Source organism: Vulpes lagopus, chromosome 2 (genome assembly GCF_018345385.1).
Source record: "Vulpes lagopus strain Blue_001 chromosome 2, ASM1834538v1, whole genome shotgun sequence".
NCBI lineage: Eukaryota > Metazoa > Chordata > Mammalia > Carnivora > Canidae > Vulpes > Vulpes lagopus.
In genome coordinates, this window is record NC_054825.1 from 147711410 (window position 1) to 147999767 (window position 288358).

General features: G+C 42.8%; 1 protein-coding gene and 2 long non-coding RNA genes across 3 annotated transcripts; 2 read left to right on the plus strand and 1 right to left on the minus strand.

The window, feature by feature from the left end:
* The first annotated feature begins 49532 nt into the window (after positions 1-49532).
* On the plus strand, positions 49533-222672 carry SMARCA2 (SWI/SNF related, matrix associated, actin dependent regulator of chromatin, subfamily a, member 2). Its single transcript, XM_041745079.1, is given in 34 exon segments — positions 49533-49993; positions 62143-62403; positions 65985-66114; positions 72250-72636; positions 79937-80192; positions 87898-88024; positions 89960-90133; positions 91195-91368; positions 93946-94116; positions 102158-102211; positions 104898-105028; positions 105256-105317; positions 107384-107483; positions 108655-108802; positions 112430-112593; positions 114387-114453; positions 115126-115236; positions 118054-118296; positions 119895-120008; positions 128394-128501; positions 129098-129184; positions 132309-132355; positions 134677-134843; positions 139997-140160; positions 145954-146181; positions 149782-149859; positions 154624-154842; positions 183619-183836; positions 191776-191829; positions 201537-201642; positions 202148-202249; positions 205472-205604; positions 220558-220700; positions 221776-222672. Coding segments are annotated over 33 exon segments (4728 nt in total). The 5' UTR covers positions 49533-49993; positions 62143-62178; the 3' UTR covers positions 221812-222672.
* On the plus strand, positions 180006-182883 carry LOC121485064. Its single transcript, XR_005986191.1, has 3 exons — positions 180006-180502; positions 181755-181850; positions 182442-182883. It is a non-coding gene; the product is annotated as an uncharacterized LOC121485064 (long non-coding RNA).
* Positions 207840-220551, minus strand: LOC121485065. Its single transcript, XR_005986192.1, has 3 exons — positions 220373-220551; positions 219519-219581; positions 207840-207982 (listed from the first exon to the last, which is right to left on the minus strand). It is a non-coding gene; the product is annotated as an uncharacterized LOC121485065 (long non-coding RNA).
* Positions 222673-288358: the final 65686 nt, after the last annotated feature.

Consider the following 288358-nt stretch of genomic DNA (forward strand, 5'->3'; position numbering starts at 1 on the left):
TGAATGTCAGAATAAGTGGAGGACTCCTTTGTTGTGATTCATGAGGAGCAGATTTTCATCTTCTTGCCCTTTCCTCCCCCAACCAGTGCAAACTCCTCCTAACTGTTTATCCATGAAATTCCTGGGAACCAAAAATCTTTTAGTGCCATGATTGGACTTAAAATCACAAAGAGCAAGGAAGGAAAAAAAAAAAAAGCCCTTGAACTACATTTGTAGTAAGATGTAATGACCAATAGTGTAGAATAGTGTATCCATCAGGTTCTAGCAGGAAATAGATGGCATGCTGAAATTAGGATCATTCCAGGCAAATTTAATAAATTTAATAAAAAGACTATTTACAGAGTTGTAGGGAAGCCATAAGGGTTACTGCAGCACCCTGAGCTAATAAAAGCACAGCTGTTAACATTTCTAGGCCCAAGAGAGGATGGGAGGGAGTGCTTACCAGACCCAAATGAGAGAGTCCTGCAGAGAGGGGTGTCATGAGAGGAGCTCAGACCTTCAGGCAAGAGACACCACTGGTTCAAGGTGAGTGAGGGAGAAAGCCAAAAAAATAAATATGGTGATCTCACTTTTATCTCTCCCTTCACTCTTTTCTCTGGGGCTCCCCAATGGCTGAACTCAACCAGAACGGAGGGGCGGGGGCACTGATGAGGTTATTGTAAGTCAGCTTTCCTGTGCAGAGCCAGGGAGAAGTGAGTGCAGAGCAGATTTGGGGAGAGGGGGCAGGGAGTAGTATACCCAGCACTAGAGGGAGGGAGGAAGAGAAAGTAGAAGAAACAAGCTTGGGGGAGGGGTGGGAGATGTTAATGAAGGAAGGGCTAATACTTACTGTTTCAGAAAATTGACCTTGTTGAACACACACACTCCTTTCAAAACTACAGAAACACAATGTTGGGTCTTCCTTGATCTCCAGCTGAAGGGAGACATTTTCAGGCACTCTTTACTCCACAAGATGATAACCCTTCTCTCAGTGAGGAAAACAAGCTCGTTGAAATCCAGACGCTAATGAGATCTCAAAGCATGGAAACAATTCACTGTGAGGTGTGTAGACAGTTTTATTTTATTAGCCAGCTGAGAGTACCCATGAGGAGCCACAGTTAAAGCAAAGCATTGCTTCCCTCTTCCTATAGGATTACCTTTCAGGGATACAAAGTCAGCCTTGGGTGTTCCTGAAGTGTCTCCAACATTGTTCTTCCCTCTTTTATGCCTTTGTCCTTCCTCCAACCAGGGTTCCCCTTCTCTAAGTCAAAGCTTTGGAAATCTTCATTCCTGGGTCTGTCCCGGGAAGGTACTGAGAAACTTCTGTTCTGTACCTCATTACTTTTCACCAGGTGTAAGATTCTTCTGCCTGCAGCATCTATAGGGGAAACTTTTCTCTTGCTAACAATGAACAACTTTGAGACATGATTATGCTGTGGAAACCTCTTTCACCTGCACGCATCTCACCCCAACCTCTTCTTCAAAAGACATAAGAGTAAAAGAAATCTGAAACCTTGTTTTGTCACACTAACTTTAGGGAATTATTTTTTCTGCCTTTAATTGGACAATGAGCTTCTTTATTGGTTTAACTGGTTTCACAAAACATGTTCATCTTGTATGTAATTAAATTGCCTTTTTGTTTTCAAATTTTTATTTGGTTATGTGTAGTTACATAAAACTATGCCAAAATGTGGTGACTTGAAACAACAATGTATTAACTTTCACACACTTACAGGTTGTCTGGGTGCTTGCTTTTTGCTTAGGATTTCTCGTGCAGTATCTTGAAGATTCCATGGGGTTAGCCATCACCATGGCACTCTCACATGGCTCTTGGCTGAGATGAGCTGAGGTCTTTGAGAGAACACCTCTCTATGTGGCTCTCATTTCTTATAGAATGGCAGTGAGGTTCTGAGAGGGTGAGCCTTCCAAGAGCCCCAGGTAGAGGTTGACAAATTGTTATAACCCAATGTTAGAAGTCCTACCTCAAATCTTCCCCCAAGATCACACAGATTCAAGGGGAAAGGGATTAGACTCAACATCCACCAGAGGTGAGGAGTAATTTCCACCTACAAAGAAGTAAGGAATTAATGATGGCCACGTTTGGAATCCAACGCAAAATTTCATTTCTTCTTTTGTGTTTTCCTAATGAAATCATGATCATTCATTTGTGCTATCATTATTCAACAGTCTGCTTATTATAGTGGAAAGAGCACTGAATTCAGAGTGAGAAGACCAAGCCAACAGCCCCAATCAAGGGCAAAACGTGGCCAAAATAGCAGCTGGGCTCTGAGGTACCTATGCATCATTAGTAGCTCTTGGACTCTGGGGCATTTCTATGTCTTCTAATCTTACTCCAGGGAGTGCAGAGTTCATAAGAACTAATCTGCGCTGTTGTTTCTTCTCCATTTTAGCATCTCCTACCCCATGACACATTCAGAGAAGGGAACTGAGCAAGCAGATTTACCTCAAAAATTCAGAGTAAATGGAATAGGGTATCATCTGGAGTGTGCCAACACATCAGTTTGTACTAATCCCAAAGCTGTCAGGTACTACCCCTTGGTTAGTAGTCACTTTCTAATTTTCCTTCTTTTTCTCTTTCTCTTTCTTTTTTTTTAGAATTGGAAATTCCTATTGGGCTTTAATTGTCTGAATTAAGAGATTGGGGAGAAACTTAATATCAATTGATATATCAATATATCAACATACTTCCATTTTTGGAAGCATATCAGTATACTTCCATTATTTCCATCTTGACTCCATCCTATCTTTAACTCTATCCCTGTACACTTTGGATTTTATTCTTATTTGTTTTGTTTTATTTTTAATTGAAGTATCATTCACATTCGACGTTATATTAGATTCAGATGTACAGCAAAGCAACTTGACCTTTCTATACATTATGCTATGCTCACCACAATAAGTGTCGTCACCATATGTTATTACAATATTATTGACTATATTCTGTTTTTGTTCATTTGTTTTGTTTTCTGTTTTCACATATTAGTGAAATCATATGGTATTTGTCTTTCTCTAATTTTTTCCTGTAAAATGGGGAGAATAGACATTTCAGAGGTGCTAGGAGACCAAGATAAATAAGATATGTAACAATGTTGTCAACAGTAAACTCTAGGTACAGGTAAAGTATTTTCAAGAATGTTGCCTAAATCAGGACAAAATTTCTCAATAAGGGGCCAGTTTGTTAATCTTTTCAGCTTAGGAGACCATATGGTCTCTGTCACAACTGCTCAGCTCAACTGTTGTGGAGTATGAGTGTGAAACCAAACAGACAAAAAATGGTAACAAACAGATGTGGCCAGATTTGGCCATCATGCCTTCGTTGCCAACCTCTGGTCCAATTTATGGTTTTACCCCGGAAAAGAATGGGGAGGAAAGTCCGGATGAGTGAACTTGTAATAATGTCTTTTATTCATGCTTACTATGGTTTAGACACTGAACAAGGTGAATTAGAAATGCACAGAAGCAGGAAAATACTATTTGATCCTACCAGTTGACACCAGATTTCCTCCTAGAAAGAGAATAGTAAGAGAAAATATCCTGACAATGGAGAACGTAGGACCTTGGGGAGAGGAAAGCTGGTATAGTTGAGAGAGGAAGAGTAATACTCCATGTATTCCAGATAGGAATTGAAATGACAGAGCAAGTCTAAATGATTCTCATTGTAGCCCTACCCCATAAACCTCCATTTATTTCCCTACGAGGGTGGTTTAATTCATGAAATGATTAGTGAGTGATTTATCTGTTTTAAAAACCAGTGAAGAGGGATCCCTGGGTGGCGCAGCGGTTTGGCGCCTGCCTTTGGCCCAGGGCGCGATCCTGGAGACCCGGGATCGAATCCCACTTCGGGCTCCCGGTGCATGGAGCCTGCTTCTTTCTCTGCCTGTGTCTCTGCCTCTCTCTCTCTCTGTGTGTGACTATCATAAATAAATAAAAATTAAAAAAAAAAATAAAAACCAGTGAAGAGATTGGGCCCTTATACCTATTTCATTTAGAGCAGATCCTTGGTCTCTCACCAGGATCTTGGAGTGCAAATGCAAAGAAAAACATAAAAGAGAAAGTCCCAGAAACACCTAGAAATCACAGAGAGGCCTCTGCACCATCACAAGCCATAGAAATAGGGTGTAAAGGGAGTTAACCAGATGTCCAGAGGGCGGGGGCCCCAGCTGGAGTCTCTGACAGAAACTTTGAGCATACCATGATGCAAATAACAATGATTATAACACGCTTATAAAACCTGTCAAAAACTTCCTATTAAAATGATAATTAAAGTTTTTTAAAGGTCACTAACTGTCCCATTCCATTGAATATGACAATTTTTTGAAAAAGAAAAAACATAAATAACTGGCCAATTCACATGGTTTTTAATGGAGATTTATTCAATTTTGCCTTTCTGAGGTGAAACTTTTTTAAAATGAACAATTCTTTTTGTGAAGAGGTTTCTCATATAGGATATTCTCTGCAATCACATTTCCAAATGGCTCATTGCCAGTTCTAGTTTAAAAAAAAAAATGGAAGTTAGCAATTAACACTGGGCACTTGAAGAAAGAATGTTCACAATAATGAAAGACTCCAGATACCCCTTCCATAGTATAGTGACTCGTAAATGTGCATGTTCACTTCTCTGGGAATGAATGGTGCTAAGAATGTCATGATTGGCTCTGTGCTCACATATCCTGGCATATACTTGGCACATTATATTTGATTCTCGGCTGTAAGATTAAAGTGAGCCACTGCTAATGATGGCTAAAGAAAGCATTTCAGAATGTCTTTATTTTATGGGCAAGCCACTATGATTGAGAAGAAAAACTTCTGACTAAGGAATGAGTGATCTGAATTTGAGTTTGAAATCTGCTACTTCTTAACTCTGTATCCAAAGTTACTACTAGAGATCTAAGCATGACGGTATCATCTGTGAATGGTACTAATACTGACCCTTTGTATATCACCTGATTGTTATGAGAGTTAAGGGAGAAAAGTAGGCAGAAAAACCTTTGCAAATTGATATAGAAATATAAGTTCTTCTAAACTGATGTTTGACATGGTATCATAACTAATTGTTTGATATTTTAACTATATTTTAAGATTTCACTTAGGATTCAAGCATGAATCTATTTAGAATATGTGATTAGCAACTTATGGCCAATACATTTGATTCTTGAACAACTTAGGTTTGAACTTTGGGGGTCCACTGATATACTGATTTTTTTATATATATAAATACAGTTCTGTCCATGTATTTTTGTCTTCCTTATGATTTTCTTACTAACATTCCCTTTTCTCTAACTTACTGTATTATAAAATACAATATATAATACATATAACACACAGAATATGTGTTAACCAACTGTTTATGTTATCAGTAAGGCTTATGGATGACAGCAGGTTATTAGTGGTTTTGGGGGGAGTCAGAAGTTACACGTGGATTTTTGACTAGGGGTGAGGGGCAGAGTCAGTGCCCTGGACCTCCACCTTGTCTGAGTGTCAGCTGTTTATGTTAAACGTAATGTTGTCTTTGCCTCCAGTCTCTTCTCCCGACATCACTACTGTCAGCAAACTGATAATGAATAGAATGAAAGTAACTGGCAAGTTGTGGGTTGTACGGTCAACACTGTTGGTTGCCTCCCCAAGAGCTGTCTATTCCTTCTCCCCTTCCCTGTTAGCAGAATCCAGGTTTTATTCATATATCCATATATAAATCCACATTTTTGGCTCCCATTTCAAGGAAAAATATTGAGTTTTCAAAGCCACTCACAGTAACCCCATTCCCTTTGCCAGTGACTGATTATGAGCTGGATGTGAAGCTCAATTAGTTTGTTGGATGCATGATAATGGACACTTATGGAGCACTTACTATATGCCAGGCACTTTTCCCAGTACCTTATGTATATTCATGCTAATCCTTACTCCCACCCCATGAAGTAGGTTGTATGACTATCTAAGTTTTGAGGAAACTCAGAGCTCAGAAAAACTAAAAATACTTGTCCAAGGAAGTGTGTAAGTAGAACTAGAATACAAACCCAGGTAGTATAGTTTATTGTCCACACTCATTGTCACTGTGCAACTCTAAGGTGGAAGTCTCCTGAAGGCTTTTGGAAAGAGTCTTCTCACTCATAAAAAAAAAAAAGAGTCAAAAAAATTTAAAAAATAAAAAAGAGTCAAGCAGGATACAGTCTATTCCTTCAGCTGGATGTCTGATGATTGTATGTGATGCCCAGAAGAATGGCAGCCATCTTGTGACAATGAGGAGCACTAAGCCAATACACTGAGAATAGCCCAGTGAAAAGAGAAAAATCCTGGGTCTTTGACATTGTGTTGAAACACTGATTTTTTGCAAACTGTGAAACTTGCCCACCTCAGCACTTCCCATTAGATGAAATACTCTATTTTCATCTTTGTATAAACAATTTCAAATTGGAGTCACCTAAGACTTGCAGCTAAACCCATCCCAGCTGAACTAACATGGACATGCTGTTGAGTATAGTATGTCCAACCTAAGAGATTGGCTTCCTTCTGAAGTAGCAATTTACTATCACTAGAAATATGTCCAGGATGCTAAAAGGGGATTAAAATTTTGGGAGAATGGGTTAGACAAAATGATCCAAGGTGCCTTCCATTTCTAGTTGCTGATTTCAGTGAAATTATGTTTTTCTGTATCAAATAGGATCATGAAGATGGAAAGTGTTAAAATGCAATTGAACAGTCTTCTGGAGAAAAAAACACAAATATTTGGAAGATAAAGGAAGAAAAGATTAATTAGGAGAAATGTAGGCAGATCCTGTACTTCAGTCAAGGAACTGAAACCAAGAATAACTTGGAGACCCAGGATAAGCCAAATTTAATTTGGAGACTTGATTCCTCAGTTCCACTCTTAAACATCAAATCAACAAAATTCTTAGTGCCCAGAGCATTCTCCCAACCTCCAGACCCCTGTTTACAGCTCTTTCCTGGATGGCTTCTGTATACCCTGGGAAAACAGCAGTCATCTTGGCTCCTCTATCTCTCTCTGCCTCTACCTCCCTTATATCTCTGGTCAATTCAAACCCTAAAAACATGTCCTTCATTTGTCCCTGATCCATTTCCATTTCCAATTCCTGATCTGCATCTCTCCTCTAGGCTCCCAGGGGACCCACCCACAAATTCCACGCTGACTACCAGTATAGTAAGTCTCAACATGAATCAGATGATACTTTTTTCACTTTTTTACTTTGGATGATTACTCATTGGTTTGAATGGTGATTGCCTTCAGAATAACACCCATTTTTCTTTGGGTATTGTTACAATTGGCCCCATCCTACCTACTAGCCTCAGCTCCATTCCCTTCATGCACCCTGTGGTTTTCCTGTGTGAAATTGCCTGCTTTTCTATCTCTGTGCTATGGATGCATGCTGGTTCTTTGATTGAATTGTTCCCATCTACCATTGCATGGCCTGGCAAACTCATCATATCTCAAGGCACAGCTCAGATTGTGTCTTTTCCTTTTATCTTGCCCACCACCAGGCAGACTTTTAGCTCCCCATCTGTTTCTATAAACATGCCTCCATTCAAGCATGCATTGGAAAAGCAGGAGCTGCCTGGATAATGCAATGTATCACCACCCCCAGCTCCATAGAAGTGCCCAAGGCCTGAGGAGCTAACCACAGCTGAGCCAATGTGTCCCTTTCTGGACATCTTTTGAGACCAGAGAGAACTGGCAATAAATCTCTCTGACATTCAATCAGGGAAGAAAATGATTATGCTACAGAAGAACTGAACTCAGCCTTAACCTAAAACTTCTGTAAAGAGCAAATGTTTAAAGATTTTTATAAGAGGAAATTGTAACCCAATAGTTTTAACCTAAACCATTTTTTATATGAGTATAAAAATCTCAGCAATCTGAGGACTAAAATTAAAATACCACCCATATGTTTGTCTTGAAAACTTCATGAGAGGAAGCAAAACTAGCACTCAATACTAGAAAGGTTGAGTCATTAAGGACTAATGGTAATCTGGGATTATTATTTTTAACCAAAATTAAACACAAATATCAAATTAGCTTTGATAAAGAAGATAAAATAATGATTCAGCAATATTGATCTGGGTATAAAATCACAGAAGACAAAAGAGAAAACAAAGGTATTCACATAATTAAACATTACGATTAAGCATTTTTTGAAGTTCTGGCCTATGCAGTAAGGTAAGAAAAATAAATAGAATACAAATAAGAAAATTATTATCATGATCTTGAGATGTTATTATTTATGTGAAAAACTCAAAAGACTCATTTGAAAATAATAAAATTAGCTTATTATATGTGAAAAGAATGATCATGTTATGTATGCAAACCTCAGGGGTTTTTCCTATATATCTGCAATAACTGATTAGAAAATATAATAGGGAAATAAACTGTAGTATTATGATGTGTTGGGGTACAAACTGAAGAATAGATAGTTCTTAACTAATGAGAATTTTTTCCAAAACAAGAGTTACTAAAAAATCATTAACAAGAGTAACCAAAAAATACACACAATACTTAAGGGAAAAAAAATCTACCTTAAAAAAGATACTATTCCCAGAAGACTGTAAATTTTTTTGAGGAGCATAATGACTGTAATAAATGGAGAAACATAGCAACAGGAAGCCAACATTAAAGAAAAATCAACGCCTTGTCAAATAGTCCTTAAACTCGATAAATCCAATCAATCTCAATATATTTTTCTTGAAATGCAACTTAATGATAATTTATAGTTCCATGAAATCAAAACAAAACAACAAACGAAAAAGTTTGAGAGATTAATGAGAGGACCTTTGCATTAAGATGTCAAAATGTGTTATGAATCTACAATAAATATATAACACTGATGTCATTTTGTAACCTCAATTTTTTTCGCTCTTTCTTTTACAAATATAATCCTGATCCACTCAAAAGCATCCACTTCTATGAAACTTCCTTGGACCACCCAATCTGGAAGTGTTTCCCCATAATATGCCCTTCTCTTTGGTCATTGATCCATACTCTTGACTAATAACAAAATTGGTACATGCCTTTTTTCCCCACAGTTTAATTTCCTCTTTTTATCATCTTTGTCTTAATAGCTTCATACCTCCAAGATAAAGACAGTCGTTTTCAGTACCATCATTGGCAGAGGGCAGTGTGAGATATAATAACATCATGATGCCAAGACTTCAGAGTTAGCTCTGAAGACCACCAGTGTCAGCAGTATCTGGGAGCTTAGAAATGCACAATTGCAGGCTTCATCCCAGATATACAAAATCAGAAGCTGCATTTTAACATGATCCTCAGGTGATTTGTATGCACATTAAATTTTGAGAAGCAGTGCCCTAAAGAATTTCATGGAATAAAAATATTTCATAGCACTCCTGAAGCAATCAGACATAGTCGGATATCTTCCTGTGCTGCAAATGAATAGAATTATTCAAATCTTGTTTCTTTGATAGGCAAAAATTTAGTGACACCAAAAGAGCACTAAAGAAATGTGGGTTCAGGGCATGCTGTAGATCGGATGATAAAAGCAGACTGAGGAGGTGTGTACACAGGGGAATGAATGTATAGGCAGTACTTTGTAATGTGGAAATGATTTGGTTACTTCTATAGTATAGGGCTTGCTAATTACTCCTTCTATTGCTGGTTTCCCTACTAAGGCGTTCTTTACCATTGCTCTACATTTTAACATGCACTGCCCTAATCTCACCTCCAACTCACTATCTTCTAGCAAAAGCAGTCCTCCCTCATGAGTCCCCCAACCTCCCCACTGTTGCTATCAGCCTAAGCCACACCCCCCAGAGCATCCATTAGGATGGAACTTCCCTAGCAGCCAGAGTGAGGCTGCCTGGTTTACCTGCTCTATCTGCAGGGGACGGAGTAGTAGCACCAAGTACGTAGTAGGCATTCAACAATTGAATAGTCAACAGATGAATCTAAACAAAACAATTTAGACAAACTTTATTATACCAGGTCCCTCTAGGGAATAATATTTGGACTGATTAGCAATCAATCCACATCTCCTTAGAATAGTGTTTATTTTACCCTGTAAATTCCTTTATTTCTCTTTTCATTGTATCACCACCGTCACCCCCTCATGGCTGGACTGTCATAATAAAATCTGAAATACTCTCCTTTCTCTGATTCCCTAATCTATAGAACCCTTATTCAAAGGATTACACCCAAGCCCTTGACCCTGACACTGAATTTTTAGAGTTCAAACCTCAGCGTCCTTTCTGGCTTTGTTTCTTGACTTCCCAAAGGGAACCTTCCTTTCTAGCCAAGACGATCTATTCACATTTCTTTACTATGTTTTCTCTCCTAGAATTGCTTTCCCCAAAGTAAAAATGTTTTCCTTATCATATTTGCCTGTCGAAAGCTACCCATTCCTCAAGACATGGCTCATCCACCTTCTCAATGAAAGGTGGTAGCCAAGTACTCTAACCTGGCAGGATTCATCACTCATTCATTCCAGGAATATCCAGTGATTTCTTCTCTGAATTCTCCTATTACTTATTATGTATAATGCCCATCACTATACATGGTCATTGGAACATATATCATTCTGCATATGTGTTGTGCATACAGGTAAACAAAGAGGTCAAGATAGGGTGGCCAGCATCTCTCTACCACATAGTAATGATGTAATATTAGGCAATGTTCTTCCCCACCTGGGGTCTCAGTGTCTTTATGTGTTAAAAAAAAAAAAAAGGCACCTACTTTACATGATTGTTATAATTAAAACAAATCACATACTTTTTAAAGCTCTTAGCAGGTGTCTGGAACATAAAGAAAACTCAACATGGTATTCCTTCCCCAGAGCACCTCACTTACAGTTGGTGCTATTTTATATTCTTATGTATTTTGGTATGTCAAAATATTTATTCATTGGTGAATTAGTAAAGATTAGTGTTGGCTATATCAATACCAACTTTCCACTGAAAGATCTTAAAGAGCAAAATTTCCTACTCCTTTTGGATCAAAGACTAGGCATTCTTCTCTAAAAGAAAGGTCTTTGGGGAGTGTGTGGAAGAGAGACCAGCAGACAGATAATGTGATTAGAGATTTAGATTATTTATTCTATCTTTGGTAACCTATCTTGTAAGGGAGTCTGGTTTTGTCATTAAAACAATGCTGGGAAATGGAATATTTTGTGAAGAAACTTCACTGTTGTAGCCTTGAACAAGGGGCTTAACCTCTCTAAGCCTATCTGCCCATTTAACAGTGAGATTAGACCAGGTGCTCCCTACTCTCCCTTGGATTGCTAGAAAAGTATAGTTACTTTGCTGTGGAATACCGAGACTACATTATCCCCTCCATCTTTCATCTATGTAGCAGCTCTAAGAAATACCCTTCATCTAAGTAACAAATAATTACTTTGATTAATCAATCAAAGATTGATTTCAGATTATAGAACAAGTCTACCAATTGTTAGGATATTAGGTTGTCACTTCATTATTACTAAACCCCCAGATCTTCATACTCACTTTGAAAAAGTATGATGGTCTTATATTATTTAACAGTAAATAATAACAATGCTTAGTCTTACTTCTTTCTGGAAAAAGACAGATTATTATATATATGTTGTTGAGCTTCTTCAAAATTAACTGATAGCTACCGGTCAAAGTAAAGATGGCCAATAGGTTCCTTTTTTCTACTTGATTGTATTAAATACGACACATGGTCTTTGAGTCTGAATTAGAATTATGTTTAAGTATGGCAAAGTTCAAGTAGGATACTATCACTTTTTATTCAGTAATACAAAAAAATATCTGCTATTGGGTCTCATGCATGCCCTGACTTGACAGGTGATGTTGTGTTTAAGACTCATACACACATATTCCCATCAAATCAACATCCATGCTCTGGGTGACATGGGATGGGAGGGCATGTCTACACTTGCCTTTGACATAGATTTGTTGATATGGGGGATCCCAGGGTGGCTCAGCGGTTTAGCGCCTGCCTTCGGCCCAGGGCGTGATCCTGGAGACCCAGGATCGAGTCCCACATTGGGCTCCCTGCATGGAGCCTGCTTCTCCCTCTGCCTGTGTCTCTGCCTCTCCTTCTCTCTATGTCTCTCATGAATAAATAAATAAAATCTTTAAAAAAAAAAAAAGAGAGAGAGAGCAGAGTAATACATTGGTATTTATTTCCTATCAGCCTTAATTTATGGTTCTCTTTAAGAGTCTGTGGAAGGCCAGCTTGAAGCCATACCGTGGCTGTCTGTGGCTACCCATTCAGTGGCCCATGGTATGGGAGCCACAGACAGTCTCCTGCCTGAGTCCCCAGGCTTCAGTAGGGAACTGTTGAAGGAGCAGCATGTGTTACATGGGCTTTCTAAGAGACTGCAGCCCTGAGGTCAGTAGCACTGGATTCAGGAGCTGGGCATCCCATTTACGCAAGAACTTCGGTTGCTATCTTTCCAGCAGAGGCTGGGTCTTCCTTTCCTATTTCATCTGTCTCTCTATACAAGAAAAGTTCAGGTATGACTTTCCATGGAAGCTCATGGGGGATATGCTGTGCTTACTGAGGACTTCCTAGGCCAGTTTTTCCCCACATCAGACCTCTGGTGGCTCCCTTATGGTTGCACAAAGTGACAGTGTCCATTTGACATGGGAACACAGTGGGGCAGCTGTGCCGCAGAGCCAGGGGAGAGGCTGGTGGTCTGTCCTGAGGTTGCTACCCGCCAAGATTGAGGCTTCTGGCACACTGCTCAGAGCTGGGTGGACAGGGCTCCACGTGTTGATCATTCAGCAGCTGGCAGACCTCCTGAGGCAATAAGCAAACCTCAGAACAGCATGCTGGCTGGTGTTCCTGGGGAACAAGGCATGACATCAGCTGGGTTTTCAATTGTAATTAGGGCCCCAAACTGCCATCAGAAGCATCTCCCAAGTGTCCTATCTCTGCATAGGTATGAGGTTGCCATTTATAGGTACACTGCTCCATTTGAAAATCAAGCCTGGTACGACCCAAATGGGTTCTTCAGCAAGGAACTTGAGGATATTCTTGTCCTTGATCTGTAGGATGCAAAGGCTCTGGGTATTGTGAAGGTTTTCCTTTAAGTTCCTTTGGGAATAAAGGACCACACTGTATGAACCCTTCTGGACAGCATGGAAAGGCTTTAATTTTGTTCTGACTAACTTGACTCATATGATACTCCCAAGAGGTCAGAGTGAAATCTGAGCTCTTACTAAGGTAAAGGACAAGCCAATTCAACATGACTTGGACCATGTACCCTCAGCCTCAATGATAGACACTTTTCAGTTATGGAGGCTAGAAGCACACCCACATTCATGAGACCCTTGACTACCAGTGTATATCTTAGAACCAACCAGGATCATTTTGAACAGATAAAAACACTGTCTCTGTCCCTAGAGAGTCCTGGATCAGAATGCAGGAAGTGGGGGTGATGTCCTTCTGTGATTTCCCTGTGTAAATTAATAATCAGATCATCATTTTACCTGGGGAAACAGTGACTTAGCACTTAACAGTGACTTACCTCTCTCTCTCTCCTTTCCTAGCAGGCTCTGGGCAGGGGGGCCAGTGATGAGAGAAGCATGGACAGAGATGGGGGTAGGTAATTCAGCACCACCAAAATGTTGGCCCATCCCAGGTCAGCCTTCTCTCCTGCCTCATAACCCCATTTCTTCTGCCAAAATGGGTGTGCTGGATCAGTGTGCGACCCTTCCTTGAGCTGGACGCTGTCATCTGGCCAGATAAACTAACAGGCTAGGAAATCCAGCTGGGGCTGGTTGTACTTTGCCCACGTCTGTTACAGCATATGGTACACTCACTTGAAGTGACTGACAGAGCTATTTAATTTTACAGTTTGTCTGATGCCCCCACCCAAATACCACGCATACTGTCATGTGCCGATGCAAAATGGTATTTGTGAGCAGTGTCAGCTTGGTTACGGTCCTGGGTTTCATGAGACGAGGACTTCAGAACTGAATTTGAGCTTCACAGTCCCCAGGATGGCAGAGCTGAATGGAAATATTGAGAGACCTGTTACTAGGCCCCTTCACATTCTTCGAAGAAAATTGAGACAGAAAGATTGAGTGAGCCCCCCATCCCCAAGGTCTCACCCAACCAGTTAGTACAAGCATTAGAACTCTTGGCCCCTGACTTCCAATCAAGGCTCTCTCCAGCCCAGGCTGGCATCGCATGGTCACTTTCACTTCGTCTTCCAGATCTGTCCCCTAGAACCTTCCCAGAACTGGACCTCTGGCCCTAAAATGGCTTAATGTGCACTTTTGGGAAGGGAGAGCCACAGGCCTCTAAGTGGTTTTGATCAAGTTTGCCAATATTTACACCGTAGGGTAATCTGCATAAACTTCATAAATAATGTAAAATTCCTCCAAAGTGAGTTAACCGTGAGCTACAGCGGTCTTTTGAAAAATCCATGTTATGCAATCATCCCGACAAAGTTAACAACTCGATGGAGCACTGAAGGTAACCACTGATTGCAGTGACTGCTATTGACCATTTTAAGTGTGACTATTTTTAAAATACTGTATGCCTCATTAAGCTGTGCTCTGAAAATGAGAAATTTGCTTTAACTGCATTGTTTTGAATTGCTGAGAGAAGAATCTATCAACCACAAGGTGCCCTGCTGCTGAACTCAGCCAAAAAGCTGTTAATAACCCCAGCAGATGTTTCAGCTTTTTAGGCCAATAGACTCCCTCTCTCCCTGCCCTCCCCTTTCTAGAATCTGATGCCAAGATGACTGAACTCCAGTTTCTGTGGCTGCTGCCGTGGCCGCCACCACCAGGGCTGGTGGTACTAGTGCTGCTGAGGAATTGATTCTTCAAACCACCAGTGGCTACCAGGCCTCAGCCCTGTAAGGTCAGAACATTATTGCATTTACCGTCAGAAGTTTAAATCGTTGGGGGGACATGAAGGTAGGGCCACCGAATCGGTGTGTCTCTGTTTCGTTGTCTGCCTTCATTGCCAGTCATTTGCCCCACTTGTCATGATTTCTCCTTGCACTCCAAGTCCACTTCTCAGATTCCCCAGGGGGTTGGGCTTACTGGGTGGCCGTCATTAATACCCTGGTGTCCCCACTGGCCGCTGAGAGATGTGGGGTTAACAGCTTCACAGAAGGGTCCTCTGTGTGATGAACAGTTTGGGGTGGCAGTCTTCCTGGCACCACGAGGCTCAGGATGCCCTGACCTTAGCGGGTCTGCAATATTAGAAGTGTGTGTTATAAACACAGCGACAGCCCTGTGAGGTGGGTACGATTGGAGGGCATCCGGGGCCACCGCAGCCCCATGTGGGGATTTGTCAACATCTCTGCACCAGGATAAACCTTGCACCTTAACCTGAAATTAAATCTACGTTCCAAGGCTTTGCAAATGAGAAGAAATAAAAGAGAGAGAGAGAGAGCTCCTCTTCCTTCTCCCAGACTCCTGCCCTCCCCTTCCACACTCATTTCTTTTGGAGAGAGCACTCGAAGGCACCCCAGTGGCAGCAGGGTGACCAAGAAAACACAGGTGCACCACATTTCTGGAATATCACGTTGGCTAGGAACGCATCCCAACTGCACTTCTATCCGTACTATCGTGCAGAGAATTGCCATTGCAAAGGGGGGAAAAATTGAAAAGCAGAATTAAGTTCATAAATACTTCGCTTCCTTATTTTGATGCAACACAAAGGCGGAATATCCAAGACTCTGTGGACCTCTATCGTGGGCTGCAACATTTGCCAACCATCGTAATTCAACCCCCAAACCTCTGCTCTCCACCACAGTGGCCATAAAATGTAAGTACCCGTTCCCGGGTGCCACTGCCACCGTATTGTTCGCACCCGCTCCACACCGTGTGTTTCTCTCAATCAGGAAGAGCGCGGGAGTGTGGTGCAAGTCCTTTTCTTTTCTTTTCTCTTCTCTTCTTTTTCCTTTTTTTCTTCTTTAACTGGATAAGGTAACAGAGTCCATTGTGACTTTAGGACCCCGTCCTTCTCAGTACCCACGCAGAGGCACCTTAACACTACTGGAATTTGCACATGTGCATTGAAGGAAAACACCAGCGTTGCCCGCACCAGTGTGTTCTCTTGTGTTCTCTACTCTCTTGTCAGGCCAAGCACAACACCGTACACTTGGGAGTTCAGTGGCATCTACATCTTCTAGTTCTCAAATTTCAGTAACTTGAATTAGAAATGATCCCAAGCATCCTGAAACGGGGTGTTCCCCTTAGCAAATGGGATGGACGTTTCTGCTTAAATTACTATGATTCCAAGAAGCCAGTACCAGATGATGAGTCTTTAGTAAAATAAATAACCAATGTCATAATAGTAAAATAGGCTAACAAACCCCCAGAACCTCCCTACCGAATCAGTAGAGACTAGATCCTCATTATTAAAAAATTCCATCTTAAATTACCCATACACATCTCCAGAGGAGTGAAAACACAAGATGAGGGAAAGAGAATTGAAAATGATCATTATTTAGTTGAGATTCCACACCTGCTGGCAGTGAATATTGGTACGAGGCATTAATAAACTATGTGGAGGTGTCTGGGGCCCATGGAAATCCAGACCAGGCACTTCATTAGGTCCTGAACTTTACCTGGAATCTTCTACCGCAGGTGATGGCTTCCAAGCTATTTTGTTCTTGATTATTTCCAGTCCAAGTGAAATGGACAACAAAGAAAAGATACTTCTATACTATTTCCATGATGGATGTTCACGACCAAAATAACTCCACCATCTGATGTATTTCACAGTTTTAAGTTAAAACAGACCTAGTATAATATGCTTGTACATCTGGCTCAGGTGCTTCGTTTGCCATATGTTTGTGAAATAATCCAAGGAGATGTTACAATTGTACCGCTCCCCTTGGGACCTGAATAAAATGTGCCCGCAAAGAGTTACCTAATTATTCATTCCTGCCAACAACATCCTCGCCTAATAATAAGGGGGTGCTTACAATGAGACAATAGTGCTTTCAATCTTGAGAGATGTCAATGCCACTTATTGTTTCAAAAACAGAAAGTCTTTTGCATTTTTTTAAATAAGAAAAAGATCCCGTGGCCTTTAAAGCAAATAAAGTACTCTGCAGGTGGTATATTTGGTATTCTGGTGGGGACAAATGCTGTGCTAGTGAGCAAGGCCAGTGCTCCCTGGCACTCAATGGACGAAAGCCCGCGTAGCCACTGTGGAAATTACTGACCCCCCGAAGTTGATGGTCCCTAAGAAGTGGCAGCTCTGATAACATTACACGTGACTAGAGAACTTTACAGTTGGCAAATTGCTTTCATATATGTCTACCACATTTAATTCTTATACCCACTTTGTACAGCAGGCAAAAGAGGCACACCTCATTTAGCCCTGCCAGTTGTGCTGATTCTTTATAGCACTGATTAGCCAGAAATGTGAGCATCCTTTTTTTTAAATGTAAAAAAGTGTTTTATTCTTGACCCATAAGGCCCAGTTGCCACAAGTGGTTCTCACTTTGAGTCATTGGCAATCTGCTTTCTTCTTGTTCCTGAACTTGCATCCTCTCTCTCTCTCTCTCTCTCTCTCTCTCTCCCTCCCTGTGTCTTTCTTGATTCTCTTTTGATTCAAAAGACATAATTTGATTTTGATTTTCTATCAAGGATTTAAAAAAGGAACAGGGATGCCTGGGTGGCTCAATGGTTGAGTATCTGCCTTCAGCTCAGGGTGTGATCCCTGGGGGTCCTGGGATCCAGTCCCCCATCGTGCTCCCTGCAGGGAGCCTGCTTCTCCCTCTGCCTCTGTCTCTGCCTCTCTCTGTCTTTCATGAATAAATATATATTTTTTTAAGATTTTATTTATTTATTCATGATAGTCACAGAGAGAGAGAGAGAGAGGCAGAGACAGGCAGAGGGAGAAACAGGCTCCATGCACCGGGAGCCCGACGTGGGATTCGATCCCGGGTCTCCAGGTTCGCGCCCCGGGCCAAAGGCAGGCGCCAAACCGCTGCGCCACCCAGGGATCCCTTTCATGAATAAATAAATAAAATCTTTTAAAAAATAAAAATTTTAAAAAGAAACAGCAAGGAAACTAACTTAATGATTAAAATACAGGCCTGCCACAAAAATGCCGATTTTAATGAGGCTCCAGGCCAGGTCGTAGGTCAAGCAGATAAATTTTGCTCTTGGCCTAGCTTTGTCTACCACTAAATCAATGTAAAAGACATGTAGCAAAGATGAAGATATCAGCCAATAAATCTCTAGACGTGTGTTAATTGTGTATTTATGGAAGTGCCAAATGCCAGGAGAGCTGTGTCTCCATAAGGATTAGGTTGACATGACCCCAAAGAGCTAGATTAGTGTACAGGTTGTTTTTCCCTGGAATTCAAATCTGAGGGTCAAACAGGACCCAGAGGATGAGAGCAGGAGGATAGGACGTTTATCTCGGGTTACCCAATTTGTAAATGGATACCAAGGTCCATTTGCCTCTGGCTCAAAACAACTGGGAGTTACAAAGCATCCCTTGGTTCTGCTTTGCTAGTTAACCTTAATGGTTTTGGATTGCTCAATAGATAATATTTTCTGGACATACCTTCCCCATAAAAGGAAGAGTGAGATATTATAAGGAAGTAATTGAATATTGGCCTCTTGTTAGGGTAAGAGATTCCCCAGGCAAAATTTTTCCACTCATTGCAATTATATGCTTTCTGATAATGTATACATTTCTTTCATTTACTTAATGTTTACTGAGTGCCTACTAGTGACCACATGCTATAGATACAAAGTAGAGAAAGCAAGGTCCTACTATGAGGGCATTTAAACAAGTGGAGACTCAGACTTGAGGACAAGTAAATACAATAAGATTTACAAAATTGGATGATCCACAAAGTTGATTGACACATTAGGATAATACATTTCAATCTGTCCTGGAAAACTTCCCAGAGGAGGGAAAAATATGAATAGGTGTTTCCAGGCAGACAAAAGATTTCAAATTGTATGCTCTGAGTCATGAGATGCTAATGATCGATTGTAAGCATGGCAGTAATGTAATCAAATTTTTACATTTGAACTCTGGCCCAACAATGGAAGGAGGGGTTGGAAATGAAAATTCCTGGGGAGAAAGGGAGTTGATGGACCTAATCAAGTAGAATGGTGGCCCCCTTAGACATAAGAGATAAGCAAGAGGAGAATAAATAGTATACGTTGCTTAGAATGTGAGGAAGTGGTCCAAGGCTCCAAGAATGTTGGCTTGGGAAACTGGGGGAAGGGTCTAAGAATAACTAATATAAAGAATACAGGAGGGAGAGCTGTTTTTGGTGGTAGAGAGAGATGGGCACAAAAACAGAGATGAGCATGCTCAATTCTGGACATACTGGGTTTGCAGTGCCTGTGGAATACCCAGGTGGAACTATTTAGAAAACAGTTGGAGATCCGGGCTCAGAAAAGAGATATAGATGTAAAAACATGGTAGGGAGAAGATCCCCCAAAAGTGAATAAATTTGGAAAGAAAATACATTTAAGGAGGAGAGGAGAGAAATAAAACCCAGTCAAGGCACAGAAAAGGAGTAAGCAGTGCAGATGTAAAGAGAGAGAGAGATGTCGTGAAAAGCAAAGCCAGAACTGCAAGAATGGCAGAAGAATCAGCAGGACAAGTGGTGTAAGATGAGAATCAAAAATGCTTATTCCGTCGAGTCAGGAAGTGAAGCAGGACAATCTCAGTGTAGTGACATGCCTGGAGCCAGGTTAGACTGGATCAAAGAGCAAATGGGTGATGTAGACCCAGAGTGAGTAGAACTAGCTTACACTTTGTTAAAGAATAGCTGTTCAAGGAAGAAATATGAGGCTGCTAAAAAAAAAAAAAAAAAGTTGGTTATTTAAATAGTTTTTGTTTTTGAAGGAAGGGAATGAACATATTGGAATGCTGAGGGAAATAGCCAATGGAGCATCAAAAATAAGAAAAGGATATTATTGATAAAGTACATTTTCAAAGGCGGCAAAGTAGAATAATGTCCACAGCCCCAGTGGATGGAGTTGCCTTTGACAGGAAAACCATCTTTTGCAAGAGTTGAGGACAGGGAGAGAATGGGTGCAGATGCAGATGGGCTTGCCGGTGAATGGGCAGGAAAATGAAAGCAGCCATTTTGATGGTGACTGGTCCCTAACTTAGAAACAAGGTCACCCCAAAGAGAAAAGATTGAAAGCCTTGAAGAGTGGTCAAGGTTTGGAATAGCAGCTCAGGGAAGTGGGAGAAGCACATGCAATAGGACTGCTGAATAGCACTGAAGGCACAACTGAGATTAGTTTCACTCCAGATTTATGGTCTCCATTCTCTGTGGTTGTGATTTTTCTTTTTCTTCCAGCAGAGCAGTGCTCAAGGAATGTTTACAGCTAAAGAGGCTCCATGGAGGATTGCTTGAAGGACATGAAGTCCATCCATCTCTCTAGATAGTTTACATTATATCTCAAGATCAAGGTAAACCACCCAAACTAAATACTTGAACCATATTGTTTTGGCTCCTATTACTCACTTTTAGTGAATTGTGTTTTGGCATTGGGCCTCGGCTTCCACTGAGGGACCCAACAGGAAATAGCCATTGGCCCGTCAGCATTGCTAGTGTCATGGAGGATGTTGAGCAAGTCACTGGCCTCTGAACCATGCATGTTCCACTCATGAGGCCATTTCCCTCAGACCCAAACACCAGCAAACAATTGGTTTTTCATTAGCTTTACCTGGTGTAAAGCTCGTGGCCTTGAACCCACAATACTTGGGTTCAAATCCAACATCCATTACCTAGTACCTGGCTGACCTTGAGCTTCTCAATTTCTCTAGGATTCAGTTTTCTCTTCTGTAAAATAACAAAAATAATCCTACCTACTTCGTAAGGCTGCAGTAAGAATTAAATGATACAGTCAATGTCAAAGTGTTTAGCCCTGCTGTCTGGCAAATCATAAGCCCACCATACACATTTGCCAGTATTGTTCTTGTTATAAATATTATCTTACAACTGCTCTTCTTTGGTTTTTGTGTTTACATACTGCCCTCATCCTCATTGTGGCACGCATTTGCATGTATTAATTTATTTCTGGTCGCGAGTTAATATTTTTTTCCTTTTATTCTTTTCCTATGTCTCACTTCTTGGTTACCTGCTCTCTACCTAGCATCATTTCTGAATGAGGCAGATTACAAAAAAGTAAACTAAAAGAGCCTTATACCAATCGATAGGTGTAAAGACATGTCTATTTTTGCTCTTGCTGTAGGAAAAGTTTCAAAGATGGTAAAAAGGACTTGGAACTTTCTTATCACACATTTGTATCTAGAAATGCAAGTTTCCTTGAAGTCTGAGTCACCTGATATTTACTTTTCTTACAATTATTCTTGATTGGCCCCTGCAGAGACTTAGTCCTAACTCAATATTTGCCTACACACTTCTCGTTGTGAATAAACCACATGTTAATTTAATTGCGGAGAGGGATGAATTATTGTAGTTGGAGAAGCAGCTAGAGTTTCATGGTGGGATGAGGACCAGATTCGGTAGTCAGAGGGCCTGGGTTTTGCAGCCAGCTCTGCCACTAGTAGCTCTTTGTCATTGAAGCCCTCTGGCTTCAGTTCTGCTGTTGGCTAAGTAGGATTAACAACAGTGATCTCACAGTGTGGTTTCGAGAAATAAAGAAGGTGCTCAGCAAAAATTAGCTAATCTGCATCTAGTGTGAGAGGTGGCATTCAAGTTGCCATTCAAACTTGCACTTGAAAAATTGGACCAAATAATTGAGGCTTCTTTTCAACATATTTAAAGGTAACTTGAACATACTTATCCAACTTCATTATTTGAAATATATATACTAGCCATTTAAGAGTATTTAGTCAAAAGTCAAAACAGAAAGCCCTAATTCCCTTCTAAGAATATTCAAGAAACTTTGTTTAATATCAGAATATCAACGTGGCCTGTAATGTCATCAGAGAAACATGAAAAATATCCCAGATTGTATTCTTTGCTTTCAACTAAACAAATAATCTGCAAAACCCCCAATATACAAATACATCTGCTTTGCCTCCTGGCAGGTAATAGCTTTTTGGTTTGGTTTGGTTTTTCTTACTGTTATTGCTGGGAGGGGTAGGGGAGTGGGATTTGCTTCATAGACCAATACGTACATGCAGATGAAAGGCAGTTTTTGTTTTGTTTCAAATCAAGGTATGTGGCATGGGATGGTTGATCCTACATGTTGTTGGTATCAAAAGGAGAGCAAAAGATTAGGGACATTTCTTTAAGGAAATCAGAGGACCGACTTCTCTATCCTCTGTCCCCCCATCCAGGCCCAATGAGGAGAACCAGAGGGCGGGTGTTAGTGGGCCACTCCCACTGCCACAGAACATCCCTGAAAAATCAGTGTCGGATGGCACAAAAAGAGCCCAACTACAATGGTTGGTCTTCAAAGGGGCTCATTTATTATATTGCTCAGTGCCCCACAGAGTTGCTCCAAGCTCATAACTGCCACTGATTTCAAAGAAAGCTCTGAACTTGCATACGCTTCACAAGGCACGGCGCAGGATGAGAAATAGGCTGAGTGGCTTGAAGCCATGTTCAGACATTTTTTAATGTTCGTAAATGTCTTTGGCACCATCACTTTCACATAGAAACCCACTTACCTCCTGCCGCAAAGTGTGAAATAAAGCCATTTTCAAGCCTGGGTAGGGGATGGTCTGGAAATTGGGCTAAATCTTAAAACTGCATGAAGACAGAAAATAGGATTCACAAGCTGGGGCTCAGCTCTCACTAAATCACTTTTAAAGTCAGGTCACCCCAACCCCCGGCTCTGCTAGGTACTATCAGTGCCACCTTTAAAGGGTTAAGACAGTAAATGTGGTCTCCATAATAGCTCCCAAACTGAAGGCTTCTAGCTCCAAGGCATCCCGCAATAAGTGGTCTATAGGAAGGAAGCACTGTTTCAATTGGGGTTTGATGGGGACTCAAGATGACACAGCTCTAGGGAACCTCCAGGTAGGCATTGGCATTTCCTACCACCCTCCTGTCTCCAGGGATGCTATGGGTCCCCACTTGATCCAGGAGGTTTGTGGGAGTCAGATTGAGATCCATCAAAAGCTTTCTTATTGGCCATCCACAAAAATATCAGACACCTGCCCCATTTCTGTTTCTGCAGCTCTCCAGCCACTGACACAAGGAGAGTTTCCCTGGGGACTCAGAAGTGATTTCTATACTCCAGGAAGCTTTGGGGTAGGTAATTCTGGAACTCTCTGGACAGCTGTCTGAGTGCCTTTCTTTTAGAAGGATGCAGGAGAAAGAGGCATTCTGTCCCCATCCACTGTTCAAGAAACATTCCCTAAATCTTGGGCAATGTGTTATCCTGGGTAGCATCTTTAGTTGGAAACAGAAAGGGAGAAAAAGAACTAAATAATGAGACATTAAGGGTGCTTTTCAGAAATCCAGAAATGCCCTCCACAAGTCTGAAAGCATACAGCCTCTTCTCTCAAGTTCCTCAAGAAAATACTGCTAAGCATTTATCTACTACGAATCCTCACTCTTTCTTTATCCTGGTAACCAATGCTTGCTGAGCACCTGCTGTGTGCCGATGTCATTGCACTTGCTGGGATTCAGCAGCGGACAAAGCAGACAAAAGGCCCCACCCTTGGTGAGATTGTGTCTTAGTGGTGAAGGCACAAGATAACAAAGTCAGTCGGAAAGCTCTCGAGAATCTGAGACATGGTTAGTGTCGCGGAGAAAAAGAGCAGGAGAGATCCGGGAATGGCAGGGCGAGAAGAGGGTACAATTTGTGACCGAGTGGTGGTGTCAGGCATTGTTTGAGTAAAGAATGTTTAGGGAGCTTTATTTCTAAATGCTTGCCTTTTTTTCCCTGTTAGTTGGAATGTTAGTAGAAAGTAACTCTGAATTACCTGTGACATCTTTTTAAAGCTTAAGAAGTAAAGGCATCTTGCCTAAAACAATGAGAAAGCAAAGCAGCCCTGCTCAGGCGGCCCCAGTTTGGCCATGCCATGGAGCACAGTCCATGGAAACAGGCCTACCACCTGGAATCATGTTCTGCACACAGCAAGTGCTCAGCAAATGTGTTCCATGGTCTTAGATCAGCTCTAAAAGTAATGTTTTTTGACAAAGAGAATGTCTCCATGTTTTTCTCTCTCTTTTAGGGGCCTATGGGTAGACACAGCCATGGAGACAGATGAGGCATCACAAGTAGTTTCTGGATATTTATCAGGCCATGTTTATTCAAAGTAGCATCCCGAAATTTCCCCATCATCCATACATGTACCTTTGACTAATCTGTCTTCACTTCCTGCCACCCTTAAATATCCAAGACAAAATCCCAACGGGTTGCCTCCTTCTTTCTGGAACACCTCCTTATCTCCAAGATAAGACAGCCACCCCTACCCCTAACACACAACGTATTTCTCTATTTTCTTCTTTCTTTCCCCTTTCCTTGATCTCGCCTTTTCTTTTGTCGGCGTCCATATCGTGCCAGGCATGTTGAACTCCCACAGGCTCCATCCTAACCACAATAAAAAAATTAATTCTTCATATAGGTATTGTTAGAAATACCCAAAGAGCAGTGTAGAACAGAAAGACGTGAAAGTCGGTAATATTTTTTGTTGGAGAGCATTCCTCAGTGGAATATATGAATATTGGTGCTGTTCATGTAACTCACTTGTACCCTCACTTGTACCCTGCAGTTTACAAGTCCTTTGACATGTATATCTCATACAGTCCTCTTAATTTTGGCTTCTCAAAGTGTGGTCCATGACTAGCAGCATCAGCATCTCCTGGAATTTGCTAGAAATGCAGAATCCCAGGCTCCACCCCAAACATACTGAACCAGACTACAGCTTGACAAGATCTTCAGGTGCTTGGTAGTTTGAGGAGCTCTACTCCCAATAGTCCTGTGGAGAAATAAAAAATCCCCTTGCCTATCTGACAAGTAAGAAATAAAACTTGGGTTCAGAGCTACGCATTTCACTAATAAGTAACAAGAAAAGACTTGGAGTCAAAGACCTACTCTTTCCACAAAACTATGTCCCCTCTTTGGATGCTCTTGGAAGAAACTATTGCATACCTCTTTTTGGATCTGACATCGCCCAGCCCAGTATTTTATAAGGAGCATCTGTACAGTAATTATAGCCTGATATTGTCCCCTGGTGGTAAGTCGGCAAATGTTAATCTCCACTTGATTATATATTCCTTATGTAGGCTAGTCTTGCTGCCTCTTGTCTAAAAGGTCTAAGGTTAATTACATGAAAGAAATGTCAGATTTAGCAATATCTCCAATTTCCTCCCGGTTCCTTATCAAAGAAGATCATGTTCCCTGGTTAACATAATTTTTGAAGAATCTATTGCAATTTTGTTTTCCTAAAGCGGGTTCTTAAGGGTTTCATCTGATCATTTTGGGGGGGAAGGGAACAGCAACTAACACATAGCAAGCACTTACTTGTGTACCCCGCTCCATGCTCTGTATGCATTACCTCATGGTTCTCAGAGAGACCTGGGGCGTTGGCTCCATTACCCTCTTTTTATAGTTGAGCTGAGAGGCAAAGGTGACACATGTGGCAGTGCTGGGAACCAAGTCTGATTCTCTCCTACCATGCTGGCCTCTTCCTAAAAGAAACTCTTGCCTGAATTAGCATGGAAAGCAACCCAAGTCAGGAGAAGGGATTACCGTCGCATCCTGCCTTTTGTCACCATTGATGTGACAGGTACTACCCACCATATTTTCTAAAAGAGAAAAATGACTACCCGACTCCTCCTGGTTTTAAGAATGAAGTAACAGGAGTGAAATCAAATGAAAGAGGTATCAACTGGAAGGACACAAGTTAAATATGCAGGACCCCCCCACCCCAAAAAAATGGACCAAAAAATCAGCACAGTGGCTGTTGCTGGGCATTACACTTGAGAATGACCACCTCTACACCAGACAAATTGGCTAAAATCCAGACATATGATCAAAACAAGGCCCTCTAAACTGGTTAGCTTTAAATTCTTCATGCTCAGCAGAGAGGCAGAGAAATGTCACCTTACTCTTTGAGAAAGGAGAAGGATGAATAGATTTCTCCCTGAGAAAGGTATCTCGCAGACTCTCTCATATCCGTGTTCTCAAAACTCTAGCTCTGTCAGCTTGTCCCAGCTGAGACACTGGACTGAAATGTCCTCCTATGTGACTCTCTGGGAGTCTGTAGATAGTTTGTGTGGCAGTCGCTCTGCTAGTCTTAAAATTTAAATAGAGTTATAACTACTCAGATTTTAATATATGCTACAACTGTTTTGCTGGCTTGGCATTTAAGGATGCAAACTTTCCAATCTCTTCTAGAAGCATGACACCATAAAAGGGACTACCGTAATTAGGAATAAAGCTGTACAGTCCTCATTAACCAGAAAAGCACTTTCTAAACCCAGGGAGGCTCTACTTTTATTCCAAGAGAAGTCAAGAAAATGGTGCCTCAAGAACCCAGTGAAGATTTTGGGTCAACCTGTCCTTGCTGGAATTGACTGGGGTTGATGCGAAATGCCTTTCAAAGGCACAGAACAGCAAGTAGTCTAGCAGAGGAGATGTAAGCAAAGGCTGAAGAATCATGGTAAGCTCAATCTTGCTTCAAGTTGTGTTATTATTTAAGTCCTGATTGTCCAAGTTCATTCAGTTTTAATGTGTTGCAATAGAGCCTACCCTTATTAGCCATGAATGTTCTGGTAACCGGTCTACTGCTCTCATGGTTACAACATGTGACCAGAAGAATGCTTTCTGAATTGAGGCTGGGAATGATAAGTCCCCAGTGACTCAAAATAGCTAAAGAGTGTATATAAAACCAGGCACAAGCTAGTCTCTAAGATAATTGCAGGCTTTACTTTAGTTCTTTAATCTCCACATCCATTTCTGTCCTGCCAGAACTGTCTACACAGGGGCCTCACTATGGCATTAGTCACAGTAAGAACCAAACGTTTTGTAAGCCGGTGCCTTCTTATACCTGTCTAAGGGGATTTGGTCACTCAAATCACAAATGAACCACGTTAGAAGGGGTTCGACTGTAAGGCAGTCCCACACGTAGGAGGAAGACAAGAACATTCTGAAGGAATTTGATTTATTTGTGTTTTCTGCATCAATACTTGTGATGTGTCTGCTTCCTGGAAAAGCTACATTGATAGATTGCAGATAGCAGGATAGCTAGCTCTTATTCTCTCTTTCAACTGAAGTTCTTATCACCCACATTTTAAAACCTAATTAAGCTATGGTTCATTTATAACAAAAGGACACCGGACAGGATCCGGGCTCCAATCTCTGCTTCGTCACTAACCAGCTCTGTGGCTCTAGGCAAATTAGCTCTCCACCGGGACCCTGTTGTTCTGTCTTATAATCATAACAGCTCTATTTATTAGACACTTTCTCCAAAGCAGGAGTTCCGCCAAGCACTTCAACTAGATTATCTCATTTAAATCTCACATAGCTCCCCATGGGTAGGTTCTGTTATTACCTCCATCTTTCAGATGAGGAAGCTGAGGCACAGAACAGGCCTAGAAGCTAATCAGCTTGTGCAGGGTGACACAATTTGCATGCCAAAGAGCCTGAAATTCATCAAGTTTCCTTAGCCTGTGCTCTAAGCCCCTGGGTTGCTTGTTTCTGATCACCCCACTGGCCCAGCCCAAGGAGGTAGGTATTCCTGCTCTAGAAATCCCGAATTGTACTTAGAGATGATATGGTTTAACTTGCATGGCTCATCTAAGCCGCTCTGTGTTGTTTCATTTTTTAAGTCTTAAAATTATTTCGGTTTTTAAAATCTTGTTTCAACTAAGTAAACATGTCTGAATGAGTCCATGGGAAGATCACCTCCTTAAGGATGATGAGATTTCCTGCCCTTTATAGATTCCTCCCTTTATAAATGGAAATAATAATGCCTGGCCTAAGGGTTGTTTCGAGGCTCAAAGCAAAATGGCTATAGGGTGAAAAGTACTGTATGAATAGAATTTGTTACTAGTATTTTAAAATATCAGCCATGTGCAAGGAAGACTTTCTTATATGATATATGGAACACTGTGCCCTCAGAGTTGTGAGATGCCGAAGTGGATGTGTGGATCATTTCTTTGTTTGTGGTTTTCAATTAAAAAGAGAATTCTTAAATGCATTCTTATTTACCTTCGCACCATAAATTGATATAGCAGGAAGAACAGTTTAATGGAGATGCTGAAGCAAAAGAAGAGAACTAACATTGGCTGAGGACCTAAATTTGTCCTAGGCGTTACTTCACTGAATTCCCACCATCTGTCTATGAGAAAGATAAGTGAAAACCGAGTACAGAGACGTTAGGTAGCTCCCACAGAATACACAGCTTTTCACTAAGAGCTAGGATTGAAACAGCGACCCGGGTCTTGCCACACCATTCTGAGGACGAATTTTCTCTAAGATTTCTGAGCTTAAAAGTGTATGTGCGTATTGTTCATGTGTCATGATATTAAAATATCCAACTTAATAGCCAACATTTTCATAATAAATATGATGATCAACCATTAAAGAGTAAAGCTAAGAATCCTGCAAGTGTACACTGGAAGTGTCCTTGAAATCAGCAAGTTCAGCAACCAGTCCATGGCTTTTCCAAATTTTACTTGAACCCTTCCTGCAATGTGGAACTCACTGTCTCCAGTGGCCAACAATTTCATCTTGGACACTTAGAAAGCATTACCATTAGGCACTCCCTCAGGCATTCCAAACTTCAGATGCTTAAAACTTAGTTCATAAAGTAGTTTCATAATTTTGTTTATAGTTAATGGGGGAGTTAGGCTTACCAGAAGAGAGTGAATGCTACAGAAGGGAACATTATCCCATCAATAATTAACCACAGATTACTTTCTAAACAACCATTCACTTTTTCATTACTGAGGCCAAAGGAAAAAGTCAGTAAAAATTGTTACCCTATCTCCTTGGGATTTTCCAAGATTGTCTTGTCAGAGTTTCAGTGCTCTATTTGCCTTAGAAGACAATTGTATCCATCAGGCCTCCCAGCAAGAAGCTGATGGTGCATTCAAATGGAACTTGAGGCAGGTTAATGAAGGGACATTTACAAAAGTATAGGCAGGGTTCAGGGAAATCAGGAGAGAATGGTGAAGCATCCCCAGACTGGCAATAGTGGAGAATTTCATACCTGTGGACCTTACAGAGGAAGGGGAAGGAGATTCCCAGAACCCAAGAAAGTCACCGTGGAAGATACCACCCCACCTCCCAACACACACACATGTAGAAGAACTATGGCCTGAGGTGGAGGTTTGTTGATGATCAGAAGTTCAGCAGAAGAACAGGCACCCTGACCACACTCTCCCCAGCCCAGAGTTCCTACCCATGGCTCAGGTTTTACACTGGTACCAGTTGGAAGACAGAAGACAAGGGAGATTATTAATACAGTTTAAGAACTCAGCTGCCTTCAGGACACTGAGCAAGACACAGGTAAGCAGAGAATTCTGGTGCCACTATGTTCCATGTGACCCCAAATATTCCCCAAGCCTTGTTTTTCCTTCTTACTCCTCTCTTGACACTGACCTACACCATTTTCTCCCATATCCATCTACTAAATCAGCAATAAGAAGGACAGCTAGTTTGAAAGTAGTGTTAGGTCAGGGCACCTGGGTGGCTCAGTTGAGTGAGCATCCAATTCTTGATTCCCGATCAGATCATAATCTCAGGACCCTGAATCGAGCCCAGCATCAGGTTCTGTGCTCAGTCGGGGAGTCTGCTTAAGGTTCTCTCTCTCCTCTTCCCTCTGCCATCCCTCTGCTCACTCACTCTCTCTCACTCTCAAATCTTTCTTTCTTTCTTTCTTTTTTTTTTTTTTTAAAGAAAGTAGCCTTGGGTCATGGATAGAAATAATAATCCTAGGACTTTACCAGATTTTGCCATTCGAAGAGGTTAGAATTTGTCTCTTAGGTTGCACAAATTAATTCTAAAAGAAGTTGTATGACCCTATTTCCACATTTTTGTGTCATAATCAGAAGACCAAACCTGCAAAGAAATACATAGAAATACACACACACACACACACACACACACACACACACACACATTTAGAGGCCATTTAGTGTTCACACATCAAATAAACTCTTTTCTTTTTCTCTGACTTCTTTCTGAGACTTTGTCTAATTATTCTTTGTTAAAGCCTTTATTAAGCTTTAAATACTGCCAATGTAAGTTCTAAGCTCTGAATTACTAGTCTAATTGCTTTCTCCCTATCCCCAATATGTTCAAAGTCTTGCCTATTGGGAATTATGTCTTAACTAAAGTTTCCTGAGACTAAAGTTTTCTGAATAAGGGATCTGCTCATATGCTTAAAGATAGAGCTGATAAGTAGCATTCATTTCAGACAAGCCAGGTCCATTGGGAGGACCATTTGTTGCAGAATCCCTGAGATGGAGTTGACACAATTTGATCAAGTTCAAGGAATTTTTGCATCCATATTACTTGGATCCTGGTGTGATGGTCTGTTCATAGGCATTTTGAGCCTGAGAGTTTTTTCCAGACTCCGATAAATCACATACTAGTCTACTCCACCATGCTGTGGAACACCAATCACAAGCAATACACTTTGGTGATAAAGATGACAGATTCTTAGGCAGCATGAGCAGAATAAGGGCAACATTTTGTCTTAGAAGGTAGCTGAGACATTAGTAAGCTCACTAGTGAGGGCTTCAGAGTTCCATAATTATTTAAGGTGTGTGTGTATTTCCCCCCCATAATATTAGTAATATGGCAGGGACACCCAGAAATAAGCCTTTTAATTCACATACTCATTCAAGTACTTATTAGGCCCCTACTTTGAAGCAATTATGGTAGTAGGAGTGGGTCGTGACAGAGGGAGTAAGACATCCCTCTCCTTAAAGAACTTGTAGTTCAGATGAATTACATTACATCAAAATGGGGGCAAACTCTAAAAGCAAAATATTATCAGAGACTCTGTTTTACTGGGACCTTTTCATTTGTTTCTTGCCATAGCCCTTAAACTGACAAGGATCCATGAGGCCATATGCATGACACTCTTGTGACACTCTTGTGATTGCATATGTGCCATGGGCTCAATAAATCATGACTACTGTGGTTATCAATTGATTGTTATAGCCATCCCTGGCCCCAACCTGATGACACTGTGTGGCCCAGACACTTGCTCTCATATTAAGCAGTTGCAACAACCTCCTCATTGATTTCCTTGTCTATACTCGAGTGTCTTTGCTTTATCCCCCCTAAATCCATTCTCTAGCACCCCTGTAATGATCATGGTAAAACATGCATCTGGTAGTCCTATTTCCCTCCTTTAAGGCTTCACAGTTTCCCACATCCTCCAAGGTAAGGTCCAGATTCACCAGTGAGCACCACTGCAATCTAATCTCTGCAGACTTCTCCAACACTTTCCCGTGGCTCGTGCATCTACACCTCCCCATGGACTCTGCCATAGTGACCTAGACTGGTAAGCCACCCGCAGCTTCTGCTTCATACTTTAACACATCCATGTATTTGTGTAGGGCATAAGACTACCTGGGCCAGTCTTCCCCTTCCCTTCCTAACTGTACCCCTGCTTTATTGGTCTAGCTCCATGTCTGTCCATCTCTACTTCCACCTCACAAGCACCATAATCTATTCCCTGGACAACTGCAGTAGTTTCCTAACTGATCTCCTCTCTCTATCTACTCTTGCCCCCTTCCAGCCCATTCTTGACTGCCAGGATGGTGGTAACCATCACGCGAGCCCCTTTACTTTCCCAACATGTTTAAGATAAAGAACAACATCTCTCCTAGGGCCAATGCAGAAGAGCCCTTCCAGGCCCTGCTGGTATCTCCAGCCTCATGCTCCTTATGCAGCTTACTCCAACCACTGCCATCTTCCTTTATGCCTACAAATGCCTTTGAATGTCAGGTTTCATCCTCCAGCTTTTGCACATGCTGGTCCTTCTTAGCTTGTTCTCCTTTCCTACCCATTTCATGGATCTCAGCTCAAGAATTCCTGTCCTGAAAAAAAAAAAAAAAAACACACCTGTCCAAAGGAAGCCTTCCTTGATTTCTCATCAAGGTTTGATTCTGCACTCTCATGAGGAGTATTCCTTTTCTTCATCGCACCTACTTCAGTCTGCAGGTGGTTGTAATCATTGTCTGGCTCTGGCCCCAAAGCAAGCTTCATGAGATATGGATAACATCTGATTTTGCTCATCATTGAATTCCTAGCCTAGCACAGTACCAGGCACAAAAAGGATACTCAAAAGCATTATAATCAACCAACCAACCAACCAACCAAGCAACCAATAAATCCTTCAGGACTCTTCATTTGGAAAGTGCTACCATCATTACCAGTATCATCCCAGGTGGGATTGACCTCCAGCAGCCTGTGTATGTGTTGGAGCACAGACTTTTATTCTGTATTATTTTACTTGCCAGTCCCTTAAGGACCTCAGAGTCCAGGGAGAGAAGCAGTATCTTAATTAACTCTATACCCACTATGTCTGACATGTAGATGGTGAACAATACATTCATCAGTAAGTTCTTTTTTTAAAAAAAAATTATGATAAAATTTGCATCACGAAAAATTTTAACCATTTTAAAGTGCCTAATTCAGTGGCATTTATTGCATCCACAATGTTGTACAAATATCACTATCTAGTTTCAGAACATTTGCATCCCCCCAAAAGAAAGCCCCTTATCTGCTGAGCACTAATTCCCCCAACCTTCCCTCCCCTCATCCAACTCCTGGCAACCATGAATCTACTTTCTGCCTCTTTAGACTTTTCCATACCGGGACATTTTGTATCAAGGGAATATAAATATGTGGCCTTTTGCATTTGGGTCCTTTCACTTCGTGTAATATTCTCCATGTGAAAATATGTATCAGTATCTCATTTTTATGGCTGGATAATGCTCCATTGTAGAGATACATCACATTTTGCATATTCATTCATCTGACAGACATTTGGGTTGCTTCCACCTTTTGGCCATTGTGAATAGTACTATGGACTTTGGTACACATTTTTGTTTGAATACCTGCTTTCATTCCTTCTGCTCTATACCTAAGAATAGAATTGTTGTGTCACAAAACTGTATGGTTAGCTGATTGAACAACTACCAAACCATTTTGTACAGAAGCTGCACCATATTACTTTGCCACCAGCAGTATATGAAGGCTCCAATTACTTCTTTTTTTTTCTTTTTTTTTTCCAATTACTTCTCAACATCTTCCCCCAAAACGCGTTATTTTCTAGAGTTGGCATTTTTTGAAGCAATCAGTATTTTAGCCATCTTGGTGGGTCTGATGTGGTATCTTATTGTGGCAATGCCACTCCATATCCATTAAGATGATTATGATTTAAAAATTTAAAAACAAAACAAAAAAACAAATCAGAAAGGAACAAGTGCTGGCGGGGATGTGGAGAAATTGGAATCCTTGCACATGGTTATTGGGAATGTAAACTGGTGTTTACAAAGGAAAATCTGTTATGGGAGATAGTAGAAAAGTTCTATTCTCAAAAAACTAAAAATACAATAAGCTATAGCATCCAAGCAATTCCACTTCTGAGTATATACCCCGAAGAATTGATGGCAGAGACTAGAACAAGTATTTGCACATCCACATTCATATCAGAATTACTTGCAATAACCAAAAAGTGAAAGCTACCCAAGCACCCTTCAGCAGATGAATGGACAAACAAAATGTGGTAGGTACATACAATGGAATATTACTCAGCCTTGAAAAGGAAGGAAATCCTGTTAAATGCCGTGAGATGGACAAAGCTTTGAGGACATTATGCTAAGGGAAGTAAGTCATTCACAAAAAGACTTCCATCACCCCAAAAGGAAGCCCCTTACCTGCTGAGTGGTCATTCCCCTGCCTTCCCTCTCTCTCCCAACTCACCCACTCAATATTGTCTGATTCTACTTATGTGAGTAGTCATATTCATGGAGGCAGAAAGTAGAAGGGTGGTTGCCAGGGAGGCTCCAGGAGAGGAGGAGAAACTGGGCAAAATGTTGAGAAAGGCTTCTATTCTCTCCAAAGAGGCAAAATGTAAGCAGCCACTCATGTGGGATTGTGGTCTGGATGTTTCACTGTCCTCTGTGTTCCTCCAACAGCAAAAGGAGGCTCTTCTTAATCTAAAGACTCCCTAACAGCTGGAGATGACTTTAAGCCTGGCACTCAGAAAAGAAGTACCAAATTCATAGCAATAGGAGGGAAGGAACACCAGAGAAAAATGACCAAGAAGGAACTAGACTTTGCTAAAGCACCATAAGAAACCATTTTGTTACTGGGTGTTATACTATATGTTTGCAAGTTGAATTTAAATTTTAAAAATTAAAAAAAAAATCATGAATGGAAAAAGCAAATGAAGAGTTCAGAATTTGTGACAAAACAGCTAATCAAGAAAGAGGAAGACAGTCTAGAGAAAAATGCTGAGGCCTGGGGTTCTGGCTGATGAGCAGAATTGTTGGCTGGTCAACTTCTGGTTTAAAGAGAGAAAACCACCCTGTTTTCTATAAGTAGCAATTAGTTATTGCTTGAGTGTTAGGTTAGTTCTGATGAAACAGCCAGCATATTATGATATTTGTAAGCAGGTAGTTTAGAAGTGGAAGTCATAGAATTACCCACTGAAATCAAAAAATAGAAAGCTCTCTTGTTCAGAGTCCCATGTTTTGGAATTCTTTTTAATGAAAATTCCTATTTATTTTATGTCAGGAATAACACCATGGAATAAAATTACTTTGAAAAGAAGCTAGATGAAGTGCAATTCATATCTCCCCTGCAAAATGGGCAATAAGTAATTGTATCCGAATAAACTTTCACATCTAGCTGTTTGAGTAAGTACTTAGGCTTTTCTTAAAATGGTTATTCAGGAAAAAATTTTCAGTTGGGATTATCCTTACTTTTTATAACCCCTTTTCTTTCCTGGTACGTGGCTTTTAGCCAGTCCTCTGATTCTTAGAATGCTTCTGAAAAAGATGAATTAAGGAAAAGGAAAGGAAATTCAAATAAGTCAATGGGGGCTGCTTGGCAATAGTGAACATAAAACATGTGGTTAGGAAGAGGTTGAAATGAACTAAAATCAAGGCAACTGCTTTTTTTCAATAGTACTTGCTATTTCTATCCTCCATTTCCATAGAGGAAGGGAAACTAAAATGTTATAATAAAAACAGCTAATATTTATCCCACGAAGCATATGATGTGCCAGGGCCAGTTCTAAATGCTTCACACGTATTAACTCACTTAATCTTTCCATCAACCCTGTATGGACAGTACCGTGGAAGAGTCCATTGCTAAATTTTCAGGAATTTTGTGAGCCTGTCAGGAGCTTGAAATCAGTGATTGTGGGAGTATTTATTTATACCATGGGAATCGACATATGTTACAAATCGGGGCTTTTGAAGGGGGAGAGCCATTTGTTAAACGTTTTCTAGAATACCACTGCTGTTGTCCTTCTTTCACAGATGGGGAAACTGGGACACAGAGAAGTTAGGTAAATTTTCCATGATCATGCAACTAGTAGTTAAAATTGGTAGCATTAAATTGGTAGCTGCCTGTATGCCAGGCAGCACGACTTAAGAGCCCAAGCTTTTCACCATCATACCATACAGTTTCTGATATGACTAACTTGCATTGGCTGGATTTAGAAAGCCTAGGACTCTAATTTGGACGCTTCTACTATCCACTATTTAAGCTTTCTGGGTCTCAAGACATTTTTATAATAGAGATGTTACAATCTAAGAATGTTTCACATTGATCTCTGCTATATCACAAATGAAATAGACTGTGTGAAAATGCAAAATAGTCCTTGATTTTCTCCATCCCTCCCTCACTCCCTCCTTCTTCCTTCCTTCTTCCTTCCTTCCTTCCTTCCTTCCTTCCTTCCTTCCTTCCTTCCTTCCAATTTTGATTATGACTTTGCTATAAAAGTAGAATATATGTAAATCTCTTCAGACTTTTGGCAGCATTTAAGGAGGACTATAGTGAATTTTCTCCCTAATGCTCCCATACTGCTTTCCTCATTATCGTAGAAAACAGAACAGCTGTGCTGACAGTGGGTATCATCATCATCATTAATAAATATTTATTGAGCATGCCCTTTGTGCAGAGCTCTGAGGACATGGAGAGAGGTAGAAGGAATTGTCCTAGAATCTTGCCCAACAAGTGGCCCAGGTAGCATGCAGAAGTTGTGAAAAAGAGGAGAGTAACCGGGGTATATGAGGAAGCCTTTCTCGGGGAGGAAGTAGCATCTAAGCTAAAGGAAGCATGAGACAGCAAGTGGGCACCATAGGTAGGCAGAATGGTTAGAAGGAAGGCACTAGGTAATTTTCATGTGTGGAATAATAAGTGATGTGATTTGGCCCAAGGAGAAGTTCTGCAATAGGGGATGAGCCTGGCAAAGCTAGACTGCTGTTTGAAGAGGGCCTTTGAGCTTGACTCAGGAGCCTGGGCTTCATTTTTTTTTTTTTTAACAGTAAGGAATCACCCATGGTTCTGAGCACACCAAAGATGCATAAAGCTGTGCTACGAATAAGATGAAATTTAGCCAGGTGTGTCGAATGAACTGAAGGAGAGAGTTGCTGGAAACAGAGATAACAGTAAAACAATAATCTATTATGAAAGCTTCTCCAACATGAAAAATCCTTATGGAATAATTAGAATTGTAAGCAAGATACAATTAGAATTGCAGACTTGCGGTTACAACAGTATAAATGCCTACGCAATGGCAAAGACTGGGAAGACCCATAACTGTATTAGCACAGTGATTGGGGCTGAAGAATTATGGGAGATTTTTTTCTTTCATCAAATTTTTTATTTTGTGGTCATAGTTTATCATTGTGAAAATGCATGTAAATAATAAAAAAAAATTGATAGAAAAAGAGGTGCTCAAAGGAGACATATATTTTAGGGAGTTTTTCCTGTGTCAGCACCATGATACGTGCACTACATCTATTGTCTTTTCTAAGTCTCCTAATGGTGCTTAGTGTTGGGAGCCATTATTATATGATCCTCATTTTACAGATGGAAAACCAAGACAGAAAATATAAGGTGGCAGAGATCCTTCCATTTGTAAGTGAAGTTAAAAGTTCTCAAGTCAAGGTCACATGACTTCTCCAGAGTCCAACCTCATTTGAAGAGGGAGCTTTTGTGGGAGGGAGGTTATGCACACAAATTCCCCTCCATGGTGGCCAGCCTACTATCGAGTTGCTGAGCCTTGCCATAATTTGTTATGTGTTTTCACTATTGATATTGAAAGGACTTTGGTGGTATTTCCTCATACTTACGTTCCACATTTTCTCGATACATAAATTGTCTAAATGTACAAATTTTGATGCCTATGTTGCTCAGTGTTATCTGAGTGTTCCAAGTAGCTTTCCTAGTTCATTATTAGCACTGTATCCAATGTCATATATGGCAAAGCTTTTAAAGCCTGGTAATGGGACACCTGGGTGGCTCAGTTGGTTAAGCATCTGTCTTTGGCTCAGGTCATGATCCTGGAGTCCTGCTTCTCCCTCTGCCCCCTCCCCCATCTCTGTCTTGCTCATGCTCTCTCTCTCTCTCTCTCTCTCTCTCTCTCTCAAACAAAAACAAAAACTTAAAAAAAAAAAAAAAGCCTGGTAATGAATCCATCACTAAAGTGAGAACTTTTTCTTAGAGCTGGGGCAGGGTAGATCTTGTTCAGAAGACAGGAGGAATTGTGATCAGTTAGCAGAACACTGATTACAAGTTTAAATAAAGTTATATACATTGGTGATTGAATCCTGCAAAACAAGGTATTTAGGTTATTAGATACCTAAGTGATGTTCTCCTTCAATGTTTATGTTAATAGATAGTGTCTTTGATGCACAGAGTGACTCATAGTTTTGCTCAGTTTTCAAAAAGACGCTGAATACACAAATCATCAGAGGCCAGTATTACGCCCTTCATAATGACTAGCGACCAACAAATGCATCATGAATCTATTAAAACTCGAGGCCCTGGAAACATGACTAGCAAATTTCACACTCTAAATTCTTACCAAGGTGGAAAATTTTATAGATTTTGCTGTTAACATAATATGTAACCTGATACTCATGTGAAAATGTAATCATAAATGACAGTTTTCTCATTATTAATTCAAATTAGGATATTGTATCTGTTTTACTAGCTTTCCCAAAATCTAAAACTGTTGCATATACAGCTTTAGATGTATTTATCTGTTATTAATTGGCTTAAAATGCTGGTTAAATTTTACAGTTAATATCTTACTACAGTCATGTCTGTATGACTACAGTCATCTATTACAGTCATATATACATATACTATATATGTATAATATGCATAGTATACTCATGCATACTAACCCTCGTTTGTGTACCACCAGATCTTCGTAAAAATGACTTACAAGGAATGATTCTATTATAAAAGTTTAACTATTATTGCTATACTTGGAAGTCTCTACAGAAAAAGAAAAAGGAATTGATGAATCTCTATTATATCTAGCTATTTGCTGATTTTGTGGAAAAAAATAAGGCCTTGGAACTGACATGTTTCATTGTCATCCATTATCATTTACTTGGTATCCACACACCACCACAAAAGATGGCCTGAGTGTAGAATCCTGGTGGAAATTTTTATTTTGCTAAGTTTCATATGATATAATCCATAAAGTCTTGGTCACCAGACTCACATTTAGTAGCCTGAACTGAAAGAATATTTAGGTGAGGGCAAAAATTTGCTGACATGTGTATCCCCTTTTTGGTCCAAGGAGTGGTTTTTAACTCACTGTGAATTCTGAGTCATGGTGGGGTGTGTGCAGCAGTGACAAAAAAAAAAAAAAAAAAAAAAAAATTAACTTCAGAGGGCATTGTTGTCAGAGGAGGGTGAGTGTGTCGGAGGAGACTCTGTTGTCCTTACTGTGTCTGCTGGCCCGAGATCCATGCTTCACTCTCTTGCTGGGCTTTCTGATGCAAGTGGGAGCTGACTCTTTGGGGTGCACTTCCCAGGTTCCTGTATCTGCTGCAGTCAGCCCCTGGGAGGCTCTGGTAAGCAACAGGACAGCTGGAGGACAGGAAGGAAGGAGAAGACAGGGTGTTCTTCCCCTCTTCTCCTTCTGCCTCTCGCCACATCTCTAGCAACAGCTGTACCTCCATGGCAGCTTGGAGAACCATCATGGTTTCACATCTCTCTAGGAGACCATGGTTCCGGGGCTCTCGGTTCGGCCTCTTCCCTTGGTTCCCTCAGCTCCAGGATGATGGTGACGTCTTTCTGTTGCTGTTCCCGGTTCCATATTTGACTTCCCAGCGCTTCCCCTCACCTGTGTAACTGATTTCTTGAATTAAATTCCTCTGTCTTCCTGGTTGGACCCTGACTGGCAAAATCCACTATATACCTAAGTATGTGTATATTGGGTCATGATATACAACACATTTTGTACTGAGAGTAGTTGTTAAAACAGTTTGAAAGTCATGGTCTATGAAAATAAATTCGACAGCATGCGGTGGGCTGTGCTGGGCCTACTTCTTCACTTGGGCATCAATGGCTATTACTCAGCTGAAGATCACGAACTTGGAGACTTTTTTTTTTCTCTTTTAAAAAGGGAAACAGAGTGGTATTGGAGAAGGTGTGCTGACTGGGAGTGAGGGGACCAAGATTCTGGCCTTGGTGAGTGTCCATGGGCAATCCATGCAGCCATGTGTTGTTCTAGTAGATTATGCTGCCTTTGTGCATGGAACCAAAGGTTCTCAGGTGGGTATGTCTTTTTTTCAAGGGACTCCTATAAGAAGTTAGAGTGTTACCATTTGAAATAAGACACTGATAGATAGCCTGTGACAGCTCACAGACCAGGAGGACTAGCATTTGTAGGCTGTTTATTTTTTTAAGATGTTATTTATTTTTTTCATTAGAGATACAGGCAGAGGGAGAAGCAGGCTCTCCCTACCAGGACCCTGATGCAGGACTCAATCCCAGGACCCCGGGATCACAACCTGAGCCAAAGGCAGGTGCTCAACCACCGAGCCATCCAGGTGCCCCCGATAGGCTGTTTAAAAGAATAGTCACTTACCTAGATCATTCCATTATATTTGCATTAATGATTTTCCTCAATTGATAAGTATCTATTTATTATGCTAGCATTATAAATAATAGCTCAACATTCTGGTCGTATGTTCTTAGGGAATAAATATTGATATGGGCCATGGGGCCTTCAGAATATCAGGTAATGGTGGTTACTATCATTAAGGTGAGTAAATAAATCACACCATAAAACTGAGGTGTCACATCAAGACAAATGCCCCCATAGGTACGTATATTTTTTAAATAGGTTGATAAAATATAGGTAAAGTGTAAGCTGTCGATCTCCTGAAGTTGCAAACCTACCCTAAGTCCTATTCCACAAACAAAAAATGTTGCATGTTATGATGTTCTTTTACCTTATCAGCAATTCCCTTGCTTTTCTCCATATTTAAGGAAAGTCTGTTACCAAAAGGCCCCAAATTGTCTTCAAAATAGTAAAATTCCAACAGATATCACAATGTTTCTGGAAAGATAAGCAATTGAATATGCACAATTCCAGACCAGATGTGAGCTTTTCCTTTATGCACTCAGTGAAGTCAGGTCCTGTTCAGGGACTTTTATCAGGAGATAGAAGATAAAAGCTTCCTGTCTAATATTAAACCTTGCCCCCATGTAGAATCCAGACGCTTGCAACCCTTTCCTCAAACTTCATATACTTGGGGTTTTTTGTTTTGTTTTGTTTTATATGTTTGTAAGTTTTTATTTATTTATTTTTTTATATTCATCACTTTCTGGCTGGTAACACCATTGGAAACTAAAATAAAGCCATATTGTTGTGGAATGTATTTTATCCCCACCTGTGGAGAGACTGATTTTTTTTTTTTGATCCCCAAAGCAGATTATTTATCTCAATTTCTTTAAAGAGTCATCTAAGGTAATTTTCATGGTTATTTCTGTTTTTATATGTTCCCGGTTTATTTTCTACTCCTCTCTTGAATTTGCATAGAACGGCTTCAAGCGCAGAAAAATGGCTGGAATAAAACGACAGCAGATTGCGCTTTTGTGTGCTCAACTAGAAGGGAGAATCTGGTGGGTGATGTGTTGGAAGTCCAGCTGGAAAAGGGTCGCAGACAAATAAAATGCAATGAACGGCAACTGAAAAGATAAGTCCAGTGACAGCTGAAGGGGGTCTAACAGTAAAACACTGCCATAAAAATCTAATAAAACAGGGACACCTGGGTGGCTCAGTGGTTGAGCATCTGCCTTTGGCTCAGGTCGTGATCCTGGGGTCCTGGGATCGAGTCCTCCCTACAGGGAGCCTGCTTCTCCCTCTGCCTATGTCTCTGCCTCTCTCTCTCTCTCTCTCTGTGTCTCTCATGAATAAATAAGTAATAAATAAGTAAATAAAATCTTTAAGGAAACATTTAATAAAACAGCAGGGTAAAAGGATATGGCAAAGTCTACCACTGTGGTATTTGGTTGAGGGGCCTTGGAGATGAGCTATAGTCAGTCTCTCACTGGTGCAGTAGCATGTTATCATTCAGAGGAACACAGTATAAGTCAAAGGGCAGTCGGGACAATGGCCTCCCAAAGAAATATTAAAATATTTGAACAATTTATAACAATAAAACAATTTTCGGCTTTGAGTTCCTGTTCTGGCTCCTAACACACAACTGCCCCAAGATGTGTCAAAGCCTCAAAGAAACATTGATGACAACATTCATAGAAATCCTTTCTTGTGTAGTCAACAGTATATATAGAGTATTATCGAGAAAATCCTTTGGAATGAAATTATCCTCAGAAAGCCTATCTCCAGAGACAGATGAAGCCTTCCTTTGGGCAGTTAGAATGCATTTGAACTATCTAGAGAAATATTGAGTTCTAAATGGTTTTTCTAAGGACAGACCTGATTGGGTGCATAAAGTACACAGGCTTCACTTTATGAAAGTTAAAGGAAAGATTAATTTCTTATCAGAAAAGTATCCTAGATCGTTAATGCTGCTGATACCTCTATATCAGTAATTCTTACCCTCTGTGATGAAGATCCCCTTGAGAATCTGATTGAATGTATGGATTCCCTTTGCAGAAAGTGCACTTTAACGTGATCATGGAATTTCAGACCCAGTTTCAATGGATTGCCAAATGCGCCCAAGCTCATTTATATTCCACCCCCCCCTCTGTCCCATAATAGGTTAAGAACCCTGTATTGATGACAAATGATTGAACAGTTTCTACATGAGCAACATAGATCATTGCTGACTCTGGAGTTTTACCGAGCTGGTTTAAAAATTCTGACTTCATCATTTAGTTCTCTCCAAGTTATTTGATCACATTCCCCTTGCAGTTAAAAAAGAAAAAAATAATAAAATAAAAAGGATAGTGTATGACTTATGTATATTTATTCATAATACATGTATTCAGCATTAATATATCAAGTGTACCATAAACATACACAAAATAGAAGTTAGAGTGAGATGAAGATGAGAGAATAAAATATCTTGCTAATCATGATGATATCATACTCTATCAATAGCTAATATCTCACGGCAAAATATATGCTCAGATCAGAATTCATCATTAGTGATAGTGCATATAAATCCAAACTGCAAAGAGTCTTGAATAATTGTGAATGTTTCTGACCTATTTCTCGTCAGATCCAATTAGACTGTCATTGTTTTTGCTTCTCAGTGTGGCTGACAAAAAAACTCTTAGAACTTAAAGGGGCAGATTTGATCTTTATTTTCACCTGTGAGTGCATTATTGGATTTATCTCAACCTTTGATTTTTTTTGGAGGAATCTTTTAAGCCATTTGTTTTCCAAATAAGAGAGTTAATTGGTGAAAACCAGACGAGACACTTTGTGGAAGGTGTAAGCTTCGGGCAGTGTCGACACCCTGAAAGTGAAAGAACCAGAGGGGTGCCACAGTCATCCTGCCATCTGTGGCTCTTCCCTACGTACTCCTCAGATACAATACTTTGCAGTGACCACTTTACTTGGCACCATGTAAAGGTGCTAGGGTAAATGAATATCATAAACATTTGTACAGCTCTTCTCTTTCGGGTCATTACATATTTTTTTAATCATTAAAGGAGCAAGAAATAGAATTTCTAATGTTCTTCCCAAGTCACAGCGAATTCCCTTGCTCACTCCACTTTGGAGACCCCTGTCTTAGGCAAATTATTTACTGCCTCTCAGTTTCTTCATCTGTAAAATGGGGATAATGTCACATAACTAATAGGGTCATGTGGATACATGGCACAAGTAATGGTCTGTGTACAAACAGTGGCATGTGATTTGAAGGAGAAATACAAGGAGATGCTATTATAATGATTATTGCTGATCACACGGTTGCCAAGTGTACACTCATGTTATTCCTAGCCTAATTTAAAAACCAAACAAAACCTCCTCTCAGTGCTCTTTATATGACTGCAAGAGATGAAGCTTCTCACCTCCCACTTTACACCCCCCAAAACAAAACAAAACAAACAAAACAAAAACATATTAGCCTTTTCAGCTTGGAAAACAACAGATTCTGAACACTTAGTAATCTTGTTCATTGACATGAGAATTATGAATTGGGAAGTCTGGTTAAATCCTATCGGATAACTTTAATATATATATATATATATCTCATCCTGTCATTCAATAAAGTTGTGGGGTTTTTTTGTTTGTTTGTTTGTTTGTTTTTTGTTAAACAACGTACAATGTACTGTAGTAGACATCCGGCTAAGTGCTGAGGTTTCAAAGATGAATTGAACTTGCTCTACCCCCTCCAGGCACTAACCATCTAGTGGAGGATACCAAACAAATAATCGCATCAAAGTGATAAGTGCTGTAATGGAGGTACACACTGGTTGCTATGGGAGCAGAGTAGGATAAGCAGCTTCCTTTGCCTGGGGAGGGCAAGGAGGGCCACTGGAAGGATGCTGCGCCACAGCTGAGTCTTGGAGGACGTGGACTGGGAACGTGCATCTTGGTCAGAGGGAAGTATATCCAATATGGCCCCTTAGGAACCAGTAGGTAGGCCAGGTCTCTGGAGCTAAGTGATGTGAGGAAGTCAACAAGGCTGGCAGAAATCTGTCCTTGCCTAGCCTTGGAAGACATGCTACTGCTGAAATTCATCATGGAATGGATTGGAAGTAGACAAAGGCTCTCAAGCCAGAAGGTGATACCATCACAAAGAGAACTGGGTGGTATTTTGGAGGAATGACTGGTGAAACAAAATCTCTTGAGACTATTGGGTGGGAAGAAGAGCAAGGAGTGTTTACCTCCATAGTAAATTTACTTACTAATTCTACACTCGTCGCTAAAGTCAATTGTCGGCTGATTCACTTTGTCCACGTTTAGGTTCCGTTACTGTAGATGAATGTACTCATTCCCCAAGTGTCTGACTTGCTCCTGTTTGAGCCAGGCAACATTTCAGCCAGCAGTACCAGTTTGCCTGGTGGGATCACAAGCTTCCTAACTTTGTGCACGGCATCTTTCTTTATGAGGGTGTTATAACTAGATATCAGTTTTCAAACCCAATATCTACTCTAAACAGAACATCAACCAGAGCCGACTTACATAACAAGTGAATGTGGCCAGACAGACATGAAAAAGCGACTTCTATCTCTTGATGCCAAACTAGAAAGAGAAAAGCAAGTTCAGAGAACACATTATGACTCATCAAAGTCCAAAAGGAAAAGCTTCATGTGAATATAGCATCCTGTGCAGCCTCTTGGGGTCCTTTTAGCCTCCAACCATATTGGCTTTTGTGTGGATCTTCTGCGAAACAAAAGAACCCCATCATTTTCCTCCTTAACATCAATTGTTAAATGTTGCTTTACCTCAGAGATGAAGCTTATGCTATACGTTCTACAATCTCTCTCTCTCTCTCTTTTTTTCCCTGAATGCCTTTTCATTTCTCCTGAGTGTAGGCCCTATTTTTCTAACATTTCTACTTGCTGCAGTGCAAGCTACAAACAAGACGACGAAGGCAGGAAAAGACCTGAAGGGAGAAGGTGGTGCTTTCTTAAACCAATACGAAGGGGAAGGGAGATGCAATATCTATATTTAAGCTCTGCTCCAGAGATAGAGATAGATTTTATTTTTCAATTCCCATAGTTGAGCATATAATGCATTGAAACCAATCCCTCCAAGTACTGCATCAAAATTTTATATGGGCCGAAGAATATACACATGCAGCAAAGTGAGTATTTTCTTTTTAACTCTCCCCCCTGACAAAATGCTGCAAGGAATGTCCAGCTTCTTCCTCCAGCGTCTTACCAAGACGATTGTTCTCTCTTTGAAATTTGGCATGGCAGGTAAAGGTGGAATCGTAAAGGGAACACAGGTACTTACACACAGGGGAATAAAGGTATGGGGTTGGCTTGCCAGAGAAACCAACTGGGCCTGAAAAAAAAAATTAAAACCTAGCTATTAGCTAATGTAATAAGCATTGCCATTAGGTTAAAGCCCTTTTACAGACAACTAGGTTATCTGGCTATATTATTAGTTGCAATTTATGAGGCAGTTAGAAGTTATACTTTTACTACATCGCTAATTTTAAGGTTTCTCACTGTTTATTTCCCGGGGAAAAGTTATACAGGCATATCCTCAGGCAGAAAAACAAGTTCTTACAGTGGACTGACTCTTCAGGGCATACATACTATATTGTTTCTCTTAGATGCATTTTCTTTTGCTGTCCTGAGGTTCATCCTAGGATAGACAGGAAATTGTAACACCAAAGTCATGGAGCAAGTAACAAAGCCTTGGAAACTACAGGGTGGCTGACACTGGCACTCCCAGAGGCCTGAACTTGGTGCCCTTGCAAACTCTACTTCCCCCCCCCCCCAGCAGCGGGACCAGCCCCGTAAGCAATTTTTGCCACTTACAGACCATGTGCAGCATTGGGTGCACTTTCCATTGCTTCTTGACGGAAACTTCTCCAGTGCCTTAATTTCAAGCATCCGAGAAGTGCATTTCAGACCTGGTTGCTCCAAGACTCAATTTTGCAACTGCAAAATGGTCTTAAAATAGGATTTTACTCTAGGGGGAAAATCCTCCACTAGAGAGTCACGGTGCACTTTGAATGACTAATTGAAGCCATTACATTACAAAATAAAGGATACATCATTCTTTTCATAACACTACCATATAGGAACAGTTTTAATTTTAAGAGTCAAGCACTTACATTAATCTGAGTCTGAAATAATAGGCCCCTGATTTAAAATCTCCTAACATTCTTTCACACTTCATAAAACTAAAAATAAAATTGTCTCAGCAAACACTGACCTATTCCGCCAGCCAAAGAACTGTATTTCAAGGAGAATTGGAACAAGAGGTCTCCAAACTGCCAAGTGCCAGCAGTTTACTGTTTGCAGCCTTAATCGGTCTGCAACGTGAGGTGGGAGAGGACAGACTGTGGGCTGCACAGGATAAGAGATTTAGTCCCTTCCTTAAATCAAAAGCAGATTCCACGCTTCAGCTGTCCCCTCACCCGCTCGCCCCGCCCCCACGGGGTTGTTTTTCCCTATCTGTGTATTCCTTGTATGCATTTTATTCGAAGATGACAGGTGAGGGAAGCTTCACGTGCCCTATCTGGTCCGCAAAGTAAACAGAGGGGTTAGGGTGGGCTTATTTATTTACAAGGCATTCAGCCTCTCAGCTGTTTTTCCCTCGTTGGCATTTGGAAGCTTGCCGTCCTTTAGAAAAGAGACAGATTTGGCAGGAATGTTCTTTGTGCCCGCCTCCCTTTTTTACGGGGGAGAAAGGGGACAGATTTATAATTACAACCTTGAGGGGGGGGGGTAGGTAACGGGGGGGGGGTGGCGTAGAAAAAGTTTCAGCCGGCACGACAATGCCTGCTTTTTTTTCTTTTTTCTTCTTCTTCTTTTTCTTTCATGGTCCACACTGTGCAGTGCACTAACAGCTCCGGTGCCACTCGGAGCCCTCCCCCGGTCCCCTCCCCTCTTCCCTCTGCAGGCGCGCTCCGGCAGGCGGAGGCACAGTTAAATTCCAGCACCTTCTCCACCTACCCCCAAACTACTACGCGCTATTACTACGGCCGCCCTCCCCTCTCGCCTCCCACCCGCGGTCGGGGTGGCGGGGCGGGGGTGGGGGGCGCCCGGCGACGTCCCTTCCAAACCTCCCCCCTCCCCCCCCCCCGCCCCGAGGTCGACCGCGGGGAGAGGGATGTCGGACGCCCAAGTCCTCCGGGGCTCGCCGCTAGCTCTGCGTCCTGCGCAGTTTCTCCGCTCCAGGCACCAGCACGGCCCGCGAGCCGGCGCCGCGCAGACACACACACACACACACACACACACACACGCACACACGGATCCACGCATACAGTAGAGCCGTCTCGGTGCACATTCTTGCACACCGCCCCCTCCCCCGCCCCCCCGCCCCGAGCTCCCGGAGTCGCTGAGCGGGCCGAGTGACAGGCGCGTCCCGCCAACCCGCGCCCGGGCGGGCAGGGAGGAGCGGCGCGCGGGGCCAACTGCGGCGCGTCTTCCGGCGCCCGTGGAGGCGGCGAGGGTGGGACGCGGGGCGGAGCCCGACTTTAGGAAGAGGAGGGGATGGCTGTCATCAATGAAGTCATATTCATAATCTAGTCCTCTCTCCCTGTGTTTCTGTACTCTGGGTGACTCAGAGAGGGAAGAGATTCAGCCAGCATACTCCTCGCGAGCAAGGTAAATATAACTTACAACTCCTTTCTCCTCCCCCCCCGCCCATCCCTCCCTCCCTCCGGCCTGCGGGGCTGCAGCCGCCGCGCAAACCCCTCCGGCACCGCGCCGCCTTCGCCGCGGAGTCTTCATTATTATCCTAATTATTATTTATTGTGCATGCACGGAGACCAAAACAAACAGGCGGGCCAACCGCCGCCACCGCCGCCACCACCAGCACAACAAAAAAGCCCGCCTCCTCCCCGCGGGCCTCAGGTGGAATGCTCTAACGACAGCTCCCGGGCGGCCGTGGAGGGAACGGGAAAGTTTCAACCGAACCTTGCTGTTCTAATAATAACAGTAATAATTACTACTCCGGGGAGGCGAGGGGCGGGGGGGGATCCCGACACAGCACAGCCTTGACCCCAGGTAGGCAGTCAGCGATGCGCTCGCTGCCAACTCAAGGTTGCAACACACACACACACACACACACACACACACTCCGCCAGGTTGCAACCCCCCCCCCCCCCATCCCCTCGAAGCTGGGGGAGGGGGCCGGCTGGAGGACCCGGGGGAGGATGGAAAGGCGACAGTTCACCCCGAGCCGTCCTCCCCGGAAGAGTTGGAAGGGGCGCGGGAGAGGAGGGCGAGGAGCCCGGGCTGGCGGCGGGGCGCCAACGATCGCGGCTGCCACCGCTTCCCGGGGACTTGTTTAAAGGGCTCGGGTTGCCGAGACGCGAGCTGATCGCGGCGGGAGGAGCCGAGGCTGGCGCGCCCGGGAGGCGGCAGCCACCGCCGGGGGCCGGTGCGTGCGGGATCGGAGGTGTCACCTCCACTTCGCGCGTGCCCCGGGCGGGGATGAGGACGCTGACCGGTAGGCAGGCCCTTTTTCGGCAGCGGGGTTCCCGGGGCGCTGCGCCCGCGGCTCTGCGGACGTCCCCGCCTCGGGTACCTGGCGGCCGCGCGGGCTCGGGTGTTGAAGTTCGGGGTGTCCGGCCCGGGCCGCGCCGCCGGCGGGGAGGGAGGAGGCCCCAGAGAAGGAGGTCGGAGGTGCCCGCCGGGTCGGTTACGCCGCCCTCCCCCTTCCCCGGGCTTGTTTTCGTTTGCTCGGCGTCTTTCCCCCCAGGCTGAGCCGCGGGAGCCTCGGGCGTGGGTCGCCCGCGATCGTCGGGGTGCTGGGGGCTCGCCGGGGCCGGGGGAGCCAGGGCGGCCGCGGGCCGGGAGGCCATGATCCGGATAATCCTCTCTGCCTGACTGTCACAAACAGGACCCGCGCGCACCCGGCCAGCAGTGGTGGCGTTCGCCGGAGAAGGGGAAGGGCCGCGAGGGGGTGGGGGGTGGGGGGAGGAGGAGGGCGGGGGTGGGGAGGGCGGGAGGCGGGGAGACCGGGTGGGAGCCTCCTCCCCACGATGACACGCACCCCTTCCTTCTCGCTCCCTGCTTTCGAGTTTGCTTTATTCCCATCCCAACCCGATTTACCCCTTCCTCTGCTCTCCCCCTCCATCCGGCCGTCTTCCCTCCTCCCGTTTGCGTTGCAAAACAGGGCCATGCCATCTGCAAAGGTGTCGCGATGCACTTCCCCAAATAACCGGTCCGGCGCGCCCGTCCCCAGGCGCCCTCCGGCTGCGGGCGCACCCCGAGCCCGGTGCTCCGGGTGCCCCGCACCAGGCCTCGCAGCCTGGGCGCAGTTGCACCGCGCGGGGCGGGGCGCAGCCGTGCGGGCTCCCGGGGACCCCCGTGCCCTGGCCCCGGCGCCCGGCCGGTTTCCGGTACACGCGGGGAAACCGCCTCCCGCCGGCGTCTCCGCGCTCGCCCCTGCCTCCGCCGCCTGGATTGCATTATTATTTTTATCCGGGTTGCAGCTTTGCGGCGGATCCTGGTGAGCGCAGGGCAGGCCGGACCGCTGGGGGTGGGGTGGGGCGGGAGGGAAGTTGGACGTGGATCAGGCAGGAAAAAAAAAAAAAAAGTTTGGCAGGGCGGCGAAGTCGGGAGGGGTGCGAGGGGGCGGCGAGCTCCCGCGGCTCGCGCCTCCGCGCCCTCGGGGCCGGCGCGAGTGTGTCTGCGCGTGAGGGCGCGTGTGTGCCGGGCGCGCCGGGGCCGGTGCCCCCGTCGCGGGTAGAGGCGCGGGCAGGCGCGGGGGGCCCGGGGAGCGCCAGGCGAGGTTCGGCGGCGGGGGCGGGCGGGGGCGGCGTGCGCGTGTGCCTGCGAGTGTGAGTGCGAGTGTGCGCGCGCGAGCGGCAGAGAATCAGGAAGTCACAGCGGCGAAGCGCACACAGACATGTTTGATCGCCGTGACATGACGCGCGCGAGGGAGGAAGCGGCGGCGGCGGCGGCGGCGGCGGCGGGGGCCGGGCCGCGGGCTCGGGCGCGGGCCTAGGGCTCGGGCCGGGAGCCCCCTCGGGCCGTGCGGCCGCCGCAGGCTCGGCGAGCCCCGCGCCTCTTTTTGTTCCGCGTCCCCCAGGTAAGGAGCCTGCGCCGGCGCCGCCCGCCGAGCGCGGAGCTTGCCAGCGCTCTCCCTGCCGGCCCCCGCCGGGCTCCCGGCTCGCCTTTCCTGCAAAGTCAGGCCGGCGGGGGCCGCGGGCTCCTCGCCCTGCGATCGATCCGTGGAAACTTTGCAGCGGGCAGCCCCGCGCCGGGGAAGCGGGAGGCCTCGCCCGCCGCCGCCGCTCGTAGCTCCGGCTCCCCCGGGTCCGGAGAGCGGAGCGGAGCGGCGCGGAGCGGCTGCGCCCTGGGGCTGTTGCACATCCAAACTTCGGGCCTAACTCTCGCACGGTTTACCCCAGCAATAAAATGCATAGATTCCGAGTCGTCCTTTGGGGATTGCCAGGCGTTTGGGGAAAAAAAAAAAAAAAGAATTTTTTTTTTTTTAAAAGGAGGAGGAGACGGGCTTGGGGAGTCGAGCAAAGTGGGGGTGTTGTGCAGAATCCGTTCCTTCTCTAATGCCTGCGCCGGGTGTTATGTAATTTTAGTGGCACATGGGTGCAAAGCCCACACTGGGCTTCTCCCCTCCTTTGTTTATATAACTTTTGGGAGACTTTTGCAAGGTTTCGCCTTTTTTCCTTCCTCCCCAGTCCGATGGACGTGGGTGCTTTTGAAACAACAAAGCGACCGGGGTTACTGGCTTATGGAGAGGTGTCATCATCGTCTCCCGGTCATTGGGCAGACTGGATTCCTAAGGACGTGTAATGGTAGAGCATGAGGGAGGCATGAAGGATACACGTTTGTCTGCTGCATGGAGTGGTTATTTTTAACGTCTGTGCGTCATGAAGAGCAGAGTTAAATTTTAAACTTCCATTTCAGAGGACTTTTCTTTTTTTTTTTTTTTTTTAATTTATTTACACCTGGTTGTGCCATGCCTGTAGGAGCAGAACGCTAGTATGAACCGAAAGATTGTTTGTGGTGCAGGGTGTGGAGTGGAAGAGAATTTCTGTCTTAACCAAATTAAGACTCCAGAAGGCCCTGAGAGCTGTGCTAAGATAAAAGGCATGCCCAGCGTTGTGTGTGTGTGTGTGTGTGTGTGTGTATACACTTAGATATGCACATTCAAATATTTCCGTAATATTTTCCATCAGTTTCTTGGAGGGCCACTGCCCCTGGCTTGTTTGCCAACACCAGACTTGGTAGGCTTCCAGCCCACTTTGAGCACGCTGGTTAAGTGTTAAGAGGTGTGGCAGGTTTGAATCCAAGTTGGTGCATTGTTATGCAAATCCAGACACACTTTCTCTTTTAGGGATCTAATTGCGCTTTTATTCTCCTGGACTTTTTTTTTTTTCTTTCTTTCTTTCCTTTTTTTTTTTTTCTTTTTTTTAAAGCTCCCTGACGACTCAAATGTTTGCTACTGAAAGAAGGGATTTGCAGATACCTGTTAGGTACCAAAGATATTTATTGCAGTGGACTAAGGAAGAAAATCCAAGCCTGGAGACCCAGGTCCATTAACCTGGTTGGAGGCCTTAAGAAGAGGCGCCTTGTAGGTAAAGAGCATTGTAAAAATAAATTAGGAGTTTGGGGTATCAGAAGCCTTGAAGGATGGTCAGAGGTGAGGGAGCGCTACCTTCAATGCAGCCTTTCTCTTATGAGTGACAGCAGTGACATCGTAGCTCCGGGACTGAGGACTGGCTGCACTGTGGCGTCTTAAGAAAATATTCACCGCAAGAGTATGTTCAAAGCAGCTTTAGATCTTTTCTTTTGTTCGGTTTTAAAGTGGTTTTTGAGCATTTCACGTCAACTTTCTTGAAAAGTGCTTTGACCAACACCTGAGGCTTGGAATTGACAAAAAAAAAAAAAAAGTGCCCCTGCTTGTATTTTATCGCCAATGCTTGAATTCTGTTTAAGATATTTCTGGCAGTATAGCTAGCTGGAAAGTAACACTTCGGCAAATAATTTTTTTGAACTTTTTGACTTTGATTAAGAAGACATTTGCAGATGATATAAAAGCATATTCTGTTCTCTCTAGGAGACCATTGTGATACCCCTGATATTACCATAATATTTTGACATTTCATTTTAAAGGCTTATTATGTATTGGAGCAAGACCATAAAAGAGAAAACTTTCATAAATTTTAAAAGTGGCGGTGTCCTTCAGTATTTTCTTGGCTTTTTTCTCCCCCCACCCTTTAGAAGTCTTGCTTTGTAAACAAGGCCTTTGTTTGTCAAACTCCCCTAGGTCAGCAGCTTTTTGATACTCTAGAGAAATAATAAATCACGATTTGTGACATCTTGACATGCTGCCATGAGGACAACTGAATTATCACAAATATAATGCTAGGCAGTGTTTGCCAGCACTAGCATATTGAGGGAGTGTTGATAGGACCTGATTTCAACCAGCACAAGTTTTGATTCCCATTATTTGTGGTCATGATGATTTTAAGGGGAGCCATGGACAATTTGTTGCTTAACATGAGTGGACTTGGAGAACTCCCTATAAATGAGTCACTTTTCTCCCCAGCAGTATTTCTGGTGAACAGATGAGAAAATTTCCCTAATGTGAAAGCCATATTTGGGAGCTACTTTTCTGATTTTTTCTCTTGTCACTTTTTTATGTGAAAGAATTATCTTCTGAATCACTCCTTGTCCCTAAATGTGTCCTGGTGGATTGTTTTAGACCAACAGAGGATGCTGAATTCTCTGTCATCTTTGGAAGACTTTGCATTATGGAACTTTCATCTTTAGCCAGTTGAAAAAGTCCTGGGTCATTCCGTAAGTGGTTGGGAGCAGAAGATATGGAAGGTGGTGAAGTTATTTAGTAGAGTGTTTAGGAAGGCCTGAGACATTTCTTTTTTCTACATAGAAAGTCATGACTTTCTCTTTCTTTGCCAGAGAATACAGAAGTCTAAAACTTAGTTCTGCCAGAATCGTCGTGGAAGACAGCATGTTTATTTTGAGGTTATTTACCAGCAAGTTAAATGGGATCTTGCAACGTGGGTTTGGAAAACTTTTATGACCTTATTACTGTTTATTATCCCTTCTTTTTCTCTCATGTTAATATGGTACTTTTCATTGAAAGTATTGAGGGTACATTAAAGATTTTAAGTAATGCAGGCATTAAAGATACAGTCAAAGATGCTAGAATAATTATACCTTAGCAAAATATAGGATGGAGCTGATGAAATTCAGGAGCCAGATAGCTGGGTCTTTTCGGATGTTGGGCATAAGCACCGTTTAATCTTAATTATGAGTGAATAACTCATTAATTCACTCTTTTGGAGTGATGGTTTAGATATGGACTACAGAATTTGTTTTTGAGATTTTATTTATTTCTTTGAAACAGAGAGGACGAGCAGGGGGAGGGGCGGAGGGAGACAGAGAAACAGACTTTGTGTTGAGCACTGAACAGGCCGTAAGGCTCCATTCCAGGATCCTGAGATCATGACCTGAGCTGAAGGCGGACACTTCACCGACTGAGCCACCTCGGCGCCCAGACGACAGAATTTTTGACTGAAATATTGACATAAATGGTGCCCTTCTGGACTTCCAGATTTATAACATTATTATATAACTATAACTATGAATTGTGATGGTTTCTTCATTATGTAAGACTTGCAGAACATTCAGACAGTTGTAATCAGGCTTTATGCCTGTATCACGTAAAACCTTTAAAAATCGCAGTATTCCGTCGTATTTTTGGGTGCGTAAGCATCAACTTAAGCGTCGCTTTTTACACCAAGACATTATCTATCTATGGCTCTGCGAGCACTAATGTTCTTGAAACTGTTTAGAAACATCGAATTTAAATGTGGGGTGACCCTTTTGTGAATTGTCCAGTAGAACCTATAGAAGGCTGAAATAAGTTTGAAAAAGCCACTAAATATAATTATAACTCCGTCCTCCCCCCCTTCTTTCAAAACCAAATTCAGTATTTGGAAATTTAAATCACTTAATAATAGAAAACAAATCTCTGACCACATATATTGTTTTATAGGTTGACAGTGGTCCAAGGGAAATTGTCTTATCAGTTTTTGTTTGTGTTTTCCTTGTTTAGGGTGATTATATATTTCTTCACCTACTTGATTTGTGTGTTCCAGTTGTCACCATCCCACTGGAAGATGAGTCATTGATGTGGAAATTGAATGTATAGGAGGAAAGCCCTCTCCCACCTTCCCCCAGTGCTTTTGAAGTGGGCGTATGTTTACCTTTGCAGTATCTGCACCTCTTCTGTACTTTACTGCTGTGCTGTATTCATATGTGTGCTAAAATGCTGTAACTCTAAAAAATAAACAATCTACAGGGCACCTGAGTAACTCATTAGGTTAAATGTCTGCCTTTGGCTCAGGTCATGATCCCAGGGTCCTGGAATCGAATCCCATATTGGACTCCCTGCTCAGCTGGGAGTCTGCTTCTCCCTCTCCTTCTGCTCCTCTCCCTATCTCTGCTAGTGCTTTCTCTCTCTCTCTCTCTCTCTCTCTCTCTCTCTCTCAAATAAATAAATAAAATCTAAAAAAAATAAGATAAACAATCTACAATTGAGAATTTGTGTTTTATTTTTATTTTTATTTTTTAATTTTTTTTATTTATTTATGATAGTCACAGAGAGAGAGAGAGAGGCAGAGACACAGACGGAGGGAGAAGCAGGCTCCATGCACCGGGAGCCTGATGTGGGATTCGATCCCGGGTCTCCAGGATCGCGCCCTGGGCCAAAGGCAGGTGCCAAACCGCTGCGCCACCCAGGGATCCCCGAGAATTTGTGTTTTAAAGAATGTACCAAAAAAAAAAAAAAAAAAAAAAAAAAGAATGTACCTAAGCATCTGTGGTAAACTGCACAGGCCTTGTAATGCAGGGAGAGGTCAGGGTGAGCTGTCATGGGTCCATGGGGTGGCCTTGCAGCCAGAGGAGGGCAGGGGTGTGAGGGTTGGGGTGCAGATCATCAGAAGAAATTCCAGAGATCACAGAGACTGGTCTGAAGAATCCATGAGAAGGCATTTGACCTGACTGTTCAGGGAGGTTCTAGTTAGGGAGAATTGGTGGAAGATGACATTGGAGATGGTAGAAAGACTTGATGTCCAGGCTAATGCATGAATATTTTATCTAGTGTGTATTGGAGGCTTGTGTCAGAAGTTTTGATCAAGGGAATCCATGAGCAAAAACATTCTAGATTAATCCGTGGTTTCAAGTCCAGGGTAGGTATTGAAGCCGTTGAAAGGATCCAGGAGATAATGTACATTTTTACACCATAGCTCATAAGGTGTCTTCAGAGGTAATATTTTACTTGATTCGTATCAGAATTGCGGTTGTAGCCTGAGACTATTTTGCCTGTTTTGTAGATGAAGATCTTGAAACTTGAAGAACTCCAATGAACTATGGTGGTGGTTTTTTTAAATGGCACGCTCATCTGTAAATGGCCATGATCCGTTTTAATTGCAGTGAGGGTGAAGGGTTCCTTCTTGAACTTTTGTTGCTACTGTGAAAGTCAGGGCAAGTGGGGGCATGTCAAAACCCGGCTGTCATATACCTAGGGCTCATTTGGCAAGTAAGGGTTGCATTCTGCTGCTGGGTCATTGCATCTCAGCCAGAAGAGTTTTAAAAATATATATTTCAGACTCTTATATGTTTAGTATATAAATACCATTATCTTAGCAGATAGAGAAGAAAGTGGCTATCATTGTTCTTATCAGCATCTCAAATGAGGTTGTTCTGCAAAGGGGCCTAATAGAACCTAGGAGAGATGGTTGTGTGTGTAAACGTACGCAAGACGTTACAGGTCAGGGTGGCATGCCCTGAAACTAGCTTTCGTTGGTTTCATTGCTGTGGTTTGGTTTTGACCAATTGCCTAGCAATTTAGATTCAGCTAAATGTTGGAAAAGATAGTAATCCATGATAACCTTTATAACTACCAATGGACGTGGGTCCTGCGTTAGAAGGATGCTCCGTTGTAGTACTCTTTTGTTGAGGGCCTTCTTCTGGTACTTTGGGTTTTCTCGTAACCACCCTCCTCCAGGGACTTTTTCCTTGGTGCAAACCTCAGGTGTCCTCCTGGAGGAGGTCCTGGGATTGTATGATAGGCAGGCTTTTTGTGAGAAAGCAATCCACCGTCCCTGCAGGGTGATGATGTTAAGTGCCAAGTTTCTGTCGAGCATCGCCTGGGGATGGTGGGGGCAAGAATTAGCTGCTGCAGTGTTTGTGTTCTCTCTCATCCCACACAGAGCTCCCCCCCCCCCGCCACGCCCTGAGCCTTGGCCAGGTCTTCACTCTGGGCAAGGACAGTCCCAGGGCAGGTTATTTAAAGGAAGGGCAGCCACGAACGTTATAATTTGCTTCCTTGACTGTACAACCGAAGAGCCCACAGAAGCCTGACAAATAGAGCACCGTGTTTTAATCCAGCCCCTGTTTTTGTTTTTGTTTTAAGATTTTATTTACTTATTCATGGGAGACATACAGAGAGAGACAGAGGAAGAAGCAGGATCCCTGTAGGGAGCATGCTGCGGGACTTGATCCCAGGACCCCAGGATCACGACCTGAGCCAAACTGAGACACTCAACCACTGAGCCATGCAGGTGCCCAATCCAGCCCCTTTTTAAGATCTAGTTGACTTCGAGTGGGAAGCTAAAAGTGAACAGTTTAGCACACGAAGGAAAGAAAAATGCATTCCATCAGTAAGGCCACTGAATCAGTGACAGGTCATTTTTGTCATGACACAATGCACCTTATTTATGATGGGGGAAAAGTCACAGGAATTTCCATGTCCATCAAGCTTTGAAAGAGCACTAGGAGGAAAATGCTTTCCAGGTTTTTCTAGAGTCTTGGGTCCAGGATCATGTAATGTTTCACACTAGGCCCAGCGTGGTTTTTCGCGGTGCGGAGTGTTTAAAGTTGTATGTCTCAGATGGAGAGGCAGGAGGACTTTGGTCATGTCTCACCGTCTGTCTATCCAGGCAACCTTGGTCTCTGCAAAAGAAACTTCTGGTAGATTTATGTCCTTTATCTCCACTGCTGTTCTTACCCACTGCCCGCTCCCCCGTTAAGAATAGCAGCGCTTCTGTTCCACTTGGAGAGATGTTGCTACTTCTTGTAGGGGAATTATCAATTCCTTTATAGAGAAGGCTACATAGAAAAGCGAGAAGCCCTTCAGGTCAGGAGATGTTCTGAATCAGCAAACAGACATAAAAAGAACTCTTATCTTAACTATCTCCTGAGCCTTGCAGTTCTCCCGAAACAGCCAGAAAGACTTGAAAAAGACTGAGCTATTCTCAGGGCTGTGAGTGGGGCCTAATTTTTATTTCTAATGTTCCACCTTTGACCCGTACCCCAGTCTTTCTGTAAGTCCAGCAGCATGATAAAGATGTGCTGCAAGGCCAGGATCTGACCACGCTTGGTGAAGACTTATTTAAGAGGTGCTGTCTGGTCGGGTGGTTGTATCTCCCCGAAACTCCGTGACACGAAAGCAAACGTGTCTGGGAGACATCCATTTATTTATCTGTTTGTTTATTTATTGATTTACTTCTATGTATTTTTTTTCCCAAGGCCTAGCTGAAATGGCACCTTCTCCAGGAAGCCTTCCCTCATCCTCTCTTCCTTCCTCCACCCAGGCTGCAAGCAGTCTCTCCTGTCCACCCTTAGCTGTATGCCTCCTTGTCCTGCAGGAGTTTCCATTTGCTTTTGTTTTTGGTTTAAACATTTATCTGCTTATTCATGGGAGACACACAGAGAGAGGCAGAGACACAGCAGAGGGAGAAGCAGGCTCCCTGCAAGGAGCCCGATGCGGGACTCAATCCCAGGACCCTGGAATCACACCCTGAGCCGAAGGCAGATGCTCAACCACTGAGCCAGCAGGTGCCCCAAAGAGTTCCCAGTTGTTTCCCACCCCACCCCCCATGCTATTTATGGATAAGTCCCCTTTTCCTATCGGACTTGCAGAGCCTTGGGGGAAGCCCTTGGGGCCTCTTTGTACATCCTACACTCCTTGTGCCTGGTGGAGATTTGGGACAGTTGGAAATAGATAAGTAAACGGGGCCTCTGGATGTTTGGTTGGACATTACCAACCTTCGCTCATGTGCTGTGTCCACCTCATATTCTCTCCGGGGCTTCTCTGAACTTCACCGATTGGTCTGTCATCACAGCCAAACCCTGTCTGGCACAGTATCCCTCCCATTGCTTCCATCTTGGCTTCTAGGCCATTCTCTCTGCGTCCCTATGCACGGTGGCACTCCAGCCACAGTGGAAACCCTCCACCCTGGTGGATGGCCTTGCCCTGGGCTGGGACGAGAGATCAGAAGTTCCCGCTTACAGACGTGACTTTGGGCCAGCGGCATGGTCCCTTGCTGACTTCCCACCCTCATCTCTTGAAGGAGGATGTGACAAAATGTGTCCTCAACTCAGCGTTGTTCAGATTGCTGTGAAGGCTACGCGAGTGTGTTTAAATATTACCATGAGAGGGCGGGGTGGTCGGTATTCCAGCTGATTGCCGGGGGACAGCAGGTGTATGTTTGGTCGCGGTTGTCATGGTTGGACTGGCGACCCTTAAAATTCCAGGAAGTTGAACTCCTATTAAATATGCTGATGGGAGCTGGGGCTCCGAGCTAAGGAGGGAGGGAAGGAGGTTTGGGCTGAGGGAAGGTGTCTGCGGTGGTTGCAGCTGTGGGAAGCTCCGCTCCGACTTTTATTTTTAAAAACACACACTCCCCCGGTTGTAAAGGCAGGGTCAAGACACAGAGAAAGACAGGGTGTCCTGCTGAAAATGTCTTGGCCAAGAACACAGCGACCAGTCCTCGGGGAGCACATGAGCAGGAGGATGGGGACTCGCGGTGCCAGGGCATGGGGAAGCTGGGGTTGCCAGGCTTTACCAGCCCCCCACCCTGGACACCTTTCCTTCATTATTTCAACCACTTAACTGTGGAACAGGCTGTGCTCTTCTACATTGTGACAATGTATAACTGTCCCCACCCTACCTCCCAACATGAAAGAGAAGCAGATTTTGAGCAGATTTTGAGCGTGAGCTTGTGCACAGACACACAGCTCCTACCCTGTCCAGGTGGTCTGGCGGTCCCTCCGCTGGCCGTCCCCGCTGTGCCCACCGCCTTCGCTGCCTGTCTGCGCCCGTCATCAGTGCATTGAAGGAGGAGGAAAAGGGTTCGATTCCTAGGGACGCCGGCGGCATGGTTGGTGAAGGAGCAGCCAAGTTGGCCAACACTGGACTTTAAACCATAACTCCAAGACCTTGGTCACAACCCGCGCCTCCCCCTGCCTGAGAGCTGTGGGAACGTCTAGCTGCCTGCAGAAATGAGGAGCGGGGAGAAGAGGCCAGGGCAATGACCTCCTCTTTGAGAGTCGCTCCTCTTCAGGATACCGGGGTGCTAGTGCAAGGCAGGAATCCGGGGGCGGCCCAGGTCCTGCGGTGGAGGTACCCCGATGTATGCCACCACTCACCAGGTTGGAGCACGGGGGCAAGAGGCTCCGAGTCCCTAATGGGCAGGTGCAGGAAGCGTGGAGATACTCTTCTCTGAAGCCCAGAAGGACCACAGAGACTGTCGAGGAAGAGCACTCTGCCCCAGGCCCCAGGGTCAGTGACAGCCCTGGGACACGAGAGGACCAAGTGGAACCCCGCATCTCGGGACACCCAGTCAGGACAGCCAGAGTGTCCCATTCGAGGTGTACGATCGTCCCGGATTCCTGCCTCAGCTGTTAGCAGGGGGCAAGGCACCTCAGCTGTTAAAACTTCACTGTTTCTCTGGGCTACTACTTTCTCTCTTTTGTTTCTTTGTCTTGTTTTTTTGTTTTTGTTTTTTTTAATCTGTGCTGCTTCTCGGACACATGCAGGAGGCCCATGCATTGGGCCATTCTCTGCTTATTAAGAAGTTTCTTCTGCAACACGTTCCTGTGTTCACATTCCACTTAAGTGTCCAGTATTTTTCCACTCTTCTTCTCATCTGTTTTCCCCTTTTAGGAGTTTCCCTTAACAAAAAACAAGGAGCATTTAAAAAAAAAATTTTTTTTTTTATGGGACCGTATACAAGGCATCACAGCACTCAGCCAGGTTCCCCGCCGAAAGCGGTCGCAGAGGCACGAGGTAGTGCTGTGGGGTAACATACACTAAAACATACATAAAATGTGGAAACTGGAACTGCCAGGCGGTGTGTTTGTCTCTTCATTGTTCAAACTGGTGGTAGGTTACCGGAATAGCTATTGAAGCCCATTTCAAGGTAAACCATAACAGGAAGTAAGCAATTTCCTTTTATTCACTAAAAAATAAAGGGGTGTATTAGTTTGCTGATACACATGAAAGAACATTCTAACTCGTAGTACCTCTGGATTGATGTCAGCTTCCTAAATTTAAGATGCTGACTGAAGGAGCCTGTATGTGAGGGGGTGGCATGCCAAAAAAAAAAAAAAAGTTACTTCCGCCTGCTTTGTTAATCATAAAGAATAAATAATAACATTTGGCTCTCTAGTGAATTCAAGGCTATAATTCACCCTTGAAGCTTCCCTGTTGTTTTAGAAACCACTTCAACTGGGTTCTCTGAGTCCCGTCTTGTATCAGCAAAACACGGTGTCACAGTCCTGCAACGCAGAGCCTTTCATTGCTTCCTGTTTTTAGCCCAAATTCATTTATCAGAATGGCCTAAATTCTTGCCGACAGTTCTTAGATTTCCTTACGCGAACATAGCTCGGGCACGGATTACTCTCTAATTTTTTATTTATAAGATAACTTGATTCTTAATAGTTTGCCCTTAGCATTCGCGGGCAGTTCATTGAGATCTTTTTCCGAGCACTTGCGACGTGTGGGCCCCGGGGGAGTGAGGAAGAGCCTGCAACACCCTGTCCTCCTGCTGTCACCCCTGAGGAGGGACTCTGCTGGGGGCACAGCAGCTTGCGGGGAATGGTGCTTCCCCTGGGACCTCATTTCACTGGAAAGGCCCCGGCTGTGAGTGGCCGGGAACCCTGTGGTTCATTCCACTCCCGTCACTGGGCAGTGGCTGGGTGAGCAGATCACGGAGGGGGTCTCATCCTGCGTGTCCTGAGGTTGACAGCAGCGAAGTTTCTGTGCGTACAGGCGTGTGGCCCCAGATAACAGAAGGTCCTGTGTGACACTTAACTCTCACTAGGGTCACTAGGGCTGTTCAGCGATCGTTGATGGGAATCTGAGAAATAGCTTATTTGCGTAGTTGGGCTCATATCCAAGATGCAGGTGTACCTGCACCCTGAGGTGTTCCCCCCAGGATGGTGGGCTGGGGCGGGGGGATGCCAAGAAGTCCTGGAGTGTGGATGATGGAATACGGCTTTCCCGAAATCGGCAACTGGGATTTTCTCACCTCGCCTGTGCGGCCCCATCTGGTAGTCGTGGGAAACTTCCCTTGGGAATCCTAGAGCCTGGAGCAGCCTCGGGTGATCCGTGGTCTCGGCTTTCCCAGTGGTCTTCAGTTCATCAGCTGGCAGGAGGACCACGGGTGAAACCGTTTCTTCTGGTCGCTTGGGGTCCAGTGGAGATGGTGGGCGACGTGGCCCTGCGCGGGGGGCTGCTGGCTGTGCGGGGCCCAGAGCTCGGACCCGGCCGACACTGCCTTTCGGGCTCGGCCAGTGGTTGTTGTGCGTGGGTATTTAGACCCACGTTTTGTTTGACTCCCACAGTCTCTGCGTTTGTCACGATGGGCAAATTCTCTTTAATCCTCAGTTTCTGAAATTGTACTTCTTTCCCCTTTTAACCATCTAGAATTCTCTGTAAAGTTTCCAACGCTCATTTACTTATGAAAACGTGTCTGGTTGGATATTCTTTCAGAGGTTTTATGGTTTAATGGCTTTGGGGGGTTAATGACTTGTAAGGTGCCCAAGCCAGTAAGTAATGGAGAGCATCTGTTGACTCCAGTAATAAATTTCAAACTTGTTTAGAATTCTGCTTATGTGTTAAATTTGAGTTTCTCTAGTGAGTCTTTTGTATCTTAGATGATTTATATCTTTCTGGGGAATCATTTAGAGTGTTTTTTTTTTTTTCTTTTAAACAAGTGGTCTTCATAAAGACTGGGGCAGATGGATATATATCACACTCACTCAAACATCTGGACAAGACAGGGCAGTTCTGTTTGATGTTTGTTACAGAAATGGCACCATGAAATACTAACAAGTTTCATTCTGATCTTAACATCATGTTTAAGACATTGCTTTTCTCTTTTCTTCTTTCCAACTCAGCATCACTCTACTGACTGGCAAAGACAGGAGAAGTAGATGTCCACACCCACAGACCCTGGCGCCATGCCCCATCCAGGGCCTTCACCGGGACCGGGACCCTCTCCTGGACCAATTCTTGGACCCAGTCCAGGACCTGGACCATCCCCGGGGTCTGTCCACAGTATGATGGGGCCGAGTCCTGGGCCTCCGAGTGTCTCGCACCCCATGCCAACGATGGGCTCTGCTGACTTTCCACAGGAAGGCATGCATCAAATGCATAAGGTAAGAGTTTCTTTTCTTTTAAAAATTTTATTTATTTATTCATGAGAGATACAGAGAGAGGGGCAGAGGGAGAAGCAGGCTCCCTGCGGGGAGCCCGATGCAGGACTTGATCCCAGGACCCCAGAATCATGCCCTGAGCCAAAGGCAGATGCTCAACCACTGAGCCACCCAGGCATCCCAAGAGTTTATTTTCTTGTTCACTCTTGTCTTCTGAGTCATGGATGGCTAATATCCCTGATAACTCCCCCCACTTCTCCCCCACCCGCCACACACATACTTTTTTTTTCTACTATTGTTAACAAGAGAATCAAGCGAGGTCTTTGTCTTATCTTGTCTGTTATTAAAAACATACGTTCCAAGGCTCTATTATTGTTACAGATGTTATACAGGAAGATCAGATCTTGGCTTTTTGAAAAATACTAGATAGAATTTGCAGCTCTGACGACAAGATTCTGTGATTTGTGGGCTGTGGGTTGTGGGCCCGGTGAATAAGTATATTCACGAATAAGTCTTGATTTTTTTTCCTGACTGTATATGTAAAATAACATATCATCCACGATGGATTGTATTGAAATTTATTCTTATTCCCTAAGAATGTTGATATTTATTTTTCAAAAAAAAAAAAAAACAGATCCCACAGAGAAAGAAAGAAAATGAGTCATTTTCTAAGGCATAGTTTTAAAAGGCTTTATTGTAATGAAATAGTTTTCCAGGGAATTCCTAAAATGCACTTTGCTATCTCCTCTGTCGAGTGGCTTTATTCTGATTTTGGAAGAGGGCTGGGACTCTGCAGAGCACAGGCCCATTTGTTTGTCTCTGGACTACGGTTATAATTTCTATTTATGAGGCTTGGATTGTGGCTGTAGGAATGATTTTATCAGTGCAACTTGGCGGTAGGCCTTTTGCAGGAGATGCAGAGAAGAGCATGTAGCCTCTTGAGAAAGCCACCCAGGTCCGGCGACAGTTTGCTCTGAAAGTGAGTAAGTAGCCAGTGAGAATCAGTGAGGCCACACTGCACGGGACCTAAAGGTCATGCCTGGCTTCTGGATGGTGGGGCTGCCTCCTGGGATTAAGTAGGCAAGCGGTGGAAGATGATGTCAAAAGAACATGTCTTTCCTCTAATTGTGTAAGACTATAGGTCAATTTTTCAGGTATAGCATCAGAGCCCAGAAGGGAAGACCCTTTTTCTTTCTTTTCCTTTTCTTTTTATGTTTTTTTTTTTTTTCTCAAATTTTGTTTGTTGATGATTTCCCAATCAGGAGAGCAATATATCCTTATTTTGAAGAGTAAAACCATACTGAGATAAAGAAACGGTTAATCCTGGCTTCACCCCAGGTAACAGCTTTGTGCTTGCTTTTTATAAGTTACCACCCATCTGCTTGTTCCACGAAAGTACTGTGGAAAACCCAGGTACATACATCAAAGAGGTCTGATTTTTTTTTTTTTTATTGTTGTTTTGCTTTGACCTTAACAGAATCCTATCATCACTGTTTAATGACTCTGAAACTTTCTCTTTTTCTTTGACAACATATCCTGGCCAACTCTCTCCTATCGCCAGGTTCACTCTTTGCTTTTTTTTTTTTTTAATTTTTTTTTTAATTTTTTATTTATGATAGTCACAGAAAGAGAGAGAGAGAGGCAGAGACACAGGCGGAGGGAGAAGCAGGCTCCATGCACCGGGAGCCTGACGTGGGATTCGATCCCGGGTCTCCAGGATCGCGCCCTGGGCCAAAGGCAGGCGCCAAACCGCTGCGCCACCCAGGGATCCCTACTCTTTGCTTTTTAAGGTTTTTTTTTTTTTTTTTCCCCAACACATTTTTTAGCTTGTCAGGTATCTAAAGAAATAAAGCCACTTATTTTCCATATCATATTCTTTAAGAGATGTATTGAACATATAGTCATACTGAAATCATTACACTGTCTTATGTTCATATTAAATTAATTTGGGAGCTATTATAAGGTCTGATCTGTCACTTGTGGGCCTTCGTCCAAGTGGGTTGAGTAACTTCAGGATGGTTGGAGGCTGTCTCACCTCCTGAAGGAGAGATTGAGCTGACCTTTAGTATTATTCAGGCCTTGGGAAGGTAAAGGTGTGACATGGTATAGGGTCACCCGGAGGATTTTGCACTGGGTCGTTTCTCTGGGTGATTATCTCTTCCGATCCCTTCCGTTTTGTGGCCTATCGTCTTTGTCACATTTTCTCATATTCTCTCCCCACACCACCCCATTTCTCTTTTTTGTTTCAGTTTCTTTTGTTTTGCCAAGAGTTTGCATTTTTTTTCCCCCATCCTGCTTTTCCTTAATCCCAGCCACTCAGATAATTCCCTGTGAAGGGACACGGTTAAGTGCCTGGAGTTCACACCTGCTGACCAGATGCCTTTTCCTAGAGTCTTTACAGGCAGCTCTATGCCTTGTCTTTTTCCTCCTTCTCCTTCTGAGAGTCAGCTTTTTGCTTTTCAACATCACTGGAAATAAATAAACAAGTGGCCTAAATACATCTGCTTGTGTTGCTTTGATTCCCTCCCCATTATTACTATTTAACAGACTCAGAGACACTCTTTATACCAAATTCTTCCCATTTTTCTTCTGAACATCCTCTTTATGGTAAATTTTTCCTCTTTTCAAGTGCGTGCTTTTGACTCTGCAGAAATTAACTTTCCTTTCTGTAAAACTGCAAACACTCATACTTTCTTGCTTGAAGTCATTTGGTTTCTATAAACTCCTGGAAATATTTCTTTCAGGCAGTTCTGTGAAAATTGCTCTTCCAGTTTGGGGAGGAATAGACTTTTTTTTTTTTTTTCAAACACATGGTCCACTGCCCAATTCTGGATTGGATTAATGTCAACTCGATGGCTCTTTATCGTGTGCCTGTTATGTACGAGGCCTCATGTCCTGTTTCCAGTCCCTGTGTTTTTAACTTTCCTCCCCCACCCCCCAAATTCTGCCTTTAAAACATTTTCAAGTCTTCCTCTCCCTGTGGTACAGATTCATCCATCGTACCTTCTTTCTCCTCTGGCAGTACTCTGCTCCTCCCTGGCTGTTCCTCTTTTCCCAACTGTGTGGAACTTTCTGGTTTCAACTTTTAAACTTTCCATAGAGTTCTTTCCTCTCCGATGGGGGGAAAAATTACCAAAAACATGGATCATCACTTACATTTCAAAAAGTCTCCCTTTGGTCTTTGAACTAAACTTCAACCTACAACAGGTCTCAGGACTTAGTTAAAAGGGTAGTGAAGAATAGCTTACACTTGTCTACCTTGTGAGCAGACTTCATTTTTAGTTGTAAGCTTTTGACATTGTTAAAGAAAAAAATCCAATTGTTTAAAGCCTTAACTTTTGACTAATGGATGGTTTTGCTGATCCTGTTGGTGTCATCTTATTTTTGTTTTTGCACTCACCTATAAAACATGCAATATATGATGATGCAGGTAGGATAGTTGTGGAAATATATGACTGTCGTATGAGCAACAGATGATTAATGCCACTGTTTTTGAAGACTTTAAAGGTGAGCGATCTCAATGTTCCAGAGGGAAGTTTTGTACCTTAAAGAGGCATCTAACTGATGTTCTTTAACTATTTCAGCCCATCGATGGTATGCATGACAAGGGGATTGTAGAAGATATTCATTGCGGATCCATGAAAGGCACCGGTATGCGGCCACCTCACCCAGGGATGGGTCCTCCCCAAAGTCCGATGGATCAACACAGCCAAGGTTTGTGTCCACCATACACCTGATACCGGCTCCGTACCAGAGTCTTTCATCTTCCTTATTGGTTGTTTTACTTGTGACTTCCAAAGAACGTGTCTAAGAAAGATTGAATCCCACAGTCTTCTTTTCCCCTTACCCGGCCCAATGCAGCTATGATTTGTGTGGGCAGTTTTATTTTCAAAATACTAGTAAATTCTACATGAGCCACCCTGGGTCCAAGAAATTTGCAAAGGGGCTTTGTGTACTTTGTGCAGATTCTTTATTATGATCTTCTAAGATAAATTAGGTCCCCTCCATTTTGTAGTTTGGGAAGGCAAAGCTTGGAGAATTTACTGTGTTTTTCCTAAGTTAAGGGCCAGAAGAATCCAGGTCTGCCTCCAAATGACAGCATAGATATGAAGGTAAGATGAGCCACCTGTGTCCCTTGAAATGCATGCTCATACACTGTAAGGTGGCTTTTTCTGGCAGTGGAATTAGCTGTCATTGCTGTTGGGTGGCTGTATTAGTCTCTTTGGGCCGCTGTAACAAATTCCTACAACCCAGAGAGCATAAAACAACAGAAATTCATTTTCTCCCAGTTCTGGAGGCTGGAAGCCTGAAATCAAGGTATCAGTAAGGCTGTGCTCTCTCTGAAAGCCTTTCGGGAAGAATCTTTTGTTTTGCCTCTTCCTGGCTTCTGGTGGTTGAGAGCAATCCTTGGCATTCCTTGGCTTGTAGATCTCTCATTCCAATCTGTCTTGGTCTCCATGTGATGTTTTCCTGAGTGTCTGTGGCCGTGTCCAGATTTCCCTCTTCTCATAGAGGCACCAGTCATTGGGTTAGGGTCTCCCCTAATCCAGTATGGTCTCATCTTAACTTGATGACATCTGCAAAGCTCCTATTTCCAAATAAGGTCCCATGCCCAGATACTGGGGTTTAGGGCTTTGGCATATCTCTGTAGAGGACATAACTCACCCTGCAGTAATGGCCAATCAGTATATGGTATATTTCTCTTCTCCTTGGTGCTTTCTTCCCTCACTGTTGAAGTATCATAGCAAAGATACCTCAGTCTTTGAGTACAGTGTAACCTGTTTTCAGGATCATGAAATGGTGGTTTCAGCATTCAGGGGCATGCATTAATTGAGGACCAGTTAACACTAACATGTTGATCTTCTTATTCAAAGTTTGTGGTTTATGTGTTATTGTATATACTCCTTTGTAGTTTAATATATGCGAGGGTTTTTTTTTTCCCTTTATTCATGACCAGCCATCCATCCATCCGAGGGGAGATTTTTTTTTTTAATTTTTATTTATTTATGATAGTCACAGAGAGAGAGAGAGAGAGAGGCAGAGACACAGGCAGAGGGAGAAGCAGGCTCCATGCGCTGGGAGCCTGATGTGGGATTCGATCCCGGGTCTCCAGGATCGCGCCCTGGGCCAAAGGCAGGCGCCAAACCGCTGCGCCACCCAGGGATCCCATCGAGGGGAGATTTTTGACCTAGGATTTAGAGAAATGTATTCATAATTTAAATATATATATATTTATATATAATTTAATTTATATGAAAAATTAATACTTTATATATTTCTGTATATATATTTGTATGCGTGTATATATATATATATATATATATATATATATATATATGCAAATCATGGAGGCATAGTAATGTATCTTCACTAATAGTCAAGCAGGTTTTGAATATGCCAGCCTCTGATCTGATTTTCGATGTCAGACAGATGTAAGGGTTGCAGATGACTCCTCAAACATTGACCACATTGGCAGAGCAGTCTGATTCGTGGGGACCCTTTGCAATATTGGAAGAAATTATTTGACCCATTCAGTGTTAAGAATGGATTTAAACAACACTCCCAGGTTTCACAATTAAATTCTAAGGAGCCAGGTGTGTTCACAGAACTAATGTAAATTTCATTTTTACTACCTGGGAGGTGTAGATGAGTGACATTCAGTGATTCTCAAAGCCAGGTGCCTGTTCTCACTGCTCCTGGCTCTACAGTACCTCTAGTTGTAGGGCTTAAGGAGAAAAGTTCGACTCAAACACTTTAAATGCATGAGTTTTAGCTGAGCATTTTTACTTTTATGTATCCTAAAATTTCTCATTGCTTGTTTCCTTTTATTCTTCTTGGAGTCCCCAACACTTGGTACAATATCTAGCACATAAGTGGATAGATACCTAGTTAATTTTGTTCAGTTAGGTAGAGAAGTGAACCGATGCATTCACAAGTCAACAATTTTAAATAGATACTAACTTTTATAAATTCAGCACATTATAATTACTTAGGGATGTAGGGGGTCTGCATTAAATGGGATCAGTATTAGCATATAATATTTTTCTCCAAACTAGTAAACTGCGTTGCAGGCTGGGCAATGAGTTATTTAAAAGCATATTTTTGAATAAAGTAGCATTGGTATAATACAGTCTTATTCTATATAATGATCTAAAAAGAAATTTAGACTCTGTAATAGCATGTATCTTTAAAAGCCCCATTGTAAAAAACCATTTATAAACACACAGGTATAGAGAGGTGTGGTATTGATTGGAGAGCTGCCAGCTTTAACTACCTAGCAACGTATTAGGTTATTTTGAGGTATTGGTTGAGAAGCAAAACCATTTCCTTCAATAAATACTGAATTGTGTACCTTATGGTTCCAATGATAACACTGTTTATTTTTAGTCTATTGGATAGTAAAAGCCTTGAAAGGCAAGTATATAATATTTAATGTGTGTGTGTGTGTGTGTGAAGAGAAAATTCATATAAAATTGGCACTTATAAGTTCAAGATTATTAAAAGGAGAGACATGACTGCTTCTCTTGAGGCAAGGTGAAACCAGGGAGATAATGGCCCTCGAAGACTAGGCAAGGAAAACTGCCACTTTTGGACTACTTTTGAATGAGCAAGTCAAGCCAGAGTTCAAAAAGACCAGATTCTATATCGACACTGGCATCCTGTAGACTAATATATATTCGCTCTCAGGCAATTTCTTCACCTCGTTTTCTTAACTAAAGATAATTACTAAAATATGTTATGTTGTTTCATCATTTAGATTCATGTTTTTTCCTGAAGTTTTATGGAATGCTAGTCATGTGGGGGAAAAAAAAAAACAAAAGGAACCTCTCTCTTTAGCTGAAACACTGTTGCATATTTAATGTCATACTGTGATAGAATGATTCTATTAACATCCCCTAGATTTTCTAGGGAAAAAAGAATTTTCCATCCCTAATTTCTTCTTGTCACGTTGGAGGTAAAATTTTGTTGCATGGATTAATTCCAGAAAATGATTTCTATTCCACTCTCAGCTTCTTTCTTAGCGAATTTGAGGTAAACGTAATCATTGTGGCTGATAAAACTGTCTCACCTTCCAAGCTTCATTTGCCCATACTTCATAGTTTAAAAGAGCCACTTAGTAAACAGTTGAGTTTAGACTGGATTGTCTGATGCTTGGGGCCATTGTATTAACCATCCAACAATTTATCTTGGGTAAGCTATAACTGATAACCTTGGAAATAGGAGAGACCAGAAGGCAGGAGACGCGTGACCCATTTCAACACCTTCTACTATGAAAATGCCAGTAGGAGATTTTTGGCAGGAGGTTTGTCCCCCTGTGCTAGATAGAGAGTTGGACAAAACGGTGTCAGGAAGGTGTTTTGAACAAACTATACCATCACAGACCAGCATTACAATGAAGGGGGGAATGTAAGCCTCATTAAGAAGGAAGGGCGTTAATGACAAAGTTATATGCATGTTGTGGATCCTCTCTAAATATTTTCTGTTACAGGTAACAACATACTGGACTTTAAATTTCTGCTGGTCTTGCAGGCTGCTTTCGGGGGCATTTTCTTGGCCAACATCTATGACTGACTAGAACCCTGATGGCTGAGTGGTTTGCCCTCTGTTACGAAGTAGGGATTTGGGAAATGAGAATTAGTAGATCTTTCAGTTCTGTTCGGGGCAGGTTTCTTCTGAATGGAGCTCTGCTTCTCACCAGCTGATAGCACAGAACCGACCCTTGTCTTAGAGCATCTGAATAAATTTGTTTCCCTTTCCAAATGGCAATTTGAGATCAAAGTAATTACAGCCTTTCTTTTTAAAAAGATTTTATTATTTGAGAGAGAGAGAGAGAGAGAGAGAGAGAGAGAGAGAGAGCAAGGGAGACTGAGCAGAGGGATGAGCCAGATGAGTGGCAGAGGGAGAAGCAGGCTCCCTGCTGAGCCGGGAGGACTCTGGGATGGTGATGAAAACCGAAGGTAGACACCCATCTGACCGAGCCACCCAGGCACCCCCATTACAGCCTTTCTTTTCTCTAGTCTTTTGAATGCTGGTGGTGAGTCCCCAGTCAGTGTCGGTCTGATATTCTTGGACCTTCATCCCACAGAGATGCACAGAGCTCTTTTAGCTCAGACCCAACATGGGTTCAAACACACAGCAGATGTCTAATAAACACCTGTGTGATGACCTTTACAATAATTGTGACTCATGTATGTTTGTTAAAGGGCAAAGACCTTGAATCTGATATTTTCTATTGTGTCTTAGGACACCTGTGACTTGATTAATTAGTACTTGGTTTGAACTCAGGGCAACTTTTAGGATTGCAGGAGGCCACTTTGTTCCCTCCTGCACCTTGGCTCTCCCTGAAACAATGCTCAGTCATATATTTTTCTAGGAATTTTTTGGCCAGGATATATAGTTCATCTCCTGAAATGAATTCCTTGAAATATTCCATGTATTTTTCTTTTTTTTTTTTTTTACTATTCTTTCCCAAGGAATGGATTCTTAAATTCCCCACATAGGTCTCTTAAAACCCAAAGATTATTCTTATGTTTTTGTTATATTGTAAATGGTTCTAGAAGATTATTGAGACTTTCAAGTCTCTAGCTTATTTTTATAAAACCAAGCAAATATTAGATCTCAGAAAGAACATAGACACATCAGAGTCAGACGGACTTGGGTTTGAACCTTAAATCTGCCAAGACCCAATTGTGTGACAATTTTAAAACAATGAGTGACGACACTTAACTTCTGGTGTTGTTGCAAGGATTGAGGAAGTAAGGTGTGCTCTGCTCACATCCCTTTAATGGTCTTCACCGTGTCTGTGCTCCCAACAGCCTGATGTCCACTTGGCCAGACCTCCATCTTTCTCCAGTGGACGTCAGCCCCTCTTACTTGCACCTGGAAGAGTCCCTGGGGACTGATGATCCCCAGAGTCATAACCAGAGACCTAAGTAGTGACTGGTGATCCTAACAGTGTTAATACCCCGGCTCCCCCCGCCACTTTCCCACCTCCTGGACCTTCCTGCCTTGTTCCCTGGATAATTTGGAGGCAAGTTACTGACCTCATACCCCAGGGGTTCTGCATAACATTAGTTGGCAGGCACCCACTGGGGCACCTGCTGTCTTTTTCTTGTATCACCTTACTAGACCCCTGCCATCGGGCCCCCACCTTCCAGATAAATCCCCTGCACTCAATCCTTCAATCAGGCTCTGTTTCAAGGGAGAACTCAACTACGCACCTTGGGTAGTGCCTATTACAGTGGAGGCCCTCCATAATTGTTCAAAATAATAAACCAAATAATAATTTGCTGTCCCCATGAGAGACTGCTCATTCCCCCTTGCGATATAGCACACACCTCCAGGTTTCGTTCTGGAGCTCAGAGCTACTTGTAACATATAATCCTGTCACCTGGTGCCTTTGCTCTAGGTGTTCAACAGCCACTAACAGTTTACCTTCTAGGACACATGTGGCCATTGATCATATCGCTTGAAATGTGGCCTGACCTATTTGAGATGTGCTGTAACTGAGTATGAAAGAAAAAAAAAAGAAGGTAAAATTGGTCTTTAATAATTTTCATTTTTTGAAATGATAATATTTGGGGTATGTTGATTTCAGTGAAACACACTATTAAAATTGGCTTCGTTTCTTTCACTTCTTAATGTGACTACTAGAAAATTTTCATTATGCGTATTTGGCACGTAGGAACTCGATAATTACACCTAGTTATATAATTATTAAATGATGATATATACTTTACATTTCTAGCAGGCAGCGCCGTCGTAGAAAATCATCAAAATAGCCTGGAGTGCGGGGCTTTCAGGGTCACTGGGGGCAGTGGTGTGATCTCCTTTCCTGTTTTATTCTAGGTTACATGTCGCCACACCCGTCTCCGCTGGGAGCCCCAGAGCACGTCTCCAGCCCTATGTCGGGAGGCGGCCCGACCCCACCCCAGATGCCTCCGAGCCAGCCGGGGCCCCTCATCTCGGGCGATCCGCAGGCGATGAGCCAGCCCAACAGAGGTCCCTCGCCTTTCAGCCCTGTCCAGCTGCATCAGCTGCGAGCGCAGATTCTCGCTTACAAAATGCTGGCCCGGGGCCAGCCCCTCCCCGAAACACTGCAGCTCGCAGTCCAGGGGAAGAGGACGTTGCCCGGCATGCAGCAGCAACAGCCACAGCATCAGCAGCCCCCGCAGCCCCAGCCACAGGCCCAGCAGCCCCAGCAGCAGGCCCTTGTTAACTACAACAGACCATCTGGTAGGTTCATGTGCAACCAAATGAATAATGCGATGGTCCAACTCGGCTAAGAAGGACTGCTAAGGGCGCAGAAGCGCTGGGTTGCTCTACGCCCAGGGCTGACTTAGCCTTTGTTGTACCTCGTTGGCTTCCCTTGTCTTGCTCTGCTTAGTTGGCCGGCATCCCTGGGCTCCTGGGCCGGGGGGGCCTTCCTAGGAAGCAGCTTCCCCCTGCCCCCCTGCCCCCCTGCCCCGCGATTCTGCATTCTCTTTCAAGAGGCTCAGGGTTTGTTGGGGGCCCATCCATGCGCCCCAGGTGGAGAACCCCGCCGCCAGCGCCTTCCACTCGCCCACATGCGCCCCTAGAATCAGCTGTCCCCGAGCCACCTTAGGATTGTTGATTTATTTATTTCCACCCCTTTGTGTGGTGGAAAGCGTTTAGAGGGAGAGTTCCAAGAAGCATTCCTGCAGTAAAATAATTATCAAGTAGGGAATCAGGAACAAAGGGAAATAGAAATCGAGGTCAGGGAGGTCATGAGCGAGGAGGCCCCCCCCAAGAGCTCATGCTGCCTCTGAGCTTCCGCGGCGACTCCACCTTCCTGGCAGCTGGGAAAGGAGACGGGGTCTGGTACCGCATCCTCGCCATGCAGATGCAAGGGGCTCACTGGTTTCTCCGAGGAACGCAGAGCCTTTTCTAGCATGAGACTAGAAAGCAGATTTTCCAGGGGGGATTGTTTTGTTTTTAAATTATCAGTATTATTATCATTGTAAGAGATGCTGCATGATAGAGGCATCAGTATTTGTAATCGAGTAACAGAATCCACACAGCCCATTTCTCATGGCCCCCTGGCATCAGATCTGAAGCTTATGATATTACGTAACAGGTGGAGATGAGCTGGTCCTTTGTCTGGCCTTCTGGTGGTCTGGCTTGATCCCACCCCTGGAATTCCCAGGTGCCAGGGGGCTCTGTGATGATCTTCCATGAAGGTTGTTTTCTCTGGCAGGGTTTTTGTTAACCACTAGAGAAGCAAAGAGGTGATGGTTCTGTTGTAACAAGAGCACTGAATCCCAGGGAGTTTTGAATTCCGGGGTCTTCCTCGACATTGACAACACTCTCAGCACATACCCCCTCTCCTTGGGGCAGGCCACGACATGCCGATTATGGCCACCAATTAGTTTGGGAAATTGGTACTTTTTTTCGGTTTTGGGACTTTGGCAGTAGGGAGGAGTTCAGGTTATTATTATTATTTTTATTAGAACCTGCCTTCTGAGTTTGTAAATGTTTCTCCACTGGTCAGAGAGGCTCCAAGGGTCAGTTGCTCTACCTGCAAGATTAATGCACCTTGTTAATTCCAGATGTAGCCTTAGGAATGGGTTTTTAAAGAGCAAGAAGGGATTGTGTCAGCCCCAGGTCTTTGTGTAGTGACCATGGCGCTTTGGTAGGTGGAGGGTCGTATGGGACTGGGCATCAGGGACCGAAACAGTTATAGAGGAAAACCATGCAGAAGATGGTAGTTTGAACAGTTGATGTGCTGAGAGGGTTTTTTTTTTTTTTTTAAGGTTTTATTTATTTTTTCATGAGAGACACAAAGAGAGAGCAGACACAGAGGCAGAGGGAGAAACAGGCTCTCTGCGGGAACCTGATGCAGGACTCAATCTCAGGATCCGGGGATCACGCCCTAAGCCAAAGGCAGACACTCAACCACTGAGCCACCCAGGTGCCCCTGCTTAGAGGTTTTAAAACAGTGTAACTCCAGCTCTTGGGAAGGCAGCCAGATGAAAGAAAAAAAAATACATGCTTGTCTCTGGTTGTATAACCTACACTTATTGAGCACCTCCTGGTGGGCATGCCTCAGTGCGTCATGCTCAGCAATGAGTACATTGCATGTGGGACACATCCTAGAATATGGAGAGTCAGGACCCACATGCTAGCAGTCTGACCCCAGAGCCCATGTCCTTACCGAGAACCTTTTTATATGTTCTTGAGGCACAGTGTCAATGAAATTCGTAATCTTGATACCCTACATCATGTAGTTTCCAGTAGAGGCCGAATGGCAACAACCAGCTAGTTGGTAGTTTGAGAAGGAGAAAGCTAAACCTGTATCTCCCAAGAGCTAGTGGTGTGGGACCCTGCCACAGAGGTATGTCGACATACTGTATGTCGAAGTATGTCCCGGGGTGTCAGCACAGACCTTTGTGAGCATTGATAGTTGCTTTTTTAAAATTTTTTATTTATTTGTTTGAGAGAGAGAGAGCAAGAGAGAGCAAGGCAGGCAGAGGCAGAGGGAGAAGCAGGCTCCCTGTTGAGCAGAGCATGATGCAGGACTTGATCCCTGGACCCTGGGATCCTGACCAGAGCTGAAGGCAGACGCTTGACTAAATGAGCCACCCAGGCACCCCAAACATTGGTGCTTTTCAAAATAACCTACACTCTGTAGGAAAAGATCCCAAAGCATCCTTTAAGAAGGCAGGAAGCCGAATGATTCATTTCAGAAACTTTTCACCCAAATTCAAATAAGGAGACCAAATGAACTAGTGAAAACCCAGGGGATGAGGTTTCGGTTGTCTGCACGCTTGTACATAACAGCCACTTCACGTCCCACTAAACACAATCCCCAGTGCGTTTTCTGGACCACTTCCAGAAGACAGGGCTCCATGACGTTGCCCATCTCTGAGGCTCCCTCTTCCCTCACCAGGCCCCTGTCATCAGGAGGAAACCGTTTTGTTCCTCACCACCCATGTCTTCTGTATTTCCAGCAGTCACGCTTCCTTAGAAATGAAAATATTTGGGCAGATCGTGTTTTATACCAGAGTGGAGGCCGTGGATACAGTTGGGAGGAGCTACCTCCTGCCAACAGAGCAACCCATTCCTGCTGCTGGGAAGGAGGTTACACCTGAGAGTGTCACATCATTTGTCCCCAAACCTCAGCCTTCAGAGGGAGATGACAAACTTCACTTAATAAAGACTTTTTTTGTGGGGGGAGGCGGTTAGTGTTTAGGGCAAGTCAAAATAAGGCAAAGAATATTTTATATATTTAGAGTTAATTTTTAAAAAATTATTATTATGTATCTCCATCTCTCCTTAATAAGAAAAAAAAAGTATTGTGTATAAATACCTCTACTAAAATTTCAGCAAAAAAGTAAGTCTAAGTATGTCCACTTATCTGCAGGTAGCTCCAATGCCATTTTTCTTTTGGTCCCGCTTTGTAGTGTTTATTCATGTGTGAAGAGAATCTCTTTGGCTGGGGTGGTCTGCCTCCAACCTACCCCAGACTTGTAACTCACTCTAAGTGACACCCCAAGAGCATGGTAGGTTACCTGCAGGAGTTGCACACTGAACAAGTCATTCTTCAATCCTTGCCTCCAATGGCTCCATGCAAATCTAACCCATCCTCTTCCTTTTCATTTTGATTCATATTTTTTTCTTTTATAGAGACTAGAGCAAAATGAAAAATAGGAAGTGTAAAAGTTTGGGGTTTTGGGTTTTGGGTTTTTTTTTTTTTCTTTTTCTTTCTTTCTTTTTTTTTTTTTTTTTTTTTTGGTGTATGTGGTGGGGAAGGACCTTATGGTAGAAAGTAAAAGTAAAAGTTTTGTTGCTGCTTTTTTTTTTTTTTTTTTTTTTTTTTTAGTGCTTGTCTCTCTCCTGCTCTGCCCCCCTCCCACTCTTTTCAGGTATCTAAAATATCTAGGTATGTTCAGTTTAAATACACTTCATTGCATTTGGTTTTTTTCAAACCCGTGGAAACCACTGAAATCCTCATGTAAGGCACAGACTATTGAATAAGTATCCTAGTATGCTGTGCTGGGAAGCCAGTGTGAGCTCTGAATGCGCAGAAATGCTGTACACGCGAGACTCAGATATTTTAATAAGTTCGTTTCCCTGTTCCTTAAAATCAGGCCTTAGGGATGCATCTGAGAAAGACCCCCCTCCCCACCTTAGCTGCACTGGGAAGCTCTCAGGGCTGTCAGGGCATACATCTGGCCTGATTTCCAAGGTGAGGACTGAGGGAAAAACAGAGGTATTTGGAACCTCTGACAATTAAGCCTAAATTGTTTATGTTGCCGGGTGGTGGGGGGTGGAGATAAGCTGAGGAATGTAATTTGTCTTGCGTTTGAAGATATCAAGGAGCAATCTTATCATTCAGCAGACCACGAGTGTCTGTAGCAGAGATGACTTCTGTCGATAGAGAGCCAGTCCAGCCAGGCACCTTAAGTCTGTAAGCCACCTGAGGGACAAGCAAAAAACCTGATGAACAGGTAGTTACATTCTGGGCATGTCCGATTGCGGCAAGCTGCACTTGCTTCCCGGCCTCTGTAAATAGAAGTTTTTATGTAATCGGTTGGAAGGAGGAAAAAAATAGACCCAGGCAGTAAATGAACTTGCGGTGTTTAGTTAGGAAAGGAATGTGCTTGGAAGTGGCTCTGATAGCAGATTAGCAGGAAGCACATGGCAAGCCGACTTATCTGAGTATTTGTGCTGAGTTGTCCTGAACTGTAGATGCATTTTGAAGTTTGCTGCAGAAGGGCGTGCTCCCAAAGTTGCCAGCTAATACACTACCAAACTTCCAATAAAAAGCCTTTCTTTTGCCATGGGGTTTTTCTATAAAGCTGTCATTCAACTAGACTTCTCACGTTTGTGGCCTTGCTAGTAGCAAAAATGACAAGAGCGGAGGGGGGAGCGTGTGGTGACATGGTCTCATTGATTCCTCACTCCCACCCTATGAGGTTATGTCATTATTATCCCCATTCTACAGATGAGGAAACTGAGCCACATGGGGTTCAGGGACTTGCTCAGGCTCACACAACCATCAAGTAGTAGAGCCGAGGTGGCACCTTGTCCTGTTCTGGAAAGATACAGGATGCTTTACGTGTGCCTGTTTCGTTTGCAGCCAGTTGCAATACTTTTTAAATTGGCGATTTGAATATGTAAGTTCGTGTCTGGGTCTCTCTCTCTCTGTCTCTGCTTCTCAATTTTAAGGGTCAATCAACTGGATAAGAATGTTTTTGTATTTAATGGATTAAAGAAGTCTAGCCATGTGTATGGGTATTAGATCTAGTTTTGAGTCATAGGCTAAAAATGACGAGAAGTGGAACCAGGGGTATCAGACATGCTCTGGATACCTTCCTTTGATGAAATGTGGCTTTAAAAATAGTGACTTGAATATACCTCAAGGAATCATCAGAGGCTTCTGCATAGGTATTTACAGGCCAGAGGCTAAAGAAGAAAGCTGCTGGAACAGGAGGAATGTGTAACACCAGTGCCCTGTTCTGGCTTTTGTTGATGAATTATTTAAAGTTTGGAAGGAGGAAAACACTTGCAGAACTGAATATAGAGTAATTATTATGATATTCCCGTATCAGTAAGACCTGAATTTTCTTTTTGTTAAAGATGGTGGTGTTTTTAGATTAGAGGGCTTCGGTGTGTTAGGTTTATCATTTAGTATGCTTATACCAAGTCTTTAAATATATTTAATTCTACGAGTTTCTCAAGCTTATTAAGATTGATAGAATCACAGAGAATCAACCTGTCAGAAATCTCTGTCTCTTCTCTTTTGGCTGGATGACTCCCAAAACAACCCAAATGAAAAATCTACCCTGTTCTAAAGACCTCTGGGGAGAAAATATTCTAAAATATCCCTCGGTAACTCATCCCGACGCTGAGATTTTAATGGTCAGGAATTGGTTTCTTATATACAGATGAAAGAAACTCTAAATATAAGATATTATGAAACGCAATGCATTATGTAAAAGGCTTCTCATTCAGAAAAAAAAATCAGCAAGTACTTAGCTGAGAAGAATCTCTTTATTACAATAGTGTATCTACAATGCGTAAAATAGAAAATTTTTAAAAATGAGTTTTTCCCTCAAGAGTTTTCCATCCCCTGATGGACCCAGAGCTACAGATCACCTCAGGATTATGTAGTGGCATGTGTTTTGGAAAGTTTACAGAATTTCACAAGGAAGGTGAAAAAAAAGCACAGCACTAATACCATGCACACACACACACACACACACACACACTCGTGTACAGTTCCCTCAGCAGTTTGTCCTAATTCTTCACGTTCCTCCTGTCAAAATGTTTTCTTAAACTCTCCTTGCATTGTCATTTAAGCCCATTTCTAAACGGTGTTTGCTGGAAATTGAATAAATGTGTCTAATTTTTCATAATGTATGTCTTTGTATGGTTAATTATTAAGGCGCTCTGAAGTATATAGACTATTGTTTTATTACCGTTTAATAGTTTTACCTTTTCTTAGAAAAGATAGAGAAAATGCTCGGGAGAATGCCTATCAGAGGTTTTAACAGCTTATGGAGTTTTTTTTTTTTTTTTCCATTTACTAATTCATCTGGTAGCATCACTAATCTTTTTTTTTTTTGCATCACTAATCTTATTTATAATTTTGAAGTAAGTAAAAATGTAACTCCGAGGAGAGACAGAACACTTTTTATTTTAGGTCCATACCTAGCAATCAATTTAAACTCCTGAAGTTTAATGTGGAAAATTGCATTAAATTAACTTATTAAGTGCATTTTGATAAGCTCGATGATTGCATACCCCTTTATTCTGTTAGCATGAGAAAAACCGCTCTCTTGAATCTTCATATTTGCTAGTTTTTATTAGGTGGAATGAGCGGATTCCCCCTACCCCACCCCAGCCCCCACACTGAATGTTTTTAGAAACATTTTCGAATATGTAGTAAAAAAAAAAGAACTCCGGTTCCTGAGATACACTGATTAAGCCCTGAATGTGCCTTCTAGGTCATTAAGGGAAAATACGTGCCCCCTTTCAGTTCACATGGGAGGACTGGCCATGCTGCTGGCTGTATTTGGAAAGCCGGGGCTAGGACAGGCCCAGGGTCTCCTAAAGCCCTGCTCCGTGCAGTTTTGCAAAAATGTGATTTTAGGACCAACCAAATTGCATCTGACTGTTCTGAACTCGTGAATGCACCTGCAGTTCTTTAAACAACCAACCAACCAACCAACCAAACACACACACACACCCCCCACCCCCCCCCCACTGGAGCTACATTAAATGCTAGCCATCCATTCCTTTAATCGAGATACTACTATTTGGGTCTCTTTTGGACCATCTCACCGGTGTTGATCAGTGAGTGCCAATGCCCTGTGGGGAGGGAAGCCAGGTTCTGCTTTACTCTCTCCTCCTCCCCCCCCACCCCCAGGCCTTCCGCCTGCCTCCCTCTGTCCTCCCCTCCTCCTCCCTTCTCGGGAGGGGTTTCGTCGTCCCGTGGCGGGGCCCGGGGTGGCCGCAGGGCAGCAGGGCACCGGCCGGCCCAGCTGCCCATGTCGCTCTTGTCCCGCAGGCCCGGGGCCGGAGCTGAGCGGCCCGAGCACCCCGCAGAAGCTGCCGGTGCCCGCGCCCAGCGGCCGGCCCTCGCCCGCGCCCCCTGCTGCCGCGCAGCCGCCCGCGGCTGCCGTGCCCGGGCCGTCCGTGCCGCAGCCAGCCCCGGGTCAGCCCTCGCCCATCCTGCAGCTGCAGCAGAAGCAGAGCCGCATCAGCCCCATCCAGAAGCCGCAAGGCCTGGACCCGGTGGAGATCCTGCAGGAGCGTGAGTACAGGTAACGCACCTCGGGCCCCCCGAGGGGTGGGAGCAGCCACCGAGCCCAGGGGAGGGGGCCCGGGGTCCCCAGTGGGGTGGTCACCCTTCCCTGCAGGACAGGGCACAGGCCGAAACTCCTGCTTCATGCTACCAGACGGATGGACCCTAGCACCTGAGCTTGTTTGCCCTTGGGGTGGCGGGAGGGGGGCTCTGATGGCCCTGCGTTGGCAGGACCGTGATCCTCATTCACTGAGTCAGGGAACTGTCATCACCCGTTATGACATGCCAGGCAGTGTGCTAGGCTCCAGGGAGACCACGGTCAGAGGCCAAGCCCACATGCTCGTGGTTTCAAAAACTTGGCCCTCTCACACTTAGCCTCCACAGTGTGTTGTTGTGGTTTGTCGTTTTATCCTCCAACAATGACTGTGAGCTGGCCAGATGTTGCGGCCACACCTTCAGGTTAGCGGCGCATCTCCTGGTACTAAAGCATCCTTAGTGGCTCAGGATAATTTATTTTTTGTTTTTAATTCATGAATGTGTGAGTCAACCGCTTGGTCCTAACCTGAGGGTTAAGCACAATGTAAGTGTCTTCTTACGGGGTCCGTGTTTAAACTCTACTCCGGAAACTTAATTTTCACCTGATTTGGCACATTCATCTACTCTGGTGGTTGGCAAACCTTTTTCTGTAAAAGGCCAGGTGGTAAGCATTTTACCCTTTGCAGGACTATCGCAAAGGTCCCTCAGCTCTGCCCTTATAATGTCAAGAGCATCCACAGACAACAGTGGACCGGCCGTGTCCCAATAAAACTTTATTTACAAAAAGAAGCTGCGGACTGGCGAGAGTTAGCAGACCCTTCATGTAAATGATTAATGTTAACCAAAAATAGACTATAAGTATGGACTAAGGTCGTGGTTTCTGGAGCCGGCCCACTAATGCGTTCTGTCACTTACCAGCTATGTTACCTGGGTCAAGTTACATCTCCCTGGTTTTTAGTTTGCTTGTTTTGTTTTTTAAGATTTTACTTATTTATTTACTTTAGAGCAAGCGTGTGTTTGTGGGGAGGGGCAGAGGGAGAGAGAATCCCCAGCAGACTGAGTGTGGAGCCTGATGCAGGGCTCTCACCACCCTGAGATCATGACCTGAGCTGAAATCGAGAGTTGGACCCTTGACCAACTGAGCCACCCAGGTGCCCCAAGATACATTTCTTTTCTGTGATTCAGTCTCCTCATATGTTAAAAGAGAGGGTGTGATAGTAGGAGGAGGAAGATAAAATAACACGAAGACTTTCAGTACATATCAGCTAGTATTATTTCCCAATTATTATTTTATTCAAAAGAATATTAAAGCTTAGAAATTATAGGGAATGTTAGTCAATAACATCTAGGCTCCCTTTATTTATTTCTTTTTTTAAGATTTTATTTATCAATTCATGAGAGACATGGAGAGAGAGGCAGAGACATAGGTGGAGGGAGAAGCAGGTTCCCTGCAGGGAGCCCGATGCGGGACTCGATCCCAGGACCCTGGGATCATGACCTGAGCCGAAGCCAGATGCTCAACCACTGAGCCACTCGGCCATGCGTAGGCTCACTTTAAAGATGTTACCTTAGTCTTTAATGAAAAACGCATGACTTATTTGTTATTAGCCTAAAATACTAAGCTGCTAGCTTTGAGAGTGACTCTACAAGAAATCACAGCAACCTGCCATTAAAGGTGTGTAGCTTTTTGGATGAAGAGTAGAGCTTTACTCTCATTACTATTACTGATCCTCAATGAAGAGCTTTTATATATCAGCTTCCTGAATTTTATGTACCCCTAGAGAGCTAGATAACGCATCAGTCAGTTGGTATTGCAGTATTGATAGGCAGATCACTGTGTGATACGAAGTCACGTATTCCTACTACATTCTCATTTGGGGCAGAAGAACTTTATTTATATCCAGTACTTTTTTTATGTTGCTACTGAATTTAAAGAAAAAAAAGTCAAAAGTATTTTTTTAAAGATTTATTTATTTGAGAGAGAGAGAGAGAGAGAGAGAGAGAGAAGGAGGGGCTGAGGGAGATGAGAAACAGAGCCGCGTGTGATGCGGGGCCTGATTCATGACCCTGAGACCACGACCTGAGCCAATATCAAGAATCAGCTGCTAAACTGCTGAGCCATCCAGGTGCCCCCAAAAGTACCTTTTAAAAAAGAGAGTAAACACGATAGAAGGGTATCGTTAAGTTACTCTAAAACTCTGACTTCCTAAGAGCTAACATTTTCCCCCTTCCTTGAATGTGCAAAACTGTCAGTACCATTGTTACATCACGCAAACTACATTCAGAATGTAGACACTCTCTATACCTAGAGACTCATCTGGACTTTTTTTTCCTTACTCAGCCTGTGTGTGTGTGTGTGTGTGTGTGTGTGTGTGTGTGTGTGTATTTTAATGACTCCTACATTTCCTTTATCATTTTCACCAGAATTTTATTTGCAGCCCTTTCATGGCAGGAGCCCATTTTAGCACCATCTCTAGAAGTGTTCGTAATGGGTGGCCTCCGAGAGTATACAGCCCTGAGTAGTACTGTTTAGCCTGTTTTAGGGTGTGAAACACTTTGGTCCTCCAATCCCATATCAATAAGAAAATCGTGCATGTGCCAGTATCTTTTAAAATTACAAGCCCTACACCATGTGGTGTAATGGCTACTTTTCATATTATTATCATTGTTTGATGCATGTCTCCTCTTTCTGAAAGCCACATGACTTCCGAAACCATCACTCCAGCAACTCTAGGTCGGAAGAGCTGCTGGGGCATTTGGGCTGAACTTGCCTGTGGCCATCTGGAGAAGGAGCGTGGGTTTCCACTGGCAGCATTGCAGGGCATCTTTTATCTTCCTTAGTTAGAGAGTGATGGCTGGCTACTCTATATGGAAATAAATTGTTGAGCTGCACAGATTGGTTACATTTATCCTTTAGAAAGGGATAGATGGAGGGGCGCCTGTGTGTGTGGCTCAAGGGTTGAGCATCTGCCTTTGGCTCAGGTCATGGTCCAGGGTCCTGGGATTGAGTCCCACATCAGGCTTCCCAGGGGGAGCCTGCTTCTCCCTCTGTGTCTCTGCCTCTTTCTGTGTGTCTCTCATGAATAAATAAATAAAATATATATTTAAAAAAGGGTTGGATCGAGTGCCTTAGGCTCTTGACAGCAGAGGAACCCCATCCTTTTGGCCTTTGAGAGAATGGCTTACTAGTCTTTTAGCATGGATAACTCGAAGGATCCAGTGTATCTTCTGACTGAGTATTTGAACAAGGTCTTAAAAAAAAAAACCTCTTATAATTTTACAAACTTGGAGAAAAAAATCATCTGTCAGAAACTCTTTTAACAGATGTTCATGTCTTTGACCATTGTAATATCACTTACCTCATCTATGAAAATTGAAAGGAAGTTGTCAGGATCTCAGATTTCTTTTTAACTTTTAAGCTACTTTGGCTGTTTCTCTTGTTCATCATAAAATCAGAATTTTGACAAATTGACCTTCTTTATCTGGCGAGATCATAAATAAGTTTCTGCCAGTGAACACTTTGCCTCAGATCTGTACGAGCCCTGCAGTTAAAACATTTTGTTCCCATTTAAATTGGATCCTTTCTTTCTGACCAGCTTTCTCCTAATGACGGAGCTTACTGCATTTTTCTGTAGTAGGTGTTGGAGAGATATTTCCAGTGCTTTTTTTTTTTTTTTTTTTGGTCTTTCTGGCACACTTTCCTTGCCCTGTCAGTATACTTAACTTTGATTCTTCCATTCCGAGTTAGATATCAGGGCAGAAGGGCTGCAGGTTGTCACATTAGCGTATAAACAAATTGCAGAAATGTTTGCATGGAAGATGCACTTGGATTACATACATTCCAAGGAATGTATTTGATATGAGCACCTTTGCATCTTGCCAGCCCCCTTGGGTATCAGTTCTGGACTCAGTATGAACACAACAGTTCACCTTGATTCAGAAGCAAGCATAATCTGTTTTTTTTAAATAAAGATTTTATTTATTTATTCATGAGAGACACATAGAGAGAGTCAGAGACATAGGCAGAGGGAGAAGCAGGCTCCCTGCAGGGAGCCTGATGTGGGACTCGATCCAGGGTCCTGGGATCACATCGTGAGCCAAAGGCGGATGCTCAATCGCTGAGCCACCCAGGTGCCCAAGCATAGTCTCCTTAGCTTATTTTTTGTCCTGACATACTCCCAATTGCAACCCTGACATTCCTTCTTGAAAATTACCAAGGTCCGTTTTATCAGCAGAAGTTACAAAAAGTCAGTCTCTCTCTCTCTCTCTTTTTTTAAGTGTCACTCAGCTTCTTGAAGGAACAAAATGTACCAGTGTCATTTTCTGTTCAAATAACTCTCCTACAGGAATCATAAACTTCTCCTCTGGACCTGAACAAATATTCTGTTACCTTTAATGGAACTCTTTTTCTTGCCGGAACAGTAACCCCTCTTGATTTACTGTTCAATCTGTATGAAAAACCTGAGTGACCTAATTCTGCTTCAATTTTCTGTGCTCGTGAGGACACTAAATGAGTCTCCTGCAGTTATGCAGTATTACATGTGTTGTTGTTTCAGGAAGTTTAGAATCCTGAATCTCCTTATCAGGCTACCTGCTGAATCCCATTGATGGGGAGATGAAATTGTCTGGAGAGGAGCACTATTTAAAATGAAGATTTCTATTAACAACAACAGCCACCACAAGGAGATAAAATTTTCTGCGTTAAAGGAGCCCCTCCCGGACCCTCGCTGCCCACCCACCATGGGCTGCATTGAATGCATATAATTTTACTCTGGAATCTACTTTTCCCATTCTATAGTTTAAATGCTTGCACTTTGCACTTCTTGCCTCCCTTCCGTGAAAGAAAGATTCTTTTGTGCTGGGGAATCTGAGATTCACTGGCAAATTACTAGGCCCTTTGGAGAAGCAGATATTTTGGGGAGAGGTCCCCCCCGCTAGCTCCCCACCTACTCTGAGGCTCCATCTGCCCCCCTGTTCCTGCCTCCCTGACTCTGTCTGCACCATCCTAAGATTATTTGGTTAGTCCTATTTCCACAGACCTTTAGAAGATTAAGGAAAAGCAGCTATACCTCTATACCTCTAATTTTGCACCTGACCCACTTTATCAAAGAGAGTAAACCAGAATGCCAAGGGATGGTTGGGGTTCTGGGATATTCAAATGAGAAAGGTCTGCTGCAAATCTAGAACCAAGGAAGCAGCATAACCAAATCACCAGCCCTTACTTTCCCCACTGTGATACCTAATTTTCCTGTAGTACGGCCTTCTTTCTACATGGGTAAAGCTGTTCAGTTTAAGGCTTTTTTTTGTTCCACTTAAATAACATATTTGAAAAAAAAAAAACTACAATAGGTTTTTAACATGCATCATCTTTGGCTTAGTTTTGGAAGTTTTTGGTTATGTCAATATTTTAAAAATTGAATTAGACAAAAAAAAATGAATTAAACAAATGAAATGCACCTTTTGTTCCTACAGTTAAAAAAAAATCCAAAATAAGAATCCCATGAGTATCGATAATAATAAGAATGTGAAAGAATGTTGGAAAATTCTGAACAATTTGATCAAAAGAGTAAAATAGTGGAAGTTTAATATTTTTATTTTATTTATTTAATTTTAATTTTAATTTATTTCTTTACTTCAAGAATGATGGAAGTTTATTAGTGTTGTTTGAACTCACAAATGTTTAGTCTGTTGCAAAGTTAACCCATTTAAAGGTGTGATTGCTTGTGTTGGTACCTATAACTGAAATAACAGCATGATAACAATGACAGCACTACTAATAGCACATTATGATGATAAATCATTCAGTAAATCAGAATTAATAACATGTGTGTACCAAGTGAAATAGGAATCTGTCATAATATTATTTCTAGTGAAGTCAGTGAAAAAAATGATGTTTCCCTTACTATCATTTTTGAAGTTTTGAAAAAAAATGACATTTCTTTCTCTACCAAAGCAAACAGCTCTAAGTTATTTTGTTGTTTTTTTTTGTTTTGTTTTTAAAGCTCTCATTTTGATATTTGGGCTAAATGAAGTATTAAGATACTTTGTGAGATCTAGGTCAGACAAGATTTCACTTTTTCATGTTAATACACAGCATGCTAAAGGCTGATAAAACCATAAAACAGATCTGTATTTATGTGTTTATTTTACTTTTTTAAGATTTTATTTTTTAAGTAATATCTACACCCAACATGGGGCTTGAACTCCCAACCCTGAGATCAAGAGTTGCATGCTCCACCAACGGAGCCAGCCAAGAGCCTTGCACGTTAGGGATTTTTTAAAACACCTTAAATTATCAGCTTTTATAGTTGAGGCCTAGGAAAGCTACAGTTAGAAAGTATATATTAATTGTGTGTGGTGACTGCAGGTGCCAGGCAAATAAGGGCTCTTGTCTGGGTTCCCTTCTTTACTAGCTCTGTGAAATCTGCCAATTTCTTACTGTCTCCAAACCTGAATTTTGTCATTAGTAAGATGGGACCATTATAGCACTAACCTTGTAGGGAAGCATGTGTGCATGCGTGTGTGCATTCATGGATGTGTGCTGGTGTGTGTGAGTGTGTGTGTTTGTGTGTATGTTTGTGTGTGTGTGTGTGTGTGTGTGTGTGAGAGAGAGAGAGAGAGAGACAGAGAGAGAAGGAGGAAGGGAAAAAGAATTAAAGAAAATTGTTCATTAGATACATGTTAGTGTAGTTAATGTTAACTTACTTTAACTTACTACCTTCTACTATTCTTCATGAAGTCTCTTCCAAGACACTTCTGCCCCAAATTTGGAGGGAGGTGATCCTGAAAATAGATTTAAATGGTGTGTAATAATTTGTAAGACTAGGATGCAGGCGAACCCTGAAGCCAGTTTATATGGGCAAACAGTAAAAGTATCCCAACTGAATGAAGAAAGGGCGATGTCTTGTCTTTTCTGTTCCGCCTTTATTATAACGAAGAAGGGCCTGCAGCTCTATTTTTGAGGATGTCCTAGGTGAAAATCCCCAGCAATCCTTTTCTAGAAATTCATAGTTTTTAAACACTGCTGCTTTATCATCTACTGCTACCCCAAGCCTGATTTTTAAAAATGCCTAATTTGCCTTTTCTTTACTCAGACAGGCACTGCTCACAGAGGAAGTGGTTGTGGTTGGCAGGGCTCTCTCTGAATGTTTTGGGGTTGGCTGATTTCTGTGGCCTCAGCACCTAAAACTGCTCTTGTTCACTCAGCTTTAACCGCTGTTGTCACCAGCATCTTGGCAAGAAGGGCAAATGGCCCGGTTGCCTAGGACAGAACTAGAACTTGGGAAGAAAACTCTTGTTGTCTCAGCAATGCACGCTGGCTGGCTGGGCATTTGGGAGCAAATCACACTGTTCTGTCTCTCTGTTTTCTCCCTGTTCAAAGCGAACTCTGGCCCCTGACTTCCCTCTGGGATGTATCACGAGCCCTTCTTTTCTGGGTGCTAGAGAGAGGTTAATGAAGAAGGCCAGAGTGTTGGGTAACATACAGCACCTGTCTGCATTCATGCAAAGGTAGCTCTTCCCTGTTTAACATCAGAAAATCTAGTAGGGCGTCGGAAATTGGCCAAAAAGCAACATCTGGAATGGGTCTTGCCCGGAACTTAGACCTGAGGGTTATTGTTTATCATTAAGGTTAAATTGTAATGTACATTTCCACCTCACCCTTTCCTCATTTCATTTGTCTCCTCAAGGCTTCAGGCTCGCATAGCTCATAGGATACAAGAACTGGAAAACCTGCCTGGCTCTTTGCCACCAGATTTACGAACCAAAGCAACTGTGGAACTGAAAGCACTTCGGTTACTCAATTTCCAACGTCAGGTAATACCTTTTCCCCAGCGAATCTAAGATGTAGGAAATAAATGTAAGTCTGTTCAATATTGTTATAAAGATATAAACTTAGTAAAATAGTGTATCTTTTAGACCAGCAGCATAGAGCTAAGAGTAACGAAGATGAATTGCTTATTATTCTTTTTTTTTTTTTTTTGCTTCTGTGTATCAGAGACATTTTTTTTCTCCTCTATTACGGTTTCCAAAGTCAGAGTAATGGCATTTTGTTTCCGTGGATGCAACCTTGAGAACAAATGGGATAGCTTTGCCTTTACGACTCCAAAGAAAATTCAAGGAGGTGGGAGAGTAGGAACTTGTAAACACAGATGCAAAATTCTAGCCATGTCCTTGAAAATAATTTGAACAAATATGATTTGTTAGGCACCTACTGAATTAATAGCTAATTACTTATAGAAATACATAAAACTGTTTGACCCCATCAGACCCCCATGTGTTGGCTGGTCAGTAGACTTATCTATTGTTCTTGCTCTGGTCCTTCATAGTCACTGATGAGTGAAGGCTGGCATGATGATCTATTTTTATCATTGCTAAGTCAGTGGGACACTAGTGAAATGACGTAGAGCTAATTTTTATATTGGTGAGTTTTGCTTTGTGGAGCCCAAAAGGTGCAGGTCTGCTGGCCTGCACACTGCCTCATTTAGCCAAAGAGGAAGAGGAACGTGTGCTCGTCAAGCAGGTGGGTTTTACTTGGTGAGAGTCTCAGGGCATGCAAAACGAATTATTAATGAATGAAAGTAGTTTGGAAGTATTGAATTGCATGACACGGTCTATTGCAGGATGTGACTAAAATCACAAGGCCACCCCAGGGCTACCATCCTATGAACTTGGGAGCACATTTGCCCTATTAATTATAATGTCACAAGAGGGCATCCATGGTGGCAGGGGGCTAGTTGGCCGTAGCTTTGTGGGGAGTAGGTTTCAGCTGAAATTCGAAAAGAAAGAAAATAAAAGACTCTGAGTTCCATTTACTTCCTTTCTTATAGGTGACGTCATGCAATGCCTTGGTGAAATGCTTGATAAAGTAGTATGAAGTGATTAATAATATAGTATATTTTCGCAAATAAGATTATATTCGGATTCACTTCACTATGCTGGACTCACTGGTCTCTGCTTTTTTGCTTGACATTGTAGAGAAATCCATTATCTATGAAGTTTCCCAGTGAATTAACTGTAATTAATGCTGATTTGAAATTCAACTGAATTATTATTTTAATGTATATTCCCAACCCTACCCCCCACTACCACCACATAACATACAACATGAGTAAGATACCGCATTGTTGATAATCTAAAAGAAGTCCATGATGTAGTGTGAAATTTAAATGTCTTGTCCCAGTGAATATCATCACTGGGAGTGGGTGGAAGCCAAAGCCAGTATTTCCCATCTTTTATATGAGAATTAACATTGAATTAATATTGTTTGAATACCTGCTGTTACTGTACATGAACAGGAAGTGATCCTTCCACTCTTTTTTGCAGAGCCTCATTAAAGCTAATCTTTAGACACAAAGAGAATGTTAGTATGGCACTTAAAATGAAGTGAAATATTTCAAAAGCTCATTAACTAATTAATATCATTAGAATAATTAAACAGAATAAATTAATTTATTTAAAACCCAATACAGCATCTGCTTTTTTTTTTTTTTAGTGCTGTAGTGCAGGATACGTTGGTGTGTTTTATCCCCCTTTATCTGAATTGCGTGGAAAGGAAACTTATACCATCTTTGAAAATACCACGTAAATTTGGCGTGATTCAGGCCCCCAGTGTACCAAAAGTCTAGCTGTGGTTGGAACCTCGTGGAGCCCCTGCAGTCGGCCCTGCTAACTGGGAGCTGGAGCAGGGCAGGGCCCAGGAGCCAGGCCTCTGTGTCTGCAGCCTCTCCAACTGCTCCCTTCCCTTGACAGCTGAGACAGGAGGTGGTGGCCTGCATGCGACGGGACACAACCCTGGAGACGGCCCTCAACTCCAAAGCCTACAAGCGAAGCAAGCGCCAGACTCTGCGGGAGGCCCGCATGACAGAGAAACTGGAGAAGCAGCAAAAGATTGAGCAGGAGAGGAAGCGCCGCCAGAAGCACCAGGTACAGAAGGCCTGGATGGTGGGGCACACACCCCCCCCCGCTCCATGTGGGCAGAGGTGCCCCCCACCCTGACCAAGAGCCAGAAGGACTGAAGGACATCCCATGGTGGGCAGTGGGCACATCCCAGAGCAGAAAGGTCCCCCGGAGCTCCCACGGTCCGGCCGCCCCATGTAAGGTGCAGGGAGGCCCGGCCGGGCTGCTGGAGGACCTTGCTTTCTGCATTCCAGGCAGGTGTCTCCCTCCTCATCCCCCTGGCTGGTGCCCCGCTGGATGGGCAAGGGTGGGCTGCCTGGGGCAAAATCCCGAGGAGCAGGCACTTGGAAGAGGCAAGAGGAGAGCAAAACCAGTAGTTCTTATAGCAAATATAAATACAGTCTCCTGGGCTTTTCAAGGGCCCACTTGGAGGTTTCATAGGGACAGATATTTTAAAACATCCTTTTCTAGGGGTTTGGAAATAGTTTGATGTAGGATTTGATTTTTGCATTGCAGTCCTACAAATTTTGTTTGTTTTCCTGGGCTTAATTTAGTGCCCCGGCTTCAGTTTTATTTTGAAAAATGTCAGGTTTTCGTTGGTTCGCATTTCCTCGCCTTTATTTAAAAAGTCAGTCCAAACTCTGTGCAGTGATTTTAGCTGCCCCTCCCGCACCTGATTTCAGATTTCGGGGCTAAGGCATTTAAGTCAGAGCAGAAGAGGCATTACTTTTATAACCTGGCTCTCACTAGAAATATCTGCTTCCCTTGGGTTGATTCAAGGGTGATTTGCTTTAAATTTTGTCCTCGCCATTTTGTGGGCTTCTGTTAATCCTTGGTTTTGCTTTTTTTCACGAGACCATATCCATGGTCCTAGACGCTTCTCTTCCACAAGCTGGCGCCTCTTCCCACCAGCCCCAGAGCCCACAGCTCAGCTACCAGGAGACATAGCAGGGCACCTGCCTCACAGAATATTCTAGTCTTCCACTGTTGTGAAGTGCTCACTGAGCATATCCTCTGCACTGAAATCTCAGATGACATTGGGAAATAGACTTTAAGCATCCTTTTCCTTCTCCCTTTGGGTCCTGTAGGAATACCTGAACAGCATTTTGCAACATGCAAAGGATTTCAAGGAGTACCATCGGTCTGTGGCTGGGAAGATCCAGAAGCTGTCCAAAGCGGTGGCAACTTGGCACGCCAACACTGAGAGAGAGCAGAAAAAAGAGACAGAGCGAATCGAGAAGGAGAGAATGCGCAGACTGATGGTAAGGGGCTTGCCTGCGGGGACCCAGGCCCGTGGGGTCCTTGCATACACCCGTATTGTGGGTGTTAAATACACCATAGCAAGAGTGGGTAAAAGCAGCTTATCAGATACATGAACACGCCCCTTGGAACTAAATGTGAATGGAGTGAAAGCACCTTCTCCTTCCTCGACAACGCATGCCGCAAATCCATGGCCACAGCTGATGAGTGTATAATATCTCTGTATCCTGGGGTAGCCTTGCCATGCAGGGGATAGCTTCTTACATCAAGGCAGGTACAGTTTGTAGGAGGCTTACCAAACAAATCTGGAAGGATGGATATGGTCGTCCTTTTTAAAATATTGCCTCTTTGAGACTAATGACACAGGTTGTTTTGAGTGAGTGTGTCATGAAGTTGTGTCTTAGACTGAAAGAAGGCCTGTTTTTTGAAGCCTCTGGTGCTTATCTTTTTTTTTTTTTTTTTTAGTGGTAGAAAATTCTTCCTAACAGAGTAAAAAGTGATTTTTAAGTTAATTTTGAAATGTTACTTTTTCAGTTATGGCTGTTTTATTGTCAAAGGCTATTCGTGGATCGTTACATTTGTGCTGTTATTTTCTTAATGGACAGTTAAATACAGAAGGGATTGGATTACATCATTGGCCTGGGTATCCAGCTTTATTGACCATTCATTTTTGGAACTGGACCCCAGAGCACACCGTGGATTTCAGAAAAGTGTGTGTGATCTATAATGAGGGGATACTGCACATTCTATCGGACATAATGCCGGAGTATGGGATGGAGATGAAATCGTTAGCCTTAGCATTTCAAGTGACGCTGTCTTCCTTGATGGGATTATGGTTGGCATTTTGTGTTCATTACCTTTTTTGGATTCTGGAGAGTAAACACTGTGTTTTAAAAGTCTCTGCGTCCAGGTGCTACTAAATCTCACCACCCACTTCCATGTCCCCCTCCTTTTTTTTTGGTGGAGTGGGGGAAAGGAGAGGACTGTCCGCTAGATTTCTAACTAGCTAGGGAGGCCATTTCATAGTGATCTGAGCAGCAAGCAGTCAAATTTGTCTGATTCAACTGGAGTGAAACTATATTAGAACTTCAGTAACAGATTGGCTTGACACTAATGATTAGGCATTTGCAAATCATTAATTTTTGCAATTAAATGATGGAATATACAGATAACAGAGAAACTGAAGTTTTTTATCACTCTTTCTTCAAGTGAGATCAACCATAACCAAATGCAATTAGAGTTATAATAGCATTTGAGGTTCAGGCTCATGCACGGGGCAGACAGCAGCCAGACTGGGTGATGAAACTGCTGTCACTCGGGCATATGCCGAAGTGACACCCCAGGACTGAAGATCCTCAGCATTTCTGCAGTGCACTTGTCTCTTGAGGATTTTGTGACATGTCCCTTTTATCCTGCGTCACACAAGGAAAATATTTTGAGATGTCCTTTTATTGGGATGTGTAAAACAGATTTCTCTTGAAATGGCTCAGAGTACGTCAGAGTTTTTATTGCATTTAACCTCATAATGTTGCTTAATGGGAGGTAGAGGTGGAAATTGCTGGATCTGTTTTATTGCTTAGCCGCATCAGACTCCAGGTGCTAAATGCCTTGTCTGCAGTCACCTAGGCCCTCTGTGCTGTGCTGGTCTGTGACAAAAATCCCCCCAAATTTGACATTTTCCATCAACTGCAATGTTTGTAATGCTTATATATATCAGAAGTTACACTTATTACAGTCAAAGTCCATTTGAGTTTTTGCCTTTAGAAATGATTATTGAAGGGCGCCTGGATGGCTCAGTGGGTTGAGTGTCTGCCTCCAAAGGTCATGATCCTGGAGTCCTGGGATCAAGCCCCACATCGGGCTCCCTGCTCAGTGAAGATTCTGCTTCTGCCTCTCCTCCCCACTCCTGCTCTCTCGCTCTGTCTCAAATAAATAAAATCTTTTTTAAAAAGTGCTTACTGAAATGTTTCTGAATGAAACAACATTATATCTGGAATTTGCTGCAGGATAGTCCAGTTTGGGATTAGGAAGAGAAGTTGTGGGAAAGGTAGCCATGAGATGGGAGTCATCATGAATTAGTTGCAGTAGCCTGGTGTTGGTTATATGAGAGACTATACTCTTCTCCCTGCTATGGGTTGTTCTTAAAAATTTGCATGCCACAAAGTCGAGGATACACTTTGAATGTTGAATTGTCAAATTTTAACAATTTTTAACAATTTTAACAAATTGTTAATTTGTTAATTAACAATTGTAACAAATTGTTAATTAATTTTAACAATTAATTTTAACAAATTTTAACAATTAATAAGCAAAGAAATCTAGGAGAACAAAGAGCTGACTCAAAGTACTCGCCCATACCAGGAAAATAAGTGTGGTCTTGTGTCCTGGGACTCAGGCATCATGCCCCCGGGCACATCCACGTCCCCGATGGTGCATGGTAACTCATGCAGCCTGGATCATTTGGTTTGCTGCATTCACCACCAGTCAAAGTTCAGACCGTGATGGAGAGTGATGAGTGGAAAGTGGAGTTACCAGCTGATCTTCATTGTGCTCCAATCATGTCCTTCTTTCCTTACTAGGCTGAAGATGAAGAGGGCTACAGGAAACTGATCGATCAAAAGAAAGACAGGCGTTTGGCTTACCTTCTGCAGCAGACTGACGAGTATGTGGCCAACCTGACCAACCTGGTTTGGGAGCACAAGCAAGCCCAAGCAGCCAAAGAGAAGAAGAAGAGAAGGAGGAGGAAGAAGGTGAGCGCGCTGGTGGCAGCGGCCAAGTCAGTGGGGGGGTGGGTTGCATGTGATCAGGGGCCAGTTGAAGGTTCTTTAGTACACGCTCCTCACTGCCCTGGTGGAAGTTTCAGACAACTGAGTTGCAAAAAATGCTTGTGCACCTGGGCACGGCGTGAGGGAGGTGACCAGGCACACCAGGCAGGATGTTGGAGGTGGGCGTGCAATGGGTGCCAAGTACCAAACTGCAACAGTTCAGTGCGTATTCTCCTTATTTCACACCATGTTTCAAAATTAAGTGTACATGGTCAATAGAAGGAGGAAAAATGTGGGCCTACAGAAGTGTTTGCTTAAGTAGAGTATCGCCTCATTAGCATGCAAAGGAAAGGGTGATATTTAGATGCTGTGCTCTCTGGCCATCATATGGCCATGCAAGGGTGAACTGCCTGTGTAGACAGACCTGTGAAGGCGGAGCCTCTTTGAAGCTCGAGTGGTCTGGAGGTTTCGTTCTTGGTTTGTATTGGGTCTTCCTGGCAGAGCCTGACTGGCCCCGGGCAGCACATGCCCGCAGGAAACAGGAAGTCTTCGTCAAGGTGGTGGGGATGGAAGATGGGTGGCATTTAATCGTGTATTCTCTGCACTGAATAACTGAACAAAATGTTTTTTGCAAAAAATAATTAATTTCATGGCTCCTGAATTCTCATACCTGCTTCGTAATTAAGGAGGAGGAATAAATGATGGAGAAGGCGCCTTCCTTGCACCTGACTCCTCTGGTATAAGATAGCTTCCTGCATGGTGAAGCTGAGCAAGGGATGATGACTCAGGGCTTGGATTTAGACATTTCGTCGGTGAGAAATACCTCATTTTCTTGTCAAGGTAGCATGACAGACTGCAGAATTCCAGCTCCCCATTTCTGACTTTTAAGAGGACGTGTTCAGAGTCAGGGAAGAGCACACGGGCAAACAGAATTCTGTAACATTCCATGAGGCGACCCCAAGAAGTGACGTTTTTCGTTTTTCCTAATCGGAAAGGGGATTTTGCAGAGGTAACCCCAAAAAACGTCACTGTCGGTGTTTTTTTTTTGTACTGAAGTTCACTTTCTACATTTTTTTTGGTGCATATTAAAAGCTAATGGCCCAGATTTGTGCTTCTGGCTTATAATTAATAGATTCCTGTCATGATATTAGATTGTTCTATCATTGTAGGCAAAGAAAAGATATATATATATAATTGAGTGATCGTGATCATGCCTGTATTTTTGTGTTCATCTGTACAAAGCCGGAACCTGCCATAATATTTTTCCTGGTGCTGCCAACGGCACATGATCTCTAGGTTGGCTCTCTCCTTCCACACTCTTGCCTTCACGTGTGCCGGTAGCACGTATTCTTTCTCTTTTTTCCGTTTGCCCGACAAATAGTAACTGATCACTTTCTGTGAGCTAAGCAGCTTGCTGAATGCTGGGGTAGAGAGAGGGCGATGTTGGGGGAAAAGCATACTTACCCTGTCTCTCAATTCCATCAGAGAGCGAGAGACAGGCCGACGTTGGTCAGATACGCACCTAAATATATAATCATAAACTCTGTGAAGGAAAGACGGGGAGCCAAATTGGGGAGGGGGCCTGATTTCCTACCAAACGAATGATTCAGACCAGAGCCACCCCTATCTGCCCCGTGGCTGATATCTGGGTGGCTCCTGCAGGACATCCCACGTGATTGAAGGTGCAGAATCGTCACTTTCTCATCAGCCCTCTGCCCCTTCTTTCCGGGGACCATCTCACTGGGACATGCGGGGTTATAAAGAAAGGACACAAAAGAAACCAGGCCCCCTTCCCAGGCCTTCCTGAAAACCGTCTCTTTCACAGGGCACCGAGACTTGGTTTCAGAGCGAGTTACCTAATTCCAGATGCACCTTTATTCATGTGCAAAGGAAACGGAGGCTTTCAAAAGCTGATTATTTGGCAGTCTGGATTATCTGTGGCTCTTCCCTCCATTAGAGTGAATGATTGAGAGTGGCTGCTTCCAGCTTCTCTGCTGGGGAGGAAGGCTGTGTCCAGAAGCCTAAAGATTCTGTGCTGACCCTTTCAGCTCTCCCCATGGAACTGAATATTAAGCTGTGCCTATTAGCAGTCCGGTTTCGTTTTTTGTTTTTTGTTTTTTTGTTTTTTTGTTTTTTAATTAAGTAAGGCATCAAGAAGCCTTTGTTTTTCTTGACCCAGTGAACTAACAGCATCGTGCTATAGCAACAGGGCAGCTAGGATGGGGGGGGGGGGGGGCTCTGTCTATGCTGTTAGAGACAAGTGTGGTTGAGCTTGTGATTGAATTGGAAAAGGATTAATTTTTTTTTCTTTTTTAAATATTGCCCCGGTGTAACGGAGAAGGCCTCTTTCTTTCTGCCAGAGTGTATTGTGTTTCCTTGTTGTTGGTAACCAGGAGAGTGGGTTTCCTTTAACCTACCATGACTGTGTTTGCGCCTCTGTTCTCACCATTAGAGCCACTGCTATGAAGTATACATTTATAAATCATTCCAGAACTTCTCATTCTCAGCTTGGCCTTCCACTCATGCCCTTGAAGTGAAAGAAAAGGAAGTGAGCTATACGTATCTACCTAGGTGTTAGAGGAGGAATAATTTGTAAAGTATTGAAATATCTAATTATGTGAAACCTGTCTTTGCAGTGTGACGGGATTAACATACTCCGATGAGCACTCAGCATGACCTTGAGGTCTCTATCCCCTGCCATGATTGTTCTCTAACATCTGCTGGGTGACTACAGGATAAAAAGAGGGCATGAGGCGACATAAAGCCACCAGGGTGTGTACAAATAGGATTGAATATGCTAACGTAGAAAATTGGGCCATTGCCCAATAAGTCATGCTAGTCTGCCAACTTGTAAGCTAATAACTGCATAAGAAAACATATCATACTAATCTGCTTTTATTCCCTTATAGAATATTTCCTTAAAAGATCTATTACCTAGTGCTTTAGTCACTGGATCCCTAAGAAGGTGATGGGGTTACATGGAAAAGTGTATCTAAAGCATGTAGCCTTTGGCTCAGTGTTTGAGCATCTGCCTTCGGCCTAGGACACGATCCCAGGGTCCTGGGATCGAGTCCCACATCGGGCTCCCCACAAGGAGCCTGCTTCTCCCTCTGCCTGTATCTCTACCTCTCTGTGTGTCTCTCATGAATAAGTAAATAAGAGCTTTAAAAAGAAAAAAAAAGCATGTAGAAGGTGCCCTGGCACACAGGAAGTGCTCAGTAAATAGTAGTTATTTTATCGAACCACTCTGTGGTATAAATGTAGGAGAGCAATTGTTGAAATGTAGTTATAAGGGTTTTTTTTTTCTTTTGAAAATAAGGTATTTTTTTCTTTTGAAAATAAGGTATTTTCTCCCATGTTGTATGTTCTCTGTGATATTGAGAGAATAAATGGCTATCCCCCCAACCCCACCCCCAGTTAGGATCAGTTAAGTATTGGGTGGAATGTCATTCAGGACAGTGACAAGTTCTTTGACCACTGAGACATGCAGTTGGAAAAAAGGATTTATAATTTTTGGTAGACTCTGCTTACACCTACCTCCCTTGCTAGTTCCCACAAAGAACATTTCATAATTGTGGGGCTTCTAATTTGCATTGGGTTCTGGTAGTAATAAGGTAGTCCTTGCAGGGCTCTAGGGTGATTTTCCTTAAGCTCTAGTGAGGAGCCCAGGCCAGCCACCCTCACCCCTTCCCCCACGCCCCAACCTCCCACATCCAGCCAACTAAGAAGTGTAGTCCCTTCACAGGTCCTTCCTCCTGAGTTGTTGACTTCAGGCCGAAAATAAGTGTTTCATTCCCTCTTCCAGATCTTTCAATGCAGGGTATACCAACAGAACTACACCCTTGTTACGAATGTGTGACATTTCTTGGAAACTCACGACACTAACAGGAACCATGGAGGATCCGTGGAGGACTGCTGTGCCAAGTATCTTTTGCATCGTGGTGTTTGCTCTTCCTTCTGAAAGTTATTTCATTCTCTTTCTCAGCAAACACTGTTAAAAGCAAATCTCTGGACTGGAACATTTTGGAGGGGAAGGAAATCTTTCTGGTACAGCATACTGTACTGGTCAGTATAGTAGTAGGATGTGTGGGGTTTTTTTATATCATTTTTGGATACCAACAAATCAGAAAAACCTCCTGGTACAATTTTTGGTGAAAAAAAAGCATGAGATACAAAGTAGAAATGTGGTAGAGACATTTCTTTTAAATTCAGGTTACTCTCCAATTCTTCTCAATTCTTTTCTCTCTCCTATTTTCCCCCCAAGATGAGGATTTTCCCCTATAAGGAGAATTTCACAGGTGAAAGAAAGGGTTTTTTTTTCAAAAGATTTATTTATTTATTTTAGAGAGAGAGCAAGAGAGCGAGCATACAAGTAGAGGGAGGGAAAGAGGGAGAGGGAGAGAATCCCAAACAGACTGCGTGCTGAGAGCAGAGCCTGATGCAAGACTTGATCTCATGACCCTGAGATCATGACCTGAGCCAAAACCAAGAGTCAGACACTCAACAGACTGAGCCACCCAGGAGTCCCTGGAAGGAAGGCTCCAAGGTAATTCTGGGCATTTTGAGCATAGGAACTGTGGTAAAGGTAGGCGAACACAATGCCACCGAGATAAGATTCATTTGATTAGTTCAGCATCAAAATGGGTGAAAACAGAAGTTTGGATCAAAGTCCTGCTTAACTGGATCGACCAGTTACTTGAGTCAAAAATGTTGGAATTGGCTTTCTCTGCAGGGTGCGACCATAGTCATGTGCAACTGCCTGTTAATTTGATATTCTTGGGTATTTTTTACTGCCTGATCATACTCAAAGGTCCCCTTAAGTGACAGTAAAAAGAACCTGGGTGGTTTCTGGAAGCTGGATCTCCACTGAAACAGAAGGAGCCATTAAGAAGCCAGCACTTTAGAATGTTGTTTCAGCATAGAGTCAGGGGGAAAAATGCATTCACTTTATAATATAAATGGTAAAATCGTAAAATATTTGGTATGACACTGTTTCTTTACAGACTGAGGCTGTTTGTGTCCTGTGTTCTGGTCATCTGAGTGGCTCCGCATTGGGGTTTATTCCCCTGGGTTCGGCTGACCCGGGGTTTGCACGTCTAGGGGTTCGTCTGCCTTCTCTCCCCTGTCAGGCTGATTGTCTTAGCTTCTGCCAGGAAGATCGGTAGCCGTGCCCATGGCTTGGTGAACGTTCCTGAGTGAGATTTCTAAATTGCCCTTGGCCTTGGAAGTTGGGAAGTCACGTTGTTTGCAGTTATGAGTAATGTGTTCCTTCTCTCCTTCCATCAGCAGGCGAATTCTACTCCTCCCTCCCTCCCTCCCTCCCTCCCTCCTCCCTCCCTCCCTCCTCCAGCAGCATAATGCCAACTTTTTGCAGGTAGGAAGAAGCCAGGACAGGGTCCCTTTAGTTCCTGATTCATGGATGAACTGCAGTGGGTTGTTTTGTTTTGTTTTGTCTTGTCTTTTCTGGGGAGGAGTGGGCAGCGAGGATAAAGCACGAGTGTGATGTGAGATCCAGAGATGGTCACCACACTGCAAGAATCCAAGGCATGATGGGAGAACGTGTTGTCTCTTGCCACAGAGTAGACTGCCACCTGGCTTCCACCTCCTGTAGTAACAGCAAGATTGGGTGTAAGTTCAGGGCTCCTGAGAGACCTGTCCCAGAGTGTCAGCTGGCTCAGTGAGGAATTGGGTGTGTGTTTCTTAACTATTTTATGGCTTGCAGATACATTGGCATCTAATTACAATCCTGATGACTCATTGTGTGTGTGCTAAGTGAAAAGCATTGTTCTTGATGCTTTCTTTATTTCCTTCATTCACCAAATATTTACTTATGCGCCAGGACTCCTGTAGGTGCTGGGGTGGGGAGATGGGGGACACCAATGACAAAACAGAAATCCCTGACTCCGGCCAGTGCTAGAGCCAGCCTCACAGACAGAAAGGGATAGGCCTTGGACTATCATTGAATCTTTTACGTTGTGGAGGTTGCTGCTAGCTGTGTATATGTCATGGTGTAGATGGTGCACACAGAACTAGATCGTGATTCTCCCTTGTAGGGAGCGACGGTTCCTGTCCCTTTTTTTTATGAAAGGAGGAACCAAGACACAGAGATTTGCTCAAGATGACACTGCTGAGGTCTCTCGTACTTAGCCACGGAGCTGGGGGTCAAATACTGGTGGTCTAATCCTAGAACCAAGTTTCTCAAATCTCATGTTACATTGCCTCTCGAATTTGATACTGAATGGAAGTTTTAAAATGAGTTTAGAGGATTTTTAAGTAAAGGAAGGGCCTGATTGTGGGGCAGTTTTTAGATGCCACTCTAGCGAGTCAGTAGCATAGTCATAGACGAGTATCCCTTAGAATGGTTTCGAATCTATTATTTATGGTCCTTCAAGCTTTTAAACGTACTATTCATTGAGACAGTGATCCAGTTCCACTAGCTAGATATTGGAAATTGGCTTATTCATTGTCTCATTTGCTTCTCTTTGTTGGCCAAATTTGTAGCTTATTTCTGATGTGTATGGAAAGAATGGCGGGATTAATTGACTTTCTCCCATTAATTAAAATAGTCGCCTGAGAATTCCAAAAATGGAACTGTTAGGGGCTGCTGATTTCTTTTCTGAGCTTTTCTGCTATTGTTCTCTGTATCCATAGCCTAGACCTAGGGCCTGGGGGCTTTTCGATGCTGATCACTCCTTTTGAGCTTGTAAACGTTTTCACTTTGGGGTGGCACAAATAGAAAATTAAATTTGGGGGGGAAATCATAACCAAAGGGAGCATTTTATTTCCTACTCTTTGGTAGAAACACTACATTTTTTTCATGCCTTGTGCTTTGGCAAAATATATATATATATACATGTATTTCTTGTAAGAAAAATTTGAAAGAACTTCAAAAATTTCAAACATTTGTGGGAACTGCTCTTCCTTCAGCATAGACCAAAGGGTGGACTTTGAACATTTTCTATAAAAGCTGTTTTGTCAAGAGACAATTGAGTTATTTCCATGGAAAGCAAAAATGTATTATATAATCGATGCCTTAAGTAAACAAAGTAGAGTTAATATCGATTCTGTATCATTATATATATTTTTAATTAACTAAAGAGCCCAGGGGAGGAAAGCTCATTTTCTTAAATGTCTTGATAAAGGAAATGACTAAAGTTGTGTTTTCTTTTTTTTTTTCTCTCCTCACACAGAGGAATATGTAGCTTTCCAGCAATAACTTTAAAATAAGGATTCTGTAAAGGTGATGGTAAAGATTTCACTTGTCAGGAGGGTTGTTACAAATGTAAGAAATTTGAGAATCTTTTGTGTTTATTGCAGATGAGACTCTCTCGGGTATGTACAAAACGTGACATAATCTTAGCTTTTCATTTAGGCTGTCTTTGAGGCACATAGAGGTTAATGGACTAAGATATTGAAATATTTAGGAAATGGGAGATGATAGAATTTTTCATGAGATCACAGTATCTGCATCAAATCTCCTCATCTTACCCACTGTGGAAATACCATGTCGTATGAAAAGCCAATTAGGTAGAATGGAAAACATTCAGAGAACTCACAGAATGTTGTATGATTCTGTATTTTCATGACCCGAGAGCGGTTCCAAGTTTACTGGCGATAGACATTTTTAGAAAACCTGCTAAGGGGAATTAGAAGGTTGTGAGCTGGTGACGTCAGGATTTGTCTTCCTGGTGCCAAACACGAGAAAGACATCTCACGTGCTGACCTCAAGCCTTGATATTCTCACGTCTTCAGCCCTTTGGTCCTAGAAGGCGTGACCCACAAATCATTTGGTGTGTGCCAGCCTTGAAACACAGCTGGATTTCAGTAGCTCCCTGCAAGTTGCCAGTAAAAAGATGCACCTTGTCTCAGTGAAGAGAAATAGAAATAAAAGGCAACAATACTTAAGCTCTGTTAGATGACAGTGGCGGGTAGTGTTCAAGTGCTCTTTGTGCCACTGAGTTGGCCACAAAACTCTTCCTTTAGCCATCTTCTTGATTGACATGTAACATCTGATATTGTTTTGCAGAAGGCTGAAGAGATTGCCGAGGGAGGAGAGTCTGCCCTGGGACCAGATGGAGAGGTGAGAGGTTTTGCACCCATTCCTGCTGTGTTCTGCATCATGAGTCCCCGCCATGCCCTACAGCACCATTTTCTGTGAATACCAACTTCATTTTTACTCAGCTATTCACTTCTAAGTAAAAATAGTAGTACATTAGCATAGTAGGAAATTAGATGAGTGTAAAAGGGGTATACTGGAAAGTAATCTCCTTCCATCTCAGACTGCCAATCAACTGATATTAAGTTTCTTGTGTATGATTCCGGAATCTTCCGTGCGCATATATGTTTATGAATACATAGAATGTACAAAAATCTTAAGTGATTCTGTAATTGCATTTTCCCCATCAATGATACAGATATGACCCAGTTTCCTTAATCTATTACTAATTTGAAATTATAAAACTCCATAAACACAGTTTACATATTTACATTTTTGTATAGGCTGACGATAGAGCTCCTCTTTGTAGATTCATCAGCACATTCCTAAATGTGATTTCCAAGAATTTTGAACCTTCTCCTGAGTCATGAGAACACAATTACATACTTATTAGATTTATTTCCTCCAGAAACTCAAAAGTTCTCTGCTCAGGGATTCACATGAGGAAGCATACCCCTCTGAGCAGGGTGGAAAGGCGTTTGTTTCAAACAGCCTTCTCCTCTCACAGATTCTGATAAATCTGCTTGGGGGACTCTTCTAGAATCTGTGCATGTGAGGCATACTGAGAATGTGAACAACCTAGACCCAGTAAAAAAAGGTCGAAACCACTATTCTGTGCAGAAACTTCTTGAACAGTAAATGTTGCTTAACCACTGTAATCCATCACAAGGAAAGAAAGGATCAGGAGAAGTGTCTAATGTGTACAACAGTCTCAGTGGGCCGTTCTGGGGGAAGAATACTATATATTGAGCACTCAGAAACAACTCTAATTCGTAAAAGCCCCCAGCCTTACCTAAGCGTGCCTCTCATGGGTCTGTAATTAACAGGCACACGGGAGAGATTTAACTTGTTAGTGTCACAGCGCTTCTACCTCTTATTATCTTTTGGGAAAATTAGCCACCGATCTGGGTGTGACATGCACCTTTTTTTTTTCTTTTTCTTTTCTTCTTCTTTTTTTTTAATCTTAACACATGTGCATTCTGTTTGCTGAAGTTGGCAAAGTGGACATCTTGCTCAGTTTGTTTTGAAATAATGTTCTTACACCCTGCCATGCTGGTTCAGTGCTTTTGCCAAAGTTCTAATTCCAGCTACAGTGATTCCCGATTTTCTCTGAGGCATGACATAAGCAATAAAACAGACTGTGTTATAATAGTTCAAGATAATGGAATATGACTTTTCCAAGGGAGGTGATAGCTACTGGTAGATTTCCTTCTTTATCGCGTGGGTGTATAGACGCCCTTTCACCTGAACGACGAAGGCCTCCCGCATGCAGAGTAATGGTGTTTGCTTCTGTTGCTTTAGCGCGCATCAAAGAAAAAAGAAAAGACAGTCTGGAGTAGGCCTTTTCTTTTTTTAAAGCCTTTTTGGGCGGATAATCGCTAATATACTGTTGTTGTTGTTGTTGTTTTATTCTGACAGTGTTCTGTTGAAGGAGAAGGGAGAAAGAACTTTCTTTTTTTCTTGGTCGCTTCCTATTATAAAATACGGAAGATAAGCTACAGTAGTATCCTGTGTTTCTTATCATGTTTATTTAAGTCCAATTAATAATTACTTTTAAGGAGATAGATAACTTGGATTGCTCACAAATCAAGCATTTCCATGCCAGGGTCTTGCCTGGGAGTCTGTCCTACAGGTGTAGTCACCCTGTAATCAGTAGCGTTCATTTGCATAGGATTACTCCATTTTTTTAAGCCTTTTAAAACAATCCGTTCTCTGAAGTAGGTTAAACACAGCCTCTGCAGTTGCATTTATTCTCTTAATTTTCTGAGCGAGCTATTTTTCATGGAGCATCTAATAATGAACTTCAGCTCAGTCTCAGTCCATCCGCCTGGTTTCAGATGAGCAGAGCTTCTGGCTTTATCACACGCCCAGGTACCAGTGGCCGAGCTAGATAGCAGGCCCTGTGGTTCCACAGAAGCTCATACTGGCCGCTCACGAGGTGACACAAATTACAATACCTTTTTCTTTTCCCATTTTCTCAGAAACCACGACTTTGCAATAGGTGTTGGGGGGTGGTGCATATTATTTGGGGCTTGACAAATGAAACTCTGCTAGATTTAAGTCAGGAGGGAGAATATTAATAGGATCCTGGGTAATCCATTGAATCTCCAGGGAGCCTGGAGAGCATGCTTTGAGGCCACAGCCAGTGTTCTGCTGTGCTGCTGGTCAGCGAGGCCGTGGCTGACCCTGGGAATTAGCAGGAGCTTGCACACCCCAGCTGTGTGCTCTGTCCTCCCTCCAGCACGCCTGTTGCTCCCGGCTTCCCTGACCTTCTAGCTCCTAGTTCAGAGCCTTGGTGAGTGTGTCCAGTGGACACGCTGAGGTCTCGGTGCTGGCACCCTTGCTGCAAGGGAGGCTGGGGCTTTCAGTTCCTTTAGTAGGAGGCGGTGGCCTCCCACCTCCTTCCAGGACTCATTAGGTGGCGAACTTTCCAATCATGGAAAAAGGTTTCAGATGCTGGGCAGCCAAAAGCCTGAGAAACAGAATCGAGAGGCTGTCTTTAACACTAAGCAGTGATATGTGTTTTGTTTTGTTTTTTCCTCCTTTCTAGCCCATAGATGAAAGCAGTCAGATGAGTGACCTGCCTGTCAAAGTGACTCACACGGAAACTGGCAAGGTCCTGTTTGGACCAGAAGCACCCAAAGCAAGTCAGTTGGACGCCTGGTTGGAAATGAACCCTGGGTATGGCATTAACACAGAAATATTGATGTCTTTTGGCTTCTTCGATTTTTTTGTGGTCCCCGTAAAATCTTGGCACTGAAACAGCATGACCTTCATGGAAATAGTTGAAAGTTATTACCTACATTGATCATTTGTACCTAGAATATGCTAGTTGGGTCATGTGTGTGTATATTGTCTTATAATTTCAAAAATTAAGTCCCTTCTCCTTCCCACTTCTTTTCCCTTAGTTACGAAGTTGCACCTCGATCCGACAGTGAGGAGAGCGATTCTGATTACGAGGAGGAGGTATGTAGGCATCTGCATGTATGTGGAGTGTATGTGGGAAGCACCTGTGTCTGGCTATCACTGGTCCTCCAGGGTTGCCCTTTGGGGGACATCTGGAGCTCAGCATGCATCACAGCTGTGACAGTGGGTGCTCAGCGAGGCAGTGACCCCACCTGGGGCTCCTGGCCAGTGGTGGAACTTGGCAAATTCTACAGTTAGGTAAAACCAAGAAAACAGAAGCTGGCATTATACTGGAAGTGGTGGAAAGGTCTTCTGGGGAGAACTGGAGATAGGTTCCCTTGGGAAGGTGATACCCTGCCTTACCTGGTTCATGCTGAGGCTGATCCCCCAAAAAGTTTCTGGGGTCCTTTAGGCCTAGGAATCTATTCAGAATTATAAGTCTGGAAGCTTAGATGAAAGGGCAACCCACACTTGGTTTGATGAGGTTATCAATCCTCTCAGTTTCTCTTTAAATGTGATTCTTGTTTAAATTCCTTGGATACACCCGTTCCCCAAAGAGAAGCACATCTCTCGGTGTCTTAGAAGGGAAAGGGAACAGTCCCTAAATGTTTCTAGAACCTAAAATGGTAATCTTGGCTGCCTTTAACAGAACTTAAGAAATAGCAGTGAAGGTTTTTTTTAGGATCAACTACGAAATGTGTAATAATTACAAACAGAGGGATTAAAAGAAGATTTTATCTCCTTTATAAGAGCATTGTTAGTGGGTAGTCATTAATTCTGTTTACCAGTGTAGAGGGATCTTGGTTCAAAGAGAGTAGCCCTGCCACTCATATAGCTCACCAGAATTTTAGACAATTTTGGTTTTCTTCTATTCCTTTTTTTTTCTAAGTTAATCTACCATAAACACTTGTTTAACTTTTACAAAGAAAAGGAATAATAAAAGTTACGTTCAAAAAGAAAGCATACCAGTAAAAGGCAACTGCTTCAGGTTGCATGCTATTTATTTCTTACAGGCCATGTTTGCCCTGAGGTATTTGAAGCTGACAAAAATCAATGTTTAAAATGTTTCTTATTTACGTGAATGAATGGGTCCATTGGAAGATTCTTGTCATTGAGTCCAAGAGGCCAGGAGGGACAGAGGGGTTGCTGAACCCACTGATGCCAGCCCAGGATTGACAATAGGAGACAGCTCGAGGTGGCTGGGAATAGAAGGAACTCTGACCTGGGAGTCTACAAACCCAAGTGCCTATCTCGAGTCTACCACTCTTGGCGAGTCATGTCCCTGCTCAGAGCTTCTTCATTCCTCAGGGCTGTACTGATTCCTCACCTAACACCCCGCCCCCCACCAGGCATCTCAGTGATCTGTTGTCATAGGTTTGATTGTTAGCATTAATATCATGTCACATCATAGTTTCTCATTCAAGAGTTATGGGGAAGCATAATTCTCTTGAAATCTACTTTTAAAGAAACTCTGCTGGATTATCTGGAAGGATTTAGCTTTCAACACCAGTTGGTTGTGGACATAATGGCTGTAACGAAGCTTTTAAACAGATCAGCAGAATGTAGTATGCAGTGAGAAGAGGAGGTAATGAATCCTTTGCCAAGTTATCGACAGTTTTAATCTAAATATTCAGAGATATGTGATTGAAGTAGACACAAAGCAGTGGGTTTTTAAGCTCCAGCCCCTCTACCTTGAATGCATGGGAGACATCCCAGTCCCACTGCCATTATCAGAGAACATTTTTATGAGAAGGGCAGTAGTCAGCCTCTAAAGTCTGGCACTGGAGAGAAGGCTGTAGAATGTTTCTGGGTGAGAGCAGATATGGTCTGCAGGACTCTTTGATAACCAAACTAATAAATATCCATCTGCCATGACGTTTACATATTTATTCTTGGGAGCAAGGGTCCTAACAGATCCTCAGAAGGTTTCTTCTCTTCCCTTGTTAAATGATTTAAATAGAAATGGAATGGCGTATCGCCTGGGTTAGGTAGGTGTTAAATTTATTTCCTCCCTCAATCATATGTACTCTGTGAAGTTGAATACCATTCATCCTCTTTTCAGAAGATGCCAGTCATAGAGATTCCCTTGTTGAAATGGAATCCTTCCTGTGTCTTTTATTCCCTCCCTAGGACGAGAAGAAGAGTCCAGTCGGCAGGACACAGAAGAGAAAATTCTTCTGGATCCAAACAGTGAAGAGGTTTCTGAGAAGGATGCCAAGCAGATCATTGAGTGTGTATTGCTCAGTTTTCTTTCTCCTTGTGAAAATGTGTGTCATGAGTATCTGGAAGGATTATCTGAGCACCCATGAGAAATGCCCTTCCCCCCAGATCCGCGTTGCCAGCCAGCACCCACCCCACCATGTGATCTCCACAGTACCCCAGAACCCCTCAGCACCCCATCCTCCTCCCAGATCTGAGTGCCAGCTCCATTCTTCACCCCGGCCATCTTCCATGTCAGCTCTTTGCTCGTGTAGCTCTAATATGACAACTTGGGGGAAATGATTGCAAAAGAGAACATTTTATTTTTATTTTTAAAATTGTTTTATTTAATTTTTTTTAAGATTTTCTATTTATTTATTCATGAGAGACACAGAGAGAGAGAGAGGCAGAGACATAGGCAGAGGGTGAAGCAGGCTCCATGCAGGGAGCCCAATGTGGGACTCAATCCCGGAACCCCAGGATCACCCCCTGAGCCAAAGGCAAAAGCTCAACTGCTGAGCCACCCAGGCATCCCAAGATAACATTTTAAAGTGATGAGATTTAAAAAAAGATAAAAAGCAGAAATAGGCATTGTAATATTGTCTTCTTTTATTTTGGGGCTGCAGGCCCCACACAAGGAAATTTGGTTTTCTTGGTCCTCCTTCACTGGAAGCTTAGAACCTTCCAGTGGCTTCTTCCTGCCTGTGCAGTAAAACACCAGCTCCTTAGCAAGGCTTAGGAAGGGGAAGCTGGCCTGTCTCTTTCCTATCTTTCTGGTCATCTTTCTCCTTCCCTCATGTGTCAGGAAAGTTCTGGGCAGTGTTCTGTGGATAGGATTTATCTTTGCATCTGGGGACCCTAGGACAGCCTCACTGGCAGCGAGTTCATCTGCAGGGATGCGGCTCATGCTAATATTGGTCATTCGAGGTCAGGCGGGCCTATATGCAGGTCCTGACTCTGCCACCTTTTACGTGGCCCAGGCAAATTAATTGACCCCTGTGAGCCTGAAGTTCTCCCACGTGCATACAATGGGGTGATGCTCATGTCTACCTTGCTTCTGTCTTGTGAGGGTTACCGATAACGTGTTTTAACTGGAAGACATGAAGGAGGTAATAAATAAACCATACTTACCGCAGCTGTGTGAGGCTCGCCATTCATGCACCATGTGATCTATGGATGATTCTCCACTTTCTCTGTCTCAGGACAGCTAAGCAGGACGTGGACGATGAGTACAGCATGCAGTATAGTGCCAGAGGCTCTCAATCCTACTACACGGTGGCCCATGCCATCTCTGAGCGGGTGGAGAAGCAGTCTGCCCTCCTCATTAACGGGACCCTGAAGCATTATCAGGTAATTGTTGGGGTTTGTGCCTTGTTGGCAGGTCATGGCCCCTTACCTAATGTGACGTGTGTCTTGCACATGTGTAAGTGTGTCTTGCACATGTGTAAGTGGATTGCTTAAGGAGGTTGATGATGGTGAGGCATTTGGGGTCACATTGCTTATAATATGATGATTCTCTCTGTCGCACCTATAATTCTCACTTTGGAACACTTCTATTTTACCATCATACCAGGGCAATACCCATTTTCTCTTTCATGAATTTAGGATGAGTTGTGTCTTAAGAAATTTGGGCTTAACATTTGGAATGTTTTTTTGGGGGGATCTCGTTGCAATGGAAAACCCAGCCACACTCTGAGTATAGGGAACATCTGTGCCTCATCTTGAGGTGAATGAAGTATTCCTCTAAAAACCTCGGTGCTGGCTCTAGTTTAATTCCATGGATTTTCAGCTTCTAGGACCCACTGTCTACATTTATGCTTTTTTTTTTTTTAAGACACAGTGAAACAGTGAGCTTTGATGAAAAGTGTCCTGTAAACAGAATAGACATTTCACTTGACTTGTTGGAATAAGGTCAGCTCCTATCTTCTACCTCCCACCACTTTGGTGTTTCCCAAAGTATGTTCCTGGGAACATCTGCTTCATGATATACCTTAAAAAGAAAAAGAAAGATAGTTCTGTGGTCAAATATGAGAAATACTATCACCTGGAGGTAGAATTGCCATATAATTTACTATTGCAAATTCGGATGCTTATGAGAGTAAATAGGGGCCCTTCATATTCATACGAGGCATAGCCAGGACTGTCCTGAGCCACCCAGACCTATGTGGGCACCCTGGATGTGACCCCTCCTGGTAATCCCTGGTGTGCACGAGCACATTCACCACTCTGCAAAAATAAACGTGTAATCGATGATTGTATAGCAGCATCCTGCAGTGAAATAACTTTTGTTCATATGTCCCCTATTAACCACCTGTAAAATTAGTATCTTTTGGAATATACTTTAGGAAGTATATGCTTAAAGTTCTCCAACTTTTTGGAACCCGGCTCCCCTAAACTCTTAACACTTGGCACTGAGCTCACTGCCACTGTGTGGGGGTGCAGGGTCCAGTGACTATTGCCACAGCCCCATCCTGATTAATGTTAATGTGCCAGCAGTTTGTACCCACTGCTGCTCTTGCATCATCAGTGAACATGTCAACATGATGTGAACAGCACATAATGCCATTAGTGATATTACAGGACTGCTTTTGACCTCGGGGATGTCCTGAAAATGGATATCCCTGGAGCCCACCATGCCGGCTGTAGTAAGGTCACGTTTTCTCCAATGACCATGCTGCTTTCATGGGGTGTTGTTTTCATCGTACTTGGCCTACCTGACACTGACATAGATGCTAACTCCTAATCAGTTCTAATAAATTCTGTTGTGGGTCTGTGCAGGCAAGATGCATTCTTTGGATTATTCATAGATTGCTTTTCATGCCAATTTGATTTCTTCCTGCGATCCAACACCTTCCTCATCACTTGTCCTCAGTCTTTCCAAACCCAATTACCCGCATTTCCATCTGTCCGTTTCATGCTTCTGTCCCTCTGCTGGGCTGCTGTAGACTTTCCGAGCATGCCTCTGTGTCTGTTCCCTGCCGTGCTTTTGCTGCACGGTCTCCCTTCTTCCTGGACTCTGACCTCCTGCCTCTGACTGATGAGATCCTTTCCATTTCTCACAAACCCATTCAGACTATGGCTCAGTGCCCCGCCTGGATCACTCTGCTCAGGAGTAAGCTTTCTGTCCCTTTGCTCCTGGAAAAGTTTTTGTATCATTAATGGTTACATAACCCTGACATAGAGGGGGTCTTCCTGCTGCCTCCTGGGCAAGTTGCACAAGTTTGGTTCGCTGCCCAAACCCTCCATCCAATTCCATGGTCTACGGACATCCAAATCACCTCCCACAATTTTTGTGAATTTCTAGTCTCCTCTGCTGCCAGTTTATGCTTCTGTTTTATCTGGGTTTAACACAGATGCAAAATTCAGCCCCTTGCCAGTTTTCATTAAAAAAAAAAAAATCCTACTACCACTGTCCAAATGTTTCTGGGATTTAGTTGACTTTCCCTAAAGGTTTGGTGGTCTCAGGGTCCTGTCGCAGGCATGCGGCCCATCCTGCCTGCCCCTGTGATTTCCAATCACTTCCCCTCTACCCTTCTCTGTCTTTGCCCAGTCCCTCAGAGCTCTTCCTGGTTCTCTCATGTCTTAGTGTTGCTGTCGTTCTTCAAAATCCTGTAGGGTGCTTTAGAGTCTTGCATGGTACAAGTGGCTTATCAAAGTATTTCTGCAGACTGTTACAGCACTCTCCCTAAGAAAACCTCTGCTCAGTGGGATTGTATAATGTGTGCCAGAACAATTTTAAATAATATTACATGTATTTATACGTATGCCACGTACTTTCAGCCACTTCCTGGTACATGTTTGTATGTGAACGCCGTTTGTCTCCTCTTTGACTGCAAGCTTCTGAATGGAGCCATGCATCTTAAATAGCCAGGCATCCATCCATCTACTGTACCTGCTTGCATGGTCCTTTGCCCAGAACAATCATTTAATAAATATTGAAAATAATTGAATTACTCACTTTGTTCTTACAGAAAACAAATTAAAATGAACATTTCCCTAAGCATAACTTAATTAGCAAGCTAAACTGACTTGAGCAGATATGCATATTTATATATTTGCATATTTACATATACTCAACTTTATGTAATACATAATATATAATATGTATACATAACTATATATAATATAATATGTAAATATGTATATTGTAAAAATAAAGAAGTATATTGAATTGTTCCTTCCATTAAACCCAACGTCTGTGCTATGGTGGTGGTATTGGCGTTGGTGGTTGGGAGACGGAAGTGGAACAGATTTGTGTCTTCACCCAACCTTTCTTGTATTTATGTCCAAAGTGGCATCCCTGGTGCAGGGCTTTTGTACTTTAAAAATGTGTTGAACATGTTTCCAGGCAGTCAGCTTCCAGTGGGCTGCCCTTGGGGAGCCCCCTGACTGCCGAGTTTCCCTGTGATGCCTGGGAACTCTCTCTCCATCAGGAAGTGTACTCCTCTGGGCCCAGCGCACCCCTGGCTCCCTGGTCACCCGGCTTCCTCACTGAAGGGATCCCACCCTCTGGGGGAGGTGCTTCATTGCCAAGAAGGCTGTGTCTAATGATCTCTGATCTGTGTGCCAAACCTGCCTTCTGGTTTGTTTGTCTCTAATCCTCACATTGGCTTTTTGTTCTTGGAGTGGTTGGAATGGATTTTAGTTTGGGTTTTCTTCATTTATAATAACTCTGGAATGTCATATACTGTGAAATGCTAAGTAGGGATGAGCAGCAAAGCTGCTTAAAATCCCACCAGTATGCTACAGCCCGTCATTTCTAAATCTGATTAACACTTAGCACCTGCCAAGCAGCAGGGATGATTACAGGCTCATATTTTAAATTCTTTCTGTGTTGGTGCTTCCCCCACTTTCCTACTGTGGGAAATCCGACGTATAGCAGCGAGGAGTTAAGAAGTCACAGCCTCACTTGAGTTGTATTAGTATTAATTACCTGTGCAGATCTTGGATAATTGAAGCAATTACTCTTCATTTCAGCTCCAGGGCCTGGAATGGATGGTTTCCCTGTATAATAACAATTTGAACGGGATCTTAGCGGATGAAATGGGGCTAGGGAAGACCATACAGACCATTGCACTCATCACTTATCTGATGGAGCACAAAAGACTCAATGGCCCCTATCTCATCATTGTTCCCCTTTCGTAAGTAAAGTCATTTATTCTGTACTTACCGTTCTGTAGGTTGTAGATTGCCCTATCAGTAGCTTGTCCTTGTTTTTCATTTAAGGCAGAATTTTAGCACATAGTAAGATCACCAAGAGTGTCTAATCTGGACTAAGGTTGTCACTTCCCAACCTCGGTCTCTTTTAAACATGGGATAGAGTGATTTGTATCAGCCCTTAGCACCACACCATAGTCTACACAGCCTGCATGCTGCACAGCTGGGTCTTACTTGTCATCACCCCTTAAGCGGTTCACAGAGCAGAAAGGTTTCGATATCTATATTTTTTAAAGATTTCCTTTGCCTTGTCCTGTTTCCAAAAGGCTACCTTATTCAAAACGGATGTCTTCTCAAAATCCACCCTTACTGTACAATTTTTTAAAGATATTTATTTACTTTTTAAAAAGATTTTATTTATTTATTCATGAAAGAGAGAGAGAGACAGAGACAGAGACAGAGACACAGGCAAAGAGAGAAGCAGGCTCCATGAAGGGAGCCCGACATGGGACTCGATCCTGGGTCCCCAGGATCACACCCTGGTCTGAAGGCAGTGCTAAACCACTGAGCCACCCGGGCTGCCCAACTGTACAAACTTTTAAAGCAGAATCTAGATCACAGTCATAACTGTGAGTTTTGAATTAAACTGCCTTCAGTACGACCAGCTCAATGCCAGCGATTTTACTGCTCGAGGAGAACAGGTCTTGCTGGTCTCCATTCAATGCCCAGAGCCAGGGCGCTCCCTCCAAGGTCTTTCCCAGACTCTCCTCAGAGGAGGACTACCTGTTCAGAACCGCCCTCCTCCGATGGTAGTGTCTCTGGCTGTGGGTGTTAGGTTGCGCTTCTGTTCACCGAGATCTTTGTAGATCTCGGTGCCAATACAGAGTTGGTCCTTGCAAAACAAAAACAAACAAAAAAACCCAGGATTCTGGTTTAGCATTTGCAGATTCTGTCTACATGAGGTGAGGAGTGTCTGCAGGCTTCTGAATCTGTAGTATGCAAATCCATAGTATTTAGATGTCCTTCGAATTGTATCTCCGATTCAAGTATATATTTTGCTCTTTATGTTTTGTGTGTTCTGACTCCTGTATAATGGTGATGCTTTCAGGGATTAAAAAAAAAGAAGGCATTCTGTATTTCTTCCCCTGCTCCTTCTTGACAGATTCATTTAATATTTTCATGTGCTTCTGTCATTTCTTTTTCCTGACTCAACTTTTCTGAGGACTTACGTGGTTGTTCTTAACGAATCACCAAATCACTCGGGCAATTGCTGTTTTCAATATTGAAATTAAGGGTTTCCACCCCCATGTTTATGCATTTTTTAATTTTCTTTTTTCTTTTTCTTCCTTTTTTTAAAAGATTTTATTTATTTATTTGTGAGAGACACAGAGAGACAGAGAGAGAGGCAGAGACACAGGCAGAGGGAGAAGCAGGCTCCATGCAGAGAGCCCGACGTGGGACTCGATTCCGGGTCTCCAGGATCAGGCCCTCGGCTGAAGGCGGCGCTAAACCGCTGAGCCACCCAGGCTGCCCAATTTTATTTTTTTCTTATGAGATTTCTTATGAACTCACAAACACAACTTGTCATGCTTTGGGGGCAGCTTATTCCCCACTTATCTCTTATTTCCACACCTTTCAAAGAAGTATGTAGTTGAGATATTTTATATTCTCTTGCCCCTTTCCAGGTGAGGCCCGAGCATAAATAAGAACATCTTTTTAACCACTGATTTTTATGCCAATGTCTTTTTCTCTGTATGTTTTCTTTTTTGTTCTATAGGACTCTATCTAACTGGACATATGAATTTGACAAATGGGCTCCTTCTGTGGTGAAGATTTCTTACAAGGTTTGGAATGCTTTATTTATATATAAATGTGGAAAAGCAAAAAATAGACCCAATTTTTTTTCTTCCTCCCATATGCACATCTGTGAACTGTATTTGGTTGTAAAGTTTTGTCATGTACATCATGTACCAAACACTGTGAGTTAATCATCCCAAGAAGATTACTGTAATAAACCATAATTACTTTCAGATAGTGAAATGCAGAAGAAAATTGTTAATTATCATATTGCGAGGTTTCTGATGAGAGTAATACAAATGACAAATATCGCACATCCCTCGCGCCGCGCCATGCCCGCTGTTCCTGCAAAGTTCGGCAATTACCCGGGCACCCGGGCTGCCTGCTGCACGCTCCCGTAGAAACGGAGCCTTTCAGCCGAGCAGCGGGTTCTCTGCTACCTCGAGGTTGCTGTAATTTCCTTCTCCGGCTGTCCCCTCACCCTCGGTTTTCAGTGGGAAAGCCTGCCTGTAAAGGGCCTGAAAAGCATCCAGATGTGTGCGATTTTGCCAAGCACTTTGTCGTGGATAATGGGTCTGTGTATGATAATGCGTAGATGTGCAATCCTCAGTCGTGTGTCTGGGCTCCATTAAGCCATGAATAGTGAAGCAAAATGTACACATTACTTCCTTTGGGTAATGTATATGCCTACATATATATATACACTTTTTTCCATTCAGGGCACCCCTGCAATGCGTCGCTCCCTTGTACCCCAGCTGCGGAGTGGGAAATTCAACGTCCTCTTGACTACTTATGAGTACATTATCAAAGACAAGCACATTCTTGCAAAGGTAGGTTTTAAAAAAAAAAAATCTTTTACCTCTAATTATGGGACCATTGCACTGGAGTATAAAGTATTCCCCAAATTATACTCACTGGTATAATTTGATCATTAGATGGCCTCTCTCTCTCTCTCTCTCTATTTTCTATCTCTTGCAGAGTCAGATATATTTTAGTCGGGGGTTTTAATTCTTATGCATGCTTTTTTTTGTTTGGTTTGGTTTGGGCTTTTGTTCTTTTGGTTTTGGGGTTTTTTTTGGTTTTTCTTTGTGTGTGTGTGTGTGTGTGTGTGTGTGTGGTTTTTTGTTTTTGTTTTCGTTTTGTTTTTGTTGTTATTTTTTTTTTTTTGCATATGTCATTGATTCTGGTTCTCTAACCTAGCCTCTCACAGTTACTGAGTTTATGTCTCTTAAAAAAATTCACCTGGGCTCCTTCTGCAGCTCTTTTCTCTCCAACGGCCCTGAACGTGCTTGTGGAAGAAATAATTGTTTTTGTAGCCCTGGGTTATTGTCAGCAGCATGACTTCATTCCTCTTGTGCCTTTGTCTCTCCAACGATGAGTAGGCACCTCTCCATATGGTCTTCTCCATGTGAACATTTGTCCAGGCTGCAGCTTTGGTGCTATTCCTGTCTTAGGTTTTTTCCCTGGTAAAATAATGGGCCATTGTTTGGATTACTCCAGGCTGTTTCTGTGACTATTCACTTGAAGCTGAGAAAAAGTTGTTTTCTACCTGCAACATACATGTCTCCTAATTTGTACGTTCTTAAGTTGTCCTTTGGCCAGCAAATAGAAAATGTTTTTTTTTTTTTCATGTTTATCACCTTGCCCCCTAATGCATTCATTCAGAATACCTTCTTTGGTGGGGCTAGACGCGGATACTTCATTTTTCTTCCTCCAGTAATTTCTTTTACCCTGTGGTGTTCTGGAAGTGCCATAATCTGAAACGAAGCGACGGCCAGAACTGAACAGAATAGCTGTTTCGGGGATCTGTTCTCTCTCTGCATTAAACCTTTGCTCAGGGAACTGAGAGTTCCCTTCATGGCATCACAGGAGATAACATATAGGAAGTGTGCTCCCAGGAGAGGTTTAATAATTGAGATGGCACTGGCAACAATGCTGTGTTCCTGCTCCTCATACTCAGAGATGAATCTGGCAGTGTTGAAAATGACATGTTTTTCGATATTACTACGGGAATGTGTTTGTACATTCGAGATCCTTTAAAAAAAATCCTATCACATCTTCTGCATATGTATTTCAGAATTCATCGGAGATGCCTGGTAGTGAGATGAATTGCTTTTACGTGTTGCTAGAGAAATGAAGCTATAGAAAGGGGTAGTAATATTTTGTCCAAGTGGAAGACCCAATTGGCAAAAGAGTAAATTAGCAGAATCGAAGTCCTCTCTGATTCCTTCTTTATTAGATCATAAGCTGAATTAGGAAAGTAGATGTAGACTGTTTGCTTAAATACATTTTTATCTGCTGGCCCCTTCTATGCTATTGGTAAGCTTGGGATAATTGTCCATACAACTTCATGCTTATGAACACTTTTCTTAGAAATGGTGGAGGAAGAGTAAAACAAAACAAAACCCAACAACAAAGCTATGGTAGTTTCTTTTGCCCAAACATCTCAGCCCAGCTGAAGATTTTATATTTCTTTTCCCCCGATTTCACTGTCACTTGTAGTGAGGAAGGCAGGGACCATCTAGAATACTCTGCTAGTCTCTCTCTCTCTCTGGGAGCTTTGGAGCAGGATCCGGGGACATCTGAGCACCAGATGCTTTTCTTGGCCATTGCCACTGTTTCGTAGGGAATGAATAGGCTTAGTGGGACATTCCTCATTGTTCTCACTTAAAGAATCTGAGACCAGTGACCTTGAAGAGGGCTGAAGGGTGAGTTATGAGAGAGGAAGGGGCCTGCATGTAGACTTAGGAGGGAAGATTATGTCATATGGCCATTCTTTATTTTTCAAGTGGTAGTCATGCTAGGAAATGAGATTGTGTTTAATTCCAAAGTTCTGGCAAAAACAGAGGAATGATATTTTAGCATGGTCTTCACTGTCAGTGAGTATATGCTTTCATTTTAGATATCTTAAAACAGTGATCCTAGACCTGGCAGGTAAGGACCTGACAGGTAAGGCATATGTCTGAACTGAGAGACTCCAGGTTGCCAGGCCTTATTTTTTTTTTTAAGAGAAGCTGAATGTTCAGATTGTTATGTGAAGTATTCCAACTTTTAAATGTTAGCAACTCATTCAAATTAAGAAGAAAAAAAAGAACACTGAGCTGAGCCAAGCCCTAACCGTATAACAATAGAAGCAAAGGCATGAAGCCAGAGCATCTCAGCTATGAGTACCGACTGTCGCCATCTTGGAAGATCAGTCATTAACTTCTGCTTCAAGTGGAGAAGCAGAAAATCTGCTCTTCTATTCTTGCTATGAGCAGAGGCAGCACGAGCTCTACAGCCAGTAGAGCCATGATGGTATGCCATCAATAGAAGGAGTATTGGTTGCGGAGACACGGGAGCTAGTTAGTCCTGGCCCAACTATTTAATTCTGGATCCAAGTTCCCTTCTTTGGGAAGGGCAATTTGGAATCACATGGTCCCTAAGCAACATCATTGCTTTGACATCCCATTATCACATGGTATATCACATGATCTATCAGGTATGGGAAACAGACTGTTGAGATTTTTTTTGTTATCCCAAGAAGAATCACACCATATTATGTACCAAGTATGACTACTTTGGTTTTCCACACTACCACTTGCCTGTTGCAAGTGGTTTTATTTTCCCTCGCTCACTGTGTGTTGGTCCTTCCTCTTGTGTTACAGATTCGGTGGAAATACATGATAGTGGACGAAGGCCACCGAATGAAGAATCACCACTGCAAGCTGACTCAGGTCTTGAACACTCACTATGTGGCCCCCAGAAGGATCCTCCTGACTGGGACCCCACTGCAGAACAAGCTCCCAGAACTCTGGGCCCTCCTTAACTTCCTCCTCCCTACCATTTTTAAGAGCTGCAGCACATTTGAACAGTGGTTTAATGCCCCGTTTGCCATGACTGGAGAAAGGGTACTGGTCTAACTTTTGTATTTTCCACTGTATGACAATGAAATGAATGTAAAGAACCCAAAGCTGAGAATGTTAGAGCTGCAGAAAACCCACAGGGTGATTGACAGCTAAACACTCATCATTGGGTGCGTGTGTTCTCTTTCCAGGGTTATTTTCTGTCCTAAGAAAATGGATCTAGTGATGAGTCTAGGATCCTTAGTCTTTTGCCGACGTGTTAATCAGGCCACTAGAGAACCGTCCTGAATGATGGGATGCTTATCTAAATGGGCCACAGGGAGGATGAATGGAAAGATATTTGCTAAATCAATTTAACTAGAGCAACCGAACCAACTGAACACAAACCTTGAAGTAAATATTTCCTTGTAGTAAACTTGGGCTTCTCTTTATAAACGGTTTCCCTGTGAAGAGTTCGTGTGTGAAACTGCACTAGCTCACACTCACTTTCAGTACTCATTTTTTTCCGGTTTTAGTGTGAACCTCAGTTCTGTGTCCACAGCAATACTCTGCATATCCCGGAGTACCCGTTGCCACGCTACTTATTCTCATTCCTCCGATCATCTATCTCCTCTTGGAGCTCATTTATGAAAGGAAGACACAGGCCATTTTGCAAGAAAAGAAATGGGCACCTGTCCTTTTGATTAGTGGTTTCTCAACTGTGGGAACGAAAAGCCACTTAGAAAGCCTTCGGGACATTTATGTTGGAATGTTCAGCACTTTAATTCTCAAGTGCATTGTAAGGACCTCTGCCTTTTGTCAGTAATTCATTGGCTGGCCCATTTGTAGAAAGTAACGTCAATCAAGTCTGCCCCCTAGAGGCTCATAGGGAAAGGTGGCATAAGAGGTTCTAGAGAAGGTTCTGTGTGAGGAGGACTGAACAAGATGGGGCAGAGGGAAGAAGAGTGAGGAAGAGCCGTGTGCACCACCAGCATACACTCGGTCTACTCTCTCTTTTTTTTTATGTCCTTGTTGCTTTGGTGTGTTTCTGCATCCGAGATGATCTAAGTTAGGAGCCTAACTTAATGCTCCAACATTGAGTAAGAGCACATGAACTTATGGCCCCTTTATTTGGGTTCTATTTCAGTCTTCAGTAAGGCCTTGTTGCAGTCATATCCAAGACATTCTCAGCTGGGGGACGCCTGGGTGACTCAGTGGTTGAGCATCAGCCTTCGGCTCAGGGCATGATCCTGGGGTCCCGGGATCAAGTCCTGTAGCGGGCTCCCTGCAGGGAGCCTGCTTCTCCCTCTACCTGTGTCTCTGCCTCTCTCTGTGTGTCTCTCATGAATAAATAAATAAAATCTTAAAAACAAAACAAGAATTCTCAGCTGGGAGACTGGTGGCTCTGGTCCCTTTTCCATGGAACTCCACATTATGACAAAGACCCCCATTTAGAGGCCATTTTATTACCAGCTGGCATGTGGGAAGAGGATTTTGGGGTGTGCATACCAGGTAGAGAGAGACCTGGCCTTAATGCACATAAAATTTCAATCATGTATCTCAACAAAATAATAAACATAACCCTAAAGCTTTATTTCATGAAACAGCATTAAAAAAAAAAACCCAATAGCAACATGTCCAACTCATCTGAGGTTCTCTTGTAGGTGGACTTAAATGAAGAAGAAACCATATTGATCATCAGGCGTCTACATAAGGTGTTGAGACCATTTTTACTGAGGAGGCTGAAGAAAGAAGTTGAGTCCCAGCTGCCAGAAAAAGTATGTTGTAAATTCAAAAGCTGTGTGGTATTTTTCCCTTGCCGATCTCCCAAGTATGTGTGTCTGAAATTGTGTTTCTGAAACAGCAGGCTTGAATTTTAGTCACAGGTACCTTGGAAATAGCAATAAAGGACTTTTTTTCTTCCTTAGAAGCTAGAGGTCTGGGGCACCTGGGTGGCTCAGTAGTTGAGCGTCTGCCTTCGGCTCAGGTTGTGATCCTGGGGTCCTGGGATCGAGTCCCACATCGGGCTCTCTGTAGGGAACCTGCTTCTCTCTCTGCCTATGTCTCTGCCTCTCTCTCTCTGTGTGTGTCTCGAATGAATGAATGAATGAATGAATGATCTTTAAAAAAAAGAAGAAGAAGGAGCTAGAGGTCTTAATGAAGAGAGAGAGAGAAGTGAAATTTCAGTATTTTCAGCCTGGTTTCCCAAAACTTTAGGGCCAGATTTTATAAAATTACCAAATTCATCGAGCATCCCGACATTTTATCTTTAACTGACATCAACTCAATGTTATATTAGTTTGACATTATATTTTAACTTTAGATTTTCTTTTTTTTTCAGTGATAACCTTGTTAAGTTTACTCTGGCAGGCGCCACAGAATTGATCTGCTAGTGAGTCAAGCAGGGTTATGGGTTTGGGGCTTGCATCATCCTCAAAAGGCCTCATAAACATTGAGCAGTTTTCCTAGAAATGTATTTAATGCATGTGAGATGCTTATGATGTCACTCTTCTGATAGTTAAGTGAAAAACAGAGTTCCTGCAAATGGCAGGCACATCATCTAATTATTCTTGGTCATGTTTTTTTTCCTGCACCATTTAAATCAAGTCCCTGTGAATATTTTAAGCAGGTATTTTTTTCACATCACATTTTGCACACTGACTTCTCAGTGCTTTAAAATGTCTTTTGACCCCTTTACTCTACATTTTTTGGTTTGGTTTGGGTATTAGTTTAATATGTTTCTGATCATATTTTTGGAACCATACACTTCTGAGTTCTCAATTTTATTCTCATAGAGATAGGTTGTTTGGCATCGCCTACTATTTGTTGCATGAGAGATATTTGGATCTGAGTTTTCTCTGTAGAGAAGTCAGTTCTGAAAAGTGTATTTCTGCGTTGTTGTGTTTTTCTGTGTAATGACTGGGGGTGGGGTGGGGGGTTGGTACAGATTGGTTCCTCCTATTCATTTCCTAAGTGGGAGTTGACAAGATAGCATACAAAGTTGATCACTTTATTGAGAATTCTGTTCCCAATTCCCCTCTTCATTAACAGTCAGGGGAAAATAATTAAAAATAAGCACAGTTCTTATACCATGCATACCCCAGCATACCCCAGCAGCATACCCCAGCAGAAGCCTAAATATTTAAGTTTTTATCTTGCCACTGAATGCATCTTGGGGGTTGAATGCTGTTGATATTTTTTTGACTTCCTATGGTCTTGGTATGTTTGGGTAACTCTCTTACTGTTCACCATAGACCTAGTTACTGAATAAACTGGGGAATGGGTCCAGGGGTCATGTGGCCTCCTTGAACTATATTCCTGGCAAGGGGTCCTGCAAGGTATAGAGATGGATGTTAACTATTTTGTGTCCTAGAGTTCTTTTGTTTCTTTAGCAGAGATATAGAATAAAAGGTGGTTAACTAAAGGTCTTCATTTATTCATTCTACAAAACTTCATCTTATTTACTTAATTTCTAAGACTGGCTAATATAGATTTTTAAAAGCATATCACAACTTGGGAGTTTGCCCTGTTTTAAGAAAATCCATTCTATAAAACTCCAAACCTGCCTATCATAAAGGTTATGGGGTGATCGGTTATATCACAAAGGAATTCTTTGCTTTACTAAAATATTTATTTCACTGTTCCTTCCACAAGACAGCTTCATGGGTTTTGATAAACTTTAAAAAAAAATTAGGGTTAGATTTTAGAGAGCGTGTCTCCTGAATAAAGTATACTTATATTCTTTAAGACCCAAAGTATTATTTGGGGTATGTTAACTGCCCCGTATGTGGTATATCATCTACGGATAAGCTACCTTTTATAGAGACAGCTCAGTGGAGTGGAAATCATGGCTCTGCCTGTTGGAGCGGACACAGGTCCCTATCCCATGCCCTGTCTCTTACTAACTGTGTGACATTGGTCAGTAACACAGTGGGCCTCTGTGTTCTCATCAGTAACTGGCAAAGAAATAATACCTGCCTCACAGAATAGTTGAGTGGATTAAATGGCTGTAAGACCCATGAGTCTAACCCTGGCATGTGGTAGGCTCTCAACTCCTGACCATTGCCCCTGCCATACTCCTTACTCTCAACTCCTATTGCTCTGTCCGGTATGTAGAACTAGAATAGTTCATTGCTGTTGGCCTCAAGTTCCTTCTCACCCTCCACTCCTCCTCGCACATCCTGTGGTCCTCCCTCGCCTCTGCTCATCAACCTTTCTAGGAGGGTCAGGGGATTGGTTCCCCTGACCATTGGTTCTAGGGGGGTCAGGGGAACCAATCACTTAGTGCACATACGTAGCTGTGGATGTGGCCTGTCCTGTGCTCCATCTACACTTTCTCTATCTTGTTAGGATTTTTTTTTTAACCTGAGGGAAATTGGCCATTGAAGCATCATCTTGAGGGGTAAGGAGCTTCCCTCTGCCACCATCTGCTTACAGCCACAAACAGCGTGTCTGTCTTTCTCAGCCTCCCGAAAGACCCTGGGAAGGAATCCTGGCTGATGGCAGGAAAAAGGCTAGCTCTTCCATAGCAGTAATTCTCCAATGCTCTCCTGAAAAGCAACCAGTCAGGGAAGTGGTTTTTAATTTTATTTCTAAATTTCCGTATAATAAAATTCAGTCTTTCGGGTATGCAGTTCTGTGGGCTTTGACAAATGTTAACCACACCCACAGTTAAGGGGAAGAACATTTCTCCCTCCCAGCAGCCCCCAGACACCCCTGGTGCTGCTCGGTTTTAGTCAGATCCTGTCCGTAACCCTGAGCCTCACGCAACCCCTGATCTGTTCTCCATCCCTAGAGCCCTGCTTTTTCCAAAACGTCACGTGGCTGGAATCAGGCATCATGTCTCCTCAGACCTTTTGCATCTGAGTTTTCTTCACTTAGCCCAACATGTTGAGCTAACCACTTGAGCTCCATCCAAGAGGTTGCCCGTATCAATGTCTGTCTCATTTTTATTGTTGAGTTAGTATTCTCATCTATGGATGCACCATAGTGAATCTGTCCACTCAGTTGGGATGGTGGGGTTGTCTCTGATTTTTGACAATCATGGATGCCTCTGCTGTATGCATGGTGTTATATGGGTTCCTGCATGAACATAAGTTTTTATTTTACTGGAGTGGAATAAAATATTTCACTGGACCCCATGGGTGGGGTCGCCGGGTCCTATGCTAAGGGCATGCATAGCTCTATAGGAAACTTCCAGAACCATCATGCAGTTGCACCAGCAATGTCTGAGCCTTGCATTTCTTCCACGTTCTCGTCAGTTCTCATCAGGTACCGTCAGTGTTCTTGACCTTTTTAGCCATTTCAACAGGTGTGCACTGGTATCTTGTAATAAATTTGCATTTCTCTAACATCCACTGATGTTGGGCATCTTTTCATTACTCATTTGGCATCCATATCTCTTCTTTGATGAAGTGATTGGTTCCCCTGACTCCCCTGGTACTCAAATCTTTTGCCCAGTTGTTTGTTTTTAAAGATTTTATTTATTTATTCATGAGACACAGAGAGAGAGAGGCAGAGACATAGGCTGAGGGAGAAACAGGCTCCCTGCAGGGAGCCTGATGTGGGACTTGATCCCAGGACCCCGGGATCAAGCCCTCAGCCGGAGGCAGACACTCAACCACTGAGCCACCCAGGCATCCCTATTTGTTTGTTTTTTAATTGGGTCATTTCTTTTCTTATTGCTGAGTTTTAAGACAGAAAAAACTCTTAAAATACAAAATTTATTTTGTATGTCCTAAACAGTAGTTCTGTCTTGCACAGGTAGCCTGAGCTCAGATATAACCGAAGCAGGCATAGAAGGGCCAAAAGCTTGATAAGTACAGCTCTGTTTCATAGAAAAATTAGTTTTTAATGGATAAGCATTTAATAAAAATTAGTTTTAATCAATGAGTATTTAATATAGCAATGAGTCCAGTGATGTACCTAATGAGCAAGGGACTGTACCGTCCCCCCAGTGTTCCCAGCACCACCAGCAAGCTGTAGCATAAAATCCATTCCTTACCCTCAGGAAGGAATGGCAGCTCATACAAGAGGCCATATGTAAAACCTCACATAAACTGAATAAAAATTGATTTTGCGATTTAGCTCCCGTTTAGGGTTGTTTGTGCTGACTGTCCCCTTTGTTAATTCCTGTATAATCAAGAGCCAACTGTACTTGCAAACACCTGTATATGTATTGATGTCTAAACATGCTAAAATATGTATACAATGTCTGAGGTTAACTAAAGGCTGACCTACCTAAAATCGATCCTGATTGTGATTTAATCTGTGTAAAAGAACAAATAAGCTTCGCTCAGATGGGCAGCTTACATATTTATATTCATCATATAAACATCTGGAAGGCTTGATGTAATCAATCATTACTTTGTTCCTCTCTCAACATCATAGATTCCAGAACCTGGGCCTTTGAAACATATGGTCTTATTGTTTGGAAATCTCAGTTCAGAAGGTGGTAACCTGTCACACACAGTTGTCTGGGTTCATTGTTGTTCCAATAATACATCCTTTTGGAAGGGAACTTGTAAGTGAAGTACAGTACTCAGGCAGAAACTATGAATAAAGCCTGGATACTTCTACAGGGGTATGTGAGGGAGACTCCAGACCGCTACAGCCACCTGATGTGTTTCCTTATAGGGACCTGTTGATCACTTACTAACATAAGAATCCTTGGGAGGTAATCATCCTGTATGTGAGGTCAGCACCTCAGTTTTACATCTCTCTAGAGCAAAAATAGCCCCACTGGCCCTCGCCAGCCTCACTCGTGGAGGGGACTCCTCCATTTTAACAAGGCCCAGGTTGCATTTCCTGCAGTGCCAGCTTAGTTTGAGGAACTTCTGCATCCCTGCTGTCATCCGATGTCATCACATCTCTGGGGGTGCACTCAGGCCCAACAGAGTTTAGGGGGCATGATTATCATAGAAACCTCTCTCACTTGGTCCCTGCCATTCTGTCTTTTATGTCTACTTTATAACTCTTCTGTCTGTCCTCTCAGTACATAGTTCTGGTTGCCTGCTTGCCGGGGGGGGATGGGGGCAGTGTAGGAGCCACACTGGAAACAAGTGTGGTGTGACAGGTCAGCAGACGTGGTGTGGAGACAAGGTCTGTCACCTTGAGCAAGGGCATGATGATGAAAGGCAGCCTCGTGTACCCCATCTGGATGAACAATGCAGGCATTCACGCACTTCAGGGCAGGGTGTGCTTATAACACACCTGTGGGGGAGGGGACGTGTTTGGGCAGGAGCATCTACTGGGATTCCATTGGATGTGGAAAAAGATTTTAGAACTTCCCTGTAGGTTAACTTTTAAAAATAAAAAATGAAGCTTTGTTGGCATTTAACCTACAGACTCACCCTGGTACCCATGTGGTGCGGGGGTCAGAAAGTCGCTCATGTGTCTGGGCTGGGTTGGAGAGGTCATCCCAGGGGGAGCATGATGGGGAGCACCACACCTCAGGGGCATCTGACATTCCACCCACCCTCCCCCCGCCCCACCTCCTGCTCTTCCTGCCCACTGTGAGGCAGTATGGGATTCCCTGTACCCAGACCATAGGATGGAGGATCTGATTTTAACTCAAACCAATACTTCTGGCCCCAGCATGCACAAAGAGGTTAAAATGATTCTGCAAAGGATTGCAGGTTGAACAGAAGAAGAAGCACATAAGCCTAGGTAAACTGTGAGCAAAAGGAGGTCCTGTCTCTTCTCCGGTTCCTCATGTGGGTTTCATCAGCTGCATCATAGGGTAACTGGGCAGGAATTGGCTGAAAAAAAAAAAATTAGGTGTCATCACGTTGGCCCCTGGAAATAAATCGGTTGCTTTTCACATTGATGACCATACCCTAAAAGTCACATGTGTCTTTAGACATTGACATTAGTGATTAGTGCATACATATAATTCATAAACAAAGGCATGGGCATATATTGGGAAGATGTGCTCTCGCATGTCTGATGAGGGGATGCCAGCAAAAAAGCTTCATAACCACTTCCTTGAGGGAAATGAAAGGAGAAATTGACTTCAGCCAAGAACTGTGGTGATGGAGGAGGATGTTTTAAGCCCTTAAGGTTGAGTAGGAGGTCACCCCCCAGCCCAGCCCCAGGCCTGGAGAGAAGAATAAAGTCAAACAAAGCTTGGAGTCATCCGAGAAGGCTCAGGGAGCAACTGTCAAACACTGTTGTGAAGCTTATTATGGTGGTGATTTCCATCCTGTGTACCAGACCCACATCTGGGTCCTCTGAGGGTGCAGGGAGGAGGGTTAGGGAGGCTTCCCCATCGTGGGGCAGCTGTTGGGTCCTCCAGATGGGCTCGCCTGTCTGCTGACTTGAGCACCAAGGGCGTGTTTGGCCAGCAGGACCCATCTCTTCTGGCAGAGAAGCCCTTGTGGTGGTGAACGTGGGAAAGCCGTTGGTGAGAGAAGGCACGTACAGCTTTCTGAAAGAGCTCAGTGATATTAGTCCTTGGTGCCATTATTTTTTTAAAGATTTTTAAAAACATTTTAGAGAGTGGGGCAGGGACAGAATCTGCAGTAGACCGTGTTGAGCACAGAGCCTAACGCAGGCCTTGGTCTCAGGACCCTGAGATCACGACCCGAGCTGAAGTCAAGAGTCAGTTCTTCAGCTGAGCCACCCAGCCCCCCCGCCAAGGTGCCGTTTTTACGCTCCTGTTTGTCACAGTGTGAAGTTGCCTAACACTTATCTTCACCATGATCGAATTTCACTGAGGGTGAACAGCTCTTGGGAAATGTCAAAGTGCGTTAAAAATAGGACACGATCAGGAATCCAAAACAGAAAGGCTGTAGTAAGTACGTTATTCTTATTTATCAAACGTGGGGATTTCTGGCCCCCCCCCCCCCGGCCAAGAAGGTCATTAAAAACAAACAAACAACAACAACAACAACAAAACAAGAAAAAACAAACAAACAAAACAAGTATATGGAAGGTCACCTGCTTCCCTTAACTTTTCTGTAAAGGAGCCAGCCTTTCTCTAGTCTTACTTGGCGCATCCAAACAAGTGGCAAAAGGCTATTAATTGCAGTTTCATGTGGCCTGACAGGTTCCTTCTGAAGCAACAATTGAATGAATATTCAACTTCCCTTCATCTGTGACCTCCTCGCCCTGGCCCTTGGAGCTGAAAATAACCTGATCATTTTTAATCAGTTTGTTAAACATTAGGCAGCTTGCTGATTTACTTTTAATCACATTCTGCAGATTTCTAGGCATTTATCTGGCGTTTATTATGAAAATTGCACATTTGTATTCTGGGGATTTTTTTAATAAAGAAAATAATACTAGGAAATAATGAAGGCAGATTTTTATGCATTAAGAACATGCTAGAAGTATTGCAGGTGTGTGCTAAGCCAAGGGCACGTGAATTCCCTTTAACTGTTTTAAATAGGATTTTTCACAGACATCCGACTGGAGGCACATGAGGCTTTGCCTTCTTTAGATGGTCATAAAGTTGTGTCCAGGGGCACCTGGGTGGCTCTGTCGGCTAAGCGACTGCCTTCAGCTCAGGTCAAGATCTCGGTTGAGATCCTGGGATGAAGCCCCAAGTCAGGCTCCCTGCTCAGTGGAGAGTCTGCTTCTTCCTCTCCATCTACCCCTCCCTGCCTCCTGGGTTCATTGTGCTCTCTCTCTCTCTCTCTCTCAAATAAGTAAATAAAATCCTTTCAGATTAGTACTGGGAATCTCTACATATGACCATTTAGAAAAATGTCTTATGGAGAAAATCTTGAGATTCTGGTTAGTCACTATTTTTCTGTTCATATGAAAGGGGGGGTAGAGCTGGGAAATGGTAAGAAATACTAGGAAATACTCTATATTGGGCTTCTTCGAACAATTCATAAGCTTCTCTCTCTTTCTCTCTCTCAAATATGGAGCAAGTCAGGAAGTTTCAGAAAACGTGACACTAGCCTCAATCACACACAACCTTTGGCAGGTCCCTGCATCGTCCTGGTACCATTAGCAGTGATGACCGTGGTCTCCACCACTGCTCCCATCCCACCCTCCACCCCATGAATCCAAGGAGGATTCCAAGGAGGGGAAACGGAGGCAACCTACAGAATTCCAGGAGTGCCACCTGCTTCTGCATCTCCACAGTCTTCTGAGGACGGGCCCCTTCTCTGTCCTGCTCCTACCTGTCCTCCTCACTGTTCTGTCTCCCCCAGGTGGAATACGTGATCAAGTGTGACATGTCAGCGCTGCAGAAGATCCTCTATCGCCACATGCAAGCCAAAGGGATCCTCCTCACGGATGGCTCTGAGAAAGATAAGAAGGTCCGTTTTAGGAGATGATGCAACTCAGCGTGTTGTCTGTCTTCTGGCCGCGACGCCAGATACCCCCCAGGAAGCAGCCCTGCTAACGCTGGCCTGTTCAAGCAAATTTCTGGGCCTTTCCTATAGCTGCCGTAGCTGCCAAAGGAAATCTCGCAACCTCTTTGTTGCAAACTACATTGGGGCAGGAAGAATGGAGCGTGTTCGCATCACCAAAATAGCTTTTAGCTCTGCTCATGTCAGTTCTGCATGGAATGTATTCCACCCAAATGTGGGGTGGCACCTTAGAAGGTTTTAAAATCCTGTGTCACTCCCTGGGCATCTGTTCCGTGCTTCTGTCTTCCCAGAATCCTGGGGAACAGACAGTCGTGTCACAAAGCCATCAACTCTGTATGATTCCCTCCGGTAGGATAAGTCAGTCGAGAAAGATGCTGTATCTGTAACTCAGAAACTGCTATAGAACAGGAGCTCCGGACCCCGATAGGTGTAGGTTACAGGAAGACCTATGGCCCTTTCTGTGAAAGTCTACTTTTTAAAAACAAGGGGTATTTGGTCAATTAACAATTTGTTCTGTGTTTGCTCTCTCCACTCGTTCCCAGGGGAAGGGAGGTGCTAAGACACTCATGAACACTATCATGCAGTTAAGAAAAATCTGCAACCACCCATACATGTTTCAGCACATTGAGGTAAGTCTGCTTCGATTCTGATCCTGATTGCATTATTCCTACTAATACTACTTTTAAAAGAAAAAGAGAGAAAAAAAAAAGGGAAGGAAAGAGGGTTGAAATATGTGTGGACGTTGAAATGACATGTTCTGATAGCTCGGCGAGCAGAATTAACAAACGTGAGTTTTCTGGTTATGGATTCTCATTGGCACCAAGCACTTGAGCATCTGGAATTTTATAACCAAGGGTTTGAAGCGGTGAGAAAATACTGCAAGCTCGTGCTCATTATGTGGGTTTGGGTAAGTGCTGTGAATTGCCTTGTTATGGTAGGAGCTATGAAATTGAAGGTAATGATGAATACATCCGGCTTCCTCAGGAGGATGCTGTGAAAAATATTAAAGTATCGTATTTGTACCCGCTCAAGAGGAAGATGCTCTCGAAATATTTTCTTTGTAAAAGACACTGACTTCAGTACTGTTATTACTTAGATCTGCATTTTTCCTTTGCTGGCTTCTATCCTGACAGTGTAAATCCTGGTTTTTATCCTGACACTCTGGTCTCACCAAGCTAGTTTTAGGGGTGTCTCACCAAGCTAGTTTTAGGGGCAAGGACATTTTCTGCCCTGTTCACCACGTGCAAGTTTCCAAAATTGACAGAATTTCACCCTCATGGGATCAATTGACCAGAGCAGGAAGGAAAAGGAGTGTCACCGCTGATGCATTTGGTAGTGGTGCAGCCTACTTCCATGGCACATGGGGCTCCAGGAAACCGGGCACTGCGGGCCCCCAGTGCCCGCACTGGTTCATTAAAAAGGAAATAGAAGGTTCTGGAAGTCAGAATTTAAATGATTACAGTGTGAAAATCAAGCTCAAATACTCTTGACTTTGAGTATTTCTTGGCTTTTGATGATTCTTCCCGCCCTCCCCCCCCTTATTTTTGGCAATCACACTTGTCAGATACAAGTATTTATTGCACACCCTCTACCTGTACTGGAGACCTCTCCCAGCCTGACACTGCTGCTGCCTGCACAGCCAGAGGGCAGAGTGTCTATAGGCTAACAGGCTCCAGATCCAAGGAAAGTGGCAACAGCCACCTACTAGCCACAGAAGTCAAGTCCTACCCACAAGTCACAGATATTTAAGACACAGAGTGAAGGAGAATCCAGCGTGCAGCAATGAGGCCGTGTCCCGGGCCACTCTGTAACCCTGACCTGGTGAAAATCTCTCCTCATGTCCAAGCTTCAGGGCCCTGGACTTGTCATCACGTGGTGCTAGATTATGGGATTGGCAGCGGCTAAACTTTAAAAATAATAATAATGATAATAATAATAATAATAATAAGTGAGAAAGCATCTTGGAAACCACTAACATATATTAAACAGATGGAAGGTATCCATGAATTAGTGGTGGATCCTTATTGGTTTGTGACCGGTGTGGTGGGGGGGGGACCCAAAAAAATGTCAAGTGATGAAAAAAGACCAGGGTCTTGTCAGGTGAACCCATCACCCTTCCCCTTTCCCGAAAACAATTTTGAGATATTTATTCTCATTCATAGAAGGGTACAGGACTTAGAAGTTATGAAAATTAAGTGTCAGTCTTACTTCATTTTGGCTGTCATGCAAAAATTAGCCTTTGAAACCTGCTAGATGGTGTCAGGAAGGGGGCTTCTGTCTGGAGAACCTGGGGAGGGGAGAATCATAAAAGGAGCTGCTTTTAAGTAACTTGCCTTCCATTCCCTGCATATTTACATTTTAAATAGGCGTCAATAGAAAGACAGACTCTGATTTGCAAAAATTTTTTTAACGTTAAAACTTTCAGAAGCGTTATTACCAGGAAGGAGACCCTCAGCCACTGGCACGCGGAGCCACAGCTATGGCTCGGAGTTGGCGTGTGTGCATTTTGCCTGTGTCTTCGTACCCTTTGGCACACCACGTTCAGTCATAGGAAGTCACCCCAGAAGCCCCTGTCTCTCTGCTGGGCTCATGGTTTCCCCAAGGACTTCCAAACCAGGCGAAATGAAGACATTTTTAAAACTATGCTAATCTCTCAATTTATCACTGTGCACTGGCATGTGCCATCTCTTTGGTTTTCACAGCCCTGCTTAGGTGATAGGGATGGATCCCAGAAGATCTAGCGAGGAGTGGCTGCTGGTGGAGAGAGAAGGCATGGCTCTTGGGGTCAGAGTGGGCTTGAGGCTGTTGTCCATCGCCTTTGATTTTGCCAGCGGGGCAGCGTTGTGAGGGGCCAGAGCCCACCGTGGGTGATGAGGGTATGTGAGAGGAGAGTCGTAGGCAGAGATGTGCCCCCCTGGGAGGCAAAGCTTTGCCAGTGGGGGAAGAAAGGAAGCAGGGGAGGGAGTCAGCGGGCGGCTGATGTGAAGGTGTGATCCGCTCTCCTTCTCCACAGATGGTCCCAGTTCCATCCAGCAAGCCTGGAAACACCACACAGAGGACCGGAATTTATTTCTTGTTCAGGATCAGTGCGGGGAGGGGATGATGGGATCAAGTAGTTTAAGTTCAATTTGAAATCCTAGAAATTCTCACTTTAAATTTAAAATTCTGTATTTTTTAAAAATGGAAGCCCAGGCACCGAAGGGAGGGGTCGGTGTCCACTGAGGGCCTTCTTTGTAACAGGAACAAAGCATAGTATGGAGGGATTTCAGGATTTCTCTAAACACAGATTTAGAACATGGTGCACGATCACTGTTACCTTTACTGTTGAATTTTTTTGCAGTATGTTTTCGGTGCACATCTGAATCCTGATCAGCTTGCATTAGGCTCTTCCTCGAGTCTAGACTCTATAAACTCCTTGGGGATAGATCCTTGAGTTGTTTCTGGATCCCCTGTACCTACATGGCTCACCCCTGGCTCAATAGATGCTTAGTCACTGTTTGATGAGAATTTCAGTACAAGATTCTGGAGACAAAACTCCCGGGACACATTCGTGGCCGAACAAAAAGTCTGAATTCAATGACATTGAGTTTCTGGTTGATCAGCTAACGAATATTTTTTTACTTATTATTTTGTTTAACTATATTCTAGAAATACACGGGATGACGTCACTCAGAGTAATTATTAAGTTAATAATTTACATATCCGGGTGGGGTTTTTTTTTAATCATTTTTTTTTCTCCTCTCCATTTTAAAGGAATCTTTTGCTGAACACCTGGGCTATTCAAATGGAGTCATCAATGGGTAAATCTTAAAATTTATCTTTCTTCCAAAAAGTAGTTTGTTGGTCATACTTAAGCTTTTCCCTCCATAGTGTTTCCTGTCACACACGTACCTACTGCCAGGCTCCTGTGCTCTCCCCTCACCTCAGCAGAGCATATAGGGGTTGTGAACCAAAATGATATCTGTTTTCTCTTTTATGTTACTGGCATAAATTACCGCATGCCCTGAGCAGGTGGCTATTCAAAGGACGTAGATCTCATTTAATGAACTTAAGAGTATCCTAGTGTCCTAAAAATGTCATGGAAAATTCAGAGAGTTGTTACTTATCACCAATAGCATAGCTTGGGCCAAAAGAGAATTTATTGTATTAAATTTCAAGTTGATACTTAACACTGACGTGCGTGAGAGGAAATATCTCATCTGCCAAAATTATGTGTGACTTTGCAGTAATTCATCAAAGTATGGTCCATCTAAGAAACTTTTTTTTAATTAGTGTGCATTAAAAGAGTGTCATGCCTTGCAACAACAACAGAAAAGAAACTTGCATCAACAGAAAGTCTCTCTGTTTCGCACCAGGAAAAATTGATTATTAGGATGTAGGGGCCATTCCTGGATCCCAAAGGCAGACAGATGGTGTCACTGGGCTAAAGCAATAGAAACTGGGACCTGTCTAGATAGAACCAGTGCCACTAGGCCCTCCTAGTCCTGCTTGCTTTCCTGTGCTCTGGGTCCCGTGGTCACTCCTGGTGCCATCACATGGCCGGGGTTGCAGACTGAAACCATGGCTACAGGAGACATTTGGAGGACAGAGGTTGGAGCGGGGGACTGGTGTTGGGAAGACACACACTTGAAAACGTGTCTGTTAGGGACAATGCGCACTGTGTCACAAAATCAGCTACCAGATGACACATTTCAGTGTCGTAGACCTGATGGGTTTCCCCAGCCATATCACCCCTACAATTAAGTTTTAATGATTTAACATGCCCCAGTTGACAAAAGAGAGAAGTTGTTTATTATGGAAGGGAAAGGCCTTGCTTTGTCTCACGGACCCTCTGGCAGCAGCACTCACCACCATCCCTTTTTTATCTGAACTTCTATGTCAGCCAGGCCTCTTGTCCCCTGCCCAGCCTGTTCCTACAGTGTACACGGCGATCTTCTGGAAAGATGTGGGAGGTCTCGCCACAGCCCTGTTTCAGATCCGTTGGTGGCTTTCCATGGCACTTAGAGCTAACATACTCAGTGTGGCTAAAAGAGCATCTGTCCCCTTCTCCCACCAGCTGCCTCCCTGTGCGCCTCTCCAGAATGCCCCTGTTGCTCAGGCTCAGCTGCTCAGACTCACTGGGCTCCTTTACTCCACAGGACCTTTGCACATACTCGGCCCACTTCCTGGAGTGTCCACCCCTCTCCTGCTCTTCCTTCAAGCCCTCTGTTCTTCAGCCAGCTGCCTTTCTGCTCATTATTTGAAGTTTTAGCTAAACTCTTCTTCCTTCAGCAAGGCCACCTGCATCAAGGTCCTGCAGAGCTTCTTCTAGAAAGGGCCAGATCTTGAATATTTTTGCTTTGGTGGGTCGCAAAGTCTCTGTCCCAACTTTGCCATCGTGTGGTGTGAAAAGCAGCTGTAGACAAAAACAGAAACGCGGGAACCTGGCTGCGTTCCATTCCCTCTATTTACAAGAGAAGGCAGCAGGCCAGGGCCTAAATTTGCCAAGCCCTGCTCTAATTTAAAGATGTCACATGTGGGCACACGTTGTCCCATAGCCACTTGTTACTTTTCCTCTGCCGGGCTTATCACAACTTGCAATTGGCCGCACTGAAGGCAGGGATCCTATTTTTCTCATCGCCATCCATATGCCTGGAATTGTGCCTGGCAGGTAGTAGGTGCTCAATAAATATTTGGACGCATCCTGAGGGCCCCTAACTTAATAATCTTATGGGCTTACCAGGTAGCATGTTAAGGAAACACAACACATTCATGACTATGTGTGGACGAGAGAGAGAGATTGAGAGAGAGAGAGAGAGAGAGAGTGCAGAGGGGGAGAGAGAGAGAGGGAGAGAGCATGCAGGAGTATTAGGAACACGCAAGGATGTTCTTCTCCCTCCAAAATCTGTCGCCGTCCTTGCATCTACAACGTACTCCTTGTCAGTTGTGTATAGCAGTATTTCCTTTTTGCCACGGCGTGGCCCCATCGCCCTGGAGGGGATACCCACTCATTCCTTCATCCCACCATTAGTCCACTGAATGTTCCCGACGCACCAGGCAGTGCCTGAAAAGCCAGGCCACCCGGGATCCTTCAAGAAGACTGCAGCAATACCGTCTTCTTGTTTTGCCTTTCTGGGTTCAGGGCTGAGCTGTATCGGGCCTCGGGGAAGTTTGAGCTGCTTGATCGTATTCTGCCAAAACTGAGAGCCACTAATCACCGCGTGCTGCTTTTCTGCCAGATGACGTCCCTCATGACCATCATGGAGGATTACTTTGCTTTTCGGAACTTCCTGTATCTCCGCCTTGACGGTGAGTCCCATCGGGATCGGGCTTGGGCTCGGGAGCCCCCGCCAGGGAGGGTGCTGGCCACGGGGGTCGGGGTGGCCTGGGTGCGCCCGAGCCCCCTGCAGGAGGGGTGGAGCTGTTGGAGAGCTAACTAGCGGGGTGAGCGCAGCCTCCCCAGATAGCAATTTTTACATCATCTGGCTTACAAATCAGCCAAAACCACTTGCACAGCTGTTTAGCCCCCCCCGGACAAGCCAGCACAAGTGGACTTGGAGGCAGTTCTAAGAGCCACAATTAAACAGTGAAACTGAATTAAAACCTAGAAGCCGCCTCTGCTCTTCGGATGGCCTGTTACCTGCGCCGCCCAGTACTTCGGATCAGCGCTCAGCTTTCGGGTCCAGGCGTATTTGAAGGGGATGAGGGCGGTGCCTCCTCTCTTCGCTGACACCCTATTTACTCATTTAAGATGACTCTGCATTATCATTAAAGCTTCTTTCTTTTTCCAAATAGAACATATCTCCCTGCCACGTTGAGAGATAGGGCCCCACTGTGTCCTGGGTTTTCCCGACTCTAAAAGATTTGGCTGATCTGCCTGGCATTTCAACTTTTTAGAAAATTAGTAAATAATGCGAACTGAAGGAAACATGAATTTAGAGGCATTTCTGAAACTCCCGTATGATTTGGATGCCAGCCCTAGTATTTTCAAGGTGAAGGATACCAAATTTCCTCTACAGTGGCAGGGGGTCGTGCTTCCAAAGGGCGGCACGTAGGAGTAGGAGCGTGTTTTCAGCCAGCATGGTTGGAATCTGTGCGCACAGAGTAGGGCAGCGGTGCTAATATCAGTTTGTATCTGATGCGATCTTCAAGTTATTGTTAAATTTTTAAAGTTTATGTTCCATTAAAAGGTTTTTGTTTGGGGGCATCTGGCTGGTCCAGTCGGTTAAAGGTCTGACTGTCGATTGCACCACAGGTCTGGATCTCAGGGTCATGAGTTCGAACCTCGTGTTAGGCTCTGCACTGGGCATGGAGCCCTACCTAAAAAAATAAATAAGTAAAAAAAATAATAATAGATAAAAAAATAAAAGGTTTTGCTTTATTTTCAGCCTAACATTTTATCCCCCTGTTGCCATTAATTTGATAGAAGTGGATATACACCAATCTCAGACCTTCTTTTTGTTGCTCTTATTTTTTAAATGAATTCTCTCTGTGGTCTACCTCTTAGGATATTATTAATTTTTAAATTAATTGTACCTCAGACATGTGAATTTTTAAAACTTTTTTTTTAAGATTTTATTTATTTGAGAGAGAGCATGAGCAGGGGGTGGAGCAGAGGGAGAAGCAGGCTCCCTGCCGAGCAGGGAGCCCGATGTGGGGCTTCATCCCAGGACCCTGAGATCATGACCTGAGTTGAAGGCAGACACTTAACTGACTGAGCCACCCAAGCACCCTAAAAATCTTTTTTACCTCTCCCCTCCAAAGTCACCACAAACAGATGCATGGTTAAGTCAGCATTCCTTCTGAGTTCCTGACACAGTTCTGTCATCCAGTCTGTCTCTTTTGGCGCATCTCCTGCACTGTGTCTCGTCCTCTGTCCTTTGACCCGATTCTCCTGTCTCTCTCTGGGAGGGACTAGGTCAGCGCTCGTTTGAAGGGCAGGCCCACCTTCCCTGCAGCTCAGATGAGGGGCAGCCCTGCCCTGGTGTCCTGCACAACCGCTGGTATTACTTTGTGGCTTTTGGCTTGGCATCTCCCCCTTTTGAGGACTGTGCCCTTGGAATATTCCAGTCTGTGAAACTGGCGAGAAGCACTTTCCTTGAAACGAATCTCTCTAATGTTTTCTTACCCACTCGAGAGAGCATCTTTCAAGCTGTTGTTGGTTGCTGACCTTTATTATCCATTTGTTATTAATAATAATTGTCATAAAAGGTAGCGTTTCTGGAATGCCTAACTGCCAGTGGGATACCAGGCAAGGCGCTTCATGCACATTATTAATCTAATATTCTCTGCAAACAAGCTACTTTGATTCCCCTTTCACCACGGTACAAATAGGATCCCCATTTGACAGATGGAAAAACAAAGGTTTAGAGAAATGAGGTAACCTGTGAAACCGGTTCCTAACTTAGATCTCTCTGATTCCAGCTTCGTTCAGAATCAGTTTTAGCAGAGCCAGGGAGATACATCCCATCTCTGGAAACGCAGGCTGCTTTCCTGGCGACAGCATTTTAAGAATGATTTTGAACTTACTCAAAAATTTAAAGCGATGAATTGGAACGAGATATGAGATGAATGGAGCCACTCAGTGTTCCTGCCATCAGAGAGAGCCCTTAACCATTAGGTTGGAGGAGACAATAAGTAAACAAGCTTCGTAATAAAATGTTACAGATGGAGTAGAGAAAACTGTACAGGCTTCTACCCTTGAGAAACAGCAGGCATTTGTTTTGGGGCTGGAGAGGATCGATGGGCAATCAATGTACTCACTTGCAAGTAATCCACCCTCCAACCACCTGCCCCTTCACCCGTTAGTTAAAATGACTTCAGATTTTCATTGCCGAATTTGATGTCTCAGATTTTTGACCTCAGTGGGGGAAAAAAATCACTCAATGACAGCTAAACAGACTTTTTTTTCTGCAAAGATTATGGTTGCATGAACAGATTTGGCTACTGTCCCGTTAGAGTCTTTGTTTTCTCTGGAAATGATTTTTGAGTGAGAGCAAGTGGTGAAGCTGCATCCCAGAAGACAAAATTTTCCCAAAGCAGCTGAAACTAAGTTAAAATTAGTAATCATGAAAGCCTGGCAGTGTGTTCCTTCTGGCACATTCTGCAACTTGCAACACAATTGGGCTTGCTATTAATTGTGTTCTTGGTTATGTTCTACTTCAGAGTCTAACAGAACATGGGGCTGATGCTTATACTGAGGGTGTGAAATCCTGTGCCACCTGCAAAGAGCATTTACTTGCCTTGTGGATAAACCCTAACACGGTGGTTTGAAGCTCCCTGAGCACATAGCCCAAGGATTGCTGATGATCAGCAAAGATCTTGACTTGGGGAACCTGTAGCTAGTGGGAATGGTAATCCAGCAAATTCTGAATCTTAACTAGAAACGACATAGCTTTGCATGAAAGGTAATTTAATCATGGATTTTTCTGGCTTTGAAAATTCATCAAGTTCCCAGCTAGTTATATGGTTCGAATTCACACCAGATATATGGTCAGTCTATTTACTTGAGGTATCTGGTGTAGAGCTTATTGACCAGATAATTTGGATGTTTCTTTTGTTTTCCAGGGCTTTATTTTGTACTTCGGGGTATTTTATCCTAAGGAGTCATATCCACTAACTAGTTTAATTTATATCTTAATGCATGTGGTCATTAGCCGATTCATTTTCAGTGGATTTAAAACTGAGTTTACATCCCCAGAGTATATAGATACTGTACCCTGCTGTCAGAAAACAGACATCATTGCCTCTGGAAACTCCTTCTTTCCCTTACTTTAGAAACTTTGTTTGTTTGTTTGTTGTTTGTTTCTGTGGCTTTCCATTTGGTTCAAGGCAGAGGGTATATATGTGAACAGTGATTCCATGTGAGTAATTATTGCAACTGGAAGGACGATATAGTGAACAGGTTTCGTGATAGCGTAGAACTCGTCTTTCATTAGCATCGTGAACAAATAGGTCACCTTGGTCTCGGAAAGCCAACTCTGAAAAGAAAAGAAAAGAAAAAAAAAGAGCCTCACATATTTGAAACCTTATTCAGCAGAGCACATTTAGTGCGCCTCCCCCAAGTCTAAACTCTTTACCATTCCTCATTGCAGGATTTGGCCAGGTGGCTAAACTTGAAATCTAATTTAGAAAGCAAAATGATCCCTTAAAGAACATTGCTTCATTTAATGAGGAGAACCCCCAAAACCCCTTGGTCCTAATCTCCGTTGGATATATGGGGCGAATTGGAGATTTTTCCCTCCTTCCTCAGGAGGGTACTGACTATTTTTAGTAATATGAAGAATTAATAATACCCCTCATGTTTGGGTATTATTACCCATGTTACCCTCATGGTAACATGATTTGGTAAACTCGTCACTTAAATGTTTTAATCCTCTGAAATAGGCTGCTGGTGTATTTTCATCCTTAAAAAAAGAACACCATGTAGAAATAATATTTGTATAGCAGGCGTTTAGGGGCTATCGTGTGACATGCATATGTGTTTCCCAAAAGCCTAAAGCCTTTTTCAGAACTCTGCGGCAATGCTTCCCAGGTAAATGCATTACAGACGCATAGTGTGTGATGGAGTAGCTGATTTGGGAGGCAGGTTGGGGGGACTTCCTGCCCTAAACGTGAGCACTCTGCTCTGGGGTTTGGCGCTGTCTGCTTATTCCCCATTGTGGAGTTTGTCCAGGCACCATGAGGCCAGCCATCGGCAAGTGTGTCACATGCTGCTTTGTTGGGTTTTAGGTCACCACCCTTTTTAACTCAACAGAGCAGAATGCCAACATGAGGAACAGACTAAAGACTTTGCACACATGTATACACACACACATATGTGTGTGGGGCTATCGTGGCTTCAAGTCTTGCTAACCAGCTTAAGAATAATTCCTTTCACGTTTTATGTTTTTCCCAGCCAGATCATGCTCAGGAGCAATCCAAACGGTAAAACAAGGTGGAAACCGATTTCCCTTCTGTTTCCACCCTCTTGGCATAAAACGAGTGCTCGCTCTAATGCCCGTCGGCAAAATTGCTTTAAACCATGACCATAATCTTTGTAGACATGTGTAGGTGTGTGTAGGTGGGTTTTAAAAAGTTATTTGGTGTTTTAAAGCACAGAAATAAATCCAGAAAATGTTTTCATTAAGTTTTAGGGTAACGTGAGAATGTTCTGGAATTTGTAAAGGTGCAAAGGCGCCCAGTCCTAAGGGTTTAAACCCAGCATTTTGAAACAATGGGTAGTAGGCAGCGTTCCTTCTTGATTTGAGAAAAGTCTCTTTCTCTCTCTCTTTTTTTTTTTTTTTATGTTCTGAAAGAAACGTTCAGAGTTTCTTTCAAAAGAAAAAGTACAAAAACCTCAGGGAATTACCTCACCCATGCCACGTAGGAGTCTGTTTCCCTAGGAGGCCGCCGTTCTCTCTAGCTCCGTGCCATTTCCAGACAGCACTTAATTGGCAGATTTTACTTTGCTTTACCCATAGGCACCACCAAGTCTGAGGACCGTGCTGCTTTGCTGAAGAAATTCAACGAGCCCGGGTCCCAGTATTTCATCTTCCTGCTGAGCACCCGAGCGGGCGGCCTGGGCTTGAACCTCCAGGCAGCTGATACCGTGGTCATCTTTGACAGCGACTGGAATCCTCACCAGGTCTGTCTGTCTCTGGCGTGGGTGGCCAAGCGTCCCTGCTGGACCTGGAGGGATGACGTATCAGTGTCGTCATTCACATTGGTGGGAAAAAGCAGATTTCCCAAAGAGCGGGCCGTTGCTCTAGGCAGCCCTGCGCCTATCATGGCCCGTTCCTCCCCTCCCTCGGAGCGTAGCTGGTGAGGCATCTAACTCACGCTTTCCCTGCGCCCTGGCAAGGCTCCACCCTGGGGCACAGGAGCTCAGTCTCGGCTTTGCTTTAACCCCATCTCCCGGGGCTGACCCCAAAGCAAAGGAGGTTTGGTTATAAGATAAATCACAAATGCTCCAGAATAGGGTACGCCTGGGTGGCTCAGTGGTTGAGCGTCTGCCTTCGGCTCAGGCTGTGATCCCGGGGTCCTGGGTCCTGGGACTCGCCCCCGCGGGGAGCCTGCCTCTCCATCTGCCTGTGTCTCTGCCTCTCTCTCTGCGTCTCTCCTGAGTAAAGAAAATCTTTAAAAACAAGAAAGCTCCAGAATAAAACACAACAAACTAAACATTTATTGCACCCTGACTCTGCGCCATCCTCTTGATGTGCGTTGCTTCATTGCGTTTTCACAACCCTGTGAGGTTGTTAACATCACGAGCTGCCTCCTTCCAGTCACCGACACTGAGTAGTCCCCAGAAGCTGTAAGTAAGAAGTTCCCGCAGGTCGAACAATTAGTATAGCATCGTTTGTCTTTTAGTCTGTGTGTTTTGATTAACACTGCCCTCAGAGAATATTCCACGGAGCATCTACTAGTAAGTTCCTGGAGACGGGTAACTTTACAGTTATCATTTTTCTAGGAACACTTTGGTGATTGAGAAAGCCCAGGAGAAGGGGCCCCTCGTGGCACACCTGGGGTTGCCTACATCACTTGGGGAGATCGTGCACCTGCTCCTATGAAATTGGGTGGAATGATGTCCATCGGGATCGGATTCATTTTAGAACACATGTGAATTCAAAATAGCAGAAAAGGAAAACGGCAGGTCTCCCGTGTGACTATGAATCGTATGTCAGTCTAACCCCGGGCAGCTCACTGTGCCTTGGTTTCCTCAACTGCAGGCACGCCGAGTGGTGCTCCCTTGGTGGGCCGTGGTGGAGACAGAGGACAAGGCTCAGAGCACGCATTGGGGGTAGGACACGGAGCCCGAGCTGCACAGAGCTATGAGAGGGCTTTTTAACACCATGCACACCTGCTGCCCATTCCCTGCCACCCAGTTTTGTAGGTGCTTCCCACACTTCTCTAGACCTTTTCAAAAGCTCCCCAGAGATTCTGGTGGCGTTTCTCTCATAGCCGAGGAGCGCTAATGTCAGGAACCAACCAGTGGTTCCACACCTCGGGTTTTGCAGTGGAGCTGGACTCCTGCAGTGCTCGCCACTCTGTATCTGGGCCAGTACATTAAAGAAAGTTTCTCTGGAAACATCATTTCCAAACATTTGGAAAGGGTTTGGGAGCCACCAGCACAGTATATCAGCTCCAAGTCTTCGGGAAATATTTTCTTTTGGAAAATATTTGGAAATATTTTGGAAATATTATATGGAAATAGATATGTTATCTGTAATCAGTACAACCGAAATAAAGCTTGGCAACTTTAAAAAAAAAAAGATTTTATTTATTTATTCATGAGAGATATGCACAGAGATGGCAGAGACACAGGCAGAGGGAGAAGCAGGCTCCATGCAGGGAGCCTGACGTGGGTCTCGATCTGGGGACTCCAGGATCACGTGTGGAGCTGAAGGCAGACGCTTAACTGCTGAGCCACCCAGGCATCCCTTTGGGAAATATTTTCATACATTTTATATATGTTTAAATCCCACGTTGAGTTCCCGGGCACAGGTGCAATTCTTTTTTTTTTTTTTTTTTTAAGATTTTACTTATTTATTCATCAGAGACACAGAGAGAGGCAGAGACACAGGCAGAGGGAGAAGCAGGCTCATCCTCACAGGGAGCCCAATGTGGAACTCGATCCCAGGACCCCGGGATCACGCCCTGAGCCTAAGGCAGATGCTCAACCACTGAGCCACCCAGGTGCCCCTCACAGGTGCAATTCTTATTCACGTGAAAGACCAGCAGTTTTCCCTTTGACTGTTGTGAATTCTGCATTCATTCCATATTTCACTAGTGGCTGCCAGGCCACAAGCACCGGGCTCGGCCGGGCATCTAGGGGAGGAGTATGAGATTTGTCTCCTTCTGGGGTGCTCAGTGTGACTTAGATCAGCTTACCTCTGCTGCCTGAATCTTTACTGAGAAAAAAATAGCTTGTCTATAGGCGAATGGAAGTTTCTCTAGATTTTATCTTCGGAGGTTAGCACATCTGTGGCATCCCTGCTGACCACCTGCTTTGGCACAGTGCAAATTCCAAGTGCCAGAGGCATTCACTGTCTCTGGAGATGCTGATTTACCAGGGAAGGGATGCTGGGACATCCATGCCCCGCCCCCCTCTGTCTGTCTCTCTCTCTCTCTCTCTCTCACACACACACACACACACACACACACACACACACAAACTTACAACCATTAACTAAAGGTAGAACTCCAGAACTAAGTAAATTGCACAAGCATTGAACAACTCGTTCATCTTTCACTGTATTTGAACTAAAATTTAGGCAACAAAACACACAGGACCTCAGATTTCCCCTAGCCTAATTTACCATAGATTCCTGGCACTGGGGCATGTATTTGTCCAAATATTTTTATCTGCCATAGGTAGATTTCACTGCCACCTGATTTGGGCAGCAGGGCTGACCAGATACTTCATGCCTGTCACTTGAACATGGCCATTAGTTTGTGCAGAATTTTTTTTTCCTTTTCAAAAGTCAGTGATCTTAGGGTGATAGAGCGAGTATTGATTTTTCTTGTAAAAGGTTAAGAGAACTAACTTTCCCTGAACAACGACCCTGCTAGATACTACAGGGCAATTTGCGAACCTAACTTCATACCTAGTCCTTGAAATAATTTCCACATCAGGAAACCAGTCACTATTAAGTTGTCTGTGTCTGCCTGGGCCTGAATCCTGGCTTTGGGCTCTGTCCACCCTGTACCCCTGCATAAATGCTGCATGGTCCCCAAGACAAAAGGTGTGGAGCTCTTTTTACTGTGTTAGCTTCAGCATGCGTTGAAAAAAAACAAAGAGTCTGTAATAATTCTTTGTCATGTTGAATCAAAATTAAGGCACATTGACCAAATAGTGGTTCTGTTTGATAGAAGTCGACAGGTTGAAGACAGAGACTTAAAAGTCGGTAATTGGAGGCCCTCACTAGATGTAGAGGTAGAACATATACATGTGGAATCAGCAATAAAATCCCTCGGGATTACTGAGGCTCTCATGTCCAAACTGTGGATTGGAAACGTGGGTTGGTACTCTTCTCATTAGCCCGTGGAGCTGGAGTTGTGTTGTTTAGACAGAAGGGCCAACCACAGAGGCCTTGGGAGGCCCTCTCCTCAGGCTACGTTCTTGTCTTCAGATATAATCACACCTAATTAGTGTGACTGAGTGTCAGACCACCAAGATCTCAGAAGTATCGAAGAATTCATCCAGTAGTGACAGCACGTATTTCTTTGTCACCCTATGCCCTCCCTCCCCATTTTGGCGTAGAGGCTCACAGGCTTACATTCCATAGACTTCTTCAGCCTAGAAACGCTCATTTTTGCTATTTTCCAAATAGATGGTTTTACACAGGCAGAAACCACTGTTGCCACCACAAAACAGAACACCTAATTGCAGCCAGCTCCCGAGGCTTCAGACTCGTGACTGTGTTTGTAGATGACCCGTGCCCTCTGCCTCCTTGCCTATCATATTGTGCTGCCACCAGATCTTAGTGTTTTTGTGATTTATCAGCCTCTTCCAGGGCAGAGGTCAGCAAACTCACACCTGTGGGCAGAATCTGGCCTGCCACCTGCTTTTCTAAGACCTGCCAGCTAAGAATGGTGTTTTTCCCATTTTTAAGTAGAAAAATGTAAAATGGAGAAAAATAGATGATGATGGTGATCATCCTTTTGGTGAGAACAGTTGCGTGCTATTTGCCCTCAGCCCAGACAACCTGGAATATTTGACTATTACCAGATAAGTATCTTGCTCTTGAGCCCATTACAGAAACAGCTCGCTGACCCCTGTTTTAGAAGAGAATCCAGAGGTTGACAGCACATGACTTGCCATCTCGGCCGCTGCTTCACCATGCTGGTGAGCATGTGTTGAGAGAGATGATTGAACCAAGATCTTGTGAATAAAGTTTAGGGTTCTGCCCCCCCAACTTTGGATTCTACTTATCCACCTCACTTTCTCCTCTTTGGAAAACCCTCTAATTTGGAGAGGTGCCTGCTACGTTCATGATTCAGCTGTTATTTAATATTATTCAGACATCTTTCTGAGGAACAATTTTTGCCTCATTAGTCATCTCATCATAAAGGTCCCTGCAGCAAAGATAGGTTTCCTAGGCAGACTTTGGCCTGTTGTCACCTTATGCCACGTGTATGACCAGGAAACTCGTCTAGTCAAGAGGATGGGCTTACAGCTATAGAGCATCAGCTCTGTGCAAAACCAGCTGCTAGGGGTGCGGGATACAGGGAACAGACTTTTGCCCTAAAAATGTAAACAGGTCTAATTGGAGACACATGGAAACCACTACTTAGCATTGGCGCAGAGACCATCACCTGGACCAGAGTGACTGAAAATGACAGACCAAGAGGTTTTTAGTGTGTAGCATCAAGAACAGATAACTCGGCCTTATAGGTTTACGAAGGTTTTTTTATTAAAAGATTTCATCAAAACTGTTTTCTTCTTATAAGAGTAAAATACGTATAAAGCAGAAAAAAATGGTAAACCACTTGAAAGTAAAATGAGGAAAATTCAATAGTGACTGTACTCTCGTTACTTGGGAATGTTGATAATGTTGGCATGGCCTTCCTGCCTTTTCTTGGTATAGGTAAATATGAGCATATAAGATCTTGATGTACATACTTCTGTGTAACTTGTAGTTTTTACTTATCAGAGCTCCGTGTCATTAAATCTATAATTGATTGTACGGTAGTGTACATATAGCATAGGGTACATACATACAAAGACTAATTTTTTTTAACCAATGTGTTACTGTTGAATGTTGATTGAATTCTGCTTCTTAAAAAAATTGTAAATAATATATAATGGCAAGAGGTACACCTTATCTATAAATCTTTGTGCACATCCATGATTATTTCCATACGTAAATTTTCGGGAGTTAGGGGCCATACCCAGTCTTCACTCTTTTGATACACAGTGCCAGATTTCGGTCCCCCAAAATGTGACAAATTTAGTATTCCACTAGCTAGCAATCCTTTTCATTCCCCAAACTAACGGTTGCATCTTTGGTGGAATTAGATCCCAGGAGATCTGCCACCAGAGCAATCCCTGTACTTACAGTGTGTATGCATAACATTTGTATGTATTAGTTCATAGATACTTAAAAATTCTTTAACACTATACCAGTGTCTGTGGTCTCTTGCAATTTAAGGTTATAGGTAATATAAAAGTCCTAATTCTGACATCGAATGTATTGGGTTTTTTGTTTGTTTGTTTTGCTTTTTTAGCTAAGGCCTCCTTCTGGTGGCCAAACGAGCCAACCTGAGCCCAGCTTCCGTCAGTTAGGGCTGAACTAACTTGCCCATGTTAAAAATGAAAGCAAAGTCTTTGATGAGCCCTGGTGGGTTAAATAACCCTCCTCACTTCCCTCTGGGGCCGGAGACTTGTTTTCTCGGCCAGTGCGCACTGGCCCTCACAGCGTGTTGTCCTCCCTCACAGGATCTGCAAGCACAAGACCGAGCTCACCGCATCGGCCAGCAGAACGAGGTCCGGGTGCTGAGGCTGTGCACGGTGAACAGCGTGGAGGAAAAGATTCTCGCAGCCGCAAAGTACAAGCTGAACGTGGATCAGAAAGTGATCCAGGCGGGCATGTTTGATCAGAAGTCTTCGAGCCACGAGCGGAGGGCATTCCTGCAGGCCATACTGGAGCACGAGGAGGAGAACGAGGTATTCCAGAAAGCCAAGTTCATGAAATCCAACGGTGACCTTTTGTCTCCGAAGGATTAAGAATGACCCCTTTGTTCTTTGAAGAATTTCCCGGGCTGACTTTAATTAAAATGAATAAATTAGCTGCTATCTTCCATCCCAAATGCAGAAAGCCTCTCAAAGTTATCCAAGCCAGTGTCTTAAAAGCATTTGCTAGAGGGAGCGCAGGGCCCAGCCAGTGCAGATGTCAGAGGTGCCCCCCCCTCGGGCACCTGATTGGATTGTAAATACTGCCCTCTGTAGGGAAGGCACAGAACTGCAGACAGGCCTCCTGGTGGGTTGGGGGTGGGGGGCCAAAATCTGGAAGGAGCCAGGAGGAAGGGCCCCTCTTTGCCTCTTCTCTCTGCCATCCCCCAGGGCCCTCTGTTGTCTTTTGCCTTTTGATTAAGCGCTTCAGTGTGCTTGCAGGACAAGCCGTCACAGCCATCTTAACTTACTTACTTGTACTCGGAAAGCATGACTCTCACCTCCAGTTCAAATTTTTCTGTAAAAACTGACCAGAGGCTGAAAAAATGACTGGGGGCAGGAGGTAGGGGGGAGGTGAGGGGCACGGAATCTCTCTTTTCTTGGGAAGATTGTCCAAAGAACGCATTGCTTATGTTTCTCAAGGAGGGGTGGGGATGGTCTTCAGGTTGTCACTTGTATTTTTTTTTTTAAGATTTTATTTATTTATTCATGAGAGGCACAGAGAGAGGCAGAGACATAGGCAGAGGAAGAAGCAGGCTCCCTGCAAGGAGTCGGATAGGGGACTCGATCCCTGGACCCAGGATCACACCCTGAGGGGAAGGCAGATGCTCAACCGCTGAGCCACCCAGGTGCCTTGTATTTTTTTTTTTTGATTGCCAGTTTTGATAATTCTGCAGTAAATTTTCAACCCAAGTAGACTTGAAAGAGATCAGAGACATCATTCTAATGTAGTCCAGAAAATGGTGCAAAATATCAGTACCAACTCCTATCATAAAATTGTCTTAGAATGGACACATTTGGTTCGATGTCCCTGTATTTGTAAACTAAAGAGTGAACTATTTAAGGCATTAGAGATAGCTTGACTTTGCCTTCAGTGGGATATATGTTTTGAAATCTTCTATAAATTATAAGTCAAATTCTTTTAAAAGCCACACATACTTTTTTTTCGCCCAAAACGAGTCTAAATGTAAAGTAGATCTTGATATTTAAATGAATCCTGAAAGGAATCTTTCTGCAAACTGAGGAGTACTTTTTTATCGTGCATCTTCCTAACTTGTCGGTCTTATATATTTGGTTAGTTATATATTAGATTTCATTAAAATAATGAAAAATAGATGTACACAGACATCCATATATTGACACACATTTAAAAAATATTTATCTTGAGAGCCTGGGTGACTCAGTCAGTTAAGCCTCTGTCTTCAGCTTAGATTGTGACCCCAGAATCCTGGGACCAAGACTGAGTTGGGCTCCCTGCTCAGCGAAGAGTCTGCTTCTCCCTCTGCCCCTCCCCCTGCTCCTGTGCTCTCTCTGTCTCTGTCTCAAATAAATAAAGTCTTTAAAAATATTGAAAATAAATAAATAAAAATTTTGATCAAGAATAGTTCACCACTCTGATTCTTAAAATTGAATAGTTGATACAGGCTTGATTCTTGAAACTGAGTATTTGGTACAAATTTAGAATCAGGTTTTTGGGTGATTTTTTTTTGTTACTGTGTATACACCCAGAAATTTAAAAAATAAAAGAGGGGAGTGCCTGATACATATCATTACGACGCAGGTGTGGGCAGAGCTCACACTCAGCCCAAGGTCTCCGCTGTGTTTTTGCTTTATTTGTTTTACGTAGGCCTTGTGGAAACAGAAGCTGGCCTGGGTTCGATGGGGTGTGTGGTAGCCTGGAGCTTTCCAGCCTTCCTAGATTGTGGGGAGATGCCAATGTCTCCCCGCCCTGGGGGCCAGCAGGGCTGGACTGGAGCAGAGTCCAGGTCCACTTGCTTCTCACTGCCAGCAGCCTTGCTGGGGCTTCTCGCGCCTTCCAGACTATCAATATGTCAGACATGGTACCGTTTTCTGGGCATCCCGTGTCAGGGTGTGAAGATGTTTGGGGACATTGATAGACTGCAGTCAAGTGCTCTGGCACAAATATTGAGGCCCCTGTCTGCAGGGCTGACAGGCCATGAAGTAGTGAGGCACAGAGAACCCAGGAAGAGACTCTGCCTACCTCCCAACCACTCCAGTCTCTGGAAGGTCAGGCCACTGCAGGCAGGCTTCTTGCCAGTTTACAAGAGAATCTTTTCATCCTCAGCACAGGGAGGTCCAAGGCCCCCGTTGTGTAGGCAATGAGTGAATCCCATGCGGTCCTGGGTATAGATAGAGTGGGCAAAGCAGCCACCTTTTCACCAAAGGATCTATTAACCAGATTCTTTGTATGGTGAAGTATCAGCCCACTGTCAGCTAGTCTTTGTCAGATGAAATATAGTATCAAGACAAATCGACTGTAATCAGTCTAGAGATGGACTAGAATAGAAAGCTTTTTACAAGTAATTATTAGCTTGAATCATTAGATTTTTGCTTTATGGAAATGCATTCATTTCTAACACAGTCCGAAAGACATTATCTTGGGAAGCGCCAGAGTTATCTCATTTAAGCTGCTCACACACTCCTACTGTTTCTAGAACAAGGTGCCTCGTTTTGAATGTATAATCTGGGAAATTGGATGTTTGAAGTTCTGGGTTTTGCTAATACCCTGAAATTCTCCATTTGATTTTCAACACGCTTAGCCAGCATATGATAAAAATAATTTTGGAAGGTAAGTTCTGTAGCCTCTGCCCAACTTTTAAAATCATGTTTTTCTTCAAGGATGGAAGTCATCACATGTCTAGAGAACTTGAGAACTTGGTTTCTGAGGAATTTGCAGAGAGATTTTTTTTTTTTAAATTAAGAATAGTTGGTGGGAGGTTTGTTAGGGATACAGTCAGAGGTGTCCCATCTGCAGCTTTAACCATTAGAATAATAATTCCCACTGAAAGACACTGATTAAACCTATCTTAAAAGCTCTACATTTGACCTATCTATATGATTTTTAAGGTCTTGTGGCATGCCCCATCACAAACTTCCACATATGTGTGGTTTTTGTAAGGCTTTGAAAATAAGCACTTACATGTGGATTTAAACTGATAGAAGGATTTACATTAGGCACTTCCTCCTGTTCATTTCCTTACTTAACTCTTAGGACTTCTCTTCAAAGTGAATGTCACACCCATCTTACAGATGAGGTCATTGAGGCGGGAGGACATTAAGTATCTTTGTTTTAAAAGTCATGGAATCAAGATCCACACCCCAAAAAAACAGGATTGTTCAGAGTGTATGTACCACGTTTCTTTTCTAAACAGATTTTTCTCTGGCAAGACTGTCGGAATAGCTTGCAAAATAATGATAGTGACCTTTCTCTTTTCTTTCTGGCTTGAGAAAGGGATCCCTGTGATCTGCAGGACAGATGCACTTTACCCCTTTGTACTTCGCCCCACTTGCCCGAGGCCCCCGCACCGCCCCCCCACCTTGAAGCCTGTTAAGTCATTCTGTTCTTAACCCCAGGAAGAAGATGAAGTGCCAGATGACGAGACTCTGAACCAGATGATTGCCCGGCGAGAAGAAGAATTTGATCTCTTTATGGTAATATCATAGAAACTCACGCACCTTTTTCTGTTAACATGAGATGTCTGGAGCCTGCGTGCCCTGGCGGGATTTTGCTTGCAAAGCCTGTGTCTTTCCGTTGGTCCAGAGGCTGCAAACTGGCTGGATTTAGCCTGCAGACATATTTGGTTTGGCCCACGCAGTGTTTTTTTGAAATTTCAGATTTGTTGCCAACATAAAAAGAATCCTGATTTCCGGCTTCTCTTGGAAAATGAGAATGGGCAATACCAGGCCCGTGTCCCTATATGGAAGCCACTGGCTGGGGCTCAGTAGCAGCTGTGCCCTCTGGGCAGGCCATGTGGTCCACAGCTTCGCCCCAGATCCTCCCTCTCCCCCCGCCCCTCACCACCCCCATCCCTGCCCAGCTCATCTGGGATTCCAGGCCAGCGTCACTCAGGAAACCTGCCCTGCTCCTCCTGTAGGTTAGTTTACTACCTTTCCCTCCCAGTCTCCTTATTGGATCAAAACACATATTATGCTGTCTGTGGGGTGAGTGGATACCAACCAGACAACAGGGTCGGGCCTCTCCTTCATGTTGAGGAGAGCTTACCGAAGGGAACAGGAACTTTCCAGATGCACATCAAGGTGTCACCTTCACTGAAAGATTGACAGTGGTTGGATTTCCCTGGTCCGGACAGATAGAAAAGAACCTTGACCTTTGAGGATTTAACACCCGTGGTTTCAGCCTTGATGTCGTGTGCTATGTGGTCATGTGTAATCTGCTGAAATCCGCATTTGATTTATGTGTGTGGACTGTCACAAGGTCCGGCTGTGCAGGAGCAAGCCCCTTGGTGAGCGAGGGAGGCCCTCAGGAGTGAAATTTTGCTGCATCCTTAAGGCATATGCATAACTATTTATCTCTGCATCCCCAATGCTCAGAACAGTTCCTGGCACATAGTACTTGCTTAACAAATACTGATTGGATGGATGGCGGTACTTGTAAAATTTTAGGCCTTGCAAAGATGTCAGCGTGAGGCAGGACATAGAAAGTTGCGAGGCTCCCTCTGGTGCCATCAGTTATTTTGATTTTGCTGACATTTCATGTGATTGCGGGATGAGTGACTAAATGGGGACTGTAACTGCTCTGCGGCTTGAATGCCTCACACCCCCAAATCAGACACCCGCCCCCTGTTTGAATGCCCTCAGGCATCAGACAAGCAGTTTGCAGGAGTGAAGCAAGTGGAGGAGTGGATGGGTGGGTGGCTGTGATGAACTGGAGCTACATTGCCTGAGGGGGATGGAGCCCTAAGCCCCATGTAGCCAGGAATTCTAAATTTCCAAGAGAAGCTGGGAATCTCGGTTTTTCATGTGCAGTTTCTGCATTTCAAAATGTTTGCAGCTAAAATTCAATTTTTTATTATGATCTAATACTGCAGGCCAAACTAAATAGGACTCTGGGCCAGATACGACCCACAGGATTTTTGCATCCTCTGGCTTTTTAGTGCAGACAGTCTGAGAAGGGAGCTCCAGCTGTGTGGTGGCTTACATTATTTTTGTGACTTTGTGATTTTTGTCTAGGGAACAGTGGTTGTGTCCACACATAACAATTCCAGTATAAAAGACACTTAATTCTTTCTCAGGGCTTAGGTAGCCGTGGGAATAATTCCTAACCTGAGATGTGCACTCCCCCCCTTCCTAAGTGAACCCTCCTCAGGGTGGTCCATTTTGGATAGAAATGATGCAACAGGGTCATGTAACAGCATGGCCAATGCAGGGTGTTCCTGGAACCTAAATTTCTTAACTCTTAATTTCTGTTGGTCACCACCTTTATAGATTGATCTCTACTGAGGGACATTAGAGATACACATAGGAAGCAGATATGTTTTCTCTTCTTGAGGAACTTATTACACTGTGGATTTCTTATTACAATGTAGATTACTGTAGATTCCTGACACAGGGGCAATGGGCCCGCAGCTTCGCTGGCTGCTCACTGATTGGCAGTAATTCAGCATGGCCACAGCCTCAGATACTCTTGAGTCCCCGAGAACGGGTAAGCTGCCTGTCATACAAATTAGATTAGGCCCCGAGATGGAGATTTCCATCAGCAGCCCCAAAGTGAGGGGGAAAAAAGAGTACTTCTCTTTTTCTGACTTTTGGGCTGGGGATTTGTAGAAATTGAAAGCCTCAGGGGAAAAAAAATTTGAATGTCTGGCTGAGGCTCAGCTTTCTTTTAATTTGGGACTATTTTATCATGCAAAGAACAGGCTTAGAACAAGTGAAGCTGGCTAGGGAGCACTTTTTTATAGGCATCTTGATTTCGGGCATGTTCTGCTTGTTTCCTAATGGTTCACTTCCCATTTTTGGATTATACAAATTTGGAGTTTGGTTGTTTTGTTGTTGTTTTGTTGTTGTTGTTGTTGTTGTTTTAAATCTAAGCAGCCTGCTGCCTTTGGCCAATTCACTGTGCATTAGCACCTCCACCAGGGGTCAGGAAATCAAATTTGAATCCTTGCCAACTACTCTGATGAAAAGGTTCAGTGAGACACAAGCAAGCTAGATTGGATTTCATATATTTAACCTTTTTATCCCTTATTATTAAAAAAAGTTCTCTATGTAAAATTTAATATAAGTTTATGATTTATCTTAGATACTGTAGTTAAATAACACACATCAAGCAAGCAATCTCTTTAAAATAAGACCTTTCTTTTGAATATTTTTCTGATTTTCTTCTAAACATGGGACTTCAGAAACCGTTATCGTTCACTCTGATCCCCTATAAATTTTACCTAAAAAGATCTTTGACACATCAGGGTATGAATGTGAAACATTCTGATACCGTACAAGCATGAAACTTTAAACTGCTATGTTCCCTACAAAGGCAAGAAGTACTTTTTAAAAATAACTGTCCTTGTTAGCACAACGTTTATTATCAGGTCTTAAGCCAAATATATTCACGTCGTACCTGAATTGTAAATTAGACTTACTTGAATATCAACTTCGGATTTTGTGCTGGTCTTCTGCAAGTAGAAATCTCTGGGAAGAGATGCAACCATCAGAACTTTAAGCTTATTAAGAAGTACATCAACCTTTCCGAAAAGAAAAAAAAAAAAAAGCAAGTGCAATTTGTTTTGTTATATCAGATTTTTTATGTCAATTTGCTTTTTATTTTTGATGCCGATATTTTATTTTTATGTCAGAAAAGATTTCTGTTCCCAACTGTAGACAAATACATGGCTTAAGTCATTTTAGCAGTTCTTGGTATAAATAATGGCGGTGGTCAAACCAAAAACTAAAGTGGCAGTATCTTGTCATCTCAGTGGAATACATTAACCAAAAAAAAATGTTTTTTTTTTCTTTCTTATTAGCAATCTAAAGTACTGTTAGGAGGTCACTCTGAGAAGCCCCTCTGCAGATTGCATTGTCAGTAAGGCATTCTGTGTGCTACCAGTGCTAGTTTGGTGGATCCCATTTCTGATACCAGAGCATTAGGAGTCAGGATTAAGAACAGCCTCTCCAGCTAACTATAGCACATGACAGAACAGGATGGCCACATTTATCTACCAATGGGGCTCCCCCAAGCTGCAGGCCTGGCCCATCTTGGGAATATAATGATTTCCAAAAATGTTGAAGCCTAGTTTAAGGGACTTTGAACTCGAATATCTATGTTGATCTTAGAGGTCAAGTTTGGATTTGAAGAGAAAGTTCATTTATATTTTGTTGCCGGTTTTAGTTCTTAAGAAAAGGTTATGTTGAATCCCTGTTTCATTACGGTAGAACCGAACGAAGAAAGGGGAAAGGTAAATCATTTAATGGTTAATGGTCTATTCGGTTGTAGCAAGCGATATATGTATATATAACATATATGTAACTAACATATGCAGCGATTCAGTGCAGGTTTGATTTGCTTTTTTAGGCTATCAGATTGTTTGATAATGAGTTAGAGCCAAGTGTGTGGCACTTAATTTACTTACAAGTGCACTGGACTTTTAAAAAATAAAGCAAGAGGTGGGGACGTCAGCATTTTGAAGTCTATGAAAATGTATGAAAGGGAGACACGTCCCTTATAACCTGATGAGTTGCAATGAGATTGCATCTGAGCTTCTTTTCAGGTGCTATACCATTTTTGTAGGGGCCAAACTTTTTTTTTTTTTAAAGCTGGAGAGTTGAAGGACATTCCTTTCACAGAGCCCACGGTGCACCGAAAATTCAATACACCCATGGCCGAATGACTAATCAAGCCATTAATGGGCCTGCATGTCCAAGTCTGAGGGTGGCCGCTCTACAGTGACAACTTGGGCCGCTGACATTTTTTCCTGGTTGTCTAATTAAAAGCATGAGCCCTATTGAGTAAAAGGAAGTTTTCTTAATGAAGTTTCTCTTTTACATGCTCGAAGAGTACTTTTATGCCAGGGCAGCAGTGAATTCTATCTCCAGGGCTCATATTTTTTGAAATACATCCCCAATTGGACATTTCTCACCACTACTTAAGGGGGAGCATTGCGTGCACACAAACCAAGCATAGGATTCTTTAAAGAGTGTATTTTAAATGCATGCATTTCAAAGATGGGGTATGGGGTGGGGGAAGGGAGGGAAGAGATTTTACCTTACAGAACTCTGCAGGGACCGCCTGCTTGAGGAATGAGCCAGAACGAGTCAGCCAGGATAGAGAGACTTTATGGGAAAAGCAGAAAGGGACCCTGAAACCATAAGGAGGTGACTCGTGCAAGTTTTGTGTGCTGTGAAATCGATGCTGTGTGGAATCCCCTTTTCCCACTGGTGAAAAACTTTTGTTAATGCCTCCAGCGTATGGACATGGACCGGCGGCGGGAAGACGCCCGGAACCCGAAGCGGAAGCCCCGCTTGATGGAGGAAGATGAGCTGCCCTCCTGGATTATTAAGGATGACGCCGAAGTGGAGCGGCTCACGTGTGAAGAAGAGGAGGAGAAAATATTTGGCAGGGGGTCTCGCCAGCGCCGGGACGTGGACTACAGCGACGCCCTCACGGAGAAGCAGTGGCTGAGGGTAGGTAGTGGCTTTCTTACCTGTCCTGGCCAGGTGGATGCACCTGCTGGCTTGAGCAATCTGGGGCCCAGGGGCAAGCTGCGAGTGAAAGCAGAAGGGGCTCTTGAACCCAGGGAAGGTCATCTCGCTGTTGCAGTGGACTCTTTCCATTCCAAGGCAGGGCCTTGAGTTATGACGAAGACTGTGTTGCGAGGGCAGCGTTGGCCATTGGAAGCAATGAGACCGCTCACGTCTTATGACCAGTTGCCTGGTCTTGCATCACTGTCAGAGTTAGAATCAAAATGTGGAAGGGGGCCTTAGAGATCTTCCTGATTGTTCCCCCTTCAATTTTGTGGTCTTTAATCAGAGTTTTACTTTTTCAAGGCTAGCAGAGATAGTTTGGAGACAGAGGTGTTTTCTAGCTGCATTGCTATTTCCTAGACCCAAAGAAATTAGAGCTGGAAGGTGTCTTTGTACTCTTGGTTTGAAGGAGTTGTGGCACAAGGAAATTAGAGCTGGAAAGTATCTTTGTATTCTCCTGGTTTTACAGACAGAGCAGTTGTGGCCCAGAGAGGTTCAGTGACTACGCCAGGTCACACAGCTGGCTAGAAATAAGAACTTGTGAGAGCTGAAGCATTTGTGTGCTCAATTTTGGCTCTTTGGATCTGTCTGTCGCAGGCCCAGGCTGGGGTCGCTGATGCTTGGAAATGTTATTCTGTAGTTTGGGGGCTCTGCCACCCTTTTGGGAAGATGGTGATTTATCATTTTGCCCTAGGGATGAAATCTCAGAATGTCGCCCAGGGAGCAGAGAAGTATCCCAGTGCCCCCATGGAGTGACAGGTGTGAACGCCGCCGAGAAGCTTCCCTTTGGAGGTTTTGCCCCACTTGGCCTGACAGGGCGCAGACTTAGTACCGGTGGTTGACAGCACTCTGGGGCCCTGGGTAAAGCAGGACCAGAGGATGCGCGCCGGAAACAGCTCGTTCGGGGTGAAAACCAAACAAAACAGAAGCTGTGGTTGTGAGTTGTTCGCTTTATTGAAAAGGGGTGCGGCCCCTGAGCTTTGTGAACCACGGCTTCTAGGACCTAGGACATAAGAGGGTGGGTGGGTGGAAAAGCACTGGGAAGTATTTTTGAGATTGGTTATCAAAGGCGGACAGGTCTTGGCTCCACTTGAAATGTGATTTACTCAGGATGCTATATGATGAGAGAGACATGACCTGAATTTTGAAAAGGCTGGAAAAAGAAAGAGACAAAGAGAGCTTTGCTCATGTTTATGGCCAAACGACGGCATGTGAAATCTGACTTCCGTGTGACCGTCCTACCATTGTATCCAAATATTCCCATGGTCCCAGAGCATGGTTTTATGGATTTCTTTTGTTTCCCTGTTGTAAGGATGTTGCTGCATATTACGACTCATTCTATAACGTGACGGGTTTTGTGTTTGTCTGATAATCATTTCTGAGCTCAAGAAAATTCCCTTTCCCTTTCTCTTTAATTTAAGCAATAAATTAAGTACCTGGAGTCCTATTACAGGAGAGGATACAACGATCCAGGCCAAAACGTGCAAAGTCAATCTTTATAGGTAGACTCTCCAGATACTACAGGCAAAATAACCTTGTTTATCAGGCAAGAAAGTAGCTGAACCCACCATTTTAAAAATAATTGTTGGGAAATGCCCTTAAGAAAAATAACATGATCTTAGAAAGTTTCCAAGTTAGAATATCTCATGTGTTCCCTTTTTCTTTCAGCATAGGTCACTAATGAATAGCGCAGTGCCTAGCACATAGCAGGGACCTGAGGAATGTTTGTGAAATACAGTGATAACTTTTAAGAGGAATGTGAAAATTGCCTCATTTACCATAATGTTAGGATAGCATCTCTCTTTCTCATGATCCACCAGACTTCCTTTCACCTCTAGCATACACATCTAAAACTGGAAAACTGGAAAACTGGGTACCTGGGTGGCATAGTGGTTGAGCATCTGCCTTCAGCTCAGGTCGTGATCCTGGGGTCCTGGAATCGAGTCCCACTTTGGGCTCCCTGCAGGAAACCTGCTTCTCTCTCTGTCTACCTCTCTGCCTCTCTCTGGTCTCTCATGAATAAATACATAAAATCTTAAAATATAAATAAATAAAATAAATAAAAATGGAAAACTAGTTTGTTTTTCAAAATGACACAGTGAAATTCATGTTCACGCTGTGGTGTATCGCGAGATATGAAGCCACCCAGGAAGGACAAAACTGTTCTCAGTGCAGCTCTGTTGTAACACGTCTTTTTGTGATCCATTCTTTGGAAAATCGTCTGTCCGTATTTGGTAGGAGCCAGTAACTTGTTGTCAACCGGGACCCGCCATCAATGCAGCAGGCCCCACGGCCAAGGCGTTCAAAATAGATACTTCCTGTCATTTGGTTTTTTGTTCACCAGCAGCAATCCTGTTCAATATCAGCCTAGTAAGCTTTTTCTTGGTAATAACATTATATTCAAGGGGGTTTCGCGAGCCTGGATGGGAAAAGATGTTCTCTACTGGCTTATGATTGAATGCGTCGAGTGGACCCAGCCAACACAGCCTTGAAAGGGAATATGGCAAAGATGGTCGTGAAAGAAATGCGGAAACAGGGCTAAAATAATTCTTCTCTCTCCTGGCAATGATGCACAAAGCCTGCTTGGCAGAGGCTTGGGAGTTACAGAGCATCCCAGAGCTGGAAGGCAGCTGAATGGAGCAGCTACCCATCCCCTGCTTGAAACCGCATCCTCCGCAGCCCCAGTGCCAAGAGGCTGGTCACCCCTCAGGGAAACGCTCTGCCTTTTTTGTCTGCATAGGGCCTCCAATCTGGGGTCAGCCCCGACCGTTCCTTCCTCTCCGCTTTGAACCGAATCCTCTTTCCTCATCTGCTGTTCCTCACTGGCCTGAATTCTGCTTCCTGGGGTGAACAGAGCCCTGTTTTTTCTGTCGTTAGCATCACGTCCCACTGGATCAGACATGAGGACTCATGTTCAGCCTGGAATGAACTTCCCCACCCTCCTCCTCCTCCTCCTCCCTCTGAACTTCTCTCATCCTCCCAGGCCCAGCTCCATCACCGCCACATCCATGGCACCTTCACAAATAAATAGTAATTGAACTTTTCTCTGTGCTCTCACATGGCCGTGCTCACTCTTTGGTCACAGCTCAAAATCCAGTTTCCTAGCATTCCTGGTAGTTTCCTAGTAGCAGGTAAGGTGGATATTGTTAGAACTTAGGAATTCCATGTACAAATAGTAAGTGCCCATTGATTGCCACATTGAATTAGCACCAGATTGATGTGCAAGAGGATAGCCTAGGGGAACATTCATGGCTGCCACGGCTGGACTGAAACATACCCAACTCATGGGCCTCTACGAAAAAATGAGCAGACTTTTACTCCTCCCATAAAAGCCCAAGGTGGAAAAAAAAAAAAAAAAGCCCAAGGTGGATGTTTCTGGTTCGTGGGGGCAGCTACTCTCCACGTCCAGACTCTCAAGAGTCCAGGCTGACGGAGCCTCTGCCAACTTCTTCATCTGCATCCTGGTGAGGCTGGAAGTGGGGGAGGCAGCACAGAGTGGTGGGTGTGGGGTTTGGATGGGCCAGGCCTGCACGGTCCCCTGTCATTTCCGCTCATGTCCCATTGGCTGGAACTCAGTCGTGTGGCCACACTTGGCTGTAAGGGAGACCAGGAAATGTGGTCTGGCCATCAGCCCAGGAAAATAAGATTCTGGTGACTAGCTAGCAGGCTCTGCCTCAGAACACTTAGGTTAAATTTAAGTGAAATGGCCACTTTCCTTGAAAATTTTATTATGGTTTTATCACAAACAGGTTTTATTTTATAATCCTATTATGCTAAAAATTCCCACAGTGACCTTTAGACAATCTGTTTAGTTGGAAGATCTTAAAATTTTTCTGTATTCATAATGTTTTAAATGAGAAGGATCACAATTTCAAACATAGCTCAATTAAAAAAAAAAAAAGTTTTTTAAAAGTTCTTCTGAAATCCCTGTTTTCCATTGAGGGAAACTTAGATTTCTTTGGCGTTAGCCAGTCTCAAGTTAATTTATCTTTTGGGGGTTGTCAGGTCAGCACTCGTGTATCCCATGGGCTGTTTCTCTTCCTCTCCTGGGGGCTGCAGTTCCATCTTCCTTCCCAACTGGCATCTGGAAAATGGTAGAAGCTGGTGTTCTGTCATGGCCCTGGGGGCTGGTGCCCTGGTTTCCCGCTGTCCTGTGGGTCTCTGCTAGGTTCGGTGCAGGGCTACTGGCCTGTCCTGTCCCTGGAGTTCTCGATGTGCATCTGATCTGGTCCCATCTCATTCCCTGGGAGATTTCCATGATCTGTGCTACTGCAGTCTGGGGTCCCAGCTCCATCTCCAGGTTGGCAGCTCTCCTGCGCTCTGAGGTCTCATGAGGACCCCCAGCCCTTCTGGTGCTGCCACAGCACTCTCAGCTCTTTCTGTGCCCTGCTTGAGAATCTGCAAAAAGTCTTGGCTGCTTCCTTCACACCGTGCTAGAACAGGCAAGAGAGCCTAGCCCCATTTCTCGACAATGGCAGAGTCACCACCAGGGGGTTGTCAAGACTGAAGTTCCTAGAATCTGTGGCTGGGTGGGTGAGGGAGCTTTTTAAAACAAGCGAGACAAAAATGTCTTACTTTTTGCATATTGTGTCTGGCTATGTGAACACATCATGAAGGACCCTCCCAGAGCCTTAAGAGGAGCATGTCAAGTGAGTCTTGAAGTTTGCACTTTATTAGCCTCACAGAAAATCTACTTCTGGGCATTTTTAGGATCTCATTCCTCTTGCTCCTTGCACCTCCCCCCTAACACACCACTTAGGGGCCCTCACAGGCGAGTATTCATTTCAACCCCAACCAGGTTCACTTCTGGCACTAACTACCCAGAGTTGGCATAGACCGCACAAGTTAAAGGGGATCAGGCCCCAGCAAGACGGTGCTAATTTCACCCCCCAGCCACACTCTGGGAGTCCCCTGGCCACCGGCTTTTCTGACTGACTGGCTATAAATTCAGGGGTTCTCATGACTCCCTCGGGTTCAGTTAATTAGCTATGATGATAAATAGAACTCAGAAAAGCACTACTTGTGGTTACAGTTTTATTACTGAAGACACAAGTCAGGAGGACCAACAAATGAAGAGGTGCATAGCACGAGGTCTAAGAAGCAGACAGAGATCCCCCTCCGGTTTGAATCAGGGTGCATCACCCTCCTGACACTGCAGTATGTGCACCAACCAGGAAGCTCCCTCCACTGAGCTTCAGCATCCAGAGTTTTTATCCAGGGCTCATTACTATGTAGGCACAAATGATTAAAATCACTGGCTGGAAAAAGAAAAGAAAGTAAAGTAAAAAGTAAAAAGTAAAAAGAAGTAAAATAAAAATAAAATAAAATAAAATAAATAAAATAAAATAAAATAAAATAAAATAAAATAAAATAAAATAAAAAAATAAAATAATCAGCTGGATGATCGGACTCCTTCCCCAGTCCCCAGCTCCTCCCAGGCCCGCCTGGCTCAACAGCCCAACCACCTACTCAAGTGGTTGGTCCTTCTGGTGACTGCCCCCATCCTGAAGCCCTCTAGGGGCCCTCCTTGGTCACCTCATTAGCATAACAAAGACACCGCTTACCACTCAGGAAATTCCGAGGGCTTTAGAAGCCCCATGCCAGCAACCCAGGACAAAGACCAGACAAATTCTTGATTATACAACAGGTGGCAATATCCTCAGGCCTGACCTCTTACCTCTCTACCTCTTTACTCCCGCTGAGAAAGAAGGCTCTCTGCCCTGCCTTCCTGTCACATACAGATAGCAACTTCCCATACACACGTGGCCCCGCCATAGGGTGCAGCACGGTGGCATCTAGTGGCTCTGAGGAGTCCTGTGCCTCAGACATAGCTCTAGATTACAAAGAGCCTTTGGAAGTGAGGAAACCCCTCTCCCTCACCAAATCCTGATTGAGACTGCTCTCTGATGGTGGGCTCATAAATCCGCCGTTGGGGAGGCACTGGTGGCCTTTGGTTTCTTTCCTTTGCATACCAACTTTATCCTAATCCTTCTGAAGGCAGTGGGTGGCTCCCCTGAACAGGGAATAGCACCTCTAGAAAGTTTAAAAGAGAAATGTAAATGTGGTTTTAAAAATATGATATCCCTTAGCATGTTGTAGCTTTTCCCATGGTGAACCCAAGGTGATAACAGTGCTACACCACGTACTATGGGTGTGCATGCACACGCATGTGTGTTTGCACATACCCAATAATTGGCTCATGTTGTTAATTTCTTGAAAAAAATATGTTTGTGTCTTTATATGTGAGAGCAGGCGTTCCATTGGCCTATATTGGCAGATGTCTGATGAGCCCAGTGGGACAGGTTTTCCGGTTGAACTCCAGCCATGTGTGCACTGCGATGTCTCCAATATTGCAGTCTTTATCGGGGCGGGGCTCTGTAAGATTGGGGTGATTGCAAAGCTAAAAGCTGGGCTGAGGGTGAGTGCTGGAGTACTTGGTTGTTTTTCTATTCTTCCTCTTGCATCGGTCCTTCTGCCAACTTCAGAATCCCTTCCTTTCCTTAAAACATTTAGTGACACCTCAGAATTTATTTAATTGCTGAGTGAGTGATTTGTACCCTACAGCACTGGAAGATAATAGGAATGCAAACTAAATTATGTCCTCCGTGTAATATTTAATTGCTAGCCAGATAGAAGGAATGAACTTTGAAGACGACACTTTGTTTCATCGTGGATGTGATGTCTCGAAACTGTAATTCGGGAAGGTCCTTCTTATTTGCTGGTGTCTCTCCGTGCAGTCCTCATACAGGAGGACGAGGATGCTCTTTTTGGTATTCTGTATAAGCTCCTGGTGATGAAGGAACTTACCTCTGTGTTTGCAGTGCCCTGGACAGTTGGGCCCCCAACCAAGTTATGTAAGTGATGGTGATAAGCACTGCTTCCTCATATCTTTAAATCTAGGGATGGATGCAACTGGTTTTAGAAGGTTTAGGATTTCAAGACGGACCTCAAGGAAGGGAAGCATAGGGAATACTCTCATTTTCCTCAACTAGTCTGTCAAGTAAGAGCCCGAGCTCCCCATGAAGACTGTGTCTGAGTGGTGACTTCCTGGTCCTGTCTCCTGACCCGTAAAAGGACTTGGGGGTTATCACCTTCTAACAGCTCAAAGTGGAGGAAACAGTAAGAGAGTCTTAAACCATACAGGAGTAGGGGTAATCAGTAAGTAAAATGCAACACTTCTCAAGGGAATTTACCTGGGTGTCTTAAAAAGCTACATAACCCCAGGATGCAAATACAGAATAAGATCCCCTCGTTGGCTTTCCATCCCAAGCAGCCTGTGCCAAAACCTACATGGGAAAGAGACAGAGAAATTCATGAAGAGGTAGTCACAAAGAGCTGGGAACCAAGAAAGTTTAAAGAAATTGGTATTTCAAACAAAACATTTGAAATTCTGTTGAAAACACAATGAGAAATAGCAAAATGTCTTGTCACCCATCCGAAGAGGATTTTTCTCCCTAGAAATCCTTGAAACAGGACAGTGTCTCCTGCGTTGGGGCTGGATTAAATACAATCCAGCCTGAAATCAGAGACAGGGGCTGGAAATTTCTCTCCGTAATCACAGCTAAGAGCATCTGTGATGCTGTGAAATGTCCTTTTCTCCTATAATATCTTATTCTGATAAGATTTTCTTGTCTGTTTTTGTTTTTCAGGATTCTTTAGCAAAAGTGTAACGTACAGAATGCCTTTAATATTTTGCTGCTTTTGTTTTGTCACTTTAAGTAATCTTTCTTTGCTTTTTGCTATAAGACATAAAAATTTATTTTTCCCCCTTTTCTCAAATAGCATTTTTAAGCTTTTAAAATTGGGTCATTAGATCTACGGGGGCAAAATTTCTAGTAAGCTGCATTTCCGTTTTTATACACAAGGGAGAGCTAAGGACCTAGAAAATAGATTTGGGTTTTGCCAAATTCCTAGTTCTTCAGCACTTCAGGAAGGAGGCACTGAACCTATTAGTGGCAAGAGGTTGAACTGTTTGGGGAAATATTTGACAGTAAATGAATTTGGGTAACTTTTCTACAATTTTTATTTTATCTTTAAATCCACTGGGTAGATTGTTTTCACAGCGATTGGACCTTAATATATTGCTTTTTGTCAAAATCCAGCAGGCTAAGTCCAGTAGAAGAAAGAACCCTCCGAGGGCCAACTAAAATAAATGTTAAAGGTTGAGAAGCAGGAGAGACTTGTTTTGCTCAATTTTTAAAACTGTGACGCATGGAATTTCTGGTTTCGAGTCCTATCTTTTGAAATAGGGATTCAGCACTGAAATGTAACTCAGGCATGGAAAGCAACCATGGGAAATTGGATGGGGCTTACCAATATTTACAAGCCCGAGTAAGTTTGCCTTATCTTTATGTGGAGCCAACTCCTGCAGAGAAATAGATGATTTTAGAAATATGTCTGCTTTTTTGAATCAAGATTTGGTTTCTGTCCCATACTTTTTTTTTTTCTTTGATCAATAAAGCTGCATGAAGAACATCTTTCTAAAAGAATTTTTGTTTATCTTTGACAAGTAAAAAGTATATACATTAAAGGTGTACCATGTGACGTTTTGATACTGATATACGTTTTGAAATGACATCATTCATGGGGTAGAAGTGGGGTGGGTACCTGTCAGGAAATTAGAGGCAGGGCAGGGTGACTTTACCATCACTGTGTCCACGTCCAGGTGGGTGTCAGAACTGTGACTTTTGTGGCTGTGTACCTGAGTAGCTCAGGATAATGGCCAAAAATGTAAGCCTTGGGATGCCTGGGTAACTTAGTGGTTGAGCGTCTGCCTTCAGCTCGGGCTGTGATCCCAGGGTTCTGGGATCAAGTCCCAAATTGGGCTCTGCACGGGGTGCCTGCTTCTCCCTCTGCCTGTCTCTGCCTCTCTGTATCTCTCATGAATAAATAAGTAAAATCTTAAAAAATGAAAAAACGTAAGCTTTGCAGTCCGATGAATCCGGGTTCAAATCCCAACTCTGTCTAATTATAATTAGCTTGTGACCCTTGGTGTCTCATATAACCATTTTGCTACAAAATGGGGGAAATAACAGCATATACCTCATAGACTTCTCTGAGGTTTCAGTGTGTAATATTTAACCTGGTTCATATAAGAAGAATTCCAAACACAAATTGGCTCTTACAAAAAAAAGTATTGAGTTATCTCAGAGTAAACCTGGTAAGTAATAGTAAAAGAGGGGGAAAAAAATTTCCATTGTGTGTCTTGAATACAGAGTTTGGGTGACAGGAGAAGGGAAAGAGGGGTGGATAATGAGGCACCCATCCCCCACTCATGAATGGGAATTAAGGAGGAGATGTTCCCTTGCTCAATATGCTGTGTGAGGGGTCTATAGGCTTATTCGCCTCGATCCCACCAGCCTACACACACTCAGCTATCAGCTCTCTCTGTACGACTGTTTTCTACTTAATCCTTCCCTGTAGGAAGAGCATAGGGACCCAGCTGTCAGGAACCATGCCTGTGGGGTCCTGGCCCAGCTGCCAGTAAAGGATGTGATTCTGGGCCTCCTGGGTCGAGTTAGTTGCCTTATCTTTGATTTGCAGAGTCCCTTCCACAACCTCCTAAATCACAGGAAGCTGCTTTGACTTTTACTTTGTACTCTGGTTTTAATAATGATCATCTTCGGCTTTCCCATTAGTGGGCCCATACATGGAGGCTCTTTAAAAAAAAGAAAAAAAACAGATTCCGTTCCACACCCATTTTATCGAATGCCCAGTAGGTTGAGCCACGCTGTGCTCGGACTGGGGAAAGCAGTGTTAATTGTCAAGTTTCTGTTCTTTTCCGTCGGAACGGTGCCCGCCTTATTAGTGCAATTAAGAGCCAGATTTGAGAGATGCTATTAGAGATAATAGTGCACACTTAGCCACCTTAAAGAGCTTGTCAAGAGCAGGTCTCCAAGTGTACACAGATGGGAATTAATAGAGATTAAAATAGACTGTGAGAGGCTCTAACTTGTAGGGCTTTAACTGTTCAAGAAATGAGCAGAGTTTAAGCAATGTGGATCCTACTTGATGCTAGAGTTTTAGTGTCCTGCCTCTGGGGATGTTACTTAGGATTTTCCGTCCCCCAGGTTCCAGACTACCACAGGAGGGAAGGGCAGCTTCTTCTCTATGCCCTGCACAGGGGGAAGGCCATAGAGTTCAACTCCTAGCTGTCGCTGGGAGGCCCTTGCCTCTCTGACAGCCGCACCTGTGCTCCTGAGGTTTCTACTGAGCCTGCTTGACCCCCAGTGGAAGCAAAATAGAGCACAGCACACCCTCTGCCTTTAGATGCTGGAGCATGTGATGTTTGCAGATTCCTGGCATTCCTCTTTGTTCACAACAGTTCAGGTGGTTACCCAGAGAAGTCAGAGGGTACTTTCCAAGCCAAATACCAACTCCTGTCGCCCCCTACCCACTATTTCCACTTGTACTTCCCAACACACCTCCACCCCCATCCGCCACATAAAACCCTCTCTGATTGCAAGTTTGATTAAACCCAGACCCTTCAACGTGGTCTATGAGGTGGGGCCATATGGTCTCCACCAGCCCTTGAACCTCAACTTCTCTGCTTGCTGTCTAGGTGGCTGTCACACATGGGGCTTCTGCAGAAGTTCAGAGCCTCTGCACTTCTAGGAAGCATCCTTCCTAGACCGTCACGTGGCTGTCTCCTTGCCCTGGTGGTCCCTTTCCAGAGAGATCCCTCCTGACCACACTAGCTGAAACAGTGAGGCCTGGCCAGTATCTGTCACATGACCTGTATCAATTTTCTTCATGGCCCTTGCTATCATGCAAAGGTCAGCTTGTTGCCTCCTTCCACTAGTATTAAACTCCAAGAAAGCCAGAGCCCTAGCCCATCTGGTGCATTGCCGTACGCCAGCATCGGAGCACCTCACGCATAGTAAGCACTCCGTAAATACTTGTGATGAAGTGAGCACACCAGCCAGAGATGGGGGTTGCAGTCTGTGTCCTTTGGGCAGAGTCTGCAAATCCTGTGTTTTTTGGCTAATGTGGGTCAAGGTAGACATTGTCGGCATTCTTTCCCATTAGATTCCAATGATCTGTGTCTTCATGGAAAGATTTCTTACTTAAAGGAATTCTAAAGGCATGCAGTTCTAACATAAGTGCTCTTGAGCTTCTCAAGAATTTGAAGGCGCTGTTCTAATTTCAGGGCACAGTGATGAAGATCACTTAAATATGCACACAAAAGTACAACCACTGCTTCAATGCTTCAGCCTTGCTATTCCTTGGAAGTTACCACAGATTTCACAACCGCCTTCCAGCTCAAACCTTTTCTTTCTTTTCGGGCAAAAACCAGATTGAGACATCCAATCTAACTCCAAGTTAAAAGACAAAAAGAAAGCACTAAATTAATTGGGTTTTCACTTTGAGTTTTGAGTAAGAAAGTACCCAGTAGAGAAGGTCATCTTAGGCACTAGACCATATGCTTTTTATAGAGCTTCTTTCTTATTTTCTATTAGAGAATGTTAGATTGTCAGAATCATGAAAAATTGTAGATGGGGCCATGAAACTGTGCTCCAGGCAAAGCTTACTCTGCCACTCCTAGTGAAATACAATATTGAAGGTCACTGTACCCATAGTCCTTTGTAGAAAGCATATTCCTAATGCACAGTGCTGGGTTATTTTTTTTAAGATTTTATTTATTTATTCATGAGAGACACAGAGAGAGAGAGAGAGGCAGAGACATAGGCAGAGGGAGAAGCAGGCGCCATGCAGGGAGCCTGATGTGGGACTCGATCCCAGGACCTCAGAATCACGCCCTGGGCCGAAGGCAGATGCTCAACTGCTGAGCCACACAGGTGTCCCAGGATGCTGTTTTGTAAAATGTCCTTCCCTTGTACCATGTGTGTTTTCTTTTTTTTTTTTTTCCATGTGTATTTTCTAAAGATTTCCTAAAGATTATTTAAAATGATAGCCTCACACCTTTCTCAAGGTTGCGAGTGGATCTATTCCTGTCTTCCAAATTGCCTCTGATAATTTAGTGGAAAGAAGAGGGTGGGGGCTGAGGCATCAGGAGAATATCAGAGGTCTAGTTCCAGATCTGTCATCATTTTGCTATGTGACATCTTGGATGAGTCACTTCACCTCCCCGGGAGGGAGGAGGGTGAGGAAGAGTGGCCCCGTCCTTCCTGGCCCCATCCTTCCTGCCCTGTCCTTCTTTGACTTTGCTTTTGGTGACCTTGGAGAGAACTATAGATTCACCCTGGTCTGGCGCCAGCTCTTGAGACTCAACTCTCAAGGAGTGAAAGCCATGGGCAAGAGATTCCCTCCTTGTTCTTAGGAAGGCTTTCTCTTGAAAATGCAGGTTTGACACAGGGTCCTATAGCATATTGGTGGACTCAGTACGTGGTACAGTGTTTGCGACAATCCAGTTGTTTGCAGCATTTAGAGAGTGGAACTGAGTCCGTGTGCTGACAGGACATGATACATGGGAAGCCTGGAGTCCTGGGATTGAGTCCTACATCGGGCTCCCTACGTGGGATTCCCTCTGCCTGTGTCTCTGCCTCTCTTTCTCTGTGTCTCATGAATGAATAAATAAAATCTTAAAAAAAAAAAAGAAAGTACCATGCCTTCATTTTTTTGAATCCCCTGCACACTACCAAGTAGTGTGCATAACAGGTGCCAAATGGATCCATTTTGCTCATTGACATCGAATATCAAGTCCTCCCATCCAGCCCAAATTATCAAGACCAAATCCATTTTCCTTCATTTTAACTTAAAAGGAAATCAGTACACTAATGTCATGGGGTGTTACTGGAAGCCATAGGAAGATACTGTGGAGTCCAGCAGACCACAGTGTCAACATTGCAGGGGAATCCTGGACATAAATATGCATTCTGCAATAGAAGTAATAAATCCAGTTTAGGGGTTTTACTTGCCACCATTTTATCTTGTTACATGAATCTTTAAAAAAAAAAAAAAGATTTCTTATTTATTCACAAGAGACACACAGAGAGAGAGAGGCAGAGACATAGGCAGAGGGAGAAGCAGGCTCCCTGCAGGGAGCCGGATGCAGGACTCGATCCCAGGACCCCGGGATCATGCCCTGAGCTAAGGACAGACACTCAACAGCTGAGCCACCCAGGTGCCCCTTGTTACATATATGACTCTGATGATTGTTGTATTAGTTGTAGCTTTCTGCATTTTTATAATCAGCACCTGAAAACCCTTGGAGCTCCCTTGGAGCTTTGCTTGTTTTTTTTTTTTTCTTTTTTTTAATGTAAAGCTGAAAATAGTGTTTTTGGGAGGCATTTTTCCCGTCTAAAAAAAAAAAAAAAACGTTACAGAAGAATGAGGAAAAGAAAACAGAATCACCTGTGATCTCCCTGACCTTCACGTACCCAGGTTGGAGAAGTAGCCAAGTAAAACACGGCCAGGGGTTATTTCAGTGCTATTACGTTCAGAATTATTTTTAACCTGTTACAAGGCTGAGCTCTTTTGTAGCCGTTTCAATAAATCCCAGCCCTTGATACCCATCAAGCCCCAGCCTGCTGTTAGTAATATTTGCATGTCCTTCTACTTGATTGAAGAACACCCTACTTTACAGGGCGCCCTGTGCCAAAGGACTGACCTTTTTTTTTGGAAGGCCGTTAAGGGGTACATGGGGGCATGTACCCACACTGGAATAGTGGTTTTTGGCTTCTCCATAAACATGGCTTTTATGTTACCACTTCAGATTTCACAGGCTGTTCCCCCCTCTTTTCAAAATTGCTTTTACCTCACCGCATCATGTCGTTGGCCCATTTTTACTACCACAAAGTGGGCTCCCATCTCCCCACTCCCCTCCCCAGGACTAATGGGTTTTGTTTACTTTGAGATATAATTGACGTGAAAATATCATATTCTTTTTAGTTGCCAGATCTGAATTCTTAATCCAAACTCCTTCCCATAGAATTTTCAGGACTTTGGAGTCCCTCCACTTCTGCCTTCTCTGTTCCAGACAGTGCTAGGCTGGGAGCTATAAATATGTATCACGTTTTAATCCCATTACAGACTTAGAACAGATACTACTTCTCCCATTTTACAGATGAGACACTAAGCCTCACAGACAAGGAGCATGGTTTTTGGATTTAGCATGTGGTCCACGGTAGGTAGATTTGTCGGATGAATGCCGAATGTTCAGTTTATTATTAAATGCACATCAGGCCAAGTCTGCAGGGACTGGGCAAGGGAGCGAGGGGATGTTATGGCCCCTTTGCCCACTGAGCCCACCTCCTCCTGGCTTATGAATTCCAGCTGTTTGTTGAAAAGGTTACAGGAGCTCAGGGTGGATGAACATCAGGTGAGTCTCTTGACGTTGGGACGACTAGCATCTAGAGAAATTCAAGACAGCGCTTTAGATGGAAGGAATACAAGATACACCTCGTGAAGGTGTCTAGCCCTGCCACTCCTCAAGAAGGGGTTCTTGGTGGACCCCCATCTGCTGAACAGTGGGATTCCGCAGGCTTTTGAGGACTCAGGTCAGCTTCTCTCCCCTTCTTATTTGCCTTGCTTGTGGGGAGGCCAGTGCCACTCTCTGTCCTCCTCCTCACCTTGTTCATAATGCTGCACACACTGCTCTTTTAGCCAGGTGAGGGGTGGTCTTTGTTGTACCTTCCAGGTTAGCGGGATCTTTTTGGCCAACAAGGCTGAATGTCTTATTTAGGCCATTTTATTCCCAAAGCTAGAGCAAGACACAGGACTGTATCGTCACCAGTTAAAATAAAGGCAGTTTGGAGGCTCCTGGCAGGCCCGGTCTGAAGAGCACACCACTTTCAATCTCGGAGTCATGAGTTTGAGCCCCACGTCGGGTACAGAGAAGACTTAAAATAACTAAGTAAACTTTAAAAATAGAATAAAGGCAGTTTATAGAGGTGGTTTGGAGCAGGGCAAACCAAAACCAAAATCTTTGCCCCATGTATCTGGCTTATTTTAATTCACTGTATAGTTGTGTAGCTTCTCAAGTAGTCTTACAATATGGTTCCTTGATCAGCCCTGCCACTTTGAGAAAGCAGAAGAATAAAGAGTGAAGATTTAATTTTATTGCAACAAGATTTCTGGGTCCCACTGGTGGGTAAGGCATCAGTCTAAATCCCTTTACATTTTGATTAAGGGGACCTTTTTTTTTTTTTAATTCCCAAAGAGATTTCAGGCTGATAGGAGATTCAGGCATATTTTAAGAGAAGAACAAAACTCCTACAAAGCAGAATTGAATCAAAAGTGAACAAAAGTGCATGTGATATATTGTAAAAAGTACGAGAAAAGGAGGAAATCATGTAGGATTTTGTAAAGGAAGTGACATTTTAGCCTGTTTCTTAAAAAAGCATGATTTGTGACAGGGGGATGAGGAAGAGAATTTGAGATTCTGCACCCCACCGAGGCATGGGAATGAGTGGCTCCTCCCTCTGTGACCTTGTGTATTAGGAGCACGGTGTTCTAATGCTCTATTTCATTGGGATAGGAGTGGAGGGGAAAGATTAGGGTAGGGCACTCCCTGGAGGCGGTGCCAGACCTGAGAACCTGGGCTTTACTCTATTCCATTGAAAGACCATCAAGTCTGAAGTGGGAGAACAAATGTGCGTTCCTCCTTCTAAGCAGAAAGAAGATAACCGTTTGCTTTGTAAAGGATGAATTAGTGCCCAGGAGAGAGGGCAAGAAAAACCCATAGGGAGGCCATTATATCTGACCCTGCCTGTGAGAGAGGAGAATGAGCAGAGGGGAATGAACTATTTCAGAGGTAAAGCACACAGTGACTGGCAGGCCTGCCAGACTGTAAGGAAGGAAACTCATGATTTTAAAGATTATTTTTTGTTTTTTGTTTTTTAAGCCTGGGTAATTGGGGGGAAATGATGCTGCCCTTTGATGAGACCGAGAGATCCAGAGAGAAATATTTGCTCTGCTGGGGAAAGAGCGATGACTTTGAGCTGGAACATTTAACAGGATATTGGAAATCACAACTGGTAACTCCAAAACTAGTCCAGGCTGGAGAGAGAATGTTTGAAGCCATGTGCGTTGAAGTCACAGTGAAGCCAGGGGCAATTTGGATCTCCAGAGAAGGTTTCGCATCCAGAATAGGGGACCAGATGACTTGCAGGTACCTCTCGCCAGTGGCAGGGCTGCTCAGAAGGCACCCAATACCCTGAGGGTTGAGAGTCTATGTCCAGGTTGCTCAGCAGAAGGAAGCGTGCCAGGGACCCCACTCTAGAAGCAGGGAGGCCCACGCCTTCACGAGATATCATCTTATATTCTGTCCCCTGCCCCCCAGGAGAGTGGTTTTGAAGTTCTTCAGCAGTCCCCCAAGAGCCATTAAGAGACATCTCAGCTGCTGCTGTTCTGGGCATCGGAGGTATTAGTGATGTCTGCCGTGGACTCAGAGCAGTTGCCACATTTTACTGCATGTTTAACTATTGGGAGCATAAGAAAAGAGGTGCGGGGGGTGGGCAAAGAAAAACCTGGGGAATCTGCATGAAGGGGAGAAAAAGGTAGTGAGAAAATATGGGGGAAAAGACTGTAGCATTATATAGGAAGAAGAGATTTTAAATAAGGAGCAGCAGAGGATAAGTAAATAAAATAGGATTTAGACAAGACTAATAGGGGGATTTGGAAGCTCTGTGCAACTTTTGAAAAATCTCAGTATCCTGAACTGTGGTCAGGAGTAAATTCATCAGTTCAGGTGACTCCAGAGATTGAGTGAGCAATGAGAAGATGTAGCAGAGGTACAAGTTCAATGCTAGAGTTTATGATTTTGTCCTTGAAGATGAACAACAGAAATATGTAGAACAGCTACACTTGAATTCACGACTAGTGGCCAGTGAACAGGTGTATTGCCAAGAGCAGTTTTCCCAGGGGACCCTGCCTAAAAGTTCAATTTGTATTCTACTATATTTATACTGCCTAACTTTTCTTGCCCAAGTGCTGCGCTAGAGACTGTAGGGCAGTGGAAAAAAATGAGGCATGGTCTCGGTAAGAAGAAGATCAGGGTGATGTGTTACAGCTGGGGAAGATCTTGAGCGGGGAATGAGTTGATGACTGAAGCATGGCACACCATGCACAGGTACAAGGTTATTGGGAAGGGCATTCCAGGTGAGAAGGGTGAGAGAAATCACGACGGTTGGGGATAAATATGGCCTGCTATGGCGAGGCACTAGGTTTCTGCTCTTGTTCCGGGTGGGATGTTCACAGGCCAGGAAGTATGGCAAGTCGGATTAGGTAAAATCAGATTATGGAGACCTGTGGAGTCCAGACAGAAAAACTTGGAATTGGCAACCTGAGGATCATTTTGCAACTCGAGTAGGGCAATAACCTGAGGAAAGGAAGTATTTAAGATCTGGCCAGTAGGACATAGCTCATGACTACTTAGAAAAATTCAGTATCCAGTTATTTAGATCTTACTGCAGGGGAGAAAAGGCTGGATGGCAAGAAAGAACAAGCAAGGTAGTATGACTTTCCTTTTGACTCCCCTTCTGAAAAGAAAGAACAGCAGAAGCCTTCTTAACTAAAATAATCATAATCCGTAGTGGGTCTGCCAATGAAAATATCAAGCTGAGAAAATGTCACTTAAAGTAGTGGATACCTTTAATGGGAAACAATGGGTATCCATATGCTACATTTTTATGTAAGGCTAAAGTTGCCTCTTCAGGTCGGCTGACTACTCTTTTTTGCATAAGTAACCATATTATATTTCACTTAGGATTTCCAGTTTTGGCATTCTTAGAATTTTTTTTAAGTTCAGCTTTCCTGAGATATGAGTAACAAAGTTAGAAGACCTTTCAAGTATCCACTCTGAAAGGACCCCCCACACACACACACACTCCAGTTAATGGATGTCTCCATCACCTGAGAATCCTGATACTAGCAGATAGAGTGCAGACCCTTCCCCACATTATAAGAGTCTAGCCCTTGCCAAATTCAGCAGTGTTTTGTGTTTTAAGCCTCTCCCCTTTATGGAGTCTTTCACTATATTCACTGTTGGTAGAAAATAAGAGCCTTGTTTGTTTGTTTGTTTGTTTGTTTTTTTAAGATTTTATTTATTTATTCATGAGAGACAAAGAGGCAGAGACACAGGCAGAGGGAGAAGCAGGCTCCCTGCAGAGAGCCCGATGTGGTACTCGATCCCAGGACCCTAGTATTATGCCCTGAGCTGAAGGCAGACATTTAACTGCTGAGACACCCAGGCGTCCCAAGAGTCCTGTTTCTTTTCACAATTGTATTTCATTTTATATAATCTCCAAGTGAGTTATGTAGTTCCAATAACAAGCGTAACTGGCATCCAGACCTTTGGGAACACAACTGATTGTTGGCATACGTGCTAGGTGGAGAGAGTAGAGGGTCCTCACGGTGGGCAGGGCCTTAAGTGGAGGTGGATTGAAGGAGCCTTCTCACTTCCTTCAGTTTTACCGACTGACAGGCATGCATCTTAAATTTTTTCTAGGTGCTCTGTTCCTGGGATGCGTTTAAGGGAGATTTCTCTGCATATGAATATCCTGGCTAGGTAGAGCCGGTATCTTTGTATGTCTACACTATGCACATCACTGACCATGTTTCAGGTGATCCAGTGTCCTGGTGTTGCCTCTTCTGCTACCTAGCACTGCCCATACTAATTTTACCCACTAATTCCCAGAAAAATTCTAGTCCTGGCTTAGTGTACCAGGAGGCCATGGGAGGTGTGCAAAGCCAGAGTAGTACTAAGCATGTTTGTTAGTAAAACCTGGTTAGATTTACCATTGTTCTTGATCCTTTGTGCTTTAAAATTACAGGCTTGTTTTAAGGTTTATTGCATGACAAATTGTGTTACAACACTTAGAGCTTATAGTTAATTAGGGCTCAAAATACTGTTTTGAATTTTTAGCTTTATTGACCTGGCATTAAATAAAGTAGGATAGTCCTACTTGAGAAATGACTTTATGTATATTTAGAAGTGCCACATAGACCTAACTTGAGCAAATCTAAATCTGAATCTATTATCCGTGTCCAAGTTGGCTTCTCAAATTTAACTGGGGCCAAGTTCTCCTCTGCTGACACTCTAGTAGTATCTACGCATGCATACGTGTGCATATGTGTATGTATGTGTGCATGTATCTGCATCAGTCTAACCAGTTAGGAGTATGTGTCTATATATATGGAGTTGCAGCCTCTCTGGGACCAGCGATGCTCTTGCTCCTTCCATTCAGCTTCAGTTCCCATACCACCAGACATACTCTCTCATGCTTGCAGTCCAAATTCCTAAAAGAAGTGAACTAATTTGGTGTTTGATGCTGAGACCCTCTTGCCAGGCCCTGCACAGGCCTGGAGACAAGCCACCCTGAGAACAGGGCACTGTTCCCAGTTCAACCAGGTGAGACCAGGCCAGGGAGAGGTTGCCCAATACAGAACATGGCAGCCAGGCAGCCAGCACTAAGGGCAGGGCAGTTTCCCTTAGATTATAGGACAGCATGAAAGACAAACGCTGAATCACTTATTCAAAGGGATGTTTATGCTCATACAGGGGGTCCTCACTTGGCATCATTCCAGTATACACAAATTGCCATTACTGTGATAGAGTTAAACATCAGTCCCAGATCACAAATTTGTTACTTTATGAATTAGTTTGCTAGGGCTGCAAGAACAAAATAATAAACTGGGTGGCTTCAAGAATAGAAATTGACTTTCTCACAGATCTGCAGAGTCCAAGATCAGGGTCTCCACAGGGTTGGTTTCTTCTGTGGCCTCCTTCATCTTATAGATCCCATCTGCTTCTCCCTATGTTTTCACATGGTCTTCCCTCAGTGTTCCAGTCTCCTCCTCTTACAGGGATACAGTTGTGAGTTGTGTGGAATTCAGGCTCACCCTCATGACCTCTTTCTACCTTAATTACCCTTTAAATTTAGGCCCTGTCTCCAAATACAGTCACATTCTGAGACACACTGGGGGTTAGGACCTTGCCATATGATTTTGGGAGGGAACGCACCACAGTATATCATAGTATTATTGTACTTCATTGTATAAAGCACAGACTTTGCTGCTAGCTCTTTAGCCCATACTATGTAAGTAACCCATGTACATAATGTTGCAAGACCACTCCCATCACTTCTTTCAAAGTGTGTTGGTGACTTGTCACTTAGTATCTGTTACTCAGTCAAGGGATAGACAGTGAAGCCTGGGATTATTGTGCCTCCTTGTACCCCGGTGATACACCCACACAACGTTCCAGCCAAAGTAGATCATTAAGAGCAGGGATTGGCCAACAGAGGCAAAAGTGCAGCAAAAACCAGAACAGCACAGAAAGTGAAATTGGACAGGACTAGAAGGCTTGAAAATGTGGCACCAACTGTGAAGACAAGAGAGTCTTGCAGGAAACTCCACTGTAAACCATATGGGGGGTGGGGAGCATCTGGATGGCTCAGTTGGTTAAGCATCCAACTCTTGATTTCAGCTCAGGTCATGAGCTGGAGTCTGATGCCACGCTCCACACTGAGTGTACAGCCTGCTTGGGATTCCCTCTCTCTCCCTCTACCTCTCTACCCCTCCCATTTCACCCACTGCTTGCACTCTTTAAAAAAAAAAAGAAGAAAAAAAAAAAAAAAAAGAAAACATGGAAAAAGTCTGATGAATTTTTTAAAAAAGCTCAAGTCATCCAGTGTATTTTAGTTTAAATTGAATTGAAGCATTTACTTTGAATTGAGGACTTTTGTGTGTGTGTATATATGTGTGTATGTATGTGTGTGTGTATATATATATATATATATATATATATATATATATATAATCTCCCAATCAGTTTGGCTAGTGTTCAGGCCGAAGTGTCGAAGTTAACTTTGAAAGAGAATAGTGATTATGAGGAGACAGAAAAAGAGCCTTTTCTGCCAGGAAAGGTTGGTTTCATGTTTCAGAAGCCGAAGTTGGCGTGAACTGAGTGGGTTGGTGGTGCCTCCAGGGTAGACAGGGCTCTGCTGTGAAGTGTGTACCCGGGTTGCAAGGGTGAGTTCAGGCCACCAGTTCCAAGGATCATCCAGTATTGACTGCTGAGGAAACAGGTCTTTTCTGAAAGACCCCTCTGTGGAGAACTTAAGAAAGCTGTAAGGTCGTAGAGTGACCATAAAGGAGGATCTGGATACTCAGCCAGAGGAACTTCGTTGAAGGTGAACTTAGCAAGGTGAATGAGGAAAAGTGCTTAAAGAAAAGGATGAAGAGACAAACCAAGCCCTCTGCATCCAAGGGTTCATCTGAAATATTTCACAACATTGAGGGGGCAAAGGGTAAAATGTTGGAAGCTGATCCTTGGCAATTTGCCAAGGCCTGGGAACAAAGCTTATTCTATATCCTAGGTTATTTGATGAGAAGAGGAAGGCAAATGCTTTAAAACAAAACAAAACCTCTTAAAGCTTGTTTCTAGTGTGTTAAAGTTCATGTACTAAATAGATATTCATGTTACTATGTTTCACATTTTCTTGTGCACATATTATGGACATAAGAGTTTTTAGTTTTTCAACATACATTTGTAAGGGGCATGGAACAATCACAATTTCCTGATTATTAGACTGGCTTTTGGCAGTTTCAACTTGAATGGTCATTTTTTTAATGGTCCCGTACTTCCATGCAAAGCAAGATTGCACATGTGTGTGCACATGTGGATCTTTTTTGCCGAGAGTCAAGATGTTATGTATGTATGGTGTTAAGGCTTTAGATGTATTATTCACCTAAGTTTACACACATAATCAGCCTTTTCCTGGCGGTTCAGAGTCTTCATTTGTGCTGTAAAGTAGAAAATACTATGGTTCAGGGTGTGGCTTATGCAACCAAACTTCCAGAGCTGAAATCCTAGCTCTGCTTGCTTACCTTTGACCTGGAGGAAGATGCTCCATCTCTCAGACCCTCCAGTTTCTCACCCATAACCTGAGCGGATAACAGTACCTGGCTCATAGTGTTGTTGCAAAGGTTAAATGAGCAAATGTGTGTAAAGCACTGTGTGCCTGGCAACCGTGGAAACAATACGTGGTAGGGGCTGGTGGTGGTGGTAGTAAAAGCAGTGGAAGTACTCACGATGCCATGTATCTTCAGATGGATTGAAACTGAGGCTTTTTCCTCCATCAGACAGCCTCAGGCTGCAATGCTTTTATTTCTTCTTGTGTTGTGTTACTGATGTGTTCTCCTCTGTTAATTTGGCTTTTGCTGGTCTTTTTTTTTTTTTTTGCCTCTGTCTCAAGCAGAACAAGCACCCTACTCTGAGCCGCCCTCTTTTTGGGATTTGATGCTTTTCACCCACAGAGGGGCTATAGCTCAGAGAATTTGTCTTGTGGCAGTGTGGAAGCCCTGAAGAGGGCTCCGTTGCTCGTGGATGGCCTGTCACCAGCAAGCCTAGAAGAGAACCATTTCTTTGGCTCTAGGGCCTCCAAATGAAGTTATACTCAGTCACTGTACACATTACTTGTCTGTCTCAAAAACATCATGTTAGTCTCTGTAAGCATTGAAATTATACCACAATCTGTTACCTTCTCTTGGCATTTCAGTTTTTATTTTTAATATACTGAGAACCTGAAGTACGAAGTGACCTAGGCCTTCCTGAGAAGCCTCGTGTGGGGGATAAGTGGGTTATGAGTTATAGTAACTGATAAATGGTCTCCAGATTAAAAAAAAAAAAAAAAGGCAGAATTGTATTTCTTTTAATTTCCCGTCATTTCTCTATGCCTCCTGCTGGCTCACAAATTCAGCTGGAGCATCGTGCTTGCCTAGCTTGTGAGAACAAAGGTGTTGGTGCATCATGTTGGTAATGTGGTAGGGTCTACAGGACCGAATGTTTCTGGGGCCACCCTCTACTAAACTTAAAAGTCATGCTCTGAACAGAGTACTGGGGCTTCATGTTCCCCAAAAGGTACCCTATAGGTTTAGTTGATCTTGTGGCTTAAATAATTTTAATACTTCCTATACTTTTTTCCCCCTCTTTCCACCCCAAAATTGCTTATACCTGAAATAGGGTTTGCTTTGCCCCATCTGGATTGTGGAAGCTTACCTTTCCCCCCTACTTCCCCTACATTTCCTCAGGGAGCTTGCTGATGCCATTAGCGGGAAAGAGAACACCTTGGTTCATTTTTGCAAAAGTAATCTGAAGTCGTTGAACAAGAAACTGAAAAACTCGCTGTACTGAGAATTTGGTAAACAGCAGCTGCAGTCACTTACCTTAAAAGCCAGCACTGCCCATTTCAGTGGCCACCACCCAGGTGCCTATCAAATGAGTAAAGAAACCAGAGTCCACTAAATTAACAGGTCATCAGTTAATGACACCACAATGAAAAAGAAAAAAAAAACTATGCTGCTAAAAAAAAAACTTTTAGATCAACTCCTTTCTTTCCTTGAATATCTTAGGCATTTGTTAAAAAATGTAAAGTTTGTGAATAGATGGACCACTGTTTACAGGTATTTTCTTATATCCTGGGTATTTCCTTTAACAACATTTGAATGGATAAGGATTTTTGGAAAAGGCTTCCCGTCCCTGGCGAGGGGCAAGACAGAACGTGCTACCTGTCGAAATGCTATAAGGTCTGAGGTCAGAAGGAAAGCTAGCAAGATTTCACTGGTATCCTGTGCTGTGTGTTGAGGTGGTAGGAACACGTAGGAACCTGCCATTGGGTCTGTTTGTTTTTTAAGTATATACAGTTTGATTCCCCCCCCACCCGCGCCCCACCCCAGCCCCATGACATTTTTTTTCAATTGTGGTTAAAAAGCACATAATGCAAAAGACTATCTTAACTGTTCTAAGTGTACGTTTTAGCAGATGTCTGTGCAGCCATCACTACTATACACTGCATAACTTGTTCATTATCCCAACCCGAAATTCTACACTTCCTGAACAATAACTCCCCACTCTCCCCTCCACTCCATGCCTGGCAACCTCTGTTCTTCTTTCTCATGTAAGTGAAATCATACAGTATTTGTCCTTTGGTGTCTGGCTTATTCTACCTTGGGAACTGGGTTTTATGCGTATTTCTCTAACAGGTTGCTTTCGGGGATGGTATTGATAAAAATTTTTAAATTGTCCAAAGCCCCGAGTCTGAAATTCTGTATGCAGAAGTGCTAGTCTTTATTAAACCAAGTGACTAAAATGAGGTGGCATTTTAAGAACTCCATATTTGATTGTTGCTGTCATTAAAAAAAAAAAAAATCACTATAGTCAGAAAATTTCCCATACCTGAAATCATAAAGTTTCTTTAAAAATCCACTTTTTTGTCACTGCTACTGCTGGTAGTCTGGTTATGTTGGGAATCGCTGCATGTCTTACTGGCATCTGGGGGTCTCAGCAGGGCTTGAGGGAGGTTTAGCCTCTCCTAATATTAGAATCAAGTTTAGCAGTGTGTGAGTGGGCTTCAGGAGGCAGTAGTATTGACATGTAATTGTCTTAACCCACATGCTTTAATGCTTAGCCCTCACTCCGTCTGTAGCCCTACCCCCACCCCAGCAGCATTTGGGGTCCTCTTCTGGAATCTAATGCAAGTTACAAAGGGAGAAAGACCCCCAGAGAGAGCAAGAGACCCTGTCAGTGGGCAGAAACATGATATTAAAACATCACAGCTAGGTATTAGAATACTGAATCTCCCCCCTTCCCTATCCAAGAAATTCCCCATGCATTGTCTAGATGTCTTTAGGATTGCTCCTTTTGATTTTTCTTAAGATGGTCTGTTCCACCGTTGGGGCTGTGCCACTCTGCGCGGTGGGCTTGGAGATCCTGAGTGGAACAGGCGACCACAGTGAAAACAATGCCCCGGAGTTACGTGTGGCTTTTGTTTGCTTGTCCCTGTTTACCTATTCACAGCCATGGATCCAGTCTGCTGTGCCGTGTAGTACCGTGAAGTCAGGTATACTAGCGCCCCGTTACATGGAGGGTTAAAAACAAGGACAATCCCGACTCCCTGCCCTGTCCGTCTTTCCCTAAAAGACACCGCGTGTGTCAGGATGACAGAGAGGGGCACGGCCAGACCCACGTGTGGCCGATTCCCCGGTCGGGTCTGCCATGTGCTTTTGCAAGCTGCAAAAGTGTTTGCCCTAAAGCCGCTTTCCCTGCACGGCCGGCTCCTGCGTTTTGTTACCAGAACCTGGGGCTGCTTTCTTAGGAACCAACTGAAGAAGGAGCCAGGCTGGATCTCATTTTTGTACATCCTGTGTTGTGAAAATGTATTCTTAAAAAAAAAAAAAAAAAAGAAAGAAAGAAAGAAACGAAAGAAAGAAAGCGAAAGAAGGGGGGGAAGAAAAGGTTGCCATCCAGTGGAGGAAGGAGTAATTCCCAGCTTCATTCAGGAAAAACGCAGGCTGGAATATGCTTAACTATTTTAACTTGGCTGGGGATTTTTATCACCAGAAGGGTTTTTTTAGTGACATCCGGAGCCAAATGGGTGCCGTGTGCCTTTAAGGAAAGAAGTGCCTCACCAAACTTCCCTGTAGTTGTATCTCACCGTTTGGATAGGGAAGGAAAGTGTTAATTTCTTATTTGTACACTTTTTTTCCCCCGACTTCCTTCCTATTCACTTCATTAAATCTAGAGGCAGTTCAGCATGGGAGCCGTCTGTATGTTGAATTAGGGCTCGCACTCTTGCGCAACACGTCACCAGTCGGAAACTGGGGGTTTGCTTCTGTGATTTATTTCATTATTGTGCTGGTAAAAGGTTTGGAAGGGCATTCTTTTCGGGGTAGTACTTTAGCATTGTGTAGCAAGTTTTTTTTTTTTTTTTTTTTTGGTGGCCCCCCCCACCTAGCACTGAGTTGAGTCAGTTGAGCCAGTTTAATAAATAATTTTTTAAATAAAAGAACAGTTTTAAATTTCCATGAATAATTTTTACTTCCATGCAGGAGTAAGCTTACTCTACTTCTTTAAGTGCGAAAAGCACTGGGAAATATTTAGTGAATTGATTTCCATTAGAAAAAGACCCTTAGAAATCCCTGAACATAAAGTACTGCATATGGATGTGTTTGGGGTCTTTGGGGAGGAGGGAAGATGTTTTGTAGCTGACTGCATTCCTGCATAAAACCTTAATTTAAGGGGAATAATGGTCAGTACTTTGTGTGTTTCCTTGTGATTTCCAGAACCTAAATTTAATATGAATCTGCACGTATTAGCAATTGTCATAAACATTGTTTCCACTAGTTCTTTTTGCAATTTGTTTTCGCTTCTTAGCTACTCCCAGATTCAGAGATTGATAAATCCAAATATCACGAGCTTGTGCTTTGTTCCGTTTTTGTTTTGTTTTTTCAAAATTAAGGGGAGGGGGGTGAGCTTAGAGCTATCCTTTTCACAACTTCCCCCTCTTCATGTATCCCACTGAAAAGAAAAACAATGAAAAATTTTACAGCAGGAAAGTGAAAGGGAAGTGTCACAGTTGTTCGGGATTTTCTTTAAGGAGAAAGAATGACATTGTATTAAAATGTTTGAAATTGAGAACATGCACATTGCTTTTACTGACATGTATTTAATGAAAAAAAAATTCTTTTATTAAAAAAAAAATCATCTTAGATTGCTCCAAAAACATGCAGTCTATTTTTTAAGCACTAAAATGAGGTTTAAAATACCAAAGAAAAAAAGCATAAATTGTTTTTAATTTTTTAAAATAAATTTGAATATTAATTTGGTTTTTTTTATTGGCTTAATTGTTAAAATGAGAGTAAGAATCAGAAACCATCTGAGCTAAAAATCTCTAATTCTGCTGCCTGGAATAATAAGGGGGAAAAATATGATAAGTAGTTGTCAATATTAAAACAGGCTGAAGGAGGAAGGCTTCGGGCCTTGTAGTAGGTAGAATGAAACAGCAGATTTGAGTATCCACAATCCTTTCAGTATTAAATTTTCAGTAAAATAAAATTACTTGTATATGAAAACATAGCCTTTCCCCAGCTCTCTTTTTTTTCCTGATCAGCTGATGAAGAGACTAGCAGCTCGCTGCTTTGCTGGCTTGTTAATTTTATCCCCACTAACTGTGATTTCCGATAGCCGGCCTGCTGATAGTGGTAAGGTAAATATCCTTTTTCGTTGCCGTCTTGAAGATTCAGTAGAACTACATCCCAGGCATGTGTAGGTGTGTAACACATCAAAAGCCGGTGTTCTCCGTATTTCTGTGTGCAACTGGGTGCTTGAGGAGAGCAGTACCATTAACTGTTGACAGCCTTGCATGCTGTATTTATTATTAGCATGTTCAGTCTCCAAGATTTGCGGGACAATTTCCTTTTCTTAATCTTCGCTTAGCTGCAGTGTGTTTAGCTGTATAGTGGGTGTCCTGCTTTTAGGCAAATGAATATTAATGAAATAATGTGGAGCTTTTTTTTTTTCCTTTTTTTTTTTCTTTTTTCCTCATAACTCATCAGATCTCGCCTCCTTCATAGTGGTTATCTGAACACTGTAGGATCGTGATGGAAATTGTCTTTTGATTATTAAGGCCTAGCCTCAGACTGTCCCTTAGGATTCTGTCTCTGTGCATGTTGCTTCTATGGGTTTGCACATTGGAGGATGCATAGAAAACATTCTTTTAATCCCACTAGCATTTTTAACATGCCAGGTTGTTTTGTGTTCTGCACCAGGTTTTCTTCATAAAACCTTTCTTTTTCAGGAGGCATTGTACACAAGTGAAAGAAATTATGTCTGAGCTGTAATCACTCTTTATATTGATTGTTATACTCACATGATCATAAATATTAGCCATGTTTGGTGCTGTGGAGAAATGAAGGTAATTGCTTTATGATTAGGGCTCTTTCAGCTACGAGAAAGGATTGATTAGCATTTGCATACTGGAAGCAATATTGAGAGGCAGGAGGAACAAATAACAACATCAGTTATTCTGTGTGAGAAAGCAATCTTGAAATGTAATTTAAAGGTTTTTTTAAAAAAATTTTTCTTTTTCATGGTCAAATTTTCTTTTATCTATTTTTTATTGCAGTTTTTCTTTTATTTTTCTTAAGTTTTGAGATTTATCAGGGTGGGGGGAAGAAAAGTTTAAACTTCTGGGTCTGTCACATGGATCTTTTAGCCATTTACGAACAGGTTTCTTTTATACCTGGTTGTTTTTATAGCTATTTTATTATCTCTCTGCATTAGTGCTGCTGGCTCTGGTTTAAAGCAAGCGTTTGCAGGTAATTGGAAAAAAGTGTTTGTTGTTTGTGAGTGTGTGTGTTCTTTATCAGATGATTTAAGTGCGTTTACCAAGGAATGTGGCTTTGTACTTCCTGTTTCCTTGTTTACTAATTGCTACGTTAGAACAAAAATCTGGATGGAATTCTGATTTATGTTGTGAATCATGAGTAAATTGATGTAAAACCTCAAAAAAGGGTCAGAGCTTATATGATTGTAAGGATGTTTTCTTAGAGGGATTTTTTCTTCACCCATCCCTTGTTTTGTTTTGTTTTACTGTTCCTCCCCCCCCCCCTTTACAGTAATGAGACAATTAAGGTCTTTTTCTTACATTGAGCTAAAATTTCATTTGGATTCAGTTATCTTTCAGACACTTAAATGTATAGCTCTTTTTGTACTCGTCATTTCTTCTCACAATTAGTGTTTCCGGCTTTCAACATATTTTGTTCACGGATTAGACTTGGTTTTAAGATGCATTGATTCAATATGGCGGTCTTTGCTCTTTCTTCTTACTTGACTGGTTACTGTTAACTTCTATTTTTTTTATTATTTGATTTTTGTTAGTTTAATTTTATTCTTACTACTCAGGTTGGCTTTTTAAAATTTTCTTGGTGATTCTCTTGTCTTGAATTTTCTTCCTTCGTTCCCTGCTACACCAGGCCATTGAAGACGGCAATTTGGAAGAAATGGAAGAGGAAGTACGGCTCAAGAAGCGAAAAAGACGAAGAAATGTGGATAAAGATCCGGCAAAAGAAGATGTGGAAAAAGCCAAGAAGAGGAGAGGCCGCCCTCCAGCTGAGAAACTATCCCCAAATCCCCCCAAACTGACGAAGCAGATGAACGCCATCATCGATACTGTGATAAACTACAAGGACAGGTGAGTGTTTCACTCTTAAACCTTGATCATCTTCCCCAAGAGTATGATTGATAATTCACCACAGAGCAAGATTTAGGAAGGTGTGTACTGGGGCGTTAAGGTTCTTTCTACTTTCATGTTTCACAGCTTTTGCCCCAAAGGTGTCAGAAACTTTGTACCATATTCACAATGGCTGCTCTTGCTATTTGGGATGCTATTTTACCAGCTATTATTTGAGATATTTGGAAATAGTTTAGATTACAAAATTAAAGTCTAAGCTGGAGGAGGATTCTTAAGGATCTCTAAAATACCATCCTTTATGGGGAAGGATTTGGAATGGTAGCGTGAAATTCTACTTTTGGGCTGAGTTGTTAGGGAGAGAAGAATCCTAGCATACTTAAGGTAAATATTTCATGTCAAGACTCTGTTGAAAACCAAACAGATGCTTCGTCAAAAATACCATTCCTTCTTTCCTTCCAACACACTTGAATATCTGAGTGCTTGTTTGAACCATCTCCTTCTTCATAATGATACTACTTAGCATGGCATTTCAGCAGATGTAACTCGTTTTCATGGAACTTTTCAGTGTGATCGTTAAGAAATCTGTGCTGGACACTATTATCCCCAGACCTGTGTCTGTCAGCCCAATACAGTAGATAAACTAGTTAGGCTACATTTTGGGTAGTTGTTTTGGTTTCTGCTTGATAATCATGTGATGCAGTTTTCGTAGGAAGATCACCTCTCCTTCCAGTTGAAGAATTAGGAAACAAAAGAATTAAACATTGTATTTCTCTTGATGGCAGAGTGGCATTGATCAGTTTTTGGTTACCATTTTTTTTTTTTTTACATTAACTAGTGTTGCTCTGTACACCTGGGAGTATTTAACATGAATAACTAAGTTGTGATTTTAGTTTCTCATTGTGACTTTAGTGCATGTGTATTACCAGGAAGAAAACCTCATAATAAAGATGAAGTAGTATAAAAAGGAAGAAACTTTCCACCCAGAGGTTTTTTTGTTAGGTCTAAGTTATATTTTCTGTAATAAGTCTCCAGAAATCGTGAAAAGTGGTAGGAGGAGGTGTGTGTGTGAAAGAGTCAGAATTTCATGCCCCTCTTTGTGTCCCAGATTTTTTAGGTTCTCTGCTTACTCTTTTTTTGTTGTTCTTTTTTTCTTTCAAGTGTATCCCCTTGCATATTTCAGAAGTGGCAATAAAGAGCAGCCCTATTATATTGGGTTTGGGTAAGCTGCTCATTGACATGGGTATGACAGCCGTCCAGGAAAGAAAATTTGGCCACAGGTCGTTTCTTTGACCAAAGCAAACATGCAGACTTGTTTGTATACTAAGAGTTAGTAACACTGTCAAGTTTCTCTTCGTCCCCAGCCCTACCAATAGGTGTGCCACAGGCAGGGACAGTTTCTAGGAAGCCAGCTTGAACAGTGATGATGCCTTATTTTATCAGCCTCTTTGTGTAAGGAAAAAAAGTAGAAAGAATCACTCTTGCATATACCACCAACTCTTCTGTCTTTGTCTCACGGGAGCACAACATCTGTTACTTTGACCAACTATGCCTTGTTCATAAACTGTTGAGTGAGAAGGGCCATAGAAACGCTGAGAAGAGCCAAGAAGAGGTTTAGAACCTAGGCCTTCTATTCCAGGTGATGGCTAGCTCCTCCTTTAATGGCATAAAAGAGGTCACCAGCTGCTGGTCCACATACTGCCAACAGATTGATTTGTTTCATGGTTCATGTTGTGTAGGGCCTGGGTAGAAAAAAAGCAAACAGATAAAACTGGAAAGAATTTCTTATAAACCTCAAGTGTTTTCCGTTATGTTTGCAAAACCCAAAAATCATGCTACATTCTACCCAAGTTTCCCTAAGGTCGCAATTGGTGGGACTGAAGAAGTGGCTCCCCCCTCTCCATGGGCTCTCCTGATCTGGGGTGTCCCACTCCCCATCACCTGCTCTCATCCTACCAGTGTGGAGTGCCTGCTGCCATCTGTCATCATGCTTTTCACACCTGGCCTGCCTGACTCCTTTATATTACCTGCAGGCTCCACAGCTTTTTGGGTTTATGACTTCCTAAAACACAAAGCTAGGGGCTGACCACTTTCCTCGAAACCACCACAAAATTTGAGGTTCCATCCCTTACCCTTCAGCTGAGCACAGCTCTGTAGGTCACAGCACAAGCTGTAGTCTGGGTTCAGCTACCCTTGGTTGAGTCTAACTCCAGGGTTTACTACCTATGGGGCACTTGGGCAACTTCCTCAATCTCTGTGAGCCTGTTTTCCTCATCCACAAAGTGGGATGATAACCATAACTGCCTCTAGAGGTGTTAGGTGAATTTGGTGAGTTAATATAGACCAAGCTCATGGAGTCGTCTCATTATTAATAATCAGCCTTTCAGACTACTTTTAGCTCATCAGGTGGGTAAATGGAGCTCTGAGTGCTTTAAAAGAAGCATCCTTCCTAATAGGATTTCCGTCCTATTTTTTCCCCTGAAAACAGAAAATAGTTTCAATGGGACTGATTACTGAGCATGTCTTTGGTTGTAGTGTAGGGGAAGAATATTTAAATATTTTAGCATGCAGACATTAAGTACTTTTTTCCTCCCCTTTCTCTGGTTTTAATTACTTATTTAACCCTTTCTTGAAAAGTACCCTCCTAAGGCTCATTCTGTGAGCTTCCACATTTGGGTACATTCTGGGGTGTATGTACTCAGTTACTGCTGTGTATTTCATGGATTTTTTGTGTGTGTGTGTTAGTAATCTAGAAAAAGCACTTATTCTGAATATTTCTGTGTTTTATTTCTCTTACCAAACTTGGTGCTCAAGTAGGAGGCACTCAAATTAGTAGGGCCTTAATTGGATACATTGTTATATTTTTGTTGGTTTTAGAAAATACTGCTGGGAAACTCACCTACCCTTCCATGTGTTGAGATTTCTGTACCATTAAAGTCAGCTACTAATATAGCAATTCAACCTACCTGTGCAAGAAATACCACCTGTACTAATCTCCCTCCTATCACCTCAGCCAAATGTTAGGGCTCTGACAGTCATACAGATTAGCAGTGTATTAAATAAGAACTGCCATCTATATTTAACTGATATATAAGAATTAATTAGCTCTCATGAGACAGTTTTTTCAAAGTTCTTGCATGATTCTGGGACAGATGTATCTTTCTTTTTTATAAAGAACTAGGATAATTTAAGCATCTATTTATTGCCTTTGTTTTCAGTGCCAGGCCTTTTTTTTTTTTAAAGAAGGATACTTTTTCAGATGTGACCCCAAAGAGCCAATAATTTTGTGTGATTCAAAAATGTAAGATCCTCTGTATAGATTGGTGTCTAAAGGTAGTACTGGTCAGCTACTCTCTTGTTTCTGCCATTTTCTTTCAAGTCGAGGGTTTGTTAGAAGGTTTTGTTTTGACTCAACTATATCATGCATTGTTTTCTGCCTCTATACAAGGCTTTTAAAAATCCTGTTCTAAGATTATGTAATATTTAACCTAAGACTCAATTTCTTTAAAAAGGATTCATCCTAATCTGCATCTGTAACTCTTTAAAAATTGCTCCAGGGATGAGATCAAGAATAAGGTGTTGAGGGATAGGGTCTCAGAGAGAGAACTGTCCCAAATCTAGAGACATGGCTTGGAGTTACTTGGATAAGGGAAAGATTCTAGATTGTTTCAGGGTTGTAGCTGTCTCTGGTTCAACTTCCCACAACCCAGATGCATCACCCTCATCACCTCTGACGGATCACCATCCAGCCTCTGTGAGGGTGCTCCCAAGAGTTAGTTCACTATGTTAGGGGGCATGCCGTTCATGACACTGAAGCACACCTCTAAACACAGTCCTTTCCTTTGTTTTTTTTATTTTTATTTTTTAGTCCTTTCCTTTATTAAAATGGATTCAGTCTTCTGATTTCTAGCGATTCTACTTGGACCTTCCAAGAGTAAATCTGTCCTCATTCCAAGAAATGTCCTTTGTGAACGTGTCCACCTAAGGACACTCTCCTTGAGGCTGAAACACCTCCCTTTGCTCTCTGAGTGATATCTAAATTTGTACCACCTAGTCCCATTCCTTAGGCACATCCTACCTTCTTAGTGTCCCATTTTAAATATGACGCCCAGAGCTCTGAAGGTATTCTGATGGCTAACTGCAGGGTGGCCAGCTTCCTTGATCTGTACACCAAAATTCTGTTACCGTAACTCAGGAGTGTATTAACATTTTCCAGCAGCTCTGACACAGACTTAACCTTTATGGAACATGGGACTTGTTGAAAAGCTCCCTCAAAACATGCAGAAAGTTCTTTTGTCACTTGAATACTGCCAAGGTTAGCCTTCAACTGAGGATTTTTCTTTTTTTTTAACCTGTATTTACTGACTTCATTCTTTTCCCTGTGCAGTTCCATTTATCTGATTCATGTCCCATCCTTATAGTCTACTTTTACAACTTAATTTTTAGGGTTTAAAAAAAAAATGTTTCCTTGTCTAAGTCTTTTGGTCATCAGAAGATTTGTTATAAGCTGTTGCTGAGAACCTTCTAAAGGGCAAAGGACAGGTCTCAATTATGTGCCCCCTGAAAATCACTTCAGGTTGACAAGAAAAGTAACTAGTAATCCTAAAGTCGATTAGCCATCTGCGAACTCACATGACCATGCCATCATGTCACGCACATTCATCTATACTTTGTCAAGGCTATCAAAAAAGGCTGAAACCAAGAGACACCACATTTGTGGCCTTTCCAATCTATCCACCTGGAAACCCTGCTGAAAGAATGAAATGAGGTTAGCCTGCCATGGTTTTTTCTAGGCGACCCCCTGCTGGTACTTAAATGATGTTATTTATCTTCTCTAAATAGCCCTGTGGCATCAGAATAATTTCTTCTAAATTTTTTACTGAGGGTCTACATCAAGCATAGCAGCCTTGAGTTTCCTTTTTCATTTTGACATGAGGACCCTGGCACTCTTCTCATCTTCTGACTCCATTTCTATTCTTTGTGATTTCTTAAACACTATTAGAAGCAATCCACACACTCCTTCAGGATTTAATTAGTTTGCAACTGAAACTTGGATTCATTTGAAGCGCCTTCATATGCTCTGTTGACTCTCCCATTGGTAGCTTTTGTTCATTTATTGTGCCTTACTTTTCAAATCTGAGCATTGTTCTCATCCCTAAAGAATCTGGAAACAGAAGATGAGGTCATGTCATCTCCTTGCTCCCTGATAACTGCTTGAGGACTGTAGCAGGAACATTCCAGGAGGACTGGCCATGCTCTCTGCAAACAGTTGGGATTTCAGGTTGAGCGCTGAGGATGGACACAGGGAAGCAGTGGGGGAGGCAGAAAATACCTGTCTGGCTGGTCTGAAACCAGGTGGATGAAACCCTGGCCCCCAATGGGGTTGGGGGTGGGGTGGGGGCAGGGCTGGTGACCCCTGGGCTGGGCTCCTTCCTCCCTGACACTCTTGGGGCTCTGCTGTCCTCCCTGAACAAAGACTGTTATCTTCTTGCCCCAAATTTTAAGAAGCCTGTCAATATGTCTAAGAATGGTGGAAAGTCTTGGCTTGTTCCAAATTTTAGCTCCTCACATTATAAGAAATCATTCATTCATCTTGGAAATATTTATGGCCTTCCTCCCTTATTTTCAGCCCTATACTGCAGAACAGGGACAGTGGGTTTAAAAGACAACAACAACAACAAAAAACACCTCAAAGTGCTTATCCCACTCATTCACTGTATGGGCATTGGAAGAGATAGTCTTCCTACCAGATGGGGTCTTCCTTCGAACAGGTGGCTGACCAGGGGAATTTGGGGAGGGAAGGGGTCATTTGAGCCCATGATACGAAGGTACAATGACATTTTCCTGTGTTTAGAGTCACTTTTAGAAAACAGAACTATCACTGTAAAGACATTTACCTTGGGAAAGGAGAGGCAACATTTCTTTCCTTTACCTTTTAGAACCCTTCCAAGGAAGGACTCCATAGACTTCAAACCTTAGGACTAAGTGTACTCGTTTACTTCCTGTACACACCAAAATCACTTGTAGCATTTCCCTCGGTTTCAGGAAGGCCAAGCTGCTCTTTTTGAAGGTCCACATCTCATCAACCCATTCTCCAGAAGGGATGGACTCCTCTTAAAAATGTTGCCTTGTTCCAAGGTTTTCTCTCAAGTGCTTGACCTGAAGTGTATTGTTCACTGAGTGGAGGCTTTCCCTCATGGATCACCATCCAGAGGTTTCGACCTACAGTGGACTGTTCATACCTCTCCAAAATAGATTTGTAGTAACAGAGATTTTTAAAGCCAAATCCATGTTACTGTATTCTTTTTCTGGTTTTTGTTTTGGTATTTTGTACCTTTTTTCTTTGCTCAAAGTGATCAGATCACTGACCTGTGTAGGTCTGTCCCCATGCACTCCTTATTGTGATCATTTGACATTATTTGCTGGGATCTCTTTTCTGAGGCTTGCATCCCCCACCCCTCTTCATTAATTTCAGCTCACAGAACCTTGCCCATCTTCTCTGTATTATTTACATCCTGTTCTATAAAATGTGTAAGATAATATTTTCTGTTGCCAAGTTTCTTTCTTCATGACTACATGTTCTGAGACAATGTGATCTGGTTTTGGCCTCTGTAGCCCCGTGGCTAACATTATCATCAACCTAGTGTCCCAAAGGCACAGCAGAAAAAGCATTCCCAATCCTGTGCCTTATTCCTGATACTCACTCCGATACCAAGTTCCCTCAACACGTGCATAAGCATCTGTCTTGGACACCCCAGCTTCTGAGGCCTCACACACTTCTCCAAGTAGGCCGTCTTCATGGCAGGCCTTGCCTGGGGCAGCCATGTGCTGCCTGTGCCCCCCACCTCCAGGCTGCTCTTCATCCTGCTTGTCTGGGGTATGTATGTGAGCCTGCCTCACTGGTAACTTGCATGGCTTCCCATCGCCTAGTGGATGATAATCGAACTTCCTAGCACAGTTGGAAAGGTAGTCAGTCATCCAGGGTCTGGCCTTGATGACCTTCCCAATTTCCTTTTCTGTCATGTCCCTGCCTGTTCCTCCTTTTATTTCAGACATTCCAGCTCAGTCTCTTTTTTTCCGCCTTTTGGCTCCTGGGTTTATGCTTTTCCCCCTCTGCTGTGCCCCCAAGCCCTTCTAAAAGCCAGCAGTGGCTTCCAGAAGGTATTTTGTAAGCGGCCACACCTGTCACACCTGCCTAGGCTGTGTATGCCAGAGGGCGTTGTCCTCCCCTAGAGTTAAGGTCTGGATGAGAGGGAAGTTTCTCCTGCGATTTCTCCTGCTTTATTTGCCACCACACCAAGGGACACCAGTATAGCAGGTTCAGAATGGCTCAGTGGAAGGTGCTTCCCTAGAGGCCCGTGGAAGGGCCAGAGATGTCAGGTGGTGGTTGTCCTTTCCAGTGGAAGCAATTTACTCGAAAAGCGTAGAGGTCTGGGACGCAGTGCCAGCTACCCGGGTGGTGTCATCTGGAGGGCCCTCCTTAGGCTGGCGGCTGTCGCAACATGCACTCCAGCTACCTGAGGTAAGTAGGAGGAGGAGCCAGCCTCTCCGCAGCAGATGCTGCCTGACTTGCCATTGCTTCTGGAGTGTGGATGGAACCTGTGCGCAGAGAAAGGGAACTGGATTAACAGGCATTTACAGGTTTCAGACAAGCAGGAGAAGTCTCAGAGACGTTAGGAAATCATTTTTTTGGGGGGGTCCTCTCCCCTTTTCTGTAGAACTGCGTTTTTTCAGAGTGTGGTTCCACACACGACCTCGTGTGGTCTGCCCCCAAATCCCATGAGGAGGCGGGGCAGGCAGGTGAGCAGTCCGAGGCCTGGAAAAGGGAAATGACTCCCCCCCACAACCCCCCACCCCAAGGTCACCCAACATAGAAGGAAGAGCTGGGCTGGGGCTCGAACCCAGGTCTTCTGACTCCGGTGTTCTTTCTACTCTACCGCAGGTGTAACGTGGAGAAGGTGCCCGGTAATTCTCAGTTGGAAATAGAAGGAAACAGGTCAGGATCTGTCTTGCATCCCCTTGTCTCTGAATACAGGTATCCCTTGGCACAGCGGACAGACCGACTCCGAAGGAGCCGGGAGCACACTTCTCCACGTGCCTCCCGACCCCCCACCCGCACCCGCACCCGCACCCCCCGCCGCCTTGGGCTGGGACACGGGGGCGCACGGATACTCGAAAACACCTGTCAGGGCTTTCCAGCGTGTCTGTGCCGTGCTGCGGTTTGGCCGTGCCGGGTCTGTAAACGCCCTTCGCACACAGGCGGCGTCGGGAGCCCCGGGCAGGCCTGCCTCGCTGCATCGCCCGCGACAGGGGGCTTCCGTGGCCTCTCCCCGCCCCGCCATCCCAACCCCGGCTGCCAGCGCAGCTTCGGGCTGACTTCCGTCGGCGGCCTCCTAACTTCCGGCCGCCTCAGGGTAGACGCTTCCTGAGCCGCGCCCGTGGCGCGTGGCTGTCCAGGAGGGCGCGAGGAGCCGTGTGCGCATGCGCCCGCGCCCGTATCTGCCATCATGGCGGCGGGCCTGCGGAGGGTTTGCGCCCTGGGCGTGGCTTCCGGGGCCCCGCCCCTGCCACGTGGTCTCCCCATCGGCCTCAGCCTGCTGGTTGGCCCTCCGGGTGCTGCTTCCGCTGCGGGTGCGACACGGAAATGCTCCTGTAGAGGCTTTGTGAGAGTGAGGCGGTGTTGGAGCGGCAGAGGGGGATGCGCACGATTTCCCGGGGTTAGGAGCCGCTAGAACTACATGGAAGGTTTTTGTTTTTATTTTTATTTTTTTGTTTGCTTTCAGTCAGCCTGAACTTTAAAAGGGTATGATCCTTGACTGTCCATATTCCACTCTTCTGGGTTGACCCCGTCACATCCTTGACAGCATTTTCTCCCCACACTAGTGTGGGGTGATCCAGTCTAGGGCCAGGAGGAAGAAGCCTTGAAGCTGCTGCTCCCCTGCGTTCCAGAAGGAATACCCATCCCCAGTCGTGTCAATAGGATGGTTAATTTGAAGGTGGGGGTGACCTGCGCCTGCCCCATGTCTGTGCGGGCGTGGGACTGTTGGAGGGCATGGTGGATTTGTTTGACAATTCTTGTTGGTGCTCAGGAAACAGCGTTGGGTCCTGGAACCCAGACACCCTAATAAATGTAGGGTGTACTGTGGGACATCAAGAATTGGGTTCCATTTTTGCCATCACGGAACTCAGTCTGGATTTGCATTTGGGATTGAATCAACAAATAACTGGACTTTATTAGTGGGGCCACTTTATTTTTATTTTTTTTTTAATTTTTATTTATTTATGATAGTCACAGAGAGAGAGAGAGAGGCAGAGATACAGGCAGAGGGAGAAGCAGGCTCCATGCACCGGGAGCCCGATGTGGGATTCGATCCCGGGTCTCCAGGATCGCGCCCTGGGCCAAAGGCAGGCGCCAAACCGCTGCGCCACCCAGGGATCCCAGTGGGGCCACTTTAAAATAAGGAAGCAGCTTGGATAACAGCTTCCGCCACCCCAACAGGGAAAGGAGGAGGCTTTATGGTCCAAATGGCATGATGTGGCTCAATGGCCAACCCAGCCAACAAGGACAGACATAAGCTCATTTTACCGCTCTTCCATCAAAACGGTCTTGTGACCATGAAAAATGGACTAATCACAACTTAAAAGGGAATTGGAAGCCTCCGATGTCATGCCTGGGCTTTTTGGCGGGGATGATACGGCTGAGTGTAGTTGACACCTAGATAGATACATTTTTATGGAAGGCACATTTAAACTACAATTTCGAGAGCCATAGCAAGGGCCTTGGCGTCTCCTCCCTCCGGGCTCTGGAGTCTTTCTCGTCCCTTACTGTCAGGTATGCTGCTTTTTTTCCACCCCCATGTGCCGGAGTTTATGATGTGTGTTGTTCAGAACTTGCATTAGGATGAACAGAATTTGAAAGTTCTTTTCATGTGTTGAGAAGCACTGAGCATTTTCTGTATCAGTCTGTGCGAGTATTGAGAAAGGGGGTAGAGAAATGAATAAAACGGAATGCCTGAAAGCATAGTGGGAAAGAGCTATAAAGGAAGAACACGTACCCAGTTATGAGTACAGTGTGGTGTACGGGGGGCACGGTGCAGGAGAAGTAAAGGCCTCACTCAAGTCTTCTTGTGGGCAGGGTGAGGATTCCTATGTAGACCGCAGGGGTGGTGGACGAGGCAGAAGCACTTGGTCCCGTGTGGCGGGCAGCCATGGTGATAAGGAAAAGCAGGACCCTCTAGAGACCATGTGAATCCAAGAAGGACGGGTCCCTGCAGTGCAAGGAATGGGGGGAAGGCATGGGACAAGGCAGTGGGTATGAGGACGGATGTGACTTCTCAGAGGTGTGACTGATGAGACTCCAGAGCAGATGTGAGAGAGGAGGATCTACAGATCACCCTTGGGTCCTTGGTAAGTGAATGTGGTGCCACTCACAGGAACTCGGGTGAAAGGACAGGTGGCATGTGTGGGTGCCACGTGCACGTGTGCACAGCTACCCCACCCAGCCTACTCCCTCCCTGGAAGTCCGATTTCTCTCTATGGCTATAAACTGCCCTTGATGTTGTGATTATGTTGCTAGTATTGACTATCCCTTCAGGACTAGCCAAGAAGCTCTTTTAGATGAAATTTATTTTTAGCAGTGTTGTCACCAGACATGGTGTCTTTCTTTAATAGGGGAGAGAGGCTATGATCTGCTATGGATCTCGGTCTCAAGCACTTTTGTGTATAGTAGCTCTAATTAGACTAGAGAGAAACTGTTGTGAAATAGTAGTGTGACCAAGTAGACACACTTGTAGAAAATCTTCCTTCAAGGTGAAGAGCCTTTCTTCCTATATTGGATATTTGGCGCTTAGCCTCAGGGCTGACAGTTTATCTTATGTAGCTACAGCCTGGTGAGGTCATAACTTCATGCGTTGTCTGGGATGGTGCTCCCCAGACTGGGGTCCTCAAACTCCAGCCCTAGAGCTTCTGCACTTAGAGACGCTGAGAAATCTGACCAAAAATAACCTGTTGAACTTTGTTCCACCTGGTGTATCCCCAAAACTCCTTGGACGAACAGACCCCTTTTTCCAGGGAAAACAGTTAAAAATCCATGAAGCATGTGTTCCATGGAGCACACTTTGGGAAATGCTGAGGAGTTGCATTTCATCCAGGGAGAGTTTGCTCAGGGAAATGTGGGTTTCAGTACTTTATTTTTCCCTCATAACAAATACTGATACTTTTCATCTGTTCAATCAAATAGGCTATTTTGACTCCTGGCGACTTGACACTTATTTATGATGCTCGGCCAATTATACCCACATAAAGCAAGTGGGCAGCCTGCAAATAAACTTAGCCTGTTCTCTTTCCAAGGCGCAGAAGGCCTCCGGAGGCTTCCAGGGTCAGTCTGGCCCGGAAATCCAGGGTCTCTGCCTCTCAGAGCTGCAGACTAATACCAGCATAAATGACCTCTCTCTGAAGGAGGAGGAGGAGGAGGAGGAGGAGGAGTCCCAGCTGGAATAACAAACCAGATTTTCTTACAGGCTGATAAAACTGTCTTTAAAGCCACTCTACAAGCATTTTAATAAAAAATGGATTGCTCCGTAAGATGGCAGTTATTGGACATATATGTTCTTTCATATTTGTGGGGGAAAAAGAATCTGCCTCTTTCCTTAGAATCACATGTCATATGTCTTCCTTAGGAGTTTGCTGAAACAGCAGTTTAAGGCAAGGCAGTGCTCTGGTGCCCCCTTTTACCCACCCTTTTAACACAGTGACGTTTGGGACCTGTGGCTCAGATGGGGAAGCGTTTGATTTTGTTTGCCTGTGAACGTTTTGTGCTTTTGAGTTTGGTCACCTTTCAGCTGAAACCTTGGAAGAGTTTTTACTATTACAAAGTAGAGACACAGGGTTGGATCAAAGGATAAAAATACCCAGGGGAAGGGAAGGTGGGTCCTTGCCTTTTGAAAGGACAGCATTCTTCGAGTCCTGTCCAGGTCTACAGGAAGACATGACATAAACTGGTGAAGTAGTTGACCAAGGTCACAGGTGAACAGGTGGGCAGTAAAGACTCTATACTTTTACCTGCTCCTGGGAAATGTCAAGTGAAAAAAAGGGGAGAAACAACCAGACATCCTGGCTCTTTATTTCTAAAAGAGTCACGTGATAGATGATAGATCTCAAAGTTTCCTCAAAATGATTGTCTAAGCAAGTAAGTAATATTCTTGGAATCCCATGTCCTGGTGAGCACCTTTGATTCAAAGTAATAAGTTCAAGGAGAGAAACCTGAAGAAAGAAATAGGAACTTAAATAGTATATTAGATTTTGATGGTTGTGATACATTAAAGATTTTATGGAATTATTCTTTTCTACTATTTATTTGGCCTTATGGTAGAATTAAAAGATGCCAGTTGGTGAAATGTGCTATTTATGGTGATATAAATAAAAGTTGATCATATACCCCTTAGATATCATTTCCCCGGAAAAAATTAGATTAGATTTTTGACTTACAGCATGTTTTTAAAGAAGGTAGCCCAGTAAAAGTGTTCGAGACCTACTTTATTTATGGATAATGATATGGTTCCAAATTACATTAGAGTGTAAATTCTCATTCTGTTGAATCCAAGTATGTTGTTGTGAATATTTATTTATGCTCTGGCATATCTCCTTGTGGTCCTTAGTTTATGACTTTTTAAAAACCTACTTGCAGTTGTACTGCATTTACAATTTGATGCTCTGTGTTTGTGTTTTTGTTTATTTTTATTGAAGGTCACAAGGATTTTTCCCTTCTTTAAGGTATACTCTTCAGATTCAGAATTTCAGACTCTAGCATTCCTTTGCCCTTTTCCCAATAAATATTCTGGATGGTTTAAATTAGTTATTTTAAATAATACTGTGATGAACATCATTCATGTATGTGTCTGTAATATGGACAAACCTATGTTACATATGTGTGTTATTAGCCTAGAATAGATCACCAAAAATAGAACCATGCAGCAGGGTAAACTGTATTTAAGACCCTTGATAAAGCCTTGCTGCTTTTTCTTACTGAGCTGAGTGAGCCCTTAATCAACTGCTAACATCTGGGCATTTACCTTACATTAACCCAATGTAATCGTATTTTTGTTGATAACTTGGGCACGTCCTGTATCTATAGTCCTAACTCAACCCTGGGTGATTTTTAACAGCTACCACTTCACTGTGAAAAGCAAATCTACCCGCATCGCATTCTGTTTTGCCATAACCTCCTGTATTCTTTAGGTTTCCAAGTTGTTAGGAATTATCAATCAATACTCAGTAAGACTCAGGTGAGAGATCGCAATAGTGAACACAGCATATGTGCTTGTCACACCTGTTTTGTGCCTGGCTCGGGTCTTTGGGGGCTCTCTGGGAAGTGGGTGCCTATTGTGTTTCAGGTGCATTTTTAAGTGGTTTGTATTTAACCCTATAGGAATCTGACACTGAAAAGCAACAGCATACTTTGACCTACTACCCTCCAATATTGAGGGCAGTTTTTTTTTAAGTTTTCTTCCCAAAAGGGTTCCTGTGTTTGATTCCTTTAGGATTATACTTTTTCTTTTGTAAAATCCTTCCAAGTGATTTTAACACAGTTTTTTTTTTTTTAAAGTTTTCTTCCCAGAAGGGTTCCTGTGTTTGATTCCTTTAGGATTATAATAACTTTTTCTTTTGTAAAATCCTTCCAAGTGGGTATTCTAAATCATGACATCTTTTTTTTTTTTTATGGAGGCAGGATAGGTTTTGTTTAGTTTATTTCCATGTTAGAAATAATTAGGTAAATTCTCTTTTTTCAGAAGTATCCATTATTCATGATTGTCAACGAATTAGCCTGGGTAGATAAAAAGAAAATCATGAAACAAAAACCAAAAAATCTCTCACCCAATACCTTATCTTCTTGGTTTAGGTTTGCAGGGAAGGCACAACAGCTGGCATTTTAGAGGAGTAGGTTCCTTAGCGTGCATTTCAGGCTTCTGCCCTCTTCCAGATTTGTCCTGCCTAACATGCAATCAGAAGTAAAGCTGATGTTTATATAATGTTCATCACGTATGCTGTCACTATTTAGAGTCCCAGGAGTACAGATGTGAAAGTAGCGTCATTTGGTTTATTGAAGTAATGGGAGAGAAGTTGATTCCCAGATGAAGCACAGCAAAGTTCACCTCACTTGTGTGTCTGTGTATCCGTGCGCATAGAGGCCGTACATGCAGGGTTTGCAAACCACCATGCCCATAGTGGCACACATGCCACGACACCATGGCCGTGTGTCCCTGTGCCCATTCACCTCTGTGGAGGGGAACCTCGGGGCAGCTTGCCCACCAGCACCTGTAAACTCCATGAGGTACACACTGTTGTTTTATATTTTAGGTTATACTCCTCCTACCCAGGTTCTTCCTTATCCGGGTCATGGTTGCTCTTCTGTGATAGGTCACTATACGAAATAGAGGTGAAGTCATGGAACATCAGTGCATTCCTTTTTCAGAGGAGGGGAGCGGGTATCGCTTCTGTCATGGAGAGCAGTGCACTTCCAGCCAACAATTTATACTTCGGCCTTAAATTGTATAAAATGACATAATGGAAAATACCTGGGAAGGGGGGGTGGTAAGTTAAGCATTTCAACAGAAACAGAACACCTTCGGCAAACCATTATACAATTAGTCCATTGTCCTGGACTTAAAAAAAACTTTCCAGCACTGAAAAAAAAAAAAAAAGGCATTTGAAAAGGTATATTGAAAAAGCCTTTGCTCAGCTTAAGTTTGAGAGAGAAATGCCAAGAATTCAAAACTCTGGCAGGCTGTTTCACTTCCTTTTTAATTTATTTTTTTTAACCTTTAATTTAGGAAAGAAGTTCTTGTAGTGATCTGTCAGCAAGTGGTTCTCCTACCTCGATGCATTCTTTCTTTAAGATTTTTTTTTAATTTATTTTTTTTTAGAGTGTCCATACACACTGTGGTGTGTGTGGAGGGGAGAGGGAGAAGCAGACTCCCCACTGAGCAGGGAGCTGGACTCCGGAATTGATCCCATGACCCTAGGATCCTGACCCTTAACTAACTGAGCCACGTGGGTGCCCCAGACTCACTACATTCTATAGGTCTTGTAAAGCTGGATGCCTTCCTGACATTCCTGCCTGAGCTGGCCCTATAGGTCATGTAGAGCTGGATGCCTTCCTGACATTCCTGCCTGAGCTGGCCCTGCCTCTGACAGGGATGGGGAAGGTTTTTAGCTACGTTAAGATGTTACCACCCTCTTTGGAAAAGAGAGAAGAAAAAAACCCACATATATAAAAGAATTAAGTTCTGAGCAGTGAAGTACGAAGGGTTAGTGTGAGAGGAAGAATTTCTTCCCGTTGTTAGGGAGGATGGGTTCTTGAAGTATGGCTGGAAGTATGGAGACTGGGAATTAGTAACTAAGTAGGCATTGGCCGTGGTCTTCACAGGCACACAGGAAAGAAGCTGTCCTGACCAGAAGAGTCAGGTCATGAGTACAGACAGGGTTTGCAGAGAATGAGCTGAGGAGCGCTTTGAAAGCCAGACTGAGATGTCTGTATGATGATCGAACCAACATCCACAAGAGGTATTTTCCCGTAGCTTCCAAGTATTCCAGTTGCTCCTGTCCTCTGTCCTTAGGGAGACAGGAGAAAGGAAGTAGGATGGGAATATTGAGTCATATGAGCACTAACTTTTGAAACCATCTCAACAAAATAAATTTGGTATTATTTTCTGAGTGAGAATGTTCGGCTGTCTCCTCAATGAGCACAGGTCAATTCTGGACGCGTCTCATCACAGGATCTAGAATCCTCACAACCTGACTAAGGGTAGAGACATCAGACCAAGGTTGTTTTGGCCATTTTGCCTCGGTTCGAAAGCACTTTATCACATTCCTGGTGTAAACAGCTGATTCCTTATTTCACCAGTCTTACAGTTGAAAGCAAGAGTCTGTCCATCACAGGTGTACAAAGATGTCCTTGTAACCCATCAATAGAAAAATGACACCATCTGTTGGCAATGTACAAAATGACAGCATGAAGATGTCATTGAGGGTCAGGTGTTCAATCTTGAGTTTACAAAGGGGTCTGACTTTTGATTGTTGAGAAGACAAGGATAGAAATAGGATAACTGATGCCTTTCAGATACTCTTGTTTCAAACAGGTAAAATGTTTGTGTATATAAATCTCAGAATGGTAGGAAAAGAATCCAGAAGTTGTGGCCCTGTGTTGAAGGTGATAGTAAATAAACTGGTTTTTGTCATATACCTTGTGGTATGATTTATGGAGGTACAAACACATTTATCAGCCAGGGGTGGGGGGAGGGCGGGTAGGGGTGGCTGTGGGGTGGGAGACGCTTGTTGGTTCTTCCCACGATAACCTAAAAATCCAATTGCCTGGTAAACTGCTGTGTTCTTAAACCTCTTGTGTGTGCCCCTGATTTTCATATTCATGAAGCTCATATATGTATCTTTAAAAAAAAATAAAGCAGAGACCCAGCTTAACAGAAAAACTCGCCCATTCCTTTGACAGAGGATTTTCGGTTAATTTATGCAGGCCCCTATGCTCTTCAGCATTTTCCCCACTGGTTGCTAAGCAACCATTTGAGTTACTGCGCATGCCTTTTTTATGATAACTGTCATTATGAATATTTTTTAATTATACAGCTGGGACTATGGATTAAAACAGCATATTGTCACTCATTCTTAGCCACAGCTTCTAGCATCCTTGCACACTCCTGGGCTCACCTTCCAGAATTTACATGGCCGTGATTGATGTTTATTTTTTGGTATGTCTGCCTTCACAAAGGAAGTAGAGACGGCATTGTAAGGGAAGCAAGATTTTTGTGAAAAATGACTCCACCATACCTCACAAGCTGCCATTGATCTGGATAGGCCAAGTCTGATGTTAGAATCTTGAACTAAATTGGATCTTTGTTCCTTTGACTGTGCCTGCTTCTAATATTCTAAGTGATGTTAAAAGCTTATAATGCTTTATAGACTGTTTTTCAGAGTTATAAATCACTAAGCATTTGTTGCTATTAGTATTTGCTTTCAAATAAAGCTACCATGGATTTGAGGGAGGGTACCACATTAATCCCGGACACACAAGGCATCCGTACTTACTAAATGTGTTCTTTTCTGCCCAAATGGCTCCATATGCACAGGAGTGCAGTTAGGCAATCTGAAGGGGTTCCTCTGGCAAATAATAATAAAGGTATGCCTGGGTCACAGTGTGTAAAATGCTCTCAAAGGAATAAGACAGAAAAGAAGGACACACAAAAGCTTTTCATTTGAGTTTCCAGAGTACATTCTAACATACCATTTCCTAAGTACACAGGGAGTTTGAAGACAAAGGAGCGTGGAAATAAAGCTATTGTATTTTTTTTTTTACCAAGTCAATTATTATTCATTTAAAAATGGAATTGTTGGTTGAATAGGACATTTTAAATATTTCTATCAAAAAGCAGAGATGGGTTCACTCGGAAAGGAGCTCACAGTGGACTTCCCATATCCGATGTGTGACAGAAGAGGGATCTAATGGCATTTTAATGTGATTTCAGAGTTAGCACAAGGAGCATTAATCTCGAGGACAGTTGTGGGATTTCTCTTGATTTAAAGGGCCCTGTGTCTATAAGCATGGGATACAGTTTGCTTTTTTGACATTTTCTGAAATCTCTTTTTGGTAGCGTATGATCGGATATGTTTTTGTTTGTTTCTCCCACCCTACAGTTCAGGGCGGCAGCTCAGTGAAGTCTTCATTCAGTTACCTTCGAGGAAGGAATTACCAGAATATTATGAATTAATTAGGAAGCCGGTGGATTTCAAAAAAATAAAGGTAGATATTTTGTTTTACAAGCTTTATAAAAAAAGAAGGATAAATTCATTGAAATGATGACAGGACTTGGCAGTGTCATCCTGTCTGACCCCTATGGACACCCCCCGCCCCCCCACACACATGCCATCTAGGGCTTGTCACTAGAATGACTCAGATATCCTTGGGCCTTTATATGTATCTTATTAGGTCTAGAGCACATATTGTATGATACTGCGTTTTATTGAAGAAGTTTCAAACTCTTCTCCCCCCCCCCCCGCCCCCATCTTTTTGCTGTTCTGGTTTCCCATCTCCTGCTCCTCCTTCCCCCTTACAAGAAGGGACACCCAAGTGTGGTATCTCTGAATGTCGCCCCCTGGAGTTGTGCAGACCTGCATCCCCTGCAGGGCGGTTGGCTGTGAAGACAAAGGGAAAAATTAGGCTTTTTTTTTTTTTAACCGAATAATGATTTTTTGCATTTTTTCCCCTCTCCTTTTCTTTCCTCTATTTTATCCAAAATTTGCATTAGGAAAGAATTCGTAATCACAAGTACCGGAGCCTGGGTGACCTGGAGAAAGATGTCATGCTTCTCTGTCACAATGCTCAGACGTTCAACTTGGAGGGATCCCAGGTGTGTCTTGAGTTGTCTGAAAAATGTTTAACCTTATAGGTGCTTCTGTGCTTTTAAGTGATACATTTCGTTTTCTACGGTTTGAATCATTGCTACTCCCTTGGGCAGAATCAAAAATAAGAAATAAAAGCCTACAGTTGCTAGCTAGCATGTAAGTAAATTGTGGCTTTGGCACTTCCAAATTAAGGCCAGCCCCTTTGTACCATAGCTGTGCTAGCTCCTACTGGGTGTTTCCCTTCAAGGCTTGGCTTCTAATTGGAGGAATTCCAGGAAATCACTTAGTGTAATGCTTAAAAGGCTAGAAGTACAGTTTTTGCTTTTGTAGAGACTGTGAATTTGATGATACTCACCTTCGTTTCTCTGACCATAACCTTGCATCAGGAAGTGAAACTACTGTAATTTAAAACAAAACAAAACAAAAATACATCTAGAGAAAAACCACTGCCTCTGATTGCTTACAGAAAATGCTTGTCAAGCCAGCTGCAATAAAGAACTGCCCTTGCCTACTACTGTGTAGAAATGAATGACACTCAGTTGATTAGAATAACTAGGGGGAGGATTCTCTCACTTTAATTATACCCTGGTTCCACTCTCCTTTTGTAGGCGCCCCCTTTTTCTTGTCTGTATTTCTGGCCCAATGCTCTTGTATCTTGAAAAAGAAAGGAGAGGTCAGTGTGTCTGCCACGCATTACAGTGTCAAGCCACTGTTAAGTTCTTGGAGTTTCTTTCCAGATCTTGTTTTTCACCTTCGTGTCAATTCTAGCCATTAAAATGGAGAGAACACCAAGATTCCTTGCGTAAGCTTTCTCTAAAAAGACTGTACATTTCCAGGCTCTTGGTGGTGTGTGACCAAAACACTAGTTCTTGAGAGCATGTCTTCTGTGTTCAAGGCATTATTCAAAGAATGCAAGAATGAACACGAGGACACAGGGTATGTAAGAGTCAGCAAGGATGTGTTCTGTGAATGCCCACTTGCAGTCCCTGCATAGGTTTTTGGGATCTTCATATTCTGCCGGGGCAGCATGGTACCATACATCCAGTCCCCTTCAGTGCTGCAGTCTCCCTGCCCACCCACAGCCTATCTTGCATAAGAAGTAGAGTCACACACATGGCCTCTCGACTGGCTTCCTTCTTACTCCCTCCTGGATACTAGTTGCTCTCTCTCTTACCACTTTTTTCTGCCTGTCTACTACCCACCATCACCATGTGGTATTGGGTTCTAGACCGAATTCCATCTCCATAGGCTCCTTTGCAAAAATTGTATCTCTACCCTCATGCTGTAGCCACCTTCCCCACTGCTTCTCAACCTAAACAGTTTGTGGTCCAATCACTAGGGCCCCATGAACACCTGCATCCCTGGATACACATGCTGTTGCAAGAAATAGGACAGAGAGAGCATGTGTGCCCTTAATATGGTCACAAGACCACAACATCTTGCATAATGCAGTCCATGGTCATCACCAGGAAATGGACCTTGGTGCAATGCCAGAGGCATGCCCCTCCTTCTCACTTGGTTTCCTTCCCTAAAATCCCCCCCTCCTTTCTCAGCCCTGATGGAATCCTCCTCACCTGTGAATATGCAGCTGAATTCTGATTTTTGGCAAATTCTGTCCCGGAAACCCCACCCCAGAACCCCGCCCCGTCCTCTGTTCCCTTATACTAAGTCCTTTGGTACTCTCTCCAGGGTGCCTCATCACCTTCAAGTGTGTGGCTCCTCTTTACAATGAAGGATTCTGTTCTAGAGCCAGAGCCATTGGTTTACTATGGTTTTGTATTTGTTGAAACACCTGAAATGTATCATTGTCACCATTTTTAAGGGTACAGTTCAGTAGTACTAAGTATGTTGTCTTGATTGTGCAACAGATTTCCAGAACTCTTTCATCTGGTAAAGCTGAAACTCTATACCCATGAAACACCTCCCCACAGACGGCTCCCCCCATCCTTGGGAACCACTGTTCTATTTTGTATTTCTATGAATTTGACTACTTTAGTTGCTTCATATACATGACTCAGTCAGTATGTGTGTGTGTGTGTATACATATATATATAAATTCATTTTCCATATATACTGCCTTTTAACCATCCATCCATTAATTAATGGACATGGACACTGGGTCGGCTTTGACTCTTGGCTATTTTTTTTTAAGATAATATTTATTTATTCATGAGAGACCCAGAGAGAGAGAGAGAGAGGCAGAGACACAGGCAGAGGGAGAAGCAGGCTTCAGGCAGGGACCGGATGTGGGACTCCATCCCAGGTCTCCAGGATCACACCCCAGGCCGAAGGCAGGCACTAAAACGCTGAGCCACCCGGGCTGCCCCGACTCTTGGCTATTAAGAAAATAATGTGCTGTAAACATGGGTGTGCAGCTCTCCCTTTAAGATCTTGCTCTCAGTTCTTTTGGACATATACCCAGAGGTGGGGTAGCGGGATCAAATGGTACTTCTGTTTTCAGTTTTTTGAGAAACAGGACCACTTTTGAACTTTAGATCTTAGCAAATGCACAGGGCTGTGCTCAGGTATGTGCATACACTAAAAGTGAAGTATTGATTGGAATAGTAATGGCTGATACTGATTAATAATAAAGAAAGAACAGCTTCCATTTGTTAGGGGATTTGCATTTTATTTTTTTTTAATTTTTATTTATTTATGATAGAGAGAGAGAGAGAGAGAGAGAGGCAGAGACATAGGCAGAGGGAGAAGCAGGCTCCATGCACCGGGAGTCTGACGTGGGATTCGATCCGGGGTCTCCAGGATCGCGCCCTGGGCCAAAGGCAGGCGCCAAACCACTGCGCCACCCAGGGATCCCAGGGATTTGCATTTTAAAGAAGGTTGCTTTACCACAGTATCTGATAGAACAATTCAAATTTAGTTTTTTAAAATACTCCTTTTGTTGGCAAAATGAGAGGCTATTTTATGGAAGCTCACCTTTCCCTAAGTATCTGTGCCCTTACACACACACACACACACACACACACACACACACACACACTATTTCACCTGCAAATGGGCTTTTTCCCCTAAGAATAAGTGTGTCTATATTTGAGTTCAGTGTTTTCCTATTGGGTTTTCTGCTGCCATAAAAGCTATTACTGATGGAAGATAATAGGATTCACGTGTAACAAAGCAGGTGTGTTCCTCGAAGAGAAGAGCACACTGTGGATGAGAATCTAGGGGGCTTTGGTTTTCAGTTTTTAACCAATGCCACTCTGACCCGCTAGATCTATGAAGACTCGATCGTCTTACAGTCTGTGTTTAAGAGTGCTCGGCAGAAAATTGCCAAAGAGGAAGAGAGTGAGGACGAAAGCAACGAAGAGGAGGAGGAGGAAGATGAGGAGGAGTCTGAGTCAGAAGGTAAGTCCAAGCCTGTGCTCCTCCACTTCTTTGCCCTTTGCTGCCTGCGTAGACGGTCCTACTGATGCTAACGAAAAACTGGAGTCCAGCAGATCTGGATTCCACTTCTTGGTCTCCTGTGTCCTCACTGGGCAACCTCAGGCAGTGTGCTTAACCGTGCTCAAGGTTGCTTTCCTTCTCTATAAAACCCAGGTACTAAAAACACCCCCATGCATGCATGGAGCTTAGCATAGGGCCAGCCACCATGCACTCACTCACTGAATGTTGTCTCTGAAAACTCAGTGTAAAATACAATTTCTACCAACATTGCTGTTCATACCACCTATGTTATGTAACACAGTGGCCTTCTCACCTAGAGGGACTGATGGGCATTGATTCCTGGGCACCACCCCCAGAGTGTCGGTTCTATAACCCATGTTGGGGCCTGCAAGCATTTCTAACCCATTCCCAGGGAATCCTGAGGCTGCTGAGCCCAGGACCACACTGTGAAAATCCCTGTCTTAGAAAATGATAATGGTCAAAAAGAGTTGGAAACGTGGTCCATCTTATCCATCATGGATCAGACACTGATCCCACCTTTATTTAAAATTTTGGTATTCATTATGGATTTTTTTTTTTGCTGCATTAATTTTGAGTTTTTCAAATACTGTGTTAGGGTCTTTACTTTGATTACTGAGTTTTGGTGCCTTCAGAAATTTTTTTAAATTAAGCTTTTAATTTTAATGGCAGAATAGTTCCATACAGTGTTCTGTTAGTTTCAGGTGTACAATAATAGAGTGATTCAGCAACTCTACACTCCTCAATGTTCTGCAGATGGGTGTTGTCCTTAATCCCTATCACAGAAGTCCCCATCCCTCCATCCCCCTCTAGTAACCATCAGTTCTTTATAGTTAAGAGTTTGTTTCTTGGTTTGTCTCCTTTCCTTTGCTCGGTTGGTCTGTGTGTGTGTCTTAAATCCCAAATATGAGTGAAATCATGGTATTTGTCTTTCTCTGAATTATTTCATTTAGCAGAATACTCTAGCTCCATCCATGTCATTGCAAATGGCAAAACATCATTCTTTTTACGGCTGCATAATATTTCCGTGTGTGTGTGTGTGTGTGTGGACGTGTGCGCACAACACATCTGTATCCGTTCAGAAATTTTGCACCCAAGACAAATAACCTCTTGTGTCTTAGCTTCACCCCAGCTCTGGTTGATAACCCTTATATTGACAAGATCAAGGCTGTCCTCAAAAGTCTCAACTTTTTTTTTTTTTTAAGAGATTTTATTCATGAGAGAGACAGAGGCAGAGGGAGAAGCAGGCTCCATGCAGGGATCCCAATGTGGGACTCGATCCTGGGTCTCCAGGATCACACCCTGGGCTGAAGGCAGGCGCTAAACTGCTGAGATACCCGGGGATCCCAAGTCTCAACTTTCTTACCGAATTATGTCCTCACCTGTACCTCCTCCCCAAGTAATAAATCCCAATGGTTTAGGGTCTACTATGTAAAACACTATAGGTAGACTTCAAATTTATTAGATTTGTTCCTGAGGACACAATGCAGACGACTTGGAAAGTATTTTCTTAACAAAGGACAGTGTGTAATTCCATGATGTGGTATACACGTAACATTTTGAGAATTTGCCTTCCAGTTTTTTTCTCTCCCTATTTTCTTTATAAAAAGCCCAGCAAACTGGTTCGCAGCCTAATTTTTCTATATTATGAACATTTTCCTATGGCAGTGAGTGCCTTCATATAGCAATATAAACGTTCATTAATGGAGTCTAACACAATGTATCAATCTCACTCTTAAATAATGTCCTGAAAATGTTTACCCATATATCACTGTAGACATTTTCCAAACATCTGATGTGTGCACACTGCCCCATGGCCTGGAGTTTCTATCTTTGTCAGCAGTGTGCTTGAGTGTCTCACTCCCCACACCCACACCTGTCCTCAGTGTCATTCTTCTCAATGATTCTGCCTTTTATTAATTTAACCTTTCCCAACTTTGCACAGTTTATTCCCCAGTTCTGATATCCCAGCATGTGAGGTCTTTGGTCTACATAACAGACCTTAGCTAGAAAGTTCCTGATTTCAGAGCCACATCTCTAATCTGTTTTCAGAGAGCTGCCCTTTTACTCTCTTGAGATGCAGTGTGTTAACTTGCTGTGGTCGCCGTAACAAATCACCACAAACATAGTGGCTTAACACAACATTCATTTATTAGCTCACAGTTCTGTAGGGCACAGTGTGCTATGGGTCTCTCTGGACCAAAATCAAGGTGACCGTGTCCTGCACTCCTCGATGGAGGCTGAAGGCGAGAACCCAGGTCCCAGGCGTCTTTCTCACGCTGTTTCCCTTCGACCCTCTCTTCTTCTACGTCCTTTTAAAACTGAGTGTATAACAGATATGTTAATTTCAGGTGTACAATCTAAGGATTCAATAGTTGTCTATATTGTAAAACGTTCACCGCAGTAAATCTGGTTCAGATCCATCACCACAAATACTTAGAAGTGTTTTCTTTTGCTGGGAATGTAAAAGATGTACTTTGTGAGCAACTGTCACATATACAGTATTATTAACTACAGTTAACGTGCTCTACCTTAAACCACTGGACTATTTTATACCTACAAGTTGTACCTTTTGACCCCCTTTACTCAGCCTCCAATCCCCATCTCTGGTAACTAGCCTCAGGGGATTTTTTGTTTTGTTTTGTTTTATTCTTAAGAATTCACATTTAAGCAAGATCATACGGTTATTTATCTTGCTCATTTCACTTAATCTAAGCCCCTCTGGGCCCATCTTGTTGCCACAAATGGCAAGATTTCATCCTCTTTATGGCTGAACAGGATTCCACTACACATGCGCGTGTGTGCGCACACACATTTTTTTTATTTACCCATCAGTAGGCACTTAGTTGTTTCAAATCTTCACTATAAGTAATGCCACAATGAACATGGGGGTTCATCTTTTTGATTTAGTATTTTCTTCATGTAAACACCCACACATAGAATTGCTGGATTATGATTATTTTTAATTTTTGAGGACCCTCTATACGGTCTTCCATGGTGGCTGCACAAATTCACATCCCCATGAGCAGTGTACGACGGTCCCCTTTAATCCATATCCTCACTCAGATAATAATCTGACTTATTATAGTCTTTTTGATACTAGCTATTTTAACAGATGCGAGGGGGTACCTCATTGTGGTTGTGAGCTCCCATTTTCCTGATGATGAGACATGTTGAGCACCTTTTTATGTACTTGTTGCCCATCTGTGTATATCTTTGGGAAAATGTTCAATTTCTTGGCCCATTTTTGAATCAGGGTGGTTTGCTATTGAGTTACAGAAGATCTTTACAGATTTTGAATATTAACTCTGTAACAGAGATGATATGCAGGGGTTTTTTTTTTTTCGCCCATTTGGTAGGTTGCATTTTAATTTTGTGGATGGTTTCCATTGCTGTGCAGAAACTTTTTCGCCTAATATAGTCACACTTGTTTATTTTTGCTTTTGTTGGCAATGATTTTTCAGATTGGATACCATAAACAAAGTCAAGACCAGTGTCAAGGATCTTACTGCTTATTTTCTTCTGGGACTTTTATGGTTTCAGGTCTTAGGCTCAAGTCTTTAATCCATGTTGAAATAATTCTTGTTATATAATTTTTGTATGGTGTAAGATAGTGATCCAGTTTCATTTTTTTTCCTGTTTTCCCAGTGCCATTTACTGAAGAGACTGTCCCTTTGCCATTATACATTCTTGGCTCCTTTGTTGTTAACTGAGTGTGCTTTATTTCTGGGCTCTCTGTTCTGTTCCAGTGATGTATGTGTCTGTTTTTAATGCCAGCACTATACTGTTTTGATTGTTATAGCTTTGTAATATAGTTTGAAATCAATGAGTGTGGTGCCTCTGGCTTTGTTCTTTCTCAGGATTGCTTTGGCTACACTGGATCTTTTGTGGTTTCATACAGCTTTAGGGGATTGTTCTATTTCTGTAAAAAAAAAAAAAATTGGCCATTGGAATACTGATAGGCTGCATTGAATCTACCAGTTGCTTTGGGTAATATGGACATGTTAACAATGTTTCTTCCAGTTGCTAGCACTAATATTTTTGCCATTTCTTTGTGTATGCTTCAGTTTGTTTCATTAATGTCTGATAGCTTTCAGTTTATAGGTCTTTAACCTCCGTGGTTAAATTTATTCCTAGGTATTTTATTCTTTGTGAGGCATCTGTAAATGAAATAGTTTTCTTAATTTCTTTCTGATAGCTTGTTAGTAATGTATAGAAATACAAAAGATTTTGGCATTCTGATTTTGTATCCTTCCACTGAATTCTTCAATTAGCTCTAACATTTAATTTGAAGACTCTAGGGGAATCTTAGAGTTTTTCTATGTGTAATATTATTTGCAAATAGTGATTGTTTTTCTTCTTCCTTTCCAACTTTTTTTCTTCTTCTTGCCTAACTTCTCCAGGTAGGACTTCCAATACTGTGTTGAATAAAAGTGGGAAAGAGTGAACATCCTTGTTTTTGATCCTGATCTTAGAGGAATTCAGCTTTTCTCCATCAAGTATAGTATTCATTGTGGGCTTGTCATATAGGGCCTTTACTATGTTGAGGTATATGTACTTTGTTGAGAGTTTCTTTCACAAATGGCTGTTGAATTTTTTCATGCTTTTTCTACATCTATTGAGATATCATGATTTTTATCCATTGTTTTGTTAATATGGTGCATCACATTGATTGAGTTATGGATTTGAACCATCCTTGCATCACTGAAATAAATCTCCTCTAAGATTTTATTTTTAACTAATCTTTATAAATCTTTATACCCAACATGGGGCTCAAATTTACAATCCTGAGATCAAGAGTTGTGTGCTCTATCAACTGAGCCAGCCAGGCACCTTAGATTTAAATTGCTCTTGATTGTGGTATATGATCCTTTGAAAGTATTGTTCAATTTGTATCGCTAATATTTTGTTGACAAGTTTTCCACCTGTACTCATCAGGGATACTGGCCTGTAATATTCTTTCCCTGTAGCATCCTTGTGTGGTTTTGGTACCAGCATAATGCTGGCCTTGGAAAATGAGTTTGGAAGTATTTCTTCCTCTTCTTTGACTTTGAGAGAATTGGTATTCATTTTTTTTTTTTTCAATGTTTAGTAGAATTCACCAGTGAAGCTGTCTGGTCCCAGACTTCTGTCAATTGGAAGTGTTTGATTACTAATTTGATCTCTTTACACAGTAATTGATCTGTTTATATTTTCTATCTTTTTACGATTCAGTCTTGGTAGGTTGTGTATTCCTAGGAATTTATTTCTTCTAAGCTGTCAGATTTGTTGGCATATGAATAATTGTTCATAGTAGTCACTTAAGATCCTTTGTATTTCAGTAGTAGCAGTTGTAACTTCTCTTTCATTTTTTGATTGAGACCTTTTTTTCTTGGTGAGCATAGCTAAAAATTCGTCAATTTTGCTTGTTTTCAAAGAAACAGCTTTTTAGTTTCATTGATCTTTTCTATTATCTTTTTACTCTCCATTTAGTTCTGCTCTGATCTAAATTATCTCCTCCTTTCCACTAAGCTTTGGACTTGTTTTATTCTTGTTCTAGTTGCTTGAGATATAAAGGTAGGTTGTTTGAGGTTTTTCTTCTTTCTTAGAAGTGCTTTTGCTGTCTAAGTTTTGGTTTACTGTGTTTTCATTTTCATTTGTCTTAAGGTATTTTATTTCTTCTTTGATTTTTGTTGTTATCCTTGGTTGCTCAGTAACATTGTTTAATCTCCACGTGTGTGAATTTTCTAGTTTTCTTCTCATAATTGATATCTATTTTCATAGCATTTGATCAGTAAAAGGTGCTTTATATTAAAGTCATCTTAAGATTTGCTTTGTGGCCTTACATATGTATGACTTATCCTGGAGATTAAGAAGAATGTGTATTCTATTGCTTTTGGATGAAATGTTCTGTAGGTGTCTTTGAAATCCCTCTGATCCAACATGTCACTTAGGACCGATGTTTCCTCATTTCTTTTCTGTATGGTTGATCTCTCCATTGATGTAATTGGAGTCCTAAAGTCATGTGCTATTATTGTATTGCTATCTATATCTTTCTTTAGGTCTGTTAATATTTGCTTTATGTTTTTGGGTGTGCCTATGATGGGTGCATAAACATTCACAAATGCTATATCCCCTTGGTGGATTGACCCATTCATCATTATGTAATGATCTTTTTCTTATTGGAATTGTCTTTAAAGGTTTATTTTGTCTGATATAACTATAGCTTCCCCAGCTGTGCTTTGGCTTTGATTTGCATGGAATATCTTTTTCCATCCCTTGATTTTTGTCTGTGTTTCTTTAGATCTGAATTCTTTTGTAGGCAGCAGAGTGGTGGATCTTTTTATTGAAGTATCATTGACATATGATATCCTCTTAGTTTCAGTTGTACATCATAGTGACTTGATATTTTTATATATTACAAACTGGTCCCCACAGTAAGTCTAGTTATCCTCTGAATCCATAAAAAGTTATTACCTTATTATTGGCTGTATTCCCTATGCTGTCTATTATATCTCCAAGACTTTATTTATAAATGGAAGTTTGTACCTCTTAATATCCTTCACAACTCCTCCTCAACCTGGTAACCATTTTCTTCCTGTATGTGTAGTCTGTTTTATTCATTTTATTTTTTAGATTCTATATGCAAGTGAAATTACATGGTATTTGTCTTTCTCTGCCTGACTTATTTCACTTAGCATAATAGCCTCTTGATCTATCCAAGTTGTAGTAAATGGCAGGATTTCACTTTTTTATGGCTGAGGACTTTTATGGTGTACCCATATGTCACATCTTATTTATCCACGTATCTGTTGATGGATACTTAGGTATTCTTCCATATCTTGCCTGTTGCAAATGATACGGAAATGAACATAGGGCTACATCTCTCTTTGAATTCATGTTTTCCTTTTTCAGATAAATACCCAGAAGTGGAATTGCTGGATCATGTGGTAATACTATTTTTAATTTTTTAAGGCATCTCCGTTCTCTGTAGTGGCTGCACAAACTTACATCCCCCCCCAGCACTGCATGAGGATTCCTTTTTCTTCCACATCCTCACCAACACTTTACACTTCTTTTTGATAATAGCCAATCTGACAGGTGTGAAGCACTATCTCATTGTGGTTTTGATTTATATTCCCCTGACGATGAGTGATGTTGAGCCTCTTTTCATGTGCCTGTTGGCTGGCATCTTTGGGAAAATAACCATTCAAGTCCTCTGCCCATTTTTTAACTGTGTTGCATTCGATACTAAGTTTTGTAAATTCTTTATATATTTTGGATATGAATCCCTCATTGGATGTATGATTTGCAAATATCTTTAACATTCAGTAGGTTGTCTTTTCATTTTGTTGGTGGTGTTTCCTTCACTGTACAAAAGCTTTTTAGTTTGATGTAGTCCCTTTGGTTTATTTTAGCTTTTGTTGCCCTTCCCTGAAGAAACTAGCACCAAAAAGAATATTAAAACGGATGTTGAAGAGCTTACTGTGTGTTTTCTTGTAGGAGTTTGATGGTTTCAGGTCTCACATTTAACCTTTTATTGCATTTTGAATTTATTTTGTTTTTGGTATAAGATAGTGGTCCAGTTTCACCTTTTTGCATGTAGCAATATTTGCCTATTTGCATGTAGCAAAAAAAAAAAAAAAAAAAAAAGGTTATCCGTGCTTTGTGGTCAGAGTGGACTCAGGTTTTGGGGTCCTCCTAGTAGAGACTCTGAGACACTGGAACAGGGCTTCGATGATGGAGATTATACACGCCCACCCTGGGATGATAAGGCTGGAGGATCTTCAGGTGGCAGAACAGGAAGACTGAGGTCCCTAGAGACCACTGCCCAAATGAAGGCAATGCCCACAGCTTCCTTGCAGAGGGATTTCAGCACTGGGCTCAAATCCCAGCTTCTCCACTTATGAGCTGTGTGACTCGGGAACAGGCACCTGACCAGTTTTACTGTCACCATTTATTGAAGACATTGTCTTTTTCCCATTATAGAGTCTTGTCCTTGTCATAGATTGACCATATAAATATGGGTTTATTTCTGAGCTCTCTGTTCTATTCTATTGATCTATGTGTCTTTTTGTGCCAGTACTATGATGTTTTCATTATTATAGTTTGAAATCAGGGATCTTGATACCTCTGCCTTTGTTCTCAAGACTGCTTTGGCTATATGACATCCTTTGTGGTTCTATACAAATCTTAGAATTTATTTGTTCCAGTTCTATAAAAAGTGCCATTGATACTTTCATGGAGATTGTATTGAATGTTTAGATTACTGTGGATAGTATGGACATTTTAATAATACTGTTTTTTTCTGACCCATGAGCATGGAATATCATTCATTGTTATCTTCAATTTCTTTCATCTCTTTGGTTAAATTCATCCATAGGTATTTTCTTTTTTTGATGTAATCCTAAGTAGGATTGTTTCCTAAATTTCTCTGATAGCTCATTAGCAGTGTATGGAAACATAAATGATTTCCGTATGTTGATGTTTGTATTGTAACTACTTTGCCAAATCATTTATTCATTCTAAATAGTGTTTTGGTGGCATATTGAGGCTTTTCTATATATAGTGTCACGTCCTCTGTAAATAGTGACACTTTCACTTTTTCCTTTCCAATGTGGATGCATTTTATTTCTTCATCTTCAATAACTGCTCTGGTTAGGACTTCCAATACCATGTTGAATAAAAGTAGCAAGAATAGGCATCCTTGGCTTATTCCTGTTCTTAGAGAAAGAGATCTGTTTTTCACCATTTGAATAGGTTATTAGCTGTGGGGTTTTTGTATATGGTCTTCATTATGTTGAGGTATGTTCCCTGTATACTACTTTGTTAAGAATCTTTATCCTAAATGACTGTTGCATTTTATCAGATGTGTTTTTGGCATCTATTGAGATAGAATTTTTATACTTTGTTTTGTTAATGTAGTATATTATATTCTTTTGTGGATTTGAACCATCCTGCATCCCTGAAATAAATCTCACTTGACTGGTATGTGATCTTTTAATGCATTGTTGGATTCAATTTGCTAATATTGAGAGATATTAACAATTTGCTAATATAGAGAATCTTTGTATCTGTGTCCTTCATGTATATTAGCCTGTGTTTTCTTTTCTTGTAGTGTCTTTGTGTGGTATCAGGGTAATGCTGGCCTTGTACAATGAATTTGAAAGAATTCCTTCTTTAAGTTTTGGAATAATTGAGAAGGATAGGTTTTAACTGTTCTTTAAGTGGTTGCTAGAAGTCACCTATAAAGCTTTCTGGTCCTGGACTTAGTAATTTAAAAACCCATGAAACAGATTCAATTTTATTACTTGGATTTGCTCTATTCAGATTTTCTATTTCTTCATAATTGAGGCTTAGAAGATAAGTTTCTGGGAATTGATTTTTTTTTTCTGTTTTCCAACTCATTGGCATATAACTGTTTATAGCAGTTGCTTATGTGCCTTTGCATTTCTGATTTTATTTAAGCCTTTTTCTCATAATGAGTCTGGCTAGAGGTTTATCAATTTTTTATATCATTTCAAACAATGTTTAGTTACATTGATGTATTCTATTTTTTTAGTCTCAATTTCACTTCTTTCCTCTCTGATTTATCTTCTTTGACTAACTTTGGGCTTTCCCTTGTTTCTTGAGGTGTGCTTGTATTGCCATGAACTTCCGTCTGAGAACTGCTTGTGTTGCATGCACAGATTTTGAAACCTTGTATTTCCGTTTTCAGTTGTGCAAGAGATTTTTTAAATTTCCTTTTTGATTTCTTTGTTGACTCAGTGGTTGTTGAGAATGTTTAGTAGCCATATCTTTGTGGATCTTTTATCCTGTTTCCTTCTTGTGATTTCTAGTTTCATACTGTTGTAGTTAAAAAAAAAAAAAAAAAAAGGACTTTCCATGATTTCATTCTTCTTAGATATATTGAGAACTGTTCTGTGACCCAACATGTTATCAGTCCTGGACAATGGTGTCTGCGGCCCTGAAAAGAATATCTTCTCCAGTGTTTGGAGGGAATGTTCTCTATACATATGTTTAACTTCATGTGATTTCATGTGTCATTTAAGGCCATCAACTGATGTGTAAGCAAAGTAATAATACTGTCCTTTTCTTCCTTTATAGTCTTTAATATTTGTTTCATGTATTTAGGTGTTCCTATATTCAGTGCATAAATATTTATGAATGTTATATCTTCTTGGATTGACCTTTTCATCATCATGCAATGCCTTTCTTTTTTCCTTTTTAAAGACTTCCCTTAGTCTAATTATTGTTGCTCTAGGTTTTCATTGGCATGGAGTTTTTTTTTGGGGGTTTTTTTTGGGGGTTTTTTTTTTTGTTTTTTTTTTTCCATCCCTTCCCTCTAAGTCTGTGTGTCTGTAGGCCTGGAGGAAGTTTCCTTACAGGCAGCCAAGAACTGGGTCTTGTTTTTTGTTTTTTCGTTTTTTTTTAATCCATTCAGTCAACCTATCTTTTGGCCTCTTTAGTTCACTTATATTATTGATAGCTATGTTCTTATTGCCATTCAGTTGTTTTCTGGAATGTTTATGGTTCTTCTCTGAACCTTTCTTTTGCATTCCTTCACATCCATGGTTTCATGACTCAGTTTAGTGGTATCCTTAGTTCTTTTGATCTTTTGTGTATTTACTGTAGGTCTTCGCTTTGTGTTGCCAGGAGACTTTTATAGCATAGTGTATTTTAACTTGATAACAACTTAAATTTTAACATATTCTAAAGCTCAACATCTTTACCCTCTCTACCTTTTTAGGTTTCTTTATTTTTTTTTTAAGATTTGAGAGAGAGAGAGCACCAGTAGAGGGAGGGGCCAAGGGAGAGGGAAAAGCAGGCTCCTCCCTCAGCAGTTAGCCTGTTGTGGGGCTCAGTCCCAGGACCCTGAGATCATGACCTGAGCTGAAGGCAGAAGCTTAACTGACTGAGGCACCCCCTCCTTGTTTTACTATGACTTTTGTCTTTTAACCTTCATACTAACTTTACAAGTGATCAGTTCACTACCTTTACTATATATTTACAGTGAGATTTATTTTTTCCATACAATTTGCTACTAATTTGCACCCTTCATTTTTAGCTGAAAAAGTCATCACTCTTCTTATAAGGCTTGTTTGGTGTTGATGAACTTTAGCTGTTGCTTATCTGGAAAACCTCTTTCTCTCTCCAACTCTGAATGATAAACTTGCCAGGTAGAATATTCCTAGTTGGCCTTTTTAATTTTTTTTCTTTGAGCACTTTTACTGTGCCTGTAGCAGCTGCTACTTTCCGGCATAGAAAGTTTCTGCTGAAAAATCTGCTGCTACTCTTAGGGGATTTTCTTAGTACTTTTCAAGGCCCTCCATCCAGGCCCAGTTTCCTTCGGGCTTCTGTGGAATCCCCTCTGGAGCTTTCAGTTCAGTCCTTGCATTCTTCACCTCTTCCGCTTTTACTGGGTACTCATTTGTATTCTCTGCCTCTTTGTGGAAGTTCTCACTGTGTTCCCTGTCCAGTGAGCACTTTTGTGGCCATTATTTTCAACTCCTCATCTGAAACAGTCCCTAAGAAAATGGAGGTAAGGGGTGGGGGGCACCTGGGTGGCTCAGTGGTTGAGCATCTGCCTTTGGCTCAGGTCGTGATCCCAAGATCCTGGGATTGAGTCCCTCATCAGGCTCCCCACAGGGAGCCTGCTTCTCCCTCTATCTCTGCCTCTCTCTGTGTCTCTCATGAATAAATAAAATCTTTTTTTAAAAAATGGAGGTAAGGGCAGGGGTACACCTAAGTTTTTATCTTCCTCTTTTGTTTTTAACACATTCCTGTGTCTCTTCATTTTCCTTGACTCTGTGTTGGTTTCAATGCATGAGTTAAACCACCATTTTTCTCACTCTTGATAGAGATGTAACTTCCTTAGCCCTATCCTTGTTCTTTGTTAGCAGCCTCTTATTTTTAGTGGCAACCATGTTAAGGTTGTGCCAAAGACCAGTCATCCTCTCAAAGGGGAGAATCTCTGTGAGCTTAGATGCCAGACCCTCGGGCAGCAACTTGTCAAGTAGGTGATCATACACAGTGCTGCTGGATCCCCAGCATGAGCCAGCTGGCCACCAGAGCCAGGTGACCTCGAGATGTCCCCTGGCTGGCCGTCCTCTAGCCAGCCTTTTGAGAGATACTGGCTTGCCAGAGTGTGGCAGAAGAGGAGCTCAAGGATCATGCCCACCCTGTAAGATCCTGTGCAAGGATTACTGTTTGTCCTTAGATAGATGTGGGTTTCATTAGAAACTTCCCCCACACACCACATCTGTGCCTCTTGCCCCAAAAGACTGCGATAATTGGACTCTTGTCTTTGGCTGTGCCCTGAGGGGGTCCTAACTGCTAAACCTGGGGTACCAGAGGAGTACACAAGCTCCTGTCCAAGATGTAAACTGTTACACCAGTGTGAGATAAGGGAAAGTGCAAAGAAGTCTCCATCATGAGAGGGCTCCCCAGCAGACCTTGAAGTGGGCATCAAATTAGGTGCCTGCCCCTTTTAACAAAACCAAGAAGCCTCTTTCACCTGAAGTCTGAGTGGGGCTCAGTCATTGCCTGGGTCCTCAGGCAGGAGACCCACCTCTCAGCTCATTAGAGCCTCGGGACATTTTCTTACATGCAAGACCCACTGGTTTTCAAAGTTAGATGTTTTAGGGACTCCTCCTTCAGGTGCAGGTCTTAAAGGTTGGTGTGCCCAATGTGGGGTTCAAGCTTTTAACTCCTCTGGGAGAGTCTCCAAGTTTGGAGTTCCCTCCTGATTTTGGGTCACCCACCCCAGGGGTGGGGTTTAGGGTGAGTGTAGCTCAGCCTCTCCAGCCTTTTTGAGGTGTTTTCCTTAGTTACCTGCTGTATAGGGGTCACTCAGCTCATATGGGGGGCTTTGTTTCCTGTGGATTGGGTATGTTCTTGGGAGGTGAATTTAGAATGTCCCTTCATTGCCTTCATGAACCAGTCCTTTCTGAAGGACTTGGGAGCTCACCTGGTTCATCCAGGATGTCTCTGCTTCTCAAGGTCAGCTGCTCTTGCCATGTAATGTCACATTTTGGGATTAGGACTGTTATTCTGCGTGCCACCCTTGATAATTAGTAGTTTTCGTGAGTCCATAAAGGCAATATCCTAAAGGTGGAGGATGCTATTTATAGTGCTCAGCTGCTGGTCCAGGCTTTCAGCCTGGTTCTGCCGGGCAGCCTGTCAAGTGGGTTTCCTGGAGGTTCGTGTCCACCAACACCTGAGCCTGATAGTTTTAGAGTATCCCACACACCAGGATGTACTTAAATTATGTACTTGAAAAGACATTTTCTTAAGTTTTCTGTCTTGTGCCCTTTTACACTTCGCAGGGATTTTTCTGCACTGCAAATGTCAGGAAGGCCTCCACCTGTATAGATAGAGATTTCACTCTTTCTTTTCACAGACATTTTTTTGAGGCCTTTATATCTTTATGCATTTCTATTACTTGGCCGACCTTTTCATCTCCTATCTTTTCTTCTTTTCCTACACCACGCCAACCACCAACCCCTACACCTTATAGTCCATTTTGAGCAGACATTTGGGTACAAGGGTTGGAAGCCTTGACTAGGAGAGAACCACTGTGCAGACTTGGGATGGGCAGAGGGCCTATGCTGGCGCTACCCTTCAGAACAGCTCAGATCTCAACTGTGTTGTCAATTTTTGTAAATGTAGTGATGGGTTCCTTCACAAAAGAAGTGTAAAAATCTCTCCTAAGTTTCCCTCTGGAGCTCTAATTCCCTCCAGGATAGTAGTATCTCTTTCTAGGTGTCTTGAGAGAGTCCCACACCTTCAGTGAGTTCATCAAGTTTTCTATAGATACCCATCCCAGAACAGTACCGTGGAACAGATGTTCCCTGTATGTTGGGCTACAACACTTACCTCTGTGGCATTGCGTGTTGAACTCTCCACGAGTTTTTCTTTATTCCGATCCTTAGAATAGCCCTGTACAGGTGAATAGGAGTGCTGTCATCCTGAAGGTTAATTTAACAGGACACTTAGAAGTTTCCCATATGGATATATTCACCATACCTCCCCCAAATTCTGCTAGATCTGTCAACAAAGAGGTTTACAGCCACTTTGCTTTACACTGGCAAATAAAACAAAAACTGGGAACTTCACCCATCACTACAGGACTGCTTAAATCATTTATAGCAGACACTTAAGGTAGAACATTTTCAGGCGTTGGAAAGAATGAGGCAGGTATACATCAATGGATAGAAATGTCCCACATTATGTGAGAATAAAGGCGAGGCCTCAAATTTGGGCATGCATAAAGCAAGTGGATATATGGGTGCATGCGCTTGAATTCTCTAAATTGTCTCGCCGTATGATTTATAAACTATAAATTGGGTTTTTTTTCTAGAAATAATCACCAGGAAGAATAAGGAGATCCTAGAGATGGGGAAAGAAAGTGTTAATAATCATTTAACTTTCCATTTTGTACTTTTCTGTGCTATTATTCAACTTTGAATTTTCCTTTTAAGTCAACTACTTACACAGTAACATTGGCCTTAAAAAAAAAAAAAGATTTATACTTAACTTTGTAAGGAAAAAGTACAATTCTGTCAAACAACCTCAACCCTCCCCAAGTAGGAAAGGCAGCTCTGCTTATCCTGCTGAGGAAGATCCCTGTCTGATAATTAGGAAGCTGCAAAAGGACCCCGCCCACTGCCTTCCAGGGGATCTCATCCCCTAGTGTTGCCTGTTTTGGGTAACAGTGTAATTCTACTCACCAACACATCTTGGTTAGGAGGATGAAGAGGGTGCTACCAGGACGATGGACAACAGACATAAGCCGAGAACCTTTTGGGTGCTCTGGGACCTTTAGTTTGTCCTCTGCAGCATGATGATATTCTTACTACAGGGAAGTCAAAGAACTTCCCTGCGATTCCTCACTACTGTTTTGTTTTTGTTCTAGCAAAATCCGTTAAGGTGAAAATCAAGCTCAATAAGAAAGACGAGAAAGGCCGGGACAAAGGCAAAGGCAAGAAAAGGCCGAATCGGGGAAAAGCCAAGCCTGTAGTGAGCGATTTCGACAGTGATGAGGAGCAGGATGAAAATGTAAGTGGAACTGGCTTTGGCTGAAGCCCAGAAGCCCTCTCCACTCCTTTCCTCTCACGTAACTGCTTTATTATCCAGAAATGGAAATGTAAAGACGTAGGGAGATTTCATTACTGAGGGTTGTGAACTGAGCTTCATGATCTATAACAAAGGATTTTCGGGCTTTGGGTTAGTGCCTGTTTAACTCCTCATGTGAGCTTTCTTATCTTCCTGCCACTTAGGAATACAGTCTTCTCTCTGGCTGGGTTTTTTAATATTTGAAAAATTCAGGAGCAGGTATAGAACCAAGCCCTGAAAGACTCACCTTGCCCGCTGGTGTCATCATTAATGCTTGCATGAGCCTCCTCAGAGAGCTCTGTCCCTTGCAGCCTAGCTCAGAAACCAGTGCCTAGACTCTGTAGGTCACAGAAGCAAACAGTGTAACTGGATCTAGTGCACTGGCCCCAGATGCAGGCGACACATGGCAGCGCTGGCGGAGACTTTTGCTACTTTGCCTTGGGAAGTGCCTTCCATGGTACTTATTTTCCAGGAGACCTCAGGTTCTGTATCACCAACTCCCCTACCTTTTTCCCCCCACCTCTGGATTTAGTCTGCAGGCTAATTTGGTTTTCCTGCAGGAAATGCACTGCCCTTTGAGTCTGATGAAAAACATGTGAGAATTCTTAAGCCACCCCACCCAGCCTTCACCCTTGGCCCAGACTTTTTCAAATATACTTAACAATGCTGTGTTTTCTTTAAGAAACTTACCCATGAAGTAGGCAGCAAATGCATGGTCCTTTTTATCTCTGGTGGATTTTCTTTTTTTTTTTTTTTTTCTGGTGGATTTTCTAAGCCCATCGTGCTAAAAATAAGAGTTATTAGCCTTGAAACTTTTCATGCCAAAGAGAAAGAGAGCAAGACAGTGGTACAGATGGCAGGTTGTGCTCTGGAATTCCCCAGCAGGAGCTCCTACCACAGAATGAGGAACAGGTGAACTCTTTCCAAAATGTCATTTCTTTTCTACTCTGCCTCTGGAGGGTCTACTATATCTTTTTCTTATGTGTTATTTCATTTTTAATCATATTTTTATTTTTAGGAACAGTCAGAAGCAAGTGGGACTGATGATGAGTGATCAGTATGGACCTTCCCCGCCCCCTCGGTAGAACTGAACTCCTTCCTCCCCTCTCTCATTTCTACCCAGTGAGTTCACTTGTCCTATGGGCACTGGGTTATTTCTGTATCATCATCATCTATAAACTAGCTTTAGGATAGTGCCAGACAAACATATGATATCATGGTGTAAAAACACACAACACACACAGACACACACACAAATATTTGTAACATATTGTGACCAAATGGGCCTCAAAGATTCAAAGATTAAAAACAGACAAAGCTTTTGATGGAAAATATGTGGGTGGATAGTATATTTCTATGGGTGGGTCTAATTTGGTAACGGTTTGATTGTGCCTGGTTTTACCACCTGTTCAGATGAGATTTTTTTGTCTTTTTGTAGCACTGATAACCAGGAGAAGCCATTAAAAGCCACTGGTTATTTTATTTTTCATCAGGCAATTTTCAAGGTTTTAATTTGTTCGGTTTTTTTTTTTTTACACTGTGGTACATATAAGCAACTTTAATAGGTGATAAATGTACAGTAGTTAGACTTCACCTGCATAGACATTTTTCCATTTTATGCTCTATGATCTGAAAAAAATGCTTTTTGAACTGTATAAGATTTATGTCTACTGTAAACATTGCTTAATTTTTTTTGCTCTTGATTTAAACAAAAAAAAAGTTTTGTTGAAAACGCTATTGAATATTGCAATCTATATAGTGTATTGGATGGCTTCTTTTGTCAACCTGATCTCCTATGTTACCAATGTGTATCGTCTCCTTCTCCCTAAAGTGTACTTAATCTTTGCTTTCTTTGCACAATGTCTTTGGTTGCAAGTCATAAGCCTGAGGCAAATAAAATTCCAGTAATTTCCAAGAATGTGGTGTTGGTGCTTTCCTAATAAAGAGATAATTTAGCTCAACAAACACTGCCTCTTGTTTTTTGAGTTCTAAGGGATTGAAACCCTGGTGCCTGAGTCTCCTGCAGAGGGCTGGGCAGTCTCTGGCTACAGAACACTTGTAGGGGGAAAAAGAAAAAAAGGATCAAGAGGGCCAGTCTCTTGGAATGAGCCAGGTTTATCGCAAAGAGAAGAGGCTAATCTCAAGCAATAGGAGGCATGTTGCCATGGGCCAAACCACACTAAGTCCCTGCTCAATCTTTTCCAGTGCTTTAAATTGTTTACTAGCCCTATAAGCTATATGGCAATACAGATTTATAGTGTATTATAATATGGATGTAATAAATCTGTATTAGTTTAATTTTGAAATATTTCACAAGTGCTCAAGTGAAAAACAGGTTCCATGCACCCATATACTCTACCAAGATGCAACAATGGTTAATATTTTGTCCCACTCTCCATTAAACTATTTTGAAACTAAGTCACAGCCATCATGACACTTTACCCCTCAATACTTGAGCACAAAACTACGATTAAAGTCATCTCCTGCCTCCCCCAATCCTTTCATACTAAAGGGAACTTAATAGTTTCCTAGTATCTCCTGTGGAATCATAGTCATGTTTCCCCAACTGTCCCAAAACTGTCGTGCACTTATTTGTTTTTAAAAATTTTCAAAGAAGGCTAGCCCCTTCTTTCTTAAAGAACTCATTACTGCAGGGACCAAGACAGAAGTGTTTTCTCTGCTCTCGAGGAGGTTGATGACAACTACCTTCCTTAGAATCGCCCAAGGAGAATGCCACTACTCTTGCTTTCCTAACATGAAGAATCACCAAGGCATCCTACTTGGAATCTTGAAGGAAATCTGACCCACACAAGATGCATCCTCCTGAGAAACTCCTTTGTCCCTCTAAGTGTCCATTCTTTTGTCTGAATTTCCAGTTAGTCTGAGCATCACAGAGTGTGCTGAGTTTCTTTCACTCCTTGTAGAGTTTGCAGAGCACAACAGGATTGGAGACTCCTATAGAAGAGTGAACTGGATTAGAGTTTGTTATTGAATGGTTTGGTTTCAGTTCAAAGAGGAGAGTCTTTTTTCACTGCCACCCTTTCAGGTTCCTCTACTCCATGTACAAATTGGACTCTCAGCCTTGGAGGCACTGCTATTCTAAAAACCATCCAAACCACTGCCTTTTATGGTTCAGGATTTCCACTCTGGAAGAATGCTCTCTAATTCTTATTCTGCGGTCTGTGGTATGTTGTTCTCCCTGGCTATGCAGTCATGAGAGGAAGCAGGGAAGGTGGTTCACACTGCACTTGTCGGTGGCAGGGAGAAGGAGTATGCATAAGCAAGAGGCAGACCATCCTGCACTTGGATACAACTATTTTTATCCTCATCAGGACAGCCATTTTGGTTCAGCCCCGAGTAGCCAAGCCCATGAGGTAGGCTGGGTTCTTTCCAACGTCCGTGGTTTACTAGGAATGTAGGAAGGAAGCTAAGAGTATAGGGCAATCTATTGGATTTCTTAATGCGTTTATTTAATTCTAGGAACCCTGTGAAGAAGGCACAGTTCTTGTTCCCTTTAACAAGTAAGAATTATGCAAACAAGAGACTGAATAGCTGTGGCCAGTGCACCAAAGTTGAATTTGGAAGTTAGACTGTTTGGCTCCCAGTCCGGTGTTCCCTGCAGCAAGGGAAGTGTGGCACTGGTCTTGGTCTTGTTGATAAACCCCAGGCATGCATTTGCTCCGCACTTGCTGACACGATGGGGCTTACAAATCAGTCCTGGCTCAGTTCTCTAGATGTCCCTAGCTTAAATGGAACTTTCCCCTGAAACCCAATTTCCTGGGCAGGGCTCCTCTGCTGCCCTGACAAGCCACTCCCCAAGGACCAGACCCTTCCTTGTCTGTTAGACCCCAGCAGCAGTGGGAGATCTAGTGGGTGCAGATAGTCCTACCACCCTCCAGGTGGCTCTGATCCATGCTCCAGTTGAAAAAAAGCGTTGCTAGCTCCGTCACATTCTTTATTACTTCACTCCTGGGGAATGGCAGGAGGCCACATGGAATGTGGTCATGATTTCTGTCATTGGCACAGGTAGATACATCCCACATGCAACTGTCATTGTAGTAAAATCAACCTAAACCAGAGTAAATGGAAAGGCCGGATAGTTTCACCCTCCCTCTAGGACACAGCTTTTCTGTCATCTATGTTAACAGGAAGCAACCTTCATTTGTGCTTAATTTAAATCTCATTCAGATTGAAAAGGTGTAATACTTGGGGAAATATATCTGGTCTGCTTCGCAAAAGGATGGAAACATAGTCTCCCCTTATAAATAAAAGTGATCCCGGTGAGAACTTTATATGAACAGTCAAACTTATTACTATATGGATATTCTAGAAGAATAGCCAGTTCTATCCCTCTCCTTAAAATTTACTAAATAGAAGCTACGAAAGCCAGATAAAGCACAATTGCTGTCCTTGCTCTTGTCTGCCATAGCATATGAATCACAGGGTTTCGATCTCTGTTGTACTTAGGGAGAGATGATCAAAGATGATGGGACTCACAGTGAGAGACCATGACGGATAGGTCTGGAACTGCTAAAGGTATGTCTAGGTGAGTGGTATCCATCATTGGTGTGGTTTGGGGTGGGGGACTTAAGGGAAAGTGGAACATGTCCATGTTCTGAATGACTGAGCCTTTTAGGTAAGAAGGCATCTGTATTCTGCGTCACTTTCCATAGAGATTTTCCAAATTGAATAAGGCTAAAACAACTAAGTATGGGGAAACCAGTTTCCTGTTTATAAACACTGGAGTTTAGTGTATACAAGAAAGAGGCCTTTGTGAACCCAAGTACTACTATGAAGCAAGACTCACTGTGGGATTATAAACTTCAAAGAGAACAGATGCACAGTCCCTCCAGCAAATATATGTGTTTTTTAAATTCTCTTGCAAAAGCCTTAATTAAAGCCCATTATAAAATGGACATGGGTCTACCACAACTAGTGAAATAACACAAAAAGAAATTTGGAATTCACCCCCCACCACGCAATCAGCTCTAATAGCCTGATGTGGTTACTTCTGTCTCTTCTTGTTCACATGAACACATAGAATCACATACATTGTCAAAGGCCAGCTCCTCAGCTATCACCAACGTCATCTGCTAATAAGACGAGCTGAACATACTGCTTGCTGCAGTAAGGGACAGTGCCACCGTGACGGAGCTTTGGTCATTTGAGAGGGAAGGTCAAGGTTGGAGTTTATTGAGATTTGATTTAAAGTATGCCCTTCAATGTGGGAATTTGGTTAGCACTGCATAAAGATCATGACAATAATTTAGGATTGAGTGAAGTAGTAAAACAAGGATTTGGGGGACTCTACCTCTAAAGGTAGAGTCAAAAGGTCTTAGAGCAAAAATACCAGTTTTGGTGCTTTATTGAAGTGAATGTGTCTTTCATGGAAGTTCATGTAATGAACAATAGTAATTTGCTTGGGCAAGAGTCTCCTTGAATACTAAAATTGTGCTAATGACATAATGGAATTGTAAAGTCATTTTTATGTAGATAATAAGCTGGGGAGTAGGGGTGATACATGTTCCTGTTTTTCACTCATTTTTTATAAGTACCTTGCTACTTAATTCTCTGCACCCTGCCTTACTTTCTTCCAAGTCAATAGAGATTAAACTCATTTTTAATTTTTTTCCTTATTTACAAAAACATCTGCTTTCCTGTTCAGTTTTAAAATTTTTTTTTAATTTTTTATTTATTTATGATAGTCACAGAGAGAGAGAGAGAGAGGCAGAGACACAGGCAGAGGAAGAAGCAGGCTCCATGCACCGGGAGCCCGACGTGGGATTCGATCCCGGGTCTCCAGGATCGCGCCCTGGGCCAAAGGCAGGCGCCAAACCGCTGCGCCACCCAGGGATCCCTCCTGTTCAGTTTTAAAGGAATATTTGCATATTGTAGAAAATGTGGAAAGTAAGCGATGTACAAAGGAAGAAGTCACTGATACCCTATCATCTGGAGAGAAGCATTTGAACTTTTGTGTTTCTTGGTTGGCATTTCAGGATCAGGGAAGTCCTCTCTCCCATTCACACAAGAAAGAAGCTGAACACACAAAAAAATCAACTCTTCTTAGATGCACCAGAGAACTGAAATCATAGGGCAAACCACTGCCTCACAAAGTGAGGACACAGGCAGATAGAGTCACCACTGGGTTCTCTGGAACAGAAGGCCAGAAGCTGCCTAGGAAAACCTCAACTATAATGAATTGCTGGGGCTCAGTGTAGACATGTTCGAGAGTTAAAAACACCAGGGCATCCAGAGTTAGGAGGGGCCCTACACTTACAGGACTTCTGCCTCCAGAAGACTATCAGGTTCTCACGGTGAAGACAGAAGAAAATCCCCTCAGTCTTTGAGCAGAAAGAAAGGGGAAAGTAGCTATTTTAAAATAAGTCACAAATATTCTGTTCTTTTTAACAAGGCCTGGCCCTCAACAGAAACTCTTTTACCAGAGCCTAATTAATGTGGAAGAAGAGTAATACCCAACTCTAGTGTCCTCTAGCCTTCCCATCTCTCCTAAGGGGGGGAAACGGTCTGAGAAGCACTTGTGGCAGTCATAGCCACAAGGAACAGGCTCTCTAAAAGACTGGGACCTGGGACGCCTTTGGCTCAGGGAATGATCCCAGGGTTCTGGGATTGAGTCCCACATGAGGCTCCCTGCAGGGATCCTGCTTCTTCCTCTGCCTGTGTCTCTGTTTCTGTGTGTCTCTCATGAATAAATAAATAAAATCTTAAAAAACAAAAACAAAAAAATATTGGGACCTGACCACAGAGCTGGCAAATAGGGCTCCTCCTCCAGCACTTCACCACACCATTAGGGCTGCTATAAAGTAACAGGATATAGCACAACTGAAAACACTATGTGTCTCAGGTGATATTTTTAAAGTCTCTAGGGAAACCCAAAGCTAGCAGAGGAAACAAAAAACAAGGACACAGAGGGAAGGTTAGCCCCTGACACCTATAGCTACAGGAAAACAGTGAACACAGCCTAACTCCTGGCCAGACAAACTAGAACATCACACTGAGAACATCTCCCTGGCATATGGTTATTTAAAATCTCACACCAATACCTATTTATCTAGTACATTAATTTTGTTTTCACTTAGTACATTATATCCTACTCACAACAAAAAATTACAAGGCACACTAAAGGACAAAAAAAAAATGCATTTTGAAAGACCGCATCAGAAGGAGACTAGATATGGCTAAGATGTTAGAATTATCAGACAGGGATTTTAAAACAACTAATTAATATGGTTAAGGGCACTATTGGAAACAGTGAAAAACATGAAAGACTATGTATTAATGCAAGCAGAGAGAAAGAAATTCAAAGAATCAAAAGGAAACACTAGAAATGAAAAACAAAACAAAACACTACCAGAAATGAAGAATGACTTAAGAAGGCTCATGCACAAACTGGTCACAGCCATGGAAATAATCACCGAGCTTGAAGAAGTGTCAATTGCAACTTCCAAAACTGAAATCCAAAGAGGGAGCCAAAAAACAAAGGGGGGGGATAAGAAAATAGCATCTAAGAACTATGGGACAAAAGACGTACCATATGCATGATGGGAATATCAGAATATCAGATGGAAGGAACAGAAGAAATATTTGAAGCTATAATGACAGAATTTCCTAAAACTAGTGACAGACACCAAATGACAGATCCAGGAAGCTTAAAGAAAATGGTGGGAATGCAAACTGGTGCAGTCACTCCAGAAAACAGTATGGAGGTTCCTCAGAAAGTTAAAAATAGAGCTACCCTGTGATCCAGCAATTGCCCTACTGGGTGGTCACCCTAAAGATACAAGTGTAGTGATATGAAGGGGCACCTGCACCCCAGTGTTTATAGAAGCAATGTCCACAATACCCAGACTATGGAAAGAGCCCAGATGTCCATTGACAGATGAATGGATAAAGAAGAATTGGTATATACAAACAATGGAATATTAGCCATCAAAAAGAATGAAATCTTGCCATTTATAACAATGTAGATGGAACTAGAGGGTGTTGTGCTAAGCGAAGGAAATTAGTCAAAGACAAATACTCTATGATTTTACTCATGTGGAATTTAAGAAACAAAACAAACATAGGGAAGGAAAAATAAGATGAAAACAGAGAGGGAGACAAACTATAAGAGACTCCTAACTCTAGGAAACAACTCAGGGTTGCTAGAGGGGAGGTGGATGGGGGAATGGGGTACCTGGGTGATGGGCATTAAGGAAGGCACGTGATATAATGAACACTGTGTGTTATATACAATTGATGGATCACTAAATTCTACCCCTGAAATTAATAACACACTATATGTTAACTAAATTGAATTTAAATTTTTTATTTAAAAAAACACTAAGCAGGTTAAATACAAAAGCACTACACTTGAACATATCATTTTCAAACTGCAGAAAATTAAAGAGACAGGGGGAAAAAAAAAACCTTGAAAAAGCCAGCATGTGTGTGGGTAGGATGGGACACCTTACCTACACAGGAGCAAAAATAGGAATTACTTTGGAATTCCCTCAGAAACCATGCAAGAGAGTGAAAAGAGATATTTTAAATGTTAAAGGAATCACCAACTTATTATTCTGTACCTAGCTAAATTACCCTTCAAAAGGGAAGGAAATATAAGTATATTGTCAGACACACAAAAAATCAAGGGAGGGGACCTGCTTTGCAAGTAATGTTAAAGGAAGTTTTTTAGAGAAAAGGAAAACCATATAGATCAGACACTTGGATCTACATTATGAAAGAACCCTGGAAAAAGGAATAAATACTTCATGTTTCTTATTCTCAATTGATCAAATGGATGAGAGTTTGTTTGAAATAATAATACTAACAATGTATTCCATGACCATGGCTTATGGATAAACAAATGACGTTATTAAGGGATGGGAGGGGGCAACCAGAAATACTTTGTTATTATATACTTACACTGCCCATGTAGTAGTCTTACAGTGTTATCTGAAAGGGAACTTGCCTCAGTTGTAATGTATATTGTAAACTGCAAGGGCAACCAAATGAAAAAAGTTAAAAATATGAATTATATGGTGAGAAGGGTAAATATAGAAACATATAAAATACTCAAATCAAGAGTAGGTAAAGAAAGACAAAAAACAAAAATAAAACAAAGGCAAAAATAACAGTAACAAATATGATAGCTATTAATCCAAATGTCGCTAATCACTTAAAATGTCAATGGTTTAAATAGACCAATTAAAAGACAGATATTGTCACAGTGAGCCACAGAACAAGGCTCAATGTCGTCTACAAGAAACTCCTTTTAAATGCCAAAACATATATAGACTAAAAGTAAAGAGAGAAAGATACTCCATGCTAACACTAATCAAAAGAAACATGGAGTAACTATAATATCAGACAAAGCAGAATTCAGAGCAAGGAAAATTATCAGAGATAGAGGCTCATTACATGATAACTTGATAAAAGTGTTCCCCAGAGAGAATCACTTTTTTTGATTGAGAGAAAGCACATGAGCAGGGTGGAGGGGTGGAAGGTAAGGGAGAGAGAGAATCTTAAGCAAGTTCCAGGCTCAGCATAGATTCAGATGCAGGGCTCAATCTCATGACCCTGAGATCACGACCTGAGCTGAAATCAAGAGTTGGATGCTTAATCGACTGCAATATCCAGGCATCATCCTCAGAGAGAAACACTTAAAATTTTTATTTATTTCCTTTACATGATCTCCTACATCATCCAGATCTATTAAGATATAATTTACACTCAATAAAAATTGCCCATTTTAAAAGTAGAGTTTTGGGGCCACCTGGGTGGTTCAGTGGTTGAGCATCTGCCTTTGGCTCAGGTCATGATCCTGGGGTCCTGGGGTCAAGTCCTGCATCGGGCTCCCTTCAGGAAGCTTGCATTTCCCTCTTGCCTATGTCTCTGCCTCTCTGTGTCTCTCATGAATTAATTAATTTTTAAAATGTAGAGTTTTGCCAATTATATGCAGTAATGTAGACATATCCACAATCAAGATAAATATTTTTATTATCCTAAAACTTTTCTCATACCTTTTTGTAATCAATTTCTTCCCCTGACTCTCAGACTCAGGAAACCACTGACCTGCTGCCACTATAGGATTGTCTTTTCTAGAATCTTATATAAATGGAATGTACATTATGTGATCTTTTGTGTTTTTTTCATTTTCCATAATATTTTTGAGATTCATTTATGTTAAGTATGTTTTATGCCTTTTTATTACTGAGTAGTATTCCATTATATGAGTATCTCATGACATTTTGGGTTGTTCCCAGTTTTTGGCTTAAATAAGGCTGTGTAAATACTGAAGTACAAATATTTGTATCGGCATATATGGGGTACATGGGGGGCTCTTTGGCTTGGGTCATGATCCCAGGGTCCTGGGATTGAGCCCCATGTCAGGCTTCCTGCTCAGTGGGGAGCCTGCTTCTTTTTCTACCACCTGCATGTGCCCTCTTTCTCAAATAAATAAATAAAATCTTTAAGAAATCAAAACAAAAAATATTTGTATCATTAGGTTTTCATGCCTCTTAAGTAAATACTGAGGAATAAGATTATTAGATTCTAGGGTAAGGATTTAACTTTATAAGATAATAGCAAATGGCTACCTGTATAAGGGGAAAAAACCTTATAAACTCTTATACCTCATACCACACAAAAATTAACTCAAAATGAAAACATGGATAAATTTCAGAGCTAAAAAATTATATTTATAATATAAAACACAGGAGAAGATCTTCCTGATTTTGGTTTAGACAAAGCTTTCTTAAATGGGCCACACAAAAAAAGCATGAACTACAAAAGAAAATGTTGATAAAACAGACTTCTTCAAAATTAAAAAAATTTCTCTTTGACAAACAGTTAAGAAAACGGCAAGGTGAGGCATCTGGGTAGCTCAGTCATTTGAGAATCCAACTCTTGATTTTGGCTCAGGTCATGATCTCCGGGTTGTGAGATCAAGCCCTGCATCAGGCTCTGCACTGACTTAGGAGCCTGGTTGAGATTCTCTCTCTTTCTCTCCCTCTGCCCTGCCCCACCCTCTTTATACTCTCATGCTCTAACAACAACAACAACAACAACAAAAAAAAAAAAAAAAAAAAAAAACAAGGTAAGCCACAAAGTAGGGGAAAATATTTGCAAACAGGTATCTGAAAAAGAATTTGTTCAAGGCATTACATCTCTTACCATTCATTAAAAAGACAAACTATCCGATAGAAAAGTGGGCAACGTATTTGAACAGACCCTTCACAAGAGAAGATATACGAATGCTCAGTAAGAACATGAAGGAATGAAAAAAGATGCTCAATCTCTCTCATCATTAAAGAAAAGCAAAAAATAAATAAATAAACTACAATGAAATATCACTGCACATCCACTAGAATGGCTACAGTTAAAAAGACTGACAATGGAAAGTGCCGACACAGCACAGTGGTGGTGGGGTGCAGGGAAGGGACAGAGGGAGAGGGAGAAACCAATCCAAGCAGGATCTGTGCTGAGCATGGAGTTGAACTTGGGGCTGGATCTCACCATCCTGAGATCATGACCTGAGCTGAAACTAAGAGTGGAGCACTCAATTGAATTGTCCCTCTCAGGCACCCCAATACTCATTCCTCTTAACAGCTGTATGATCTCCTAATGAATGTGTCATAATTTAGATAGCATTTACTCTTCTAACAGATGTTTGAGTTGCTACCAGTTGGAGGGATTTTTTTGGCCATTATAAATAATTCTAGAAAATAATTAAACTCACTCTGACTATAATTTTTATCTCTCTTTTTAAAAACAAATTAGCAGAATTACATTTAAGTCATTGCTGAAAAGATTTCCCCTCCAATTACACAGGACTTTAATAACAGACAAACAAAAACTAAAGTTGATTGGTTTCTTTCTCAGTCATGTTTATGCTTGAGCAGTTAAACCAAACCTGCCAAGGCACTTATTTTCATAACAATAATACTTCCACTTTCTTTTTTAAAGGCCTTGCAAAATTACTTTGCCTTTTTTTTTTTTTCCCCCCTCCTCAAGCCCTTAAATTTTTAGAGCAGATTCTGAGTTTAAAAGAGATGCTTAGGGCAGCCTAGGCGGCTCAGCGGTTTAGCGCCGCCTTCAGCCCGGGGCTTGATCCTGGAGACCTGGGATGGAGTCCCATGTCAGGCTCCCTGCATGGAGTCTGCTTCTCCCTCTGCATGTGTCTCTGCCCACCCCGTGTCTCTCATGAATAAATAAATAAACACATAAATAAATAAAATTAATTTTAAAAAAATAAAAGAGATGCTTATGCTCCATAATTTAGTTGCATGTAGAAAGGACTGCTTCTCCTTTTTTTTCTTTTCTTTTCCTTTTTTTTTGTGGAAAGGTCCCCAAAAATCAAAGTGCCCATATTCACCCCTGTCATTAAATTTTGTAAAATATTCAGGGCTTTTCTGGATGCTCCAAGGCAAAGTTTGGGAACTATAGGGGCATAAGCTCTAGTTCTTTGACAGACCCCTGTGCTGACAGGAGTCTCAACACAAGATCATTCTTCACCCTTGGGCTACTAAAGAAATATTCCCAGCCTGGTAAGCCCTTGGGGAAGCAGGTTCATGAGGGTGGTAACTAGCTATAAATCGCCTCTCTGTAGTGAGACTATGAGTTTAATGTTTGCTGAGGTTTAATAAAAATACCATGTTTTTTCTCTTTTTAAGTAGGTTTGGCAAGTGGAATACTTGGAGTGTGATGCAAGGGTAAAATCCACCATAAGAACATTCGAATAATTCCAGAGAATTCATATTTATTCTAGCATATTTTAGGCTGGTTGATTTGGGAAAATGATGTAACTTCATTTAAGAGCCTTTCAATATCAAAATGTGTATGGAACCACAAATGACCCTGAATAGTCAACACAATCCTGATGAAGAACAAAGCTGAAAGCATCACAATAGTAGATTTGAGGTTATACTACAAAGCTATTACACTCACTACAGTATGGGATTTTCACCAAAAAAGGCACACAGATCAATAGAACAGAACAGAGAGCTCAGAAATAAACCCATGTTTATATGGTCAATTAATCTACTACAAAGGAGGCAAGAGTGTACAATAGGGAAAAGATAGTCTCTTCAATAAATGGTGCTGGGAAAACTGGACAGCTATATGTCAAGAATGAAACTGGACCACTTTCTCACACCGTACACAAAAATAAACTCAAAATCGATTCAAGGCCTAAATATGAGACCTGACACCATAAAAATCCTGGAAGAAAACATGGACAGAAATCTCTTTGACATTGGCCTTAGCAACATTTTTCTAGATATGTCTCCTCAGGCAAGGGAAACAAAAGCAAACATAAATAATTGGCACTACACCAAAATAAAAACCTTTTGCATGGCAAAGGAAACCATCAAGAAGACAAAAGGCAACCTACTGAATGAGAGAAGACATTTGCAAATGACATATACAATAAGGGGTTAATATAAAAAATATATGAAGAACTCATACTCAATACTAAAAAACAGATTAAAAAGTGGGCAAAAGACATGAACAGGCATTTCTTCAAAGAAGATATACAGATGGCCAACAGACACATGAAAGGATGCTAAACATTATCAGTATCAGGGAAATGCAGATCAAAACCACAATGAGATACCATCTCACACATGTCAGAGTGGCTATAATCAAAAAGACAAGAAATAACAAGTGTTGGAGAGGATGTGGAGAAAAAGGAACCTTTGTGCACTATTGGTGGGAATGTAAACTGGGACAGCCACTGTGGAAAACAGTATGGAGGTTCCTCAAAACATTGACACAAGTCTCATCAATCTAGCAATTCCACTACTGCATATTTACATAAAGAAATAGAAAACGCTTATTCAAAAAGATATATGCACCTTTTGTTTATTGCAGCATTATTTCCAATAGCTGAGATATGGAAGCAACCCAAGTGTCCATCAATAGAAGACGTTGTGTGTGTGTATAAAATATAATATATATATGCATATATATAATGGAATATTACTCAGCCATATAAAAAATGAGAGCTTGCCATCTGCGACAACATAGATGGACCTAGAGAATCCTGTGCTAAGGGAAATAAGTTAGAAAGACAAATACCATATGATTTTACTTATATGTAGACTCTAAAAAATAAAACATGAACAAACAAAAGCAGAAACAGACCCATAAAAATATGAATTAAGGGTAGCCAGAGAGGAGGGCAGTACTGGCTTCTAGTTATGAAGACATAAGAACAAAAGGTATAGCATAGAGAACAGAGTCATTGGTATTGTGACAGGAGCATTATGTGGTGACAAGTGGCAGCTCCTCATGGAGAGTTGTCATATCGCTATGTCGTACAGCTGAAACTAATGTACTGTGTATCAACTATACTTCAGTAAAAATACATTTTAAAAGAGCTTTCAGTATTACACTGACTTAAGCATCGGCCCCATATTTAAATACTACTTCTAGGGGTGCCTGGGTGGCTCAGTGGTTAAGCGTCTGCCTTCAGCTCAAGTCGTGATCTCCGGATCCTGGGATTGAGCCCTGTGTCCGGCTCCCTACTCCCACAGAGAGCCTACTTCTCCCTTTGCCTCTGCTCGTGCTCTCTCTCAAATAGATAAATAAAATCTTTTAAAAAAATACATACATACCACTTCTAGAAAAGAACCAGCCTAACAATATCAAAAGTCATCATGTAAAGTATCTTTGTCCTACAGCAGTGTTAGGAAGGGATGATACTGTATTTACAGGGCATGACATACTTGAGGTATCTAATATGACCTTGTAGAATTTCTATGGACTCACTAGGAACATTTTTGAGAGTCTGAGTCCTCCATAAACAGCCTAAATAGGGACAATTTCCCTAGAGTTGAATGCGGTTTCCATTATTTTCAAAGTGTATTCCCCCTTTTCAGCCTGTAACTTTGCTTTGATGACCTTCCCTTATAAAACACAAGAGGGTATCCCATCCCAGGTCCTATGCTCAGTGCTGGGAAAATATCAGAAGAGTAAACCCTCGTGCCTGTTTGCATTTCCCCTACAACCAGGACCCCTCCCTGGCCAATGATCTTTACTAGAAGACTACCCAGCTGAACAGCTGTGCAGTGGTGCCTCATCACCTACTGGGTGCCAAACTGTGGCCTGCTTTATAGGGCTGAGCAAGAGCAACCTGCATCTCTTCTGTCCCAGGATGGAGAGGAATCATGACTCAGACCTGGCTCTAAGTTGATTCACTGTTCATTCCCAAACCAGCAAGCAAACAGTGCAAAGGATGTACACCAGATAGATACCAACATGTGAACACACCGCTCTTTGGCCTCCTTCAGTGGCTCATGGAGGGGTATCCAAGGTTCTGTGTGTAGGGTGAGGAGCACACTGAGCAGAGCACTCCTCTCCCCACCGGTCCTAGAGGATTTTGTATAAACTAGACTATCCCACGTGCTTAACAAGCAAATACCAGTATGTTTTGTCAATGCTAAAACTTCTGTTTTTACATCTGTTAAAGACATCAATATTTTTTAATCTATGATGTCATAATTTTCTTTGGCAGCAATTTTTCCTTCTTAGAGATAAAATCATGATGCATCTACAATTGATGTTGTCTTAGCAGCAATAAAATATTTCTGTATTTTTTCCTTTCCTTAACACATATCGTATGTAGCAAAGTTATGTACATTCTTCATTTTTTCACTTAATTTATTTTGGAGAGAATTTGTATCAGTGCATAAAGAACTGCCTCATCCTTTCTAACCACTGCATATATATATTCCATTATGTTGTTATTATAACTTACCGAAACAGTTCCATACTGATGGGACGTTCTGGTTGTTTCTAGTCTGTGTTTATTTATTGTTGCCAAAAAGTGATGAATGCTATGAAAACAGTGGGAGCCATATGCTACAGAGGGAACTTGAAGGTTTTGTAGAGGATGTGAAATTAGATGTGAAGACCCAAGGGAGATAGAAATGAGACAAGTCAAACCGCTCTTGGAATTTTAATCTGGGTAGGCCATGAGCAAGCCACCCACCATCTTCCATTGGTAAGGTGTGCTTAGCATGTGCAAATTTCAAATAATTCATAAGAAATATCTTCCCTTAAGCTACTTTTACTTGGCTTCTCCTACCCCCCACCCAACTTAGTGATCCTGAAAGACTAACATCCATATCACTGTCCTAAAAGGGTCTTGGAAATAGTCATTAGAGTTGACCCTTGAACAACATGGTTTGAACTGCCTGGGTCCACTTATACATGGATTTTTCTTTTCAATAAATACAGTCCTATAAATGTATTTTCTCTTCCTTATGATTTTCTTAACGTTTTATTTTTTCTAGTTTACCTTACTATAAGAATACAGTGTATAATACGTGTAACATACAAAACACGTGTTCGTTGACTTTAGTTAACAGTAAGGCTTCTGGTCAACAGTAGGCTATTAGTAGTTAAGTTTTGGGGGAGTCCATAGTTATGAATGGATGTGTTGGTGCCCCTAACCCCTCACATTGTTCAAGGGTCAACTGCACTCCCTTCTTCACGCTCACATATGGCACATGAGAATAGATATACAAGAGGAGATATTGAAGGTCCTTAACTATTTGATGATGATGATTTAGGTAAGACTGAGAAATTTGCAATAGGTTCCTGGTGAGAAGGGAAGGCATGAATGCCGAAGATGCAGACCAGGATAAAAAGAACTAACAAAATGGAAAAAGTGAAGTCAAGATGGTCCTGAGCTTAAGAAACTTCATCCATCCTATTTTCCTGTATTTGGTCTTGGGAATATCAGGATTTTTAAACAGTACATTATACCAGCATTTCATTCAGAATAGAGGCTAATTCCTTAACTCATCTCCTTTTTCTCCTCTGTAGTTCCCCCTTGGGTTGTGAGAATAATTGCAATATTGCTCCACCATGTGTACTGCTCTAAGCTCTTAGAAAGATATACAGATAAAAAGATAAGGACATAGGCTCACTTAAAATCTTTGCACTGACTTTGAGGTAGGCACTATTATTCCTATTACACAAAGGTTCAGAGAGGTGACCTGACCAAGGTCACCCACCTGCTGGGTAGTAGAGCTAGGATCCAATCTTCAGGCAGACCAGCTCCAAAGTCCCCTCTCTTGACTAGTACTCCAACTACAACTGAATCCTGCTTCTCAGTGTCCATTTTCTATACTTAGAGGAAACAGATTATATTATTCATCTTTGGGTGAGCCCTTTCCCTCCACCCAGCTGAGTAATACACAAGAAGTATATTAAACAGAACACACTTAATGTCAATGCCAGTCCAGTGTTCTCACACTGGATTACTCCATGTGGTCTCTGTGTGTATAGTCTGGCACCCCTCCACTGCATGAACCACCCTCTGGTCAGTGCTTGTCTAAAATACCAATCTGATCACACTTCCCATCAGCTCAGATCATTTCTGAGTCTCCTAGGAGCAAAGCATAGGTCTTTAAGCACAGCTTACAAAGTCCTATAAGGCTCATTTCTGCTTACCTGCTTCAGCCTCACTAACCCACACTCCCTGCCCCACAAACTACACCCTAGACTTGCACTGAGCAGTGGAAACCCAACATGTAATTTTAAATTTCCCACTAGCCACATTTTAAAACATGAAAAGAAACAGGAAAAGTTCATTTTAAATGTTTTTATTTAACCCCCTATATTCCTAAAATGTTATTTCAACATGTAATCAATATACAAAGTTATTTTACTTTTTTTATAAAAAAATTTCTGAAAGCCAGTGTGTATCTTACATGTGGAGTATGTCCTAGTGTGGACTGGCCACATTTCAAGGGCTTACTGACCACATGTGGTCACTGTATTTCAATACAGCATGGCTCCAAACCGAAGGTTCTCAAACTTGAACTGTGTCAGAATCACCTGGAGGATTTATTAAATAACAGATTGCTGGCTTTTCCCCTGGGGGTTCTGATTCATTAAGTAAAGGCATTTCTGCATTTTTGCATTTCTGACAAGTTCACACATGGCATTGATGGTGGTCTTTGGACCATACTTTCTGAAGCACTGTTATAGATCAGAAATTGTAAGCTGGTGCCCTCAGGATGGATCCAGCAGGTAGACCATTTTATTTGGACTATATAGTGTTTTAAAACTTTTTTGGAGTAATTATTAACGTTTACCAATAGCTAGATTTCACCTAAGAGTTTAGACTCCAAGCTTCTGTTGAAAATTTATAAGTCTAAATTTATAGGGTTATATTTCTGCCTGGCAGTAAGTACCAAGTCAAATCACAAGCGCCCTTTCTAAAAAGGTCATGAAGGCCCACTGCACCTTTTACAATATTGAGGCCCCTGCCTTGACTGAGTTGTCATCTTCAAACCTAGATCTCTGGGACTTCTCCCAGTACCTAAATACACTGAGCTCTCTCCTGCCTCTGTGACTTCATACATGTGGTTCTCTCTGTCTGGAACATTCTTACCAACATCACCATGTCAAGCTGGCTAACTCCCACTTGCCCTTCAAGGCTCAGCTGAGAGGTCATTTTCTCTACAAAGTCTGCTCTGTCTCTACATGACTGAGTATATTGGCTTCTTCTGTGGCTTCATAGAAGCCTGTGCTTCTATCAGAGCTCTCACATGTAACTGTAACTTCCCACCAGCTTACTTGTCTTACTCATCATTGTATGAGCTTCCTGAGGGAATCTTCTTTCTTATTCACCACTTGATCCATACTGCCTGGTCTACTATCAGAATGGCTCATGGTTGGTATTCAATAAATATTTATTGACCGTATGAATGGATGAAGACATAAAAAGGCTAGAGCAGGTCTTTAAAATAATATTGCCCAATTTTTTACTTTCCCGTAAGTGGCTACAGTGGTACCTTAGTTTTATTCCTAATGCTAGAGGTGACAACAAAAAAGCAAATTATAAATTTTAATTTCTCTTAAAACTACAGTGCAAAAATAAATGCACTTAAACTTAATTATTTAAAATATTCCACCAGCTTGAGCTTTACTCCACCCTACTCAATCTACTGAAAGCCCAAAGTAATGAAATTAAGTGCAATATTGTTACACTGTCAAGTTAGGGACTCCTGCTCAATTTCCTGCATATTCTGCATGTCATCTGCACTGTATCATAATTTTATTGGTTTATCACAAGCAAAAATCTTTCCTCAAAAGAATCAATGATATTTTAAGGCTCTTGGAATATGGCACTGTGAGTTTACAGGAGGGAGATGAGAGAGAAGACAGAAAGAGAGAGATTGATATTCCATATCTATACCAGCCAGTGTTTTGGGTATTTAGGAAATCACAAAGACATAAAGGTAGAAATGTTATTCTTTTTTAAAAAATATTTTATTTATTTATTCATAAGACACACAGAGAGAGGAAGAGAGAGAGAGAGGCAGAGGCAGAAGCAGGCTCCATGCAGGGAGCCTGACATGGGACTCAATCCCAGGTCTCCAGGATCAGACCCTGGAATGAAGGCGGCACTAAACCACTGAGCCACCACCCAGGCTGCCCAGAAATTCTATTCTTAAACTGTTCATCATCCAGAAGAGAAGTCAAGTCATAGGACTTAGGTAAATGTAACCTAAGATAGGAAGAAGCAAGCATCCTATGACAGGTGAAGAATTCAGACAGAAAAAAGCTCTCCCAGCTTGAGGTGAGATCTGCAAATCCTACATGGTATAGGTAGGATTGATTGGACCTGATCTTATACTGAGATTGACAAGATGAATGTCTCTCAGCAAATTACATTTCTTCTCAAGCACATTTAAAAATGCACTGTGATCTCTCAAAATTTATAACATATGAGAAAGTAGGTTAGTTTAAGGGAAGAAAAAAAAGCTTAAGATCCTGGAAAGAAAGATTTTAGACCCAACATTGCCAGGAGCTAGTTTGTGACCTTCAGAAGTTTCTGAATCTTTCTGGACAGAGTTTTCTCATCTGTAAGCTGCAGAGATAATAAATGATCTCTGAAGTCCTTTCTGGCACTAGCATTCACTGACTGTCTATATTCTAATTTTTTATGTTGATTAGGTTTTTGTGGTTAAATGCAATTAGTTTTGCTATGTGCTTCACAATAAATTCAGACTTTGCAATTCTTCATTATGCACAGAGGCAGTCATGTCTTATTGCTTAGGAGACAAATGAATTGTCAACTTTATATGAGGAAAATGATTAGAGATTATATGTCTGAAGGGGAAGAGTAACTCTTACATTCAAAAGTAGAATAATAACTTAAGAAGGTCTTGAAAAGACTATTGAAATGTTCTTTCGAGTCAGATAATTAAAGAAGAAAAACTGCATGACTAGGTTCTCAAATGCGATGCAAATAGGCAATGTGTGTCATTAAATAAGTGGTATTTCATTAGTCCTGACTGGGTAAAGGGAGAAGAGGAAGGAAGACCATGCTGATACATTTTGTCCAATTGATTAAATCCTTAGAAATAGCATTCAATCTATTTTAAGGAAAGCCTTTGCTAATGAGCATGACCAGAATTTGCATTCTTCCTTGTTTACTTAATACCTATCTGTTCCTGGTAAGGATTCGTGCTTCAAAGCAATGCTCAACCAAATGAAACTGAATAGCCCAGGAGCAGACAGATGGAGTCAATTGGAAAAGTGTCCACGTAACCTTACTCACCAGTGATATTTCACTAACCCTGGCTACTTACCACATGGTATTTGGTGACACTTTATGGACAAAGATGGAGCTACTCCCAAATCTATCAAAACGACTCTCCTAGAAGCAAGCTTGTGGATACAAGAAACTTCAAATTGATCTGTTATTTTTAAAAACCAGTTGCTTTGCTGAAATTTGAGAACACAGCAACAGTTCCCAAACAGTGGGATGCTTAAAGCAGCACTGATATTTCGGTGTCATTCCTTCAGAACTACAGTAAAAAATACAGTGTTCTGATCCATGGAATGAAAACAAATCAAAAGCAAGAGGAATTGTACAGCTCAGGGGAACACCCAGGGGCTTGGCCCCTTGCTCATCCAAGTTCAGGCGCTGGTTTGGCTGCCTCACAACAGGTCTGGAAGTTGAAGCAGCCATGACCAAGAGGGGAGAGTCCTAGCAGCAAACATGGTCTGGGGATCTGGAGAAACAGGATCAGGACACTAAAGGGTGTGGGTCATGTAGAGCTGATGTTAGGTGCATTTAGCTGAAAAGAATGTCAAGAAAGCTGAAGTGAAAAGCTGGCGGAGAGAGAGCCTCACGGAGGTCACCCAAGGTCATAGAACTAGGGAGTGACTGAAGGTGAATTAAAACCCACAGTCCTGCCTTCTTAGTTCACTGGATAAAGATGGGCAGAGATCTTGTTTTACTTGGAAGGGAGAGTAGCATGGCGAGATCTGTAGCCACATTGATCTGGACTCAATCCCAAGGAACCATATGAGAAAATGAGGTAATACACATCAAATGCCTGACACATACTTGATACCCAGTGAGCGTTGGTGTTCCTCTTTGTCATCACCTCCACACCCCAGAATCTAATGATAAACACCACTCGTAACTGCTCTCCATTTTTGCCACAATGTTCAACAATCTCTTTCTTGACAATAGGCAAACATATGGAAAAGACAATCTCTGTTTACTAAACAGCAAAATGTTGGTTTTTTTAAGCTTTTTGCCCACTTCTTTACTAAATGATAACCCTTGATAACTTCATTGTGGCTTAGTATGCACTAAGGTTGGATCCAAGTGCTGTTCTAGAGATAATCCTCAAAATGAGTCTCCAAGGTAGAGAGTATTGTATTTCTATTTTACACACGAGGATGGTGAGCACGGAGCATTAAACAACTCGTCCAAGGTCACACAGGAACTGGCAGAGTGGGGAGTCAAGCAGACTGCCTGGTGCCAGAGCCCTACCCTGTTTTTAATCCCTCTGCAAGGCTGCCTCTCAACCTTGCTCAAGTCATTCTTTATTAAGTGCATGGCATGTAGATCTAAGATATTATTAATCAGGCTAGGATCAACAGAAACACAAAAACATCTAAGCTCATTTGTTATTAACTTTAGAGACAAATTAAAATATGTCCCGGGAAAAGACTATTTCAGAGTTGATTACAAATCCTCAACAATACAATAAGTTAATTGATCTGTCCCTGTCTCCCCCCCTTGTCCCCGGAAGCTTGTTTCCACAAATGAATCTCAAAAGAAGACACAATTCAGCGAATCACATGTTAGCCTACTTAGTATTATTCGTTCACCACAAGTGGTTTAGCTCCTAATGTGACAGAGGATTGTGTAAGGCATGCTAGCACAGGTAGGGAACGAAAACAAATTGGAAATAGGACTTGGCCCAAAATACTCAGCAACCTCGGAAAGTTATTACAGCCAACATGATAAATGAACTAAAATTAAATACCACTAACCCACTATTATTTTTGGTTCAGTTCAGCATAGCAAACATTCACCAAGGAAGAAATCGAAAGGAAAGTTTACTCTGTTTGAGAAAAACAACCTTCAAGCAGCCTTAAGCACTTCAGAAATATCATTTAATTATAACAATAGATATTCTGGTTATTAACAGGTATATAATATTAATACTGTAGTTGTTGTATTTTGGGATGCCTTGGTGGCCCATCCCTCTTTCTTTAGAACTTCCCTTTCACCTAACAACCTCCTCCGCCCCTTCACCCCGAGATAGAAGGGTGAGCCTGGGATGCTGCCCCTCTAGCTACAGCCATTTGGATCATTGCCATAGGTTCACCATGGCCAAATGAATTTTTTCTCTTGGGAAGTTTAAGTAAAGACACAGATACCACATTTAGGTGTTGGAATCGTGACAATAACAAAACCACAAAACTGAGCAAACACAGAATCTAAAGTCAAAGAAAGGAGGAGATGCTCACAGAGGTTCAGGGACAAGTCTCCAGACAAGACTCTGGAGAGACCCAAGAAATCCAAACTTTCAGTACCTATGGAACCCATCTGAGGAGACAAAGACCCGAGACTAATAATTTGAAAAATACCACCTGGTTAAGCATATGAATTGCATTGCCCAAAGAAAGCAAGGAACTATTCTCAGATCATCATATGGTCAGCAGGAACAAAGGCCCTCCAGATGCTGGAGTAGAGGAGAGTACTCCTATTACTCTACCCTGATGGGGAAGGCCCTGCCTTCAGTTCACATGGCCGCCCATTTTAAAGGGGCTATTTAGAAAAGATTGCAATGTTTGTCATCAAACTATTAACAGAGCTACATTGTGTGGAAAATTTTAGTTTTCTTCTCTACTGACCTGAGTGCCGACCTAGTATGGATAGGTTGATTTATCTACGTGGCTCTCCTTGATTACTAGTCCTTGTCTGTTCAATAAGGTCATCTCTTGTAGCCTATCATTGCCTTCGCTGCTGTCTTAGGTTAGGTTCTTCCACCAGTAGATCTGAGACGAAGATCTAAGTGCAAGCAGTTTGGGAGGTGATCCCAGATAGCATGGGCAGGGACATGGAGAGTGAAAACGAGGAGAAGAGGGTCAAGGAGACGTTTGTTAATGAGTTTACTGCTATGGGGCACTAGGGTACAATCCCACCAGGGACTTCAAGGAGAACTTGGAGAACAAGCTGCCGAGTTGTCCTCCCACAACAATGAGGAGCTAAAATATTTACTGACCAACCCCTGCTGAGCATTGTTTGAGGCTCCTCTGCAAGGATGGTCAACTTCCCAACATGCCCGGCATGGACCTAGCATGCTTCGGCAACAGAGATCATTCTCGGTGGACTAGCAGTAAGATTCTATCAGGATATGAAGAGGGGTGAGTGCTGATGAATGGTGGGGGAGGGAGGAGAATCAAGAGCACATGCTCTACTCACCCATGTCTCTTACTTAAGCTAGAGGGAGTCCTTCTTTGCAACCAAGCTGTCTCTTACTACAACAGTTTCACCAGAAAAGCCTCTGGTAGCAAACCTTAATTCATGATGTTCCTTAAAAAAAAAAAATCTATAACTCAAAAAACCTGTATCTTTCATTAATTCTAACTGGCCTCCCTTCCCACAAGCCCCTCCCCACCAGCTGAATTAGTGTCATTTTATTGCATTACTAAAAGTTGATTCTACATTGTAAAAATTTCAATAAAAGTTAACAGGAAGGGAGCTGAAATTGGACTTAAATCTAATGGGCCTGACAGTTTCCTTCACTAGCAAAGTCTCCTTTCATTAATTATTTATAGGCTGATGGCAGTCCTGTGTCATGAATTAGGATTGCTACACAGGCCATCCATCTCCTGTCCTAGGAATTAATGACCACACAAGACCAGACAGAGATGACTAGATGCATGATTCGCAAAGTCTCCCAATGTTTACCGTAAAAAATAGCAAGAGGGATCAAAGTCAATGAGAAAATAAGTTCATTTTCCTCTGTGGAAAAATGGAACTGACTCAAAAGGCCAGGACTCAAACATTGGTAATTTATAGTCCTACTTCAGCGGGAATCCTCCCTAACACCACTATGGATTATTAAAGAAGCATGTTAACTCAACTATTGTATCAAAGGATAGATTTTATGAGTTACAATGACATGATTCAAGGACCATAAAGGAGGAGAGCTCAGAATCACAAGGGTGTGGCCCACTGTTTGGAACCGAGGGCTGATGATGTGTTTATTATCTGAACAAATGAAAAACATATGCTAGCCTTCCAGTTCGGGAACTTTCAATCATAGCTAAGATAAACAATGCTAAGAAGTGACTCCTCTATAACATATTCCAGAAAACAATTATGCTTACAGTATGTCAATTCATGTATCTAGAATCCTCAAGAATCTGAGGATTCAGAAAATGGCTTGGGAGCACAGTGGGAGCACAGTGGGTAAAAGTGCCACAGAGAAATTTAGGGCCTAGAGCAAACTCTGGCTTTAATCATATGGGTATTCTTGGACATGTGGCTTCTTCTCTCTCTTGTACTAAGTGAACTCTATTGTGTGTCATCAATCCAAAGCTTCACATTTGGGTTCTAGGTAGGAAGATTTAGGCATCATGTCTTACAGTGATGATCCAGATAGAAGGCCCTAGCACTCAAAAGGTTAGCACTAACTACTAGGCTATGGAGGGAAAGGAGACAGCCTCTGTTTCTTCCTTTGTCTGTGATAGGCAGTGATCAGTACTGAGGCCCTCAGGCCAATGGGTACAGAAGAGTCATCTAGATGGTTCTGTCTTTCTGCAACAAAGGTTCTTGGAGGGAGAGATTTCTACTGGGTTAGGCCTCACTTGCTCTAGTCATCTCGAGGCTACCAGCCACTGCTCCCAAACTGGGATGCTCCAGCCAGGTCAGCACATCGGTCATTTTTTAATAGCTTGATAACCACAAGTGGGTGAGAAAACACTATTTGCAAACTTTAAGCAGGCTTTTTTTTCTAGAAGCCAAGTCTTGAATTCATCTCAGGGACGGGGACTATCGTGATTTTGGTAGGGAGCAGAGAGAATGGGGAAGATCACATTTTCAGCCTTTCAGTCTTGCAAAACTAAAATCAGCGTGATGACACTGTTTAAGACCAGAGGTCACTGTTCCCTATGCATCACAATGGAAAATTTTGTTTATGGGCAGCACTAAGCTCTGAAATACACTTCCTTTAAAGAAAATAGACTCTTTTAGAATGGGGAAAATTAACAAGGCAGGAAACAACAAATGTTGGAGAGGATGCGGAGAAAAGGGAACCCTCTTACACTGTTGGTGGGAACGTGAACTGGTGCAGCCACTCTGGAAAACGGTGTGGAGGTTCCTCAAAGAGTTAAAAATAGACCTGCCCTACGACCCAGCAATTGCACTGTTGGGGATTTACCCCAAAGATTCAGATGCAATGAAACGTCGGGACACCTGCACCCCGATGTTTCTAGCAGCAATGTCCACAATAGCCAAAGTGTGGAAGGAGCCTCGGTGTCCATCGAAAGATGAATGGATAAAGAAGATGTGGTTTATGTATACAATGGAATATTACTCAGCAATTAGAAACGACAAATACCCACCATTTGCTTCAACGTGGATGGAACTGGAGGGTATTATGCTGAGTGAAATAAGTCAATCGGAGAAGGACAAACAGTGTATGTTCTCATTCATTTGGGGAATATGAATAATAGTGAAAGGGAGTATAAAGGAAGGGAAAAGAAATGTTGGGAAATATCAGGAAGGGAGACAGAACATAAAGACTCCTAACTCTGGGAAATGAACTAGGGGTGGTGGAAGGGGAGGAGGGCGGGTGTTGGAGGGGAATGGGTGACGGGCACTGAGGTGGACACTTGACGGGATGAGCACTGGGTGTTTTTCTGTATGTTGGTAAATTGAACACCAATAAAAGTTAATAAAAAAAAATAAATAAATAAAAAAGAAAATAGACTCTTTTAGAGCAGTTTTGGGATCACAGCAAAATTGAGCAGGGGATACAAAGATTTCCCACCTACTCTCTGCCCCACCTCCACACAGCCTTCGTCATTATCTACTTCAGCAACTAGAGTGCCACATTTGCTATAACTGATGAACCTACACTGGTACATCATCATCACCCTGAGTCCATAGTTACCATAGAGTTCACTCTTGGTGTTGTACATTCTATGCATTTTGACACTTGTATAATGACTTATATCCACCATTACAGCATCATACAGAAGAGTTTCACTGCCCTAGAAATCCTCCATGCTTTATCTACTTGTCCCTTCCTCCCCTATATCTCTAGGCAACCATCCATCTTTTTACTCTCCATAGTTTTTCTAGGCAGATTAATCAGTTTAATCAACTGAGCCACCCAGGTACCCCAATAGTACTTTGTTTTTAATTTCAAATTCTATTGTTTATTGATGGTGCATGGAAAAGGGATTGACTTGCATATATTAATTTTATATACCATAACCTTGCTATACCAGCCTACTAAATTTTTTAATCAATTCTTCTGGGTTTTTTATATAAACAATCATGTCCCCTGTGAACAAATACAGTTTTATTCCTTCCTTCTCAACCTTTTCTTTTCTTTATTATTGCATTATTTAGGATTTCCTGTGTGATGGTGAAAAGGAATGGTAAGACGTGACTCCCTGGGCTTGTTCCTGATCTTAGTGGGAAAGCTCTGAGTTTATCACCATTAAATATGATGCTAGCTGTTGGTTTTGTGTAGATGGTCATTATCAAGTCAAGGAAATTCCCCTATATTTCTAGTTTGCTGAAAAATTTTATCAAGAATGTGTGTTCAACGTGTGGCCCCTCCCCCAGAAGACCAGCTAGAAGGACAAGTTCCAGGGGAAGTCAAGGGACTTAAAGTATACAGAAACAGAAAATACTCCCCCATTTTTTTTTGATTTCTGATTGTTTCCCCCACCCTTTTTCTTCCCTTTCTTTTTCTTTCTCTTTTTCTTCCTTTTTTCTTTTTTCTTTTTCTCTTTTCTTTCCTTCTCTCCTCTCTTTTGCTCCTTTTCCAAATACAACTTTGTATTTTCCAAATACAACTTGTTTTTGGCCACTCTGCACTGAGCAAAATGACTAGAAGGAAAACCTCACCTCAAAAGAAACAATCAGAAACAGTCCTCTCTCCCGCAGAGTTACAAAATCTGGATTACAATTCAATGTCGGAAAGCCAATTCAGAAGCACTATTATACAGCTACTGGTGGCTCTAGAAAAAAGCATAAAGGACTCAAGAGACTTCATGACTGCAGAATTTAGATCCAATCAGGCAGAAATTAAAAATCAATTGAATGAGATGCAATCCAAACTAGAAGTCCTAACGACGAGGGTTAACGAGGTGGAAGAATGAGTGAGTGACATAGAAGACAAGTTGATGGCAAAGAGGGAAACTGAGAAAAAAGAGACAGACAATTAAAAGACCATGAAGACAGATTAAGGGAAATAAACAACAGCCTGAGGAAGAAAAACCTACGTTTAATTGGGGTTCCTGAGGGCGCCAAAAGGGACAGAGGGCCAGAATATGTATTTGAACAAATCATAGCTGAAAACTTTCCTAATCTGGGAAGGGAAACAGGCATTCAGATCCAGGAAATAGAGAGATCCCCACCTAAAATCAATAAAAACCATTCAACACCTCGACATTTAATAGTGAAGCTTGCAAATTCCAAAGATAAAGAGAAGATCCTTAAAGCAGCAAGAGACAAGAAATCCCTGACTTTTATGGGGAGGAGTATTAGGGTAACAGCAGACCTCTCCACAGAGACCTGGCAGGCCAGAAAGGGCTGGCAGGATATATTCAGGGTCCTAAATGAGAAGAACATGCAACCAAGAATAATTTATCCAGCAAGGCTCTCATACAAAATGGAAGGAGAGATAAAGAGCTTCCAAGACAGGCAGGAACTGAAAGAATATGTGACCTCCAAACCAGCTCTGCAAGAAATTTTAAGGGGGACTCTTAAAATTCCCCTTTAAGAAGAAGTTCAGTTGAACAGTCCACAAAAACAAGGACTGAATAGATATCATGATGACACTAAACTCATATCTGTCAATAGTAACTCTGAATGTGAACGGGCTTAATGACCCCATCAAAAGGCACAGTGTTTCAGACTGGATAAAAAAGCAGGACCCATCTATTTGCTGTCTACAAGAGAATCATTTTAGACAGAAGGGCACCTACAACCTGAAAATAAAAGGTTGGAGAACCATTTACCATTCAAATGGTCCTCAAAAGAAAGCAGGGGTAGCCATCCTTATATCAGATAAACTAAAATTTACCCCGAAGACTGTAGTGAGAGATGAAGAGGGACACTATATCATACTTAAAGGATCTATCCAACAAGAGGACTTAACAATCCTCAATATATATGTCCCAAATGTGGGAGCTGCCAAATATTTAAACCAATTAATAACCAAAGTGAAGAAATACTTAGATAATAATACACTTATTCTTGGTAACTTCAATCTAGCTCTTTCTACCCTCGATAGGTCTTCTAAGCACAACATCTCCAAAGAAACGAGAGCTTTAAATGACACACTGGACCAGATGGATTTCACAGATATCTAGAGAACTTTACATCCAAACTCAACTGAATACACATTCTTCTCAAGTGCACATGAAACTTTCTCCAGAATAGACCACATACTGGGTCACAAATCGGGTCTGAACCAATACCAAAAGATCGGGATAGTCCCCTGTATATTCTCAGACCATAATGCCTTGAAATTAGAACTTAATCACAACAAGAAGTTTGGAAGGACCACAAACAGGTGGAGGTTAACGACAATCCTGCTAAAAGATGAAAGGGTCAACCAGGAAATTAAGGAAGAATTAAAAAGATTCATGGAAACTAATGAGAATGAAGATACAACAGTTCAAAATCTTTGGGATGCAGCAAAAGCAGTCCTGAGGGGGAAATACATCGCAATACAAGCATCCATTCAAAAACTGGAAAGATCTCAAATACAAAAGCTAACCTTACACATAAAGGAGCTAGAGAAAAAACAGCACATGGACCCTACACCCAGCAGAAGAAGAGAGTTAATTAAGATTCGAGCAGAACTCAATGAAATCAAGACCAGAAGAACTGTGGAACAGATCAACAGAACCAGGAGTTGGTTCTTTGAAAGAATTAATAAGATAGATAAACCATTAGCCAGCCTTATTAAAAAGAAGAGAGAGAAGACTCAAATTAATAAAATCATGAATGAGAAAGGAGAGATCACTATCAACACCAAGGAAATACAAACGATTTTAAAAACATATTATGAACAGCTCTACGCCAATAAATTAGGCAATCTAGAAGAAATGGACGCATTCCTGGAAAGCCACAAACTACCAAAACTGGAACAGGAAGAAATAGAAAACCTGAACAGGCCAATAACCAGGGAGGAAATTGAAGCAGTCATCAAAAACCTCCCAAGACACAAGAGTCCAGGGCCAGATGGCTTCCCAGGGGAATTCTATCAAACGTTTAAAGAAGAAACCATACTTACTCTACTAAAGCTGTTTGGAAATATAGAAAGAGATGGAGTACTTCCAAATTCGTTCTATGAGGCCAGCATCACCTTAATTCCGAAACCAGACAAAGACCCCACCAAAAAGGAGAATTACAGACCAATATCCCTGATGAACATGGATGCAAAAATTCTCAACAAGATACTAGCCAATAGGATCCAAGAACACATTAAGAAAATTATTCACCATGACCAAGTAGGATTTATCCCCGGGACACAAGGCTGGTTCAACACTCATAAAACAATCAATGTGATTCATCATATCAGCAAGAGAAAAACCAAGAACCATATGATCCTCTCATTAGATGCAGAGAAAGCATTTGACAAAATACAGCATCCATTCCTGATCAAAACTCTTCAGAGTGTTGGGATAGAGGGAACATTCCTCGACATCTTAAAAGCCATCTACGACAAAGCCCACAGCAAATATTCTCAATGGGGAAGCACTGGGAGGCTTTCCCCTAAGATCAGGAACAAGACAGGGATGTCCACTCTCACCACTGCTATTCAACATAGTACTGGAAGTCCTCGCCTCAGCAATCAGACAACAAAAAGACATTAAAGGCATTCAAATTGGCAAAGAAGAAGTCAAACTCTCCGTCTTTGCCAATGACATGATACTCCACATAGAAAACCCAAAAGCCTCCACCCCAAGATTGCTAGAACTCATACAGCAATTTAGCAGCGTGGCAGGATACAAAATCAATGCCCAGAAATCAGTGGCATTTCTATACACTAACAATGAGACTGAAGAAAGAGAAATTAAGGAGTCAATCCCATTTACAATTGCACCCAAAAGCATAAGATACCTAGGAATAAACCTAACCAAGGAGGTAAAGGATCTATACCCTAAAAACTATAGAACACTTCTGAAAGAAATTGAGGAAGACACAAAGAGATGGAAATATATTCCATGCTCATGGATTGGCAGAATTAATATTGTGAAAATGTCAATGTTACCCAGGGCAATTTACACGTTTAATGCAATCCCTATCAAAATACCATGGACTTTCTTCAGAGAGTTAGAACAAATTATTTTAAGATTTGTGTGGAAGCCGAAGAGACCCCAGATAGCCAGGGGAATTTTAAAAAAGAAAACCATAGCTGGAGGCATCACAATGCCAGATTTCAGGTTGTACTACAAAGCTGTGGTCATCAAGACAGTGTGTACTGGCACAAAAACAGACACATAGATCAATGGAACAGAATAGGGAACCCAGAAGTGGACCCTGACCTTTATGGTCAACTAATATTCGATAAAGGAGGAAAGACTATCCATTGGAAGAAAGACAGTCTCTTCAATAAATGGTGCTGGGAAAATTGGACATCCACATGCAGAAGAATGAAACTAGACCACTGTCTTGCACCATACACAAAGATAAACTCAAAATGGATGAGAGATCTAAATGTGAGACAAGATTCCATCAAAATCCTAGAGGAGAACACAGGCAACACCCTTTTTGAACTCGGCCACAGTAACTTCTTGCAAGATACATCCACAAAGGCAAAAGAAACAAAAGCAAAAATGAACTATTGGGACTTCATCAAGATAAGAAGCTTTTCACAGCAAAGGATACAGTCAACAAAACTAAAAGACCACCTACAGAATGGGAGAAGATATTTGCAAATGACGTATCAGATAAAGGGCTAGTTTCCAAGATCTATAAAGAACTTCTTAAACTCAACACCAAAGAAACAAACAATCCAATCATGAAATGGGCAAAAGACATGAAGAGAAATCTCACAGAGGAAGACATAGATATGGCCAAGATGCACATGAGAAAATGCTCTGCATCACTTGCCATCAGGGAAATACAAATCAAAACCACAATGAGATACCACCTCACACCAGTGAGAATGGGGAAAATTAACAAGGCAGGAAACAACAATTGTTGGAGAGAATGCGGAGAAAAGGGAACCCTCTTACACTGTTGGTGGGAATGTGAACTGGTGCAGCCACTCTGGAAAACTGTGTGGAGGTTCCTCAAAGAGTTATAAATAGACCTGCCCTACGACCAGCAATTGCACTGTTGGGGATTTACCCCAAAGATACAGATGCAATGAAACGCCGGGACACCTGCACCCCGATGTTTATAGCAGCAATGTCCACAATAGCCAAACTGTGGAAGGAGCCTCGGTGTCCATCGAAAGATGAATGGATAAAGAAGATGTGGTTTATGTATACAATGGAATATTACTCAGCCATTAGAAACGACAATACCCACCATTTGCTTCAACGTGGATGGAACTGGAGGGTATTATGCTGAGTGAAGTAAGTCAATCGGAGAAGGACAAACATTATATGTTCTCATTCATTTGGGGAATATAAATCATAGTGAAATGGAATATAAGGGAAGGGAGAAGAAATGTGTGGGGAATATCAGAAAGGGAGACAGAACATAAAGACTCCTAACTCTGGGAAACAAACTAGGGGTGGTGGAAGGGGAGGAGGGCGGGGGGTGGGGGTGACTGGGGGACGGGCACTGAGGGGGGCACTTGACGGGATGAGCACTGGGTGTAATTCTGTATGTTGGTAAATTGAACACCAATAAAAAATAAATTTATTTTAAAAAAAAAGAATGTGTGTTGGATTCTGTCATACTTTTTTCTGTATCAAAATTATCATGTGATTTTTCTTCATTAATCAGTTGATGGATGGATTACATGAATTAACATTTGAATATTGAGGCAGCCTTACACACCCACTTGATTGCAAGGCCTGTTGGATTCAGTTTGCTAATATTTTATTGAGCATTTCTGTATTTATATTCATGAGAGATATTGATCTCTACTTTTCTTGTCATATCTTTGGTTTTGATAGTAGGATAATGCTGGCTTCAAGAGTACCTTAGCAAGTATTTTTCCTCTGTCTTCTGAAAAAGATTGCAGAAATTGGTATAATTACTTCCTGAAATGTTTGGGAGAATTCACCAGTGAATCCTTCTGGGCCTGATGCTTTATTTTGGAAGGTTTTTAATGATTAATTCCATTTCTTCAACAGATAAAGGCCCATTCTCATTGTCCAATTGTCTGTTTCTTCTTATATGAGTTTCCGCAAATTGTATTCTATAAGGGATTAATCCATTTTGTCTAGGTTGTCACATTTGTGCATAAGTTTTTCATAGTATCTCTTTATTATCCTTTTAATAACCATGGGATCTATAGTGATGCCTCTACTTCCATTTCTAATATTAGTAATTTGTGTCTTTTTGCTTTTCTTAGACTGGCTAGAGGCTAATCAATTTTATTTGTCTTTTCAAAGAACCAGTTTTTGGTTTTATTGATTTTCTCTATTGATTTCTTGTTTTCAAGTTAATTGATTTATTCTCTCATGTATTTTTCTTCTTAGTTTGATTTTAATTTGCTCTGTTTTTTCTACTTAAGGTGGAATTCAGACGATTGATTTCAGATATATTTTTTCTTTTCTAATATGTGCATTCAATGGTATATATTTCCTTCTAGGTATTGTTTTGCTTTATGTTACAAATTTTGATAAGTTGTGTTTTTATTTTCATTTAGCTCAAAATGTTTTTAAATTTCTCTTGAGATTTCTTCTTTGACTCATGTGTTATTTAGAACTTTGTTGTTTAATCTTCAAGTATCTGGGGATTTTCCAGTTACCTTTGTGCTACTGATTTTTAGTTTCATACCACTATAGTCTTAGTGGAGATGCTGAACGATTTCTGCTATTTTCAATTTGTTAAGATGTATGATCCAGAATGTGATCAATCTTAGTGAATATTCCATGTGAGCTTGAGAAAAATGTATTTTCTGATAATGCTGGATGAAGCAGGCGATGGAGGCCAATTACATCCAGGTCACTGATGGTGCTGTTGAGTTCAACCACATCCTTACTGATTTGCTACTTGCTAGATCTGTCCATTTTTTATACAGGAGTGTTGAAATCTTCAACTATAATAATGAATTCATATATTTCTCTCTATGGTTCTATCAGCTTTTGCCCCACATAGCTTAATGCTCTGCTGTTAGGTGTATACATATTAAGGTTTGTTCTGCCTTGGAGAATTGACCCCTTTATCATTATATAATGCCCCTCTTTGATCCCTGATAACTTTCCTTGCCCTGAAGTCTATTCTAAAATTAATATAGCTACCCCTACTTCAATAAGAATCAGCATGATAGAGCTTTATTCCTCCATTTACTTTTAACCAATGAATGTATATTTCAAGTGGGTTTCTTAGACAACATATAGTTGGATCTGGATCCTCCCTGGCAATCTGTTTCAATCAGCGTATTTAGACTACTGAACTTTAAATTAATTACTGATATAGTTGGGTTAACATCTTCCATATTTGCTACTGTTTTGTTATTTGTTGCCCTTGTTCTTTGTTTCTACCTTTGTCTTCCATTCTTTTTTCTGTCTTCTGTGTGTTTTTTTAAAGATTTACTTATGAAAGGGCAAGTTAGCGAGGGGAGGGGCAGAGGGAGAGGGAGAGAGAATCTCAAGCCAACTTGGAGCTGAGTGTGGAGACTGATGTGGGGCTTAATCTCATGACCCTGAGATCATGACCTAAGCTGAAATCAAGAGCTGGGTGCTTAACCAACTTCACTGACAAGGCACTCCTATCTTTTGTGTTTTTAATTGAGCATTTAAATGTTTCTATTGTCTCTCCTTTCTTAGCAATTTTTTATTATTATTCTTTACTTTTTAAAATTAGTTGCCTTATTAAAAAAAAAAAAAAACTAAAAAAAAAAATTAGTTGCCTTAGAGTTTACAGTATGTATTTCCAACTAATCCAAGTCCACATTCAAATAATACTATACTGGTTCATGATTGGGGTGAGCACCTTATAATAATAATCCAAATTCCTACTTCCTGTCCTTCATATCATCACTATCATTCATGTCATATAAGCATATGTACATATAAGCTAAGCACATATATTTGCATATGTGATACATATTACAACACACATGTGTGAACAGTTTAATACAGTATTATTATTCTGAAGTTACCCATTAAATCAACTCAGACTGAGAAAAATAAAAGTTCTTATTTTACCTTCTTTTATTTATGTAGATCCAAGTTTCTGATCTACATCATTTTCTTTTTCTCTAAAGAACTTCTGTGAACATTTCTTGCAAGGCAATCCTACTCCTTCAATTATCTCTTTGTCTGAGAAAGTTTTAATTTCTCTTCACTTCTGAGGATAATTTCACAGGGTATAGAATTCTAGGTTGGTGGTTTTTTCCCTCTTTTCAGTTTCACTTCACTGTCTTCAGGGCTATGTGGTTTCTGAGAAGTCAGATGTAATTCTTATCCTTGTTCCTTTATAGGTAAGGTGGTGGTTGTTTTTTCATCTGACTTTTTTCAAGATATTTTCATTGCCTTTCTTTTTATTTTTGCATTCTGAGTGTAATATATTTAGGTGTTTTTTGTTTTCATTTATCCTGCCTGGTGTTCTCGGAGTTTCCTGTATCAGTGGTTTGGTGTCTGACATTAATTTGGGCAAATTCTTGGTCATTATTCCTTCAAATATTGCCTCTTTTCCTTTCTCCTTTCTGGTATTCCCATTACATGTATGTTACAACTTTTGTAATTGTCCAAAAGTTATTAGATATTCTGTGTGTGTGTGTGTGTGTGTGTGTGTGTGTGTGTGTGTATTTCAGGCTTTTCTCTCTTTGCTTTTAAGTTTGGGAAATTTCTGTTGAGAAACTGACACTCAATGATTCTTCCTTTGTCCATGTCCAATCTACTATTGAACTCACCAAAGGAACTCTTCATTTAATTTAGTGCATTTTTTATTATTAGCACTTTTCCATTTTTTTCTTAGAATTTCCATCTCTCTGCTATATTATCCATTAGAGCCTTCAGCATATTTAAAAAAATATTTTACTTATTTATTCATGAGAGACACAGAGAAAGGCAGAGACACAGGCAAAGGGAGAAGCAGTCCTGATGTGGGACTTGATCTCAGAATCATGCCCTGAGCTGAAGGCAGACACTCAACCACTGAGCCACCCAGGCATCCCAGCCCTCAGCATATTATTCATAGTTTTAAATTCCTAGTCTGAGAACCTCCTGCTGTATCTGAGCCTGTTTCTCATGTTGTTCTCCCTTCAAACTATATTTTTGCCTTTAGTAGCTTGACAGCCAGACATGATGCACTAGATAAAAGGAACTGCTATAAATAGAGTTTTAGTAATGTGGTAGAGTAATATGTAGAGTAAGGTATAGATGGAGGTATAGAGGGAGAAAAAGCATTTGATTAAACCTCTTTTACTGAGCCTGTCCCTCTGGACCATGAACTTCATGACAGCATCTCAGTATCCCCCCTCCAACTCTTAGGACAGGATGGCTACAGTGGGACATGGAATTGGGTATTTCCCTTCCCCCAAGTAAGTCAGTCTTTGATAAAACCCCAGCATGTTAGGATCTGGTTAGTTTCTCCTGAGGGCTGGCCTTATTACGAACAGAATGCTATGCTGTATTTAAAGGATGGCTCCTTTTCCCTTCCCCTGCCAGAAGTGCAAGCAAGGTGGTTTTTCTCTGATCCTCACTGTGAGAGTCTGTTCAAAGTCCTGGAGGTTAAACTCACCAAAGTGTGGAAATCAGCCTGTGACTGGGTCTCCACTGAAGTCTGTGACTCTCAGACTTGTCTACCCTGAGCCTCCAGCAATTTTTCCATTATACTTCAGGTTTCCCTACACCAGGGAATGGTCCTATGCCCCAACTTTTATATGCTGTGATTCTTCATGCTGGCCTGTCTCTCCAGTTTGGGGTAGCAATCTTCCCTGTAACCACACTTCCTTCCAGATCTAAGAAGAGTTGTTGACTTTTCAACCTTTCACTTGTTAGGATAGAGTTGTGACTTCCAAGCTCCTTACATGCTGAACTGGAAACCAAAAGTTTCCTTCCTTTTCTTTTTATTCCTCTATCTGAAGAGCTCAAAGATTTGGACTCTGGGTAGGAGAGGCATAGTTAAGTCACTCCTACTGGAGGAAGATAAAGATGAGTTGGCCTCTGCAACATAGTAGCCTGCCCAACTCTAAGCAGAGAGAGAGAGAGAGAGAGAGAGAGAGAGAGAGAGAAGCCTGGCAGACAGTCCTGGGGCCTATACCCTATACCTATCACATCTCACATCTCATTTGAAGATTTCCTTTCCATGTGTGATTCCTCCAGTTATTCCTTAACATTCAGATTTTTCTAAACATTACAGCCTACTGTTTTCTATGCTTTGGAGATGAAAACTGTTAAGGAGGATTAAGATGTAGGCTTGGCGAAAAGGCATTGCATATGGCCAAGTAGGTGAGCATTGCTTGAGTTCAGTAGAGGGTGCATTTCCCACCCACCACAATGTGGATGGCAGTCCTTGAACTTGCACAATGTGAACCTGCAGCAGCAGTACCAGAAGCAGCCACTGGCTCTGGCAAGAGGCAAATGGACAGGTGTGTGGTATTGGGATTAATTATCACAGAGTCCCAGAAATACTTTGGGTAGGGAATTTAGGGGAGAAAACTGGACTTTCAGAGGTCAGGTGAGAAGAGGCATCAGATTCATGCCACATAGGGATTACAGGGGAGGAAGTGTGACCTCAAGGGCTAGAGAAGTTGGGGATATCTAGCTTACACCTGTCTACTCTCTTCAACCACTCCCCCTGCCTCCATTTCTTCTCACCACAGCTACTGTCACACTCCCTGTAGGCTGATGGTCCCAGTCTAGGCCAACTCTCTGGGACTCTGAGCTTTCCACAAGATCCTGGAAATATTCTCACCCAGCTTCTCTTTCACATTCTGAGAATCCCATCAGCCACAGGCTGCTTGGCTTCTAATCTGATGTCAGAGTGGAGCTGAGAGTGCCAACATGAAAAGAAATAAACTAAGAGGTGTGGTCTCATTCTTCAGCTTTGTATTCTAATTTAGTGTGGGCTTATTCTCTCACAAACTTCTATTAACCTACATGGGAGAACATTCCAGAATGAAAGCAATGCCAGATATCCCAAAGGAGGTTTTTTGGGCGAAGTGGAAGCTGATAAATACATTCAAACACTGCCCAGGCTCCAAAGCATCATGTGGAACTGAAACATAGGCCAGGAGCACCAACTAGTTCCAACAACATGTGGTGCATATTTAATGCATGCCAGCTCTGTGCCAGCACTCTTATGAGTCACTAGAAATCATCCTTGATGCTTCATCACCAAGTCCTAGTGATATTACTGTTGAATGCCTTTTGAATTTCTTCACTTGAATTTGCTTTGCCTTCTCATCCATCACCAACACCTCAGTCTACTTACCACACATTAGCCTCTTAGAAGCTCTCCCCTGTCACACCTGCCCACTCTGATCCATCCTCCAGAAGCCAGAAAGATCATTTTGAAATACATACCTCAACATGGCACCTTCTACTCAATACACTTCAGTGGCAGACCAGGGTACTCAAGAGCAACATCAAAATTCTTAACACACAGGTCTAACGGGACACTGCACGATCCGGCCCTACCTATTTCTCTAGCCTCTTCTCATCTATCATCTCTCTTACTTTCAATACTCCCGTCTAACCCACATTGAGTCCTCATTTCCACCAGGTTCCCTCCTGCCCCAGTGCATTTGTACATGCTGCTGCTCCTGTTTATAATCCTAACCCTCTCCTCTTCATACAAAACCTCCCAGTCATCCTTGAGATCTCAGGTCAAAACTCATCCTCAGAAGGCTTTCCTTGAATCCCCTATCCGAGTGAGATTCCACTGCTGACCTATGATATGTGCTTGTATATATTGGACATTCATTTCACACTGTGGCAATTAAAAAAATTTTATATTAATGTCAAAAGACATGAATGCACCTTGGGAAAACCTTTTATGGAAGTGTAACACAAACAGTAAAGTCATACTTGAAATTCATCTTCATGATTTTTCATGTGTGTTCAAAGTCAATAAACAGATCATTCCAGCATCCTAGAAGCCTCCCTTTCCAAAGACTACACCTCCTTTCAAGGGTAATGACCACTATTTTGATTTCCATACCATGAGAACATTTTTGTTTTTAAAAATTCCTGTAATTCACCTTAAGCATGAGATCCCCAAACTCCTTCCCACTGTAAATATGTATTCTTCTTTCCCTTTTTTGATACAAGTACATACACATAAATGATGTTCGTGTGTAAATGCATAGTTTTATCACCACAAAATTTTACATTTATTTGTATGACAATTTATTTTCTGTCTCTGCCACTAAACTACAATCTCCACAAGGATTAAGCCAATGGCAATAATGCCCTTCATTTACTCCCTAGCACTTAGTGCAAGCCCAGCACAAAGTGTATACTCCATAAATGTCATGAATGACTGACTATACCAGGTGCTGGGGCCACAGGAGTGAACCAAACAGGTTCACTGTCCTTATTCTCTTCTGGATTCCACCGTCATTGATCTGAAGTTTGTCTTAAAGCCTCCCAGAAGTGGTATTCTGAAGTTACAGTGTCCCTCCTTCTGGGCTCTCTATGAGCCCATAGGTACCGTGAAAAGCCCTTCCGGGATGATTGACACCCTTCCCTGGTCAGTAAAGGGCCTCTCTTGATTTCCCTGTGCTACCCACCAACCTCCACTGGCTACCTCCTCTCCCCCAACTCTAGCTTCTCTATGTAGATACCCCTGGCTGGGATCCTTCTTCTGCCTTCATCCTACAAAGCCCAACACATCACCTAGAATTAGCTACTAAGACAAATGTGACAGAGAGGGCTTCATGCATGGGAGTCAGAAAACATGGGTTCATATGTGGTTTAACTCACATGTGGAATATAAGAAATAGTAAGGAAGACCATAAGGGAAGGGAAGGAAAACTGAATGCGAAAAAATTAGACAGGGAAACAAACCATGAGAGACTTGTAACTCTGGGAAACAAACTGAGGGTTCCCGGAGGATAGGTGGGTGGGGGGATGGGGTGACTGGGTGATGTGCATTAAGAAAGGCATATGATGTGATGAGCACTTGGTGTTACATGAAATTGATGAATTATTATAAACTACATCTGAAACTAATGGTGTACTATATGTTGGCTAATTGAATTTAAATTTTTAAAAAAGAGAAAATATGGGTTCAAGTTCTAGCTCTTTCATTTTCTGGCTGACTCTGGGCCAATCACTCTACCTGCCTGGGGCTAAGTTTCCACATCTGTAAATGAAGGGGCTGTATGGACAAAAGCCCCTGAGTTTATTTTAGCTCTGATATTTTACAGTTTTTATGATGGAAAGTATCTATGCCTAAGAGAAGACAGCTTAGCTCCCTACAGATGGCCCTAGGTCTCAGCAATGATTTAATTCCCCCAAGGGAGGCTTCATGCTTCTGAAGCCCTGTTTGGTTTCTTCATTACATAGGTCATTGTCACCCCAGCCCTTCACTTTGATAAGAAGTACTGCGAATAGCAATAGCAGACGGTAGACAAGCAGTTCTTTAAGAGGGTTGACATGGGTGATCAATAATATCCTTGTGAAAATGCCAGCAAGTTTGGGCTTTTTCTTTTAAAAACCTCTTTCTTTAGAAAATTGTCTTTTGAAACACCGTGACCTGATTTTCAGGGAGGGACTGATTACAATGCTTCGGGTTTCTTTCTTGCCAAGGCAGTGAGTTTTTGACTTCCACTTGATGATTAAAGACTGAGAGAAAAACAAAACAATAAGAGCATTACACCCTTATTTGATTGTATCAGGCTGGGTTGAGATCCATGGGAACTGAACCCACTGTCTGGAGAGTAGGCTGGCCAATCAGCATGCTTTGGTGATCAGCAGACCATGGGGACCCCAGATTTCATACTTGAACTGCTTGATACCCGGCAACCCAAGCACCCCCCTGTGCTGAGTCACTCTGGTCTGTCCGGGCTGCTCCAGTTCTCAGGATGAGGACAGGCTCCCTAGAAGTGGGATGGCTTGTTCTCAACTCTCTTCACTCTCTGAAACTCTAAGGACTCTCCAGACTTTGGGGGCTGAGAACATGGGTCTTTAGGAGTTCTGTGGATCATCTGGAAATGCATCTTTAAGTCCTTGCCTAATTTCATTCTAGCAAAAGCATTTCAATGAAGATATTATTGGCCCCACTGATGAGGAACTATAAAGTCACTTGTCCAATGTCACAGGACTAGGGCAGAGCAGAATCAGGTCAGCTGCCCAAGGAGAGCTTTCAGGGGCTGCAGCCTCCTCTTACCCAGAACTCTTTATATGAGGAAAGTCCAGAGCACATGATAAAGTCTGTCATTAAGCCTGGACATTTTAACTGCTGGCCTCAACTCTGCCCCTGAGGACCTCTTATTCATCACTGAGCAGGAATGGGGCTGAATGGGTACCCCTGGGGGGCGCCAAATCACCAGGCTCTTGCGGGCTTTGCCGGAGGCAGAAAACATTGCAAAATCAGTTCCTCTGACCTTTCCATAAAACAGTCACTGATGGAGCTAGAAAAACTTGGCTTTGAGTGAAAATGACCATAAGGCAGAAAGACACCTCCAAGTAGTTTAAGGGTAAGGTATTCAGAGAGGATATGAGAGTGGATTGCTTTTTTTTTTTTTTTTTTTTTTTGCATTATCTAGTTCCAGAGCCTAGCACTGAGCCTAGTATATATAGTAAGGCGTATGGGATCAATCAATAAATCAATGTGTGAATCCATGAACAAATCTCATGGGGAAACCATCCATATTATTTTACCTTAAATTTGGCTCTTTCATCCACTAACATATTCAGGCATCCTTTGTTCTCATACACACATTGGAAATTAATCCTTCCCGCAAACACTGCAATCACCTGGAGCTAGCCTTGTCTTTGCCATCAAACTTTTGGAAAAGAGTAGTGTAAACTACTCATCACCTTTATCATCGCCTGTGACTCCTCTTCCTCATCTTTAATCTTGAACCTCCAAAAATAGGATTTACTCTGTTAGATCAAGACTGAATCTTATTCTTATATTCCCAGCAACTGGCACATATTTCATGACCTGGAGGGTCCCTGCTTTGAGCAGAGTTTCTATGTTCTCTAACTGGGTTCCTCCTACCCCCACATAGACACTAGCCACCCTCCTTTGAGTCCCTGCCCAGTTCTTCCCTTTTCTATCATTTACCTGGGAAAGCTCACTGTTTCAGAGATGAATCCAAGAAGTCCTAATACCTGCGAAAGCAAGATTTGCAAGGTTTGCTAGGGACTGACATCATAACCAAAGAGTGATTTTGAGCCACTAGAGTATAAGGAAGATGGTGGTTTCTGCAGGTATTCAAACAACTTGCCTCAAGGCAAAAAGCATTTAGTGACTGTTTGCATATCCTATGGTTTGTGAACATTATTAATACCAAACAAAGCAGAGCTTAAGACCACCGGTGCTCTGCTAGACCACCACTACCTTGCACTGGCCACCAAATTTGAAAAACCACACATGGTTTTACTTTCTTGTGCCCTCTGAGGTTCATGTAGAAGGTGCTCCATCTAGTGAGTCAAATCCAGAGCAATAGTTGATCAACTGACATTTTAAAAAACATTATTTATATAAGACAGACAGACACGGGATCCCTGGGTGGCGCAGCGGTTTGGCGCCTGCCTTTGGCCCAGGGCGCGATCCTGGAGACCCGGGATCGAGTCCCACATCAGGCTCCCGGTGCATGGAGCCTGCTTCGCCCTCTGCCTGTGTCTCTGCCTCTCTCTCTCTCTCCCTCTGTGACTATCATAAATAAATAAAAATTAATAAAAAAAATTTAAAAAGACAGACAGACACACACACACACACACGGAGAGAGTGTGTGAGCAGAGGAACGGGGCGGGGGTGGTGGTGGAGGGGGGTGGAGAGAGTCTTAATCAGACTCCCAGCTGAGCATGGAGCCGACACGGAATTCGATTTCATCCACCCTGAAATCATGACCTGAGCCAAAAACAAAAGTCAGAAGCTTACCTGACTGTGCCACCCAGACACCCCCCAATCAATTGTTACCTTAAGTGACTGCTTTTCTCAAAGAATTCTATTTTCTCTCCCAAGACCTGGTAAGGGAAAGGTAGCAGGACCTTCACAAGAGAGAGATCTAAGATTGCGCTTAAAGGAAAAATCTACTGATTAAAATAAAGTCTAAAATCTTATTACAAATAGAAAAATCCCTTTAGCTAAATGATTTAGATCCTGAGCTGACACACGGGTCCTTCCTTTGTTAGTTACAAACTCACTGTCGCTATCTTTGTGGGCTTATCTGGAGGATGAGCTGACTTCTGAAATTTAAGGAGAGCAAAATCCTTCAGTATCAGAACAAATCCAAAGAAGGTTTTCCAAGAGCAGGAATCTCTTTCCTTCCCGCATCCTCTAAACAATGGGTGTTATCCCAGCTGTATCTGGAGACACCACGGGTAGCTTCTGGGAGAGGGCATTATAATAATTTCTGTTAACTTCCAGCCTCTAAATCCATGTTGAATAAGCATAGAATCCAAGTAAACATAGCATGCTGGCCATGTAATTAGAGTTTCAAGTTTCCTAATTTCATCTTCCAACCAGGTTGCCACTTCTGAAACCCTCTTACTTAGGAACCCCAGAGGTCCCACTGCTTGGGAGGCAGTGAAAAAAAGCACATTTAAAAAAAATGCATATTCTTTCTATTGACAATAGAGACCAAAGAAACTTTGGAGGTGATGGATGTAAGCCCCCATTTTACTGCTGAGGGTTCTAACCCAGAGAGTATGGAGTTCCCTAGCCTGGAGAGGGTACCAAAAGGAGGTTGATCATTTGCCTCATGTCCTGCCAGTTTTGTTCACCTACACTAGCACCTCGTAGGTATTGAGTGATCTCTGTGCTAGATCGCCAGGGTTTGATGACGCGAGGCTAGAGAGCTAGCTAATGTGGGTCTAGCGTACAAAACAGTGTCTGGCACATAGCAGGGGCTCACAGGATGCTGGCTCACGTAGCTAGTGTCTCATAGGGTTCCTTGTAGGATCATGAGATGCTAATTGCCAAAGGTTGAGCACAGTACCTGGCACACCTTGCTCAATAAATGTTATTCTCACAGTGTTACAGGATGGCAGGGAGAACACCTCTCTTGTGTTCAGACCATTTACTCATCAGGGATGAGCAGTATGGAAGAGCTAGCTTTCAATTTCAAAGTGAGGGTATTTTGACATTTAGAAGTCCTTTTGTAATTCACACAATATTGGATACAGAATGATTAAACAGAAAAGCTTTGAACTATTGCTTCCTTTCTAGGAATGTTTAAGGGAATTCCACAGCAATATCTATCAATCACACTTCCACTTAGTGGGGGAGCCCAGACCAGAACTGTCACCTTGGCCATGCTGGTTAAGAATGATGACTACTTCCTTGCTAAGGATTGAAAGATTCCCATCTGAGTCTGCATTTGGACTTCTGGCACTCAAGGACCATTATCACATTTAGTAAATTCCCTGTAATTCTCAAGCCAGAGTGAGGGGTCATCACATCATCAGCAAGCCTGCCATCACAGAATAGTCATTAATAATCTTCTCTGAGAGCTGTGTAAGCAGGTACCTGAACTAACTGGAGTCTAGCTGGTGGTTCAAACCGAGGTTCTGGAGGCCAGAGTAGTACAAATGAGGCCAGAGGTACCTTCCTGATGAGACTTCTATTCGGGTGAGCTTCATGGTACACAGGTCATTCATCTCTCATCCTGATTGCTATCAATCTAGAGAAAGATTCTCTGTCCTGAGATTCCAGTAAAATTCCCACAAGCCAGTCTCGTTGGCTTGAGTCCTATGCCCATCCTTGAACCAAGCCCCTGTCACCAAGGTAATGGTACCCAGTTTGACCAGATTGGGTCATGCACTCACTTTGAAGTCTGGGAGCATGGAGTCAGCTCTATCCAAAGCACATGAATAGAAAAAGGATGAGGCAGGGCACCCCAAGGAAATCTAGGTTACTGTTACCAAAAGGCAGGACTATGGAAGTTAGGCTGGTAAAACCAAGGCATCTACTCCACTTGGCTTGACTAATATTTGTAGGAACTTAGTACCTCACTTCAACTCTCTACCCTAGGACATGGTTTTATCATCTCTAAAATGAGAGGCTTGGACTAGTGTATATATAAGAATCTTCTGCAGGATTTGTTAAAATAGTTTCTTGGGTCACATGCTCAGAGATTCCGACTCGTTAGGTCTGAAGTGGGGTCCAAGTGGGGTCCACCCAGAAGATGCCGATGCTGCCAATCAGGGATCTGACTTATGATACCAGGGAGCTGTTAGATGTTGGCTCAGGTCCTGGCAACAGTAATGCTGTGAGTGATCAGAGGTCTTCCTTCTGAGGCTCACAGCTGGGAATGCTGCTTCTGCCCCAACTGGAGGAAGGGCAGCATCAACTCATGACGGAAACACAAGGATGACAGGTCTGATTTCTCAGCCTGGCCCCCATCCTTGGAGATACTGGCCAAGTCAAATCTGTCCCACCAGTAGACATTCAATTCCATAGCATCTTGGGGAGCACTTCCATCTCCCTGACCCACACTCATCCTCCCTCAGATCTCTGCCAAGGCAGTCCAAGGATCTGAAACTTCTCACAGGGACGCGGTAGAGCTTTCAAGGCAAGGACACAGATCTCGGTGACAGGCAGACCTAGACTCCAGTATGGTATCTGTCCCTCCACTCATTAAAGACGTGTGACCTTGGGATGATTACTGAGTCCCTCTGTTCCTTAGTTATAAAATTCAGTGTGGGGGCACCTGGTGGCTCAATGGTTGAGCATCTGCCTTTGGCTCAGGGCGTGATCCTGAGATCCTGGGATTGGGCTCCTGCAGGGAGCCTGCTTCTCCCCCTGCCTGTGTCTCTCTCATGAATAAATAAAATCTTTAAAAAAAGAAATAAAGTTGGGTGTGTGCAGGACCTACCTATGTGGTTGTGTAAGGATTAAAATTAAGGAGGCTCTGCTCAAGTAAAGGATTAAGCGTAGTGCCTGACACAGAGCCAATAAATGCTCACCCTTTAAGGGCAGGTCCAGGACACCCTTGCCCACTCCAGAGGTGAGCTCCAATTAGCAAGGTTTACTTACCTCTATTGTCTTGGGTAGAATGTCCTATTCCTCTACCCTACCATGCTGCTTTCTCAAGGTAAAAGGTATTCTGGGATCAAATGTGTTTGGGTTCCCTTACTTGGGAGGGTTTCTCTGGGGTTTCTCAGGTCTTTAGTAATTTACACTGAGAACCTCCAAGCAGGACAATCGGTATTGGTTGGCTCCCAAGCCTACTGGACCATGGAACACTTTGTTTCATGAAACCCCTATTAACGAGTATTACAATATTCCAAAAGTCTGACACATGCAGGGTGGAAACCTGCTCTGGAGCTACCCTCTATCCAAAGGCTTCATACTCTGATGCACAGTTGTGTTTGGACATGTCTCACAGGAACTGTGAACCACGACCGTGAACATCAGGATAAGACCTGTGTCATGATTCACGGGGTAGCTTCCGTACATTCTCATGTATTCAGAAGTGGGGATCAAGGTTACATTTTGGCAGCAACTTAGAAAATCAGATTTCAACCACAGGAAGTAAACATTTCAGAACTGAGGGGCTAATACTGCAGACTCCATTGTTATCTGAGACAAGGGGTAGGAGCTGGGGAAGTGGTAGGACTGTCCCTGTCCTCAGCGGGAGGAGAAGCCAGAAGCCCAGTCCTGAGGACGTGGAGGGAGGTTAGCGGGAGCCCTAGCCTTACGTGTTAAGAGCAAGGGTGGCAAGGCCTCAAGTTGGGGGGGAAGGGTTGCTGGTTAGCAGCCATCATGTATTCCTGATACCTGTCTGTAGGCACTTGCAACATTGCCAGGAGGTTTTTATCTCCTAAAAAAAAAAAAAAAAATTTATGAGAGTGTTTTAGGTCAATAGCCAACGTTAAGTGCAGTAAAGATTGTACCAGATTTATCTAAGTTATAAAAATGTGATAGTGATGATTAAATCAGGAAAGCAGCTGCCCTCTTCAGACTGCTACCGACTGCACTGGGATCTCTGCAAAGCAAAACGCAGAGGACGCTTGGGCCAGCTACTCTCATCAGAAGACTCTCTGAGCTCGGTGAAGCTGCCATGTCAGCGTCCTCTCTGTGGGATTGTGTCGGATTTGCTCCACTCTCCCAAGAACATAAAATAAGTTAAATTAAAACAACTGTGACAACCGCACCACAAGCTTCTAGTTCCGTGCCACATGGATCTGGCGCTCTCGCCCAATTAAGACAAGCTGAGCTTTAATGAGGCCTTGCGAGTAGAAGACAGGCTGCTGGTGTGGAAGTGTTGAGTCTTAAAAAAATAAATGCCCCGGTCCTCCTGCCAGCAGCAAGGCTGAGATTCCCGGCCTCTCCCCCATGACTCAAGGCTCCACCTCTAACCAGCTGGCCTGTGTCATCTCTTCACTAGGACAGGGCTTGAAGAGCCCCCACAGATGGACTAGAGACTGGGAGACCTGCCACACACATTTACTGAAATGCACTGCTTGTATTTTGGGCATGGGACACTGAGATGTCGCTTTTTAATTGCAACGAGTACAACGTGTCTCTAAGGCAGCAGGCAGGCCTCGTAGGAGGCCCTGCCAGGGGAGGCTCAGAAGCAAGCTCCATTTACCCTGGGGCTCAGTGACTTATGTGGCTCCCAGAGGCAGCCTGAAGCCTACGTGCTGAGCCCAGGCTGGGCCTGAGGGGCTTTGTCTTCTCTGCAGCAGGAGCCGGTAACTGCTGTCCCCGCAGCTGGGACATCTTCAGCTCTCTTGGGCTGGTGTGTCCTGACAGTAGGTTCGGCTTAATGCCCCATCATTTAATTTCTATGTGTCACTAAATTGGAGTCCTCGAGGCCACTGGCTCAGGGCTTCTGGAAAAGAAGGAGTGAGAGTAGAAGAGCAAAGACACACCGCAGATGTGAGAAACAGAAATGCCGGCCCTGCTCTTCTGGATTATGGCCAGATCGACTGAAGACAGACCAGAGGAACAGTGGGAACTGGTCCTTTCAGATGAGGGTTCGAGATGATATCGTTGTTAAGGAATGACACTGGCAGTAAGATGACAGCAGGTCTGCTGATCCCTGTCTCACTATGTGTTCGATACCCATCACACAGCATCTCTCTCCGCCAGCAGCAGGTGGTTGAGAGCACCGATCTAGGGACTCGGGGACCCACTAAGGAACCTACAGGTGCCTGCCCTCAATGGGCTTGCACTTTCCGCAAGGACCAGCCCTGCTCAACATGGTGCCTCCATCCAACTAGGACAAAACAGAGCTATGTGATGGGACTCCAGCCTGCTGCCACGCTGCAGCCCTGAGAGTGAGCCGGTCATTGAGAAACCAGAAAGGCAGTTCTCCCTAGCAAGCCCTCTGTTATACACAGTACCCAGCACGCCCAAATGTTGAACTCACTTCCCATCGGGTGGCTTGCCACCTGGCCTTTTTTGGGGGGAGGAACAAGAATCCACATGCCAGGAGAACAGGAAGGCAGGAAGGCTGTCAGCGTGAGCTCACTGAGGGCAGAGTCACTGTCTCATTCATCATTGGGCTCAGAAGAACATGAGAGACTCCTAACTTTGGGAAACGAACAAGGGGTGGTGGAAAGGGAGGTAGGCGGGGGTTGGGGTGATTGGGTGACGGGCACTGAAGGGGGCACTTGATGGGATGAGCACTGGGTGTTATGCTATATGTTGGCAAATTGAATTCCAATAAAAAGAGATTAAAAAAAAAAAAAAAAAAGAAGAAGAAGAAGAAGTTAAGGTTAGGGACCACAACCTAGGTGACTAAGGAATACTCGCTAAATAGCACCCGGATCACCACTTCCCCTAACTGGGGTAGCGCCTTTCAACTTTCATGAAGCAGCTTTTACATATTTATTCTTACTGGAAGCCAGTGTGGTTTTTTTTTTCTTTCTTTCTTTCTTTTTTTTTTTTTTTTTTTTATTCTTTAGAAAGGAGATGACACCAGGGCAGAGAGGGATTACAGGACTTGGCCAAGGTGTCAGAGCAAGCGTCAGGGTGGCACAAGAGGCAGCTGCCCGGTGGGGGAGGGCAGAGGGCACTTAAGGAAATGGGAGAGAGTAAGGTAGCTGCCCCGGCCTCAATCTGTGTCCCTTCGCTGACTTATGTTTTTCAATTTGTGTGTTTATCAGGAGCATCTGAAAAAACACTAACTTTTATTTCAGTTGTAAAGGAGAAAATGCATAATACTGAAGACACACTGTAGGTTATGGATGAATAAATGCCCCTACGTTAAAACTCCCATGCTAAGACTTTTATTAAGCCAGTGAATAATAGTAAGACAATCAGCACTATGAGGCACATAACTCCATCCAAAGAAACAATATCAATTTTGGTAATAATGTAAAATGGAAATGATCACTGTGTTATTGGCATTTATTTACTCTAGAAGCAGTTTCTTGTGCTAGAGAAGTAAATATTCCCACTTCTCAGTACTTATCTAGCAGCAGGGAATCATCACATCTGATAGCACCCTGCTCAATTAACATTATCGCTTAATTATTTCTGAAAACTATTAGCAACATAACCAAGTGGATCAGTGGCCTCAATGTGTAAGTTTGTACCTCTGCTACTCTGCTTACAGTGAGTGGCATTTTTGCTTGCACAGAGTAAATGAACACCCCTGAATCTCAAATGGTACCGGAGTCATATTTTTGTTTTTACAAACAATTCTCAAAAAGCAAAATCTTATTCTCAAGATCATGCATTCTCAACAGAGCTGATATTGCTGTCAAGGGAGCAAAACTTGGTTCTTGGGGTGGAAGGGGTAACAAAACCTTACCCTTTTATGTATAAAGCACAGATACACAAACAAAAATCATATTAATATATTACCATATATTATATAATATAATAGTACTATAGTACACAAAAATATCTCTTGTATAAACATTCCTTGGAAGGGAGGGCAATTAGGGAAAAAAGTTATCTTAAAAAAAATAATTGCCACCTTCTGTTTGGGGTGATAAAATAGGGGAAGGGGACACTCGGGTGGCTCAGTGGTTGAGCATCTCCCTTTGGCTCAGGGCATGATCCCTGGGTCCTAAGCTTGAGTCCTGCATCAGGCTCCCCCCAGGGATCCTGCTTCTCCCTCTGCCTGTGTCTCTGCCTCTCTATCACTCATGAACAAATAAATAAAATAGTTTTTTTTTTTTTTAAGACTAAGAACAATGCTCCAGATCCACCATTCTCAAATGTGGCTGTACACTGAAATCTCTCTGGGAATTTAAAGATGCCTAGGTCACTTCCAGAATTTCCAATGTAATTGGTCTTGACGGGACCTGGGCTAGTTCATAAAAAAGCTCCCCCAGAGGAGTCCAAAGGATAGTCAAGTTTGGGAACCCCTGTTCTATACTGCAGATGATATAAGTCTTGCCTCTTTCCACTCCAAGCTATAGCAGATAGGACATTCTTCCCCACTGAGCCCAGGTGTGGCTTGGCCTTTCTTCCACCCATTAGTGTAGTCCATTTGAGTCGATGTGTGAAATGAAACCTGTTTGCCGTCCCTCTTCTAGATGCTCCCTGTGGCTAGAACAGAATCCCAAAGCACAGCCTAATGTTTCAGCCCTCCGAAGTTTCTTATTACCCTTTGATCTTACATTCCCTCCTTTTCCTTTTATCTATCAAGGAGATGGAGAAGAGAGAACCAACACTGGTGGTGAGGAAAGAGAAAGAAGTTTGTTGAATATCTAAATGTAGTTGTGCAAAGGGTATCTTTGGTTGTACCTGGGAAGGGCTGAGTGATACTCCATTTTTGTTATAAAATAACAAAAGCAAACTACCCCTTTTGGATGTGGGCAGACAAATCCACCAGGTCAAGGAATAATTCCGTAGGTCCCACTTCATTGCAAGCCTCTTTTGAAGGGCAGTGGTGCAGTTTTATGTAAGCATCTATGGTTAGAATGCGGACTATTTAGTAGACATAAAGTTAATAGTCATCACCAAGAGCAGGGATTAATATCAGGTTTTAATAAAGTTAGATCTCCAAATGAAAACTCATAGGAAATCAATTTCAAGAGTAAGACTTTCTGACTAGCCCCTCGAATTTATTTTTTCTTTTTTTAAGATTTTATTTATTTATTCATGAGAGACACAGACACAGACACAGACAGAGAGAGAGAGGCAGAGACACAGGCAGAGGGAGAAGCAGGCTCCATGCCGGGAGCCCGACATGGGACTTGATCCTGGGTCTCCAGGATCCCACCCTGGGCTGAATGCGGCACTAACCCACCGAGCCACCTGGGCTGCCCGCCCCTCAAATTTAAAAAATGAGGTCTCTTGAGGTAAATATAAACAAATGCATTCTGTAAGAAAAGGTGGACGCCAGAAATATGACAATATTCCTTGAATTTGATGGTTGAATAGAAACCTAAAGCTTGATACTATTTTGATCACTTGAAGGAATGTGAACTATTCACACACACATATGTACATACATGTGTGCACGTATATGTGGATAGTATGTGAAATAGTAAATTTAGTTTTTGGAAGTGAAGTGGCCAATGAAGATTTGGAAAGATGCCTATGTCCTCAGAGAATTGTAATAAAAATCAAGCCACACTGGATGGACAAATTTTACAAAGCTGAATATACCAAGCTTGGAGAGATGCAGGATGACAGGGTCTCTCATCGAGTGCCAGTAGGAATGCAAAACCAGTTCAAAGACTTTGGAAAGACAGCATTATCTAGTAAAGATGAAGCTACATATACCCTATGACCTAGCCATTCCACTCCTAGGGATTTCCTCCTGAGAAACAGGTTCACATGTTGTTGGAAGACACGATGATGCTCACAGCAGCACTGTCTGTAATAGCCCCCATGGAGAGAATGCAAATGTTCATTAGAGATTGAATGGATAAGTAATTGTGATGTGTTCACAAATGTACTGCCATATGGTAATAAAACTGATAAATTATTTCTGTGCATGATACCATGGAATACTCTCACCCAACATCATGGTAAGCAAAGATAAACGCCTCCGTTCACATAAATTTCAAAAGCAGACAGAATTAAGTAATGTGCAGGAATGCGCATGTAGGTAATAAAACAATAAAATGAAGCAAAGAAATGATTATCACAACTGTCAGCACAGTGGTTAGAGAAGAGCAAGGTGGTTGTCATCAAGGAGGGGCAAGCAGTGGGATACGTGAGGGCTTCCAGGCATACCATTAATATTCTATTTCTTGACCTAGGTGGCAATCACATACATGGGTGCTCACTTTATAATTAGTGATAATTCATCTTTATGTGCTTTTCTGGATGTGTATTTCATGGGAAAAAAATAGCTGGTTTCTAAACTTGCTGTTTTCCTTATGACTTGTGTATCATTACATTTAAACAAGTAAAAGAATTTTTGAAGGGGAAGTGTAGCAGTCCCAGAATGGAGAAGAGTGAATAATAGACTTTGGAAGATACCAATGAGCTCTAGGGATCATGCCCTGAGGGACACTTTCCATAGGATGTACTCAATCAGACACCATGCTCAATTTCTTCTGTTCTGGATCTCCCCCAAAAGATCCCAGCTCTCAGAAGACAGGATAGAACTGGTCTGGCCAGGTGCCCAAATGGTCATGTGACTTGCCCCAGCAGAGCCACATGGAGTCAGGGATACAGAGAGGAAGGAGAATGTGCAGATGAAAACCACCCATGCCCACCACAACTGGACATTGCAAAAGCCAATAACTAGAAATCACCAAGATCCATGAAAGTATGCAGCTAAGAATCCCAAATAAAGATTGATTAGATTCTTTGACAATAATGAAATTGTTCCTCGAATTCTTCCCACAAAAGGAAAGCAGTTAATTTGGAGACTGTCAGACTCCAGGACTGGAGAGCATAAGTGATGTGAAAATGGTGAGCAGTGCATAAAGGAAAGATTTTTCCCCACTGACAGTGCCCTAACTCATCTCTCTCTCTTCTGAGAAATGGTCACTCTGACCAGCCCTCTTCCTCTTCACAAAACTCAAGTGCCAACCATCCTTTATGATTTCCTCTCTTGTGTACTCCATGGCAGTCCAAGTAAAGAAAAAAGGTCAAAGTTAGTTAAGAAAAGCTAAGAATCAGTGTTCTTGTTTGCTGGGACCTCAAGGCAGAGGACTTATTATCTACAGGTCTTCATCTGCTACAGGGGCCTTCATTTCATTGAGTGAGGGCAGATCTGTAACCTGGGGGACTGGGGAGGCAGGCAGGAAATGTTGCCAAGCCAGGAAGAATCCTGACCACTTCCATTCTTCGTTTTGTACCAAGCAATCAAGATAATTAAACAACAACAACAAAACACACACCAAAACACCAAATGCATTAACATACCCTTCTACAGACCTACCTGAACACTGAGGTGTTCACCCAATGGTTCTCACCCAATGAATTGGGTTCTCACCCAATGGTGAGAAATTACACAGGTAGACCGTGCATTAATGAAGCAGAAGGAGTTGCCTCAGCTTTAAGAGACCAGTTTGGAAGCTGCATCATAACAACGTTTAAATTAAGCACGAATATCTTTATTCATGAGTCTGCATTCCTAAGAGTGAGGGCGTGAGCGCCTGTGTTCCTAGTTCATTCAGCAGCCACGTTAATCACAAAACCCTCAAGATACCTATCTGGTCTGCAGTCAGCACCTATTTCCCTGGAGCCTAGAGTACTTTATAAATGTAAGTCATTAGCATTAATAAAAGAGCATCCTGTCACACCACAGTTACCACCAACCGACTCTAAAAACCAAAGATCTGCCTTGCTTTGAGCAAGGGCTCCTTTGCCGGATGGCTCCTGTGGATGGAGTTGACATCTGCCCTCCCCAGTCTGATCTCATTATTTCAGATCCATATATCCTGGCTGGCTTTGCCTCCTCTCGTCCTCTTGTCCTATAAATGCCATTGTTTCATCGCTTCCTCTCTGGAAGCCTGGTTTTGTCCCGCCTAGGCTGGCCTGTGTGTTTAAGGACAAATACCTAGGCCCCCCCGTGAGGATCCAAAGCTCGGGGGAGCCGGTCATCCGTTGACCTCCTCCTGTCGGGGCCATTTCTCTCAAGGGCTTCTCTTGGGGCCCCGAACAGGACTCTCGGAGTTGGGCCCCCGAGCGCTTGGCAGGCACTTGGCAGACAAGCCGGGCGATTGTTGCTGGAGACCCCAGGTCGCTTTGGGGCGGGGCGAGCCTTTCAGGAGCCCGGGAGGCTGGGACCCGCATTCCGATGAGAAGGGAAACGTGCTGGGGAGAAGGCGAGCCTTGATGTATGCCCCGGTGGACAAAAGCTGCTAGTGTCAGCCTGATTTGCAAGATCAACATTCATGAGTTCGGCTGCTTAGAAAGGGGGATTATCTGCAAACCCGGGCCTGAAAGGAAGCCATAAATAAGTGATTTCACACTACCAAGCAGGAATAATATTCCCCCTTCTAAATTATTCCAAACAGCATGTTCGGCCCCTCCTAGGTTCCCACCACTGGCAAGCCCTCGGGGTGCTGTGCTCAAACGGTGGGCCTCTCGGGGCCCTGCGCCCGCGAGGAGTTTCTGTTAAGGGACAGGGCGCCAGCGCCCAGGCATCGCCGCTTCGCTTCCCCAGATCCACTCCGGGTTTTGCTTGGTGCTGCTCCGTTCCAGGCCCGGCGACTCCACGCAGGGTTTTGCCGCTCGCGCCCCCTCCCCCGCGTTCCCCGGGCTGAAACCACAGCGCGGGAGCAGCAGCGGGAGAAACGTGCTCCCGGGAGCACCCGGTGCATCAAAGGCGTCGGGAGGGGCTTTCATCAGCAACTAAGGAGGGACAGGCTCCCAGCTACCCCCATTGGTAGCTCGGTGTGCTCTGAAATGTAAATGTGCCCCCGATGCCAAAAGAAAGGGTGGAAGGTGTTTCCCCCCTCTGGCCCCATCCCTCGGCCCCCTCCGTCCTTTGTGTGCGCCCAGCTGGGTTAACCCTGTGAGGAGCTCGGCACTCCTGCCCGCCTTCCTCCCATGCCTGGCAGGCCGGGTTCCCGGAGGGAGCTGTGCTGCAGCACAGACACGGATGCACAGCCCCACGTGGTGGAGGGCCCCGGGGCTCTGAGGTTGGGGTGCGCTGCCAAGGCTGCCTGGCTCCCTGCACCCCACCACCTTGCAGTGCTCCGTGGAGTCTCCTGGAACCTGAGCTAAGCAGGCCTGACCCCCAGCAGCTGAGCCGCAGGGGGCGGGGGGGGGGTGGTAAGCTGTCCCCCGACCTCCCCCCACCAGGGGCTGAGGGCAGGAAGCTGGAGAGGAAATGGCCCCAGAGCCACCCGTTCCAGAAGGACGCCCGGAGGAGGTTTGATGCTCACAGTTACCCAGCCCCAACTGAGCAGGACGGCTTAGAAATGACTCCATTTTAAACATCTTCTCCCCTTCCCTCGGGAGCCCTCGCTGGTAGGGGGAGAGTCCAGCCTTTCAGAGAAAGTGGGGGGGGGGGGCGTCTGGGCAGAGTGGGGTGAGGTATGCAAAGCGGGCGGGAGAGGGAGGGGCGAAGGCCGAGCATACTTAGTGACATATTTGGGAGGAAGCTTTGTTCCTGGAGAACTGATTTTGCAGGGAGGGCAGAACCAGACTCCAGGGAAGTGAGGCAAGGTGTCTGCACTGGGCACAGGTAAGGGCCTGAGAGGGCCCTCCGAGGCCTTGTGGACAGGGGTCTGCGCCCTCCGACCATGGGGTTCAGGATAGAAGGTGATGCTAGGAACCTGCCGACCCTGCGCTTGGGGTCGGTGCAGAGCACACCCCAGGAGGGTTTACATCGTGAGCCACGCCCACTGTAGACCCCGGACTGACTCACTGATCAGTGTGGGCACTCTGTGCAAAGACACAGATGTTTGCTGATTGAATGTGAGACTCTGCAGAGAAGCCTGCTAGGTCCCCCACATTCAAGGAAACTGGTCCTTCTTGACAATAATACACTCTGGACAGCTGGGAGATCCCAAGATTGGAGGGCATCCTGGTCCTGGGGCGAGGTCCTACCAGAACCTCTTTGGGGAATGCCGATCACTGGTTACCTGAAGAGGCAGCTGCCAGCTTATACTCAGCACCACTGTGCAGACCTCTCCAAATGGCCCCCAGACCCTGTTTGATAAAGCTTTCGCCTTAAAAGCGTTGGGCTTTCTGTAAATTCAAACATTTGCACAAGTTTACTCGCTGCAGCATTCTTGTAATTGCAAACTACCTAAATGTCCAAACAGAAGAGAACGGTCAGGTAAACTATGGTACACTCACAAAATGGAGTAGTATGTAGCTGCAAAAAACAAACAAACAAAAAAAAGTACAAAGCCGACCTACATGAAATGACAATGTTTTCCAAAATATATTAAGTAAAGCAAAGTGCAAATAAGCATATATATGTGTGTGTGTGTGTGTATATATATATATATATATACACACACACAATGTGTGTTAGCTTTTGTGAAGGAAAAAATTAGAAAAAAATTAGAAAATTATACATACTGCATATCTGGCAAAAAAATATATAGGATGAATGAAAAATTCAGCAAAACGAAGAAATGCGATGAAAGGAGTCACCTACAATAGGGAGGTGAGGAACAAGGCAGAAGAGGTATGAGAGGGAATAATAACACTGATATGCATACTCTAAGATTTTGAGTTTGGAAGAGTGTTAATGTAGTATATACTTAAAAATGAAATTAAACTGAGTATGGAAAAGGATGAAAACAGTAAAATTCAAAGTAAACTGGAAAAAAATTAGATCAAACTATATTTTAAGTGAATAACACTGAAAAGGAAAAAAAGAAAAAAACAAACAAACTAATCCAAGTAGTTCATGAACAACCATTAGACTACTGTCTGTCCCACTTTGGTAGGATGAGGGTTGGAGAGAGCAGTCAACAAATGCTCAACTCTTTTTACTAGGTTTGTTTTTGTAATGCAACAGGCAAAGTGATGCTGAAATTATTTTAGATGTTTTATAGCACTGAGCAAACAAGTATGTCCATGTTGGGAGCCAGCGTTCTCACTGTGGAGAAGAGAGTTATAAACACAGCAAGGGCAAAGATAGAGACGTAGGAGGGATGGATTGTGATTGAGCCATAGAGAGAGACTCAGGATTTCTGAGATACACGTGTATGCATGTTTATGTGCGTATTGATGCGATATGTGTAGGGTACATATATCCTGGCTCAGTCCCTTTAAACAAAGATACCCCAGAAGCAATAGCACACCTACCACTTTGCTCTTTACCTTCCACTGCAGTTTTCTGACTAAAAGGAACCAGGGCTTCTCAGAGAAATGACTGTTTCCAGGGCTGAGCAGGAAAGGTACAAGATGACACTGGAATATTTTTTTTTTTTTAGGTGAAATTTACATCACATAAAAGTAACCATTTAAGTTACTTTTGGGACAAAAGTATATCCTTTTGGGACATTGAGTACATTCACAAGGTTGCGCAGCCACCACCTCTCATTAGTGAGGGCTGGATCATTTTATGTAGGATGTAACGAAGTGCTCAAAATGTAATGGGGCCATGTCCTAAAGAGGCACTAACCCAGAGTGGCGTCCACTGCCTAAGTCTGTGACAATTTGAACACTAAAATAAGAATAGTAACAAATTATAAACCTTTGAAAGAGAAAGGGGAGATTCAAGAATCCATACATTAATAAGCAGAGAAATAAATGCCTAAGAAGGACTGGCTCTTTTCATAATAGAATATTGTTATGAACTGAACTGTGTCCCCTCCAGATTCATAGAAGTCCTAATTCCCAGTATGACTGTATACAGAGATAAGGCCTTTAAGGAAGTAAGTAGAAGAGGTCATAAGGGTGGGGACCTAACATGAGAGGACTGATATTCTTACAAGAAGAGAAAGAGACACCAAGGGCATGTGCATACAGTAAAAAAGCCAAATGAAGACAGCAAAAAGGTGGCCACCTGCAGGCCAGAGAGGCCTCAGAAGAAATCTCCCTTGCCAGCACCTTGATCTTAGACTTCCAAGCCTCCAGAACTGTGAGGAACAAATGTACATTGTTTCTGAGCCACCCAGTGTATAGTATTCTGTTACTGAAGCCTGAATTAAGACAATACTCCAAAGGGGAGACAACAACTACTTACATAATATTTGGCTGATAATGCATAACGTGAATCAAATAATGAGGAAACGTCACACTACCCCAAACAAGGAACATTTAGATTTAAAAAGGTAACCATATTTTCAAAAATTAAAAAAAAGGAGAAAGATTGCAGAGCTATGTCAACTAATGCAATATGTGATGCTAGACTGGATCCTGTTCTAGACATGTTACTGGTGTGGTAGGCAGCCTCCAGGACTATCCCTTATAACCTTACCTCCTGGGATGCACATCTTGTGCAATCACTTCCTATGTTTGTGGGCTGGACTTACTGACTTGCTTCCAATGAACAGAAAATGGCAGAAGTAACGGAATGCCACTTGGAAAATTAAATTACAAAAGAAAAATAGGGGCATCTGGGTGGCTCAGTGGTTGAGCTTCTGCCCTGTGCTCAGGTCATGATCCCAAGGTCCTGAGATTGAGTCCTGCATCAGGTTCCCCCGTAGGGAGCCTGCTTCTCCCTCTGCCTATGCCTCTGCCTCTCTCTGTGTCTCTCATGAATAAATAAATAAAATCTTTAAAAACAAAAGCAAAAAACAGACTGAGGCTTCCATTCGGGGGCTGGCTCTCTTTTTCATTCTAAGGTAGGCAGCTGCAATGTTGGGAATTGCTCTATGGAGAGGCCTGAGTGGCAAAATTTGGTGAAAGCCTCCCTGTGGCTGCTAGCTTTAAATCCTGCTGACAACCATGTGAGTAAAAATGAAAGTGGATCCTACCTGAGTTGAGCCTTCGAATGATACCACATCCCTAGCTTCCTCTTGATTGTGACCTGGTGACAGACCCTGAGCCAGAGGACCCAGCTAAGCCACATCTAGACACATCTAACCAACAGAGAACATGAAATCATAAATGTTGGTTATTTTAAATGACTTAGGTTTGGAGTCATTTGTTGTGCAGCAATATATCACTAACACACAGTGTCAGTTAACAAAATTGGCATATGGATTATACATTATATCTGGGAAAAGGATAGTCTTCTCAATAAATGGTGCTAGGAAAACTGGACAGCCAAACACAAAAGAATGAAACTGGGACACTATATTATACCGTGTACACACAAAAAAAATCAACTCAAAATGGATTAAAGATTTCAGCACAAGGCCTGAAACCATGAAACTCCTAGAAGAGGGCACAAGGATAAGCACCTTGGCATTGGTCTTGGTGATGGTTTTTTGGCTTTGACATCAAAAGCTAAAGCTTTAGCTAAAAGCTAAAGCTAAAACAAAAACAAATAAGTAGAACCACATCAAACTAAAGAGTTCAACACAGCATAGAAAACCATCAACAAAATGAAAAGGCAACTTATGGAATGGGAGAAAATATTTGCAAATCACACATGAGATAGGTGGCTAATATCCAAATTCTATAAAGAACTCCTACAACTCAACAAGAAAAAAAATTCTGATTAAAAATGGCCTGAAGATTTAAATAAATCTTTTTCCAGAGAAGACATCCAGCTGGCCAACAGTCATATGAAAAGGTGAAACATCACTCATCATCAGGGAAATGCAAATCAAACCACAGTGAAATATCCCTCCATACCCGTTACAATGGCTAGTATCAAAAAGATAAGAAATAACAAGGGTTAGCACAGATGTGGAGAAAAGGGGACCCTCGTGCACTGTTGGTCGGGATGTAAATTGGCATAGCTACTCTAGGAAACAGTATGGAGTTTCCTCAAAAAATAGAATTACCTTATCATCTAGCAGTTCTACTTCTGGGCATTTATCTGAAGAAAATTAAATCATGATTTAAAAAGATATCTGCACCCCCATGTTCACTGCATTATTTAAAATAGTCAGCACATGAAAAACTCAAGGTCCACTGATAAACAGTTTTAAAAAATGTATACACACACACACACAATTATTATTGTCATAAAAAAGAAGGAAATCTTGTCAATTGTGACAACATGGATGGACAATGAGGGCATTATGTTAAGTGAAATAAGTCAGAAATGTTATATGATCTCATGTATATGTACATAGAATATGTATTTTTAAAAACCAAACTCATAGGAACGGACCAGTGGTTGCCAGAGGCGGAGGTGGGCAATAGGTAAAATGGGTAAAGGTGGTCAAAAGGTATAAACTTCCAGAAGATGGCTGCACTTTGGGTTTTGTTTTTCCATTTTTAATTGATTTTTATGCAATACTTCTTATCACAAATCTCACAGAGCCAATTGATTCTCACAGAATGCTTTTGTTGAGTTTCACCAAACTCTTTTTTATCCATAGTCAACTTATGGTTATAATTCAAACACAATACGACCAAATCAGGTCATGAATATATGCTTACCATCTAATATAGCAAAAAGCTGCTTGTCACTGATGAACACAGGTAGTTCTGATATGAATGTTATTTCCTTTTACATTTAAGACCAAAGTCAAACAACAAAGACATGTTCAAACATGGTTGTCCATGACATGATTGGATTCTTTGCTCAACCTGATCGTTTTCAAATACTAGAAGAATATGCCTTTCCTCCATTTTTTGGCCACTACTTACAATGTAGAACAACAGGTATGATACGCTTTTATCTCTGTTAACATTTTCTCTATCACTGAAGTCTAGAAAATCAACAAAATGACAAGCAAGCCCTGATTTGTAGTGTTTGTTTGCACCATGGACAGTTCTGAGCTACCTACAGGATGTCACTGAACAGAGGGTTAGGAAGAGACGTGGACCATTATACAGCATTTTTCTACCATATAGACATAACAGACATAAACTTCAGGAAACAGCCGTATCAATGTTAACTTTACTTGAGTTGATCACCTTATTCTGGGTAAGATAGTTATCTTTGTTCTTAAAAAATATACACTGCTGTTATATTAGGTATAGAGCCATGAGATTTACAAATACACACACACACACACACACACACAAATATATACAAAAACACATATGAGAGATAGAAAAGAAAGAAGAGTGTGCAAGCATAAATGATAAAGCAAGTGAGGACAACATGTTAACACAAAGTGGAAACGCATCTGTGTTAAAAGGTTAAAGGAATATATATATATATTCCTTTATTCCATATATTCCATATATATATATATATATATACATATATATATGGGTGTTCTTACTATTTTTTGTACATCCTTCCTGTACATTTGAAATTATTTTGAAAAAAAAAAGAAAGAAATTATTTTGAAATAAGTTTTTTTTTTTTTTAAATGAGATCACACTAACCTATCTTTAACAAAATATATACCAGTTAGGATCCCATGACTGTAAGTTGCCAATGGGAAATGACACATAACACCCTACTTTTTCTTTTTCTCATTTCAGGTACATCTTAGGGGGTTTTGTTTGTTTTTTGTTTTTTAATTACCCATGACACTAAAGGAGAACCAAAGCTCTGGGTAGAATCTATCTATGAATCTCCTATGGTTCATTTATGTCTTAAGATGTTGGTTTTATAATTTCCCTCTTTAGAGGTAGCATTCTTTTTTTTTTTTTTTTTAAAGATTTTATTTATTCATGAGAGGCAGAGATATAGGCAGAGGGAGAAGCAAGCTCCATGCAGGGAGCCCAATGTGGGACTTGATCCTGGATCCCGGGGTCAGGCCCTGAATAAAGGCAGACTCTCAACCACTGAGCCACCCAGGCGTCCCTAGAGGTAGCATTCTTACCAACTTTGGGAGACTTATCTCTCTCAGGTTTTTCTTTTTAAATTTTTACGGCAGCTTTATTAAAATACAATTCACATACCATAAAATTTGTCCTTTTAAAGTGAACAATTCAGTGATTTTTGATTTACTAAGTTGTGCAACAGTCACGATTATCAGAATACTGATAGCAACCCCAAAGCAATCCCATCTGCACTGACTAAACAGCCATTCCCCTCTCTCTGCTTCCCCCAGCCCCCAGAGGACTTCTCATCTGCTTCCCATCTCTATGGATTTGCCTATTCTGTATATTTTATGTAAATAGCATCCTATAATAAGTCACATCCTACAATATGTCTCCTTTAATTTAGCATAAGGTTTTCAGGGTTCACCCATGTTACAGCATGTATCCATAACTAATTCCTTTTTATTGAATAATATTTCATTATATGGATATAACACTATTTATCCATTCATCTGTTGACGGACATGTGGATTGGTTCTACTTTCTGGCTTTGATAAATAATGTTTCTGTGAACACTTGTGTGAACGCTCATTGCACGGAAACATTCTTTCAATCCCTTTGGGGATCTACCTAGGAATGGAATTTCTGGGTCATATGGCAAATGTATGTTCAATGTTTTGAATTCTTCCCAAGTTTTAATGTGCTTTTAGGTGAGTTATCTTCTCCAGAAGTGTCTTAGCCCATCTTACAGCATTGCTGTCCTATATATGTTTGCCTGATTTTCTCTTTGTAGCTTTAGGATAAGCATACGTCCTCATGAATTAAAATAGTTGATGAGCCAAGACCCCAAGAGTACAAACTCAGTCTTTCCCCATCAATAGACCCCAGTGGAGAGGCCTCAGTGCTAAGTGGTTGAGCATGTGCCTTCGGCTCAGTCAGGGTATGATTCTGGGGTCCTGGGACTGAGTCCTTCATTGGGCTTCCTGCAAGGAGCCTGCCTTCTCCCTCTGCCTATGTCTCTGCCTCTTTCTGTGTCTCCCATGAATAAATAAATAAAATCTTAAAAAAAATGGATCCCAGTGAAGAACATCTTTGTCTTTCCCTTCCAAAGAAGGGCTAATTAGACTCAGTATAAGCCATTCTGGCCCATGCCATTTCCTGCGTACGGACCATATTTTAAATATCTCAAGTATATACTTTGCTTTTCCCACAGATCCATGAGCTCCTGGAAAATAAGGTTCACTCATTATCTTCCTTCCATGTCTTTCACCATGCTTAGCCAACTATGTAAATTAGTGAAATGCTAAATGCTAAGCAGGGACTGTATTATATATTTCTTTGAAATCCTCCATAGCACTTAGCTAAGTGGTGGGTAGGTGTTTAATATGAAATAAATTGATTTTAAGTTCCTAAGGCTTTGTCCGAAAATTCGAATTTGGGGCTTCTTGACTCCCACTTGACAAATATACTTATGGCAATCAGCACATTCATTCCCCCTGGGGCCCCAGAGAGATTTCCATTTCTCTATGAAGATGATGCCAACACATTCAATACCAGTCTTGTAGTGGCAGGGGATGGGGAAGAGAGAGAAATGGGCAAGGCATTTCTCTTTTCTCCTGCTCCATACCAACTTCTCTTGACAAAAATCTGCCTCTTCTTGTTTCAACCTTTCCTCATGGTACCACTTTTCATCATTATTTTTACTAATTCAGTCCTCAAGGCACCAAAACCTAGTACAGGACATACAGTAAGTATATAGGATCAAGAGCAAAGCAGAAAACCATAGTCTAAGTCACATAAGAGAGTTACAGAGGAGCTTTTAGTTCTCCCCCTGTGGAGTAAGGAAACTGTTCTTGCCCTGGCATTGATGTGTGACAATGTACACCAAGTGTTAACAACCAAGGAAGCTCAGTGGAGGCTTGGTACCCAGTCTTTATCAGAGGTTCCATCACACAGGCATGGTTGACTGCCCACTGGGCTGATCTCAGTTTTCAGCCCCTCAAGAGGTCAGGCTGACACTGTGTGACCCAGAGTCCCTACTCTATGTCACACTGTTGGTGTGGCTCAAAGCCCCAACCCAAAAATCATATTGTTACTCTCCAGCTGACCCAAAGGCTGAGAGAATCCCTCCCATAAGCTGAAGGCAAAGGCTAGGCCTCTCTTTGGGCAGGGTTAAATTCTTTACTACAGAGAAGGGGAGAATTTGATGAGCCTCTGATCAGAACAACAATGAATCACCCAAGAATGTATGATCAACAAGCCTGTGACTCTACTGCTCCCCCTTGCCCTCACAAGGGAGAAATTTGTCAGTTTTGTAGTTAATTTTTACAAAAATACTTGCTTCAGAAAAACTACAGGTTGATAATCAGGGTGAGCATATGTGGGGAATCAGATTGTTTGGCATGGATAATCCAGATTGTTTATATTTTCTGCATGGCTTTCTTAGTGCCTTAATATTGCCCATAAGATTTAGTCAGCGTGAATACTCCATTCACTGAATAGTTTCTGTAGCTGGACGGAATTTTCTTTATTTCTCAAATGAATCAAGCATTAATCTCGTGACTGCTGTGTACGGTGTGACCCACCACTCCAACATTTTTTGGCTTAAAAGAACCAGTCATGTTATTTGTTCATGATTCTACAGGTCAGCCATTTGGACTGGACTGCCATGGGTGGGTCTTCTGCTGCTTTGGCTTGAGGTCACTTGTGCAGTGGCAGCCACCTGGTGGTTGACAGGGCCACGTGGTTAAAGATGGCCTGACTCACATGCTAAGTGATTGGCAGGCTATGGGTTAGGGTGTTTCAGTTCTCTTCCATGTGGTCTCTCCAGCAGACCAGCTAGGACTGGTTCACATAAAGGTAACATCCATGAGCAAGAATAGAAGCTACTGGCCTCTGAAGGCCAAGACAAAAGTCTTACAACTCCCTTTTCCCTGCATTCTGTTAGCCAAAGCAACCCTCTAGAACAGCCCAGATTCAAGAAGTGGGAAAAGACCATACCTCTTGATAAACGTGGCTGTTAAAAAAAAAAAAATCACAAATCCTAATCAATTTTTTCCCCCACTCACGTCTCTAATTTAGCTTTGTAAATAGATGGCTAAGTCCCAGCTTCCCTAGAGAAGGAAGTGTTCTATGCTGCCTAAGTAGGAAATAACATTGGTTTGACTTTTCTAGGTTGCCATTTAAATGCATTTTCAAGAGCATTTGAGCGTCTGGTCAATGTGATACTTCCTGATTTTTATTTTATTTTTATTTTTTTGGAGCTCAGTAAGATATAATATTTATTCATTTTAAAACATACACCTACACAGCAAGCCAATTTCTCCCCACCAGTACACATATATATTTCCTATTAGATTTATTTTTTTAATAAATTTTTTTCTTGGTGTTCAATTTGCCAACATACAGAATAACACCCAGTGCTCATCCCATCAAGTGCCCACCTCAGTGCCCACCACCCAGTCACCCCCACCCCCACTCTCCTCCCCTTCCACCACCCCTAGTTTGTTTCCCAGAGTTCGGAGTCTTCCATGTTCTGCCTCCCTCACTGATATTTCCCACTCATTTTTTCTCCTTTCCCCTTTATTCTCTTCTTTCACTATTTTTTATATTCCCCAAATGAATGAGATCATATGTTTGTCCTTCTCCAATTGACTTATTTACTCAGCATAATACCCACCAGTTCCATCCCCATTGAAGCAAATGGTGGGTATTTGTCGTTTCTAATGGCTTTTCAAGAGCACTTGAGCATCTGATCAATGTGGTACTTCCTGATTTTTAATAATTGGTAGCGAAGTATGTGTGTTGGGGGAAAGGGGAAAGATTGTGTATTTGACTCAGGCAGAGTCCTGGTGCAGTGAAGAAACTTGCATCTTTTTAGACTATGTGTGCAATGATTCCCTGGCCTGCCCCTTACAAACACATCAGCTCTCAGTGCCCGGCTAAAGGGGTTGCCCTGGAATGCCCAGCACTGTAGGGGAGGCCTAGAGAACAGGTTCTGAAAGTAATCCCCTGCCTTGTGGGAGAGGCTTCCAGAAACAACTGGAACTACTCTATAAAGGAAAATGTATAATCAATATTGCAGGTGGGCTGCCAGATGAGCTTAATTCCTAAGGATGGAACATTGATTTGAGGCTGGAACACACATAGGGCCTGGAGGCAGGCAGCCAGTTCAGTTGGGTCATGAGTGGTACTGGGGAAGGTAGGGGGGCACTTTTACCAAAGCTTTGTGCACTGTAATTTCTCTGGTGCCCTAGGACTTGAATTTCCAGGGATGTAAAAAGCAGAAGTAAAATTTCAAATAATATGGGTTGTCCTCAGTGATCTTTATCAATGCAGCCCTGAGTCTTATAATAAAATGCTCTCTTCCCCATGTGGTTATTAAAATTTCATTTCTCAGAGTGACACTTCCCTTTTCTGGCTCTACTGGGGAATCAGCTGTATTTGCCTTCCTGGTCAGTGGCCAGTCCGCGGGATTGCTGTGTTTTTTTTTTTTATTTCTATTTCTACTTATTCACATTTCTGTCTCCCGCTGCCCAGTGGTAAAGCAGGGCTCGGTTTTGGAGCAATCGGCCCTGGTGCAGAGGAAATGATGAGGAGCAGACACGAATGGTTCTGCTCCTATCAGCAAGGAAATATTTGCAAGGAATTGACCTTGGAGTTTGCGCCCACTGGAAACCACGGCAACCACTGGTTGCCCCTGGAAAATTATTTCTCCTTACAGCATCCCTGTCAATCACAGCATGCTTTCTCTACCTTCCCAAACTGCCATCTTTGGCCAACGTCTACCGTCCTGATTATGGGCATGACTTCGTGTTTGGAGACCCAGGGAGACATCAACCTTTCACATGCCAACCCAGATAATATTAGCTAGTGTCTACATGGACTTGGTACCTACCGGGAGGTTTTTCTAGCATTTTATATGTACTGTATTAGATCACTCTCATGCTTGCAACAACCCCATAAGGGTGGCATGATTATCTCATTTTACACATGAGGAAACAAGGCACACAGAGATCAGGAAACATGCATGGAATCATCAAGACAGCTTCAGCCCAGGCAGCCTGCTCCAGAATGCCTATAGGAAAGCCACACTGTTCTGCTCCTCATTAAAGGGGGCAACAGCTTTCTGGTTGGAAGGGAGATGGCAGCCCTTGGCTGGCAAGCTTTCCCTCCTTAGAATATGCCACTACTTGCCACCTCACAGGCTTGGCCTATGAAGACACTTGTATTCTCCTAGGTGTAACCAGAAAGACAAATGTTTCACATACTTACAAAAAAAGGGAATTAACTGGAGTGCACTGGTTGTTGGGGGTGATCGAGAAGTTAAGAGCCAAATATGGGATAGTGAGGTGACCCCAAACTAGCAACAGCAAGCTGGAAAGCTAGAGAAAAAGGGGTCATGTTCCAGGACCCTACGGGCTGAAGTCATCTAACAAAATGTGGAAGTACAACGATGTGGGCGTGAGACAGTGGATGCCACAGCGAGGGCAGGTACGGGTTGGGGGTGGAGGTCACAGACACCCCCACCAGTCTCTTAAGTCTCTCTTCTTTCCAGGTCATTCTTGATGCCATGACCAGGCTGCTCTTTGTAAACTTAGACTGAATCCCTTTGCGTGCTATTGTCCTTCTTGACCAACCCTGGGTGACTCGTGGCCCCCACCGCGCCCCGCAGAGGGCCCTTCTACTGGCATCACTGAACTCTGTTGTCACTTCCAAGGATTCTATGCTTTTCCACCCTTTGTCTTTGCTCAGGCGGTCCACCTAGCCCCGAAGGTGGTGCAGTCAGGGTCCCAGCTGGGAAGAGAGACTGCCTACTCGAACTGGTGTGCAAAGGGACCAATGTGCAAGGGGACACCACAGAAGGGGAAGTGGAGGGAAGTGAACTCCAATGGCCAAGGAGGTAACGTAGGGTTTGTACCAGTGGGAATGTGCCACCTGTGTGCTGGGCTCTTCAGCAGACCGTGCTTACTGGGATGTGACAGGAGAGGCTCTCACAGAGGCCACCTAAGAGGAGCAGGGACCTTTGGTTTAACTTTAGACTGAGCACCGCCTAGCCCGGAGCACCTGCTCAGGAATGAGACCAGGGGAATAAAACACTCTGACTTCCCCTCTCCTTTTCTTCCAAACTCGTGCTGGAGCCACACATGGGACTGGTCACAAATGAAAGCCAGTGGGCACAATGGCTGTCAGT